This window comes from Pristiophorus japonicus, chromosome 11 (assembly GCF_044704955.1).
Source record: "Pristiophorus japonicus isolate sPriJap1 chromosome 11, sPriJap1.hap1, whole genome shotgun sequence".
NCBI lineage: Eukaryota > Metazoa > Chordata > Chondrichthyes > Pristiophoridae > Pristiophorus > Pristiophorus japonicus.
Genome location: NC_091987.1, coordinates 192,643,919 through 192,932,276, shown reverse-complemented (window position 1 = coordinate 192,932,276; position 288,358 = coordinate 192,643,919). Strand labels below are relative to the sequence as shown.

The 288,358-nt window shown below is 44.5% G+C and overlaps 4 protein-coding genes across 6 annotated transcripts; 2 read left to right on the top strand and 2 right to left on the bottom strand.

Moving 5' to 3' along the window:
* Positions 1-8,932: 8,932 nt before the first annotated feature.
* On the bottom strand, positions 8,933-18,334 carry rbm7 (RNA binding motif protein 7). The gene is made up of 5 exons (XM_070894383.1): positions 18,128-18,334; positions 17,543-17,705; positions 16,720-16,810; positions 15,427-15,529; positions 8,933-12,294 (listed from the first exon to the last, which is right to left on the bottom strand). The coding sequence occupies exons 1-5, from the start codon at positions 18,218-18,220 to the stop codon at positions 11,758-11,760; spliced, it is 987 nt and encodes a 328-aa protein (XP_070750484.1). The 5' UTR covers positions 18,221-18,334; the 3' UTR covers positions 8,933-11,757.
* A 75,201-nt stretch (positions 18,335-93,535) lies between these two features.
* On the top strand, positions 93,536-103,055 carry smfn (small fragment nuclease). Its single transcript, XM_070894381.1, has 7 exons — positions 93,536-93,795; positions 94,889-94,972; positions 95,089-95,166; positions 96,980-97,091; positions 98,497-98,605; positions 100,534-100,587; positions 102,145-103,055. The coding sequence occupies exons 1-7, from the start codon at positions 93,580-93,582 to the stop codon at positions 102,278-102,280; spliced, it is 789 nt and encodes a 262-aa protein (XP_070750482.1). The 5' UTR covers positions 93,536-93,579; the 3' UTR covers positions 102,281-103,055.
* A 2,264-nt stretch (positions 103,056-105,319) lies between these two features.
* Positions 105,320-118,036, top strand: LOC139275897 (mth938 domain-containing protein-like). Of its 3 annotated transcripts, none has more exons than XM_070893120.1 (4): positions 105,320-105,425; positions 114,332-114,473; positions 116,831-116,926; positions 117,595-118,036. In XM_070893120.1, the coding sequence occupies exons 2-4, from the start codon at positions 114,342-114,344 to the stop codon at positions 117,733-117,735; spliced, it is 369 nt and encodes a 122-aa protein (XP_070749221.1). In that variant the 5' UTR covers positions 105,320-105,425; positions 114,332-114,341; the 3' UTR covers positions 117,736-118,036. The 3 variants fall into 3 exon arrangements, with proteins under 3 accessions (XP_070749221.1, XP_070749223.1, XP_070749222.1); XM_070893122.1 differs by lacking the exon at positions 105,320-105,425 and adding an exon at positions 105,817-106,071; XM_070893121.1 differs by lacking the exon at positions 105,320-105,425 and adding an exon at positions 105,817-106,084.
* Positions 118,037-128,522: 10,486 nt separating this feature from the next.
* LOC139276415 (CXADR-like membrane protein) lies at positions 128,523-269,396 on the bottom strand. The gene is made up of 7 exons (XM_070894380.1): positions 269,244-269,396; positions 156,916-157,073; positions 140,802-141,003; positions 136,581-136,748; positions 134,610-134,732; positions 133,354-133,495; positions 128,523-129,774 (listed from the first exon to the last, which is right to left on the bottom strand). The coding sequence occupies exons 1-7, from the start codon at positions 269,278-269,280 to the stop codon at positions 129,495-129,497; spliced, it is 1,110 nt and encodes a 369-aa protein (XP_070750481.1). The 5' UTR covers positions 269,281-269,396; the 3' UTR covers positions 128,523-129,494.
* Between the last annotated feature and the right edge of the window lie 18,962 nt (positions 269,397-288,358).

Here is a 288,358-nt window from a genome sequence, read left to right as displayed (position 1 = left end):
CCTAACTACTATGCCCCCTATCCTGTGCCCTTGGCAAACTAAACTTGGATATATGACTAATAACCCAGGGCCGATGAGTTATATGAATTTGTACGTGACCATAAAAAAGACTTGCATTTATATAGCACATTTACTGGATGTCCAAAAGCCAATTACATTTTTTGAAGTGTAATCACTGTCGTATTGTAGGAAATGCAGCAGCTAATTTGCACACAGCAAGCTCCCACAAGCTGCAATGTGATAATGACCAGGTAATGTTTCAGTGATAAAAACAGAGAATGCAGGAAATCTCAGCAGGTCAGGCAGCATCGGTGGAGAAAAACAGAGTTAACTTTTCGGGTCAATGACCCTTCGTCAGAACTGCCAAATGTTTGAAAAGATCACATTCTTAAGCACTGAAAGGGGGAGGGGAAGAAAGAAGGGAAGGTGTGCGATAGGGTGGAAGGCAGGTTAGAGAGACAAAAGGGATGATGGGCCGAATTGAAATGGTAATGATAGAGGTTAGAAAAAGTTAATCTAGATAGGGTGTGAATGGCGTAGTAATTATAGACGGAGAGAGAAAAAAACATAAGCTTGGGAGGGGGGGGGGATCGCGAAGGTGAGGAGAAAAGGGAGCAGTGACAGGATTGGTCCAAGTCAGCATGGATTTATGAAAGGGAAATCATGCTTGACAAATCTTCTAGAATTTTTTGAGGATGTAACGAGTAGATTGGACAAGGGAGAACCAGTGGATGTGGTGTATTTGGACTTTAAAAAGGCTTTTGACAAGGTCCCACACAAGAGATTAGTGTGCAAAATTAAAGCACGTGGTATTGGAGATAATGTATTGATGTGGAAGCAGACAGGAAGCAAAGAGTAGGAATAAACGGGTCCTTTTCAGAATGCAGACAGTGACTAGTGAGGTACCACAAGGTTCAGTGCTGGGACCCCAGCTATTTCCAATATACATTAAATGATTTAGACGAAGGAGTTCAATGTAATATCTCCAAGTTTGCAGATGACACGAAGCTGGGTGGCAGTGTGAGCTATGAAGAGGGTTCAGAGTGACTTGGACAGGTTAGGTGAGTGGGCAAATGCATGACAGATGCAGTACAAAGTGGATAAATATGAGGTCATCCACTTTGGTGGCAAAAACAGGAAGGCAGAATATTATATGAATGGTGACAGATTAGGAAAAGGGGAGGTGCAATGAGACTTGGGTGTCACAGAAACATAGAAACATAGAAATTAGGTGCAGGAGTAGGTCATTCGGCCCTTCGAGCCTGCACCACCATTCAATAAGATCATTCCCTCAGTACCCCTTTTCTGCTTTCTCTCTATACCCCTTGATCCCCTTAGCCGTAAGGGCCAAATCTAACTCCCTCTTGAATATATCCAATGAACTGGCATCAACAACTCTCTGCGGCAGGGAATTCCACAGGTTAACAACTCTCTGAGTGAAGAAGTTTCTCCTCATCTCGGTCCTATATGGCCGACCCCTTATCCTAAGACTGTGTCCCCTTGTTCTGGACTTCCCGAACATCGAGAACATTCCACCCACATCTAACCTGTCCTGTCCCGTCAGAATCTTATATGTTTCTACGAGATCCCCCCCATCCCTCTAAACTCCAATGTATAAAGGCCCAGTTGATCCAGTCTCTCCTCATATGTCAGTCCTGCCACCCCGGGAATCAGTCTGGTGTACCTTCGCTGCACTCCCTCAATAGCAAGAACGTCCTTCCTCAGATTAGGAGATCAAAGCTGAACACAATATTCCAGGTGAGGCCTCACCAAGGCCCTGTGCAACTGCAGTTAGACCTCCCTGCTCCTATACTCAAATCCCCTAGCTATGAAGGCCAAAATACCATTTTCCTTCTTAGAAACATAGAAAATAGGTGCAGGAGTAGGCCATTCGGCCCTTCTAGCCTGCACCGCCATTCAATGAGTTCATGGCTGAACATGCAACTTCAGTACCCCATTCCTGCTTTCTCGCCATACCCCTTGATACCCCTAGTAGTAAGGACTTCATCTAACTCCCTTTTGAATATATTTAGTGAATTGACCTCAACTACTTTCTGTGGGAGAGAATTCTACAGGTTCACCATTCTCTGGCTGAAGAAGTTTCTCCTCATCTCGGTCCTAAATGGCTTACCCCTTATCCTTAGACTGTGACCCCTGGTTCTGGACTTCCCCAACATTGGGAACATTCTTCCTGCATCCAACCTGTCTAAACCCGTCAGAATTTTAAACGTTTCTATGAGGTCCCCTCTCATTCTTCTGAACTCCAGTGAATACAAGCCCAGTTGATCCAGTCTTTCTTGATAGGTCAGTCCCACCATCCCGGGAATCAGTCTGGTGAACCTTCGTTGCACTCCCTCAATAGCAAGAATGTCCTTCCTCAAGTTAGGAGACCAAAACTGTACACAATACTCCAGGTGTGGCCTTACCAAGGCCCTGTACAACTGTAGCAACACCAACCTGCCCCTGTACTAAAATCCCCTCGCTATGAAGGCCAACATGCCATTTGCTTTCTTAACCGCCTGCTGTACCTGCATGCCAACCTTCAATGACTGATGTACCATGACACCCAGGTCTCGTTGCACCTCTCCTTTTCCTAATCTGTCACCATTCAGATCATAGTCTGTCTCTCTGTTTTTACCACCAAAGTGGATAACCTCACATTTATCCATATTATACTTCATCTGCCATGCATTTGTCCACTCACTTAACCTATCCAAGTCACTCTGCCGCCTCATAGCATCCTCCTCGCAGTTCACACTGCCACCCAACTTAGTGTCATCCGCAAATTTGGAGATACTACATTTAATCCCCTCGTCTAAATCATTAATGTACAGTGTAAACAGCTGAGGCCCCAGCACAGAACCTTGTGGTACCCCACTAGTCACTGCCTGTCATTCTGAAAAGTGCCCATTTAATCCTACTCTTTGCTTCCTGTCTGACAACCAGTTCTCAATCCATGTCAGCACACTACCCCCAATCCCATGTGCTTTAACTTTGCACATTAATCTCTTGTGTGGGACCTTGTCGAAAGCCTTCTGAAAGTCCCAATATACCACATCAACTGGTTCTCCCTTGTCCACTCTACTGGAAACATCCTCAAAAAATTCCAGAAGATTTGTCAAGCATGATTTCCCTTTCACAAATCCATGCTGACTTGGACCTATCCAAATACGCTGCTATGACATCCTTAATAATTGATTCCATCATTTTACCCACTACTGAGGTCAGGCTGACCGGTCTATAATTCCCTGTTTTCTCTCTCCCTCCTTTTTTAAAAAGTGGGGTTACATTGGCTACCCTCCACTCGATAGGAACTGATCCAGAGTCAATGGAATGTTGGAAAATGACTGTCAATGCATCCGCTATTTCCAAGGCCACCTCCTTAAGTACTCTGGGATGCAGTCCATCAGACCCTGGTGATTTATTGGCCTTCAATCCCATCAATTTCCCCAACACAATTTCCCGACTAATAAAGATTTCCCTCAGTTCCTCCTTCTTACTAGACCCTCTGACCCCTTTTATATCCGGAAGATTGTTTGTGTCCTCCTTAGTGAATACCGAACCAAAGTACTTGTTCAATTAGTCAGCCATTTCTTTGTTCCCCATTATGACTTGCCCTGATTCTGACTCCAGGGGTCCTATGTTTGTCTTTACTAACCTTTTTCTCTTTACGTATCTATAGAAGCTTTTGCAATCCGTCTTAATGTTCCCTGCAAGCTTCTTCTCGTACTCCATTTTCCCTGCCCTAATCAAACCCTTCGTCCTCCTCTGCTGAGTTCTAAATTTCTCCCAGTCCCCGGGTTCGCTGCTATTTCTGGCCAATTTGTATGCCACTTCCTTGGCTTTAATACTATCCCTCATTTCCCTTAATAGCCACGGTTGAGCCACCTTCCCTTTTTTATTTTTACGCCAGACAGGAATGTACAATTGTTGTATTTCATCCATGCGGTTTCTAAATGTCTGCCATTGCCCATCCACAGTCAACCCCTTAAGTATCATTCGCCAATCTATCCTAGCCAATTCACGCCTCATACCTTCAATGTTACCCTTCTTTAAGTTCTGGACCATGGTCTCTGAATTTACTGTTTCATTCTCCATCCTAATGCAGAATTCCACCATATTATGGTCACTCTTCCCCAAGGGGCCTCGCACAATGAGATTGCTAATTAATCCTCTCTCATTACACAACACCCAGTCTAAGATGGCCTCCCCCCTAGTTGGTTCCTCGACATATTGGTCTAGAAAACCATCCCTTATGCACTCCAGGAAATCCTCCTCTACCGTATTGCTTCCAGTTTGGCTAGCCCAATCTGTGTGCATATTAAAGTCACCCATTATAACTGCTGCACCTTTATTGCATGCACCCCTAATTTCCTGTTTGATGCCCTCCCCAACATCACTACTACTGTTTGGAGGTCTGTACACAACTCCCACTAATGTTTTTTGCTCTTTGGTGTTCTGCAGCTCTACCCATATAGATTCCACATCATCCAAGCTAATGTCCTTCCTAACTATTGCATTAATCTCCTCTTTAACCAGCAATGCTACCCCACCTCCTTTTCCTTTTATTCTATCCTTCCTGAATGTTGAATACCCCTGGATGTTGAGTTCCCAGCCCTGATCATCCTGAAGCCACGTCTCCGTAATCCCGATCACATCATATTTGTTAACATCTATTTGCACAGTTAATTCATCCACCTTATTACGGATACGCTTTGCATTGAGACACAAAGCCTTCAGGCTTGTTTTTTTAACACCCTTCGTCCTTTTAGAATTTTGCTGTACAATGGCCCTTTTTGTTCTTTGCCTTTGGTTTCTCTGCCCTCCACTTTTCCTCATCTAATTTCTGTCTTTTGCTTTTGTCTCCTTTTTGTTTCCCTCCGTCTCCCTGCATTGGTTCCCATCCCCCTGCCATATTAGTTTAACTCCTCCTCAACAGCACTAGCAAACACTCCCCCGAGGACATTGGTTCCGGTCCTGCCCAGGTGCAGACCGTCCGGTTTGTACTGGTCCCACCTCCCCCAGAACCGGTTCCAATGCCCCAGAAATTTGAATCCCTCCCTGCTGCACCACTGCTCAAGCCACGTATTCATCTGCGCTATCCTGCGATTCCTACTCTGACGAGCACATGGCACTGGTAGCAATCCCGAGATTACTACTTTTGAGGTCCTACTTTTTAATTTATCTCCTAGCTCCTTAAATTCGTTTTGTTGGACCTCATCCCTTTTTTTACCTATGTCGTCGGTACCAATGTGCACCACGACAACTGGCTGTTCTCTCTCCCTTTTTTGAATGTCCTGCACCCGCTCCGAGACATCCTTTACCCTTGCACTGCCTGCTGTACCTGTATGCCAACTTTCAATGACTGATGAACCATGACGCCCAGGTCTCGTTGCACCTCCCCTTTTCCTAATCTGCCGCCATTCAGATAATATTCTGTCTTCGCGTTTTTGCCCCCAAAGTGGATAACCTCACATTTATCCACATTATACAGCATCTGCCATGCGTTTGCCCACTCACCTAACCTGTCCAAGTCACCCTGCAGCCTCCTAGCATCCCCTCACAGCTCACACGTCACCCAGTTTAGTGTCATCTGCAAACTTGGAGATATGACACTCAATTCTTTCATCCAAATCATTGATGTATATTGTAAAGAACTGGGGTCCCAGCACTGAGCCCTGTGGCACTCCACTAGTCACTGCCTGCCATTCTGAAAAGGACCCGTTTATCCCAACTCTCTGCTTCCTGTCTGCCAACCAGTTCTCTATCCACGTCAGTACATTACCCCCAATATCATGTGCTTTAATTTTGCACACCAATCTCTTGTGTGGGACCTTGTCAAAAGCCTTTTCAAAGTCCAAATACACCACATCCATTGGTTCTCCCTTGTCCACTCTACAAGTTACATCCTCAAAAAATTCCAGAAGATTTGTCAAGCATGATTTCCCCTTCATAAATCCATGCAGACTTGGACCGATCCCGTCACTGCTTTCCAAATGCGCTGCTATTTCATTCTTAGTAATTGATTCCAACATTTTCCCCACTACTGATGTCAGGCTAACCGGTCTATATTTACCCACTTTCTCTCTCCCTCCTTTTTTAAAAAGTGGTGTTACATTAGTTATCCTCCAGTCCATAGGAACTGATCCAGAGTCGATGGACTGTTGGAAAATGATCACCAATGCATCCACTATTTCTAGGGCCACTTCCTTAAGTTCTCTGGGATGCAGACTATCAGGCCCCGGGGATTTATCATCAATCCCATCAATTTCCCTAACACAATTTCCCACCTAATAAGGATATCCTTCAGTTCCTCCTTCTCACTCGATCCTCGGTCCCCCAGTACTTCCGGAAGGTTATTTGTGTCTTCCTTCGTGAAGACAGAACCAAAGTATTTGTTCAATTGGTCTACCATTTCTTTGTCCCCCATTATAAATTCACCTGAATCTGACTGCAAGGGACCTACGTTTGTCTTCACTAATCTTTTTCTCTTCACATATCTATAGAAGCTTTTGCAGTCAGTTTTCATGTTCCCGGCAAGCTTCTTCTCGTACTCTATTTTCCCCCTCTTAATTAAACCCTTTGTCCTCCTCTGCTGAATTCTAAATTTCTCCCAGTCCTCAGATTTGTTGCTTTTTCTGCCAATTTATATGCCTCTTCCTTGGATTTAACACTATCCTTAATTCCCCTTGTTAGCCACAGTTGAGCCACCTTCCCCCTTTTATTTTTACTCCAGACAGGGATGTGCAATTGCTGAAGTTCATCCATGTAATCTTTAAATGTTTGCCATTGACTATCCACTGTCAACCCTTAAAGTATCATTTGCCAGTCTATTCTAGCCAATTCACGCCTCAAACCATCGAAGTTACCTTTCCTTAATTTCAGGACTCTAGTTTCTGAATTAACTGTGTCACTTTCCATCTTAATAAAGAATTCTACCATGTTATGGTCACTCTTCCCCAAAGGACCTCGCAGAAGAAGATTGCTAATTAGTCCTTTCCTCATTACACATCATCTAGTCTAGGATGGCCAGCTCCCGAGTTGGTTCCTCGACATATTGGTCCAGAAAACCAACCCTAATACACACCAGGAAATCCTCCTCCACCGCATTACTATCAGTTTGGTTAGCCTAATCAATGTCGATTAAAGTCACCCATGATAACTACTGTACCTTTATTGCATGCATCCCTAATTTCTTGTTTGATGCTGTCCCCAACCTTACTACTACTGTTTGGTGGTTTGGACACAACTCCCACTAGCGTTTTCTGCCCCTTGGTATTCCGTAGCTCCACATCATCCAAGCTAATGTCCTTTCTTACTATTGCATTAATTTCCTCTTTAACCAGAAATGCCACCCCACCTCCTTTTCCTTTCTGTCTATCCTTCCTAAATGTTGAATACCCTTGAATAAGTTCCCAGCCTTGGTCACCCTGAAGCCATGTCTCTGTGATGCCAATTACATCATGCCAGTTAACTGCTATCTACGCAGTTAATTCATCCACCTTATTCCGAATACTCCTCGCATTGAGGCACAGAGCCTTCAGGCTTGTCTTTCTAACACACTTTACTCCTTTAGAATTTTGGTGTAATGTGGCCTTGTTTGCTTTAAGTTTCTCTGCTCTCCACTTTTACTTTTCTTCTTTCTATCTTTTGCTTCTGTCCCCATTCTACTTCCCTTTGTCTCCCCGCCTAGGTTCCCATCCACCTGCCAAAAAAAAAAACTCCTCTCCAACAGCATTAGCAAACACTCCCCCGAGTACATTGGTTCCGGTCCTGTCTAGGTGTATGGTACATCAGTCATTGAAAGTTGGCATGTAGGTAGAGCAGGCGGTGAAGGCAGCAAATGGCTTATTGGTCTGCGTAGCAAGAGGATTGGAGTATAGGAGCAGAGAGGTCTTACTGCAGTTGTACAGGGCCTTGGTGAGGACACACCTTGAATATTGTGTACAGTTTTGGTCTCCTAAGCTGAGGAAGGACGTTCTTGCTCTTGAGGGAGTGCCAGACTGCTTCCTGGGATGTCAGGACTGACATAAGACTGGATTGACGAGGCTTATATTCACTGGAATTTAGATGAATGAGAGGGGATCTCATAGAAACACACAAAATTCTGACAGGATTGGACAGGTTAGATGCAGGAAGAATGTTCGCGATGTTGGGGAAGCCTAGAACCAGGGGGTCACAGTCTAAGGATAAGGGGTAAGCCACTTAGGACTGAAATGAGGAGAAACTTCTTCACTCAGAATTGTGAACCTGTGGAATTCTCTACCACAGAAAGTTGTTGAGGCCACTTCGTTAAGATATAGTCAAAACGAAGTTAGATGTAGCTCTTATGGCTAAAGGGATCAAGGGGTACAGAGAGAAAGCAAGAATAGGGTACGAAAGTTACAAAAATGATCTGCCATGACCATATTGAATAGTGATGCAGGCTGGAAGGGGTGAATGGCCTACTCCTGCACCTATTTTCTATTAGTTTTTCTGTGCAAAATGGCCAGAAGTTAAGCTCTGAAATTGTTGAACTCTCGAGGCCAGAAGGCTGTACCTCGAAACTGTTCCTCGAGTTTGCTTGAGCTTCATGGGAACAGTGGAGGAGTCAGGACGGAGATGCTGATTGAGGGATAAATATTGGCCAAGACACGGGTGCTCTTCAAAAAAAAAAGTACCATGGCCTCGATTTAACATCTCATCCAAAAGACTGGCACCTACGACAGTGCAGTTCTCCCTCAGTACTGGAATGGCAGCCTAGATTTTTGTATTCTAGTCTCTGGAGAGGAGAGTAGGGCTTGAACTCAACATCCTTAATCAGAGGCGAGAGTGCTGCCAACTGAGCCATGGCCAACACCATGGACATGGAATAGTTTCAAAGGCTACAGTATTAACAAAACGATGTAATATATTTATATATCTAGTTTAAAAAAACACACAATGAACAATAAAGGGAAAAAAAAACCCTTTACTTCCAAAATGTTGCTGGTTGTAGAATAGTTGTATGGTCTGTTCACAACTGTACAAGGGAAAAAAAAAGTGGCAATATAGTTCTTCATCTGCAAAAGTCTCAGATACAAAAAGGATCACAATATAACATAACTTGGGAGAAAAATACATTGTTCATGTATCAAAAAAGATTGATACACCAGTCAATTAATAGGACAGTACATTTGTCATTAAGAAATATGCTTGTGCATAGTATATGCCAAAGCTATCTTCAGGAACCAATAAATGTCTTCCTACAAAAGTATTTGAAATATTAAAAATTAACACTGCACATTTACAGACAAATTACAAGCTGTACAACAGCTAAATAGAACGCTGTAAAAACCTATGCTAAAATTTAGACAACGGTGCAATTTTTCCTACTAAAAATTCCACCATCTCCTCTTCCTCAATATAGCCGACACGTTAACTTTTTCATTTCAAAACCAAACAGGGGAACAAAGTCCAGAGCCAAGTAAAAATTAAATTTCAAATTACAGGAGAAACTAAATTACAAACACACATTTTACAAAGCAAAAAAAGTCATGATCAACGTCCCCTCTAATTTTTTTGTGCGCGTGGGCCATTCAAATTGTCACGCACGAGCGGTTATTTCCACTGAAAAGCCAGTGAGTGGCCCTGCACAGCCGCGCAGCTTAATGGGAACATTGGCTAGGATACACGAGTGAAGCAGCCACCATTTTCCTGGGAAAATTCCAGTCTTTTTCCCCCCGCCCCCCCACGAATCCACGAATAAATCAAAAAGGTTACATTAAAGAAATCTGTACAAAATGCCTTTTATTCTGGTTTCATTGAGGGCATAAAAATTATAAAAATTTTTTGCTGGTGTACTGAAGACCAGAGAATACATTCTTCTTCATATACAGCTGAAAAAGGGTACATAGAACAAAACCACCACCATCAGTTTCAGGTGGGGGAAAAGCAGAAAAATTTGATTAGATGTAATTTTAAAATGAAGAATGGTGAAAGTTAAAAGACAAATAATACCCAGCAGGAAATCCCTGCACTCTGCAATACAATTATTGCAACTAGAATTTACCTGCAATAGTGAACCATTCCCAAAAAGGAACCGTACTACCAGTATGAGGGCCCATACTGCTTTAAGGCAGTAAAATTAACAGCTTCCACTTATCTTGCATCAGTACAAACTTTTAAAAATGAGCTAATCAACTTGAAAGAAAACAGTGACAACTTTTGCCAAATAGGCACTCAAACACCCAACCACAGGGCACCAATCTACTTTGAAGTTTGGGAGTCTACCACCACTAGCTCCCTGCATTTACACATCCAATTGTGGTCTGTGATTCTGCCACTAGGATAAGAGCTGGGTTCAGAAAGTGCACTTGCACATCCCAAGCTGAGCAAATGCCAATGGAAAACTGCACTCAACAACTTTACCAGGAGCACGTGCTACTTTTCAGCTTAAAGTGAAGTGAAGAAACGGCGCATATTACAACCACCCGCCGAGTCAAATTCTGTATCTATCATTCCTGAAATTCCTCGCTGCATCCCATCCTTTGGGGCTCTACCCGCTCCAAACTTGATCAATACCCAACCTAAATTTGCTTCCTATTTTGAAAGTTTTTCTTGAAATGGGCAATTTTTTTTGGCGACTGTAGAGAAGAAAAAATCCAATCTTTTAAGTAATATTTTTACAGCACTGGTCATGGCTCAGTGAGTAAACCAATCATTCACTAACTTTAAAATCAGTTTAACATTAACCTGTAAATTATGAATAAAATATATAGTGGTCAATATAGTGAAATCCAGTTGAGCAGCTGATTTGTCCGGTATGCTCATTCTAAAAGAGGACTGGACAGCACAGACAATCTGTCATACGCGGGTGAGCAGCATTCTGCTTAGCAGACTGCATCTGGACTAGCCAGAATTAAACAAAACAAAGCACCAATTGGAAGAATGCCGACATTGAGGTCCACTGACATTCTGAGGTCCACATTGGAGGCAGGCTGAACATCTGATTGTTAACTGTGTACAGTTCTGATGAGTAAAGCAATGCTCATCCTTTCAACAAGAATAATCATTGCCTCTAAGAAGCATCATCAGAAGGTACAATGACTAGTCGGTACAACGGATTTTAAAAAAAATAGAACTTATGCTTGTATGAATTTTAGCACTCAATTTAAGTATTGTATCTGCGAGATCACTACAAGCAGGTACCACTCACGTGCAAGCTGAATGGGATATAAAATCACTCGTGATACACAATTATTTGCTCTGCTGTATGCTTACTTACTTTCTCTAAAAGTAATCTTATTTCTAGTTTATTGGCATACAGAATTAGTTGTGCATGTTTGAATTTTGGTTCAAATTTACTCCCCATGTAGACCACATGGTAACGTCACTAGGATGAGATATGAACTGAAAGTAGCTAGATAACTCGCCCCTTCCTCCCCCCCCCCCCCCAAACGGAGCACGATTCGAACATGGAATGTTTTACCACAAGCAGCAGAGGCAGAGACTAACATTAAACAGGAATTGGGTAGGTATATAAGTGGGAAGGGAACAGGACTGGATAGCTCCAGTTGAAGTGAACACAGTCACATGGGTCAAAGGGCTATGTGTGTTGCAAATTCGATGAACAGGGAACTACAGTGCAGACATCCCAATTTGCAGAAAAAATTACATCTATAAAATTTTAAACACCAAATGATGTTCCAGTTTAGTTTGCTTTCACTGAACATTATCAAATTCCAATCTTCAAAAAGAAAAGGTGATCAAAACCCCACCAATCCAACACTTAACAGTTTATTGCCAATTTCCTCGCCGTCTCCCACCTCTCGACTGCTCCCAACTTCTGTTGTGCTGAGAGCTTTGATCGTGCCGGAACTCGGACTCGCGGGTCCCCCTGTAGTGCCGGTCTGGGCTGTGTTCCTGGAAGCGAGCATCTCGGCTAAAACGGCTGTTATCCGAAGAGGTTTGGTCATGTCGTAACTCAGTCTCTCGGTTCCCCTTGTAGTGCCGGTCTGGACTCTGATCCTGGAAGCGAGTATCTCGGGTAAAACGGCTGTTATCTGGCTGATGAGAAGAATGTGCCTGCTGCCTCTGCGTGCCTGCTGATGACGACGATTTTTCTGAATGCCACATCACTTGTGAATTTGGACTGGGTGACCGTGACTGTGACTGTACAGGGGTGCTATAATTCTGATGTGCCGTTTGCTGGTTAGAAGGCATTCCGCGATTTGACTGCTGCAGGGTGGATCGATTGTTGACATTGGGCTGCTGCAATGAGGGACTGTAATTCTGTTGCCCTCCCCTGGCCTGTTGATGCCACATGTTGTTTATCTGGAAGTTAAATCAAACAGTTGTAAAAATCCACAGAATAGTCAGAACTGGCAAGAGCAATCAGTTGATCATTGAAAAGTCAAACTCAGGTACTCAATTTAAGTAAAACATGTGAAGGGTTTGATACAAGCAACAATTTGTACTTGTATAGAGCCTTGAACACAGTGAAAAGTCCCAAGGTACTTCACAGGAGTGTTATGCGATAAAAATTTGACAGCAAGGAGAAACCACTGGCCGGGGGGGGGGGGGGTGATCAGTAATCAGAGGACACAGATTTAAAGCAACTGCAAAGAACCATACAGGAGACAAAAGGAAGTATTTTCAGGGCTATTGGAAAAGAGCAGGGGACTGGAACTAATTGAATAGGCAAAATGGCCTCCTACTGCGCTATATGAATAGAAAAATGGACCATCGCTGTAAAAGCTGCCATACATCCATGAAGCTGCTTCACTACCCAGAGACACTGCAACATCATAAGCAGTCTCTCAAAATTTAGGAAGACTTGCTTCCACTCGAAAAATGAGTTTTTGGGTGACTGAACAGTCCCAATACAGGAATTACAGTCTCTGTTACAGGTGGGACAGACATTTGTTGAATAAAAGGGTGGATGGAACTGGTTTGCCGCACGCTCTTTCTGCTGCCTGCGCCTGGTTTCTGCATGCTCTCGGCGATAAGACTCTAGGTGCTCCGCGCCCTCCCGGATGCACTTCCTCCACTTAGGGCGGTCTTTGGCCAGGGACTCCCAGGTGTCAGTGGGGCATGACTGGTCTCAGCATGCTTGATCAATTTTCCTTTGAATATTTTTTGGTACGCGGTCCCTTTAAATTTGCTGTGCCATATCCGTTCAGCTGGTTGAGTGGCTTGTGCGGGACTTCCCGACGGGAAATATTGTGCGCAACAATTCTGAATTAAAACCATGCTACGCCCTAAATACTTAATGGATATCTAGAAAGGAATACAACATTTTAATCCGAGAAGCTCAAGCAAAATTATAAATCTTGCATTTCAACATTCATCTGAACTCTTAAATCATTGCCCTCTCTCAATGTCAGACAGACACTGAACTGGGTGCTCCATGTAATACCCACACTGCTGGATTAATGATACTACAAATTAGGTGATAATTTGGTTGCTAACCAAGAAATAAATCTATATATTGTGCAAGAGGCTCAAACATAATTCTCAAAAATTGGAGTCTTGCCTTTTTCCCCTTAAATTATTCAAATGTTTTTTTATTTAAAAAAAAGAGAAAAAACATCACGGTGGTGGCGTGGGTCTGGTCAACGCTCCTACTCCTCTGGCACCTGCTCTCCCCCCACCCCCCCTTTGAGCATCTCTCCTCGTTTCATCCCTCTCACTTCATTTAACATCTCATTCTCTACTGCCCACCCAAGTAATCAGGTTTCTCAAACATCTTCAGTTTTCTCTCTCTCGACATGTACAGATGACACCCAGCTCTACTTCACAACCAACTCTCAACCCCTCCACTGTCTCTAAATTGTTCGACTACGTATCCAACTTGATGAGCAGAAACTTGCTCCAACTAAATATTGGGAAGACCAAAGCCTAGCCACCGACTCCATCCCTCTCCCTAACTGAATTAGATTATTCGCAACTTTGGCATCATGTTTGACACTGAAATGTGCTTCCGACCACATATCCGCATCACCAAGATCACCTATTTCCACCTCAGTGACATCGCCTGACTCAGCTCATCTGCTGCTGAAAGAATCATCTATGCCTTTGTTATCTCTAGACTGGACTATTTCCGTGCACTCCTCACTGTCCTCCCACCTTGATAACTATGGTCATCCAAAACTCTGCTGCCCATATCCTAACTCGCACCAAGTCTCGTTCACCCATCACCGAGATTCCCTGTAAAAATTTTAGCCTGCGCAGCCCATTCAATATATTGCACATACATGGTTTTTACATTGAAAAGCCGGCTGCACAGGTTGCCTGGAGCAGGAAACATTGCATTTCACGCCTGTGCTCGCTGACCTATGGCTCCCAGGTAAACGTCTCTTTTAAAATTCTCATCCTGTTCTTCAAATCCTTCCATCCCCTCACCCCTTCATAGCCCTGTAACCTCGTCCAGCCCCTACAACCCTCAAGAGATACCTGCACTCTTCCAATTCTGGCCTCTTGCACAATTTTAACCACCCCACCATCGACAGTCATGCCTTGAGCTGCCGAGGCCCCGAGTTCTGGAATTCCATCCCTAAATCTCTCCACCGTGCTTTCCTCCTTTAAGACACGCCTTCATTTGCCCCAATATCCATACATGGCTCGGTGTCAAATTTTGTTTGATAACGCTGTGAAGTGTCTTGGGACATTTTACTAGGTTAAACGGCTCTATGTAAAGTTGTGGTTATATATTCAGTGGAAATAAACTGGAGGTATTGGGATAGGGAACGATCTTATAATATTGGTGAACGGGTCAATATCAGTCTAGTGCTTCCAGGTTAAAAAAAATTTGCAAAAAAAAGCTATTTTAAAAATTGTACATAGTTTTGGTGTGACTACATACAGAATCTCAGGTTTAGTTTGGTTCCCCTACTTCAAGGGGCCATGTTATGCCAGGGTTCCAGAGAGCAACAAAATTACTGCCAGACATGGGAGGAATGAACAATTAACACAAGACTGGGTAGGGTGTGTGGCCTGATAGAAGATATTATAATGGGATTTACATGAAAAGTAGGTACATCTATGCTCACATGCAACAGTAAGGTTTTGTCATGTATAGAAAGTCAGAACAGGGGCATAGAAAACTGCTAATGCAAAGGAAAACTTTAAAAAAGTTTCAAAGAGAAAGAGAAAAAGCTCAGTAATTTGCAAAAGATACATGGTTATTAAAGTGGTATTTTTAACCAGAAACTTAAAAAAAATGTTAAAGGGTCATGTCTCCATCCTGTTACTGCTCCTTCAACGGCATCTTTTCATTTGTGATTTTAAAATCCAGTACGCTCATAGCGCAGTTTATATATGATAAATAAATTAGGATACAATTGTGTACACATGTACAATAGTAGACTGCACCTTGAAATCTGTATTTCATGCAGGTTGAGAATAGTTTTATCCCAATAAACTTAGAACGGAAACAGATTTTTCAAAGGAAATGATTTCACTTACCATGACTTGCCTTTGAAGACTATCAGGTGAAGAAAAAGATCTCTGTACCAACAGTGGAGTTGCAAAGATTGGATAGCCCATATTATCCATTCCCCGATCAAGCCTGCCAAAAGGAGTGGAAGGGAAAAATTTAACATGGTCCAAGAAGCAATACAGACCAAATACTTCAGTACTGCGGGAGTCTGTTCAAGCCCAAGTAACTCAAATACTGTAAAAGCGATAGCATGTTAATATAGGGCCCTGGTGCTCTACAATCACACTCATCAACATGTTTCTCTCCTTAAACTTTCCCGTATTGCAATAGCATTGAGCCGACTACTTGGTGCTTTGAGCAGACACCATTCTTCGAATCCCCATTTTCTCCAACAGAAGTGGTGTGCAGGGTTTAGTGAATCCGCATTGATCTGAACTGTTACAGAAGCTCAGAGCCCAGTTGCAAGTGCCGATTACAATGTCTGAAATGCATGGAGTGTAATGAGCTGAAAATGAATGGCAGCCAAGAGATTGAATTTCATCCGATACCATTCAAATTAATTTATTAAAACAGAATTGTTGGCGCATATCTTTGATACAAACTTTAGAAACGTAGAAAATAGTGCCTCAAATTTCCTAGCACTAATACTTTATTCAGCACTTTGTAAATGGTATCTTGCAGGCACCAACCTTGGTGTTGAGACCATCTCCAAGCTGTGATTCCACACCAGCTTTTCTACACAACTCCAGCGAGATGTTTTCACCAAATACACAATGTCCAAAATATCTCCACATACCATGGAGCGGTGCCAATAGCCAGTATAGCTTCCAGCTCTAGCCACGAAAAGTATATAATACTGTAACAGTGCCATCAGCATGCGGCTGGCATTTAATAAGTAGCTGATTTTAGTCTAACAATTGAGTTTCTTCAAGACTTCAAAATCACAAAGACTCCACCAATATTCAGAATCTAAATTCAGACAGAACTGACAGTTGTTAAAGTTGGTAACTGGTAACTATTTCTGTCTTGTTTCCAGGAAAGCACCTGGTTTTATTTTGGTGTAACAAATATTCACAGAAAGGATGCCATGGCATCGTGAAAGCTCTACAACCCTTTGTTAATCAGTTTTAACCTCAAGTATTTTCATTACTTTTTACTTAAATGACTAATCGCAAGTTCTACCTACATGAAGTGGCTTGGCAAGTTCCAGATTTTTTTTTAAAGTTTGATATAGCAAATAGATGACATCCCTAGCCAGCAACAAGCAGAGCTGAAAAAATAAATAAAATAGCCAAACAATTACAAAAGGAAGTCTGTACCGATTATTATTGAATTGGTTCGAATTGTAAGGGCTGAGAGAAGCAGTTGAATTCTGCGACTGGTTTCCATCCCGAGATTCATGAACACTACCTAGGAAGAGAACAGAGGAAATTATTTTTTCAAATACAACAATTAATTTTAACTTTTCTGCATTACAAAAGACATTTTAAAGTGTATGGTAACTTATCGAGATTCAGTATCTATCTTTTGGCCGACTCGCCTTGTTTTTATCATTCCTAATTCTTTCCTTGCCTCACATTCTTCATTCCCTCAACACATGTTTACTAACAGATTAGCAGAAGTAGCATCTCCACTCCAGGTAAAACAATCCAAAGTTTGGCAGTACCACTCTCTATTTGCAGATGAGGTGATGGTTTAAAAGCTTGGTGTAGACATGCTAAATTAATGGTGACACACCGTGTGTATAGTCCAAAATAGTTCCACAAGCATACAAATAAAATCTAATTTATCTTTACAAGTGGGTCCATTACAGAATTATTGGCAGTAAAATAGACGAGAATATTTGAAGGTTAATTTTTCTATGGTGCATTAAAGTGCCCGCCCACTCGCCACTCGGAATTCTTAGTTTACCCGCACTATTCCCTTCCTAACAACTAGCTCAAATATTGGGGCACCCGGGAACAGAATTGCAGTCTTTCTAATCTGTAAAAATGTGCAGTAGAGAATTTAAAAATTACGACAAGTGAAAGTCGACAGACTGTAGATCAAAAATGAGGCAAACAGAATTTAAAACAATTACGAGATAAGCCAGGAACTAAGTTGCTAAACGAAATAGAAGCCATGGATTCCAGCACCCTTTACCTGATCTGAACTGGATCTTGATGGCCCTGCCGTACAGCTGAATGCCATTCAACAAGTCCTTCCCATAGTGGACCGACTCTTCGTGTTTAAAATTCACGAAGGCGAACTGCTTGGATTTCCCATCCTTGTCCTTGGGGATCTTTACGGCGATGAGTGGGCCGGCCTGGCAAACAGCAAAACGAAAAGGTAGGTGTGAGCATTTTCTATCCGGTCGAGAAACAAAAACTTGGGAAAAGTTGCATTGCGGATTTAGTGAAGCAAATCAGGGTTAAAACTACAGGGAGAGTTTGAAATACAATCTGCGCAATCTGTAGACCCAGAATAAAATCTCCTGGAACCCTTTCGAGTGCGAATACAACCCACACCAGGGAATTAATGGGAGAAGGAAACCTTTGTTTTAATTTAAGTTGTGCGTGATCGGTGGGAAAGTTCAAATGATTCAATATTTTAAATTGGAAGAAAAGCCTCGGGTTAACGCGAGTCAAGAGAAAGAAGCCGGGCGGAGACTCTAACACACGGCCCGCGGTTCCCAGCTCCGGGCAGAGCGGGAGCGGGAGGCCGCACTAGGCCGCGGCACAGCCTCACCTGCAGGAACAGCTCGAACAGAAGCTCCTCCGTCACTTTCCCGTCCAGGTTACCGACGAAAAGCGTCTTGTCCGCGTCGTTCGACACCCCCATGGTGCTCCCGACTCCGCTCGTCCCGCCGTTCCCATAAACCAGGCCCGAACCCGGCCCGCAATCCCGGATCAGGCGCCTTTTTATCCCGCTCGGCTCGCTTCCGCCCCGCTACACTGGTCCCCCAGACTCACTTCCGCCCCGCCAGCCTGGTCCGTCCAGACTCACTTCCGCCCCGCTACACTGCCCCCCCCCCGACTCACTTTCGTCCCGCTGCACTGGTCCCCCAGACTCACTTCCGCCCCGCTACACTGGTTCTCCCCTGATGTCAGATTCCAAGATTTGTTCATGAAGAGCAGGCCAAATAGCTTCTTGCATACGAATTTAATTTTAAAAGATACAATTTAAATTGAATGCATAATCAGGGCCTTGCAGTCATGAACATCAATTTAAAGTAAATCGGAGTTACATAAATACCAACCTAGAAAGTTGACAACTCAAGAACTGATTCTAAGCCTATGACATAATTACAAGGCTTTTGTAACCTACATTGTAGGTATAGCCATCGTTTCTTCACACCGATTGCAGAAAAAAAAAGATACCTGTACACATAAACCTGACTGGAAGATACATTTGTTGAAGTATGGGGAACAGTGAGGAGGGTAGTGAGAGCCTTCAAGAGGCTGGAGAAATGGATCAATACATGGAAGATGAAATTAAACTTAAGGAAGGATATACTAGCTTTGGAGGGGGTACAGAGACGATTCACTAGGCTGATTCCGGAGATGAGAGGGTTACCTTATGATGATAGATTGAGTAGACTGGGTCTTTACTCGTTGGAGTTCAGAAGAATGAGGGGTGATCTTATAGAAACGTTTAAAATAATGAAAGGGATAGACAAGATAGAGGCAGAGAGGTTGCTTCCATTGGTCGGGAAGACTAGAACTAGGGGGCACAGCCTCAAAATACAGGGAAGCCAATTGAAAACAGTTGAGAAGGAATTTCTTCTCCCAGAGCGTTGTGAATCTGTGGAATTCTCTGCAGTTGAGGCTAGCTCATTGAATGTATTCAAATCAAAGATAGATAGATTTTTAACCAATAAGAGAATTAAGGGTTACAGGGAGCGGGCGGGTAAGTGGAGCTGAGTCCACGGCCAGATCAGCCATGAGCTTGCTGAATGGCGGCGCAGGCTCGAGGGTCTAGATGGCCTACTCCTGTTCCTAATTCTTATGTTCTTATGTAAACGCAGAAAAGTTAGAAGTGATACATGTTGGTAAGGAAGAATGAAGAAAGGCAATATAAACTAATGGGTACAATTCTAAAGGGGATGAGGAACAGAGTGACTTGGGGGCATATATGTGCAAATGATTGAAGATGGCAGGGTGAGAAAGCGGTAAAAAAATGCCTATGGGATCCTCGGCTTCATAAATAGAGGCATAAAAAGCAACAAAATTATGCTAAACCTTTATAAAACACGGGTTCAACCTCAACTGGAGTATTGTGTCCAATTCTGGGCACTGCACTTTAAGAAGGATGTATAGGCCTTGGAGACGGTGCAGAAAAGATTTGAGAATGATTCCAGGGATGAGAGATTTCAGTTATGTGGATAGACTAAAGAAGCTGAGATTGTTTTCCTTAGAGCAGAGAAGGTTGAGAGGAGATTTGATAGAGGTGTTCAATATCATGAGGGGTCTGGACAGACAGAGTAGATAGAGAGAAACTGTTCCATTGGTAGAAGGGTTAAGAACTAGAGCATACAGATTTAAGTTGATTGGCAAAAGAAACAAAGGCAACGAGGAAAAACGTTTTCTTTAATGCAGAAAGTGGTTAGGATCTGGAATACACTACCTGAAACGGTGGTGGAGGAGGAGGAGGAGGAAGACTCAATTGTGGCTTTCCTAGGGAATTGGATAAGGAAAAGCATTTGCAGAGCTACAGCAGAGTGGGGCTAGTTGAAGTGCTCTTGCAGAGAACCGGCATGGGCTGGATGGGCCAAATGGCCTTCTTCTGTGCTGTAACCATTCGATGGTTCTAAAAGTTATATGCGGAGACCTACACCCTAAATACTTTTGATGTATGACACTTTATTTGGCGTATTTTTCAGTGTTTTGGAATCTACAACGAACGGAGGTATTACGTTTTTCTATCTAAAAAGGCATTCACTAAACTTTATTGAAAGCTGCACTGTTTATTTTAATTTTTTAGCTTTGTAATCTTAAAAACCCTTTCACCCAGTCGTAGCAAGTAATTTATTACCAGGTGGAAAAGACCTAACTAATTTAGTTTTTGGAAATAATTCCTTGATTGCAGAAGGTTTTTGAATCCTGCCTTTATCCACCATTGAATCACTAATCAAGAGTGTAGGCAGCAAATTCAGAATTGTGCATTCCTTTAAAATACAAGCATTTGCTGAGACATCCCTTGTCTTCATGGGCAAACAAAAATTAATAAATATGAATAGATAAGATGCACTTTCAAAAGTATTTTTTCTTGCCTTTATAATAATTAGTTAAACATGCACACCTGGAATCCATCTTCAATCCCTTCCCAGCACAATGGGCCAAATTACCACCTCCTGTGCTGTATCATTCTATAATTCATCAGATACGTGTCCTTGGAGATGGAGCACGCGGTGTCCACCGGTACGCTCGCGGCCTTCCGCGAGAGGTGGGCACCGGAGGGACTGGAGTGCATCATCACGCCCGGCAACCAAATTTTAATTTGATTTTACGTTTTAAAGTTTAATTTGTTTTAATTGCCGGTGCTTTTAGTGTCCCCCTTCCCTTTTATAGGGGGCACTGGGGAAAATTGTGATTTTAGTGCCCAAAAAAAAACCAAAAAAAAAAAGGGGGGAAAAAAAAGGGCCTGTAAAATGTCTGGAGTGTCACCCAGGTCGGGTGGCACCGTTTATTGTTTTTATGTTTTCACAGGTGAACTCAAAAGAGTTTCATGCACAAGGACCAAAAAAACAAAAAAAAGAAAAAACACAAAAAAAAACAAAAAAGGGGGGGAAAAAAAGGGCCTTGTAAATGTCTGGAGTGTCACCCAGGTCGGGTGGCACCGTTTAATGTTTTATGTTTTGCAGGTGAACTCCAAAAAGAGTTTCATCAGATACGTGTCCTTGGAGATGGAGCACGCGGTGTCCAACGGTACGCTCGCAGCCTTCCGCGAGAGGTGGGCACCGGAGGGACTGGAGTGCATCATCACGCCCGGCAACCAAATTTTAATTTGATTTTACGTTTTAAAGTTAATTTGTTTTAATTGCCGGTGCTTTTAGTGTCCCCTTCCCTTTTATAGGGGGCACTGGGGCAAAATTGTGATTTTAGTGCCCAAAAAAAAACAAAAAAAAAAAGAAAAACACAAAAAAAAAACAACAAAAAAAAAAAAGGGGGGAAAAAAAGGGCCTTGTAAATGTCTGGAGTGTCACCCAGGTTGGGTGGCACCGTTTAATGTTTTATGTTTTGCAGGTGAACTCCAAAAAGAGTTTCATCAGATACGTGTCCTTGGAGATGGAGCACACGGTGTCCACCGGTACGCTCGCGGCCTTCCGCGAGAGGTGGGCACCGGAGGGACTGGAGTGCATCATCACGCCCGGCAACCAAATTTTAATTTGATTTTACGTTTTAAAGTTAATTTGTTTTAATTGCCGGTGCTTTTAGAGTCCCCTTCCCTTTTGTAGGGGGCACTGGGGAAAAATTGTGATTTTAGTGCCCAAAGAAAAAAAAAGAAAAAAAGAAAAACACAAAAAAAAAGGGGGGGGAAAAAAAAGGGCCTTGTAAATGTCTGGAGTGTCACCCAGGTCGGGTGGCACCGTTTAATGTTTTATGTTTTGCAGGTGAACTCCAAAAAGAGTTTCATCAGATACGTGTTTTGTTATTTGAAGGGGCTGCTCCTGAAATTCTGGCTGCACTTCAGTCCCACTCTCCTGATCTTTGGGCACCCTGTGCGGAGGGGAGCGGGTAGGTCCGAAGGCCTCCTCGTAGGACTGCTCCTGGGCACGGCCAAGGGTGCCATCAGCCGGTCCAGGCAGCGGGCGGTCGAGGGGGTCGTTCAACCTGACTGCCTGCCTCTCTTCCGCTCTTACATCCGGTCCAGGGTGTCCTTGGAGATGGAGCACGCGGTGTCCACCGGTACGCTCGCGGCCTTCCGCGAGAGGTGGGCACCGGAGGGACTGGAGTGCATCATCACGCCCGGCAACCAAATTTTAATTTGATTTTACGTTTTAAAGTTTAATTTGTTTTAATTGCCGGTGCTTTTAGTGTCCCCCTTCCCTTTTATAGGGGGCACTGGGGAAAATTGTGATTTTAGTGCCCAAAAAAAAAAACCAAAAAAAAAAAAAAAGGGGGGAAAAAAAGGGCCTTGAAAATGTCTGGAGTGTCACCCAGGTCGGGTGGCACCGTTTATTGTTTTTATGTTTTCACAGGTGAACTCAAAAGAGTTTCATCAGATACGTGTCCTTGGAGATGGAGCACGCGGTGTCCAACGGTACGCTCGCGGCCTTCCGCGAGAGGTGGGCACCGGAGGGACTGGAGTGCATCATCACGCCCGGCAACCAAATTTTAATTTGATTTTACGTTTTAAAGTTAATTTGTTTTAATTGCCGGTGCTTTTAGTGTCCCCTTCCCTTTTATAGGGGGCACTGAGGAAAAATTGTGATTTTAGTGCCCAAAAAAAAACAAAAAAAAAAGAAAAACACAAAAAAAAAACAACAAAAAAAAAAAAAGGGGGGGAAAAAAAGGGCCTTGTAAATGTCTGGAGTGTCACCCAGGTCGGGTGGCACCGTTTAATGTTTTATGTCTTGCAGGTGAACTCCAAAAAGAGTTTCATCAGATACGTGTCCTTGGAGATGGAGCACACGGTGTCCAACGGTACGCTCGCGGCCTTCCGCGAGAGGTGGGCACCGGAGGGACTGGAGTGCATCATCACGCCCGGCAACCAAATTTTAATTTGATTTTACGTTTTAAAGTTAATTTGTTTTAATTGCCGGTGCTTTTAGTGTCCCCTTCCCTTTTATAGGGGGCACTGGGGAAAAATTGTGATTTTAGTGCCCAAAGAAAAAAAAAGAAAAAAAGAAAAACACAAAAAAAAAGGGGGGGAAAAAAAAGGGCCTTGTAAATGTCTGGAGTGTCACCCAGGTCGGGTGGCACCGTTTAATGTTTTATGTTTTGCAGGTGAACTCCAAAAAGAGTTTCATCAGATACGTGTTTTGTTATTTGAAGGGGCTGCTCCTGAAATTCTGGCTGCACTTCAGTCCCACTCTCCTGATCTTTGGGCACCCTGTGCGGAGGGGAGCAGGTAGGTCCGAGGGCCTCCTCGTAGGACTGCTCCTGGGCACGGCCAAGGGTGCCATCAGCCGGTCCAGGCAGCGGGCGGTCGAGGGGGTCGTTCAACCTGACTGCCTGCCTCTCTTCCGCTCTTACATCCGGTCCAGGGTGTCCTTGGAGATGGAGCACGCGGTGTCCACCGGTACGCTCGCGGCCTTCCGCGAGAGGTGGGCACCGGAGGGACTGGAGTGCATCATCACGCCCGGCAACCAAATTTTAATTTGATTTTACGTTTTTAAGTTTAATTTGTTTTAATTGCCGGTGCTTTTAGTGTCCCCCTTCCCTTTTATAGGGGGCACTGGAAAAATTTGATTTTAGCGCCCCCAAAAAAATAAACCAAAAACCCCCAAAAAAAAGGGGCCTTGAAAATGTCTGCTGTGTCACCCAGGTCGGGTGGCATGGTTTTAATGTTTTATGTTTTTGCAGGTTAACTCAAAAGAGTTTCATCAGATACGTGTTTTGTTATTTGAAGGGGCTGCCCCTGAAATTCTGGCTGCACTTCAGTCCCACTCTCCTGATCTTTGGGCACCCTGTGCGGAGGGGAGCAGGTAGGTCCGAGGGCCTCCTCGTAGGACTGCTCCTGGGCACGGCCAAGGGTGCCATCAGCCGGTCCAGGCAGCGGGCGGTCGAGGGGGTCGTTCAACCTGACTGCCTGCCTCTCTTCCGCTCTTACATCCGGTCCAGGGTGTCCTTAGAGATGGAGCACGTGGTGTCCACCGGTACGCTCGCGGCCTTCCGCGAGAGGTGGGCACCGGAGGGACTGGAGTGCATCATCACGCCCGGCAACCAAATTTTAATTTGATTTTACGTTTTTAAGTTTAATTTGTTTTAATTGCCGGTGCTTTTAGTGTTCCCCTTCCCTTTTATAGGGGGCACTGGGGAAAATTGTGATTTTAGTGCCCAAAAAAAAACCAAAAAAAGAAAAACACAAAAAAAAAAGGGGGGGAAAAAAAAGGGCCTTGTAAATGTCTGGAGTGTCACCCAGGTCGGGTGGCACCGTTTAATGTTTTATGTTTTTGCAGGTGAACTCCAAAAAGAGTTTCATCAGATATGTGTTTAGTTATTTGAAGGGGCTGCTCCTGAATTTCTGGCTGCACTTCAGTCCCACTCTCCTGATCTTTGGGCACCCTGTGCGGAGGGGAGCGGGTAGGTCCGAGGGCCTCCTCGTAGGACTGCTCCTGGGCACGGCCAAGGGTGCCATCAGCCGATCCAGGCAGCGGGCGGTCGAGGGGGTCGTTCAACCTGACTGCCTGCCTCTCTTCTGCTCTTACATTCGGTCCAGGGTGTCCTTGGAGATGGAGCACGCGGTGTCCACCGGTACGCTCGTGGCCTTCCGCGAGAGGTGGGCACCGGAGGGACTGGAGTGCATCATCATGCCCGGCAACCAAATTTTAATTTGATTTTACGTTTTAAAGTTTAATTTGTTTTAATTGCCGGTGCTTTTAGTGTCCCCTTCCCTTTTATAGGTGGCACTGGAAAAATGTGATTTTAGCGCCCAAAAAAAAACAACCAAAAAAAAAATGAAAAAACACAAAAAAAAAGGAAAAAAGGGCCTTGTAAATGTCTGGTGTGTCACCCAGGTCGGGTGGCATGGTTTAATGTTTTATGTTTTCGCAGGTGAACTCCAAAAAGAGTTTCATCAGATACGTGTTTTGTTATTTGAAGGGGCTGCTCCTGAAATTCTGGCTGCACTTCAGTCCCACTCTCCTGATCTTTGGGCACCCTGTGCGGAGGGGAGCGGGTAGGTCCGAAGGCCTCCTCGTAGGACTGCTCCTGGGCACGGCCAAGGGTGCCATCAGCCGGTCCAGGCAGCGGACGGTCGAGGGGGTCGTTCAACCTGACTGCCTGCCTCTCTTCCGCTCTTACATCCGATCCAGGGTGTCCTTGGAGATGGAGCACGCGGTGTCCACCGGTACGCTCGCGGCCTTCCGCGAGAGGTGGGCACCGGAGGGACTGGAGTGCATCATCACGCCCGGCAACCAAATTTTAATTTGATTTTACGTTTTAAAGTTAATTTGTTTTAATTGCCGGTGCTTTTAGTGTCCCCTTCCCTTTTATAGGGGGCACTGGGGAAAAATTGTGATTTTAGTGCCCAAAAAAAAAAAAAGAAAAGAAAAGAAAAAACACAAAAAAAAAACACAAAAAAGGGGGAAAAAAAAAAAATGGGCCTTGTAAATGTCTGGAGTGTCACCCAGGTCGGGTGGCACCGTTTAATGTTTTATGTTTTCACAGATAAACTCAAAAGAGTTTCATCAGATACGTGTCCTTGGAGATGGAGCACGCGGTGTCCACCGGTACGCTCGCGGCCTTCCGCGAGAGGTGGGCACCGGAGGGACTGGAGTGCATCATCACGCCCGGCAACCAAATTTTAATTTGATTTTACGTTTTAAAGTTTAATTTGTTTTAATTGCCGGTGCTTTTAGTGTCCCCCTTCCCTTTTATAGGGGGCACTGGGGAAAATTGTGATTTTAGTGCCCAAAAAAAAACCAAAAAAAAAAAAAGGGGGGAAAAAAAAGGGCCTGTAAAATGTCTGGAGTGTCACCCAGGTCGGGTGGCACCGTTTATTGTTTTTATGTTTTCACAGGTGAACTCAAAAGAGTTTCATGCACAAGGACCAAAAAAACAAAAAAAACAAAAAACACAAAAAAAAACAAAAAAGGGGGGGAAAAAAAGGGCCTTGTAAATGTCTGGAGTGTCACCCAGGTCGGGTGGCACCGTTTAATGTTTTATGTTTTGCAGGTGAACTCCAAAAAGAGTTTCATCAGATACGTGTCCTTGGAGATGGAGCACGCGGTGTCCAACGGTACGCTCGCGGCCTTCCGCGAGAGGTGGGCACCGGAGGGACTGGAGTGCATCATCACGCCCGGCAACCAAATTTTAATTTGATTTTACGTTTTAAAGTTAATTTGTTTTAATTGCCGGTGCTTTTAGTGTCCCCTTCCCTTTTATAGGGGGCACTGGGGAAAAATTGTGATTTTAGTGCCCAAAAAAAAACAAAAAAAAAAAGAAAAACACAAAAAAAAAACAACAAAAAAAAAAAAGGGCCTTGTAAATGTCTGGAGTGTCACCCAGGTCGGGTGGCACCGTTTAATGTTTTATGTCTTGCAGGTGAACTCCAAAAAGAGTTTCATCAGATACGTGTCCTTGGAGATGGAGCACGCGGTGTCCAACGGTACGCTCGCGGCCTTCCGCGAGAGGTGGGCACCGGAGGGACTGGAGTGCATCACCCCGCCCGGCAACCAAATTTTAATTTGATTTTACGTTTTAAAGTTAATTTGTTTTAATTGCCGGTGCTTTTAGTGTCCCCTTCCCTTTTATAGGGGGCACTGGGGAAAAATTGTGATTTTAGTGCCCAAAGAAAAAAAACAAAAAAAAAAGAAAAACACAAAAAAAACAAAAAAAACAAAAAAGGGGGGAAAAAAAAGGGCCTTGTAAATGTCTGGAGTGTCACCCAGGTTGGGTGGCACCGTTTAATGTTTTATGTTTTGCAGGTGAACTCCAAAAAGAGTTTCATCAGATACGTGTCCTTGGAGATGGAGCACACGGTGTCCACCGGTACGCTCGCGGCCTTCCGCGAGAGGTGGGCACCGGAGGGACTGGAGTGCATCATCACGCCCGGCAACCAAATTTTAATTTGATTTTACGTTTTAAAGTTAATTTGTTTTAATTGCCGGTGCTTTTAGAGTCCCCTTCCCTTTTGTAGGGGGCACTGGGGAAAAATTGTCATTTTAGTGCCCAAAAAAAAACAAAAAAAAAAAGAAAAACACAAAAAAAAACAAAAAAAAAAAAGGGGGGAAAAAAAGGGCCTTGTAAATGTCTGGAGTGTCACCCAGGTCGGGTGGCACCGTTTATTGTTTTTATGTTTTCACAGGTGAACTCAAAAGAGTTTCATCAGATACGTGTCCTTGGAGATGGAGCACGCGGTGTCCACCGGTACGCTCGCGGCCTTCCGCGAGAGGTGGGCACCGGAGGGACTGGAGTGCATCATCACGCCCGGCAACCAAATTTTAATTTGATTTTACGTTTTAAAGTTTAATTTGTTTTAATTGCCGGTGCTTTTAGTGTCCCCCTTCCCTTTTATAGGGGGCACTGGGGAAAATTGTGATTTTAGTGCCCAAAAAAAAACCAAAAAAAAAAAAAAGGGGGGAAAAAAAAGGGCCTGTAAAATGTCTGGAGTGTCACCCAGGTCGGGTGGCACCGTTTATTGTTTTTATGTTTTCACAGGTGAACTCAAAAGAGTTTCATGCACAAGGACCAAAAAAACAAAAAAAAGAAAAAACACAAAAAAAAACAAAAAAGGGGGGGAAAAAAAGGGCCTTGTAAATGTCTGGAGTGTCACCCAGGTCGGGTGGCACCGTTTAATGTTTTATGTTTTGCAGGTGAACTCCAAAAAGAGTTTCATCAGATACGTGTCCTTGGAGATGGAGCACGCGGTGTCCAACGGTACGCTCGCGGCCTTCCGCGAGAGGTGGGCACCGGAGGGACTGGAGTGCATCATCATGCCCGGCAACCAAATTTTAATTTGATTTTACGTTTTAAAGTTAATTTGTTTTAATTGCCGGTGCTTTTAGTGTCCCCTTCCCTTTTATAGGGGGCACTGGGGAAAAATTGTGATTTTAGTGCCCAAAAAAAAACAAAAAAAAAAAGAAAAACACAAAAAAAAAACAACAAAAAAAAAAAAGGGGGGAAAAAAAGGTCCTTGTAAATGTCTGGAGTGTCACCCAGGTCGGGTGGCACCGTTTAATGTTTTATGTCTTGCAGGTGAACTCCAAAAAGAGTTTCATCAGATACGTGTCCTTGGAGATGGAGCACGCGGTGTCCAACGGTACGCTCGCGGCCTTCCGCGAGAGGTGGGCACCGGAGGGACTGGAGTGCATCACCCCGCCCGGCAACCAAATTTTAATTTGATTTTACGTTTTAAAGTTAATTTGTTTTAATTGCCGGTGCTTTTAGTGTCCCCTTCCCTTTTATAGGGGGCACTGGGGAAAAATTGTGATTTTAGTGCCCAAAGAAAAAAAACAAAAAAAAAAGAAAAACACAAAAAAAAACAAAAAAGGGGGGAAAAAAAAGGGCCTTGTAAATGTCTGGAGTGTCACCCAGGTTGGGTGGCACCGTTTAATGTTTTATGTTTTGCAGGTGAACTCCAAAAAGAGTTTCATCAGATACGTGTCCTTGGAGATGGAGCACACGGTGTCCACCGGTACGCTCGCGGCCTTCCGCGAGAGGTGGGCACCGGAGGGACTGGAGTGCATCATCACGCCCGGCAACCAAATTTTAATTTGATTTTACGTTTTAAAGTTAATTTGTTTTAATTGCCGGTGCTTTTATAGTCCCCTTCCCTTTTGTAGGGGGCACTGGGGAAAAATTGTGATTTTAGTGCCCAAAGAAAAAAAAAGAAAAAAAGAAAAACACAAAAAAAAAGGGGGGGAAAAAAAAGGGCCTTGTAAATGTCTGGAGTGTCACCCAGGTCGGGTGGCACCGTTTAATGTTTTATGTTTTGCAGGTGAACTCCAAAAAGAGTTTCATCAGATACGTGTTTTGTTATTTGAAGGGGCTGCTCCTGAAATTCTGGCTGCACTTCAGTCCCACTCTCCTGATCTTTGGGCACCCTGTGCGGAGGGGAGCGGGTAGGTCCGAAGGCCTCCTCGTAGGACTGCTCCTGGGCACGGCCAAGGGTGCCATCAGCCGGTCCAGGCAGCGGGCGGTCGAGGGGGTCGTTCAACCTGACTGCCTGCCTCTCTTCCGCTCTTACATCCGGTCCAGGGTGTCCTTGGAGATGGAGCACGCGGTGTCCACCGGTACGCTCGCGGCCTTCCGCGAGAGGTGGGCACCGGAGGGACTGGAGTGCATCATCACGCCCGGCAACCAAATTTTAATTTGATTTTACGTTTTAAAGTTTAATTTGTTTTAATTGCCGGTGCTTTTAGTGTCCCCCTTCCCTTTTATAGGGGGCACTGGGGAAAATTGTGATTTTAGTGCCCAAAAAAAAAAACCAAAAAAAAAAAAAAAAGGGGGGGAAAAAAGGGCCTTGAAAATGTCTGGAGTGTCACCCAGGTCGGGTGGCACCGTTTATTGTTTTTATGTTTTCACAGGTGAACTCAAAAGAGTTTCATCAGATACGTGTCCTTGGAGATGGAGCACGCGGTGTCCAACGGTACGCTCGCGGCCTTCCGCGAGAGGTGGGCACCGGAGGGACTGGAGTGCATCATCACGCCCGGCAACCAAATTTTAATTTGATTTTACGTTTTAAAGTTAATTTGTTTTAATTGCCGGTGCTTTTAGTGTCCCCTTCCCTTTTATAGGGGGCACTGAGGAAAAATTGTGATTTTAGTGCCCAAAAAAAAACAAAAAAAAAAAGAAAAACACAAAAAAAAAAACAACAAAAAAAAAAAAGGGGGGAAAAAAAGGGCCTTGTAAATGTCTGGAGTGTCACCCAGGTCGGGTGGCACCGTTTAATGTTTTATGTCTTGCAGGTGAACTCCAAAAAGAGTTTCATCAGATACGTGTCCTTGGAGATGGAGCACGCGGTGTCCAACGGTACGCTCGCGGCCTTCCGCGAGAGGTGGGCACCGGAGGGACTGGAGTGCATCATCACGCCCGGCAACCAAATTTTAATTTGATTTTACGTTTTAAAGTTAATTTGTTTTAATTGCCGGTGCTTTTAGAGTCCCCTTCCCTTTTGTAGGGGGCACTGGGGAAAAATTGTGATTTTAGTGCCCAAAGAAAAAAAAAGAAAAAAAGAAAAACACAAAAAAAAAGGGGGGGAAAAAAAAGGGCCTTGTAAATGTCTGGAGTGTCACCCAGGTCGGGTGGCACCGTTTAATGTTTTATGTTTTGCAGGTGAACTCCAAAAAGAGTTTCATCAGATACGTGTTTTGTTATTTGAAGGGGCTGCTCCTGAAATTCTGGCTGCACTTCAGTCCCACTCTCCTGATCTTTGGGCACCCTGTGCGGAGGGGAGCAGGTAGGTCCGAGGGCCTCCTCGTAGGACTGCTCCTGGGCACGGCCAAGGGTGCCATCAGCCGGTCCAGGCAGCGGGCGGTCGAGGGGGTCGTTCAACCTGACTGCCTGCCTCTCTTCCGCTCTTACATCCGGTCCAGGGTGTCCTTGGAGATGGAGCACGCGGTGTCCACCGGTACGCTCGCGGCCTTCCGCGAGAGGTGGGCACCGGAGGGACTGGAGTGCATCATCACGCCCGGCAACCAAATTTTAATTTGATTTTACGTTTTTAAGTTTAATTTGTTTTAATTGCCGGTGCTTTTAGTGTCCCCCTTCCCTTTTATAGGGGGCACTGGAAAAATTTGATTTTAGCGCCCCCAAAAAAATAAACCAAAAACCCCCAAAAAAAAGGGGCCTTGAAAATGTCTGCTGTGTCACCCAGGTCGGGTGGCATGGTTTTAATGTTTTATGTTTTTGCAGGTTAACTCAAAAGAGTTTCATCAGATACGTGTTTTGTTATTTGAAGGGGCTGCTCCTGAAATTCTGGCTGCACTTCAGTCCCACTCTCCTGATCTTTGGGCACCCTGTGCGGAGGGGAGCAGGTAGGTCCGAGGGCCTCCTCGTAGGACTGCTCCTGGGCACGGCCAAGGGTGCCATCAGCCGGTCCAGGCAGCGGGCGGTCGAGGGGGTCGTTCAACCTGACTGCCTGCCTCTCTTCCGCTCTTACATCCGGTCCAGGGTGTCCTTAGAGATGGAGCACGTGGTGTCCACCGGTACGCTCGCGGCCTTCCGCGAGAGGTGGGCACCGGAGGGACTGGAGTGCATCACCCCGCCCGGCAACCAAATTTTAATTTGATTTTACGTTTTAAAGTTAATTTGTTTTAATTGCCGGTGCTTTTAGTGTCCCCTTCCCTTTTATAGGGGGCACTGGGGAAAAATTGTGATTTTAGTGCCCAAAGAAAAAAAACAAAAAAAAAAGAAAAACACAAAAAAAACAAAAAAGGGGGGAAAAAAAAGGGCCTTGTAAATGTCTGGAGTGTCACCCAGGTTGGGTGGCACCGTTTAATGTTTTATGTTTTGCAGGTGAACTCCAAAAAGAGTTTCATCAGATACGTGTCCTTGGAGATGGAGCACACGGTGTCCACCGGTACGCTCGCGGCCTTCCGCGAGAGGTGGGCACCGGAGGGACTGGAGTGCATCATCACGCCCGGCAACCAAATTTTAATTTGATTTTACGTTTTAAAGTTAATTTGTTTTAATTGCCGGTGCTTTTAGAGTCCCCTTCCCTTTTGTAGGGGGCAATGGGGAAAAATTGTCATTTTAGTGCCCAAAAAAAAACAAAAAAAAAAAGAAAAACACAAAAAAAAACAAAAAAAAAAAGGGGGGAAAAAAAGGGCCTTGTAAATGTCTGGAGTGTCACCCAGGTCGGGTGGCACCGTTTATTGTTTTTATGTTTTCACAGGTGAACTCAAAAGAGTTTCATCAGATACGTGTCCTTGGAGATGGAGCACGCGGTGTCCACCGGTACGCTCGCGGCCTTCCGCGAGAGGTGGGCACCGGAGGGACTGGAGTGCATCATCACGCCCGGCAACCAAATTTTAATTTGATTTTACGTTTTAAAGTTTAATTTGTTTTAATTGCCGGTGCTTTTAGTGTCCCCCTTCCCTTTTATAGGGGGCACTGGGGAAAATTGTGATTTTAGTGCCCAAAAAAAAACCAAAAAAAAAAAAAAGGGGGGAAAAAAAAGGGCCTGTAAAATGTCTGGAGTGTCACCCAGGTCGGGTGGCACCGTTTATTGTTTTTATGTTTTCACAGGTGAACTCAAAAGAGTTTCATGCACAAGGACCAAAAAAACAAAAAAAACAAAAAACACATAAAAAAACAAAAAAGGGGGGGAAAAAAAGGGCCTTGTAAATGTCTGGAGTGTCACCCAGGTCGGGTGGCACCGTTTAATGTTTTATGTTTTGCAGGTGAACTCCAAAAAGAGTTTCATCAGATACGTGTCCTTGGAGATGGAGCACGCGGTGTCCACCGGTACGCTCGCGGCCTTCCGCGAGAGGTGGGCACCGGAGGGACTGGAGTGCATCATCACGCCCGGCAACCAAATTTTAATTTGATTTTACGTTTTAAAGTTAATTTGTTTTAATTGCCGGTGCTTTTAGTGTCCCCTTCCCTTTTATAGGGGGCACTGGGGAAAAATTGTGATTTTAGTGCCCAAAAAAAAAGAAAAAAAAAAAGAAAAACACAAAAAAAAAACAACAAAAAAAAAAAAGGGCCTTGTAAATGTCTGGAGTGTCACCCAGGTCGGGTGGCACCGTTTAATGTTTTATGTCTTGCAGGTGAACTCCAAAAAGAGTTTCATCAGATACGTGTCCTTGGAGATGGAGCACGCGGTGTCCAACGGTACGCTCGCGGCCTTCCGCGAGAGGTGGGCACCGGAGGGACTGGAGTGCATCACCCCGCCCGGCAACCAAATTTTAATTTGATTTTACGTTTTAAAGTTAATTTGTTTTAATTGCCGGTGCTTTTAGTGTCCCCTTCCCTTTTATAGGGGGCACTGGGGAAAAATTGTGATTTTAGTGCCCAAAGAAAAAAAACAAAAAAAAAGAAAAACACAAAAAAAACAAAAAAAACAAAAAAGGGGGGAAAAAAAAGGGCCTTGTAAATGTCTGGAGTGTCACCCAGGTTGGGTGGCACCGTTTAATGTTTTATGTTTTGCAGGTGAACTCCAAAAAGAGTTTCATCAGATACGTGTCCTTGGAGATGGAGCACACGGTGTCCACCGGTACGCTCGCGGCCTTCCGCGAGAGGTGGGCACCGGAGGGACTGGAGTGCATCATCACGCCCGGCAACCAAATTTTAATTTGATTCTACGTTTTAAAGTTAATTTGTTTTAATTGCCGGTGCTTTTAGTGTCCCCCTTCCCTTTTATAGGGGGCACTGGGGAAAATTGTGATTTTAGTGCCCAAAAAAAAAAACCAAAAAAAAAAAAAAAGGGGGGAAAAAAAGGGCCTTGTAAATGTCTGGAGTGTCACCCAGGTCGGGTGGCACCGTTTATTGTTTTTATGTTTTCACAGGTGAACTCAAAAGAGTTTCATCAGATACGTGTCCTTGGAGATGGAGCACGCGGTGTCCACCGGTACGCTCGCGGCCTTCCGCGAGAGGTGGGCACCGGAGGGACTGGAGTGCATCATCACGCCCGGCAACCAAATTTTAATTTGATTTTACGTTTTAAAGTTAATTTGTTTTAATTGCCGGTGCTTTTAGTGTCCCCTTCCCTTTTATAGGGGGCACTGAGGAAAAATTGTGATTTTAGTGCCCAAAAAAAAACAAAAAAAAAAAGAAAAACACAAAAAAAAACAACAAAAAAAAAAAAAGGGGGGGAAAAAAAGGGCCTTGTAAATGTCTGGAGTGTCACCCAGGTCGGGTGGCACCGTTTAATGTTTTATGTCTTGCAGGTGAACTCCAAAAAGAGTTTCATCAGATACGTGTCCTTGGAGATGGAGCACGCGGTGTCCAACGGTACGCTCGCGGCCTTCCGCGAGAGGTGGGCACCGGAGGGACTGGAGTGCATCATCACGCCCGGCAACCAAATTTTAATTTGATTTTACGTTTTAAAGTTAATTTGTTTTAATTGCCGGTGCTTTTAGAGTCCCCTTCCCTTTTGTAGGGGGCACTGGGGAAAAATTGTGATTTTAGTGCCCAAAGAAAAAAAAAGAAAAAAAGAAAAACACAAAAAAAAAGGGGGGGAAAAAAAAGGGCCTTGTAAATGTCTGGAGTGTCACCCAGGTCGGGTGGCACCGTTTAATGTTTTATGTTTTGCAGGTGAACTCCAAAAAGAGTTTCATCAGATACGTGTTTTGTTATTTGAAGGGGCTGCTCCTGAAATTCTGGCTGCACTTCAGTCCCACTCTCCTGATCTTTGGGCACCCTGTGCGGAGGGGAGCAGGTAGGTCCGAGGGCCTCCTCGTAGGACTGCTCCTGGGCACGGCCAAGGGTGCCATCAGCCGGTCCAGGCAGCGGGCGGTCGAGGGGGTCGTTCAACCTGACTGCCTGCCTCTCTTCCGCTCTTACATCCGGTCCAGGGTGTCCTTGGAGATGGAGCACGCGGTGTCCACCGGTACGCTCGCGGCCTTCCGCGAGAGGTGGGCACCGGAGGGACTGGAGTGCATCATCACGCCCGGCAACCAAATTTTAATTTGATTTTACGTTTTTAAGTTTAATTTGTTTTAATTGCCGGTGCTTTTAGTGTCCCCCTTCCCTTTTATAGGGGGCACTGGAAAAATTTGATTTTAGCGCCCCCAAAAAAATAAACCAAAAACCCCCAAAAAAAAGGGGCCTTGAAAATGTCTGCTGTGTCACCCAGGTCGGGTGGCATGGTTTTAATGTTTTATGTTTTTGCAGGTTAACTCAAAAGAGTTTCATCAGATACGTGTTTTGTTATTTGAAGGGGCTGCTCCTGAAATTCTGGCTGCACTTCAGTCCCACTCTCCTGATCTTTGGGCACCCTGCGGAGGGGAGCAGGTAGGTCCGAGGGCCTCCTCGTAGGACTGCTCCTGGGCACGGCCAAGGGTGCCATCAGCCGGTCCAGGCAGCGGGCGGTCGAGGGGGTCGTTCAACCTGACTGCCTGCCTCTCTTCCGCTCTTACATCCGGTCCAGGGTGTCCTTAGAGATGGAGCACGTGGTGTCCACCGGTACGCTCGCGGCCTTCCGCGAGAGGTGGGCACCGGAGGGACTGGAGTGCATCACCCCGCCCGGCAACCAAATTTTAATTTGATTTTACGTTTTAAAGTTAATTTGTTTTAATTGCCGGTGCTTTTAGTGTCCCCTTCCCTTTTATAGGGGGCACTGGGGAAAAATTGTGATTTTAGTGCCCAAAGAAAAAAAACAAAAAAAAAAGAAAAACACAAAAAAAACAAAAAAAACAAAAAAGGGGGGAAAAAAAAGGGCCTTGTAAATGTCTGGAGTGTCACCCAGGTTGGGTGGCACCGTTTAATGTTTTATGTTTTGCAGGTGAACTCCAAAAAGAGTTTCATCAGATACGTGTCCTTGGAGATGGAGCACACGGTGTCCACCGGTACGCTCGCGGCCTTCCGCGAGAGGTGGGCACCGGAGGGACTGGAGTGCATCATCACGCCCGGCAACCAAATTTTAATTTGATTTTACGTTTTAAAGTTAATTTGTTTTAATTGCCGGTGCTTTTAGAGTCCCCTTCCCTTTTGTAGGGGGCACTGGGGAAAAATTGTCATTTTAGTGCCCAAAAAAAAACAAAAAAAAAAAGAAAAACACAAAAAAAAACAAAAAAAAAAAGGGGGGAAAAAAAGGGCCTTGTAAATGTCTGGAGTGTCACCCAGGTCGGGTGGCACCGTTTATTGTTTTTATGTTTTCACAGGTGAACTCAAAAGAGTTTCATCAGATACGTGTCCTTGGAGATGGAGCACGCGGTGTCCACCGGTACGCTCGCGGCCTTCCGCGAGAGGTGGGCACCGGAGGGACTGGAGTGCATCATCACGCCCGGCAACCAAATTTTAATTTGATTTTACGTTTTAAAGTTTAATTTGTTTTAATTGCCGGTGCTTTTAGTGTCCCCCTTCCCTTTTATAGGGGGCACTGGGGAAAATTGTGATTTTAGTGCCCAAAAAAAAACCAAAAAAAAAAAAAAGGGGGGAAAAAAAAGGGCCTGTAAAATGTCTGGAGTGTCACCCAGGTCGGGTGGCACCGTTTATTGTTTTTATGTTTTCACAGGTGAACTCAAAAGAGTTTCATGCACAAGGACCAAAAAAACAAAAAAAACAAAAAACACAAAAAAAAACAAAAAAGGGGGGGAAAAAAAGGGCCTTGTAAATGTCTGGAGTGTCACCCAGGTCGGGTGGCACCGTTTAATGTTTTATGTTTTGCAGGTGAACTCCAAAAAGAGTTTCATCAGATACGTGTCCTTGGAGATGGAGCACGCGGTGTCCAACGGTACGCTCGCGGCCTTCCGCGAGAGGTGGGCACCGGAGGGACTGGAGTGCATCATCACGCCCGGCAACCAAATTTTAATTTGATTTTACGTTTTAAAGTTAATTTGTTTTAATTGCCGGTGCTTTTAGTGTCCCCTTCCCTTTTATAGGGGGCACTGGGGAAAAATTTGGATTTTAGTGCCCAAAAAAAAACAAAAAAAAAAAGAAAAACACAAAAAAAAAACAACAAAAAAAAAAAAGGGCCTTGTAAATGTCTGGAGTGTCACCCAGGTCGGGTGGCACCGTTTAATGTTTTATGTCTTGCAGGTGAACTCCAAAAAGAGTTTCATCAGATACGTGTCCTTGGAGATGGAGCACGCGGTGTCCAACGGTACGCTCGCGGCCTTCCGCGAGAGGTGGGCACCGGAGGGACTGGAGTGCATCACCCCGCCCGGCAACCAAATTTTAATTTGATTTTACGTTTTAAAGTTAATTTGTTTTAATTGCCGGTGCTTTTAGTGTCCCCTTCCCTTTTATAGGGGGCACTGGGGAAAAATTGTGATTTTAGTGCCCAAAGAAAAAAAACAAAAAAAAAAGAAAAACACAAAAAAAACAAAAAAGGGGGGAAAAAAAAGGGCCTTGTAAATGTCTGGAGTGTCACCCAGGTTGGGTGGCACCGTTTAATGTTTTATGTTTTGCAGGTGAACTCCAAAAAGAGTTTCATCAGATACGTGTCCTTGGAGATGGAGCACACGGTGTCCACCGGTACGCTCGCGGCCTTCCGCGAGAGGTGGGCACCGGAGGGACTGGAGTGCATCATCACGCCCGGCAACCAAATTTTAATTTGATTTTACGTTTTAAAGTTAATTTGTTTTAATTGCCGGTGCTTTTAGAGTCCCCTTCCCTTTTGTAGGGGGCACTGGGGAAAAATTGTCATTTTAGTGCCCAAAAAAAAACAAAAAAAAAAAGAAAAACACAAAAAAAAACAAAAAAAAAAAAGGGGGGAAAAAAAGGGCCTTGTAAATGTCTGGAGTGTCACCCAGGTCGGGTGGCACCGTTTATTGTTTTTATGTTTTCACAGGTGAACTCAAAAGAGTTTCATCAGATACGTGTCCTTGGAGATGGAGCACGCGGTGTCCACCGGTACGCTCGCGGCCTTCCGCGAGAGGTGGGCACCGGAGGGACTGGAGTGCATCATCACGCCCGGCAACCAAATTTTAATTTGATTTTACGTTTTAAAGTTTAATTTGTTTTAATTGCCGGTGCTTTTAGTGTCCCCCTTCCCTTTTATAGGGGGCACTGGGGAAAATTGTGATTTTAGTGCCCAAAAAAAAACCAAAAAAAAAAAAAAGGGGGGAAAAAAAAGGGCCTGTAAAATGTCTGGAGTGTCACCCAGGTCGGGTGGCACCGTTTATTGTTTTTATGTTTTCACAGGTGAACTCAAAAGAGTTTCATGCACAAGGACCAAAAAAACAAAAAAAACAAAAAACACAAAAAAAAACAAAAAAGGGGGGGAAAAAAAGGGCCTTGTAAATGTCTGGAGTGTCACCCAGGTCGGGTGGCACCGTTTAATGTTTTATGTTTTGCAGGTGAACTCCAAAAAGAGTTTCATCAGATACGTGTCCTTGGAGATGGAGCACGCGGTGTCCAACGGTACGCTCGCGGCCTTCCGCGAGAGGTGGGCACCGGAGGGACTGGAGTGCATCATCACGCCCGGCAACCAAATTTTAATTTGATTTTACGTTTTAAAGTTAATTTGTTTTAATTGCCGGTGCTTTTAGTGTCCCCTTCCCTTTTATAGGGGGCACTGGGGAAAAATTGTGATTTTAGTGCCCAAAAAAAAACAAAAAAAAAAAGAAAAACACAAAAAAAAAACAACAAAAAAAAAAAAGGGCCTTGTAAATGTCTGGAGTGTCACCCAGGTCGGGTGGCACCGTTTAATGTTTTATGTCTTGCAGGTGAACTCCAAAAAGAGTTTCATCAGATACATGTCCTTGGAGATGGAGCACGCGGTGTCCAACGGTACGCTCGCGGCCTTCCGCGAGAGGTGGGCACCGGAGGGACTGGAGTGCATCACCCCGCCCGGCAACCAAATTTTAATTTGATTTTACGTTTTAAAGTTAATTTGTTTTAATTGCCGGTGCTTTTAGTGTCCCCTTCCCTTTTATAGGGGGCACTGGGGAAAAATTGTGATTTTAGTGCCCAAAGAAAAAAAACAAAAAAAAAAGAAAAACACAAAAAAAACAAAAAAAACAAAAAAGGGGGGAAAAAAAAGGGCCTTGTAAATGTCTGGAGTGTCACCCAGGTCGGGTGGCACCGTTTAATGTTTTATGTTTTGCAGGTGAACTCCAAAAAGAGTTTCATCAGATACGTGTCCTTGGAGATGGAGCACACGGTGTCCACCGGTACGCTCGCGGCCTTCCGCGAGAGGTGGGCACCGGAGGGACTGGAGTGCATCATCACGCCCGGCAACCAAATTTTAATTTGATTTTACGTTTTAAAGTTAATTTGTTTTAATTGCCGGTGCTTTTAGAGTCCCCTTCCCTTTTGTAGGGGGCACTGGGGAAAAATTGTCATTTTAGTGCCCAAAAAAAAACAAAAAAAAAAAGAAAAACACAAAAAAAAACAAAACAAAAAAAGGGGGGAAAAAAAGGGCCTTGTAAATGTCTGGAGTGTCACCCAGGTCGGGTGGCACCGTTTATTGTTTTTATGTTTTCACAGGTGAACTCAAAAGAGTTTCATCAGATACGTGTCCTTGGAGATGGAGCACGCGGTGTCCACCGGTACGCTCGCGGCCTTCCGCGAGAGGTGGGCACCGGAGGGACTGGAGTGCATCATCACGCCCGGCAACCAAATTTTAATTTGATTTTACGTTTTAAAGTTTAATTTGTTTTAATTGCCGGTGCTTTTAGTGTCCCCCTTCCCTTTTATAGGGGGCACTGGGGAAAATTGTGATTTTAGTGCCCAAAAAAAAACCAAAAAAAAAAAAAAGGGGGGAAAAAAAAGGGCCTGTAAAATGTCTGGAGTGTCACCCAGGTCGGGTGGCACCGTTTATTGTTTTTATGTTTTCACAGGTGAACTCAAAAGAGTTTCATGCACAAGGACCAAAAAAACAAAAAAAAGAAAAAACACAAAAAAAAACAAAAAAGGGGGGGGAAAAAAGGGCCTTGTAAATGTCTGGAGTGTCACCCAGGTCGGGTGGCACCGTTTAATGTTTTATGTTTTGCAGGTGAACTCCAAAAAGAGTTTCATCAGATACGTGTCCTTGGAGATGGAGCACGCGGTGTCCAACGGTACGCTCGCGGCCTTCCGCGAGAGGTGGGCACCGGAGGGACTGGAGTGCATCATCACGCCCGGCAACCAAATTTTAATTTGATTTTACGTTTTAAAGTTAATTTGTTTTAATTGCCGGTGCTTTTAGTGTCCCCTTCCCTTTTATAGGGGGCACTGGGGAAAAATTGTGATTTTAGTGCCCAAAAAAAAACAAAAAAAAAAAGAAAAACACAAAAAAAAAACAACAAAAAAAAAAAGGGGGGAAAAAAAGGGCCTTGTAAATGTCTGGAGTGTCACCCAGGTCGGGTGGCACCGTTTAATGTTTTATGTCTTGCAGGTGAACTCCAAAAAGAGTTTCATCAGGGACTGGAGTGCATCACCCCGCCCGGCAACCAAATTTTAATTTGATTTTACGTTTTAAAGTTAATTTGTTTTAATTGCCGGTGCTTTTAGTGTCCCCTTCCCTTTTATAGGGGGCACTGGGGAAAAATTGTGATTTTAGTGCCCAAAGAAAAAAAACAAAAAAAAAAGAAAAACACAAAAAAAACAAAAAAAACAAAAAAGGGGGGAAAAAAAAGGGCCTTGTAAATGTCTGGAGTGTCACCCAGGTTGGGTGGCACCGTTTAATGTTTTATGTTTTGCAGGTGAACTCCAAAAAGAGTTTCATCAGATACGTGTCCTTGGAGATGGAGCACACGGTGTCCACCGGTACGCTCGCGGCCTTCCGCGAGAGGTGGGCACCGGAGGGACTGGAGTGCATCATCACGCCCGGCAACCAAATTTTAATTTGATTTTACGTTTTAAAGTTAATTTGTTTTAATTGCCGGTGCTTTTAGAGTCCCCTTCCCTTTTGTAGGGGGCACTGGGGAAAAATTGTGATTTTAGTGCCCAAAGAAAAAAAAAGAAAAAAAGAAAAACACAAAAAAAAAGGGGGGGGAAAAAAAAGGGCCTTGTAAATGTCTGGAGTGTCACCCAGGTCGGGTGGCACCGTTTAATGTTTTATGTTTTGCAGGTGAACTCCAAAAAGAGTTTCATCAGATACGTGTTTTGTTATTTGAAGGGGCTGCTCCTGAAATTCTGGCTGCACTTCAGTCCCACTCTCCTGATCTTTGGGCACCCTGTGCGGAGGGGAGCGGGTAGGTCCGAAGGCCTCCTCGTAGGACTGCTCCTGGGCACGGCCAAGGGTGCCATCAGCCGGTCCAGGCAGCGGGCGGTCGAGGGGGTCGTTCAACCTGACTGCCTGCCTCTCTTCCGCTCTTACATCCGGTCCAGGGTGTCCTTGGAGATGGAGCACGCGGTGTCCACCGGTACGCTCGCGGCCTTCCACGAGAGGTGGGCACCGGAGGGACTGGAGTGCATCATCACGCCCGGCAACCAAATTTTAATTTGATTTTACGTTTTTAAGTTTAATTTGTTTTAATTGCCGGTGCTTTTAGTGTCCCCCTTCCCTTTTATAGGGGGCACTGGAAAAATTTGATTTTAGCGCCCCCAAAAAAATAAACCAAAAACCCCCAAAAAAAAGGGGCCTTGAAAATGTCTGCTGTGTCACCCAGGTCGGGTGGCATGGTTTTAATGTTTTATGTTTTTGCAGGTTAACTCAAAAGAGTTTCATCAGATACGTGTTTTGTTATTTGAAGGGGCTGCTCCTGAAATTCTGGCTGCACTTCAGTCCCACTCTCCTGATCTTTGGGCACCCTGTGCGGAGGGGAGCAGGTAGGTCCGAGGGCCTCCTCGTAGGACTGCTCCTGGGCACGGCCAAGGGTGCCATCAGCCGGTCCAGGCAGCGGGCGGTCGAGGGGGTCGTTCAACCTGACTGCCTGCCTCTCTTCCGCTCTTACATCCGGTCCAGGGTGTCCTTAGAGATGGAGCACGTGGTGTCCACCGGTACGCTCGCGGCCTTCCGCGAGAGGTGGGCACCGGAGGGACTGGAGTGCATCATCACGCCCGGCAACCAAATTTTAATTTGATTTTACGTTTTTAAGTTTAATTTGTTTTAATTGCCGGTGCTTTTAGTGTTCCCCTTCCCTTTTATAGGGGGCACTGGGGAAAATTGTGATTTTAGTGCCCAAAAAAAAACCAAAAAAAGAAAAACACAAAAAAAAAAGGGGGGGAAAAAAAAGGGCCTTGTAAATGTCTGGAGTGTCACCCAGGTCGGGTGGCACCGTTTAATGTTTTATGTTTTTGCAGGTGAACTCCAAAAAGAGTTTCATCAGATATGTGTTTAGTTATTTGAAGGGGCTGCTCCTGAATTTCTGGCTGCACTTCAGTCCCACTCTCCTGATCTTTGGGCACCCTGTGCGGAGGGGAGCGGGTAGGTCCGAGGGCCTCCTCGTAGGACTGCTCCTGGGCACGGCCAAGGGTGCCATCAGCCGATCCAGGCAGCGGGCGGTCGAGGGGGTCGTTCAACCTGACTGCCTGCCTCTCTTCTGCTCTTACATTCGGTCCAGGGTGTCCTTGGAGATGGAGCACGCGGTGTCCACCGGTACGCTCGTGGCCTTCCGCGAGAGGTGGGCACCGGAGGGACTGGAGTGCATCATCATGCCCGGCAACCAAATTTTAATTTGATTTTACGTTTTAAAGTTTAATTTGTTTTAATTGCCGGTGCTTTTAGTGTCCCCTTCCCTTTTATAGGTGGCACTGGAAAAATGTGATTTTAGCGCCCAAAAAAAAACAACCAAAAAAAAAATGAAAAAACACAAAAAAAAAGGAAAAAAGGGCCTTGTAAATGTCTGGTGTGTCACCCAGGTCGGGTGGCATGGTTTAATGTTTTATGTTTTCGCAGGTGAACTCCAAAAAGAGTTTCATCAGATACGTGTTTTGTTATTTGAAGGGGCTGCTCCTGAAATTCTGGCTGCACTTCAGTCCCACTCTCCTGATCTTTGGGCACCCTGTGCGGAGGGGAGCGGGTAGGTCCGAAGGCCTCCTCGTAGGACTGCTCCTGGGCACGGCCAAGGGTGCCATCAGCCGGTCCATGCAGCGGGCGGTCGAGGGGGTCGTTCAACCTGACTGCCTGCCTCTCTTCCGCTCTTACATCCGATCCAGGGTGTCCTTGGAGATGGAGCACGCGGTGTCCACCGGTACGCTCGCGGCCTTCCGCGAGAGGTGGGCACCGGAGGGACTGGAGTGCATCATCACGCCCGGCAACCAAATTTTAATTTGATTTTACGTTTTAAAGTTAATTTGTTTTAATTGCCGGTGCTTTTCGTGTCCCCTTCCCTTTTATAGGGGGCACTGGGGAAAAATTGTGATTTTAGTGCCCAAAAAAAAAAAAAAAAAAAAGAAAGAAAAAACACAAAAAAAAAACACAAAAAAGGGGGAAAAAAAAAAAATGGGCCTTGTAAATGTCTGGAGTGTCACCCAGGTCGGGTGGCACCGTTTAATGTTTTATGTTTTCACAGATAAACTCAAAAGAGTTTCATCAGATACGTGTCCTTGGAGATGGAGCACGCGGTGTCCACCGGTACGCTCGCGGCCTTCCGCGAGAGGTGGGCACCGGAGGGACTGGAGTGCATCATCACGCCCGGCAACCAAATTTTAATTTGATTTTACGTTTTAAAGTTTAATTTGTTTTAATTGCCGGTGCTTTTAGTGTCCCCCTTCCCTTTTATAGGGGGCACTGGGGAAAATTGTGATTTTAGTGCCCAAAAAAAAACCAAAAAAAAAAGGGGGGAAAAAAAAGGGCCTGTAAAATGTCTGGAGTGTCACCCAGGTCGGGTGGCACCGTTTATTGTTTTTATGTTTTCACAGGTGAACTCAAAAGAGTTTCATGCACAAGGACCAAAAAAACAAAAAAAAGAAAAAACACAAAAAAAAACAAAAAAGGGGGGGAAAAAAAGGGCCTTGTAAATGTCTGGAGTGTCACCCAGGTCGGGTGGCACCGTTTAATGTTTTATGTTTTGCAGGTGAACTCCAAAAAGAGTTTCATCAGATACGTGTCCTTGGAGATGGAGCACGCGGTGTCCAACGGTACGCTCGCGGCCTTCCGCGAGAGGTGGGCACCGGAGGGACTGGAGTGCATCATCACGCCCGGCAACCAAATTTTAATTTGATTTTACGTTTTAAAGTTAATTTGTTTTAATTGCCGGTGCTTTTAGTGTCCCCTTCCCTTTTATAGGGGGCACTGGGGAAAAATTGTGATTTTAGTGCCCAAAAAAAAACAAAAAAAAAAAGAAAAACACAAAAAAAAAACAACAAAAAAAAAAAAGGGCCTTGTAAATGTCTGGAGTGTCACCCAGGTCGGGTGGCACCGTTTAATGTTTTATGTCTTGCAGGTGAACTCCAAAAAGAGTTTCATCAGATACGTGTCCTTGGAGATGGAGCACGCGGTGTCCAACGGTACGCTCGCGGCCTTCCGCGAGAGGTGGGCACCGGAGGGACTGGAGTGCATCACCCCGCCCGGCAACCAAATTTTAATTTGATTTTACGTTTTAAAGTTAATTTGTTTTAATTGCCGGTGCTTTTAGTGTCCCCTTCCCTTTTATAGGGGGCACTGGGGAAAACTTGTGATTTTAGTGCCCAAAGAAAAAAAACAAAAAAAAAAGAAAAACACAAAAAAAACAAAAAAAACAAAAAAGGGGGGAAAAAAAAGGGCCTTGTAAATGTCTGGAGTGTCACCCAGGTTGGGTGGCACCGTTTAATGTTTTATGTTTTGCAGGTGAACTCCAAAAAGAGTTTCATCAGATACGTGTCCTTGGAGATGGAGCACACGGTGTCCACCGGTACGCTCGCGGCCTTCCGCGAGAGGTGGGCACCGGAGGGACTGGAGTGCATCATCACGCCCGGCAACCAAATTTTAATTTGATTTTACGTTTTAAAGTTAATTTGTTTTAATTGCCGGTGCTTTTAGAGTCCCCTTCCCTTTTGTAGGGGGCACTGGGGAAAAATTGTCATTTTAGTGCCCAAAAAAAACAAAAAAAAAAAGAAAAACACAAAAAAAAACAAAAAAAAAAAAGGGGGGAAAAAAAGGGCCTTGTAAATGTCTGGAGTGTCACCCAGGTCGGGTGGCACCGTTTATTGTTTTTATGTTTTCACAGGTGAACTCAAAAGAGTTTCATCAGATACGTGTCCTTGGAGATGGAGCACGCGGTGTCCACCGGTACGCTCGCGGCCTTCCGCGAGAGGTGGGCACCGGAGGGACTGGAGTGCATCATCACGCCCGGCAACCAAATTTTAATTTGATTTTACGTTTTAAAGTTTAATTTGTTTTAATTGCCGGTGCTTTTAGTGTCCCCCTTCCCTTTTATAGGGGGCACTGGGGAAAATTGTGATTTTAGTGCCCAAAAAAAAACCAAAAAAAAAAAGGGGGGAAAAAAAAGGGCCTGTAAAATGTCTGGAGTGTCACCCAGGTCGGGTGGCACCGTTTATTGTTTTTATGTTTTCACAGGTGAACTCAAAAGAGTTTCATGCACAAGGACCAAAAAAACAAAAAAAAGAAAAAACACAAAAAAAAACAAAAAAGGGGGGGAAAAAAAGGGCCTTGTAAATGTCTGGAGTGTCACCCAGGTCGGGTGGCACCGTTTAATGTTTTATGTTTTGCAGGTGAACTCCAAAAAGAGTTTCATCAGATACGTGTCCTTGGAGATGGAGCACGCGGTGTCCAACGGTACGCTCGCGGCCTTCCGCGAGAGGTGGGCACCGGAGGGACTGGAGTGCATCATCACGCCCGGCAACCAAATTTTAATTTGATTTTACGTTTTAAAGTTAATTTGTTTTAATTGCCGGTGCTTTTAGTGTCCCCTTCCCTTTTATAGGGGGCACTGGGGAAAAATTGTGATTTTAGTGCCCAAAAAAAAACAAAAAAAAAAAGAAAAACACAAAAAAAAACAAAAAAAAAAAAGGGGGGAAAAAAAGGGCCTTGTAAATGTCTGGAGTGTCACCCAGGTCGGGTGGCACCGTTTAATGTTTTATGTCTTGCAGGTGAACTCCAAAAAGAGTTTCATCAGATACGTGTCCTTGGAGATGGAGCACGCGGTGTCCAACGGTACGCTCGCGGCCTTCCGCGAGAGGTGGGCACCGGAGGGACTGGAGTGCATCACCCCGCCCGGCAACCAAATTTTAATTTGATTTTACGTTTTAAAGTTAATTTGTTTTAATTGCCGGTGCTTTTAGTGTCCCCTTCCCTTTTATAGGGGGCACTGGGGAAAAATTGTGATTTTAGTGCCCAAAGAAAAAAAACAAAAAAAAAAGAAAAACACAAAAAAAAACAAAAAAGGGGGGAAAAAAAAGGGCCTTGTAAATGTCTGGAGTGTCACCCAGGTTGGGTGGCACCGTTTAATGTTTTATGTTTTGCAGGTGAACTCCAAAAAGAGTTTCATCAGATACGTGTCCTTGGAGATGGAGCACACGGTGTCCACCGGTACGCTCGCGGCCTTCCGCGAGAGGTGGGCACCGGAGGGACTGGAGTGCATCATCACGCCCGGCAACCAAATTTTAATTTGATTTTACGTTTTAAAGTTAATTTGTTTTAATTGCCGGTGCTTTTATAGTCCCCTTCCCTTTTGTAGGGGGCACTGGGGAAAAATTGTGATTTTAGTGCCCAAAGAAAAAAAAAGAAAAAAAGAAAAACACAAAAAAAAAGGGGGGGAAAAAAAAGGGCCTTGTAAATGTCTGGAGTGTCACCCAGGTCGGGTGGCACCGTTTAATGTTTTATGTTTTGCAGGTGAACTCCAAAAAGAGTTTCATCAGATACGTGTTTTGTTATTTGAAGGGGCTGCTCCTGAAATTCTGGCTGCACTTCAGTCCCACTCTCCTGATCTTTGGGCACCCTGTGCGGAGGGGAGCGGGTAGGTCCGAAGGCCTCCTCGTAGGACTGCTCCTGGGCACGGCCAAGGGTGCCATCAGCCGGTCCAGGCAGCGGGCGGTCGAGGGGGTCGTTCAACCTGACTGCCTGCCTCTCTTCCGCTCTTACATCCGGTCCAGGGTGTCCTTGGAGATGGAGCACGCGGTGTCCACCGGTACGCTCGCGGCCTTCCGCGAGAGGTGGGCACCGGAGGGACTGGAGTGCATCATCACGCCCGGCAACCAAATTTTAATTTGATTTTACGTTTTAAAGTTTAATTTGTTTTAATTGCCGGTGCTTTTAGTGTCCCCCTTCCCTTTTATAGGGGGCACTGGGGAAAATTGTGATTTTAGTGCCCAAAAAAAAAAACCAAAAAAAAAAAAGGGGGGAAAAAAAGGGCCTTGAAAATGTCTGGAGTGTCACCCAGGTCGGGTGGCACCGTTTATTGTTTTTATGTTTTCACAGGTGAACTCAAAAGAGTTTCATCAGATACGTGTCCTTGGAGATGGAGCACGCGGTGTCCAACGGTACGCTCGCGGCCTTCCGCGAGAGGTGGGCACCGGAGGGACTGGAGTGCATCATCACGCCCGGCAACCAAATTTTAATTTGATTTTACGTTTTAAAGTTAATTTGTTTTAATTGCCGGTGCTTTTAGTGTCCCCTTCCCTTTTATAGGGGGCACTGAGGAAAAATTGTGATTTTAGTGCCCAAAAAAAAACAAAAAAAAAAAGAAAAACACAAAAAAAAACAACAAAAAAAAAAGGGGGGAAAAAAAGGGCCTTGTAAATGTCTGGAGTGTCACCCAGGTCGGGTGGCACCGTTTAATGTTTTATGTCTTGCAGGTGAACTCCAAAAAGAGTTTCATCAGATACGTGTCCTTGGAGATGGAGCACGCGGTGTCCAACGGTACGCTCGCGGCCTTCCGCGAGAGGTGGGCACCGGAGGGACTGGAGTGCATCATCACGCCCGGCAACCAAATTTTAATTTGATTTTACGTTTTAAAGTTAATTTGTTTTAATTGCCGGTGCTTTTAGAGTCCCCTTCCCTTTTGTAGGGGGCACTGGGGAAAAATTGTGATTTTAGTGCCCAAAGAAAAAAAAAGAAAAAAAGAAAAACACAAAAAAAAAGGGGGGGAAAAAAAAGGGCCTTGTAAATGTCTGGAGTGTCACCCAGGTCGGGTGGCACCGTTTAATGTTTTATGTTTTGCAGGTGAACTCCAAAAAGAGTTTCATCAGATACGTGTTTTGTTATTTGAAGGGGCTGCTCCTGAAATTCTGGCTGCACTTCAGTCCCACTCTCCTGATCTTTGGGCACCCTGTGCGGAGGGGAGCAGGTAGGTCCGAGGGCCTCCTCGTAGGACTGCTCCTGGGCACGGCCAAGGGTGCCATCAGCCGGTCCAGGCAGCGGGCGGTCGAGGGGGTCGTTCAACCTGACTGCCTGCCTCTCTTCCGCTCTTACATCCGGTCCAGGGTGTCCTTGGAGATGGAGCACGCGGTGTCCACCGGTACGCTCGCGGCCTTCCGCGAGAGGTGGGCACCGGAGGGACTGGAGTGCATCATCACGCCCGGCAACCAAATTTTAATTTGATTTTACGTTTTTAAGTTTAATTTGTTTTAATTGCCGGTGCTTTTAGTGTCCCCCTTCCCTTTTATAGGGGGCACTGGAAAAATTTGATTTTAGCGCCCCCAAAAAAATAAACCAAAAACCCCCAAAAAAAAGGGGCCTTGAAAATGTCTGCTGTGTCACCCAGGTCGGGTGGCATGGTTTTAATGTTTTATGTTTTTGCAGGTTAACTCAAAAGAGTTTCATCAGATACGTGTTTTGTTATTTGAAGGGGCTGCTCCTGAAATTCTGGCTGCACTTCAGTCCCACTCTCCTGATCTTTGGGCACCCTGTGCGGAGGGGAGCAGGTAGGTCCGAGGGCCTCCTCGTAGGACTGCTCCTGGGCACGGCCAAGGGTGCCATCAGCCGGTCCAGGCAGCGGGCGGTCGAGGGGGTCGTTCAACCTGACTGCCTGCCTCTCTTCCGCTCTTACATCCGGTCCAGGGTGTCCTTAGAGATGGAGCACGTGGTGTCCACCGGTACGCTCGCGGCCTTCCGCGAGAGGTGGGCACCGGAGGGACTGGAGTGCATCACCCCGCCCGGCAACCAAATTTTAATTTGATTTTACGTTTTAAAGTTAATTTGTTTTAATTGCCGGTGCTTTTAGTGTCCCCTTCCCTTTTATAGGGGGCACTGGGGAAAAATTGTGATTTTAGTGCCCAAAGAAAAAAAACAAAAAAAAAAGAAAAACACAAAAAACACAAAAAAAACAAAAAAGGGGGGAAAAAAAAGGGCCTTGTAAATGTCTGGAGTGTCACCCAGGTTGGGTGGCACCGTTTAATGTTTTATGTTTTGCAGGTGAACTCCAAAAAGAGTTTCATCAGATACGTGTCCTTGGAGATGGAGCACACGGTGTCCACCGGTACGCTCGCGGCCTTCCGCGAGAGGTGGGCACCGGAGGGACTGGAGTGCATCATCACGCCCGGCAACCAAATTTTAATTTGATTTTACGTTTTAAAGTTAATTTGTTTTAATTGCCGGTGCTTTTAGAGTCCCCTTCCCTTTTGTAGGGGGCACTGGGGAAAAATTGTCATTTTAGTGCCCAAAAAAAAACAAAAAAAAAAAGAAAAACACAAAAAAAAACAAAAAAAAAAAAGGGGGGAAAAAAAGGGCCTTGTAAATGTCTGGAGTGTCACCCAGGTCGGGTGGCACCGTTTATTGTTTTTATGTTTTCACAGGTGAACTCAAAAGAGTTTCATCAGATACGTGTCCTTGGAGATGGAGCACGCGGTGTCCACCGGTACGCTCGCGGCCTTCCGCGAGAGGTGGGCACCGGAGGGACTGGAGTGCATCATCACGCCCGGCAACCAAATTTTAATTTGATTTTACGTTTTAAAGTTTAATTTGTTTTAATTGCCGGTGCTTTTAGTGTCCCCCTTCCCTTTTATAGGGGGCACTGGGGAAAATTGTGATTTTAGTGCCCAAAAAAAAACCAAAAAAAAAAAAAAGGGGGGAAAAAAAAGGGCCTGTAAAATGTCTGGAGTGTCACCCAGGTCGGGTGGCACCGTTTATTGTTTTTATGTTTTCACAGGTGAACTCAAAAGAGTTTCATGCACAAGGACCAAAAAAACAAAAAAAAGAAAAAACACAAAAAAAAACAAAAAAGGGGGGGAAAAAAAGGGCCTTGTAAATGTCTGGAGTGTCACCCAGGTCGGGTGGCACCGTTTAATGTTTTATGTTTTGCAGGTGAACTCCAAAAAGAGTTTCATCAGATACGTGTCCTTGGAGATGGAGCACGCGGTGTCCAACGGTACGCTCGCGGCCTTCCGCGAGAGGTGGGCACCGGAGGGACTGGAGTGCATCATCACGCCCGGCAACCAAATTTTAATTTGATTTTACGTTTTAAAGTTAATTTGTTTTAATTGCCGGTGCTTTTAGTGTCCCCTTCCCTTTTATAGGGGGCACTGGGGAAAAATTGTGATTTTAGTGCCCAAAAAAAAACAAAAAAAAAAAGAAAAACACAAAAAAAAAACAACAAAAAAAAAAAAGGGCCTTGTAAATGTCTGGAGTGTCACCCAGGTCGGGTGGCACCGTTTAATGTTTTATGTCTTGCAGGTGAACTCCAAAAAGAGTTTCATCAGATACGTGTCCTTGGAGATGGAGCACGCGGTGTCCAACGGTACGCTCGCGGCCTTCCGCGAGAGGTGGGCACCGGAGGGACTGGAGTGCATCACCCCGCCCGGCAACCAAATTTTAATTTGATTTTACGTTTTAAAGTTAATTTGTTTTAATTGCCGGTGCTTTTAGTGTCCCCTTCCCTTTTATAGGGGGCACTGGGGAAAAATTGTGATTTTAGTGCCCAAAGAAAAAAAACAAAAAAAAAAGAAAAACACAAAAAAAACAAAAAAAACAAAAAAGGGGGGAAAAAAAAGGGCCTTGTAAATGTCTGGAGTGTCACCCAGGTTGGGTGGCACCGTTTAATGTTTTATGTTTTGCAGGTGAACTCCAAAAAGAGTTTCATCAGATACGTGTCCTTGGAGATGGAGCACACGGTGTCCACCGGTACGCTCGCGGCCTTCCGCGAGAGGTGGGCACCGGAGGGACTGGAGTGCATCATCACGCCCGGCAACCAAATTTTAATTTGATTTTACGTTTTAAAGTTAATTTGTTTTAATTGCCGGTGCTTTTAGAGTCCCCTTCCCTTTTGTAGGGGGCACTGGGGAAAAATTGTCATTTTAGTGCCCAAAAAAAAACAAAAAAAAAAAGAAAAACACAAAAAAAAACAAAAAAAAAAAAGGGGGGAAAAAAAGGGCCTTGTAAATGTCTGGAGTGTCACCCAGGTCGGGTGGCACCGTTTATTGTTTTTATGTTTTCACAGGTGAACTCAAAAGAGTTTCATCAGATACGTGTCCTTGGAGATGGAGCACGCGGTGTCCACCGGTACGCTCGCGGCCTTCCGCGAGAGGTGGGCACCGGAGGGACTGGAGTGCATCATCACGCCCGGCAACCAAATTTTAATTTGATTTTACGTTTTAAAGTTAATTTGTTTTAATTGCCGGTGCTTTTAGTGTCCCCTTCCCTTTTATAGGGGGCACTGAGGAAAAATTGTGATTTTAGTGCCCAAAAAAAAACAAAAAAAAAAAGAAAAACACAAAAAAAAAAACAACAAAAAAAAAAAAGGGGGGGAAAAAAGGGCCTTGTAAATGTCTGGAGTGTCACCCAGGTCGGGTGGCACCGTTTAATGTTTTATGTCTTGCAGGTGAACTCCAAAAAGAGTTTCATCAGATACGTGTCCTTGGAGATGGAGCACGCGGTGTCCAACGGTACGCTCGCGGCCTTCCGCGAGAGGTGGGCACCGGAGGGACTGGAGTGCATCATCACGCCCGGCAACCAAATTTTAATTTGATTTTACGTTTTAAAGTTAATTTGTTTTAATTGCCGGTGCTTTTAGAGTCCCCTTCCCTTTTGTAGTGGGCACTGGGGAAAAATTGTGATTTTAGTGCCCAAAGAAAAAAAAAGAAAAAAAGAAAAACACAAAAAAAAAGGGGGGGAAAAAAAAGGGCCTTGTAAATGTCTGGAGTGTCACCCAGGTCGGGTGGCACCGTTTAATGTTTTATGTTTTGCAGGTGAACTCCAAAAAGAGTTTCATCAGATACGTGTTTTGTTATTTGAAGGGGCTGCTCCTGAAATTCTGGCTGCACTTCAGTCCCACTCTCCTGATCTTTGGGCACCCTGTGCGGAGGGGAGCAGGTAGGTCCGAGGGCCTCCTCGTAGGACTGCTCCTGGGCACGGCCAAGGGTGCCATCAGCCGGTCCAGGCAGCGGGCGGTCGAGGGGGTCGTTCAACCTGACTGCCTGCCTCTCTTCCGCTCTTACATCCGGTCCAGGGTGTCCTTGGAGATGGAGCACGCGGTGTCCACCGGTACGCTCGCGGCCTTCCGCGAGAGGTGGGCACCGGAGGGACTGGAGTGCATCATCACGCCCGGCAACCAAATTTTAATTTGATTTTACGTTTTTAAGTTTAATTTGTTTTAATTGCCGGTGCTTTTAGTGTCCCCCTTCCCTTTTATAGGGGGCACTGGAAAAATTTGATTTTAGCGCCCCCAAAAAAATAAACCAAAAACCCCCAAAAAAAAGGGGCCTTGAAAATGTCTGCTGTGTCACCCAGGTCGGGTGGCATGGTTTTAATGTTTTATGTTTTTGCAGGTTAACTCAAAAGAGTTTCATCAGATACGTGTTTTGTTATTTGAAGGGGCTGCTCCTGAAATTCTGGCTGCACTTCAGTCCCACTCTCCTGATCTTTGGGCACCCTGTGCGGAGGGGAGCAGGTAGGTCCGAGGGCCTCCTCGTAGGACTGCTCCTGGGCACGGCCAAGGGTGCCATCAGCCGGTCCAGGCAGCGGGCGGTCGAGGGGGTCGTTCAACCTGACTGCCTGCCTCTCTTCCGCTCTTACATCCGGTCCAGGGTGTCCTTAGAGATGGAGCACGTGGTGTCCACCGGTACGCTCGCGGCCTTCCGCGAGAGGTGGGCACCGGAGGGTCTGGAGTGCATCACCCCGCCCGGCAACCAAATTTTAATTTGATTTTACGTTTTAAAGTTAATTTGTTTTAATTGCCGGTGCTTTTAGTGTCCCCTTCCCTTTTATAGGGGGCACTGGGGAAAAATTGTGATTTTAGTGCCCAAAGAAAAAAAACAAAAAAAAAAGAAAAACACAAAAAAAACAAAAAAAACAAAAAAGGGGGGAAAAAAAAGGGCCTTGTAAATGTCTGGAGTGTCACCCAGGTTGGGTGGCACCGTTTAATGTTTTATGTTTTGCAGGTGAACTCCAAAAAGAGTTTCATCAGATACGTGTCCTTGGAGATGGAGCACACGGTGTCCACCGGTACGCTCGCGGCCTTCCGCGAGAGGTGGGCACCGGAGGGACTGGAGTGCATCATCACGCCCGGCAACCAAATTTTAATTTGATTTTACGTTTTAAAGTTAATTTGTTTTAATTGCCGGTGCTTTTAGAGTCCCCTTCCCTTTTGTAGGGGGCACTGGGGAAAAATTGTCATTTTAGTGCCCAAAAAAAAACAAAAAAAAAAAGAAAAACACAAAAAAAAACAAAAAAAAAAAAGGGGGGAAAAAAAGGGCCTTGTAAATGTCTGGAGTGTCACCCAGGTCGGGTGGCACCGTTTATTGTTTTTATGTTTTCACAGGTGAACTCAAAAGAGTTTCATCAGATACGTGTCCTTGGAGATGGAGCACGCGGTGTCCACCGGTACGCTCGCGGCCTTCCGCGAGAGGTGGGCACCGGAGGGACTGGAGTGCATCATCACGCCCGGCAACCAAATTTTAATTTGATTTTACGTTTTAAAGTTTAATTTGTTTTAATTGCCGGTGCTTTTAGTGTCCCCCTTCCCTTTTATAGGGGGCACTGGGGAAAATTGTGATTTTAGTGCCCAAAAAAAAACCAAAAAAAAAAAAAAGGGGGGAAAAAAAAGGGCCTGTAAAATGTCTGGAGTGTCACCCAGGTCGGGTGGCACCGTTTATTGTTTTTATGTTTTCACAGGTGAACTCAAAAGAGTTTCATGCACAAGGACCAAAAAAACAAAAAAAAGAAAAAACACAAAAAAAAACAAAAAAGGGGGGGAAAAAAAGGGCCTTGTAAATGTCTGGAGTGTCACCCAGGTCGGGTGGCACCGTTTAATGTTTTATGTTTTGCAGGTGAACTCCAAAAAGAGTTTCATCAGATACGTGTCCTTGGAGATGGAGCACGCGGTGTCCAACGGTACGCTCGCGGCCTTCCGCGAGAGGTGGGCACCGGAGGGACTGGAGTGCATCATCACGCCCGGCAACCAAATTTTAATTTGATTTTACGTTTTAAAGTTAATTTGTTTTAATTGCCGGTGCTTTTAGTGTCCCCTTCCCTTTTATAGGGGGCACTGGGGAAAAATTGTGATTTTAGTGCCCAAAAAAAAACAAAAAAAAAAAGAAAAACACAAAAAAAAAACAACAAAAAAAAAAAAGGGCCTTGTAAATGTCTGGAGTGTCACCCAGGTCGGGTGGCACCGTTTAATGTTTTATGTCTTGCAGGTGAACTCCAAAAAGAGTTTCATCAGATACGTGTCCTTGGAGATGGAGCACGCGGTGTCCAACGGTACGCTCGCGGCCTTCCGCGAGAGGTGGGCACCGGAGGGACTGGAGTGCATCACCCCGCCCGGCAACCAAATTTTAATTTGATTTTACGTTTTAAAGTTAATTTGTTTTAATTGCCGGTGCTTTTAGTGTCCCCTTCCCTTTTATAGGGGGCACTGGGGAAAAATTGTGATTTTAGTGCCCAAAGAAAAAAAACAAAAAAAAAAGAAAAACACAAAAAAAACAAAAAAGGGGGGAAAAAAAAGGGCCTTGTAAATGTCTGGAGTGTCACCCAGGTTGGGTGGCACCGTTTAATGTTTTATGTTTTGCAGGTGAACTCCAAAAAGAGTTTCATCAGATACGTGTCCTTGGAGATGGAGCACACGGTGTCCACCGGTACGCTCGCGGCCTTCCGCGAGAGGTGGGCACCGGAGGGACTGGAGTGCATCATCACGCCCGGCAACCAAATTTTAATTTGATTTTACGTTTTAAAGTTAATTTGTTTTAATTGCCGGTGCTTTTAGAGTCCCCTTCCCTTTTGTAGGGGGCACTGGGGAAAAATTGTGATTTTAGTGCCCAAAGAAAAAAAAAGAAAAAAAGAAAAACACAAAAAAAAAGGGGGGGGAAAAAAAAGGGCCTTGTAAATGTCTGGAGTGTCACCCAGGTCGGGTGGCACCGTTTAATGTTTTATGTTTTGCAGGTGAACTCCAAAAAGAGTTTCATCAGATACGTGTTTTGTTATTTGAAGGGGCTGCTCCTGAAATTCTGGCTGCACTTCAGTCCCACTCTCCTGATCTTTGGGCACCCTGTGCGGAGGGGAGCGGGTAGGTCCGAAGGCCTCCTCGTAGGACTGCTCCTGGGCACGGCCAAGGGTGCCATCAGCCGGTCCAGGCAGCGGGCGGTCGAGGGGGTCGTTCAACCTGACTGCCTGCCTCTCTTCCGCTCTTACATCCGGTCCAGGGTGTCCTTGGAGATGGAGCACGCGGTGTCCACCGGTACGCTCGCGGCCTTCCGCGAGAGGTGGGCACCGGAGGGACTGGAGTGCATCATCACGCCCGGCAACCAAATTTTAATTTGATTTTACGTTTTAAAGTTTAATTTGTTTTAATTGCCGGTGCTTTTAGTGTCCCCCTTCCCTTTTATAGGGGGCACTGGGGAAAATTGTGATTTTAGTGCCCAAAAAAAAAAACCAAAAAAAAAAAAAAAGGGGGGAAAAAAAGGGCCTTGAAAATGTCTGGAGTGTCACCCAGGTCGGGTGGCACCGTTTATTGTTTTTATGTTTTCACAGGTGAACTCAAAAGAGTTTCATCAGATACGTGTCCTTGGAGATGGAGCACGCGGTGTCCAACGGTACGCTCGCGGCCTTCCGCGAGAGGTGGGCACCGGAGGGACTGGAGTGCATCATCACGCCCGGCAACCAAATTTTAATTTGATTTTACGTTTTAAAGTTAATTTGTTTTAATTGCCGGTGCTTTTAGTGTCCCCTTCCCTTTTATAGGGGGCACTGAGGAAAAATTGTGATTTTAGTGCCCAAAAAAAAACAAAAAAAAAAGAAAAACACAAAAAAAAAACAACAAAAAAAAAAAAAGGGGGGAAAAAAAGGGCCTTGTAAATGTCTGGAGTGTCACCCAGGTCGGGTGGCACCGTTTAATGTTTTATGTCTTGCAGGTGAACTCCAAAAAGAGTTTCATCAGATACGTGTCCTTGGAGATGGAGCACGCGGTGTCCAACGGTACGCTCGCGGCCTTCCGCGAGAGGTGGGCACCGGAGGGACTGGAGTGCATCATCACGCCCGGCAACCAAATTTTAATTTGATTTTACGTTTTAAAGTTAATTTGTTTTAATTGCCGGTGCTTTTAGTGTCCCCTTCCCTTTTATAGGGGGCACTGGGGAAAAATTGTGATTTTAGTGCCCAAAGAAAAAAAAAGAAAAAAAGAAAAACACAAAAAAAAAGGGGGGGAAAAAAAAGGGCCTTGTAAATGTCTGGAGTGTCACCCAGGTCGGGTGGCACCGTTTAATGTTTTATGTTTTGCAGGTGAACTCCAAAAAGAGTTTCATCAGATACGTGTTTTGTTATTTGAAGGGGCTGCTCCTGAAATTCTGGCTGCACTTCAGTCCCACTCTCCTGATCTTTGGGCACCCTGTGCGGAGGGGAGCAGGTAGGTCCGAGGGCCTCCTCGTAGGACTGCTCCTGGGCACGGCCAAGGGTGCCATCAGCCGGTCCAGGCAGCGGGCGGTCGAGGGGGTCGTTCAACCTGACTGCCTGCCTCTCTTCCGCTCTTACATCCGGTCCAGGGTGTCCTTGGAGATGGAGCACGCGGTGTCCACCGGTACGCTCGCGGCCTTCCGCGAGAGGTGGGCACCGGAGGGACTGGAGTGCATCATCACGCCCGGCAACCAAATTTTAATTTGATTTTACGTTTTTAAGTTTAATTTGTTTTAATTGCCGGTGCTTTTAGTGTCCCCCTTCCCTTTTATAGGGGGCACTGGAAAAATTTGATTTTAGCGCCCCCAAAAAAATAAACCAAAAACCCCCAAAAAAAAGGGGCCTTGAAAATGTCTGCTGTGTCACCCAGGTCGGGTGGCATGGTTTTAATGTTTTATGTTTTTGCAGGTTAACTCAAAAGAGTTTCATCAGATACGTGTTTTGTTATTTGAAGGGGCTGCTCCTGAAATTCTGGCTGCACTTCAGTCCCACTCTCCTGATCTTTGGGCACCCTGTGCGGAGGGGAGCAGGTAGGTCCGAGGGCCTCCTCGTAGGACTGCTCCTGGGCACGGCCAAGGGTGCCATCAGCCGGTCCAGGCAGCGGGCGGTCGAGGGGGTCGTTCAACCTGACTGCCTGCCTCTCTTCCGCTCTTACATCCGGTCCAGGGTGTCCTTAGAGATGGAGCACGTGGTGTCCACCGGTACGCTCGCGGCCTTCCGCGAGAGGTGGGCACCGGAGGGACTGGAGTGCATCATCACGCCCGGCAACCAAATTTTAATTTGATTTTACGTTTTTAAGTTTAATTTGTTTTAATTGCCGGTGCTTTTAGTGTTCCCCTTCCCTTTTATAGGGGGCACTGGGGAAAATTGTGATTTTAGTGCCCAAAAAAAAACCAAAAAAAGAAAAACACAAAAAAAAAAGGGGGGGAAAAAAAAGGGCCTTGTAAATGTCTGGAGTGTCACCCAGGTCGGGTGGCACCGTTTAATGTTTTATGTTTTTGCAGGTGAACTCCAAAAAGAGTTTCATCAGATATGTGTTTAGTTATTTGAAGGGGCTGCTCCTGAATTTCTGGCTGCACTTCAGTCCCACTCTCCTGATCTTTGGGCACCCTGTGCGGAGGGGAGCGGGTAGGTCCGAGGGCCTCCTCGTAGGACTGCTCCTGGGCACGGCCAAGGGTGCCATCAGCCGATCCAGGCAGCGGGCGGTCGAGGGGGTCGTTCAACCTGACTGCCTGCCTCTCTTCTGCTCTTACATTCGGTCCAGGGTGTCCTTGGAGATGGAGCACGCGGTGTCCACCGGTACGCTCGTGGCCTTCCGCGAGAGGTGGGCACCGGAGGGACTGGAGTGCATCATCATGCCCGGCAACCAAATTTTAATTTGATTTTACGTTTTAAAGTTTAATTTGTTTTAATTGCCGGTGCTTTTAGTGTCCCCTTCCCTTTTATAGGTGGCACTGGAAAAATGTGATTTTAGCGCCCAAAAAAAAACAACCAAAAAAAAAATGAAAAAACACAAAAAAAAAGGAAAAAAGGGCCTTGTAAATGTCTGGTGTGTCACCCAGGTCGGGTGGCATGGTTTAATGTTTTATGTTTTCGCAGGTGAACTCCAAAAAGAGTTTCATCAGATACGTGTTTTGTTATTTGAAGGGGCTGCTCCTGAAATTCTGGCTGCACTTCAGTCCCACTCTCCTGATCTTTGGGCACCCTGTGCGGAGGGGAGCGGGTAGGTCCGAAGGCCTCCTCGTAGGACTGCTCCTGGGCACGGCCAAGGGTGCCATCAGCCGGTCCAGGCAGCGGGCGGTCGAGGGGGTCGTTCAACCTGACTGCCTGCCTCTCTTCCGCTCTTACATCCGATCCAGGGTGTCCTTGGAGATGGAGCACGCGGTGTCCACCGGTACGCTCGCGGCCTTCCGCGAGAGGTGGGCACCGGAGGGACTGGAGTGCATCATCACGCCCGGCAACCAAATTTTAATTTGATTTTACGTTTTAAAGTTAATTTGTTTTAATTGCCGGTGCTTTTAGTGTCCCCTTCCCTTTTATAGGGGGCACTGGGGAAAAATTGTGATTTTAGTGCCCAAAAAAAAAAAAAAAAGAAAGAAAAAACACAAAAAAAAAACACAAAAAAGGGGGAAAAAAAAAAATGGGCCTTGTAAATGTCTGGAGTGTCACCCAGGTCGGGTGGCACCGTTTAATGTTTTATGTTTTCACAGATAAACTCAAAAGAGTTTCATCAGATACGTGTCCTTGGAGATGGAGCACGCGGTGTCCACCGGTACGCTCGCGGCCTTCCGCGAGAGGTGGGCACCGGAGGGACTGGAGTGCATCATCACGCCCGGCAACCAAATTTTAATTTGATTTTACGTTTTAAAGTTTAATTTGTTTTAATTGCCGGTGCTTTTAGTGTCCCCCTTCCCTTTTATAGGGGGCACTGGGGAAAATTGTGATTTTAGTGCCCAAAAAAAAACCAAAAAAAAAAAAAAGGGGGGAAAAAAAAGGGCCTGTAAAATGTCTGGAGTGTCACCCAGGTCGGGTGGCACCGTTTATTGTTTTTATGTTTTCACAGGTGAACTCAAAAGAGTTTCATGCACAAGGACCAAAAAAACAAAAAAAAGAAAAAACACAAAAAAAAACAAAAAAGGGGGGGAAAAAAAGGGCCTTGTAAATGTCTGGAGTGTCACCCAGGTCGGGTGGCACCGTTTAATGTTTTATGTTTTGCAGGTGAACTCCAAAAAGAGTTTCATCAGATACGTGTCCTTGGAGATGGAGCACGCGGTGTCCAACGGTACGCTCGCGGCCTTCCGCGAGAGGTGGGCACCGGAGGGACTGGAGTGCATCATCACGCCCGGCAACCAAATTTTAATTTGATTTTACGTTTTAAAGTTAATTTGTTTTAATTGCCGGTGCTTTTAGTGTCCCCTTCCCTTTTATAGGGGGCACTGGGGAAAAATTGTGATTTTAGTGCCCAAAAAAAAACAAAAAAAAAAAGAAAAACACAAAAAAAAAACAACAAAAAAAAAAAAGGGCCTTGTAAATGTCTGGAGTGTCACCCAGGTCGGGTGGCACCGTTTAATGTTTTATGTCTTGCAGGTGAACTCCAAAAAGAGTTTCATCAGATACGTGTCCTTGGAGATGGAGCACGCGGTGTCCAACGGTACGCTCGCGGCCTTCCGCGAGAGGTGGGCACCGGAGGGACTGGAGTGCATCACCCCGCCCGGCAACCAAATTTTAATTTGATTTTACGTTTTAAAGTTAATTTGTTTTAATTGCCGGTGCTTTTAGTGTCCCCTTCCCTTTTATAGGGGGCACTGGGGAAAAATTGTGATTTTAGTGCCCAAAGAAAAAAAACAAAAAAAAAAGAAAAACACAAAAAAAACAAAAAAAACAAAAAAGGGGGGAAAAAAAAGGGCCTTGTAAATGTCTGGAGTGTCACCCAGGTTGGGTGGCACCGTTTAATGTTTTATGTTTTGCAGGTGAACTCCAAAAAGAGTTTCATCAGATACGTGTCCTTGGAGATGGAGCACACGGTGTCCACCGGTACGCTCGCGGCCTTCCGCGAGAGGTGGGCACCGGAGGGACTGGAGTGCATCATCACGCCCGGCAACCAAATTTTAATTTGATTTTACGTTTTAAAGTTAATTTGTTTTAATTGCCGGTGCTTTTAGAGTCCCCTTCCCTTTTATAGGGGGCACTGGGGAAAAATTGTCATTTTAGTGCCCAAAAAAAAACAAAAAAAAAAAGAAAAACACAAAAAAAAACAAAAAAAAAAGGGGGGAAAAAAAGGGCCTTGTAAATGTCTGGAGTTTCACCCAGGTCGGGTGGCACCGTTTATTGTTTTTATGTTTTCACAGGTGAACTCAAAAGAGTTTCATCAGATACGTGTCCTTGGAGATGGAGCACGCGGTGTCCACCGGTACGCTCGCGGCCTTCCGCGAGAGGTGGGCACCGGAGGGACTGGAGTGCATCATCACGCCCGGCAACCAAATTTTAATTTGATTTTACGTTTTAAAGTTTAATTTGTTTTAATTGCCGGTGCTTTTAGTGTCCCCCTTCCCTTTTATAGGGGGCACTGGGGAAAATTGTGATTTTAGTGCCCAAAAAAAAACCAAAAAAAAAAAGGGGGGAAAAAAAAGGGCCTGTAAAATGTCTGGAGTGTCACCCAGGTCGGGTGGCACCGTTTATTGTTTTTATGTTTTCACAGGTGAACTCAAAAGAGTTTCATGCACAAGGACCAAAAAAACAAAAAAAAGAAAAAACACAAAAAAAAACAAAAAAGGGGGGGAAAAAAAGGGCCTTGTAAATGTCTGGAGTGTCACCCAGGTCGGGTGGCACCGTTTAATGTTTTATGTTTTGCAGGTGAACTCCAAAAAGAGTTTCATCAGATACGTGTCCTTGGAGATGGAGCACGCGGTGTCCAACGGTACGCTCGCGGCCTTCCGCGAGAGGTGGGCACCGGAGGGACTGGAGTGCATCATCACGCCCGGCAACCAAATTTTAATTTGATTTTACGTTTTAAAGTTAATTTGTTTTAATTGCCGGTGCTTTTAGTGTCCCCTTCCCTTTTATAGGGGGCACTGGGGAAAAATTGTGATTTTAGTGCCCAAAAAAAAACAAAAAAAAAAAGAAAAACACAAAAAAAAAACAACAAAAAAAAAAAAGGGGGGAAAAAAAGGGCCTTGTAAATGTCTGGAGTGTCACCCAGGTTGGGTGGCACCGTTTAATGTTTTATGTTTTGCAGGTGAACTCCAAAAAGAGTTTCATCAGATACGTGTCCTTGGAGATGGAGCACACGGTGTCCACCGGTACGCTCGCGGCCTTCCGCGAGAGGTGGGCACCGGAGGGACTGGAGTGCATCATCACGCCCGGCAACCAAATTTTAATTTGATTTTACGTTTTAAAGTTAATTTGTTTTAATTGCTGGTGCTTTTAGAGTCCCCTTCCCTTTTGTAGGGGGCACTGGGGAAAAATTGTGATTTTAGTGCCCAAAGAAAAAAAAAGAAAAAAAGAAAAACACAAAAAAAAAGGGGGGGAAAAAAAAGGGCCTTGTAAATGTCTGGAGTGTCACCCAGGTCGGGTGGCACCGTTTAATGTTTTATGTTTTGCAGGTGAACTCCAAAAAGAGTTTCATCAGATACGTGTTTTGTTATTTGAAGGGGCTGCTCCTGAAATTCTGGCTGCACTTCAGTCCCACTCTCCTGATCTTTGGGCACCCTGTGCGGAGGGGAGCGGGTAGGTCCGAAGGCCTCCTCGTAGGACTGCTCCTGGGCACGGCCAAGGGTGCCATCAGCCGGTCCAGGCAGCGGGCGGTCGAGGGGGTCGTTCAACCTGACTGCCTGCCTCTCTTCCGCTCTTACATCCGGTCCAGGGTGTCCTTGGAGATGGAGCACGCGGTGTCCACCGGTACGCTCGCGGCCTTCCGCGAGAGGTGGGCACCGGAGGGACTGGAGTGCATCATCACGCCCGGCAACCAAATTTTAATTTGATTTTACGTTTTAAAGTTTAATTTGTTTTAATTGCCGGTGCTTTTAGTGTCCCCCTTCCCTTTTATAGGGGGCACTGGGGAAAATTGTGATTTTAGTGCCCAAAAAAAAAAACCAAAAAAAAAAAAGGGGGGAAAAAAAGGGCCTTGAAAATGTCTGGAGTGTCACCCAGGTCGGGTGGCACCGTTTATTGTTTTTATGTTTTCACAGGTGAACTCAAAAGAGTTTCATCAGATACGTGTCCTTGGAGATGGAGCACGCGGTGTCCAACGGTACGCTCGCGGCCTTCCGCGAGAGGTGGGCACCGGAGGGACTGGAGTGCATCATCACGCCCGGCAACCAAATTTTAATTTGATTTTACGTTTTAAAGTTAATTTGTTTTAATTGCCGGTGCTTTTAGTGTCCCCTTCCCTTTTATAGGGGGCACTGAGGAAAAATTGTGATTTTAGTGCCCAAAAAAAAACAAAAAAAAAAAGAAAAACACAAAAAAAAAAACAACAAAAAAAAAAGAAAGGGGGGAAAAAAAGGGCCTTGTAAATGTCTGGAGTGTCACCCAGGTCGGGAGGCACCGTTTAATGTTTTATGTCTTGCAGGTGAACTCCAAAAAGAGTTTCATCAGATACGTGTCCTTGGAGATGGAGCACGCGGTGTCCAACGGTACGCTCGCGGCCTTCCGCGAGAGGTGGGCACCGGAGGGACTGGAGTGCATCATCACGCCCGGCAACCAAATTTTAATTTGATTTTACGTTTTAAAGTTAATTTGTTTTAATTGCCGGTGCTTTTAGTGTCCCCTTCCCTTTTATAGGGGGCACTGGGGAAAAATTGTGATTTTAGTGCCCAAAGAAAAAAAAAGAAAAAAAGAAAAACACAAAAAAAAAGGGGGGGAAAAAAAAGGGCCTTGTAAATGTCTGGAGTGTCACCCAGGTCGGGTGGCACCGTTTAATGTTTTATGTTTTGCAGGTGAACTCCAAAAAGAGTTTCATCAGATACGTGTTTTGTTATTTGAAGGGGCTGCTCCTGAAATTCTGGCTGCACTTCAGTCCCACTCTCCTGATCTTTGGGCACCCTGTGCGGAGGGGAGCAGGTAGGTCCGAGGGCCTCCTCGTAGGACTGCTCCTGGGCACGGCCAAGGGTGCCATCAGCCGGTCCAGGCAGCGGGCGGTCGAGGGGGTCGTTCAACCTGACTGCCTGCCTCTCTTCCGCTCTTACATCCGGTCCAGGGTGTCCTTGGAGATGGAGCACGCGGTGTCCACCGGTACGCTCGCGGCCTTCCGCGAGAGGTGGGCACCGGAGGGACTGGAGTGCATCATCACGCCCGGCAACCAAATTTTAATTTGATTTTACGTTTTTAAGTTTAATTTGTTTTAATTGCCGGTGCTTTTAGTGTCCCCCTTCCCTTTTATAGGGGGCACTGGAAAAATTTGATTTTAGCGCCCCCAAAAAAATAAACCAAAAACCCCCAAAAAAAAGGGGCCTTGAAAATGTCTGCTGTGTCACCCAGGTCGGGTGGCATGGTTTTAATGTTTTATGTTTTTGCAGGTTAACTCAAAAGAGTTTCATCAGATACGTGTTTTGTTATTTGAAGGGGCTGCTCCTGAAATTCTGGCTGCACTTCAGTCCCACTCTCCTGATCTTTGGGCACCCTGTGCGGAGGGGAGCAGGTAGGTCCGAGGGCCTCCTCGTAGGACTGCTCCTGGGCACGGCCAAGGGTGCCATCAGCCGGTCCAGGCAGCGGGCGGTCGAGGGGGTCGTTCAACCTGACTGCCTGCCTCTCTTCCGCTCTTACATCCGGTCCAGGGTGTCCTTAGAGATGGAGCACGTGGTGTCCACCGGTACGCTCGCGGCCTTCCGCGAGAGGTGGGCACCGGAGGGACTGGAGTGCATCATCACGCCCGGCAACCAAATTTTAATTTGATTTTACGTTTTTAAGTTTAATTTGTTTTAATTGCCGGTGCTTTTAGTGTTCCCCTTCCCTTTTATAGGGGGCACTGGGGAAAATTGTGATTTTAGTGCCCAAAAAAAAACCAAAAAAAGAAAAACACAAAAAAAAAAGGGGGGGAAAAAAAAGGGCCTTGTAAATGTCTGGAGTGTCACCCAGGTCGGGTGGCACCGTTTAATGTTTTATGTTTTTGCAGGTGAACTCCAAAAAGAGTTTCATCAGATATGTGTTTAGTTATTTGAAGGGGCTGCTCCTGAATTTCTGGCTGCACTTCAGTCCCACTCTCCTGATCTTTGGGCACCCTGTGCGGAGGGGAGCGGGTAGGTCCGAGGGCCTCCTCGTAGGACTGCTCCTGGGCACGGCCAAGGGTGCCATCAGCCGATCCAGGCAGCGGGCGGTCGAGGGGGTCGTTCAACCTGACTGCCTGCCTCTCTTCTGCTCTTACATTCGGTCCAGGGTGTCCTTGGAGATGGAGCACGCGGTGTCCACCGGTACGCTCGCGGCCTTCCGCGAGAGGTGGGCACCGGAGGGACTGGAGTGCATCATCACGCCCGGCAACCAAATTTTAATTTGATTTTACGTTTTTAAGTTTAATTTGTTTTAATTGCCGGTGCTTTTAGTGTCCCCCTTCCCTTTTATAGGGGGCACTGGAAAAATTTGATTTTAGCGCCCCCAAAAAAATAAACCAAAAACCCCCAAAAAAAAGGGGCCTTGAAAATGTCTGCTGTGTCACCCAGGTCGGGTGGCATGGTTTTAATGTTTTATGTTTTTGCAGGTTAACTCAAAAGAGTTTCATCAGATACGTGTTTTGTTATTTGAAGGGGCTGCTCCTGAAATTCTGGCTGCACTTCAGTCCCACTCTCCTGATCTTTGGGCACCCTGTGCGGAGGGGAGCAGGTAGGTCCGAGGGCCTCCTCGTAGGACTGCTCCTGGGCACGGCCAAGGGTGCCATCAGCCGGTCCAGGCAGCGGGCGGTCGAGGGGGTCGTTCAACCTGACTGCCTGCCTCTCTTCCGCTCTTACATCCGGTCCAGGGTGTCCTTGGAGATGGAGCACGCGGTGTCCACCGGTACGCTCGCGGCCTTCCGCGAGAGGTGGGCACCGGAGGGACTGGAGTGCATCATCACGCCCGGCAACCAAATTTTAATTTGATTTTACGTTTTTAAGTTTAATTTGTTTTAATTGCCGGTGCTTTTAGTGTCCCCCTTCCCTTTTATAGGGGGCACTGGAAAAATTTGATTTTAGCGCCCCCAAAAAAATAAACCAAAAACCCCCAAAAAAAAGGGGCCTTGAAAATGTCTGCTGTGTCACCCAGGTCGGGTGGCATGGTTTTAATGTTTTATGTTTTTGCAGGTTAACTCAAAAGAGTTTCATCAGATACGTGTTTTGTTATTTGAAGGGGCTGCTCCTGAAATTCTGGCTGCACTTCAGTCCCACTCTCCTGATCTTTGGGCACCCTGTGCGGAGGGGAGCAGGTAGGTCCGAGGGCCTCCTCGTAGGACTGCTCCTGGGCACGGCCAAGGGTGCCATCAGCCGGTCCAGGCAGCGGGCGGTCGAGGGGGTCGTTCAACCTGACTGCCTGCCTCTCTTCCGCTCTTACATCCGGTCCAGGGTGTCCTTAGAGATGGAGCACGTGGTGTCCACCGGTACGCTCGCGGCCTTCCGCGAGAGGTGGGCACCGGAGGGACTGGAGTGCATCATCACGCCCGGCAACCAAATTTTAATTTGATTTTACGTTTTTAAGTTTAATTTGTTTTAATTGCCGGTGCTTTTAGTGTTCCCCTTCCCTTTTATAGGGGGCACTGGGGAAAATTGTGATTTTAGTGCCCAAAAAAAAACCAAAAAAAGAAAAACACAAAAAAAAAAGGGGGGGAAAAAAAAGGGCCTTGTAAATGTCTGGAGTGTCACCCAGGTCGGGTGGCACCGTTTAATGTTTTATGTTTTTGCAGGTGAACTCCAAAAAGAGTTTCATCAGATATGTGTTTAGTTATTTGAAGGGGCTGCTCCTGAATTTCTGGCTGCACTTCAGTCCCACTCTCCTGATCTTTGGGCACCCTGTGCGGAGGGGAGCGGGTAGGTCCGAGGGCCTCCTCGTAGGACTGCTCCTGGGCACGGCCAAGGGTGCCATCAGCCGATCCAGGCAGCGGGCGGTCGAGGGGGTCGTTCAACCTGACTGCCTGCCTCTCTTCTGCTCTTACATTCGGTCCAGGGTGTCCTTGGAGATGGAGCACGCGGTGTCCACCGGTACGCTCGTGGCCTTCCGCGAGAGGTGGGCACCGGAGGGACTGGAGTGCATCATCATGCCCGGCAACCAAATTTTAATTTGATTTTACGTTTTAAAGTTTAATTTGTTTTAATTGCCGGTGCTTTTAGTGTCCCCTTCCCTTTTATAGGTGGCACTGGAAAAATGTGATTTTAGCGCCCAAAAAAAAACAACCAAAAAAAAAATGAAAAAACACAAAAAAAAAGGAAAAAAGGGCCTTGTAAATGTCTGGTGTGTCACCCAGGTCGGGTGGCATGGTTTAATGTTTTATGTTTTCGCAGGTGAACTCCAAAAAGAGTTTCATCAGATACGTGTTTTGTTATTTGAAGGGGCTGCTCCTGAAATTCTGGCTGCACTTCAGTCCCACTCTCCTGATCTTTGGGCACCCTGTGCGGAGGGGAGCGGGTAGGTCCGAAGGCCTCCTCGTAGGACTGCTCCTGGGCACGGCCAAGGGTGCCATCAGCCGGTCCAGGCAGCGGGCGGTCGAGGGGGTCGTTCAACCTGACTGCCTGCCTCTCTTCCGCTCTTACATCCGATCCAGGGTGTCCTTGGAGATGGAGCACGCGGTGTCCACCGGTACGCTCGCGGCCTTCCGCGAGAGGTGGGCACCGGAGGGACTGGAGTGCATCATCACGCCCGGCAACCAAATTTTAATTTGATTTTACGTTTTAAAGTTTAATTTGTTTTAATTGCCGGTGCTTTTAGTGTCCCCCTCTCCTTTTATAGGGGGCACTGGGGAAAAATTGTGATTTTAGTGCCCAAAAAAAAAAACACAAAAAAAAAAAACACAAAAAAAAACAAAAAAGGGGGGAAAAAAAAGGGCCTTGTAAATGTCTGGTGTGTCACCCAGGTCGGGTGGCACAGTTTAATGTTTATGTTTTGCAGGTAGACTCTAAAAGAGTTTCATCAGATACGTGTCCTTGGAGATGGAGCACGCGGTGTCCACCGGTACGCTCGCGGCCTTCCGCGAGAGGTGGGCACCGGAGGGACTGGAGTGCATCATCACGCCCGGCAACCAAATTTTAATTTGATTTTACGTTTTAAAGTTTAATTTGTTTTAATTGCCGGTGCTTTTAGTGTCCCCCTTCCCTTTTATAGGGGGCACTGGGGAAAATTGTGATTTTAGTGCCCAAAAAAAAACCAAAAAAAAAAAAAAGGGGGGAAAAAAAAGGGCCTGTAAAATGTCTGGAGTGTCACCCAGGTCGGGTGGCACCGTTTATTGTTTTTATGTTTTCACAGGTGAACTCAAAAGAGTTTCATGCACAAGGACCAAAAAAACAAAAAAAAGAAAAAACACAAAAAAAAACAAAAAAGGGGGGGAAAAAAAGGGCCTTGTAAATGTCTGGAGTGTCACCCAGGTCGGGTGGCACCGTTTAATGTTTTATGTTTTGCAGGTGAACTCCAAAAAGAGTTTCATCAGATACGTGTCCTTGGAGATGGAGCACGCGGTGTCCAACGGTACGCTCGCGGCCTTCCGCGAGAGGTGGGCACCGGAGGGACTGGAGTGCATCATCACGCCCGGCAACCAAATTTTAATTTGATTTTACGTTTTAAAGTTAATTTGTTTTAATTGCCGGTGCTTTTAGTGTCCCCTTCCCTTTTATAGGGGGCACTGGGGAAAAATTGTGATTTTAGTGCACAAAAAAAAAAAAAAAAAAAAAGAAAAACACAAAAAAAAAACAACAAAAAAAAAAAAGGGCCTTGTAAATGTCTGGAGTGTCACCCAGGTCGGGTGGCACCGTTTAATGTTTTATGTTTTGCAGGTGAACTCCAAAAAGAGTTTCATCAGATACGTGTCCTTGGAGATGGAGCACGCGGTGTCCAACGGTACGCTCGCGGCCTTCCGCGAGAGGTGGGCACCGGAGGGACTGGAGTGCATCATCACGCCCGGCAACCAAATTTTAATTTGATTTTACGTTTTAAAGTTAATTTGTTTTAATTGCCGGTGCTTTTAGTGTCCCCTTCCCTTTTATAGGGGGCACTGGGGAAAAATTGTGATTTTAGTGCCCAAAAAAAAACAAAAAAAAAAAGAAAAACACAAAAAAAAAACAACAAAAAAAAAAAAGGGCCTTGTAAATGTCTGGAGTGTCACCCAGGTCGGGTGGCACCGTTTAATGTTTTATGTCTTGCAGGTGAACTCCAAAAAGAGTTTCATCAGATACGTGTCCTTGGAGATGGAGCACGCGGTGTCCAACGGTACGCTCGCGGCCTTCCGCGAGAGGTGGGCACCGGAGGGACTGGAGTGCATCACCCCGCCCGGCAACCAAATTTTAATTTGATTTTACGTTTTAAAGTTAATTTGTTTTAATTGCCGGTGCTTTTAGTGTCCCCTTCCCTTTTATAGGGGGCACTGGGGAAAAATTGTGATTTTAGTGCCCAAAGAAAAAAAACAAAAAAAAAAGAAAAACACAAAAAAAACAAAAAAAACAAAAAAGGGGGGAAAAAAAAGGGCCTTGTAAATGTCTGGAGTGTCACCCAGGTTGGGTGGCACCGTTTAATGTTTTATGTTTTGCAGGTGAACTCCAAAAAGAGTTTCATCAGATACGTGTCCTTGGAGATGGAGCACACGGTGTCCACCGGTACGCTCGCGGCCTTCCGCGAGAGGTGGGCACCGGAGGGACTGGAGTGCATCATCACGCCCGGCAACCAAATTTTAATTTGATTTTACGTTTTAAAGTTAATTTGTTTTAATTGCCGGTGCTTTTAGAGTCCCCTTCCCTTTTGTAGGGGGCACTGGGGAAAAATTGTCATTTTAGTGCCCAAAAAAAAACAAAAAAAAAAAGAAAAACACAAAAAAAAACAAAAAAAAAAAAGGGGGGAAAAAAAGGGCCTTGTAAATGTCTGGAGTGTCACCCAGGTCGGGTGGCACCGTTTATTGTTTTTATGTTTTCACAGGTGAACTCAAAAGAGTTTCATCAGATACGTGTCCTTGGAGATGGAGCACGCGGTGTCCACCGGTACGCTCGCGGCCTTCCGCGAGAGGTGGGCACCGGAGGGACTGGAGTGCATCATCACGCCCGGCAACCAAATTTTAATTTGATTTTACGTTTTAAAGTTTAATTTGTTTTAATTGCCGGTGCTTTTAGTGTCCCCCTTCCCTTTTATAGGGGGCACTGGGGAAAATTGTGATTTTAGTGCCCAAAAAAAAACCAAAAAAAAAAAAAAGGGGGGAAAAAAAAGGGCCTGTAAAATGTCTGGAGTGTCACCCAGGTCGGGTGGCACCGTTTATTGTTTTTATGTTTTCACAGGTGAACTCAAAAGAGTTTCATGCACAAGGACCAAAAAAACAAAAAAAAGAAAAAACACAAAAAAAAAAAAAAAAGGGGGGGAAAAAAAGGGCCTTGTAAATGTCTGGAGTGTCACCCAGGTCGGGTGGCACCGTTTAATGTTTTATGTTTTGCAGGTGAACTCCAAAAAGAGTTTCATCAGATACGTGTCCTTGGAGATGGAGCACGCGGTGTCCAACGGTACGCTCGCGGCCTTCCGCGAGAGGTGGGCACCGGAGGGACTGGAGTGCATCATCACGCCCGGCAACCAAATTTTAATTTGATTTTACGTTTTAAAGTTAATTTGTTTTAATTGCCGGTGCTTTTAGTGTCCCCTTCCCTTTTATAGGGGGCACTGGGGAAAAATTGTGATTTTAGTGCCCAAAAAAAAACAAAAAAAAAAAGAAAAACACAACAAAAAAACAACAAAAAAAAAAAAGGGGGGAAAAAAAGGGCCTTGTAAATGTCTGGAGTGTCACCCAGGTCGGGTGGCACCGTTTAATGTTTTATGTCTTGCAGGTGAACTCCAAAAAGAGTTTCATCAGATACGTGTCCTTGGAGATGGAGCACGCGGTGTCCAACGGTACGCTCGCGGCCTTCCGCGAGAGGTGGGCACCGGAGGGACTGGAGTGCATCACCCCGCCCGGCAACCAAATTTTAATTTGATTTTACGTTTTAAAGTTAATTTGTTTTAATTGCCGGTGCTTTTAGTGTCCCCTTCCCTTTTATAGGGGGCACTGGGGAAAAATTGTGATTTTAGTGCCCAAAGAAAAAAAACAAAAAAAAAAGAAAAACACAAAAAAAACAAAAAAAACAAAAAAGGGGGGAAAAAAAAGGGCCTTGTAAATGTCTGGAGTGTCACCCAGGTTGGGTGGCACCGTTTAATGTTTTATGTTTTGCAGGTGAACTCCAAAAAGAGTTTCATCAGATACGTGTCCTTGGAGATGGAGCACACGGTGTCCACCGGTACGCTCGCGGCCTTCCGCGAGAGGTGGGCACCGGAGGGACTGGAGTGCATCATCACGCCCGGCAACCAAATTTTAATTTGATTTTACGTTTTAAAGTTAATTTGTTTTAATTGCCGGTGCTTTTAGAGTCCCCTTCCCTTTTGTAGGGGGCACTGGGGAAAAATTGTGATTTTAGTGCCCAAAGAAAAAAAAAGAAAAAAAGAAAAACACAAAAAAAAAGGGGGGGAAAAAAAAGGGCCTTGTAAATGTCTGGAGTGTCACCCAGGTCGGGTGGCACCGTTTAATGTTTTATGTTTTGCAGGTGAACTCCAAAAAGAGTTTCATCAGATACGTGTTTTGTTATTTGAAGGGGCTGCTCCTGAAATTCTGGCTGCACTTCAGTCCCACTCTCCTGATCTTTGGGCACCCTGTGCGGAGGGGAGCGGGTAGGTCCGAAGGCCTCCTCGTAGGACTGCTCCTGGGCACGGCCAAGGGTGCCATCAGCCGGTCCAGGCAGCGGGCGGTCGAGGGGGTCGTTCAACCTGACTGCCTGCCTCTCTTCCGCTCTTACATCCGGTCCAGGGTGTCCTTGGAGATGGAGCACGCGGTGTCCACCGGTACGCTCGCGGCCTTCCGCGAGAGGTGGGCACCGGAGGGACTGGAGTGCATCATCACGCCCGGCAACCAAATTTTAATTTGATTTTACGTTTTAAAGTTTAATTTGTTTTAATTGCCGGTGCTTTTAGTGTCCCCCTTCCCTTTTATAGGGGGCACTGGGGAAAATTGTGATTTTAGTGCCCAAAAAAAAAAACCAAAAAAAAAAAAAAAAAAAGGGGGGAAAAAAAGGGCCTTGAAAATGTCTGGAGTGTCACCCAGGTCGGGTGGCACCGTTTATTGTTTTTATGTTTTCACAGGTGAACTCAAAAGAGTTTCATCAGATACGTGTCCTTGGAGATGGAGCACGCGGTGTCCAACGGTACGCTCGCGGCCTTCCGCGAGAGGTGGGCACCGGAGGGACTGGAGTGCATCATCACGCCCGGCAACCAAATTTTAATTTGATTTTACGTTTTAAAGTTAATTTGTTTTAATTGCCGGTGCTTTTAGTGTCCCCTTCCCTTTTATAGGGGGCACTGAGGAAAAATTGTGATTTTAGTGCCCAAAAAAAAACATAAAAAAAAAGAAAAACACAAAAAAAAAACAACAAAAAAAAAAAAAGGGGGGGAAAAAAGGGCCTTGTAAATGTCTGGAGTGTCACCCAGGTCGGGTGGCACCGTTTAATGTTTTATGTCTTGCAGGTGAACTCCAAAAAGAGTTTCATCAGATACGTGTCCTTGGAGATGGAGCACGCGGTGTCCAACGGTACGCTCGCGGCCTTCCGCGAGAGGTGGGCACCGGAGGGACTGGAGTGCATCATCACGCCCGGCAACCAAATTTTAATTTGATTTTACGTTTTAAAGTTAATTTGTTTTAATTGCCGGTGCTTTTAGTGTCCCCTTCCCTTTTATAGGGGGCACTGGGGAAAAATTGTGATTTTAGTGCCCAAAGAAAAAAAAAGAAAAAAAGAAAAACACAAAAAAAAAGGGGGGGAAAAAAAAGGGCCTTGTAAATGTCTGGAGTGTCACCCAGGTCGGGTGGCACCGTTTAATGTTTTATGTTTTGCAGGTGAACTCCAAAAAGAGTTTCATCAGATACGTGTTTTGTTATTTGAAGGGGCTGCTCCTGAAATTCTGGCTGCACTTCAGTCCCACTCTCCTGATCTTTGGGCACCCTGTGCGGAGGGGCGCAGGTAGGTCCGAGGGCCTCCTCGTAGGACTGCTCCTGGGCACGGCCAAGGGTGCCATCAGCCGGTCCAGGCAGCGGGCGGTCGAGGGGGTCGTTCAACCTGACTGCCTGCCTCTCTTCCGCTCTTACATCCGGTCCAGGGTGTCCTTGGAGATGGAGCACGCGGTGTCCACCGGTACGCTCGCGGCCTTCCGCGAGAGGTGGGCACCGGAGGGACTGGAGTGCATCATCACGCCCGGCAACCAAATTTTAATTTGATTTTACGTTTTTAAGTTTAATTTGTTTTAATTGCCGGTGCTTTTAGTGTCCCCCTTCCCTTTTATAGGGGGCACTGGAAAAATTTGATTTTAGCGCCCCCAAAAAAATAAACCAAAAACCCCCAAAAAAAAGGGGCCTTGAAAATGTCTGCTGTGTCACCCAGGTCGGGTGGCATGGTTTTAATGTTTTATGTTTTTGCAGGTTAACTCAAAAGAGTTTCATCAGATACGTGTTTTGTTATTTGAAGGGGCTGCTCCTGAAATTCTGGCTGCACTTCAGTCCCACTCTCCTGATCTTTGGGCACCCTGTGCGGAGGGGAGCAGGTAGGTCCGAGGGCCTCCTCGTAGGACTGCTCCTGGGCACGGCCAAGGGTGCCATCAGCCGGTCCAGGCAGCGGGCGGTCGAGGGGGTCGTTCAACCTGACTGCCTGCCTCTCTTCCGCTCTTACATCCGGTCCAGGGTGTCCTTAGAGATGGAGCACGTGGTGTCCACCGGTACGCTCGCGGCCTTCCGCGAGAGGTGGGCACCGGAGGGACTGGAGTGCATCATCACGCCCGGCAACCAAATTTTAATTTGATTTTACGTTTTTAAGTTTAATTTGTTTTAATTGCCGGTGCTTTTAGTGTTCCCCTTCCCTTTTATAGGGGGCACTGGGGAAAATTGTGATTTTAGTGCCCAAAAAAAAACCAAAAAAAGAAAAACACAAAAAAAAAAGGGGGGGAAAAAAAAGGGCTTTGTAAATGTCTGGAGTGTCACCCAGGTCGGGTGGCACCGTTTAATGTTTTATGTTTTTGCAGGTGAACTCCAAAAAGAGTTTCATCAGATATGTGTTTAGTTATTTGAAGGGGCTGCTCCTGAATTTCTGGCTGCACTTCAGTCCCACTCTCCTGATCTTTGGGCACCCTGTGCGGAGGGGAGCGGGTAGGTCCGAGGGCCTCCTCGTAGGACTGCTCCTGGGCACGGCCAAGGGTGCCATCAGCCGATCCAGGCAGCGGGCGGTCGAGGGGGTCGTTCAACCTGACTGCCTGCCTCTCTTCTGCTCTTACATTCGGTCCAGGGTGTCCTTGGAGATGGAGCACGCGGTGTCCACCGGTACGCTCGTGGCCTTCCGCGAGAGGTGGGCACCGGAGGGACTGGAGTGCATCATCACGCCCGGCAACCAAATTTTAATTTGATTTTACGTTTTAAAGTTTAATTTGTTTTAATTGCCGGTGCTTTTAGTGTCCCCTTCCCTTTTATAGGTGGCACTGGAAAAATGTGATTTTAGCGCCCAAAAAAAAACAACCAAAAAAAAAATGAAAAAACACAAAAAAAAAGGAAAAAAGGGCCTTGTAAATGTCTGGTGTGTCACCCAGGTCGGGTGGCATGGTTTAATGTTTTATGTTTTCGCAGGTGAACTCCAAAAAGAGTTTCATCAGATACGTGTTTTGTTATTTGAAGGGGCTGCTCCTGAAATTCTGGCTGCACTTCAGTCCCACTCTCCTGATCTTTGGGCACCCTGTGCGGAGGGGAGCGGGTAGGTTCGAGGGCCTCCTCGTAGGACTGCTCCTGGGCACGGCCAAGGGTGCCATCAGCCGGTCCAGGCAGCGGGCGGTCGAGGGGGTCGTTCAACCTGACTGCCTGCCTCTCTTCCGCTCTTACATCCCGTCCAGGGTGTCCTTGGAGATGGAGCACGCGGTGCCCACCGGTACGCTCGTGGCCTTCCGCGAGAGGTGGGCACCGGAGGGACTGGAGTGCATCATCACGCCCGGCAACCAAATTTTAATTTGATTTTACGTTTTAAAGTTTAATTTGTTTTAATTGCCGGTGCTTTTAGTGTCCCCTTCCCTTTTATAGGGGGCACCGGAGAAATTGTGATTTTAGTGCCCAAAATAAAAAACCAAAAAAAAGAAAAACACAACAAAAAACCAAAAAAGGAGAAAAAAAAAAAGGACCTTGTAAATGTCTGGTGTGTCACCCAGGTCGGGTGGCACGGTTTAATGTTTTATGTTTTTGCAGGTAGACTCTAAAAGAGTTTCATCAGATACGTGTTTTGTTATTTAAAGGGGCTGCTCCTGAAATTCTGGCTGCACTTCAGTCCCACACTCCTGATCTTTGGACACCCTGTGCGGAGGGGAACGGGTCGGTCCGAGGGCCTCCTCGTAGGACTGCTCCTGGGTACGGCCAAGGGTGCCATCAGCCGGTCCAGGCAGCGGGCGGTCGAGGGGGTCGTTCAACCTGACTGCCTGCCTCTTTTCCGCTCTTACATCTGGTCCAGGGTGTCCTTGGAGATGGAGCACGCGGTGTCCACCGGTACGCTAACGGCCTTCCGCGAGAGGTGGGCACCGGAGGGACTGGAGTGCATCATCACGCCCGGCAACCAAATTTTAATTTGATTTTACGTTTTTAAGTTTAATTTGTTTTAATTGCCGGTGCTTTTAGTGTCCCCCTTCCCTTTTATAGGGGGCACTGGGGAAAATTGTGATTTAATGCCCAAAAAAAAAAACAAAAAAAGAAAAACACAAAAAAAAAAGGGGGGGAAAAAAAAAGGGCCTTGTAAATGTCTGGAGTGTCACCCAGGTCGGGTGGCACCGTTTAATGTTTTATGTTTTGCAGGTGAACCCCAAAAAGAGTTTCATCAGATACGTGTTTTGTTATTTGAAGGGGCTGCTCCTGAAATTCTGGCTGCACTTCAGTTCCACTCTCCTGATCTTTGGGCACCCTGTGCGGAGGGGAGCGGGTAGGTCCGAAGGCCTCCTCGTAGGACTGGTCCTGGGCACAGCCAAGGGTGCCATCAGCCGGTCCAGGCAGCGGGCGGTCGAGGGGGTCGTTCAACCTGACTGCCTGCCTCTCTTCCGCTCTTACATCCGGTCCAGGGTGTCCTTGGAGATGGAGCACGCGGTGTCCACCGGTACGCTCGCGGCCTTCCGCGAGAGATGGGCACCGGAGGGACTGGAGTGCATCATCACGCCCGGCAACCAAATTTTAATTTGATTTTACGTTTTAAAGTTTAATTTGTTTTAAATGCCGGTGCTTTTAGTGTCCCCTTCCCTTTTATAGGGGGCACTGGAAAACTGTGATTTTAGTGCCAAAAAAAAAAAAAAAACTCCAAAAAAAAGGGGCCTTGAAAATGTCTGCTGTGTCACCCAGGCGGGTGGCACGGTTTAATGTTTATGTTTATTTTCAGGTAAACTCAAAAGAGTTTCATCAGATACGTGTTTTGTTATTTAAAGGGGCTGCTCCTGAAATTCTGGCTGCACTTCAGTCCCACACTCCTGATCTTTGGACACCCTGTGCGGAGGGGAACGGGTAGGTCCGAGGGCCTCCTCGTAGGACTGCTCCTGGGCACGGCCAAGGGTGCCATCAGCCGGTCCAGGCAGCGGGCGGTCGAGGGGGTCGTTCAACCTGACTGCCTGCCTCTCTTCCGCTCTTACATCCGGTCCAGGGTGTCCTTGGAGATGGAGCATGCGGTGTCCACCGGTACGCTCGCGGCCTTCCGCGAGAGGTGGGCACCGGAGGAACTGGAGTGCATCATCAAGCCCGGCAACCAAATTTTAATTTGATTTTACGTTTTAAAGTTTAATTTGTTTTAATTGCCTGTGCTTTTAGTGTCCCCTTCCCTTTTATAGGGGACACTGGAAAATTGTGATTTTAGTGCCCCAAAAAAAAACACAAAAAAAAACCAAAAAAAAGGAAAAAAAGGGCCTTGTAAATGTCTGGTGTGTCACCCAGGTCGGGTGGCACGGTTTAATGTTTTATGTTTTGTAGGTAGACTCTAAAAGAGTTTCATCAGATATGTGTTTTGTTATTTAAAGGGGCTGCTCCTGAAATTCTGGCTGCACTTCAGTCCCACACTCCTGATCTTTGGACACCCTGTGCGGAGGGGTGCGGGTAGGTCCGAGGGCCTCCTCGTAGGACTGCTCCTGGGCACGGCCAAGGGTGCCATCAGCCGGTCCAGGCAGCGTGCGGTCGAGGGGGTCGTTCAACCTGACTGCCTGCCTCTCTTCCGCTCTTACATCCGGTCCAGGGTGTCCTTGGAGATGGAGCACGCGGTGTCCACCGGTACGCTCGCGGCCTTCCGCGAGAGGTGGGCACCGGAGGGACTGGAGTGCATCATCACGCCCGGCAACCAAATTTTAATTTGATTTTACGTTTTTAAGTTTAATTTGTTTTAATTGCCGGTGCTTTTAGTGTCCCCCTCCCCTTTTATAGGGGGCACTTGGAAAAATGTGATTTTAGCGCCCAAAAAAAAAACCAAAAAAAAAGAAGACAAAAAAAACCAGAAAAAAAGGAGAAAAAAAAAGGGGCCTTGAAAATGTCTGCTGTGTCACCCAGGCGGGTGGCACGGTTTAATGTTTATGTTTTTGCAGGTAAACTCAAAAGAGTTTCATCAGATACGTGTTTTGTTATTTAAAGGGGCTGCTCCTGAAATTCTGGCTGCACTTCAGTCCCACACTCCTGATCTTTGGACACCCTGTGCGGAGGGGAGCGGGTAGGTCCGAGGGCCTCCTCGTAGGACTGCTCCTGGGTACGGCCAAGGGGGCCATCAGCCGGTCCAGGCAGCGGGCGGTCGAGGGGGTCGTTCAGCCATACTGCCTGCCTCTCTTCCGCGCATACATCCGGTCCAGGGTGTCCTTGGAGATGGAGCACGCGGTGTCCACCGGTACGCTCGCGGCCTTCCGCGAGAGGTGGGCACCGGAGGGACTGCAGTGCATCATCACGCCCGGCAACCAAATTTTAATTTGATTTTATGTTTTTTAAGTTAATTTGTTTTAATTGCCGGTGCTTTTAGTGTCCCCCTCCCCTTTTATAGGGGGCATTTGGAGGGAAAAAAAGGGGGGGGAAAAAAGCCTTGTAAATGGTTGGTGTTTCCCCCAGATCGGGGGGGCACGGTTTAATGTTTTTTGTTTACTCCCAAAAAGAGTTTCATCAGATACGTGCTATCCCTTGGACACATCATCCATAAATCATCATCATTATAGGCAGTCCCTCAGAATCGAGGCAGGCTTGCTTCCGCTCTCAAAATGTGTCCTCAGGTGGCTGAACAGTCCAATACGAGAACTACAGTCTCTGTCTATAAATACAAGGTCAATGTTCACCAATTACACCCAACTCTTCCTTGCTGCTACCACTACGGTCTTCAAATCCATAATAACCAATTGCCTGTCTAACATCAAACCTTCAGCTGAAGACTGGCAAACCCAAAGCTCTTCGATACCTCCAACAAAGTCAGCCTCCCCTATTACCCACAACCTCAAAATCCTTCTCAACCCTTAAGCTAACTTTCTTGCCTCACATCATATCAGTAGCCAAGAATGCACTTTTCCACCTTTGAAACCCTTTCTGTTTGTGGCCCTTCTCTGCTCTCCCTCTTTCCATTGCCAAAACCCTAATTAACATCAACACCGCTTGAATTAACTTCTCAAATGCCCTCCTTGTTTAGCAGGCTCTGCTAGCTTCCAGTTGCCCCGGCATACAAATTCAAAGTCCTTGTCCTTTAGCCACTGCATTCCTGCTCTTTGCACCCTCTCCCTAAATCATTCCACTTTGTTACTCCTCTCACTTCCTTCAAAAGCCTCTTAAAAACAAACAAAATCTCCTGCCTTTTTTTGCTTGTTTCTTCCAACTTTGTTAAAATGCTTGTTTATCTTTCAGTCCTCACTTCTAATGAAGATTGTAAATCCAAAATATGATGCGCAGTGTTTTATCTAAACAGATTATCAACTGACCTGCTGTGTATATCCAGCATTTTCTATCTTTGTTACAGTACAACTGGTCTGGGTTTTGGAAGTTTCACTGACTCACATGCAGAATATTTTCTGGTTATTCTCACCACCTTTGCTCCTTTGTCTTTTAACAATTAAGTTGTTAAACTGCAAATTGTTCAGGTGTTGTACATCAACTACCAGACAGAGAGAAAAAACACATTAGTAAATCTCAACTATTGTGTCATGCAGGAATTTATTTCAGTGGCAAACAGGGCCATTCTTTGCAATATGTCAATCACTTGAAACAGACCAACATATGAATGGATGAAGTGAAGTGCATCATCAACATCATCATAGGCAGTCCCTTGGACAAAAGGAACACAATTAGAATTTTAAAAAACATAAAATGCTGGAAATACTCAGCAGGTCAGGCAGCATCTGTGGAGAGAGAAATAGAATTAACGTTTCAGTTCTAATGAGGTCATCGACCTGAAACCTTAACTCTGTTTTTCTCTCCACAGATGCTGCCCGACCTGCTGAGTATTTCCAGCATTTTATGTTTTTATTTCAGATTTCCAGCGGTATTTTGCTTTTATAATTAGAAATGTTTTTATAATGTTAGTTTTGTACTAATCCCTTGCAGTCAGATTCAAGTAAATTTATAATGGCGAAAAAAGAAATGGCGGACCAGTTAAACAAATACTTTGGTTCTGTCTTCATGAAGAAAGACACAAGTAACCTTCTGGAAATACTAGGAGACCGAGGGTCTAGTGAGAAGGAGGAACTGAAGGAAATCCTTATTAGGCAGGAAATTGTGTTAGGGAAATTGATGGGATTGAAGGCCGATAAATCCTCTGGGGCCTGATAGTCTGCATCCCAGAGTACTTAAGGAAGTGGCCCTAGAAATAGTGCATGCATTGGTGATCATTTTCCAACAGTCTAAAGACTCTGGATCAGTTCCTATGGACTGGAGGGTAGCTAATGTAACACCACTTTTTAAGAAAGGAGGAAGAGAGAAAACGGGTAATTATAGACCGGTTAGCCTGACATCAGTAGTGGGGAAAATGTTAGAATCAATTATTAAAGATGAAATAACAGCACATTTGGAAAGCAATGACAGGATTGGTCCAAGTCAGCAGGGATTTATGAAGGGGAAATCGTGCTTGACAAATCTTCTAGAATTTTTTGAGGATGTAACTGGTAGAGTGGACAAGGGAGAACCAGTGGATGTGGTGTATTTGGACTTTCAAAAGGCTTTTGACAAGGTCCCACATAAGAGATTGGTGTGCAAAATTAAAGCACATGGTATTGGGGGTAATGTACTGCTGTGGATAGAGAATTGGTTGGCAGACAGGAAGCAGAGAGTCGGGATAAACGGGTCCTTTTCAGAATGGCAGGCAGTGACTAGTGGGGTGCCGCAGGGCTCAGTGCTGGGACCCCAGCTCTTTACAATATACATTAATGATTTAGATGAAGGAATTGAGTGTAATATCTCCAAGTTTCCAGTTGACACTAAGTTGGGGGGGGGCAGTGTGAGCTGTGAGGAGGACGCTAAGAGGCTGCAGGGTGACTTGGACAGGTTAGGTGAGTGGGCAAACGCATAGCAGATGCAGTATAATGTGGATAAATGAGAGGTTATCCACTTTGGTGGCAAAAACACGAAGGCAGATTATTATCTGAATGGCGGCAAATTAGTAAAAAGGGAGGTGCAATGAGACCTGGGTGTCATGGTACATCAGTCATTGAAAGTTGGCATGCAGGTACAGCAGGCGGTGAAGAAGGCAAATGGCATGTTGGCCTTCATAGCTAGGGGATTTGAGTATAGGAGCAGGGAGGTCTTATTGCATTTGTACAGGGCCTTGGCAAGGCCTCACCTTGAATATTGTGTTCAGTTTTGGTCTCCTAATCTGAGGAAGGACGTTCTTGCTATTGAGGGAGTGCAGCGAAGGTTCACCAGACTGATTCCTGGGATGGCAGGACTGACATATGAGGAGAGACTGGATCGACTGGCTCTGTATTCATTGGAGTTTAGAAGGATGAGAGGGGATCTCATGGAAACATATAAAATTCTGATGGGACTGGACAGGTTAGATGCAGGAAGAATGCGCCTGATGTTGGGTAAGTCCAGAACCAGAGGACACAGTCTAAGGATAAGGGGTAAGCCATTTAGGACTGAGATGAGGGATGAGGAGAAACTTCTTCACTGAGTTGTTAACCTGTGGAATTTTGTACCATAGAGAGTTGTTGATGCAAGTTCATTGGATATATTCAAGAGGGAGTTAGATGTGGCACTTACGGCTAAAGGGATCAAGGAGCATGGAGAAAAAGCAAGAAAGGGGTACTGAGGTGAATGATCAATCATGATCTTATTGAATGGCCTACTCCTGCACCTATTTTCTATGTTTCTAATTTGGAACTTATTGTTCATGCCCCCATTGTTTTAAAGTGTTCTCGTTTGATGATTAAATCATCCTTATCAGTTATGAAAGAGTTGAGTTCAGGTGTTGTGTTAGGAGTTTGCTGGTGAATTATTTTTTTTTAAGTGCAAACTTTTTCTGAGAAAAGGTCAACGAGCTGAAATCTTAACTTTGTTTTTCTCTCTGCAGATGCTGTCTGACCTGCTGAGTGTTTCAAGCAGTCTCTGTTTTTATTTCAGATTTTCAGCATTTATTTATGATAGTGAAGTGTCTGTTCTCTTCCTTTTGTGAATGAAGCTGCCTTTTACATATGTTCTGATTTGATCACTGGATATCATTATGACAATAAAAGTTTTAAAGATATATTTAGAACATTTTAATGGCTTTCACAAAAGCACTGAAATGCTACCTTTCCCATGGTTAATCCTTCCAATAGTAAGGAAGGACATGAGCTTGGATGATGTGGAATCTGTATGGGTGAAGCTGCGGAATACCAAAGGGCAGAAAACGCTAGTGGGTGTTGTGTACAGACCACCAAACAGTAATAGTGAGGTTGGGGATAGCATCAAACAAGAAATTAAGGATGCGTGCAATAAAGGTACAGCAGTTATGGGCGACTTTAATCTACATATAGATTGGGCTAACCAAACTGGTAGCAATACAGTGGAGGAGGATTTCCTGGAGTGTATTAGGGATGGTTTTCCTGACCAATATGTCGAGGAACCAACTAGAGGACTGGCCATCCTAGACTGGGTGATGTGTAATGAGAAAGGACTAATTAGCAATCTTGTAGTGTGAGGCACCTTGGGGAAGAGTGACCATAATATGGTAGAATTCTTTATTAAGATGGAGAGTGACACAGTTAATTCAGAGACTAGGGTCCTGAACTTAAGGAAAGGTAACTTCGATGGTAGGAGACATGAATTGGCTAGAATAGACTGGCAAATGATACTTAAAGGGATGACGGTGGATAGGCAATGGCAGACATTTAAAGATCACATGGATGAACTTCAACAATTGTACATCCCTGTCTGGAGTAAAAATAAAACAGGGAAGGTGGCTCAACCGTGGCTAACAAGGGAAATTAAGGATAGCGTTAAATTCAAGGAAGAGGCATATAAATTGGCCAGAAAAAGCAGCAAACCTAAGGACTGGGAGAAATTTAGAATTCAGCAGAGGAGGACAAAGGATTTAATCAAGAGGGTGAAAATAAAGTATGAGAGGAAGCTTGCTGGGAACATAAAAACTGACTGCAAAAGCTTCTTTAGATATGTGAAGAGAAAAAGATTAGTGAAGACAAACGTAGGTCCCTTGCAGTCAGAATCAAGTAAATTTATAATGGGGAACAAAGAAATGGCAGGCCAGTTGAACAAATACTTTGGTTCTGTCTTCCCGAAGGAAGACACAAATAACCTTCCGGAAATACTAGGGGACCGAGGGTCTAGTGAGAAGGAGGAACTGAAGGAAATCCTTATTAGGCGGAAAATGTGTTCGGGAAATTGATGGAATTGAAGGCCGATAAATCCCCAGGGCCTGATAGTCTGCATCCCAGAGTACTTAAGGAAGTGGCCCTAGAAATAGTGGATGCATTGGTGATCATTTTCCAACAGTCTATCGACTCTGGATCAGTTCTTATGGACTGGAGGGTAGCTAATGTAACACCATTTTTAAAAAACGACAGAGAGAGAAAACGGGTAATTATAGACCGGTTAGCCTGACATCAGCAGTGGGGAAAATGTTGGAATCAATTATTAAAGATGAAATAGCAGCACATTTGGAAAGCAGTGACAGGATTGGTCCAAGTCAGGATTTATGAAAGGGAATTCATGCTTGACAAATCTTCTGGAATTTTTTGAGGATGTAACCAGTGGATGTGGTGTATTTGGACTTTCAAAAGGCTTTTGACAAGGTCCCACACAAGAGATTGGTGTGCAAAATTAAAGAACATGATATTGGGGATAATGTTCTGACGTGGATAGAGAACTGGTTGGCAGGCAGGAAGCAGAGAGTCGGGATAAACGGGAACTTTTCAGAATGGCAGGCAATGACTAGTGGGCTGCCGCAGGGCTCAGTGCTGGGACCCCAGCTATTTACAATATACATCAATGATTTAGATGAAGGAATTGAGTGTAATATCTCCAAGTTTGCAGATGACACTAAGCTGTGTGGTGGTGTGAGCTGTGAGGAGGATGCTAAGAGGCTGCAGGGTGACTTGGACAAGTTAGGTGAGTGAGTAAATGCATGGCAGATGCAGTATAATGTGAATAAATGTGAGGTTATCCACTTTGGTGGCAAAAAAACACGAAGGCAGAATATTATCTGAATGGTGGCAGATTAGGAAAAGGGGAGGTGCAACGAGACCTGGGTGTCATGGTATATCAGTCATTGAAAGTTGGCATGCAGTTACAGCTGGCGGTGAAGAAGGTAAATGGTATGTTGGCCTTCATAGCTAGGGTATTTGAGTATAGGAGCAGGGCGGTCTTGCTGCAGTTGTACAGGGCCTTGGCGAGGCCTCACCTGGAATATTGTGTTCAGTTTTGGTCTCCTAATCTGAGGAAGGACTTTCTTGCTATTGAGGGAGTGCAGCGAAGGTTCACCAGATTGATCCCGGGATGGTAGGACTGATATATGAGGAGAGACTGGATCGTCTGGGCCTGTCTTCACTGGAGTTTAAAAGGATGAGAAGGGATCTCATAGAAACATATAAATTTCTGTCAGGACTGGACAGGTTAGATGCAGGAAGAATGGTCCCAATGTTGGGGAAGTCCAGAACCAGGGGACACAGTCTAAGGATAAGGGTAAGCCATTTAGGACTGAGATGAGGAGAAACTTCTTCACTCAGAGAGTTGTTAACCTGTGGAATTCTCTACCGCAGAGAGTTGTTGATGCCAGTTCATTGGATATATTCAAGAGGGAGTTAAATATGGCCCTTACGGTTAAAGGGATCAAGGAGTATGTCGAGAAAGCAGGAAAGAGGTACTGAGGTGAATGATCAGCCATGATCTTATTGAATGGTGGTGCAGGCTCGAAGGGCCGAATGGCCTACTCCTGCCCCTATTTTCTATGTTTCTATGTTTCCTATTCTAAGAAACATAATGCATCACAAAACACATAATACAACCACAAACTCTGTGAATTAAGCACAATAAACATGACTGAAAGTATCTAAAAGGTTTACATCATCATAGGCAGTACCTCGGAATCGAGGAAGACTTGCTTCCACTCTTAGCATGAGTTCTTAGGTGGCTTAACAGTAAAAGGTTTGCACCCTGAACATGCAACAACTGTTACAACAACTTGTATTTATATAGCGCCTTTAATGTAGTGAAACGTCCCAAGGCGCTTCACAGGAGTATTATGAGATAACAAATTTGACACCAAGCCGCATAAGTAGAAATTAGCACGGGTGACCAAAAGCTTGGACAAAGTGGTATATTTTAAGGAGCGTCTTGAAGGAGGAAAGAGAGGCAGAGAGGTGTAGGCATGGAATTCTAGAGCTTGGGGCCTAGGCAACAGAAGGCACAGCCACCAATGGTTGATCGATTATAATCAGGGATGCTCAAGAGGGCAAAATTAGAGGAGCGCAGACATCTTTTGTGGGGGGTGGGGGGGAAGTGGGGGCTACATTTAACTTTACATTGATTATGGTAGCTCCCACCTCAGTAGCACAAACCCCTCTGAAAGTTCTGGGTGGTTTTCGCTGGTGCCTCTGGATTGTCTTTCCTGGCCGCAGGCAGCTGAGCTCTTGGGATAGTGATGCAATGTTCTCCTTGTTGACTTGTACAGACATTCCACAACTTTTACAGCAATGAAAGTCACAATTTGTGATTTTCAGAGGTTTCAATGGGCTAGAATTTCCTATGGCTTACCACCCGGTTTCTGGGCGGGACTGGCCATTGTGGGCAGTAATGAGGTGAGCGAAAATTTCCTTACCTGAGGCACGCCGGCGGTTTAGAGCTAACGCTGGCGAGCGGACCGCCAGCGTGCACCGTCCTCAGATCGCCCTGGTGCGATATTTGGCTGAACGGTGACCTGTCGGTAAGTTTTTATAAACTGCTGTCGAGGACCAGCGGAGCTGGGCGGTAGGTGAGCAACTCTGCAAGATAAAGGTTAGTCATTGTTTTTTTACGAATTATTTTTAAAATGTGTTGTGATTTAATTTTAAAGTGTCCTGGGAATGTTTTTTTGATTTTTTTAGATGATGTTTTTTGAAAAATTATTTTTATTGTTTTTCTGGTGTTAGGCCCAACCCGTAGCCTCGGGGTAAATTTTTATTGATTTAAAAAAAAAATTTTGCCCAATTTGTTTACGAACCACCCAATCAACCCTAAATTGCACTTTGTCGCCCAGAATGGGGGTTTCAAGGCCCATGTTATTCGCTCGGTGAATTTTTTTATTCTGGGGGGAAAGTTTTCGCCAGCAATAATCTTCCCAGTCTTAGCGGCCTTTTGGGTGGCGGGCTGATAGGAAATTCTAGCCCATTGTGAGGAAGAACTATCCAGTTTTTAAAAATAATCATTACTACTGGTTCCACCTCCTCATCCTCCCTCCATCTTCCAAGCTTAGTTAAATTGCACATTTTGGCTGACACTCCAGACCCAAGCCCATTACTTCTATCGCCCCTTTTCTTCTCTTTGCCCCTCTGGGCTCTTTTCTCCTGCCTCCTCTCCTTTCGGCTAGGCAGTCATGCCTCCTTTCATCTCTCCCCTCTCGGGTGCTTGTTCCCCAAAATTCATACCCCAACCCTTCCCTATTCCTCTAGCTTTCTACTACTGCCACCGTCCCAGGCTTGACTCTCTGAATAAGCTCTCAGCTGGAGGAGAGATGGGTGCAGCCTTTCTTTGCTGCTGTTGTTGTTCTTGTTACTGTTCTCAAATTAAGAGCTTTTTGTAAGTTATGTAAATTTACAAACTTAAAAGTTTGCAAGTGATCTTAAAGTTTGTAAGTGGTCTTAGAGTTTGTAAGTGATCTGAACTGAAAACTTTAAAGTTTGATAACTTTAATAAAAATATTCTTGTAAGTACAAACAAATGTTTGGTAAACTTTTGAATAAAATATATATTTTAAATTATAATTGAATCATTTCCATTATTTGTTCCATTAACACAACACATTACGGAACAGGTCCAAACCATAAACATGGTCCATTTAGAATAGTTGCCGCTGAGCCATCAGGCAGCAAAGCGTTCACAGGTGAGCTGCTGACGCAAGGCTCAAGCAATCGTTAAATGGGCACGAAGGCCCGGCCTCCTCTGTCGTCGTGCTCCAGGTTCAGGTAGTTGGATGGCTTCTTCGTCCTCCTCTTTGTCATCTGCCATTCTCACCTCAGGTGGTCTTTTACCAGCAGCTGCTGATGCCTCATGATGACTAAGTAATGCAGCATGCAGCACACAACAGTGAACTGACCGACAATCTCAGGGGAGTATTGCAAGTAGCCTCAGAAATGGTCCAGGCATCGGAAACACTCTTTCAAGATGCCAATGGTCCTCTCTATTCAGCTGCAGTAAAATAGTCACTAAAGAGGTGTAATGTGAAAAAAATAGCAACTCCTGATTTAATATACCATCTCTTGATTGTTAAGAATTTGTCTCATGATTTATGAGGTGGGGGTGGCAATACTGCAGCGATGATGGGCAAAATATAATTTATTGTGTAAGAAAATAAAGACTTGCATTTCTATATCGCCTTCCAAGACCACTGGACGTCCCAAAGCACTTTACAACCAATGAAGTATTTTTGGAGTGCAGTCACTGTTGTAATGTAGGAAACGTGGCACCGAATTTGCGCACAGCAAGCTCCCACAAACAGCAATGTGAGAATGACCCGATAATCTGTTTGCAGTGATGTTGATTGAGGGATAAATAATCGATGCAACTATTTGACTGCACTTTTTTTTGACAGACAGGCATCTGTCAAGCCCCGCTCACCCCTGCCCGTACTGCACTTTTTTGACCGACAGGCAACAAGCTCCACCCCCCGGCTCGAATCATTCCATGCGCGTGGTGCCGAGAAGCAGGACCTGAGGCTCCGACTCTCTTCCTTCCCGCCCCCCCGGTCGGCGTGGGCCTGATGGGGAGAGAGAGGCTGGGGGGGCAGAGAGAGAGGGGCTGGGGTGGACGGGGGAGAGAGGAGGCTGGGGACGGGGGAGAGATGAGGCTGGGGGGGGGAAAGAGATGAGGCTGGGGGGGGGGGGAAAGAGATGAGGCTGGGGGGGGGGGGAGGGAGAGGAGGCTGGGGGGGGGGCGGGGGGAGAGAGGAGGCTGGGGGGGGAAGAGAGGAGGCTGGGGGAGAGAGAAGGCTGGGGGGGGAAAAGAGAGGAGGCGGGGGGGAAGAGAGGCTGGGGGGGGAGAAGAGAGGCTAGGGGAGGAGAAGAGAGGCTGGGGGGGGAGAAGAGAGGCTGGGGGGGGGGGGAGAAGAGAGGCTGGGGGGTGGGAGAAGAGAGGCTGGGGGGTGGAGAAGAGAGGCTGGGGGGGAGAAGAGAGGCTGGGGGGGGGGAGAAGAGAGGCTGGGGGGGAGAAGAGAGGCTGGGGGGGAGAAGAGAGGCTGGGGGGGGGGGAGAAGAGAGGCTGGGGGGGGAGGAAGAGAGGCTGGGGGGGGGGGAGAGAGAGGCTCGGGGGGGGGAAGAGAGGAGGCGGGGGGGTGAAGAGAGGAGGCGGGGGGGGGAAGAGAGGAGGCTGGGGGGGGGGAAGAGAGGAGGCTGGGGGGGGGAAAGAGAGGCTGATGGGGTGGGGGAAAGAGAGGCGGGGGAGGAAAGAGAGGCGGGGGGGGGAAGAGCGGCGGGGGGGGAAGAGAGGCTGGGGGGAAGAGAGGCTGGGGGGAAGAGAGGCTGGGGGGAGAAGAGAGGCTAGGGGGGGAGAAGATAAGCTGGGGGGGGGAGAAGAGAGGCTGGGGGGGGAGAAGAGAGGCTGGGGGGTGGAGAAGAGAGGCTGGTGGGGGGAGAAGAGAGGCTGGGGGGTGGAGAAGAGAGGCTGGGGGTGGAGAAGAGAGGCTGGGGGGTGGAGAAGAGAGGCTGGGGGGTGGAGAGGAGAGGCTGGGGGGTGGAGAAGAGAGGCTGGGGGGTGGAGAAGAGAGGCTGGGGGGTGGAGAAGAGAGGCTGGGGGGTGGAGAAGAGAGGCTGGGGGGGGGAGAAGAGAGGCTGGGGGGGAGAAGAGAGGCTGGGGGGGGGGAGGAAGAGAGGCTGGGGGGGGGGAGGAAGAGAGGCTGGGGGGGGGAGGAAGAGAGGCTGGGGGGGGGGAGGAAGAGAGGCTGGGGGGGGGAGGAAGAGAGGCTGGGGGGGGAGGAAGAGAGGCTGGGGGGGGGGAAGAGATGCTGGGGGGGGGAGGAAGAGAGGCTGGGGGAGGAGGAAGAGAGGCTGGGGGGGGGAGGAAGAGAGGCTGGGGGGGGGAGGAAGAGAGGCTGGGGGGGGAGGAAGAGAGGCTGGGGGGGGAAGAGATGCTGGGGGGGGAGGAAGAGAGGCTGGGGGAGGAGGAAGAGAGGCTGGGGGGGGAGGAAGAGAGGCTGGGGGAGGAGGAAGAGAGGCTGGGGGGGGAGGAAGAGAGGCTGGGGGGGGGAAGAGATGCTGGGGGGGGGGAAGAGAGGAGGCGGGGGGGGGGAAGAGAGGAGGCGGGGGGGGGAAAGAGAGGAGGCGGGGGGGGAAAGAGAGGCTGAGGTGGTGGGAAGAGAGGCTGAGGTGGGGGGAAAGAGAGGCTGGGGGGCGGGAAGAGAGGCTGAGGTGGTGGGAAGAGAGGCTGAGGGGGGAAAAGAGAGGCTGAGGGGGGAAAAGAGAGGCTGAGGGGGGGGGGAAGAGAGGCTGAGGGGGGGGAAAGAGGCTGAGGGGGGGGAAAGAGAGGCTGGGGAAGGGGGGGGGAAGAGAGGCTGGGGTAGGGGGGGGAAGAGAGGCTGGGGTAGGGGGGGGGAAGAGAGGCTGGGGTAGGGGGGGGAAGAGAGGCTGAAGGGGGGAAAGAGAGGCTGGGGGTGTGGTGAGAGAGACACAGGTTGGCGGCGGGGGAAGACAGATCACGTTCTTCCAACCCCCTACAAAGGACATCGTTGGAGTGGATGATACCCAGAAGTCATGACATTGTCACTATTCACTTCATACCCAATAAAACTGTTAACAATCCGTACACAATACCTGTCTCATCTCGGGGGGTGTGGGTAGGAGTTGGAGAATGCACTTGTGCTGGGATAAGGCACTTCGGCTGTTGGAGGCATGCACTTGGACTGGGGTAAAAGGCACTTTGACTGGGGGAGGGATGTCCTTGGTCTGAGGTAAGGCACTTTGGCTGACCCTTGCTGTGTTCTGGGGAGCTCGGTCCTCTGTCGCTTCAGGAAGTCAACGTGGATCGCGTTACAATTTGCAAAGTCAGTGAGACCTTGCGATGGGTGGTTGCAATTACACATTCCTGTGAAAAATCAGGGTGTGACTTATCCTCCAATCAGAAACAAAGGGTGGAGCATGTTGGCCATTTTTGCAGTACAAATAAGCAATGCCCCGGTCATCAAAATCCACGGCGCGGCCTTGGATAACTTGGACCACTTTCCATACCTTGGGAGCCTACTATCAGCAAGGGCAGACATCGACGACGAGGTCCATCGCCGCCTCTAATGCGCCAGTGCAGCCTTCGGTCACCTGAGGAAGAGAGTGTTCGAAGACCAGGCCCTCAAATCTGGCACCAAGCTTATGGTCTACAGGGCTGCAGTGATACCCACCCTCCTGTATGGCTCAGAGACGTGGACCATATATACAGTAGAGAAATACCACCAACGATGTCTCCGCAAGATACTGCAACTCTCCTGGGAGGATAGACGCACCAACATCAGTGTTCTCGATCAGGCCAACATTCCCAGCATTGAAGCACTGACCACACTCGACCAGCTCCGTTGTGCGGGCCACATTGTTCACATTGCCCAACACGAGGCTCCCAAAGCGCTCTACTCGGAACTCCGACACGGCAAGCGAGCCCCAGGTGGGCAGAGGAAACGTTTCACGGACACCCTCAAAGCTTCCTTGATAAAATGCAACAACCCCACTGACACCTAGGAATCCTTGCCCAAAGACCGCCCTAAGTGAAGGAAGTGCATTCGAGAGGGCGCTGAGCACCTCAAGTCTCATCGCCGAGAGCATGCAGAAACCAAGCACAGACAGCAGAAAGAGCGTGTGGCAATCCAGGCTCCCCACCCACCGTTATGTTCAGAATAAATTCACAGGACTATATCACAAGCTCAAACTGTTGTGACCTTGGTCTCTTTATTCAGACTCCAGAGTGAGGAAGCAGCATGGTGAATCACCTTTTATACCTGCTTGCCCCCTTAGGTCTTCCAGAGGTGTGCCCCCAGTGGCAAGTCTTACATTTGGGTAAGGTCTACATACATACATAACATCACTCCCTCCCAAAGACTTATTGTGCAAGTTATTTGCAAGCTGAGGCGATCTGGGGCCCTGAGCCCCCGGGTCGATCGCCTGGGTTGAAATCCTGGCATGGTGGGCTCATCCTCGTGTTGACAGCGAAGTTGATCATGTTAGTGGGTCGCTGGGGGCCAGGTCCTTTCACAGTGGTTCCTGGTTATCTGTCGTTCGCAGTTTGGTCTTGTCCAACTGCTTTATGCGTTAGCCCAGTACATGGTTTCATAATCAAACGCTCCGTTTTCATCGCATAAACTCCATTCCCCACCTTGGCTAATGCGGTGCTAGCGGCCCAACTCGGGCCCTGAACATGGTCTACATCACATATTCTGATGTCGCGTGGAGGGGCCTTGCAATTATGGTGCATTCTCTGCTGATGGCATGCGGAAGGCTCGGTTCTGAGTGATTCCGTCTGGTGATTGCCTAGCACCCAGGATAGCCAGGTCTGTAGGGAGTCTACCGTGACACACGTGGTGCTAGGTTAAGTGATTTGGGCAGTGACCCTGAGGTCTGGCAAATCCAGGATGGCCGCAATGGCCTTGAGACTTTCGGTAGTTGAGGGCGGCCTAGTGGTCCCCGTGGACCTTGGGCCATAGTATGGGGGCCCCAGACCACCGAATGTGTGTAGCCGCCCTGCCTTGCTTTGCAACGTTGGGTTGGGTCTATCGTCTCTGTGGCAGATAGGTTGCCACATCCCGTCTAGCAGTTCACCTTTGACAGGCGGTAACATGGGATCCTGGCTGGTCCAGGTCCTAAGCTGGGGGGCCGTTACGGTTGACCCCTGGCTTTCTAGCACTTCCACGACCGCGAGTGGGTCTGCAGGCTGCGCCGTTTCCATCCCGGGGGTGGGCAAAGGTGGCCAACTGAGAGCATAGGTGCCCCTCTCTGTGCCTGGCTCTTGGCGGATCAAATGTTACAGTGCACAGACTGTTGGACATTCTCAAAACAACACATCGATAATGGTGCCTCTGCTCTACAAGCTTGTGGGATGAGCAGCTTGTCTGACTCGAGCACACATTGGGACACTCTTTGGTACGTCTCTTTGGTCCCGTGAACACAGGTTGTTGCTTTGTTTAACTTATTTAATACATGTTCAATTGTTTGGGGCTCACCCGCTTCTTTCGCTTGCGGCACAACACTCCCGACCCCATGCGGTAACATCTCACTTGCTACAAATACTTTGTTAGATACATATACAACTGGTTGGTGTTCACCCGCTACTTTGGCTTGTTGTAAGGTACCCCCAACCCCATACAATGGTACATCATTGGCCGCGAAAGACCGCTCGCAAGGGTTACATGGTACACACAATTTATTTGAGCATAGTGGGTTCCTGGCCTTCACTGCGGTTGCCCCTTTACCTTTGCCTCAAACCCAGTCGTCTTCCTTGCTGGGCGACACATTCCTCCGGTCCATTGTGGCGACCTTCCGTGATCTGGACACTCTCTCATCCCATGGTCTGGACGCTCTCTCATCCCGTGTCCGGACGCCTTCTCATCCCGTGGTCTGGACGCCCTCTCGTCCTGTGGTCTGGACGGCAACTGTCGTGATCTTCCTCCCCAGGTATTTTGCCTTTGGCGTCGGGAAGACACATTCGGAGTCCCACTGCGCATGGTCGACCTGGAACCTCTTCCATCGTCACAAAAGGGTCGTCGGCTTTGGGTGGTCAGTACTGCTGTTCGGTTGAGCTTTACCTCCTCGTGGTTGTGATGAGCGGCCTGTGCCTCAGGGATCTGCAAATGGATCTGCACTTCGATGCCTGGTTCAGCTGGAAGTGGGGGTTTGCTCGGCCTTTGAGAAAGGGAGGCCTCGTTCGCCGGAGAAGGTACGCAGAGGTCTTCCCAGTTCCATCGAATCTTCCCCATCCACCTCCTGCCAAGCAGCGTTGGCCCATCACCTGAAACAATCCACAGTGGTAAATCGTGCACTGCTCCCTCATGGAATACTCTTATGTCCACACTACCAGTAACTGGTATCAGTTCCTTGGTGTAGGTGCGCAGCTTTGCCTGAATCGGGATCAGCTTGGGTCGCTATGCTTCGTTGCTCCACAGCCTCTCAAAAACCTTCTGGCTCATAACTGATTGACTCGCCCCTGTTTCTAGTTCCATGGAGTGCCGTTAAGTTCAACTTTTAATATTATCGGAGGGCTTTTGGTGGTGAAGGTGTGTATCCCATATACTTCCTCTTCATCCTCAGGTTCAGTTGCCTCTCCTGCTCGTTCATCGTGATCCTCGCTGGATCGGTCACCCTCTCCTGACACTGCCATGTGGTGAGTCAGAGATCATTTGCACATTCACTGGAGGTGCCCCATTGTTCCACAGCTAGTTGCACACATAAGGCTTGAATCTGCATCGATGATCTCTAGGGCTGCCCCATAGCTAATGGATGCCCCATGACGGACTCTGAGTCACTCTAGGCCTAGGTCTGACCTCTGCAATTGGGTGGGCCCTGTCCTGTGCCGTTCTGCCTGCTGCAAACATTATTTTGTGCACGGTGCTTACCGGCGAGCTCCGATTCTGTGACGATATCGGTTTCTTGTTATCGCTCATGGATATAAAGGCTTGGGCTATCGTGATGGCCTTGCTTAGATCTAGGGATTCGGCAGACAGCAGTTTGTGAAGGATGACCTCGTGGCCAATTCCAAGCACGAAAAAGTCCCGCAACATTTCCCCCAAGGATCCTGCAAAGTCACACTGCCCCGCAAGGCATCTTAGGTCGGTGACAAAACTCGCCACGTTCTGGCCCCCAGAGCAACGGTGCACATAAAAGCGGTACCTGGCCATCAGGATGCTCTCCTTTGGCTTGAGTTGTTCCTTCACCAGAGTACACAGCTCTGCGTAAGATTTGTCTGTTATTTTGACCGATGCCAGCAAATTTTTAAGGAGGCCATATACCGATGACCCACAGACGCTGAGGAAAATGGTCTCAGCCCTGTCCAAATCGTTGGCCACGAAGTACTGGTCGAGGCGCTCCACGAAGGCTTCCCAATCATCACCCTCTCAAGAATACCAATGGCAGCCATTACCGCGTGAAAGTTTGTGATCCGTTTCTCGTCGGCAATTTGTTGTGTTCAGAATAAATCCACAAGACTATATCGCAAGCTCAAACTGTTGTGACCTTGGTCTCTTTATTCAGACTCCAGGGTGAGGAAGCAGCATGGTGAATCACCTTTTATACCTGCTTGCCCCAGGGTGCACAGGTGACCCTTAGGTCTCCCACAGGTGGGCCCCCCAGTAGCAAGTCTTACATTTGGGTAAGGTCTACATACATACATAACACACCCTTTCCTTCAACCGCTGTCTGTCCCACTTGCGACAGAGACTGTAATTCCCGCATTGGACTGTTCAGCCACGTGACAACTCATGGAGTGGAAGCAAGTCTTCCTCGATTTCGCGGGACTGCCTATGATGATGATGACAAATAAGCATGTCCAGAAATAATTGCTAACATAAAACAGCATTTAGATGAATGTACTTGACAAATAATTCTTCATTTTGAACTTGCACAATGGAAGAGACTCTCAACAACTGGGGTACTGGCAGAGTAGGAGCTTGTCTCTCCGACAGTGTGCGGGCGGGGCCTGTTGCTAGGGGCCGCGAGGCGGTGCCTGTTACGAAGGGCCGCCGTGCAGGGGCGGGGCCTGTTGCCAGGGGCGGGCCTGCTGCTCGGGGCCGCGGGGCGGAGCCTGTTGTGAAGGGCCGCAGTGCGGGGGCGGGGCCTATTGCTCGGGGCCGCAATGCGGAGCGGAGCCTGTTGCTAGGGGCGTGGCCTGTTGCGAGGGGGTGCGGGCGGGGCCTGTTGTGAAGGGGCCGCAGTGCGGGGCGGGGCCTGTTGCCGGGGGCGGGCCTGTTGCTAGAGGCCGAGAGTCGGAGGGTCGGGCGATGCTGCGCGGCCAGCGGGCGGGGCTTAAAGCGCTGGGCCGCGTCTGGCAGCACCGTCACCCCGCCGGCCTCGCCCCTTGTGCCGCTCGCTCGCTCTCCGCTTTTCCCGGGCTCCGCTGCACCGCTCCGGGCCTTGCCGCCTCGCCCATGCCCCGACGCTTCGCCACCATGGCGGGCCAAAGTATGGCCAAGAGGATGGTGTGGGTGGATCTGGAGGTAACTTCCCCCTGCTCCCGCCGGGCGCTACAACTTCTGAACGTTAAACTCCGACACCAAACCGCTTGCACCGTCCGCTGAAGGCAGAATTTGCAAAGTTTATTAACAGCTGCTGAAATTATGCAACTTAAAAAAATTAATGCAGCTTTTCATTAATCTATGCAATGGTTCAGTGCTTTAACTCCCAGCTCGGGACCCTGGCTCTATGTTTTGCTATTGATAATCCTGCTCTGGCCTGGAAGGCCCGAACCCGAAGCCAGCGGGTGATGTCCAGGATGTACCATCTAAAAGATGTTTCTATCTCCAGTGATGAAATCGCAATCTGTAGAATTAATGCTTAGTCCATGGTTTCAATCCAACAGGGATTGAAGTTGGGAAGGACGTTAAGCTTGGTGGCACTGTGTTTCTGCACACATGTAATGCGCCAGAGAGAGATGATGCAAGTTTTCCATGTGACTTTCCGATTGCGAGCTGCTTCTATCAGTGGACCAGGTCCTCGGTGGAGAATGGGACTTTTAGAAACTGGAGTGTGCAAATCTGTTCATTACTTCTGGGGTAGGAGTATTCAGCTGGGACGCTATAATTGATGAAATGGGATGAAAATTGGTGCATTAGATTTATCTCCGTCGAGCAAAGCTGGTTTCGCTTTGTGAATTCCAAACTGTCCCAAATGTGTATTTTTGTCCTGCTGTAGCCAATGTTGATGCCTTGCAATTGATTAAATAGAATCCTTTATAATGACTTCAAGGAACATGTAATTGAATTTTATAATGTGGAGTTCACTGAATATATCAAATCTTTGGCTCATTTAAGTTTTTGTAGATGGAGACAGTTTAAAATTCTGCACTGTGATTTTGTTTTATGCTTTCTTAAATGTATGTCTTTTGTGTAGAAATGAGATAGGAGCAGAGCATTAGAATTGGAATCAGAATAATTCTCCATCAATTGGACTTTTAAGTTCTTTTCAAGAGTGCTATTCAATGACCATTTATTGCAGTACTAGGCCTTTTTTATGCAATTGCCAGGAGGAAAAGCATTCTTCTGTGTGTGAAATTATAATGTGGTTTGACATGTTCCTTTTTTTTCTAAATAGATGACTGGGTTGGACATAGAAAAAGATAAAATCATAGAAATGGCTTGCATTATAACTGATTCAGATTTGAATATTTTAGCCGAGGTAAGATGTCTAAAAATTTACTTCAAGATGCACCCCTGGAAAAAGAGGGTATTTAAAATGGTGTCTTTTATGTTCCAAAATAAAATGTCAATGATACTGGTGTTTTTTTAAATCAGGGTCCACATTTGATTGTTAACCAACCAAACGAACTGCTGGATGGTATGTCAGACTGGTGCACAGAACATCATGGAAAGGTAAGGTGCTGCTGACTATTTTTCACTTATACTGGTACTTCTGCACAGCTACACATTGACATGCTGGTGTCTGAATTGCCGTTTCTGCCTAATCTTCCCACTCCAAAACAACATTCTGTTCAAATCAAACTTGTTTAGGACCGTCCATATTATGTATCCAATCACTCTGGTTCATTACTTGGTTGCCTTTATATCAACAATAGTCACTGTACTTCAAATAATTTATTGGGTGAATTGCTTTTGAAACATTTCAATGTTGTTTCCTGAGCATCTTCCCTAGTTTGAATAGATTCCTTTGAAATCACCTTGGAGGACTTTCTGTAATCGGGAACTAAATGTTTTTACATTTCCAATTCTATTGAAATTGCTGCCGTCTCGTGTGGTACATGTTGATTGGCTGAATTCCTTCAAGCGAGAGCTGGAGCTGTTTCTGACTGGGGTGGAGATCACCTCTTACAGGTAATGGGTACTGCAGGGAATTCATGGACTAGTTTCAATCACCTAGATGGATTGGAGAGAAATTTCCCAGATTTTTTTCCCCCCAAATTGGCCTGGGTTTTTCTTAGGGGTTTTCCGCCTCTCCCAGGATATCACATCGTTTTGGGTGGGGTTGGGAGTGTGTATATATTGTGATGAATCGTGTTTGTGTGCAACAGGCTCGATGGATCAGATGATCTTTACCTGTCCGTCTTTGTACTATGCTGATATTAATTTTCAAATGTTGCTCTTTGGCTGAGTGGCTTCTTTGGTTTCAGCTTCCTGTGATGTAGCACATCAGAGTTAGTAGTTTTAATTTTCTGTCTTCCAGTGTAACTGAATACGTGAGGCTGATCTTGTGATGAACAGCACATTCTGTTTTGTTGTACAAGTTGCTTGTGGGAGTCGATGGGAAAGAAAATATTAATGTATCGGAATTTTTTTTAGAAGGACCCATCAGTTTTCACATTCCTGTCAACTTTCCGTTACAAATTCCTATGTTCACAAGCATTGGAAGCTGCCTATGTAAACTTGCCACAGTGGCCTGGATTTTGGGTTCAGCAGTGAAGAAACGGCGCTCGCTGCTGACCTTGTGAGAGAGAGGAGGGGGAAGCGCTCCCCTCAAAGATTTATCGGGCTCCAGAGCGTAGATTTCCTAATTTGATGTCCGTTTGAATTTGGCGTCGGCTACAGAGCAGGCAAGCTGATTAGCCAATCAGATTGAAGAATTCTCACACTGCAGGAAGTAAAAAAGTTGGGAATATAAGTCTTTAAATCATTGTACAGAAAGCAAAATAAAGATTGGGACATACATGTGGGGTTAAGGCAGAATCATATAGTATGGCAGAGCAAGGTTGAGGGGCTGTATGACTACGATTGCTCCTATTTCTCGTGTTCTTGTAAGAATTTATAATAAATATAAAAATAAAGACAGTATCAATTTCAAATAGCTCCATGGTTCTGCATAGCCTGGTCAAGCATCACTTTGCCTGAAAACAACACTTGCACTTTGCTCCTCGTGCAATGCCACAGGAGATCTGATTAGTGTCGCTATAAAATGATTCTTATTGAGTGGGGCAAGTAAATTTGAAGGAAAATGCCAGTTGATGAACAAAATGTTCATTCTGAAAATTTAAACTCTACAAAAGTTTTGAGATTTCATTTTGATGAGGTGCTTGAATAAATTGATGCAGTGGCAGAAGGTTGCCACAGTTGTAGATTTTTTTTTTTGTTGCAATAGTGTGGATAAATGTCATCTCTGTAGCTAAGAATCTGTACATCTAGTTTCAAAACAGTGTGAATATATATGGTCTTTTTTTTCCCCCTTTCCTTGCAGTCAGGTCTCACACAGGCAGTGCGCGATAGTAAGATCAGCCTGCAGCAAGCCGAATACGAATTTCTGTCCTTTGTACGCCAGCATACCCCACCAGGCCTCTGTCCTCTTGCAGGTATGTCCGATTAACTACGGTATTATCCGGCTTGCAACTTTAAAAAAATTTAATTGATGCTACTGGTGCTGAACATGTTTTAGTCAGTCAAGGTGACCAAGCCTGCAAAAGGATATAGACCGGTTAAGTGAGTGGGCAATATGGTGGCAGATGGAGTATCATGTGGGGAAATAGGTGGTTATTCACTTTTTTTGGTAGCAAGAATAGAAAAACAATATTTTTTAAATGGTGAGAAACTATTAAATGTTGGTGTTCAGAGAGATTCCTCGTACCAGTACAGGAAACAAAGTTAGCACGCAGGTACAGCAAGCAATTAGGAAGGCAAATGGCATGTTGGCCTTTATTGAAAGGGAGTTGGAGTACAAGAGTAGGGAAATCTTCCTACAATTGTACAGGGCTTTGGTGAGACCACACCTGGAGTACTGTGCACAAGGAAGGATATACTTGCCTTAGAGGTGGTGCAACAAAGGAAAAAGCAATTTGATTCTTGAGATGAAAGGGTTATCCTAATGAGAGATTGAATAGATTGGGCCTATACTGTCTGGTGTTTAGAAGAATGAGAAGTGATCTCATTGAAACATACAGGATTCTGAGTGGGGTTGACAGGACAGACTGAGATTGTTTCCACTAGCTGGAGAGTCTGCCCCCTAGTTCTATTGTCTCAGGATAAGGGGTCAGCCATTTAAGACTGAGATGAGGAGGAATTTCTTCACACAGATGGTTGTGAGTCTGGAATTCTCTACCTCAAAGGGCTATGGATGCTGAATCGTTCAGCACATTCAAGGCTGATAGATATAGATTTTTGAACGTTGGGGCAATCGAGGGATATGGAGATTGAGCAGGAAAGTGGAGTTGAGGCCGAAGATCAGTCATGATCTAATTGAATGGTGGAGCAGGCTCGAGGGGCCGTATGGCCGCCTCCTGTTCCTAATTCTTTGTTCTTATGCTCCTTGATATTGGAGCAAGTATGAATACTCTTGATGGCATAAGAAGCATGGGATCATGTATGAGTGGTCAAAGAAACAAGAGCCAAAATATATTTCTAGAATAAGAAGGGGTAAAAGAATCATTGTATTGGAAAATAACTTTTTTTTTAAGCAAGGTATCTGCTCAAAATAGTTGGGTCACTTAGAGTAATTCTAAAATGTGACTTTAAACAAGGGGACAGTCCTGCGCTTTATCTCCTGACCATCATTCCTTTCTCAGTTCGAGGATCTATTCATCAGTCAGGTTGCTTTTTAAAACGACTGTCTCGAGGCTCATAGATGAAGAATTACCAGGATGTGCAGGCACCTGTGGAACATCCGTTTGCATGAGTTAGTATCCTTCAGGAGAGCAGAGCAGGAAATTCAACGGGAAAAATGTAATGCAGCAGAAAATTTACGTTCTCAACATTTATTTCTAGGAAATTCAGTCCATGCTGATAAAAAGTTTCTGGATAAGTATATGCCACAGTTCATGAAACACTTGCATTACAGAATAATTGATGTGAGCACAATCAAGGAATTATGCAGGTAAAATGCTTGCTGTCTTAATCAAAATTTTGGTTATTACGGAGTTGGGCTCTCAGCATGGGACTGAATAGCAATGGTATTGAAATACAAAATGGGAGTTATGTCCATACTGGAGTACCTTTTTAGGAACTTGGGAGCACTGCACACTTTATTACCATGCCTTGACTCATTGGAGCCCACTGGATTACCACTGCATACATTGGGTGCCCACAGTGGTGCGAGTTGCTTATATGCAAAATCCATTTAGGTTGCTATTTCAGTGGACAGACTGCATATGGCAGATGCCTGATTGACAACTGTGCTAATACAGGGCAGTGCACTTTCTACATTTCAGACTTGGTTCAAGAGACGTGACTAAATGTTGTGGGTTTACTCTTTGGCCTACTCCCTGTTCCTATACTATTCAGCCCCTCGAGCCTGTTCTGCCATTCATTGAGATAATGGTTGATATGTACCTTGACTCCATATCCTTTTATACCTTTGTTTTACAAAAAATCTATCGCTCTCAGATTTAAAATTACCATTGGTGTGGCGAAGTGTTGCCTAACTTTTCTCCTAAATGGCCTGGCTCTGACTTTTATGGTTATGTCCCCTTGTCCTCGACTCCCTCGCCATCAGAAAAGATTTTTCTCGGTCGACCCTATCAATTCCTTTAAAAAATCTTCAATCAAAACACCCCTTAACTTTCTATATTCCAGGGATTACAAATTTATCGTGTGTAATCTCTCCTCCTCATCTAACCTGTGGTAACATTCTGGTGAATCTGCACTGCACTCCTTCCAAAGCCAATATATCCTTTCTAAGGTGCGGTACCCAGAACTGCACACCGTACACCAAATGTGGTCTAACCAGGGCTTTGTATAGCTGTAGCAAAACATCCTCCTGTTTACAGTCTAGCCCTCTCGTTCTAAATGCTAACATCCCAATAGCCTTTTTGATTATTGTTTGTATCTGACTACTACATTTCAGTGATCTGTGTACATGGACCCCTAACTCTCTTTGGAACTCCACTGTTCCTAGCTTTTCACCATTTAAAAAAAAATACTCAGCGCTATCCTTTTTTGGTCCAAAATGGATGACCTCACAATTGTCTGCATTGAAATCCATCTGCCAGTTTTGCCCAGTCACTTAATTTATCAATGTCTCTGTAATTTTATGCTCCTGGCTACACAACTTACTATACCACCAATCTTTGTGTCATCAGCAAACTTGGATATATGTGTCTCTATTTTGTTACCTCAGTCATTAATAAATATACTGAATAGTTGAGGCCCCAGCGCAGGTTCTTGTGGGAAATCACACGTCAATTCCTTCCAATTCGAGTACGTACCCATTATCCCTCCTGTCTTCTGCCGTGTAACCAGGTCAATAATATGCCTTCTAGAAGTCCATATGAACTACATCCATAGAAATTCCTCTGTCTTATTACTTTAGTTGCTTCCTCAAAAAATCAGTTGGATTGGTTAGACATGACCTACCTTTCTCAAATCCATGTTGGCTCTTCAGTCAGCTCAAATTTCTCCAAATACCTAGTCACACTGTCCTTTTATAGATTCTAATTTCCCCACAACAGATGTTGGTCTAACAAGTCTATAATTTCCAGTCTATAATAACATTTAGCTACTGGGCAGAATAAATCCTGTATTCCCATTGTTTTTTTGGTGGCATCAAAATAGAATTCTGCAAACAGCACAAGATTATTTTAAGAGTAAGCTGTTAATACTTCAAGGCTTTATTTGTCCCACTCTCAATAATTCTGTTGTAATTAGGAGATTTGTAGATCTATTCAGTAGTGTGGTAGTTTTTCAATACAAGTTGAGATTTTTTTTTTCCTCCTGATCCATCAAGTTTATACTTCCGACTATCCGATTTCAATCTCAATCTAGGTTTCCAGAACAATGCTAATTATTTGCTTTTGATGCTTTCAGACGCTGGTATCCAGATGAATATGAAGATGCACCAAAGAAGAAAGCTTCGCACAGGTGAGTCATGCCCGTCATGACTGACTATTTGGAGGAATAATAAAAAAGGACAGACTTATTTATTAAAACCATGCCTTTTTAGCCATGAAACTTTAACAACAGCATACCTTTTATATAGTGCCCGTAACATCATAAAACATCCCAAGGCACGTCACAAAAATCAAAATTTGACACTGAGCCATAGAGGAGCCATAGAGTTGGGGCAGATAGCCAAAGCTTGGTCAAAGAGGTAGGTTTTAAGAAGCACCTTAAAGGAGGAAAGAGAGGTAGAGAGATTTAGGGAGGGAATTCCAGAGCTTCGGACCTAGGCACTTTTTAAATACAGCTTGCAAAAAAAAAAAATGTGGTCCCTTTTTAAGAGTTTGGATAATGCCACTCTTCTTTGCCTCTGGCAACTGTGTATACAGGTTGGGGAGATGAAAAAAATCCCACTCTCCCTGTTCTGCAAACGGCAATTTCGCTAGTCGTTGCCTGCGACGGTTCCTGAGTTAAATACCAAATTACAAACTAGACAAATACCGTTAATGTTCGTTTAATACAGAAAAAGTACAAGACTCACTACTTATACTCTATTTAACTCTGCAGAAGGGCGTTTCAAAGGGTGTTCCTTTCTGTTCAAAATACTAACTCTCATAGTTACCCAATACATCCCGGGTGATCAATCCGGTCCTGACACTGTTCTTTCAAGGGTCTCTACCCTGGTCCCTGCTTCTGTCAAGTGTTGTTCCTGGGTTCTCGCTACCTAAGTGGGGTTTTTCCTCTTGGTTTATACTATTCTATAATCTGTCCCATCTCCTTTGACTACACATTTATCTGTGCCCTGGTAATTGGGTTATTCTAGTTACAATCTGTCCCATTTCCTTGATTTATATTTTGTCTGTACCCTGCTGATTAGTATATCCTAGTTACTGGCGATGCTAAGGAAGCATGACTAACCAAATTTCACTTGGTAATTCATTTTATGTTCAAGGCACCTTAACCTTACTCTCGGGGGTCTTTCCATTTTATGTTGCCATAGCCTGTATATTTCAACACTCCGATTGCTAAATTGCTGAAAGTATAATAAACCTGGATAGCCTTGATCCATTTTTATGAGTCCTGACCTACAGTTGCTTCTATGTAGCTGCATTTTTGCAGTCATGTTCTGGAGGACCATATTGATGACGGATGAAAATGTTCCAATTGCATTAAAGGTGTAAAATGCTGAAAGGCAAGGTTAATGCAGGCTAACTTGGACTGAGTGCAGAAATGGAGCACATGACTGCAAAACTAACAAGTTTCAAATAGATGAAGACAACATCAGACTTGGGTGTGATGTCCTCTGATTGAATAACCTCGACAGTGATTCGTGACAGACTTATAGTTGAACACTAGCCATCTTGTGCAATGGCGTTGACATCTATGGAATTGCGATCCAACATAACCCTTTGCCTTCAGAAGAGGAGGAAAGAAGCTGGGAAAACAACTCGCCTAAAATACATTTGGTAGACCTTTTTAATAAAAGTTTTACTGCATTAACTAATTCTGGTTCTTAAATCATATCTGTTTACGTTTCAGAGCATTAGATGACATCCATGAAAGCATCAAAGAGCTCCAGTTTTACAGGATGCATGTATTTAAAGAAAGCAAAGCAGATGAGAAGAAGAGAAAAACTCACCTAGAAAATGGTGACCGTGGCGAGCGAGAGAGCTAGAGCTAAGGGACAGACTGACGGCATCCAGGAAGCTCTCCCAATAACCTTGAAATGTCCGTTTGCTCTCGACCACGTTTGGGCACTTGAAAATGAGCTATATTGTGCTATGTAACAGTTAAAAGCAAAGTATCTACATTTCTTTCTGTAGTGTTTAGTCTTTTTATTTGTTACAGCTGATTGAGCAATTGTAATGCCTTAGCTAACTGGCTCCTTTTTTTTGTTCTAATTGGAGCCTTTGACCATTGAATTGACACAACAGCATTAATTTAGAGTGTAACGGCTTTGCATTTGGTGATATTCTTGCATTTATATAAGAAACAGGAGCAGGACTATGAGGCCCTTCAAGCCTGCTCTGCTATTCAGTAAGATCATAGCTGATCTTCTGTCCCAACTCCACCTTCCAGCATGTTGCATATTAAATCTGACAACACTTTTCTGCTTAAGTTTAATTTGGTATTCATTTCCATATCTTTCTGGGAGAGATGGGATGCTTAGTTGAGCTCCAAATTGCAAGTAATATGTGCAGTGACTTCCTAGAATTTTTTTTGATCTCAAGCTGCTTTAAAAAAATCTTGCCAAAAACTGGTTTAAATTTTTTTATCATTTGCTGTAATGTTTGGTGTACATAGGACCATGGATAGCGATAGAGGTTTTGATTGGCTGTCATTGTAAACCGTTTCCCTCAGTCTCAACTTTATTTGTAGTCATGTAATTAAAAAACAAACAGTTGAAAATTCACTTTTTATTCAGAATAAACACTGCCTGTAACAGCAAATTGTTGAGTATGTTTTGGTTTTGCCACTATAAATGCACTTTACTCACTGCTGCCCAATAATGCAAGTAATCTTTATGCTGTAGCCAGAACTCTTATCAAGTCTCTCAAAATTCCTGTATCTATTTTTATATAGAACTTTACACTGAGTTGACTAAAGGTAGCCTAGTTTTTTTTAAAGTATTGTTGTGGAGTATTAAAAATATAACACTCACGAAAGGTCTTTTATAGAGAAAAGAGTTATTTATTAAAACCTGATGAATCAAGGGAGATCTGGCCGCATCATTACCGTTACTGAGTGCTCTCCATGGCGATCTCATGGGACAAGCTACACAGTTACATTCTTATACAGTTCAAATACAGTCAAAATGGTGGAACTACGCGGGGAAGTGTTCCATTGGTTATTTGCCACCAGTCCCTGCCAACCTACTACTAATACATTGGTTAATACAGGTTACAGGCAATATCATTGGTAACAGTAAATTCTAATTGGTATGGGAAAAGCCCCCCTCCCCTATAGGTTGTGTTACTTTTCTGTAAACGTGTTCCCATACTAGCTTTCAGGCTGTAACCTCGGCAGACCACCTGTCTGTTACCCATTTCAAAGAGGCCTTGTGTCTGTTATCTCGCCTGACTGGAACATTGCGGTCTTCTCATTATTACTGTGAGCTGTCTACATAAATCCTGTGGGTGTTCTTATCTCCTAATAATTTCTCTGACCACCTATGTTTTGCCTAATTCAGCTATTCTACCATGAATGCATTTTAAACCTTACTCTGTCTTTCTTACTTTATATATTAATTACACCGAATTACTTTACCCCTGATTTTAAGGCTTTTCGCTCTTAAAGGTATAAAATGGTTCTTCAACCAAACCAACTTCCATTTAAATAGCACCTTTAACATAGTAAAACATCCCAAGGCACTTCCACTTCAAGATCGCTGTCAAACAAAATTTAACACCAAGTCACATGAGCTATTAGGACGGGCAACCAAAAGCTTGGGGCAAAGAGGTCCGTTTTAAGGAGGAGAGACAGGTGGAGAGCTTTAGGGGGGGAATTCTAGGTGTCTATGGAAATACACTGAATTAGGAAGTATTCTGCTGGTTTCCCACAGTCCTGTCAATTGCCTCTACTTGCAAGTAATTGCATCAACCATTCCTTAAGCTTTTGAATGCCTTTGAAACAATAACTTGTATTTATATAGTACCTTTTAATGTAGGAAAACATCCCAAGGTGTAATCTGCCATCAAAAAAGATAAGTGGAACTTGGTTTTAAGGCAGAAATTAAAGGATGAGAGGTTTTCAGAGCTGTGCTTCAGGCCCCGGATGCAACTGTTGAAATATGAACAACCTATTCAGGGGTCACTTTCTCCACATGCATTTTGGTGAACTCCCTCTTATTTCAGTTTCATCCTCCGTTCTTGCATGCCTAGATTTCTTTTTGGAAGAAAATCTTTTTGCTTTTGAGACTTTTTTTAAAAAGGAATTTTAGCTTAGCAATGCTACACTGCAGTATTAAAAATCTGTTATACTAACAGCAGCATTAGTCTGATTAATGTTGCCTCATTTAAAAAGTTGCCAGACTTTCCTCGTTTTACATAGAATATACAAACAAAAATGAGCCATTCAGCCCAACCAGTCCACATTTCAACAGTGACTATACTCCAAAAGTACTTCATTGGCTGTAAAGCACTGAGATATCTGGTGGTTGTGAAAGGCGCTATATAAATGCAAGTCTTTTTTTTCTGTGCAATCAAGACCCATTTGAGAGGTTGTACTTAGAGCGTGCCCTGGCCTATCCTAGCTGACCTAGACTGAGGTAGTTGGATGGTTATTTCAAGATATATTCATGTACTATGGAAGTTCTTTTCAAGGGGAAGGAATGTAGAACTATTCAAAAATGTCAAGGATTTTTCTTCAAGTCAGATCTCTCTTACTGCTGTGACATTGATGTATTTAATTCCAGAAAAAAAAGACAACTAACTTATGATTTGAATAAGTTGTTAATGCTGATATTTTCCCTTACACTTCTATTCTTTTTATGCAGTTTTAATTAATTTAACCCCAGGCTGAGAGAAGTTAGCCAAGAAGAAAAAACTCAGAAGTGAAGGAAGTGCAGCTATTCATTTTCTGTGGGTTTAGAGGTTGCTGTAAGTTTGGAGAGACCATGAATTAAATCTGATATAACATATATATACAAATGTATACCAGGGGCTGATGAACGAGGTGCAGGGGACTGAAGGTTGCACTGCACTGAGGGTGAGATGGGAACTGAAGCTTTTGCAACAGACACAAGCCTGACGTTTCTATGACAACTGTGGGCGGCGGCCTAGGCCCCAGGGTCGGAAGCTTCATCGGGCGGCGCTGCCGAGGTGAGAGGGGACCGCGGGGGCGGGGAGAGGCGCTGCCTGTGCGTGTGCATCCCGCGACGGGGAGATTCCGGCCTATGGGCCGGGGCTCAGGCTGAAGGCCGCAGCAACCCTCTCCACAAGCTGCCCGGCTTTCAGGACTCTCTGCTTTTTTATTTTTTTTTAAATCAGCTGTTGCTAGGCAGTTAGGATCAAAAAATGAAAGGAAATATGCAATCAAACATTGGTGCCAGCAGTATTTCTGTCAGCAGAGTTGAGTTGCCACGTCCTGCCTGGGTTCAGTTCCTGAATAATCTGCACCAGTTCTGGAAGTTTGTCAAGTGTGAGGTTGCAGAAGTTTCCATTCCTGCTACAGAGATTATTTTTGCTCTGGCAAAGTGTATGGCAACTTTGTTACATGTTCTATAAACATGAAATGCTGTGCTGTTTTATTTCTATTACTGTGCTTAAAACTTTAGATGTGTGGGTCTCAGACCCGTATTGCCCATGTGGGGACTTTTCCTTTACCAACATAAACAGATTATCTGGTCATTATTGCTGCTTGTGGGAGCTTGCTGCCTGCTGCGTTTCCCACATTACAACAGTGACTACACTTCAAAAATACTTCATTGGCTGCAAAGCGCTTTGGGACGTCCTGAGGTCGTGAAAGGTGATATATAAATGCAAGTCTTTTTCTTTCTCTTGCACAGTGCCAGTGGTGTTTTGCTCACTGGCTGCTGCAGCCAGTTACATTTTCATGTGATGGGAGAGCTTGAGGGGATGGTGAATTTCTTGCTAACATTAAAATTATTCAATATTAACTGTATTTTTGAATCTCTTTATGAATGTTTTAAACTTGCTTCAGTTACATTGCAAGTGTATGTGAGATTATCTCCTAGAGGTGCTCTTGTACTTCTTTCATCTAATCACATAATTGTCCCAACGTCTGATTTACACAGTTGTTTGAGCATTCAAAACCACTTTGCCTCAAAGTAAACAGGTAGTACAACTGGTCAACCATAAGATTGCCAGGAAGCCAGCTGACCCAGAAGATTCATACAGTGAAAATGCACCAGAAAATTACTTTCAGTAGTTAAACATGTAGCTGTTCTAACCACATTGTGATATATTTTGATATTTTTAGTCTGCATTGACGGCACAGTAAAATCTTAGTAAATCATGATGGAGTATTTTGTGAGGTTTTACTTAAGTACAGATATATTGTTGAAAGACATATATTGACATTCGGTACACTAGTAGGCTATTTAGCGCCTCGAGCCTGTCCTTTCATTCAAGTAGATCATGGCTGATCTGTACCTCAACTCCATTTTACCCACCTTAGCTCCATATTCCTTCATTCCTTTCACCCCAAAATCTGTCGATCTCAGTCAGGAAAATTTAAATTGACCCAGTACCCACAGCCTTTTGGGGTGATATTTCCACTGCATTCTATGTGGGAAAAGTGCTTCCAGATTTCACTCCTGAATGACTTAGTTTAATTTTATGAATATGTCCCCTTGTTCTGTCTCCATTCCCTTTATCCCTACCCTCTATCACCTAGCTTCCAACCAATTGCCAACCCATGTCACAAGGTTACTCCAATTCTGTGAGCTTTTATTTGTGCTAATAATGTCTCGTGTATTACCTCATCAATGCCTTCTGGAAATCCATATAGGTAACAACATGTACAACATGTTGGTGACCTCTTCAAAATAATCCAACTAAACTAGTCAGACATGACCTAGCCATCACAAATCCATGATAACTCTTTTGGATTAGCTATTACTTGTTCAAGTGTTCAGTCACTGCTGGCAGATTTTTAAATGAAGTGTTCTATTTTTATGGGTTGACAAATCATGAAGTAAAAATTCAACAATTATAAAATGCTATATGTAAATTCTCTGAGGTTTGCCAAGTGTTAAATAGCAATCTTGGCATTATCAGATAAAAAGTTGATTGGAAATCTCCATTTTCTAATTTAATTATTGGCCCGGAATTTGCAGTCAGTGCCAAAGAAAATCCGTTGGCCCCGAAGGAAGCTGCCACAGAGAGGTCTCGCAATCTCTGTGGCGAGAAGTTTGCCTTTTTCGGCATGCAAATAATTTCAGTGCAGTGTAGTGTGATCTGCTGTGATATCAACAAGCTGTCTAGCAGCCAATCACATTGCAGAATTCTCAGACAGGGAAGCAGGAAATGAGAGCCTGCTTTTATCCCGACTTTTAAAAAATGTTACAGCGAGCAAAGCAAAGATTGGGGCTCTCACATGGGGAAAAGGTAAACCTGAAATATGATGAACAAACTTTTAAAAATATATATATATTTTAAAGTTTTTTAAAGTGTAATTTTTATCATAATGGATAAATTTGACACTCCACAAAATTAAAATTAGTTTTTCAAGGCCATAACATTTGTTTATCACCAACGATGTCTCCAGAAGATCCTACAAATCCCCTGGGAGGACAAGCACACCAACATCAGCGTCCTCGTCCAGGCTAACATCCCCAGCATTGAAGCACTGACTACACTCTATCAACTCCGCTGGGCAGGCCACATAGTTCGCATGCCAGACACGAGACTTGCAAAGCAAGTGCTTTATGCGGAGCTCCTTCACGGCAAACGAGCCAAAGGTGGGCAGCGGAAATGTCACAAGGACACCCTCAAAGCCTCCCTGATAAAGTGCGACATCCCCACTGACACCTGGGAGTCCCTGGTCAAAGACCGCCCTAAGTGGAGGAAGTGCATCCGGGAGGGCGCTGAGCACCTCGAGTCTCAATGCTGAGAGCATGCAGAAATTAAGGCGCAGGCAGCGGAAAGAGCGTACGGCAAACCAGTCCCACCCACCCCTTCCCTCAATGACTATCTGTCCCACCTGTGACAGAGTCTGTGGCTCTCGTATTGGACTGTTCAGCCACCAAAGAACTCACTTCAGGAGTGGAAGCAAGTCTTCCTCGATTCCGAGGGACTGCCTATGATGATGATGATGACACCTAATCCAACAAGGTCTAACTTTTAATTGGGTATTTAACACTGATATCGATGTGGAAAAGCCAAGTTTTCATCAGTTTGACTGATTCACTGATTGCTGGCAATGGGGAGGGGGAGGGGGGCAGGTGGGGAGGAGGGAGGGTGGTAGGTGGGGAGGAGGGAAGGTGATAGGGTGGGTGGTAGGGTTGGTGGGAGGGGGGCACAGTGCAGCCAGTGTCACAGCAGTGAATGATTTACCACAACTTCAGGATTTCGGCGTTTGATGCGCATGCTCTACATCCTGAAGTTGTGGTCAGTTTCACAGGGGTAATAATGACAAACACTCTTAGTTCGCCGTTATTACCCATGGCAAATTTCGGCCCATTAATTGAAGATTCATCCCATTATGAATCTTCAATTAATAATTAACATCAGGTTCCAGCTCTATCTCACCACCATCTCTCTTGATCCCTCCACTGTCCGACATCCAGTATTGGATGAGCAGAAATTTCCTCCAACTAAATATTAGTAAGATAAAAGCCATTATTTTTGGTCCCTGTCACAAACTGCATTCTCTGATCACCGTTTCCATCCCTCTCACTGGCAATTGTCTGAGCCAGACTCTTCGCAACCTTGTTGTTGTGTTTGACCCCATATCTGCTTCATCACCAAGACTACATACTTCCACCACTGTAACATCACCAGACTCTGCTCCTGCCTAAGGTCATCTGCTGTTGAAACCCTCATCCATGCTTTGTTACCTCCAGACTTGTCTATTCTAATGCTCTCCTGACCGTCCTCCTATCTTCTACCCTACATAAACTTGTGTTCATCCAAAACTCTGCTGCCCGTGTCTTAACTCGCACCCTTCACTCCTGTGCTGCGCTCCAATACTGTCTCCCAGTCTGACAACGGCTCAATTTTAAAATCCTCATCCTTGTTTTCAAATCTCCTCTCTATCACTCAATGTAACCCCCTCCAACCCCACAAGTCTGCGAGATCTCTGCGCTCCTCCAATTGTGGCATCTTGTGCATCCCCAGTTTTAATCGTTGCACCATTGGTGGCTGTGCTTTCAGCTGCCTTGGCCTTAAACGCTGGAATTCCTGCCCTAAACCTCTCCGCCCCTCTACCTCTCCTCCTTTTAAGATGCTCCTTAAAACCTACTTCTTTGACCAATCTTTTGGTCACCTGTCCTGATGTCTCCTTCTGTGGCTCGGTGTCAAAACTATTTGTTGATAATGCTCTTGTTAAGTACCTTGGGATGTTTTACTACATTTAAAGGTGCTACATAAATGCAAGTTTTTGTTGTTAAACTACCTTTGGAAGAATGGAAGATGACAATATTCACTGGAGAAGACACTAATATCTCAAGAGTTTCTATAAGTAAACGTAACAACTTCAGTATTATTGGGATGAGGCCCTTGACTGTCTTAAAGCACTCAAATTAAATAAACCCATTATGATAGACAATACATACTTGAGGGTGCTAAATGAGATTGGAGCCAAAATCAACAAAGTATTGACATGAACACATGAGAGGTCCTTCTAGCTAATGTGGTGTCTATCCTCACATAAGAACATAAGAAATAGGAGCAGGAGTAGGCCATCTGGCCCCTCGAGCCTGCTCCGCCATTCAATAATTTCATGGCTGATCCAATCTTTGACTTCCTTATCTTTCAAAAATCTGTCTACCTCCAACTTAAATATATTCAAATCCCAGCCTCCACTGCTCTCTGGGATTCCAAAGATTCACAACCCTCTGAAAGAAGAAATTCCTCCTCGTCTCAGTTTTAAATGGGCGACCCCTTATTCTGAGACAATGTCCCCTAGTTTTAGTTTTCCCATGAGTGGAAATATCCTCCCTGCATCCACCTTGTCGAGTCCCCTCATTATATGTTTCGATAAGATCACCTCTCATTCTTCTGAACTCCAATGAGTATAGGCTCAACCTATCTTCATAAGTCAACTCGCTCATCTCCGGAATCAACTTAGTGAACCTTCTTTGAACAGCCTCCAATGCAAGTATATCCTTCCTTAAATACAGAGACAAAAACTGTACGCAGTACTCTAGGTGTGGCCTCATCAATACCCTGTACAGATGTAGCAGGACTTCTCTGCTTTTATACTTTATCCCCCTTGCAATAAAGGCCAACATTCTATTTGTCTTCCTGATTACTTGCTGTACCTGCATACTAACTTTTTTGTGTTTCATGCACAAGGACCCCCAGGTCCCTCTGTACTGCAGCACTTCACAATTTTTCTCTATTTAAATTATAATTTGATTTTCTGTTTTTTCTGCCAAAGTGGATAATCTCACATTTTCCCACATTGTACTCCATTTGCCAAATTTTTGCCCACTCACTTAGCCTGTCTACATCCCTTTGCAGATTTTGTGTGTCCTCCTCACAATTTGCTTTCCCACCCATCTTTATATCATCAGCAAACTTGGCTACATTACACTCGGTCCCTTCATCCAAGTCATTAATACAGATTGTAAATAGTTGAGGCCCTAGCACCGATCCCTGCGGCACCCCACTAGTCACTATTTGCCAACTAGAAAATGACCCATTTAACCCGACTCACTGTTTTCTGTTAGTTAGCCAATCCTCTATCCATGCTGATATATTACCCCCAACCCCATGAACTTTTATCTTGTGCAGTAACCTTTTATGTGGCACCTTATCGAATGCCTTCTGGAAATCCAAATACACCACATCCACTGGTTCCCCCTTATCCACCCTGCTCCATCCTCAAAGAACTCCAGCAAATTTGTCAAACATGATTTCCCTTTCATAAAATCATGTTGAGTGTGCTTGATTGAATCATGCTTTTCCAAATGTCCCACTACTGCTTCCTTAATAATGAACTCCAGCATTTTTCCAATGACGGATGTTAGGTTAACTGGTCTATAGTATCCTGCTTTTTGTCTGCCTCCTTTTTTAAATAGGGACGTTACATTTGTGATTTTCCAATCCGCTAGGACTGCCCCAGAATCCAGGGAATTTTGGTAGATTACAACCAATGCATCCACTATCTCTGCAGCCACCTCTCTCAAGACCCTAGGATGTAAGCCATCAGGTCCAGGGGACTTGTCCACCTTTAGTCCCATTATTTTACCGAGTACTACTTTATTAGTGATAGTGATTGTATCCTTCCTCCCTCCCTATAGCCCCTTGATTATCCCCTTCTATCATGAAGACCGATACAAAATATTTGTTCAATGTCTCTGCCATTTCCCTGTTCTCCATTATTAATTCCCTCGTCTCATCCTTCAGGGGACCAACATTTATCTAGCCACTCGATTCCTTTTTATATTCCTTTTTATAAGAGTAGAAATTCTGTCCCGTGACTGAATTATAAACATAGATAAGCTGGAGAAATTTGGACTCTCATGAGAAGGGACCATCTAAAAGCAGATGATATTGAATGGAATAGAAAATATAAACCTGGAGCATTATTTTAAGTTAAACCTTCACTGCACAACAAGGGGACATAGGTACAAATGGCAAGATCAAGAGTTATATCAGGAAGCTCTTTGTCACAAAGAGTGACCTCACAAAAGACTTCGACAATGTCAACCATGAGGGATTATGGAGCGTCCTCAGATTCGGCTGCCCTCAAAAGTTTGCCACCATCCTCCGCCTGCTCCGCGATGACATGCAAGTCGTGATCCTGACTAATGGATCCATCACAGACCCAATCCACATTTGGACCGGGGTCAAGCAAGGCTGTGTCATTGCACCAATGCTCTTCTCGATCTTCCTTGCTGCAATGCTCCATCTCACCCTCAGCAAGCTCCCCGCTGGAGTGGTGCTAAATTACAGGACAAACGGGAATCTGTTCAACCTCCGCCAACTCGAGGCCAGATCAAAGGTCGTCCCATGCTCCGTCGTCAAGTTACAGTACGCAGATGACGCTTGCGCCTGCGCACACTCGCAGGCCGAACTCTAAGCCATTGTCAACACCTTCACCGTGGCGTACGAAAGCATAGGCCTTACACTAAACATCTGTAAGACAAAGGTCCTCTACCAGCCTGCCTCCGCCATACAACACTGCCCCCTAGTTATCAAAATCCACAACGAGGCCTTGGACAACGTGGACCATTTTCCATACCTCGGGAGCCTACTGTCAAGGACAGACATCGACGACGAGGTCCAACACCGCCTTCAGTGTGCCAGTCAGCTTCGGTCGCCTGAAGAAGAGAGTGTTTGAAGACCAGGACCTCAAACCCAGCACCAAGCTCATGGTCTATAGAGCAGTGGTGATACCCACCCTCCTATATGGCTCAGAGACGTGGACTATTTACAGCAGGCACCTCAAAACACTGGAGAAGTACCATCAATGCTGCCTCCGCAAGATCCTGCAAATCCAATGGCAGGATAGGCACACCAATGTCAGTGTTTTTGCTCAGGCCAACATCCTCAGTACTGAGACACTGACCACGCTCGATCAGCTCCGCTGGACAGGCCACATCGTCCACATGCTTGACACGAGATTCCCAAAACAGGCACTCTACTCGGATCTCTGACATGGCAAGCGAGCTCCAGGTGGGCAGAGGAAATGCTTCAAGGACATCATCAAAGCCTCCTTGAAAAAATGTAACATCCCTACCGACACTTGGGAATCCCTGTCCCAAGATCACCCAAAGTGGAGGAAAAGCATCCGGGAAGGAGCTGAACACCTCGAATCTCTTTGCCGAGAGCAAGCTGAAGCCAAGCATCGACAGCGGAAGGAGCTCGCAGCAACCCAGGCACCCCATCCACCCGTTCATTCAACCACCATCTGCCCCACCTGTCCTGCATTGGACTCTTCAGTCTCCTGAGAACTCATTTTTAGTGTGGAAGCAAGTCTTCCTCGGCTCCAAGGGACTGCCTATGATGATGATGATCAGCACTTGGATTGGCATTCAGGGTTGCAAGTGGATTCAAAACAGAACTGTTCAACAAGTGGTAGGCTTGCAGTGATTTGTGTACTGTAGGTTTAAAGAAAGAAAGACTTGCATTTCTATAGCGCCTTTCACGACCTCTGGACGTCTCAAAGCGTTTTATAGCCAATGAAGAACTTTTGGAGTGTAATCACTGTTGTAATGTGAGAGGTTTACATGAAATGATTGAGGTTGGGTCAAATGGACTCCCTCGTCTGTACTTATTTTTGTGATGGAACTATTATCTTTATTTCCATGACAATTTTCTCCCTTTTTTTTGAAGGCTGGTGGCTCCTGCTAGACTCTGGTTCCATGGATGCCACCAACCCTTCAGTATCTCACCCAAGTGGCTATTGTTCATATGTGAACTTAGTGTGCTAGCAAGCTGGTTGATCATCAGGATGATCACAGCCTGATCCTGTTCTTATCCAACTTCCAAATTCCCATCATTAATAATGAAAATGTTTAGGCCTATTCAACCATGTCATTGGTTTATCATTGACGTAATCTATTAATTATTGTAAAAATGCATATGATTGACTTGAAACCCCAACACCATCTGTTGTCTGGACCATACAGATCAGAAAGCTAGTGGGTTTGGCATCTGGTCTGTGCTGAGTTAGCTCATTTCATTAGAGGCAGCAGGAGGATTGGCCACATTATCCTAGGCTAGGAAAAGGAAATAGTCAGGTTTCAGCTGGTGTTTCCTTGATCCTTCCACAATCAAACAGCCAGTGAACACTCACTGTTATGGCTCACATATGTGGAGTGGTCTCTTGGGAGGTCTGTATGTTTGTATCCATACGCTGGCATGAGACTCAGCCTTTGGAGAAGAGAAAAAAAACAACGGAAAGGAAATATGGTACGTTGTGTAATCATGGATTCTTCTGTTGGAAATGCTGACAGTAAGCATTCCAGTGATTCCTTTAGTTAAAAGGCCTTAGTCACATTTATGTTAAATATCAAAGCACCAAATATAAACTGAACAGAACCCAATGGAGTTTGCTATGGAAGCTCAGTTCTTGTTTTCGACCCCAACAGTGAGTGAAACATGGCTTCACCCGCTATTACATCACTAAAGTGGGGAGAAATGAAGGTCGAGGGCAGCGATACTGTGTACAAGGATTGTAAGGTCTGGCCAGGAGGAAATCGAGCCTGGGACTGGAAAGAGACGGGAACCCATGTGAGTAGAGATTTGATCTGAGATTAATTGTAATCTAGCAAACTATATAGTTTAAAACAGTATAATTTGCATATATTGTCTGCTGGCAGATAGCATAAAAGGACTTGGTGTTTACATGGGAAGTAGAACAGTGTGCTGTGGAGACTGGTCCATAGCAGTGCTCTGCTGATTCCATGTCTAGATGTTATAACTTTTGCAATGCAAACTTGTACTTTAAATTCAAGAAAATCCTTATGGAACAACAACTACAACATTTACTTATATAACTCCTTTAACATAGTAAAATGTCCCAAGGTGCTTATAAGCCGAAACAGATAAATTTGACACCGAGCCACATAAGAAGGAATTACGGCAGATGACCAAAAGCTTGGTTGAAGAGGTAGGTTTTAAAGAGCGTCTTAATGGGGGAAAGAGAAGCAGAGAGGTATAGGGAGGGAGTTCCAGAGCTTATGGCCCAAGCAGCTGAAGGCACAGCCACCGATGGTTGAGCAGTTATAATCAGGGATGCTCAACAGGGCAGAATTTGAGGAGCGCAGCCATCTCATGGGATTGTGAGGCTGAAATAGATTACAGAGATAGGGAGATTTGTAAACAAGGATGAGAATTTTGAAATCGAGGCGTTGTTTAACCAGGAGCCAATGTAGGTCAGCGAGCACAAGGGTGATGGGTGATTTTGACTTGGTGCGAGTTAGGACACGGGCTGCCGAGTTTTGGATGACCTCAGGTTTATGTAGTGTAGAATGTGGGAGGCCAGCCAGGAATGCGTTGGAGTAGTCATGGATGAGGGTTTCAGCAGCAGAAGAGCTGAGGCGGTGGCGGGCAATGTTACAGAGGTGGAAACAGGTGATTTTAGTTATGCCACAGATATGTGGCCGGAAGCTCATTTCGGGGTCAAATATGACACCTAGGTTGCAGACAGTCTGGTTTAGCCTCAGATCGATGCTAGGAAGAGGGATGGAGTCAGTGGTTAGGGAACGCAATTTGTGGCGGGGACCACTGGCTTTGGTCTTCCCAATATTTAATTGGAGAAAATTTCTGCTCATCCAGTACTGGATGTCGGACAAGCAGTTTGACAATGTAGAGACCATGGAGGCGTCGAGAGAAGTGGTGGAGAGGTAGAGCTGGGTTTTGTCAGCGTACATGTGGAAACTGACTCCGTGTTTTCAGATGATATCGCCAAGGGGCAGCATGTAGATGAGAAATAGGAGGGGGAACAACATCATAAATACAATGTTCAGCCTAAACAATAGAGACTTCTCGCTAACAGTGGAACCCAACAGCTAAAGGGAATCATAATAGCAATATCTAAATGCAAGGCTGAAATAATATTGGTACATATCAATACATTCTTTATGCTTAAAGCTCTACACTTCCATTACTTTCGTCCTGTCAGGCAACACCCGTTTCTCGTGCCATATAAATCAATTTTAAGATCCTTATCCTCATCTTTAAATGCCTTTATGATCTCACTCAACTGTTTGCACCTGCTCTCACCTCTGCTATTCTTTCCCCCCTACTCTTCACTGTATATGCTGCACATAGTCAGCCATTCTTTCAGCCATCTCGCCCCTGCCCTCGAGACCTCCTTCCATAACCCTCTCGAGTTCAGAAGTCTACTTACGACTTTTTTAGTCAACCCCTTTTTCGACCCTGCCCCTTAATCCATTTTACCTAATCCACTTCCCTTTTGAATAAATGAATAATTTTCATTTATTCAATCTCTGTAGCATTTTGGAATGTCTTTCCGACATAAAGAAAATTATGTAAGTGCAAGTTGTTGGTGGAAACACATCAGTGTGGCCTCTGACAGTTCGTTTTCCTGATGAACTTTCTTTAGAAGACTTCTCCAGAGAATCCAGAACACTTTAATTTCCTTTGTGAATCCAGTTTTTTAAAGGGTTGTAGAATGGTTTCAAATACAGTAAGGAGCATGTGGTAAGAACTGCTGCCATTTTGAGATTCATTCGACAGCTTTGGCACTTGGGTATTGGGTCTGACTTTGCAATTATTAGAATACTGGCTCTTTCAAGCTGAATTGAAGTTGGATTGCCAAGGATGGTTGAATTCTCACCACTCTTTCCAGAAGTTTATATGTACAATCAATTAGTGAATGGCTCAGGTCAGTGAACATAAATACTGTAGAATAGGATATATTCAAACAAGAATTGAAAGACTATACAATATTTTAACAGGGCTGCTTCAAACCGCTGAGGCTGTCAACATTCATAGCACCCAGCAGTCAAATTCAGCTACCATAGAGAATTTGATAGACACCAAGGCCGAGTCATGAATAAAGAATGTTTGTGTTTTATGGAGCTGCAGTTTGTATCTTGAATATTGTTCCCATGTTCTTGCAGCATAAACCTGGACTTCAGCCAGCTGATGTTAATGAGATTGTGAACAAAGGTATTCAGACTCTGGTAATTGGAAGGGGGATGGATGAAGCATTGCAAGTAAGTACGGTTTAAGGAGAAACAGAATGTTGGTGGCCAGTGATAATAGACTAGGAGCTGAGACTATGAAAAGAAAGGTGGGAAAAGACCATCAGGCTTATCCATGATCACCTCACTAATCCAAACTCATGTACCACCCTTCCCAATCTCTTGTAATGTAAGTGTCAGCCTGGGCTCATTGGTAGCACTCTCGCCTCTTGAGTCACAAGGTTGTGGGTTCAAGCTCCACTCCAGAAACTTAAGCACATAATCCAGACTGACACTTCAATGCAGTACTGAGGGAGTGCTGCATTGTTAAGAGGTGCCTTCTCTCAGATGAGGCCCTTATTTGGATAATTTTTTTTTTAGAACTGGCCTTAAAGAAATTTGTGATGTGGGACAATTTTGAATAAATGCTACTTTTCATCAGACTAAATAGTACAGTGGTAAGTTGTAAAGGTCTCTTCAGATGTTTTTGAATAGCGGTATTAGGCAGCATCTACTGTATTATCAAATTGAAGTTTCACGGACACATCAACAGATTTGTCCTTCAGTTTTGTAAAATGAGCCATTTGTGGTACGTTAATGTACATATTTGATCTGCATTCAGATTTGATCCAAGTCAGTAATGAGTGCACTCTTCCAGTGAAGTAGCTTCATAGAAATCTAACTTGCAATGTTGGTTTTAGGTGCCTGAAGAGACACTGGCTTTAATCAGAAGTAAGGGTGTTAATGCTGTGGTTCTACAAACAGAGCAAGCTGTGCAGCAGTATAACAACCTGGTGAAAGAGGGAGTTGCCGTCGGAGGAATCTTTCATTCAACCTGCTGAAGCATCCTGCTCTTGCACTTAATGACTGAGCTGAGTCGACACCTTGTGTACCACAGGAGAATAGCTAGTTATGTTTGGATGCCTAGTTTTAATATTCTGTTATGGATTTTTTTAATATAAGAAGCAAAAGCAAATTAACTCCGTTTATGTTCTGAAAGGTACAGTAGATTCTGAAAACCATTTGAACAATTATCACCGTTCAGTAGCCCATAATTTCTACTGAAAAGATTATTTGTACTGCAGTGAAGCAATGCTTGATTATATTCTCTGTTTGAGTGGTCAATAAACATTCCTTGTTGCCTCCTCCTAAAGTGTCTGTTGAACTCTATTATATCACACCTGACCTTGGCTGTCGCATGCATTGGGTTCTAATCAGGGCTATGAACATGGGATATTTACCTTATACATATGTAGCCCAGAAGAGCAAGTAGTAGATAGTTGTTATCTTGTTTACTTTGGGTCTGGAATTGACTCTATGTAATTGAGGTCACAAATACTTTCCTGCAAGCCATTGGTAATTTGAAAGTCAATGAATCAACTATATGTTAACTGTCACCATCATGGAGCACCAGCTGTGGCCATGACAACTTCTTTGCCATTACTGTCCGCAAATGTAACGCCCCTATTTAAAAAGGAGGCAGACAAAAAGCAGGAAACTATAGACCAGTTAACCTAACATCTGCCGTTGGGAAAATGCTGGAGTCCATTATTAAGGAAGCAATAGCAGGACATTTGGAAAAGCATAATTCAATCAAGCAGAGTCAGGATGGTTTTATGAAAGGAAAATCACGTTTGACAAATCTGCTGGAGTTCTTTGAGAATGTAACGAGCCGGGTGGATAAGGAGGAACCAGTGGATGTGATGTATTTGGATTTCCAGAAGGCATTCGATAAGGTGCCACATAAAAGGTTACTGCATAAGATAAAAGTTCACGGGGTTGGGTAATATATTAGCATGGATAGAGGATTGGCTAACCAACAGAGAACAGAGTCGGGATAAATGGGTAATTTTCCGGTTGGCAGAAACTAGTGGGGTGCCGCAGAGATCGGTGCTGGGGCCTCAACTATTTACAATCTATATTAATGACTTGGATGAAGGGACTGAGTGTAATGTAGCCAAGTTTGCTGATGATACAAAGATGGGTGGGAAAGCAAATTGTGAGGAGGACTCAAAAAATCTGCAAAGGGATAAAGACTGGCTAAGTGAGTGGGCAAAAATTTGGCAGATGGAGTATAATGTGGGAAAATGTGAGGTTATCCACTTTGCCAGAAAAAATAGAAAAGCAAATTATAATTTAAATGGAGAAAAATTGCAAAGTGCTGCAGTACAGAGGGACCTAGGGGTCCTTGTGCACGAAACATAAAAAGTTAGTATGCAGGTACAGCAAGTAATCAGGAAGGCAAATGGAATGTTGGCCTTTATTGCAAGGGGGATAGAGTATAAAAGCAGAGAAGTCCTGCTACAATTGTACAGGATATTGGTGAGGCCACAGCTGGAGTACTGCGTAAAGTTATGGTCTCCATATTTAAGGAAGGATATACTTGCATTGGAGGCTGTTCAGGGACGGTTCACTAGGTTGATTCCGGAGATGAGGCGGTTGACTTATGAAGATAGATTGAGTAGGTTTGGCCCATACTCACTGGAGTTCAGAAGAATGAGAGGTGATCTTCTCGAAACATATAAGATAATGAGGGGGCTCGACAAGTTAGATGCAGGGAGGATATTTCCACTCATAGCGGAAACTAAGACTAGGGGACATCGTCTCAGAATAAGGGGCCGCCCAATTAAAACTGAGATGAGGAGAAATTTCTTCTCTCAGAGGGTTGTAAATCTATGGAATTCTCTGCCCAGAGAGCTGTGGAGGCTGGGTCATTGAATATATTTAAGGCGGAGATAGACAGATTTGTGAGCGATAAGGGAATAAAGGGTTATGGGAGGTGGGCAGGGAAGTGGAGCTGAGTCCATGATCAGTTCAGCCATGATCTTATTTAATAGCGGAGCAGGCTCGAGGGGCCAAATGGCCTACTCCTGCTCCTATTTCTTATGTTTCTTATCAACAGCACAGAAAACCCTCACACAGTAACAATCCGCAAGTGATTCATCAAAAACTTACACAACTGACAGCATTCTTGAATGAAGCATCACCGAAATAAAATGGAGTCAAATATTCCAGAGCCACAAAATGTACTACATCATAACCAGCTTTTTGAACAAACCGCAACTAATGATTTCCCAAGCCTCACAGCTTAAAGGATTCTGAGGTACATACATCACCTTACTAGATGCCATGTCACTGCGCTGCAGCCCAGGTAAGTTTAATTTATATTCCTAATAATAACCACACAAAAGCTAGATGCCAACATTGTAGAAATAGAATATTTCATATGAACTGCTGGATATTTTTTCTCTTATCTAAACTCATTTAAATTAATTCTTCAACTACAAAAATGTATACTTCAGCCAGAAAATCATTGTAAAACGAAATGAATACATTCATTATTAATAACTTTTATTTATATAGCACCTTTAACGTAGTAAAACATCCCAAGAGGCTTCACAACAGACACAGATAAATTTGACACCGAGCCACAGAAGAAATTAAGGCAGATGATCAAAAGCTTGTTTTAACGAGCATCTTAAAGGAGGAAAGAGAGTTAGAGAGGCGGAGAGGTTTAGGGAGGGAGTTCCAGAGCTTAGGGCCCAGGCTGCTGAAGGCACGTCCACCGATGGTTGGGCAGTTATAATAAGGGATGGTCAAGAGGCTAGAATTTGAGGAGCACAGACATCTTGTGGGATTGTGAGGCTGAAAAAGATTCATCATCATAGGCAGTCCCTCAAAATCGAGGAAGACTTGCTTCCACTCCAAAAGTGAGTTCTCAGGTGACTGAACAGTCCAATTCAGGAATTACAGTCTCTGTCGCAGATGGAACAAACAGTCATTGGTGGGTGGGTGGGGTGTCCGGTTTGCCGCACGTTCCTTCCGCTGCCTGCGCTTGTTTTCTGCATGCTGTCAGCGACGAGACTCGAGGTGCTCAGCGCCCTCCCGGATGCTCTTCCTCCACTTAGGGCAGTCTTTGTCCAGGGACTCCCAGGTGTCGGTGGGGATGTTGCACTTTATCAAGGAGGCTTTGAAATGTTTCCTCTGCCCACCTGGGCACTTTCCATAGAGAAGATTACAGAGATAGGGAGGGGCAAGACCATGGAGTGATTTGTAAACAAGGATGTGAATTTTGAAATCGAGGCATTGTTTAACTTGGAGCCAATGTAGGTTAGAAAGCACAGGGGTGATGGGTGATCCTGACTTGGTGCGGGCTGCTGCGTTTTGGATGACTTTAAGTTTACCTAGTGTGGAATGTGGGAGGCCGGCCAGGAGTGAGTTGGAGTAGTCAAGTCTAGAGGTAACAAAGGCATGAATGAGGGTTTCAGCAGCAGAAGAGCTGAGGCAAGGGCAGAGGATTAATGGGGATAGACAAGAGCTGAAATAAACCCTAAAGGATCCATTGGCGCAGGAAAAAGGAGAGGTTATAAAAACATTGAAGGATTAGAGTTTTGAGAGATTAGCATTTAAGGCATTTTCATTAGCATGAAGCTATACAGCTGTTTTACCCATACTTTGCACTGCAGGAAAAGCATCTCCCGCTTGGACTTGAATTCTGTGAATCAAAGTACAATGTGTGGTCTCACTGTTACGCAGGAACAGAGCTTTAAATTGCCATTAAGAAAACACAAATAAATCAGAAATCTTATCACAAGATGGTTACAGATGGGGAAGGACAATTGGCCATTCATAGAATCTTGCAACACAGAAGGCCATTCGGCCCATCGAGCTTGGGTCGGCTCTTTGGTACAGCTATCCAATTAATCCACTCCCCTGCTCTTTCCCCATTGCCCTGCAATTTTCTCGCCTTTAAGTATTTATCCAATTCCCTTTTGAAAGTTACTATTGAATCTTCTTTCACCACCCTATCAGGCAGTGCTTTCCAGTTCATAATAACTTGCTGCATAAAAAAATTCTCATCTCACCTCAGATTTAAGGTAATTGGCAAAAGAGTCAGTGTTCTCTGTTTACTGACTCATCTGCCACTGGAAACAGTTTCTCGTTTTGTTTATTTTGTTCCAGATTATTGTTTCTAACATTTTCCCCACCTCCGACATTACACTGACTGGTCTGTAGTTACCTGGTTTATCCCTCTTCCCTTTGTTGGACATCCATCCAGACAATCCTACACTCACCCCTTTGCAGCATCTAATCATTTATTAAATTATTCCAGGGTTTTTGCCTAGCACTCTGCATGAAAACCTGTGTTCCCTTGTTCTACTATTTATTTAAAAGTAGTGTTATGGATTAACCTTTTCTTTACCATTTACTATCCTACATACTTCTGTAAGATGACCTCTCAGACACCTCCTTTCCAAGCTGAATAACCCAAGTCTCTCCAGTCTTTCCTCATAATTTAGATGCATGATACTAGGAATCTGCCTTTTGGCAGTTCTCTGTACTGCCTCCCTTGTTTGAATATCTCCCTTATTTCAGCCCGGTCTACCTACATAGCATCTTGGTACATGCAGAGAAACTTGCAGCAGGCTACCCAGCATGTTAAAAGCATCTAATGTAATCTCTACTCAAAAGGAGGGAGGTATTAAGTTCATTTATTTTGTCCCTTTCAATATTCTCCCCTCACCCCTTGAAGGCATGGACTCACTTTGAGGTACAGTTCCAGTAGCTCCAGCTGTCCTCCTGTTGTTTAACCCAGGTAACTGTTCACGTATGAGTTTGGATAATGAGTGTCAGGATGATATTCAACTGTGGCGTTTGGGGGTCATCATTGCAAAGCCCAATCTTGTTCTCACCCAACATGCACTTCCTAGTTTAAATAACTGGACAGCAATCAGCAATGGGAATTTAGCTGATTTTACTCCTCCCTACCTGGGGTACTGAAGCCAGTTGAAATGCCCCACAGACATCAGCTGAGACTAGCTGTCTCAGCACAGACCAAGGACTGAATAATCAGAGACCTCTAGAAAACTGTATCACTCTCATGTCTTTATCTTTGCATGTTGATGAATGTTTCGCCTCCACTACTGAAGACTTAGAAAAAAATACAGAAGCGCAAGATGAATTATGTTTTATTATTTTACTGGAGAATACTTACAACATCCAAACCAGGAAATGATGTGGTAAATTACAAAAATATACATTTGCACTTGAAATGAGAAACTCTTTACATTAGTTTGTGCTGCATTATCCAGGATACAGTGTCATTTCTCTTGTGTCATACTATGCATTGAAATGTGAGCATGCATTGTGTATGACAGTTCAAAGATGATCCCTTGAAGGTTGAAGTGCTTTTAATTTTTACTGATGAAGCATTTTGAAGCAGAAGGAAACTTCAAACATATAATTAAGAATGGAAACATAGTACCACAGAGTGCAATAATTACAGTTTCCTCTATCCCTTTTAATGTTTAGCAATGATTTTATTTCAATCACACAATTAAAGCTCCATTCATTCCTTTCTTTCCACGGGTTCCCTATCCTTTCCACATATTGGTCAGGACTGAGTCACAGTTTTCTGCAGCAAGAAAGATTATGGTCGTCTTGTCTGTACTTTTTCGTACCATAGGCAAATAAAACATTTACAGTATTATTGAGTGTTAAATGTAAAAGGTTTACCTTAACTGAAATATTTCCCATTAAAGTCAGATGCAAGTTACTATTACAGTGCTTCATTTAAACATGTATTTTGAAATACTACTAAAAAGAATAGCAGATAAATCGAATCTCCTGAACAAAAGAATGCTGGCACTTCATTCACCACCAAGTGTCAGTCCAATATAATATATTATTTTTGTACCGTTTGTTTTAACTACAACAGCTTGCATTTAATTGAACCAGGGTTCCCAGTGCCTTGAGGAAAGCTGGATCCAGTTTCCCTAGTATCTTTGCCACAATTTTATGTCAGGATTTTATTTAATCACATTAATGACACTCTAGGTTCTGTAGCTACAAGCTTTGGACTAACTAATTGGCTGCAGATTGTACAGGCGTTTCATTATCTTCCCTCAGTATGTAAATTTGTCAATGTAAAGTTGTCGAGCACAGCCAGTGAGTGGAAATGGGAGTTCTGAAACCTTTCAGTACAATATTTGTTATTAAAACAGAAGACAATAAGAACAAAACATAACACATATAATAAGCCCGCTCTGTATTTAAAAACTAGAATCATTTGCTCCGAAAAATGTTTTTCGATGTGGTATAAGCATAGGACTAATCTTCAAATTTATTCAATATACATGCATGAAATCAAATACAAAATATCTGTAAATACTGAGCAGGCCTATCAACAACTGAAAAGAGAAAATACATTTTCATATTTTGAGTGGAGAACCTTTGTCAGAATAGTCGTGATATCAGTCTCTTCTCTTTTCAAATACTAATGGACCTGTTGTACATTACAGTATTTTCTGTTTCGATTTCAGATTTCCAGCGTTCACAGTTTTTATTTTTATCTCTACTGATCAGTATTTAACACTTGCTAAACAATACCATTGCCTGGTACTCCACTTATACATTTTAAATTCAGACGTAAACGTGCTTCACAATAAATCTGCAGCAGCCGGTGTCCTTAAGATTGTTTAAAGTTAATATTATTTCTTGGTATACTGGTGCTCCAATATACCATACCACACAGGGGTAGGATTTAGATCCACGTGTCTGATATTGGTTGTGTGGGGGTCGGGTGGGGGGACAGAGTGGAGGGAGCACCATGTAAAAGCCAAGCAGGGAGGGAAGTTCTGAGAATCATCTCAAGTTACTCTCGTACATTTACCAGTTGGCTGATGAGCAATGAGAACTTTTTTTTAAACTGGGAAGTAAAGTTAATTTTCTGTAGTTTTTCATACACCTGTGAAGTTTCATACTCCCGTCGGGCTGTTACAGTTCATTATAAAGCTTGTATTTATAGAAATCATTTTAAAAGCTAAAATTTAATTTATAGAGCAAATGAAGAAAACTTTTCTGCAAAGTGCACAGTTGAGTGATTAAACAGTGTTACTGTCCACACACTGCATGAGAAGGATGGATGATTAAACAATATCGTGGCTTGGTACTTTGTGATGACAGTATTGTTAAATGCGGACAGGGATTTGTATTTTAACATCACTTCTCTTTTCAGAGGCCCTGTTTGGGATCCATAAAGCTTTCCCTTTATATCCCTTTTAAACAAAAATGTAAGAATAATTTTACTTTAAAAAAAAATCTAATCTTTGCGGGTTTCTGTCGGGATGTTTGAAAATTTGCAACATCTTTCAGCGGTAAACCACCTCACTGGTGATTAACAACATTCTATCCCACAACCAGTGAAATGATTTTTACTACAAGAGGAAGGAAAACCAAATGAATGAACTTTACCCTGTAACAGCTCAACCCGGCAGCAAAGAAATCTCTAATAGGTATTTTGTTTGTAAATAATTTGATTGTTTATGCAAACATAACCCATCCAATGACCAGACTTTCACAATGTTGCTTGGCTAAGTTATACTGGGCACAATAAAGTTTTGCAACTTCCCAAGCTATACTGGAGAAGGCAATGCTTGTGTATAAGGCAACAAGCCAATAGTTCCAATACAAATATCAAGTGCTGCAGTCAGACCTCCTCTCATTAATAACAAAAATGATGGAATTTGGCAGGTTTAAAAAAAATCTTTAAGCAAATATTTACAGAATAATGAACACAAAGTTTTCTAATTATTTAAATATATATAAAAATAAAAGTAAACAAAGTTTGAAATTGTCTGCATAGAGCAGATGTCTTAGTTAAGCTTTCGCGTCCCTTTTGGATGGAATGGTCTATCCCCAATGTGCTGTGACCACTGAGTCATTTGTACAGATACCTCTGCAGGCAAAAATTTACTTATCTCCTCATTTTTTACTTTTGAGTGTACATTTACCAAGTTATCGGTTGTCTTTGATAAGATTTTTAAAACATTTTATGCAAAATTTTGTCTCGCAAAATTTGCTTAATTGTTAACTTATATTAAGGTCAGTATAGGAACATACAGGATTTTTTAAAATTTGAACATTACAGCTTCCCCTGGTTGTTACATGGCGAATCTCAGTAAGTGGGAAACATCTGCTTTGAAATATGTTCTTACTGTGTGAATGACATGAGCACAGTGGTTCTAAACTGTATTTGGCCCATGATCCAGAATTCCAACATGTTGCATCATATCCCATATGTTACGCCTAACATGAATTCCCTATTCCCTAAGGCTATAGACTCTGTGCTTCTCAGGTGATTAATACAGTGTTGTTAGTAACTAAGCATTGTTGTCATATGCCCTCACCCAATCTTTAGGGATCAGAAGTCTATAATTGCATAAAAATGTGCACTGTGGTTCATGCAGTTTTTTTCTCTTTCGAAGTAATTCTTGGGCCATCTTTTTGACAGTAAGCCAGCATCAAAGAATAAAAGATGAAAGATAATTGTCAATGATCAGCCATCTTGTGAAGTTAATCAGCAGAAATCAGTTTTCTAAAATCCAGTAGACACAACCCATTTGTTAACAGCAAAGACTGAACCAGAAAGTGTAAGTTAGAATGGTGAACTCAATATCAAATCAGGTACAAAAAGAGAAATAAAGAGAGGGAAATATAGAGAGGGAAAAAAAGATTGGAATTAGAGAGAGAGAAAAAAAGAGACAGAAAAGAAAAAGTTAAAAAAAGTAAATTTGGAAAAAAATCTCAAACAACAATTAAAACCTGAAGGAATGAGACTCCACGCTTGCAATAGGTTATGTTCAATGCCAGTGAGATTAACTGGCAGTAATTAACACTTATCACACTGTTAAAAGACTACTTAGACTTGAAATGACTGAACATTCCACAGCGTGTTTACTTCCTATCGACCGTGCAAACACAGCAACTTCATGTCACATTATGCATTTTAACGGGGAACCAGACAGCGAGTTGCCATTTTCACGAAGCTGATGGCAGAGTGGAGCATCTCGGATAGCAACTTTTGGATTTCTGCGTTTAATTGTGTATCTGCCCTCGCCTTAAATAACGGCAAATGCCATTAACCTCACCGTTATTTTGACAGCAATTTTTGGACCATTATCTCTATCAAGGCTAAGGCAACACAAGTTGAAGTACAGAACTTTTTTTTTGGAAGGGGCTGTAATGCCTGTCAACGATAGAATTTTTGGGAGTCTGAAAGCAATATATAACATACATAGATTACAATAAAGTTTGCCTTTGGAGCTTGAGGGCAAGAATCTTATGATAAGTGATTACTGAACACTATTAATGTGAATGAGGAACAGGTTTATGATGCCCATTGCAATCAATCATTACCCGAGAGCCATCAACAGTTGCTGGAGAAGATTTCCTTCCCTGTACTATGGGCTGTGGAAATCTTGTGTTCCCGCAACAAAACTTTATTCTCTGTCATTGGTGTTATTAAGGCAAACAGTGTGTACTAGAGTTAGCAGATATGCAACAGTGTCAACAGATGTTTTATTGCCCTTAACAGTTCTGCTGAAAGGTAAATTCACTGTGCGCATAATTAATTCCACTTAAAGCTGGTGAAGGAGCAGTTTGTAACATAACTGCAATTGTAATGATATTACAGCAGCATTATACCACCTGGTAGGGGTATTTAAAATAATGAAGGGGTTTGATAACATAGAGAAGACACTTCCTCTTATGGGGAATCCAAAACTAGGGGCCATAAATATAAGATAGTCACCAATAAATCCAGTAAAGAATGCAGGAGAAAGTTCTTTACCCAGAGAGTGGTTGGAATGTGGAACTCGCTGCCACATGGAGCAGTTGAAGCGAATAGCGTAGATGCCTTTAAGGGGCAGTTAGGTAAATACATGAGGGAGAAAGGAATAGAAGGTTATGGAGGTAGATTTAAATGAAGTAGGTTGGGAGGAGACTCATGTGAAGCATAAACACTGCCACAGACCACTTGGGGCGAAAGGCCTGTTTCTGTGCTGTAAATTCTATGTATGTCATTTTGTTTACCGTGGCGTTATCCATTTTGGGCTTCCCTCCAAGATTTGTGCAGCCTTGAAATAATCACAAGACACCAAATTTAACTCTGTGTAAGATCTCTCAGGAGAACAGACTTGCTGTGTACATTTGAACCGGTGTTTATCGGAGACACCACTAACTCTACACAGGCCACCAGTAAAAGATTAATAAGGATCAGGCAGAGAAGTAATCTTGGACATGAGTTAGCTAAAACAAACTAATTATCTGTGAATTCAAGTCTCATAAAGAAAGCAGTGAGATGTGAAGCATCTGTTACTCTCTCAGATGCCTAATTAATTTTCTCAACTTACTTACTGAGATCTTTAAAGCCATGCTAACCAACACATTTTCTTGTTAGTTTTATCAGTTTAAAACTCAGGACCATTTTCCTGCCAGGTTTCTTGACATCTAGCTGTAAGAATTGCAATCCCTGTCCACAATATTTAAAGTATGATGTCAATGCACCAGATATGACAAATTATTCAGAAAAATGATCTATAAACTCCACTATATTTGTTATGTTCTTATCACTAAGGGAATCAAGGGATATGGGGGTCAGATGCGAAAGTGGAGTTGAGGTCGAAGATCAGCCATGATCTTATTGAATGGCGGAGCAGGCTTGAGGGGCCGAAAGGGCAGTGGGACGCGTAGCGCTGCCGCGTAGACAGGGTCTCCCCTTCATTAAAGGGAAGGGCCAAGCTTCCGACTCTGCGTGTGGGAAACGGGACCATCACTGGACCACCAGGGAGCGAGGTGCCATGGCAGCAGCCGGTAAGTTGCACATTTAAAACATATTGAACTCGGCCCGGTACGTGGACATCACCTGACGCAGCTTCACAGGGCATACCGAATATTCGCTCCGGGATGAAAACAGGTCGCTGCGCACGGTGATGACGTCATCATCGTCGTTGTCATTGCCAGCGCAGCGGGGCAGGGCGCTACCGGTTACCGCCTCCTGCGGAATTTCACAGAAGTCAGTAGCGGCGCCCTGCCTGGGCGAAAAGCCGTTTGCACTCCATTAGCACCCCCAGGGCACTAACAGAAGGCACAAGCACCCTGAATTTCTCCCACCAAGTCTTCTGAGGCAGCATTCTGGCCAGTTAATGCCCAAAGTGGCAGCAGATTATTATGTCAGGTGCACAATAAAAGGAATTATACTATAGATTGTTTTTCGGTAAGGGTACCAAAGGATATGGGGCATGGGTGGGTAAATGGAGTTGAGCTACAGATCAGCCAGGTCACAAATCAGAATACCGTACGTTGAGTGCCTCCCCGACTTTTTCAATCGCGCTCTGAAATATGGCATCACTTACCCAGTTCTGAACAATGTTAAAATGTCCCCCATATCTGACTATTTCATAGGTTCAGCAAATTCAGACAGAATTCAGTCAGAGTTAAAATGAATCACTTTCTTGTGTGTGCTCTATCATGAAAGCACCAGTGAAGCCTGGCTAAGAACTTTGATGTGCAAAATAGATTCATCTGTTCAATGGTAATCTGTTTTTTTCTGGAGTTTTTCCCTAATCCAGCCAAAATATATGAGGCGATGTCTGGTTTAGGTAAATCCATCCTGTATCCTCAACATAATTTGCTCATGTCAAAATTGGGAAAGGGGCAGGGAAGCTCAGATTGTCCAGCCTTAAATTTAATGTGTTTACTTAGCTGATGAAAATTCCTCAATTACCCAGTAAAACATCTCCCCTTCCTAATCAAGCTATGCTCACACAGTTTGAAAAGCTCTGGTTTGGGCCGGTATCATAACAGGGACAGCTCCCATTCTTTTTATATGTGCCTGAGTTGGTCCATTCCTATCAATCTTGGCCTCCTCTGTTGGTGTGTAAGTAATGGGTGTCTTGTCCTCCTCCGTTGATGGCGTTCGAGGCTGCTGGGAGTAAGGCATGCCGTTTCTGATGGACTTGACTGAGCAGGAGCCAGAGCTTCCTGTCCCCACTGAGGATTGCGTGTTGACAAGCTTTGCCTTTGGTGCCTCGGCATCTTCCCTGTTCAGTGCAATAAAAGAAAATAGTAAAGTGTAACCCATGGCTTGAGGTGAGAATCCATTTTTATACAGCACACTTTTTGCATGAGACCCGGTTAAGCAACTCACTGGAGCTGGTTTCCACCTACAATTCCCCATGTCGAGTCTTCTGAGTTCAGCCATGCCATTGTGAAGTTGGCAAGTGTATTCTAGTCCTTCCCCACAGAGAGGGAGGGTGAGACAAATGGGGACTTTCAGTCACATTTATAACAATGAGAAGGCCTATATATTTTGAATAAAAATATGAATACCACTTTAAATGTTAGGTGCAGCTAGCTGTTTTGAGAATATACATGTGTTATGCAAAAAATTACTTTAAAGAAACATTTCCTGACACCCATCTGCTTAGGTGTTGTTCCATTTAATTTGACACCTTGGTCAGGTACTGACATTCAGGTTGAGCGATGTCCTTGAACCCTACTGTAAGTGACAGGTGTACTTGTGTGGGAAAACATTGGGCTCAATTTTCCTCAAGCCCATTTTCTAGCGCATTGCCAGAGTTACGCCCGTTTTTCTAGGCCAGAAATGTGGCAGAAATATTTTGCCAAAGTTTCCCCGATGTATAATTCAAATTTGGCGCCGCGCAGCGTGTCCAATCACCTTGGGGGGTACCAAGTTGCAGAAGATTACTGCGCAATGGTGACCACCGTGAGATCTGGAGGCCAGTGTAAAAAGAAGTGGCAGAACTTTGGTCAGTACTGTACAAGCTGGGCCGATACTCGAGGGAGAGGGTAAGTCCTGCAAATTCATCATGGTCCTTCAAATCAGCCTGCTGCCTGGCCTGCGATGTAAGCCTACTCATGCCACCCATACTGCCCCCTCCTCTGTTGCTAACCATTTGACTGTTCTGTTATTTTTTGCAGAACTTGAGGCCAACCCTGATGATGCAGAAGATGATTCAGATGAGGATGAGCCTGAAGAGGAGAACATCTTCCAATCCAACCCTCCAGACCAAGAACATGGGGGTGAGTGGGAGGGGCCGGGGATGGAGCTGGATGAAGCTCCCACTGTTCTACTGACTTTGGAGGAGGTGCCGCTCGTGGAAGTGACAGCCCCTTCCATGACTGGTGGTTTGAGTGTTGGTGGGACATTCCATGGTTTCCCACCTTCTGAGGTTGCGGGTCCAGTGGTGGGGTGCAACGATGCACACCCAGGGCCCCACCGTCCCAGGCTGCGGGTCCCAGTGTTGGGGTGTGAGCCACACCCGTGGGGAGGAGGGGAAGGAGAGCTCGACCACGCTCTCCTGAGGTGCAGGATCTAACAGATGTGGTTCAGATTATGTCATTGAGTGCAGAGAGCATTGACCTTACCCGATTACTCCTGGACGCCATCAGTGGGGTGAGTGATGAGGTAGCGGGACTGTCGGGAGAAGTAACAGCAATGACACGAGAAATGGGAACGATATCTGAGACTATCAGTGAGGGAATAGTGGCCATGAGGGAGGAAATGTCAGAGATAGTGCAAACCACATCACTGACCATGAGGGAGGGAATGCCACAGGTAGTTCAGACAGTTTTGCTTAACATGAGGGATGGAATGTTGCAGGTCGTTGAGACACTGTCAGGGCGCATGAGGGACAGCATGTTGGAGATGGCTGCTGCAATAAGGAACACACCCAGACCCCGTATCCATTAACAGAATCGACTGTCACTCCCACTCCAATCCCCACACCATGAATTATGATCATTCCTATGCGCGTGCAGTGCAGCCGTGATCTGGCGAATGGAGAATGCATGTTGAGAGATGGCGCACACAACCCCAGTTGTAGCTTGAAACGATCCATAGATAAAAGTGCAGCTGTTACCTTCACTTCAACTGACAACGCAGTCCTCCCGATGCTTCTAGATTGCAGGTCTGCTTTGACCAACTCACAGATCTCAGTTACAACTTCTTTGTGGAAACACAGCTTTCTGACAGTCTGCATCACTCAAGTGCAGGTACAAATGTCTGTCTCAATATACCAGAGGTGGGTAGGGCCTCCTGCCCAGCACCCTACGGGCTCTGATGTTCCTGATGCGATGAAGTCAAATCAATTGTCTCCTACGTAGCAGCATGATGCAGAAGGCTCACACAAGGTATGGCATTGTCAGTATTGCCCCCATACTTAAATTTTACCTTTGAAAGAAGCTCAAAATGGCAGGAAAGCAGGCAGGACAGGTTCACAGTTCTCTCTCGCTCTCCAGGTCTGTATGGATGGACCACACCCAAAGGTGACTTGTGACCTGTCTTTTCTCTTCTCTCTCCCTTTACTAATTGGAATCTTGTGACTTTTCTCTCTCTCTCTCTCTCTCTCCCCCACTCCACTTTATTAATTGGAGTCTTGTGACTTCTCTCTCTCTCTCCCCCACTCCACTTTATTAATTGGAGTCTTGTGACTTCTCTCTCTCCCTCCCCCACTCATTGCAGTCTTCAGTGCAGCAGGTACCTCGCTCCCCGGGCTCCAAGTCTTCTGATCGGCACCTCGCTCTCTCGCCTCTTCCTCCCACTCCCACTGTCAGGAAACCGGTTTAGTCAGGAAACATGCTTCCAGTCCAGTTTACAGCACAGGCCTTTGCTTTTTTCAATATTGCAAAGACAATAATAACACCTATAACTATGGTGTTACTGTTCAATATATCTAACTAATAGTTTCTAACCGAGATCATGGTCAGACAGGCTGCTTATTTTTTGCCTTCCAAACCACATGGCTACTGACGTAAACTTATACTACAGCCGGAGTGGTTTGTGCAAGGAGTGAGCAGAGTGCGTGAGATATGTGTTACGGCATTGTTCTCTCAGCTCTGAGAACTGGATTCAAAATAATCTTGGGTAAAAGTGATGATCTCGTCTTCTCTTCTAGATAAAAACGGTAAATAAAAAGCCATTGGCACTGAAATCTAACATATCCTCTAATTCAGCATCAACTGCCACCAGTTTGGAAATCACACTGCTGCAGTTGTTATGATGCACTTATTGGAGCAATACCACAAGCGCTTAAGCAGTGGTGTGACTGGGCAGTATGGTGATAGAGGGCCTGCTTCCACCACTATTAGGTTGGCAGTGATCATGAGCTCCATACATCTGTGCTCAAAAATGGGGTGGTACTTAACAACTCCTGTACAATCCCACTGTGTTAAAAAAGGCTGACATAACAGTCTAAGTTAAAGGTTTTAAAAAACATACAAATAAGATGGGCTTAGTTGTACTGCAGCTGGTGTGAAACAAAGGCATTGCACAACCTCTAAGAAGTAGCTTCTCACACCAGCATCAGCAGCATCAGGTTCTTGTTTGTTTGGCACAATGACAGGATCAGAAACCACAAGAATAAATATTATCTGAAACATAAACACTGCACTGATGCAGAAACTGGTGCTTTTCTGCGGTTAGGCTCAAGTCACAGGGATGGGACAATGAATATTTGCACAGACTCAGATCTCTGTCATACCTCACCAGTAATTAGCGACAAGGTCAGTGTTAATATCCAAAATCTAAGAGATAAAAGGCCTGAAACCAGTGCAAACTACCGTGATTGTGCATCTTAGGCTGCTGATTGCAACTCTACCTGATCTCATTTGGTATTTCCTCTTCCTCATAATTATGACTTTCCTTCCTGTACAGTGTGAACCAGATGATAAGGAAGATTATCAGTAACCCAACTATAACTCCAATAACAGCACCAGCAATGATCCCAGGATCTCTCACATCTGGAAATAAAAGAAAGTGGGCAAATTAATATTGACATCCTTGTCCACTTAAATTAATTTGAATGAAAGTATGCATGAGTTTCTTTTCAGTGCAAATATGGGTTATCTTGGCACTCTATTCTTGTACCTTTGCAAAAAATACTTTTTGATGGCATATGTTTTCCTCTCAGTTCTTGCATTTCTTAAAGTCAACTTATTTTTATTCTGTGCTCATTATTGATGAACATGATAATTGTAAATTCAAAATTTCTATTTTCCCACTCTGTCACACTTGACCTATGACCCTCATAATTAAGCAGGCCACACACATAGGGGGAGAAATTTGTGTTGTTTGCGCCTCCCTTTAGCGTCCCTGAGGCACGGGGCCACTACTGCCTCCCATGGAATTCCGCGGGAGGTGCAAACCTGCCGATAGCACCCCGTGCCACTGCGCCGCGATGACGATATCATCACTGTGCGCAGCGACCCATTTTCGTCCCGAAGCAAAAATTTGCTTGCAACCCGTGATGATCGCGCCAGACCCGTGGGTCATGAACAGGACCGCACACAGCTCACAGGGCGAAAATTAAAGGGGAGGTGCGGCGCGCACTTTTTTTTTTTTTACAATGGCCGACTTACCGGTCGCGGCCTTGCCTTGTCCAATTCGCGGGGTGCATACCACGGTGTTGCAGCCCGGCACTCCGCTTCTGTGCCTGGCTGGTGCCATGGCAACTCACTCCCCAGTGGTGAAGTGGTGACCCCTTCTACCCGATGCAGAGTCAGCAACGTGCCCTCACCTTTAACGTAAGGGGAGGGCTCTGTGCTCCCGCCGGCGTTACGCAGCGCTCCGTGTAGCGCTGGTAAATTCCCGCGGTTAGTACCCCAGTCCTGCCCCCAAGATGAAATGGAGAGCGCGACATTTCGCTCCACTTCCTCTTGGAGGTGGTAACCCTAATTTCGCTGCCGGGGCGGTACCAAATTTTGGTCCCATAGAATTAACTTAAAAAGATAAATTTTTTGTATGTTATATTTTTTTCATTGTGAATAAACCTGATTGTAGCTGTATTGCTGGCTGCACACATTTGGGTACAATTCCCAAATTCTTTGATATTGTTTATTCAGGTAGATAACTCACGCATAATTGTGACATCAACAATGCAGCTTTCTTGCCCTGCCTCATTCGTGGCACTGCATTGGTATAGTCCAGCGTTCACATGGCTCAAGTTCCTCAGCAACAGTCTTTCTGGAGTTATTGAACCTTAAAAAGAAAGTTTAGCTTAGTTACATGGTCAATGCTGCAAGGGGCATTTGGAAAGCTAAAAATTCAAAGATTATCAAATAAGAAAGGGAAGGAAGGAGGGAAGGGAGAAGGGAAAAGAAGTGAAGGGAGAAGGGAAAGGAAGGGAAGGGAGAAGGAAGGAAGGAAGAATTTGCAACTTCTGAAAATTTCTATCATATTTTTGCTGTATGAGTTTGAGTATTTTCTCACGTTATCAGGTATTTTCACTGAACTATGTTCCCCTCCAGACCTCTTTTTTTAATGAGTTTTTTTTCTTCCTTTCTTTTATGTACATTACATTTTCTGACCAAGAAGGCAAGCAGACGACCTTCTCTCAGGTCTAGGTAAGTGACACTTAGTAACTGGACACTAGGAAGTGCTTGAATGTGTCCCAATATGAGATTCCTTCTGAGTTTCCATCTCTCTCTGTTGGAAAGCACTTAGCCTTCACGCTGTGCCTCTCTTGAAGGCAAAGCAGAGTACAGGAACTCACCACGAGGGGAATGGAGGGTATAACCCCCCCCTTCCTCCCCCCCCCCCCCCCAAATCTAGGTTGGATCTTGTACTCAGCAGTCTTTGGCTGTCTGGCAATATATATAGGACATTGGACTTTGTCTATGGAGTAGTCCAAGGAGGGGGAAAATACATGCTTGGCTCTGAACAATATTGTTTGTGCTGTTCCCAGGTGCTAGGGTGCCCATTATGCCAAATATCACTACTCAACAGGTAAGCTATGTCTCTAGTTTCAATGCAGAGAATTCTAATTTTGTGTTATTTTAAAATTCTAATGCCATCCTCCACAAGGTAACATTTAAAAACAGTGAAATTGTGGACAATTAAGGGAACATAACTGCAGAGAGAGAGCATCCTCACTGCAGTGCTGTAACATAACTGGGCATGTGAGCGACTGGCCTACTGCTCACATACATTTTTCATTAAACAAAACACAAAAAGCTGCGGGTGCTGGAAATCAAAATCAAAACAAAAAGAAAATGCTGGCAACCAAAACGTGGCTGATCAGCCAGTACTTGTGGAGAAAACAGATGATGAGTTAACATTTCACCTGAGAATTGGAAGATGTCACAGATGGGCAGTTTTTTTTTTTAAATGCCGTTCATCTGTCATATCTTCCACCTCTGACGAATGGTCCACACCTGAAACATTATCATCATCATCATCATAGGCAGTCCCGCGAAATCAAGGAAGACCTGCTTCCACTCCACGAGTGAGTTCTCAGGTGATTCGGGAATTACAGTCTCTGTCACAGGTGGGACAGACAGTCGTTGAAGGAAAGGGTGGGTGGGGAGTCTGGTTTGCCGCACGCTCTTTCCGCTGCCTGCGCTTGTCCTCCGCATGCTCTCGGCTACAAGACTCGAGGTGCTCAGCGCTCTCCCGGATGCTCTTCCTCCACTTAGGGCGGTCTTTGGCCAGGGATTCCCAGGTGCTGATGGGGATGTTGCACTTTATCAAGGAGGCTTTGAGGGAGTCCTTGAAATGTTTCCTCTGCCCACCTTGGGCTCGCCTGCCATGTAGGAGTTCCGAATAGAGCGCTTGCTTTGGGAATCTCGTGTCGGGCATGCGGACAATGTGGCCTGCCCAATGGAGCTGGTCAAGTGGTCAGTGTTTCGATGCTGGGGATGTTGGCCTGATCTCACAACAAATGCTGGCTGACCTGTTGAATATTTCAATATTTTCTTAAGCCATATAAATCTGATTTGAAATCCTTTTTTCTATACAGAAATGAGTCTAAGCATGGCACCCTGATTTGGAAAACATAGCCTCTGTGGGTATGGAACACAAGTCTACTGTAAAATTTTATTCACCAACCTATGCGTGAACTGGGTTGAAATTTGGCTTGGTGTCCTTTTGAATCCAAAAGATGTTCCCACTTATACAGGATGGGGTCGGTGCCTTTCTCTGATTTACACTGAAGTTTGATATCATTTCCTTGCAGTAACTGCCCTTGGGTCCAGCACTTGGGTTTAGAAGGTCTGACTGAAGTAGAACAGAGATATTTTGATTGAGGTCACACATTTTAATCAGTATACTGCATTTTACAACAGGCATTATTAATTCCCCCCATTATAGCTAGTTATAATGCATGTTAGGTATAGGACAGGAATTCAGATATATTAGTACCATACAGGCATATCTGTGTACTGCATGGTTCGTGCAACTGTCAATAAACTCTTATTTGTAAATCATATGTGTCTTCCAAGCAGGTACAAGCTGTGTTTCCCACAGGAGCAGAAGAGGTATTTGACAGCAAAAGAGCATTGATGATAAAGAAGCTGCATTTGAAAGTACAATAGTTTGTTTCATTTGTTTAGCTGGATGTGCCACTGCTTAATGGCTTCCGACACCACTATTCCTTAACGCCTCATTCAATAAGTCACATATACACCAAACAGAATACTGTGAGATCAATGCTAGGTACATATTAATCAACCTCCTACCCTTTTAATTAGGTTCTTTCAAAAATATTTTATTCACTTCTATTATAAAAGCTATTATGGATTCTGCTTCTAGCACCGTTTCTGGTAAAACATTCTAACCGGGAAATTGCGTAGCGTCCCGTTTGGGGGCGGTAACATCTGCAACTTCCTGTGCCGCTCACGAAATTGGGGTTACCGCCCCGAGAGGAAGTGGAGCACAAAAGAACGCGCTCCACTTCCTCTCTGGGATGCTAATGGGGCGGGAGCAAAGTAAGCGGGGCGCAGCGTTATGCACTGGACCACGTAGCACTGCTGCATAGAAAGGGCTCTCCCCTTCATTAAAGGGGAGGACCAAGCTGCAAACTCTGTGGGGCCCTACCTGGACCACTGGGGAACGGGGTGCCATGCCATCAGCCCAGCACTCAAATGGAGTACCGGGCCTTCAAATCGTGGCACGGACCCAGTGTTCAAGGAGGCAACAAGTAATTCGGCCGATTTATTTATTCACACGCACGTCACCTCCCCTTGAACTAGCGCCCCACGCGTGCCTGGCTGCCATGGACGCGCCCCCTGAAGCTGTCACCTGGCATCGCCCGGCGCAGCTTTCAGGGGGCAATACAACATTTTTTTACAGGGCAAGAACGGGTTGCTGCATACGGTGATGACATCATCAGCGGCGCGGGGCACTACCGGTTACCGTCGCCGCTAAACTCCTGTGGAATTTAGTGGGAGTTGTTAGCAGCGCCATACCTGGGCGAAAAGTCGTTTGACCCCAATTTCTCCCCCTCTATCTCCTAACAACCCCCTGCATAAAGGAAATTCTCCGAACCTCTCCCTTTGTTCTTTGGGTGATTAGCTCAAATTAATGTTCTCTGCTTACTGACTCACCAATAGGAATTAGTTCTTCCTGACTGTCCAACCTTATCAAAACGTCTTATAATTTTTGAATACCTCTTGAACCTCTTAACCTTCTTTGTTCTAATAAAAAGAGCCCCAGTTTCTTTAGTCTCTCATCAGTGAAGTCTCACGCCACAGAGCAGAAGAGGAGAAGATTGGAATTTTTTTTTGCGATTAATTATTCCATGTAGTTCTTCTGATTGTACAGCAGGTGGCACTCCAGGTAAATGTACTGTTTATTTGTGCAAACAAATCTCTGCACAACCAGAGACTGCCACCACTCCACTTTCAATCAGTTTTTAAATAAATCAAATCTGTGACTTGACCTGTAGGTGAACTCAGAGTTGCAGTCTCTCTGTCTTGAAGTTGTGACTTTGATTTTTGGCATGTTTCCTCCATAGTTGAGGAAAATCGGCTTCTAATATATTTAAAGAAGGGAAGAACTTGTATTTACATAGCTCAGGCGTTGCAAAGCTCTTTATAGCCAATTAATTACTTTTTATTTTTGAACTATAGGCACTGGCGTAAATGTGGAAAAGCGGCAACCAATTTATACACAGCAAGATCCCACAAACAGCAATGTGATAATAACCCCCCCAGATAATCTGTTTTTAGTGATGTTGGCTGAGGGATAAATATTGGCCAGAACACTGGGGAGAACTCCCCTGCTCTTCTTCGAATAGTGCCATAGGATCTTTTACGTCCACCTGAGAGAGCAGACGGGGCTTTGGTTTAATGTTTCATCTGAAAAACGTTTAGTAATAATGGGATAAAATGATGGTTGTTAATATAACACGATGACATATATAAACAAAATCTATAAATCCACATCTAACATATGTCTGTGCCCTTCACATTTCCTCTGTCTCACACACAGAAAAATGAAATCCTGTCTGACCTACAACTGACCCAAGAAAGGCACAGCAGTTTCAGCTCGTGGCCTTACACAAAGAAAGTTAGTTTACACATAGCTACCGTGTTCCTTACATAGTTTAATGTTCCTGTCCTTGTAAATAATCACTCCGCTGTTTTATAACAGTTTTTTGTGTGTCCTCCTGCACATGCGCACCCTGGACTCCGCCCCCTTTTTGTGCATGCGTGTTCAATGCATGCGCAGTGCGACATGCGAGGACGCCGGAAGTGGGGCCGAACCATGACTTGCGTGGAGCTCATTGCCACTGGAGCTGCTTCTCAGGCTTTTGAATTATTTCCAGGACTTTTGCTTAAAATATCGCTGTGATTATCTACAGGAAAGGACATCCTCTGACCTACCATGGGAAACCACCCAATCTAATTCAAAGATACTTTCTTAAGTATTCTCTACCCCAGGGGGTTGTGGATGCTCAGTCATTGAGTAAATTCAAGACTGAGATCGCTAGATTGAATATAGGGATCGGGTGAGAAAGTAGAATTGATGTAGAAGATCAGCTGTGATCTTATTGAATGTCAGAACAGGCTTGAGGGGCCATATGGCCTACTCCTGCGACTATTTTTTGTGTTCTTATGAACTTATGTCTAGAACGTAAAATGTTCCCCTGATCCAGTAATTTTTAATAAGTAGTCACCGACAGTATGTGTACAGATGCCTGTCACCCATAATATGTTCTGTCAGTGCCCAAGGATTATTCAGTGGTACACTTCTAACAATAAGTAACGTTTGATGATACATGAGCATGACTCTGACGTTAATTCAAATTAAAAATAGCAGATCTCCAAAAGCACTGTTCATGGTGAACAAGAGAATACTGTGTTTTAGAACAACAGGGATGTTAGCAACAAAATGAGACAGGGAAAGTATTACAGGAAGTGCACAAGATAGTCAAACTCCAGTGGCATTGCACACAAGATCTGAGACCAAGTGTAGTCTTTGGGTGAAGTGAAGTTAGAGGATGGGGATAATTGGACCACGACACAGACAAACAATTCAGTGCCCATTTTAAAGTCATATATTCTGCCTTTATTTTAACACCTATTGTTATGTTTGCTAACCTCACCAATGAGTAAGACTTGCTACCAGGGGGCACACCTGTGGGAGACCTAAGGGTCACCTGTGCACCCTGGGCAAGCAGGTATAAAAGGCAATCCACCATGCTGCTTCCTCACTTTGGAGTTACATTAAAGAGACCACGGTCACAATGGTTTGAGCTGACAACACAGTCTTGTGAAGTTATTCTGAACTTAACATCTATGATATATTATTCTTTCTACTTAAGTATCAAACCTTGTGGCAATTTGGGAAAGAGCAGTAGAGTTGAGTGGAGCATAGGATCTTCTCTGTAGTACAGGCTGAGGAACTGGAAAGACTCAATATTGAGACACTACAGTGTTGCCATTGGTGGGAGAGTGTAATAACAGTGTGGCAAGTTGACATTAAGTGGGTTTCATTATATAGGTCAATGTTGGAGTTTAGAATGTGAAAAGTTGATGCAAAACTGTGACAAAAGCATGACAACAGGAAATTAGGTTTCAAGGACAGGAATGGGTTTTGGGTGTAAGATCTTTTATTATAGGCACATGCTCAAAAATATTTTGAAAAGTGAATTAATTCAATACAGCTGACTGGACTACCATAAACCAGATAAAAACACATTGATTAAGAATGTTTGCCAGATATTTGTCATTATTATTACATCTTTTCAATGCTGAGCCCATAAAAAGGTTTAATTACTTTACAGAACAACTCAATATTAAAATTAATCTTTTTCCAGATGCTTACCCAGAACTATAAGATTAATAGTCTCCCAGTCATACACGCCTGCATTTTTCACTTTGCATGTGTACAGCCCAGAATCTGTTGACCGCAGGGAGGATATTTTAATGGAAGCATCTCCCATCAGGTAATCTGCTGCAAAGGAGATTCTTCCTCTCTGTTTTGTACTTATATTCTCATACACTGAACCCAATGAATAAGTGATCACCTGTGAATCAAGCAGAATGGAATTAGATCAATCTCGAATAGCGTAATTGCAACTCATTTTAAAACAAAAGATGAGCCCCTGATGTTCGGGCTCAAGATTGGTATAACAAGTTTTGGGTCTGCCTTAGATATTCTTCAGGGTGCAGTGGTACTGGTTACTCCAGTAAGTGGTTCAAGTCTCTTGCGTTTAGGCATCTGCCTGCAATTTTATAGGATGTAACCCCCTTGTGATCTGATCATGTCCCCTTCACTTGCATTTCTCCAAGATAGACTGAGACATAGACCAGAACAAAGACTATGAAAAGGCTAGATTTCTGATGATTATATTCGGTGGTGGGCCATTCACAGTCTGGCTATTACCAAGGATGTTTGTTGGTCAAGGAAATCTCTGTCATCCTTTGAAGCCAAAGACCTAAATTGTATGACATTCATATTTGTCTGTACACTATCATGGACACTATTGGACAGAATGACACTAATAGTCCTGCGCTCATCAGACACTAGCATATTAAACCTCTTATTCCATAGGAACAATCTACAGATGCATATTAATGCTTTCAGCATACATAGAAACATAGAAACATAGAAAAATAGGTGCAGGAGTAGGCCATTCGGCCCTTCTAGCCTGCACCGCCAATCAATGAGTTCATGGCTGAATATGCAACTTCAGTACCCCCTTCCTGCTTTCTCGTCATACACCTTGATCCCCCTAGTAGTAAGGACTTCATCTAACTCCCTTTTGAATATATTTAGTGAATTGGCCTCAACAACTTTCTGTGGTAGAGAATTCTACAGGTTGACCACTCTCTGGGTGAAGAAGTTTCTCCTCATCTCGGTCCTAAATGGCTTACCCCTTATCCTTAGACTGTGACCCCTGGTTCTGGACTTCCCCAACATTGGGAACATTCTTCCTGCATCTAACCTGTCTAAACCCGTCAGAATTTTAAACGTTTCTATGAGGTCCCCTCTCATTCTTCTGAACTCCAGTGAATACAAGCCCAGTTGATACAGTCTTTCTTGATAGGTCAGTCCCGCCATTCCGGGAATCAGTCTGGTGAACCTTCGCTGCACTCCCTCAATAGCAAGAATGTCCTTCCTCAAGTTAGGAGATCAAAACTGCACACAATACTCCAGGTGTGGCCTTACCAAGGCCCTATACAACTGTAGCAACACCTCCCTGCCCTGTACTCAAATCCCCTCGCTATGAAGGCCAAAATGACATTGGCTTTCTTAACCGCCTGCTGTACCTACATGCCAACCTTCAATGACTGATGTACCATGACACCCAGGTCTCGTTGCACCTCTCCTTTTCCTAATCTGTCACCATTCAGATAATAGTCTGTCTCTCTGTTTTTACCACCAAAGTGGATAACCTCACATTTATCCACATTATACTTCATCTGCCATGCATTTGCCCACTCACCTAACCTATTCAAGTCACTCTGCAGCCTCATAGCATCCTCCTCGCAGCTCACACTGCCACCCAACTTAGTATCATCCGCAAATTTGGTGATACTACATTTAATCCCCTCGTCTAAATCATTAATGTACAGTGTAAACAGCTGAGGCCCCAGCACAGAACCTTGCGGTACCCCACTAGTCACTGCCTGCAATTCTGAAAAGTGCCCATTTACTCCTACTCTTTGCTTCCTGTCTGACAACCAGTTCTCAATCCATGTCAGCACACTACCCCCAATCCCATGTGCTTTAACTTTTCACATTAATCTCTTTTGTGGGACCTTGTCGAAAGCCTTCTGAAAGTCCAAATATACCACATCAACTGCTTCTCCCTTGTCCACTCTACTGGAAACATCCTCAAAAAATTCCAGAAGATTTGTCAAGCATGATTTCCCTTTCACAAATCCATGCTGACTTGGACCTATCATGTCACCTCTTTCCAAATGCGCTGCTATGACATCCTTAATAATTGATTCCATCATTTTACCCACTACTGAGGTCAGGCTGACCGGTCTATAATTCCCTGTTTTCTCTCTCCCTCCCTCCTTTTTTTAAAAAGTGGGGTTACATTGGCTACCCTCCACTCGATAGGAACTGATCCAGAGTCAATGGAATGTTGGAAAATGACTGTCAATGCAACCGCTATTTCCAAGGCCACCTCCTTACGTACTCTGGGATGCAGTCTATCAGGCCCTGGGGATTTATCGGCCTTCAATCCCATCAATTTCCCCAACACAATTTCCCGACTAATACGGATTTCCCTCAGTTCCTCCTCCTTACTCGACCCTCTGACCCCTTTTATATCTGGAAGGTTGTTTGTGTCCTCCTTAGTGAATACTGAACAAAAGTACTTGTTCAATTGGTCTGCCATTTCTTTGTTCCCAGTTATGACTGCCCCTGATTCTGACTGCAGGGGACCTACGTTTGTCTTTACTAACCTTTTTCTCTTTATATATCTATAGAAACTTTTGCAATCCGTCTTAATGTTCCCTGCAAGCTTCTTCTCGTACTCCATTTTCCCTGCCCTAATCAAACCCTTTGTCCTCCTCTGCTGAGTTCTAAATTTCTCCGTCCCCGGGTTCGCTGCTATTTCTGGCCAATTTGTATGCCACTTCCTTGGCTTTAATACTATCCCTGATTTCCCTTGATAGCCACGGTTGAGCCACCTTCCCTTTTTTATTTTTACACCAGACAGGAATGTACAATTGTTGTATTTCATCCATGCAGTCTCTAAATGTCTGCCATTGCCCATCCACAGTCAACCCCTTAAATATCATTCGCCAATCTATCCTAGCCAATTCACGCCTCATACCTTCAAAGTTACCCTTCTTTAAGTTCTGGACCATGGTCTCTGAATTAACTGTTTCATTCTCCATCCGAATGCAGAATTCCACCATATTATGGTCATTCTTCCCCAAGGGGCCTCGCACAACGAGATTGCTAATTAATCCTCTCTCATTACACAACACCCAGTCTAAGATGGCCTCCCCCCTAGTTGGTTCCTCGACATATTGGTCTAGAAAACCATCCCTTATGCACTCCAGGAAATCCTCCTCCACCGTATTGCTTCCAGTTTGGCTAGCCCAATCTATGTGCATATTAAAGTCACCCATTATAACTGCTGCACCTTTATTGCATGCACCCCTAATTTCCTGTTTGATGCCCTCCCCAACATCACTACTACTGTTTGGAGGTCTGTACACAACTCCCACTAATGTTTTTTGCCCTTTGGTGTTCTGCAGCTCTACCCATATAGATTCCACATCATCCAAGCTAATGTCCTTCCTAACTATTGCATTAATCTCCTCTTTAACCAGCAATGCTACCCCACCTCCTTTTCCTTTTATTCTATCCTTCCTGAATGTTGAATACCCCTGGATGTTGAGTTCCCAGCCCTGATCATCCTGGAGCCACGTCTCCGTAATCCCGATCACATCATATTTGTTAACATCTATTTGCAGTTAATTCATCCACCTTATTACGGATATTCCTTGCATTAAGACACAAAGCCTTCAGGCTTGTTTTTTTAACACCCTTTGTCCTTTTAGAATTTTGCTGTACAGTGGCCCTTTTTGTTCTTTGCCTTGGGTTTCTCTGCCCTCCACTTTTCCTCATCTCCTTTCTGTCTTTTGCTTTTGTCTCCTTTTTGTTTCCCTCCATCTCCCTGCATTGGTTCCCATCCCCCTGCCATATTAGTTTAACTCCTCCCCAACAGCACTCGCAAACACTCCCCCGAGGACATTGGTTCCGGTCCTGCCCAGGTGCAGACCGTCCGGTTTGTACTGGTCCCACCTCCCCCAGAACTGGTTCCAATCCCTCCCTACTGCACCACTGCTCAAGCCACGTATTCATCTGCGCTATCCTGCGATTCCTACTCTGACTAGCACGTGGCACTGGTAGCAATCCCGAGATTACTACTTTTGAGGTCCTACTTTTTAATTTAGCTCCTAGCTCCTTAAATTCGTTTTGTAGGACCTCATCCCTTTTTTTTTTACCTATGTCGTTGGTACCAATGTGCACCACGACAACTGGCTGTTCTCCCTCCCTTTTTAGAATGTCCTGCACCCGCTCCGAGACATCCTTGACCCTTGCACCAGGGAGGCAACATACCATCTTGGAGTCTCGGTTGCGGCCGCAGAAATGCCTATCTATTCCCCTCACAATTGAATTCCCTATCACTATCGCTCTCCCACTCTTTTTCCTGCCCTCCTGTGCAACAGAGCCAGCCACGGTGCCATGAACTTGGCTGCTGCTGCCCTCCCCTGATGAGTCATCCCCCCCAACAGTACTCAAAGGAGTATATCTGTTTTGTAGGGGGATGACCCCAGGGGACCCCTGCACTACCTTCCTTGCACTGCTCTTCCTGCTGGTCTTCCATTCCCTAGCTAGCTGTGGACCCTTCTCCTGCGGTAAGACCAACTCGCTACACGTGCTACTCACGTCGTTCTCAGCATCGTGGATGCTCCAGAGTGAATCCACCCTCAGCTCCAATTCCGCAACACGGTCCATCAGGAGCTGGAGGCGGATACACTTCCCGCACACGTAATTGTCAGGGACACCGGAAGTGTCCCTCAGTTCCCACATGGTACAGGAGGAGCATATCACGTGAACGAGCTCTCCTGTCATGACTTAACCCTTAGATTAACTTAAATTGGCAACAACAATGCTAAAGTTTACTCACTGTTATAGGAGAAAAAAGAAAAACTAATCACCAATCACCAGCCAATCACTTACCCACTTGGCTGTGACGTCACCTTTCTGTTTCTTTCTACTTCTTTTTTGCCTTCTCCCTGTAGCTGCACAAGTACGCCTCTCGCCGAACTCGCGCTGTTCCTGGTCTCACTGCCCTTTATAGGCCTCTCGCCGACCCCGGAACTCCCGCCTCTCCACGCACCTCCTCGACGCTGCTCCCGGTCTCACTGGCCTTTATAGGCCTCTCGCCGACCCCGGAACTCCCGCCTCTCCACGCACCTCCGACGCTGCTCTCGGTCTCACTGGCCTTTATAGGCCTCTTGCCGACCCCGGAACTCCCGCCTCTCCACGCACCTCCGACGCTGCTCCCGGTCTCACTGGCCTTTATAGGCCTCTCGCCAACCCCGGAACTCCCGCCTCTCCACGCACCTCCTCACCATAATGTATGCTCCCTGCAGCTAAGTGACTCAACCAACTGCATTTAATTTTAACTCTGTGCATTGGAATCATCATGAAATAATCCAATAATAATCCAAGATAAACAACAATGCTCTGTTTTTGTCACATTATCTTTGTAAGGCTGTTCAAACTGTCCTTTTTTATCAAGATGGTCCCTCACAGAGAGATCATGAGTAATGTTGCAACACAAAACCACAACTGAAAAACAGAAATAAATTCATATTTAACAGCAACAACTGACAACAATGGTAGGAAGAGTTTTTTAAAAAAAGATCCCGACGATGATTTGTGCTGAAAGAGAAAATAAACTCAACACATAGATTGAACTCAGTTTTTGGTGTCAAGCATTTTAAAACTGTAGCCAATGGTGAACGCCCCATTTTCTCACCATCGATTGCCATTAGTAATACAAACTTGTTCTGGGCAGCAGCAGAGAGTCACTTTTATCAAGGGACTTTTAAGAGCTCTTGCTGAATTTGTTGGCACTGCTCCTGCCCAGGATCTGATGGGGGACGGTGTTAAGTGGAATCGTGAATGGAGGAGAGCTGTGAAATTGCTATAACTCCGCTCCTCTGAAACTGCCACCAAAATATTGGCCCAAAAATTGTGGTCGGATGCTTCCCTCCAACTAAAATACCTGGTGGTCCCAGAGGAACGTAGACTTGCTCTCCGAGGCCTAGTTGCGCAGTCCAGTATACAGGCCTATGTCTTCCAGGAGCGTATGCGTATTCTGGGATCACATGGGCCTGGACCACCAATCAAAATGTAGTATTTGCATCCCTAAAATCAATCATATTCAATGAGAATACCCCTAAAATCAATCATTCAATGAGAATACCCCTAAAATCAAATAAAACACCCAAATAAATAAAAAGATTTCACTTTTTTAAAATTAATAGGAATTGCATTAAATTGTTTTAAAGAAAAATTTATTTTTGTGAATTAAAAAAAATGTTTTAATAGTGTTCAAAATAAACCTACTTTCATAGGCAGGGTTTTTAATATAAAAATAAGTAATAACATTTATTTTTTCTATGTTTTAAAACTCTTACACTGGTAAAAGTAGGCTAAATAAGAGTTTGAAGGACTTTCACTGGGTAAGAGTTGGGCAAATAGCCCAAATCTCCGCTTGCGAATGTCCTTCTCCCGGGGATGTGTGCGATCGCAAAAGCCGGTTCTTGGCACATGCACATCGAACGCCGAGAACCGGCATTTGCGAGGCCTCTTTGGGTGCATGCGCACATCGTACGCACCCGGAGAGGCCGCAATTCACGGGCCATTAAGAAAGGCCTTTGAAGTGCTGTAAATAGAGCATATGATACAATAAAAATGTAAAAGGATGTACTCAACATCAGGAATACCATAAAAGCAGTGGGCAACCAGTCAAAAAAGAACAGGAGAAGAAAGCAATTTTCTCAGTGAAGGTATCCGGGACACTACTGGTGATGGAGAGGCGCTGATGTTGATGAAGGAAGAAGAGTTAGTCAGCCTCATAATAACGTCGTATTAGTGAAAGACTCACGGACAGAAAGGTCACCTGACCTCTAGAAAACTAAGCTTCTTCAAGGAAAGTGCCACCACGTCTTTTTCCTGAAGTGGATGACAAGCAATATCTTATTGGATGAACAAAATGAAGAACAGTTCCCTTTGTACTTGTCATTTCTGCCTTATATTGCCATCAGTCCAAAACATCATGGCCTGCTTCTGCTCGATTGCGCTGGTTTTGCAACACAATTCGACCAAAATCGACATAGCCAGCGCAAAAGATGACGGAATTTTAAGCGCAATTTGCATTCGGTGCAACCTGAGTTTCCGCGATCTTTTGCGCTAGTTTTAAAAACACCGCGCTGGCAGCAGGTGCCGGCCACACAATTAGCCACGGCCCCAGGGTGAATTTCCGCTAATTGCTCTCGTTTGCAGGCCTTCAGGGAGGCTTTCAAAATTAAGCTGTTACTTTTGGCTGCGGGCCCACTAAAACCTAAGTTTTAAAAGCTTTTAAAGTAATTTTTGTTTTGATTTGGTAAGTAACTGACGAATGTACCCCAATATAACTAGAAAATAGTTTTATATAATTTTAAAAATGAATTTCAGTAATTTAAAATCATGTTACTCAGCAGTGGTTCATTGACACTGATTACAAAATGCTTATTTTTTGTGATTAAACCTATTTTCAGCCATTTTAGTCACACTTCAACAAATTACCACTTTTAAATACAGGTGAAACCTCCCTTATCCAGAACCATCCCTTCTCCAGAACCATTCCCGGCCATCGGGTGGCGCATGCGCAGAACTCCAACATGAACAAATTGAAGTCCTGCCATGCTGGCCTGACCAACCTCCTCCCCCCCCACCCCCACCCCACCTCCATTCCATGATCTCTCTGCCGCACTCCCAGCTCCAAGCCAGCCAGCCCCGATATCCCCTTGCTCAGTACCTGTACCATCCAATTTAAAGTGACCACCCCTCGTCCGGAAAAATCCCCTATCCAGAACAGATCAGGTCCCGTGGGTTCTGGATAAGGGACGTTCAACCTGTATATGAAGCAAATTTTTTTTTTTTAATTACGTTATAAAATGCTGCCCGATTGCTCAGGATCTGGCAGATTTTGCATTCCCCGATATGTAAATGAGTTTGAACGAAAACTAGGGGGGAAAAAAAAACACTTTTCAAAAAGGGCGCTATTTGCAATTGCGCCCAAAGTAGAAACTCTATCCTCGTATCTATCAGCATAGGCTGTCGAAGTGGCAAATTTAAATAATTTCATTTAACATCTGCCTGAGTGTCTTAACTGTCTGCTGTCTAAGTTAAAATGCTGTGGAACAGAATGTGCAGCGTTCACAGCTGGCCAGTAAATGTATTTAATGCGGCATAATTATCTAAAATACCCTAATACCCAACACTCTGAACATTGACCTGTGATGTCTGTGTTCCGCTATTGAGCAATATCTTATAAATGAATCATAAAATATGTGTGGGTTTTGTATGTCGTCGCAGCAGTGATCCTTGCTGGAGGATGGATGGAGGGCCACAGGGAATTTTATGTTGCTCACACTAATATTTCCTCACCACTGAACCTAGCCATGAAAAGGATGTAACTCAGCATATTTCTGAATCGATGATGTGGTCCTTTCAAAAACTAAATCCCACTAACGGTCAGAGAACATTTTCATATGGTGATTAATTATTTCTTTCACTTCCCTTTATTTCTTTCCAGAATACTGGCAGTAACACTCATGAAGTAAACACAGCACTGACTGTGATTATTCCAGTTTCTAAGTGATTATTCTACTTTACTGTCAAAAACTGCTCTGCCCACAATCTGTCCAGTTGAAAATCAGGCACTGCACAGCAATAAAAGAGAGACAAAACAAGAGTGGGAAAATAAACAAATGGCCGTGGAGGTCCCCTGGTGAGAGCTAAGAACATAAGCTCTACTCAGTTCAATGCTGCGCACTTGATAGCTGAGCCTGTATTAAGGCTCCGTGGCTCTAAACAAAGCATTAGGGTAGCTTTAGAATCTGTTAAACCCAACCGTTTTGTTCACCCTGCAAATCCATAGAAACAGGGCTTGGCATATAAACATCACCATATTACAATAACATTCTTCTAGCCTTATTTGTTCCACTTAACTCTGCCATCCTGTTTATTTATGTACTCAGTGAAGTCGGTTTGAACGTGCAGTTTAGTACAATTATACTGTATCTTTTGAAAGCATACCATAGTGAAACAGCAAACTTTTGTCAGTGCCAGTGAGTAACCTCACTTAGATTGTCATATAAATGTTTGCCCAAACACACAAAATGACACATTCGTTCTGTTCTAGGGAGGACGGAGAATGTAAATATTATCGTTAGATGTATGAATGATAAACAAATGCTTCGTTGCTCATTTTCTGCTTTAATTTATGTTTTCTATACAAAGACTTTCAGATATCCTATGCCGGTGACTAGCCTTAATATCCTTTGCGTCAGTGGCAAAGGTTAGTGACACTGTTTAAATATAACAACGCAGTTCTTTGGCCTTGCAATTATGGCATGGGATATGAGGAATGTTAATTGATTCGGTCTAACATCTCCCTTCAATCGAGGAGGAAGGAACCTTCATCCCACAACATAACTTATTTCGTTCAAACAGATAAAAGCTGTTTTGGTTAATTGAAAGGTTATCATTTTAACGTTCTATTTCTGGTAAAGACTGTAATTTATAATGAATGTACTGCTGGCATTTACTTCACTATTTTAATAAAGCAGTTCCTTAAATAACCCTTGGTTAATTTGCACAGAGATTAAACAGTTCAATGTTTGCATTTTAACCAGCGGAAAGATTGTCGCTTTAACAGGTGCAAATTAATATTTAAATGTTAATTATTCTTTCATCCTTTATAGGTTGAACCACAATTCACTTTACAAAAAAATACCAATGAGACGCTACCATTTACACAAGAATCCAAAAAGAAAACAAGGTGAAGTCAGATCAGATCAGAATGTTGCTTTTTTTAAGTTAATAAATAACTCAATTTACTAAAATAGCATCAACAGCCTGTGAAAGGTACTAGATATTTTGGCAATATTACCAAACTTAAATGTTTTATTTATGGCATATCAAGGTGATTCATAAATATTACAAGTAGCAGGATATCAGAACAGATCTCTAGTGAGTGAAAAGAGAATAGAATAAAATACACAAGTAGGTGGGAACAGGGGGATGAAGAAAGGAGGAGAAAGGAAACAAAAAAAATCCTGGGTTCTGACTGTGATAGGAACCCAGGAGAGAGAGTGAAGACCCACAACAATAGAACAATAATACCAACTTGCATTTATATAGCGCTTTTAACTATATAAAATGTCCCAAGGCGCTTCACAGAAGGGTAATCAATAAAAAACTTGACACCGAGACAAAGGAGGAGATATTAGGGCAGGTGACTTGGTCAAAGAGGTAGGTTTTAAGGAGCATCTTAAAGGAGGTGGAGAGGCAGAGAAGTTTAGGGAAGGAATTTCAGAGCTTAGGGCCTAGGTGGCTGAAGGCACTGCAGCCAATGGTGCGGAGACGAAAATCGGGGATGCGTAGGAGGCCAGAATTGGAGGAGACAGAGCTCTCAGAGGGTTGTAGGAGGTTACAGAGCTCTTTTAATAAAGTACGACAAAGTGTCAGCATGAAAACATTGGCTGCTTTCTACACAAGCAACCACAGTGAACATCTATAGCTCACTGCATGTTTAGAGAAGTTTATACAAAAATTCCTTCAAAATGTAATCCAGTTGAGGTTGAAATATGTGTTAAACAAAATTTGTTTTAGGTTTCCTAGATTCCTGACAGATAATGCCATATGTCAATGATGTTTGTGAAAAGGGCTAAAAGGTCATTACACATTCCCTAAGGTCACAAAAAGACAGATCATTGAATGATGGTGCACTCTGCAAAGTGAAGGGCTGAGTTTCATCAGCCTTGTGCTCCTCTGGCTACATTGTTAGGCACGTCACTTTATATAAACTTTCAATTCACATTTCAGCTTTTCTAATGTCAGTACAAAAGCGCATGTGCCTATGAACTGTGGATAAAGATGTGCATGCAGATCATGTACACTGGTTTTATTGGATTGGAACTCATTTAAAGTCGAAAGTATCTGTTTTGAGAAATGATTGTTTTTGATCATTTAATACTTAAAAATTGAAAAACTCGCAGCCGCCCCACTTACGACGTTCAGCTAATCACTTACTGCAAACAAGTCAGATTGCAGTACTCCAGTTTAACAAAGTGAATTCATGTAAAAGCATCACTAACACGTGCGTGTAGAACCACTGGACTGACAAGAGTCCAATTATTTCCACTTTCAGTTCACGGCCAATTAGAATTAGTTCTAATAAGCAACAGCTTGAAGTAGCGACAACATGTTTTTTTCTCAGTCACCCACCTCCTTGTGACCCATTTCTGGTAGCAATGCCGGGAAGATGCAACAACTTACATCTGTGTGTCTGTTGGCAGTGGAGTTTAGGAGGAAAGATTAGATCGCGGTCCATGTTGTGTGCGGTTGGTCTCCAGAGCGGCTCCCTTCATGTGGAAGTTATTTTATGCCCATGATCCTAACTCACTAAGTTCGATGTGACTTCCTTCTGCTCGCGTCAGCCACTCTACCGCATCTCGGTGTGAAAGCATATTTCTGGCCCGAAAGGTTATTCAACCTCCTTTTGCATTTGCTCACATTATTAAACAGCTGGCTCCTAACAAAGGCAGATTCTGTTCGAAAAGTCAACCTGCCTTTTCTCTCTACAAATGCTAACTGAGCAAAACATTTCCAGAATGTTCTACTTTTTGTTTCTGTCCTCCAGCATATGCAGTTTGTTGTTTATTTGACTAATGAAAACTCGTATGAGGTGGAACAGCGGCAGAATTTGATCCGGTGTTCATAGAGGTGAGAGCTGAACACTACACAGCAGTTAATAATCTACCTGTTCCTTATTAGCATCAAATGTCTTAAATATAGGGAGGCAAAACATAATATGCAAATTAGATACTTTCTCTGAGAATCTTAATTACCGATTGCAATTTCACTCTAACCAATAGAAGCTAGATTAACACATAAGGGAGAAAGGAATCGAAGGTTATGCTGATAGGGTTATATGAAGAGGAGTGGGAAAAGGCTTGTGTGGAACATAAACACTGATATGAGGCTGTGCATTCAATGTCATTCTATGTAATCTCACATTCACCTGTTAATTCGGGATCTAAGCCTGAAATGAGCTTAATACATGAACTCTGGTCATTCCATTGCCAAATTAAATGTATAAAGAGAACAACTTGCTTAACATGATTATCAGCTTGTGCAAAATAATTCACTGGAGTAATATAAGAAAAACTTGATTCTGTGTTTATCTTACCATTTTCTATTTTCTATTTTACTCATCCTGCATTGTTAACTGGGCTGTGGTAGAAAGATCTTCAAATGGGCTAATGCTATCTGCAAAGTTCAGAGATAACGTGGGGTGTGATGAGCAGAAAACTGATGTTCCCATCTCATTTATTGCCCCCAAAGTGAGTTTCCATCCCAGCCATGCCGTAGGGGGAAAGATTGAGCAGAGTTTAGTCTGCAAGCAATTTCCACATAAAAAGAGGGAGGAATGACAAGCCAGTCAACCCAAACTATTCAAGAGAATCTTTGTCACAGGAATGACATGAGGTCACTTGTCCAGTTCCTTTGAGGAAATGGTGGGCAGCTGTCAAGCATAACATTTAGGGTGACTGAGTGATCACTTTATCAGCATTCAGCTGTATTGAGATGGTGCAGTGATACAGAATATTAAAACATTAACATATTACAGCAAGGAATATAGGCTTGATGTTCACAATCTACTAAGTATCCACCAGTGGCCAAGTACAAGGTGGGGGAAGAGAGGCAAATCAAAGGAAAGTTATCCTCGGCCCACTCTAACGTGCCCCCTAGCTGTGTGATTCGCAAAATATTATATGCCCTTCCTCTCAGCCATACTGCGCTCCCACACTCGAAACTCACCCATCTTTTGGGGGAACATTCTGGCCATGGAATCAGAAAACGGCTACTTGTCCCATCGTTGGTGGTATTTCTCCAGCGACTTGAGGTGTCTACTGTACATGGTCCATGTCTCTGAGCCACACAGGAGGGTGGGTATTACTACAGCCCTGTAGGCCATGAGCTTGGTGGCAGATTTGAGGGCCTAGTCTTCAAACACTTTTTTCCTCAGGCAGCCGAAGGCTGCACTGGCGCACTGGAGTCAGTGTTGATTCTGGTCGTCAATGTCTGCTCTTGTTGATAAGAGGTATGGGAAATGATCCACGTTGTCCAGGGCCGCGCCACAGATCTTGATGACTGGGGGGCAGTGCTGTGCGGCGAGGGCAGGCCATATTGTTCGCATGCCAGACACGAGACTCCCAAAGCAAGCGCTCTACTCGGAACTCCTTCACGCCAAACGAGCCAAAGGTGGGCAGAGGAAGCATTACAAGGACACCCTCAAAGCCTCCCTGATATAGTGCAACATCCCCACTGACACCTGGGAGTCCCTGGCCAAAGGCCGCCCAAAGTGGAGGAAGTGCATCCGGGAGGGTGCGGAGCACCTCGAGTCACATCGCCGAGAGCATGCAGAAATCAAGCGCAGGCAGCGGAAAGAGCATGCGGCAAATCTGTCCCACCCACCCTTTCCCTCAACGACTATCTGTCCCACCTGTGACAGGGACTGTGGTTCTCATATTGGACTGTTCAGCCACCTAAGGACTCATTTTTAGAGTGGAAGCAAGTCTTCCTTGATTCCAAGGGACTGCCTATGATGATGACGACTTGTCCCATCAAGCATGTTTCTTCCAAAGATCATGTGCAATCTAGCCAATCATGAAGTGTACTGTGCCCATTTAAGTGCCTGAATCAATGTTTTAGAGAAGTAGATCACTCGACCCATTAAGCCTACTCTATCATATTGTTAGCCAAGGCAGCTCTATTGTTATTGCCTTCCTTTTCTCCGTATATCCATAGCTCCTCCTGATCCTTACCTCCTAATAAATATATATCACCTTTTAAATCCCTCATTTGACTTTATATAAAGTCATAGGGCCTGAACTTGGTGGAAGCCAAAGGACACCGAGGTACCCGACGGTACTCTGGGCAGGAGTTTCGTGAAAAAGTCCTTGAAAGACCACCCGGTGGCAAAAAACTGAGTTACGCCGTGAATCTGGGCAGCAGCAGGCGGGAGCTCCCAATCTCGGCGGCAAATGCAATTTTCGCCAAAGTGTCGCCGAGGATTGAGTCGGACCCAGGGAGGAGGGAGCACATAGCAATAAAAACTTTCACCCCCAAAAAAACACTGGAAGACCTTCAGGGGACCCCATACACATAAACTGCTGAATACAAATTAATAAAAGAAGCTCACTAACCTTTTTTTGCAGGTCTTCTTACTTACCATTGGGGTTAGACCTGCCTTCACGCAGCAGTCCTTCCCCCTGCTACCGCCGACTCCCGCCCGCACCAATCTGGCAGCTCAGCGGGCGGGAGGTCACTTGCGTGCCAGCGGCCATCAGAGGCCGCCTGCCGGTAGCACTCCCCTCCCACCAGTGGGCGGCCTCCACGAAAATGGCACCGAGGGGAAACCACCTAAAAAACTCGGCGGCAGTGGGCGGTAAGGCCACTAAGTTCTGGCCCATAGACTCATTATGGCACAGAAGAAGGCCATTTGGCCCATGGAGTCCATGCAAGCAATCTGTAAAGCAATCCAGTCAGTCCCATTCCCTCGTTCTAACACCATAGCCCTGCAAGTTTATTTCCCTCAAGTGCTATCCAATTTCCTTTTGAAATCATTGATCGTCTCCCTTTCCACTACCACCGTAGGCAGCGATTTCCAAGTCATTACCACTCGCTGCATAAAAAAAGTTCTTCCTTACATCCCCCCTGTATCTCTTGCCCAAAACCTTAAATCTGTGCCCCTAGTCCTTGCACCATCAGTTAATGGGAACAGCAGTCGATTGGTATCATCCTCACTGTTTGCCACACCTCCAAGTTTGGTATCATCAGCAAATTTTGAAATTTGACTCTATATTCCAATATCCATGTAATTTATAGATATCAAAAAAAGCAGTGGTCCTAGCACTGACCCCTGGGAACGCCACTGTTCACCATCCTGCAGTCTGAAAAACAACCATTCACCACGACTCACTGTTTTCTAACCTTTAGCCAATTTCTTATCCAAGCTGACACTGACTCTCCTATTCCATGAGCCTCAATTTTGTTAACCAGCCTTTAATGAGGCACCTTGTCAAACATCTTCCTACAATCTATCTAGACAACATTCGCTGCATTCACTTCATCAACCTTCTCTGTCCCCTTCTGGGGCTTTGTGCTCACATTCTCACATGTATTAACAAGTTTTTCCTGACTTCACCTCTAACTAGCTTAAAACTTGAATTCAAAGATCATGTTCCCTTGTTCTGGATTTCCCCTGTAAAGGAAAGACTTGTTCCCTATTTACCCAGTAAATTCTCTTTGTTATTTCATCCAGCATAATAAAATCACCCTCATCTCCAGAGAATATAATCTAAGTTTACCCATCCTCTCCTCATAGCTCAGTCTCTGCACTCCAGTTTACAGTCTGCTGAATCAGCAGATCTTCACCAAGACCAATATATCTTTCTAAAGATGGGACACTCAAGAAAAAACTCCATAGGGTTAACATACTACATTGGAAGGGATCAGCCAAGCGTTATACACCCCGCCCAAATTTCCTTTCCATTGACTTCAATTAGCGGAGTGTATAATGGGTGGTCAATCCACTTCCGCCCGTTTAACGCCCTCCCCCCCCGTTGAATTTTATCCCCATAAACCAGAGGAGAAGCAGCCAGTGCTCTGTATAACCACAGCTGCACTTTCTTGCTCTTATATTCTGTCCCTCTTGTGATGAAGAGTATATCTGATTCCTCAAACAAAATCGAGCAAAAATTCCTGTTATTTTAGTGTCAACATTAATCTGTTTAAAATAAATGGATTAAAGTTCAGAGGCAGGCCTTTCTGAATTTGGGGAATCTTGTTGCGAATGTAACTGGCCTATAACAGGGCTATGTTAATATAAACTGGTACCTGGTACTACCATACCACCTTAGAATAAAGCCATTTACAAAAAGCCTTGCTGTGCGTTTAAATAAAATGAAATTGCAGAGTAGGTTTAAAGGTTAATCATGTATCAGCTGAGTAAACTAAAATGTAATATGACGCAATGTATCCATCTCATTGAACATTAACACAAGCAGAATAATAATTGACTGTAATGTAAACCATCTGCTAAAGGAATGCTCACCACTTTCTGATTGGGTTCAGAGTCTTGCAAAAGCCACTCAATGTCCAGGTTCTTTGATACTAAACGACCAAAGCGATGCTGACATGGCAGAACAACATCTTGCTCCTCAACCTTCTTTATTTCAGACTGAGCAATTGCAGTCCACAAGCGAGCACAGCCTAACACCCAAAAAGAAGGAGCAATGTTAGGTACAGCAAAGTAGTCTACATGTGCAATACATCCAAAACTGCCTGACTTGCACTACTATGAACTCCTCCAGTTTGGTCTCCCTAGGGAGGTGAAACTTCCAAAAAGACTAATAATAATGTATTTGCTTCATGGGTTCTTTGTTTAAGAATTCATAGTAACACATTGCGATTAAGAACTAGTTGATTTATTGACAAAAGGTTCAACAATCACACTACACATCACCAGTTCATTCACTAGGCTCACAACCAGCTGCCTCATCGTGGATCGCCCGAACCCAACTGACTGGGGTTTTATTGAGTCTTGAACATCATGTGACTGGCTAAGCCACTCTCAACTCAACAGCTCAACAACTCTTTTGGGGGAGACAAAATAAACATTAAATCGATTGCCCCCCGATCTGGGGAACACTCCAGACACTTTTAGCTGCCCTCTTTTTTTTTTTGGTTTTTTTTTGTGGGGTTTTTTTTGTGATTTTTTTTTGGGCATTAAAATCATATAATTTGCAAGTGCCCCCTATAAAAGGGGAGGGGGACACTAAAACCCGGCAATTAAAACAAATAAAACTTTAAAACATAAAATCAAATTAAAATTTGGTTGCCGGGCGTGATGATGCACTCCAGTCCCTCCGGCGCCCACCTCTCGCGGAAGGCCACGAGCGTGCCGGTGGACACCGCGTGCTCCATCTCTAGGGACACCCTGGCCCGGATGTAAGCAAGGAAGAGAGGCAGGCAGTCAGGCTGAATGAACCCCTCGACCGTCCGCTGCCTGGACCGGCTGATGGCACCCTTGGCCGTGCCCAGGAGCAGTCCTACGAGGAGGCTCTCGGACCTATCCGCTCCCCTCTGCACAGGGTGCCCAAAGATCAGAAGTGTGGGACTGAAGTGCAGTCAAAAATTGAGCAGCAGCCCCTTTAAATAATGAAACAGGGGCTGCAACCTCGCACACTCCATAAAAACATGGAACACGGACTCTTCCAGACCGCAGAAATTGCAGGCGGCCTGGGAGCCCGTGAACTGGCTTAAACATTTATTGCACGGGACTGCTCCCTGCACCACCATCCAGGCCAAGTCCCCAATTAATAGTGGGAGGACTCCTGCGTAGAGTGCCCTCCATCAGGGACTCCCGCCTCCTCCGGACGGCAAGTTGTTGCGCCATGGCGTGTCCGGACGGCAGACGAGGATGGCAAAGTTGAGAGTGTGCAGGAGCAGCCCGTACAGGAAACCCCTCCGCGTAGAACTGAAAGGCACGGAAGGGATTTCCCCGAGGCGGCTCAAGTTGTGAGGCGCCGGCTCCCGAGAGAGGTTCCGGGGTTTGGCGCGGATGAGGAATTCCGTCCGGACGGGGGTCAGTTTGGACGGGATCTCCCCACGTGCTTGAGCCTCCTCGACACACCTAACGGAGTCAGGGCCCAGAGCTGTTTTTAGCGACTCGATGGCATCGGCCGCGCGGCGGACGTCGGCCGAATTTAGGCGCCGTGCCAGCATGTCTGGCGCCATCCAGCCTGCTCCTCCGCCATCGAGCAGGTCTCTGACCCTGGTCACCTCACCAGCCACAGCCCTCTCGTCCGCCTGCCACCGAAAACCTCGGTCGTGGAGGTACGGATTCCCGAGCAGCGGCTCCTGCAGGACAGCCGCCACTCCAGCCGGTGGAGAGCTGCGCTTGGTGGAGACTTTGTTCCAGACTCAACAACTCTTTTTGGGGAGTACAAAATAACATTAGATCGAGTGCTCCCCGATCTGGGGGACACTCCAGACACTTATAACAGCCCTCTTTTTTTGTTGTTGTTTTTTTTGTATTTTTGTAGGTTTTTTTTTTAGGGCATTAAAATTATATATTTTACAAGTGCCCCCTATAAAAGGGGAGGGGGACACTAAAAACCCCGGCAATTAAAACAAATTAAACTTTAAAACATAAAATCAAATTAAAATTTGGTTGTCGGGGGTGATGATGCACTCCAGTCCCTCCGGCGCCCACCTCTTGCGGAAGGCCGCAAGCGTACCGGTGGACACCACGTGCTCCATCTCTAGGGACACCCTAGCCTGGATGTAGGCGCGGAAGAGAGGCAGGCAGTCAGGCTGAACGACTCCCTCGACCACCCGCTGCATGGACCGGCAGATGGCACCCTTGGCCGTGCCCAGGAGCAGTCCGACAAGGCAGGAGTGTGGGACTGAAGTGCAACCAGAAATTGAGGAGCAGCCCGTTTAAATAATGAAACAGGGGCTGCAACCTCGTACATTCAATAAAAACGTGGAACACGGACTCTTCCAGACCGCAGAAATTGCAGGCGGCCTGGGAGCCCGTGAACCGACTTAAAAATTTATTGCACGGGACTGTTCCGTGCACCACCCTCCAGGCCAAGTCCCCGATAAATAGTGGGAGGACTCCCACGTAGAGTGCACTCCATCGGGGACCCCCGCCTCCTCCGGACGGCAAGATGTTGTGCCATGGTGTGTCCGGACGGCAGACGAGGATGGCAAGGTTAAGAGTGTGCAGGAGCAGCCCGTACAGGAAACCCCTCCGCACAGAACTGAAAGGCACGGAAGGGATTTCCCCGAGGCGGCTCAAGTTGTGAGGCGCCGGCTCCCGAGGGAGGTTCCGGGGTTTGGCGCCGATGCCGAATTCCGTCCGGACGGGGGTCAGTTCGGACGGGATCTCCCCACGTGCTTGAGCCTCCTCGACACACCTAACGGAGTCAGGACCCAGAGATGTTTTTAACGACTCGATGGCATTGGCCGCGCGGCGGACGTCGGCCGAATTTAGGCGCCGTGCCAGCATGTCTGGCGCCATCCAGCCCGCTCCTCCGCCATCGAGCAGGTCCCTGACTCTGGTCACCTCACCAGCCACAGCCCTCTCGTCCGACTGCCACCTAAAACCTCGGTCATGGAGGTACGGATTCCCGAGCAGCGGCTCCTGCAGGACAGCCGCCACTCCAGCCGGTGGAGAGCTGCGCTTGGTGGAGACTTTGTTCCAGACTCAACAGCTCAACAACTCTTTTGATTGGAGAACAAATTAAACAGTTAAATCAAGTGCCTCCCGATCTGGGGGACACTCCAGACACTTATAACTGCCCTCTTTTTTTCCTTTTCTTGGGGGTTATTTTGTTTTTTTTTTGTTGTTTTTTTTGGGCACTAAAATCAAATTTTTTTTTCCAAGTGCCCCCTATAAAAGGGGAGGGGGACACTAAAAACACCGGCAATTAAAACAAATTAAACTTTAAAACATAAAATCAAATTAAAATTTGGTTGCCGGGGGTGATGAGGCACTCCAGTCCCTCTGGCGCCCACCTCTCGCGGAAGGCCGCGAGCGTACCGGTGGATCAACAGCTCAACAAACCTGAGAGCATACTCACAGGTGCATACATTACAGCACAGAACTACAGTAATACACTATTTGCATATCTATGTGTATACACTTCTTATAACTTGCACTCTCTGTTAGCCATATAACTGTAAGGCTACAACTAGACTGCTGTGATGAAATCCCTGTCTTCACTAGTTGTAAAGAAAGAGCTTTCATTTATACAGTGCCTTTCCCATCCTCTGATGTCCCATAGCCAATTAATTACTTTTGAAGTGCAGTCACGGCTGTCATGTCAGCAAACATGGCAGCCAATTTGCACAAACAACAATGAAATGAATGACCAATTAATCTGTTGCCCAGGCCCTAAGCTCTGGAATTCCTACCCTAAAATCTCTGCCTTTCTACCTCTCTACCTCTCTTTCCTCCTTCAAGATGCTCCTTAAAACCTACACCTTTGACCAAACTTTTAGTCACCTGCCCTGATTTTTCCTTATGTGGCTCGGTGTCAACATTTTTATCTCATAATACTCCTGTGATGTGCCTTGGGATGTTTCACTACGTTAAAGGCGCTATATAAAAGTTGTTATCGTTGTTGTTTTTGGTGGTGATGGTTGAGGGATAAATGTTGGCCAGGTCAAACTACCTTGCTCTTTTTCATAAATGGTGTCTGGGGACCTTTTAAGTCCATCTGAATAGACAGGTGTGGCCTCAGTTTAATGTCATGTGAGAGATGGCACCTCTGACAATGCAGCACTCTCTCACTACTGCACTGAGGTGTCAGCCTAGATTGTGTGCTCCAACCTGGATTAGGGCTTGAACTCCACACCCTTCTTACTCAGACACAAGAGTGGTACCACTGAGACAAAGTGATATATAAACCTAAATTGTGTGCCAACTGTATTTGCTATAATTACTAAAACCGTTTCTTCCAAAGTGGAGAAACCTCAGCATTGCTATTTATATCATTGTCTCTGTTAGACATTTTGATCGGGATATTATGGGTGTAATGAGCTGTCCACTGATGAAATATAGTTACCACTTCCTCCATCACAGCTACATTGGCACAGTGATAGTAAGTGCATTATTTAATGTAAGACTTCAGTGTCAGTATTCAGGTATTTTAATACCTGATGTGAATATTTCTGGAGTAAGAACAGGAAGAGACATCGGGGATCATTTTGACTTTGGGCGATAGCATAACATGGACGGTATCGATTCAGCTGCCTGTTATACACCTCTCCCGATTTACATTTCTATTGAAGTCACTGGAAATGAAAATTGGGAGGGATTTATAACGGGCAGCTAAATCCGTATCACCCAAAGTCAAAATTATACCCATCCAATCTAGTGTAAATTTTGGCATGGATGAAAACGGTAAAATATTTCTTAACCACTTTCTCCCTCAAACTACCTGCTGTACAAAGGCAGGAGCCCTACTCTATTGAGGGCGTGAGTCTCAATGAAATTCAGTGCAGTGACAAAGTTGTTTTTTCTCCTCTATCATGGTACACAAATTTAATGATATAGAAGCAGCTAATGATCTGCTTCGGGTCAATGGGGTACTGAAGTTGCATGATCAGCCATGATCATATTGAATGGTGGTGCAAGCATTGAAAGGCCGAATGGCCTACTCCTGCACCTATTTTCTATGTAACATGGGCAAAAAAAATCAAGAGTTTGGACTAGATTTTCGGCTTTTTGCATTTTCGTCCATTTCCGGGCGCAATTCGCGGCAGAACCAAACATTTAGCACCAGAGCGAGGAACTTTCGCCAAATGAAAGTTCATGAGGCGCATTAGCGTTAACTCTGGCGTTGCAACACACACTTTGTGCGCCGGAGCCGAAAGTTCCGGCATTAAAAAAATTAACTGTTCTGCACATGCGCAAATGTTTTTTTTTCTTCCCGTGCTTCTGGTCTGGTCTCCAGTCGCAAACACTAATGCAGGGCATGGCCACGCGCATGTGCAGTACAACTGGGGCTGAATCAGCCATTTTACATTTGGATTTTGATCATGGAGGATGACGATTCTAGACAGTGTGCCAGACGATTCAGCCACGAGGCTAATGAAGCTCTAGTGGGGGCCTGTGGAAAGAAGATGGCAGCAGGTGCATCTTCGGGGTGGTTCTAAACCACTGCCATCCATATTTAAAAGGATTTGGTGGAAAATCGCTGAGGTCTCTGCCTCAGACACTGTGGTCACACAGTGCCGAAAGAAGTTTAATGATCTGACAAGGGTCGTCGAGTGAGTACAATTTTAATTCAAGCACTCCTTCTTTACTTCAATTATAAATCTGACACACTATTTGTTCTCATGCTGTTGGTGCCTCTCAGCACTCTGTGGGTTGCCTCCTAAAATGCATGACACATAGGTAGGCTTAGTTCAGCACCCTATTTGCCAATCTTTACACATTATTAAGATTGCTTTCTGAGATCTCATAAGATTGCTCCCTACCTTGATGTCCTCCTGATGAACGACATGCAACTTCCAAGGCCTTTAAACAGAGGACTGTATTACATTCAAATAGTATGGTATACGTGCTTTGGTGGCTATCTGTGCCACAAGAGCAGATGGACCTCTTGTAATCATTCCCATTTTTATCTTTGCAGGCAAAGAAGTTACACAATCAGCGTGAGCAGGAGCGGACAGGCGGCGGTCTGCCTCAGACCCTGCCACTCACTGACATCGAGGATAGAATGGCAGGCCTCATCGGCATCACGGGTCAGGCAGCTGCCACTGGGGGCGCTGATTCCCATTCGGATACTCAGGGCAGGTCCTGCACACTCCCTGGGATAGGTTGGGGCAACGTCATTCAGTGCCTCTGGACTAGGGCTGGATCAATGTCCTGCACACTCCCTGGGATAGGTTGGAGCAATGTCCTGTAGTGCCTCTGGACTAGATATAATGGAGTAGCAGCAGTCCTTCAAATGAGCCTGTGCTATGCGACCTTTCTCATGTCACCCTGCCCCCTACCCTGCTGCTAACCACTCGTCTGTTGCTTTATTAGTCCAGATGACCAGCCACAGGCGCAGCAACCCTCAGGGGACCACTCCACATCAGGCCATTGTCTGGAGGAGGAGGAAGAGGAGGAGGATACGGATGAGCCGACTCCGGCGCAGCATCAATTGACCCCTGTTCCACCAGCGGCATTCAGCTCCTGAGGACGATGTGACGTTCTCGGGGTTCGAGGAATCTGAGGCTCTTGGGACCAGTGGTGTGCAGCAACGCAGTGCTGGGGTTGAATCCCGCAGGCCATCTCTCCGGAGGGTGAGTCTGAAAAGTCGGTCTGCTGACAGACAAGCAGATGTGGAACTGGACATGATGGGAATGTCCAAGGAGCATCCAGGTCAGCCATCAGCTCTTTGATGTCTTGGGTAGAATTCCCGCGAGCATTGACAGTCTGAAAGCGACGATTACGAAGGTAGGGTTGCAGATTGTCTGTGCGAGCCGTGATACCAGCGAGGCCATCAATGCCCACACGAGGCTGGTGGCCTCCAACAGTAACACTGGAGAGCCGGAGAGTGTGGCGTGAACCCTTGCAGAATATGGCACATCACAGGCACAAGCTCTGCTTCAGCTTGGGCAGGTGATGCAGTCCATGCTTGCCGCCATACTTTCTGTGTTTCCCACAGTCACACCCAAACCCAAGCCACTGTGACTGGCGATGTCTATGAAGAGGCTAGCCAGTCAGAAGTCGGATCTTCCACACCATGAGTTGTTTCAGTGCGTCCCCAGACAGCGTCTCCATTGTCCCCCCAACACAGCAGCACTCTGGCAGCCTTGCTGTACGCCATCTTGGTGCCACTTTGAGTAGGAGCAGCAGGCAAGGGAGAGTGATAAGGAGACGGAGGGGAAAAAGCTGATGGAAAAAATAATGGAGCAGGATATGATGTTGCTGCATTATGTTGTTGATGCTGGATGCATTGTATGTTTTATGTTATAGTATTATTATGTGACACTGAATTATGTTGTTTTGTTGATAATGTTTTTGTATTATCACACTGCTGGATGCAGCTAATTTTATTGAATTTAATTTTATTTAAGTCTCACAATAAAGATTATAAAGTTTAGAATGTTACAATGTTACAATGTTTAATACATTTTTTGTTCACCTTAACCATTCCTGTGTAGTGTCTCATTTTCAGAATAAGAGGGCGATTAGTCAACATGGTGGGATAGAGTGGCCAGTAAAGCATTCAATTATGAGCTGCCGACGTAGGCTTTTGCAGCGGCAAAATTTCCACGATGCCTCCCCTGAGGTTGTGGTGGTGGTGGTGGCATGGGTTCCTCACCAGGCCCCTCTTCCTCATCTTCCTCCTCATCCTCCTCCCCACCCCCTTTCTCCTGAGGTGGTCCTGCAATTCTCATTGGCAATACCTGTCCCCTCATGATGGTTAAGTTGTGTAGCTGAACTCAGAGACCTGCTGAGGAGAGTATTGCAAGCAGCCTCCAGTGTGGTCCAGGCATCGGAAGCGCTGCTTGAGCACTCCAATTGTCTTTTCGACGATGTTGCGTGCAGCTGCATGGCTCTCATTATAGCGATGCTTGGCTTCTGTCTGAGGGTTCTGGAGGGGGGGTCATGAGCCAGGTGGCGAGGCCGTAACCTTCGTCCCCGAGCATCCTACTTTGGCCTTGTGGTTGACGCTGGAACATCTGTGAGACACTGCTCTCACGCAAGATGAAAGCATTATGGATGCTCCCTGGATATTAGGCATTGACTGTCATGATGCGCTGAGTATGGTCGCAGACGATCTGTACATTCATGGAGTGGAATCCTTTTCGGTTTCAAAAAACCTCTGCATTCTGTAAAGATGCTCGCAGGGTGATGTGCATACAGCAAATCATCCAAAACCTACAGCCCTCATTTTGGGTCTCCCTGGTAATTGTGAAGTTTATGAAGTCCATTCTGTGTGCGTACAGTGCATTAGTCACCTGGCGAATGCAGCAATGTGTAGCGTGCTGCAAGATGGAGTATATGTCCTCCGCTGATGCCTGAAAGGAGTCGGAGGCATAGAAGGCAAGTGCAACAGTCACCTTCACCTTCACAGGCAGTGCAGTCCTGTTGCCGCTGGTTGCCTGTAGGAGCTGACATATCTGTGACCACCTCTTTTCGGAAGTGCAGCCTTCTAACGTACTGTGCCTCAGAGAGCTGGAGGTACGAGCTGTCATGTATCTTACATTATTATATATAACTGTATCCCAACATGCTATACATGACTGTAACCATCAGCATACCTTACCACCGGGGGTGCACTTGCAAGAGACAGGTATATAAGCACAGGTCTCACGCAAGTGCAGCATTCCAGAGCTGTGAAATAAAAGGTGCAGGTCCAGAGTGACCTTGACTTCACTACATGCCTTGTGTGAATCTGTACTGAGGGGACAGGACTTTACATGAGCGATTTTCCCTGTAAACTTATGGGGGATAAGGCCTCTTCCCCAAACGTCTGTGACCTCTTCGATGACATTATAAATGATCAACAATAAGCCTTCTTCCAGCTTGAAGCCATATGGCAATAGCAGCCAGGATTACTGGCTCCCGACCTAGCATGGCCCCCATCTTTTTAAATATCTTTTATAAAACAAACTAGAAACTCATAAACTTCACAATTAAATGTATGCAGTAACGCAGTGTTCTTCTCCCAATCCTTTTAATCACTCACAACTGCGACTTTTTCCTCTGTTTCAACATGGCACCATTAGCGTTCTGGGCCTGTCTGGTTTTTCTGGGCGGGTCCTCGGGCGGACGCTAAATCGGGCGAAATGCTCGAAAGTTCCGCGCGGGGCGTTAGCGCAGCGATGCACGATAATTTACGTCATCCAAACGGTCAAAACAGCGACGGGGCGGTAAGTTTTAGCGCCGCCACAAAACCATTGATGAAAGTTCCGCCCGGGCGCAAAATCTTGTGCGCCTCGTTTTACACCCAAAAAATCATTTTTGTGCCCCGGCGAGGCGCTAAATGGGGCACAAATCAGCTGTAAATCCAGCCCATAATTTTTCAGCTGGCCAAATACATCCTGTTTTTCAAATTGAGTGATAATATTTGTCAGTGGAAAATTAACAACAAAGTTCTATTGCAAAATGTTTCCATTCTTCCCCATGTGTTACCCTTCCTCTCTTAATGAGCCAACTAGGAATCTCATCGAGCAAACAAAAAATATGGATGCTCTGAAAATGTGCGCTGGGGGGGAACGGGACCAGAAGATTGCTGCTAATTTTGGAAAAATATCATCTAAGGAATGTAGACTCAAAATAAGGAGAAAATTCTCAATTTCAATCTGAGTGGAAAGTGACAGATTGATGAGGACAAGCCAGAGGTCAATGAGACTCTTTCAGTGGTTTACACAAGTCAAAGCAAAAAATAAATGCTCCTGCTAACGGAACAAAGTTTTTATAGAATGCAGATGTGAGGGATTTTGATGTATGGTTTTGCTTTGACAACGGCACAACTTTTATTTTCAACTGCTTTTTTAAAAAAAACTGCAAAGCAGCGAAAACTATCGGAAATGAACAGAGAGGACTAATTTTGTCAGATCTTTGACTGGATGAATCTTAAAACATTATCAAACAAACATAGCACAGTCAGTTTGTTGGGCCATGCCTAATTTTACAGATGCTGAACAGTTTGACGCACATGTGGAGGTAAAAATAAATGATCATAGTTCTCCCAAGTGAAAATGCCACTGGAAAGAAGCAATCATCCCTTCACATAAGAACATAAGAACAAAGAAATAGGAGCAGGAGTAGGCCATACAGCCTCTCGAGATGTAAAAGTAATTCCTTACTCCAACAGAGGAACAGGCTTTTTTGACATTGCTACGTGTCATGCAGTGGATTGGAACTGTCCCACACTCCCTTATGTAACCTCACTCACAATCCACGGATCAGGGTATAACTCATAGATTTGTATGCCACAGCCGAAAGTTAGTATTGCCAGCCATAAAGCTGATGTTGGTTGTGTGGACCATTACAGAACATTTTAGCTCTGATGCCTATTATTGTGGGATGCAGTAAAATATGAGCCTATGAGAAGCTGTAAAGGCTTTTTCACCACTATGGATGAAAACCAAAGGAACACTAGTAATGAGATATTAACAGTGGTGATTTATCGGGAAAGAATCGGATTGAGGCTGGGATTGGGATCTGTACTTGGAGTTGAATAGTTGCATCAACAATAAACCTGGATTGGACTGTACTGGTGAGAATAAAAGTCATTAACTTGCTTTGAACAGCCATTCCACTGTATGATCTGAAGTAAAAGATATGGAAGAGGACATAGATGTGTCATCCAATGGTGAGATACTGGTCAAACTGTCCACACTACACACATGTTAAATTATAGAACTCTAAGTACAAAAGGAGGCCAGTTTGGTCCATCATACCTTGCCACTGCTAGCTCCACACTCTTCCCATCCTGCTCTTTCTCTGTGCCATGTAATATTTTTCTTCAATTGTTTAACCCTCTTAAATATTGGGGCAGAAATTCCGGCCTCCCGGGTTGTACTGAGTGTCTACGGACCCAGGAAGACATTGCAAAAGCCGGTTTTCAGCACACAATGCATGCATCTCGGGAGTGAGGACATTTACATGGGCAAGATTGTGGTATTTACCCATATCTTACCCAGCAAATATCCTCAAAACTCTTGCATCTGATAAAAGCAGGCACATAGCCTACTTTACAGGCATAAGAGTTTTAAAATACACAAAAACATATTCAAATAAAATTATAAAAACACATTTTATTGTTAAAAACCCTCCCCACTACAGTAAGTTTATATTAAACCATAATTTAAAAATTTTGTTTTTAAAAATCAGAAAAAAAAATATTTTTTAAATACATAAATAACTAATTTAAATTAATAAAAATATGTGGTTTATTTTTTCTATTTTTTATTATTGGTTTTGTGTGTTTTGAGGGCTGTTTCTCATTCATAATAATGGGAACTCCAACTTATGGAGTTCCCATTTATTATAAATGAGAACATACTATACCCGATTGGCTGCCCAGAGCATGCGACTGCAGCTCCAGCCCTGCGCATGTCCTGATGTGCACGCACTGCAACGTGCAGTCAGTGGAGGCCTCAGGTCTGGGAACTCATGTGGGCGCAGCAAGATAAGGTAAGTGCGCATCTTTTAAAATTTTTTTACCCGATCGCCCGCGGGAAGCAGCCAACCGGGATTTCTGGGCCATTGTGATGAAATCAATTTCATTGGCCATGTCTGCTAATGTGTTCTATAATCTAATAACCCTTTGCATGAAAAAATTATTCTAATGTCTCATTTTATTCTTCTAATACTAATCTTACATTTTTGTCCTTTGCTACAGATTCCTTGACCAGTGCAAATCATCTTTCACTATTGAACCCCCGTGCCCCTGAATCTTTACTGCTCCAGTGAGTCAGCTCTAGTTTATGAAATCTCGCCTCATATCTATATCCTTTTATCTCTGTTATCATTCTAGTGAATTGACGTTACACCTTTCCAATGGCTCAAACATCCTTTCCATAACGTGGGTGTCCAAAATTGTGCACATTACTCCACCTATGGCCTACCCAAGATCTTGCACAGATTCATCATCACCACCTTGCTTTCATATTCAATGGCCCTTTATATAGGACGTCTAGGGCTAGAATTTCCCCAGCCCAACGAACGTTTCAACTCAATTTATTCACGTTAAAAGTGCTTTTTTGTTCTTAAACTGAATTGCACAAAATTCCCCACCTTAAGAATGGCATTTTCAAAATATCGACAAAAAGCGGATCGCCAATGTGCAACGCGAAAAAATAGTTTTAAAAAATGCACCACCTAATTTTGGCCATTTGGCAAACCCGTTTTTGGAAAAAAAAAGCATGGGAAAAGCAGCCATTGCAGCCTCAGAAACGTTGATAAGTAGGAAGACCTGCAAAAAGGTAAGTTAAAGTTTTTATTTTTTAATTCTTTTGCAGCAATTAGTTAGTTAAGGATCTTGTAAATGTTTTGTGATTGGTGATTTTTTGGTTTTTGCAATTTTTTTTTGGAGTTTTCTTCCTTCCCAGGACCTGTATTTTTCACCTCGGGCTAAAGTTCGTGACATCACTGTCTTTAACGCCAATCGTCGTGCAATGCCATTTTTTAAGGACCGCCATATTTTGTGGCCAAATTTACCCTTAAAAAATAGAAACATATTAATTCTTATTTATTCACTATTTTGTCATGTGACAACAGGCTGGGGAATTTCTAGCCCCTAGAAAGTTGTAGAAGACTGGAATCTAATGCGGGTCTAAAGCAACATTGTAGATGCTCATACCAATCATGTGGCCGGGGATGGGGGGAGGGCAGGTGAGAATGTCCTACAATACGATCTGAAGATGATCGACAAAATGCATAATATTCTTGCACGGTGTATCATTCCATCACATATTCCCATGACATTCTGTATATAATCTTCCTTCTGCTTCCTTCACTTTTCTGAATTAGTTGGGTTTCATTGTAGAACACATTGATACTGTTGTTATAAATCACTTTTGGCGCCAGTGCCATGCCAAAATGTTTTTGTGCTGCAGCCAAAAGTGCGGCATGATGCAGATGGTTTGGCCCAACCTTGTCTAGATCAATTTAAGCAAGATGACCTGTACACCTATTGCTTGTTTGAAGCCTGCATTTCATTTCTGTTTGGCTACCTTTCTATACTCTGCTAAGTGAAAGGAACTGACTGTCATGTCTCATCAGTCCTTTATGATCAGCAGAAAACGCATTGGTGTACAGACAGACAGTGAATCAATCTCCAGGCATGTGTCTAAATGTGCATGGGTTGAGTTCTGCAACACTTCTCCCCACCCCAGTTCAACATTACAGAGAATGTAAGAGCAGATAACGGCTGCTTCGTGTGGGTGGGTGCCTCAGCTGTTTAGAACTCAACATCCTCCTGACAAGCAGCAAACATAACAACAGAAAATATCCTCATATCACTTCATTACAGAGATCTGCAATAACTAAATGGGCATAACAAGTAATAGTTCTGTGATTAAAAATATGTCCAATAGAAAGTAATAGTGCCTGTTGCAGAACTCTGGGAAAACTGAGAAATGAGCTCCTTGTGGACCTGTCTCCTACCCTATAGCTGTTATTCTGCTTCCATTAGCTGCTATACAGCATCGTCTTTCTGGTTTTTCAAGCATTTTAAGTGCCTCTCATTCAAGTCAATAATAAAATCTCTATCCAATTAATATTATTATGCAACATACATAAGACCTTGTCTAGGCCATAATGTTAGGCTTTCGTTTAGCCCCAACATCTCCCTCCCCAAGCCTAGGCCAGTCCAAGCATCTAAAACATTTCTCAGCAACCAAATGTTTGCTCAATGAAGGCCCTGATTTGCATATTATCAACCAAGAGCTAAAGCTTCTGACTCCATAGTCTTTCCATCACAAAGGCCACCTACTTCCACCTCTGTAAATTTGCCTGCCTCTTCACCTACCTCAGTTAATCTGCTGCTGAAACCCTCCTCCATACCTTTGTCACCTCCACACTCACCTATTCCAATGCTCTTCTGGCTGACCTCTCAACATGTGAACCTGTGGAATTCTCTACCACAGAAAGTTGTTGAGGCCAATTCACTAAATGTATTCAAAAAGGAGTTAGATGTAGTCCTTACTACTAGGGGGATCAAGGGGTATGGCGAGAAAACAGGAATGGGGTACTGAAGTTGCATGTTCAGCCATGAACTCATTGAATGGCGGTGCAGGCTCGAAGGGCCGAATGGCCTAATCCTGCACCTATTTTCTATGTTTCTATGTTTCTATGTTAAACATCCGCTCACCTGAAACTCTGCTGCCTGTATCGTAACCTCCACCAGGTCCCACTCACCCATCATCCCTGTCCTTGCTGACCTGCATTGGCTCCCAATCCCCCAACACCACACAATTAAAATTCTCTCTCTGCTGTTTAAATCCCTTTATCGCCTTATTCCTCTCTCTTGCTATAACCTCCTCCAGCCCTACAACTTCCCCAGAACTTTCATTCTTCTGACACTAGCCTCTTGTCTATCCCCCCTCCATTCAGCCCATCATATCCCACACTCCAGAATTCCCTCCCTAAACCTCCCCACCTCCTTCTCCTCTTTCTTGACCCTCTTTAAGACTCAACTCTTTGACCAGGCTTTGGTCACTCCCTTAATATCTTCTTCTTTGGCTCAGCATCCATTTATTTCTGATTACCCCTCTGTGATGCACATTGGGATGTTTTTCTACTTTAAAGGACTATACAAATGCAATTTTTTATTGTTGTTGACCTTCCTTGTAGCAAACAATGCTAAACTTCGACATGGACAAGTAGACCTTTAGCACTTATCTACCACATTACACCACTTTCTAGCTAAAATGAGTGAAGTCTGGAACTTCAGCACCTAGATATAAAAAATTCCAAAACTAGTTGTTATTTCTAGATTTGTCAACAAATGTCAATAAAAGTATGCAGACACAACTAGTTGACAAGATACTGGCTGCATTTAAAGCAGCTGGAATACTAATTTATCTTACTGTGCCAGCTGGACTATTTAGTCAACAAAGAAACCAGTATTATTAACTTCTTGTACACTGTGGTACATTTTGTCAAGATTATTGTGCACACTTAAAAAAACAAATACCATCATGGCATTCCTAGAGCTTCAATAAGTACATTGTTTATCTGATGATTTAAGATGGACCACACATGGTGAATTGGTAAAAACACTGTCTAAATGATAAATGTAGGTCCTCCCAACTTTGGGGTTTTAAATTGTTATTTTCAGTGTTCGTGGTTTAGAAATGTTGGTAAATTCCAGCGATCTATATAAATTCTGACATATGCTAGGCTAAGATGAGCAACAAAATACAGTCGGACAAAGTGTACATTTACATCAAAGTTTAATCATACCATATTCAGCACTAATAATGCGGCAACATGGGCATAATGCAGTACATTAAATGTCAGGAGCTTTGTCAGAATATACTTTTCAACTTTGTGAACAATTGATTTGTTGGCCCCAGTGCAGTAAGTTACGGCACCTGAAATAAACTTTATTTGTCACCGTGAAGCAACAATACTGTCACAAACAGTTTTGATGAATTTCAGTTGCATGTTGTAATTTTTTTGTTACGTTTTTGATTAAAATTGCAGTAAATTCAGTGAAATGCTAAATTAGAAAGCCTCAGTCATAGTATTTATAATTCATTCCATTGTTTTTTACTTCTGTTTTCGCCATATGTTGAGCCTCAGGCAGAATGAACCTTCTCTAAGCAATAGACTCAAAGCTCTTTGCACCAAGCAGGACGTTCTTTAAACTTGGCTGAAGGCAATTGAAAAGAATAGGAAAATAGATGACTGGCAGTAAATTGCAAGTCAGTAATTCAATCAAATGATTCTGATACCATAAACTGAGTTTATGACGATCAGCTGAACACCGAGTTTGAATTATAGCCTAAACTCATTGCCAGACATTTGTTATTTTTTTAATAGTAGGTACCTTTTTAGTTGATTTAACATTTGTAACCATCCTTCCTATTGTGCGATGAAGATATTGAGTGAGATAGCTTACTATTTTACATGCGGAACCTTTGAGGATGCGGGATTTATTTTTGTGAGGATCACACTCCATCCAGGGGTTCCAATTCCAATGTTGTTATGAAACTGGCTCTCTAAGGTGTGAGAAAACTCTCTGAGGGTAACTCTACCCACTCTTCCGTCTATAAGGAAAGTTCCTGGCTTCTTGCCTCTTCCTACCATTTGGGAAAGTGCCTCTCTTCTCCTTGCTTCTTTCTAACAGCACCAGAGATGGAATCATGGAGGATTTTGGCACCAATGTCCCCAGAATGTCAAGTGTTAGCTCCATATGTTAGACCAACACACCACCTCCCTATTTTGAAATTCTCTATCACATGTACAATTCTGCAACATCAAGGCAGTCAAACAACCTGGTCTCAGATCTCTGAAATGGCTTGTCTAATTGGTCGCTAGGTGCAGTGAAAGAATGGTCTAGTATGATTTAACTTCCCATTTTTCCTACCAGTTGAAACCCAAGCTGGAATCTTACCAGCCTACAAGTGTAAGTTTGGATTTCCCAGGTGCCGGCTCTGCCTGCGGTTTGCAGACCCAGCACTAAAAGGCATGTCAGGCAATTGAGATAGTTAAGAAGCTGCTTAAAGCTACTTAAGCAGCATTTTACCAGGTCCTAACTATTTTACCAAGTTTTTTACGAGGTTCCCATTCCTCAGGGATCACGTCGGGTAAGTGTGTCGGGTACTCAACAACTTTTTGGTTTGACGAGTTGAAAGCTGCAGAAGTGGTATAAAAGCTACCATTTCACAGCTGTTCAATTTCTAATCAAAGAAGCTGTAGCCTTCAGGATTTGGAGTACACTTTTCAGCTTTATGGAGGTTTGAAGTGTTTGCAATGAACACTCTATCCAATGTCATCTCCTTGGAGCAATCTCTCTCACCAGTGACAGACTGCTTCTGTCATCTCAACTTCAGCTGTCATCTATTTCAGCAGCATCAATGCCCTTGAAAAAAACTCACCTTGGTCCTCAAGTTCCCAGCACGATCCCACCATGATCAGCCCCAACACCAGCATCACCAGGCACGTCAGCAGCAGCACCAACAGCAACAACAATCTTCTATGCTATTTGCCCAACACTTGCCCAGCGACCGTCCTTCAAACTCTCATGCCTGGTATAGCGTAGAAAAATTAAATTTAATCGCTCATTTTTATATTAAAACCTCTGTCCATTAAGATAAGTTTATTTTTGACCCTATTAAAACACATTAAAAATAAATTCAAATCAAATATTTTTTTTCTAAAACATTTAATTACATTCAATTTCAATTAATTTTAAATATGTTGAGGTGTATTTTTATTTATTGTGCTGTGTTTCTTGTTTTGAGGGGGGTTTTCTCATTGATAATAATGGGAACTCGCACAAATGGAATTCCCATTATTATCAATGAGAATACTAGATAGTGATTGGTGGTCCAAGCCCATGTGATTCCAGCATATGCGTATATATCTGGAAGACATGTTCCCGTGCGCTGCACAGCGAATGAAGGCCTCCGACTGAAATCCTATGTTCCTCCGGGACCACCAGGTATTTTAGTAGATTTTTTTCGGATCGGAGGCGTTCGTCTGAAGGAAGCCGCCCACCACAATTTTTGGCCCATTGTTTTAGGTCAGTGACCTTTCATCAGAACTGCAAAATGTTACAGATGTAACAGTTTTTAAGCAAGTACAGAGGCAGGGAAAGTGGGGTGGGGAGGAAGGTCTGTGATAGGGTGGAAGGCAGGAGTGAATATATGACAAAGGAACGATGGTGCAAGGCAAAAGGACATGGAAATGGGGCAAGTAAAGAAACAAAAGATGGATCTCGAGGAGCTGTAAATGGCAACAGCAGAACCATTACCAGAACCTGCTGTCCAACATAATGGGAGCAGTGGTTATGATTTAAAATTGTCCGGAAGGTTGTCAAGTGTCTAATCGAAAGAGAGGAAATGGAGTAGAGGAACAGAGGGACCTTTATGTATAGGTTATTAAAAGTGGCCACACAAGTAGATACAGCCATAAAAATCCTTGGTTTTGCATCTCGTGCATAGAATACAAAGTAAGGAGGCAATGTTAAATTTATACAAGAACTTATTGAGGCGACAGTTGAAGTATTAAGTGTAGTTCTGGGCACCGCAATACAGGAAGGATGTAAAAGCAATTGAAAAGATGAAGCACAGATTCATTCGGATGTTACCCAGGATGAAAGGTTAAAGTTATGAGTCCGTCTAACATTCCTCTTTACTTATTCAACTTCCACGTACAGATGAATTATGGCAAGCTAGTACAAAAAAAATGGAGATGGAAAACTTTTATGGTGAGGCTGACTTGGAGTACAACACCACACAGTACTTGTTAACTACTCAAATCAAGACAATGATTCTTGGTGCCAGGACACATGTTAAATCAACTAGGTGCACTGCAGATAATGCCATAAAAACCCATGACATGGTCACAGTGCACCAGGTACAATGGTGTGCAAGTCACTATGCCAGGATGATGATGATGTCTCTTTATATTACATTAATATCTAAATCAACTCCAAAAAGAAAAGTTGGTCTGCCAAAAATGTTGTGTTTAAAACATTGGAAGAGCAATTGAACTTGTAAAATTTCACACAATGTAAGTACATGCAAGGTTTTCTGTACACATTTGGGAAAAATCTGGCATTTCCAACACTACCCAGTAGGACTTTCCTTTAGTCAGTGGGAGACCTAGACCCCTCAAAGCAGAGAGGCTGTGCTGAGCACTGTGCATAAATGGCGCTCCAAAGTGCAGTATTTGTTATGAAATTTGATATAATCTGCACATATTTTCCAGTTTATATCATAATGCATGCTTCATAGTTTCTGATGAAGTTATCTGCTTTTCTCTCAAGTATTTCCTGTGATATCCCACACGCCTCTCTTTTAATCTGAAAGCTTACACAAAAAGAAAATGCTAAATAATTAAAATATATGCTATCAATGATTGTTGATGCCATTTAGATTTTCTACTCCACATTAGAAGCACAACTAATGCAATAAGGAACAGAAAGTTTTCTTTTATGCATTCAATGTCTATGTAAGCAATTTAGCTCAATTTTAAAGACTGGCTTCATCATCTTGCAACATCTGGTTCTGGGATATAAAATATTTTCTTTTCTTTGGAAAGCAGAAGGCAGTGCTTTGAGCCAAGAGGGGTCAAGTCTCCCACTCACAGGGCTGTTGGTGGGGACAAGCTACATTGTACTCAAAGACCTGCACACACTCCATGTACAAACCCACTGTGCTGCAGTCTGCACCATTTATTGAGCGAAACACTCTGTGCTCCTTTTTTATCCCCTAAAGTACTGTTGCTTGACGCAGAAATGACAAGAAAAGTCCATCTTGGGATAGCTTGGAATAAAGTTCACTAAATCTAGAGCACAATTAAACTCAAATGGATTTATGTGGCAGAAGAGCTTGAAAGGTCCCAAATGTACATTTGTATCATTTCTGACATTAAAGTCATGGGTGGGGTGAGCATATGTCATCTGCAGTAACATGTGCAGAAATATTACATTACTTATATTACACTGGTAGCTTTTCTTTCCTTTGTAACATTTTGTCAGTATCTGTCATTCATCGCCTCCTTTGCCAATGGGATCGACTCCTTGCTGAGGTATGATTCTATGAGGGAGAGGTAACATCTGATACCTTGCCCGAGTGGCCATTATTCAAGCAAGTCTTGACAGGGTCTCATGCTATTTACCACAGGGGCTATCACAGCAGAGCCTGATCTTGTTTACACCCAAAACCAACACATACGAAATTCCAGAAGAGGGTCACTATTCAAGTGGGAATGCTGGCTGCTCTCCCCATCGCTAACATAGGCAGTCAGGATGGACGACAGCACCCTTACCGCTGCCCCACCTCACATAGAATAAATAGGGGATGGAACCTAGGACCTGTAATGCACAGCTCTATGTGGGATAGACTTGCCAATCATCAGGGAGCTCGCACTTGTGTGATTCATCAAGTCTGGTTTATTTCCTTTTTACCTTGCATGGGACTGAATGACATTGCCAATGTACAGTATGACTATGCACTAATGTTGCGCAATATAGCCACGAGGAAATGTTGGCACACATTGTATAACAGCTCCAAGAAATCCACCAAAAGCACATCTTAAAATAAGTAAAAACATACTTTTACTCCCATCTCAATTACTAAACCTACATGGCTGAGTTCCATGCTGCCTCTGAGGTGCTCTGCTGCATCACTGCATTTCCAAAACATAGCCCTGTGTGGAATAACCACCAGTACCAAATGGCCGTCGAATCACTCGAAAAGCTACATAGGAAGAAGAATGAAAGACGTGCATTTGTATAGTGCTTTTCACGACCACCGGACATCCCAAAGCGTTTTACAGCCAATTAAATACTTTTTGAATTGTAATTACTGTTGTAATGTGGAAAATGCTGCAGCCAATTTGCGCACAGCAAGCTCCGCACACAACAATGTGATGATGACCAGATAATTTGTTTTAGTGATGTTGATTGAGGTTTTAAATATTGGCTAGGACACTGGGGATAACTCCCCTGCTCTTCTTCAAAATATTGCCATCGGATCTTTTATGTCCACCTGATAGGGCAGACGGGGCCTCGGTAACATCTCATTCGAGAGATGGCCTCCAGCTTAGAAACTATTTTTAAAAATTCAAATTGCTTTCTTTGCCCCCCCGCAAACAAAAAAACTTTCTGGATACCGAGGAGTGATATTGTTAGTTACAACGTTATTCTACCACTGCCAAGACTGGGGTTTAAATTCAGCCCAGGCTGATTGAGTGAACTTCTCTTGATCTAGCAGCTGTAAAGATCCTTTGTGAAATTAGTTATGCTCATCTCAAACCTGTGAATCACAAGATTGACCATAACTTTGTATTCAATTGAGACTTAAATAAACTCTTCATATTCTCCCTATAGCTCAGCGGTTTTATACAATGAGTGAGATATAGCCCAGTCAGATCCCAGCTTTAGACCCATAATTGGCCCAGTACCCCTGGGTTAGGTTCAGGAAAATCAGCCAGGTTTTTGCATGTGTGGTTCAGCTAAACATTTGCATCTGTGAAATACACAGTTTATTCACGGACGCATGGTAAATAAACTCACTTCATTCAGATTATTGGATAATTTATTTTATTTTCTAATTCATAAAACAGCTTTAGAATATCAGGAATAGATCGTACACAATATTTTTAGATAGATAAAATGTTTTGTAAGAGTCAGGCTTCAATTCACTTTTATTTTTGGTGCTTATGAGTAGGCCTGACATCATTTGTAGATTACTAGTCAATTACTATTTCCAGCTGGATAAAAGGATGTCTCGTCTTCCCTCAGAAGAGTTCAACAACAATCCGAAGTGCAATGCAAAATACAACAAATATTGATTGTAAGTCAACACGAAGCATGAATGAAACCGCTCTAAATTTACTATTTGTAGTGATTCTGTAGAATTTACCAATATCTCGCAAAGATTCCAGGTACCTTTCCCCTGCAGAGGAGAAGAATCCCTTTCTGGGCTTTTAAAATGAGTTTAAAGGGGCAGACGAAGCCTGCGGGTGATAAAAGGGAATGCGTTCATGGAGACACCCCCCCTCCCCCGAGTGTTTGGACTCATAGGAAATGGAATTCAAAATGGACCTAAATTACAGAAGCTTGAGATCCCCTAAACATCTATGGGAAGGAGCATATCAATTTTAAGATTCTACAACATTTTGGCTGCGAAAAAGAGTTACCAAATACAGGAGGTAGGGCTAACCTCTGAAGCAAATTCGTGTATTAAGGATCCCAGACTGTCTGGAGGGAACTATTCACCCCCTAAGAGATAATCGAATTACCCAATCAAGCACAATGAAAATCATGGTCAGGAAACTGGACAATCCTAAAACAATGCAAAACCAGTGATAGCACATTCTCACACCCTAATCAAGTTACTGCTGACAAAGGAGACATTTGAAAATGAGTGAACAGAACAGTTTAAACAGAGCCCAAGAGATTTGATGGGAGATAACGGAGCCTTTTTTAGGGGGATATATCTATCCCCCAGTTTTACAAGGAAAACTAACAGAACACAGACTGGAACTCGCACAGAAACTAACAGAACACAGACTCGAACTCACAGACTCGAACAAGGACAGACTGGAACACAGACACAGACACAAGCAGCCTACTTCCTCTACAGTGAAGAAATAGAGTCATCAAGGAAACTACCAGAACTCATCAAGAACTGACCGAGCACGAGGCCCACGAAACGGAAGGTTGTCAGCATCCAAACTGACAACCACTCTACAATCTACTTCTGAACAACCCAACGGGGGAGAAATGACCAAAAAGGACTAACTAAAACTATTCCTAACCAAAGAAAGTGGGTACTTACCCCATACATCCAAAATGCAACTTACCGCATCAACGGACGCACCCCAACCGAAGACTACGCAGTCCAAAGTCCTCTCCTCCGTCCGGGGTATGGCTCGCCTAGAAGGCCAAGTGCAGCAAATCCCGAAACTGCGATTCACCGGCAACTGTCTAAAGGGATTGGTGAGCATAGCCCCTGAACCCCCAGAGCTATAACTTAGTTAGTTAGGGGAATTGGGAGGGGGGAGGCTGGGATAACTTGTGTAAATGTATCTTCATTCTCCTCTTTACCCCATTTAGAGTTTAAGCTGTATTCTTTTCCCCACAGGCTGTAATTTGACAATTTATTCAATGTGTTATACCCCTCAGTGTGTATTGGTATCACTATTCTGTGTGTGTTATTAAAGGTGTGCCTTTTACTTTTTTTTAAACACAATAAAGCCATACCTGCTTCCTACCTTGAAACCGATTGTCTGTCTAAGTCTGTCACAGTCCCTTCATAATTCCAGTGTCTAGAACCAAGGGTGTGGGAGCGATTCGGAACCGCTCATATAAGGTCAGAAGGGAAAGCTGACCCCCTGCAAACCACCCCTTACAATTCTGTTATTGAAGATTGGCATACAGGAGCAGCAGGCGGTGAAGATGGCAAATGGCATGTTGGCTTTCATAGCACGACGATTCGAGTATAGGAGCAGGGAGGTCTTACTACAGTTGTATATGGCCTTGGTAAGGCCACACATTCAATACTGTGTACAGTTTTAGTCTCCTAATCTGAGGAAGGACATTCTTGCTATTGAGGGAGTGCAGCAAAGATTCACCAGACTGATTCCCGAGATGACAGGACTGACATATGAAGAAAGACTGGATCGACTAGGCTTGTACTTAATGGAATTTAGAAGAATGAGAGGGGATCTCATAGAAACATATAAAATTCTGACGGGATTGGACAGGTTAAATGCAGGAAGAATGTTCCCGATGTTGGGGAAGTCCAGAACCAGGGGTCATAGTCTAAGGATAAGGGGTAAGCCATTTAGGACCGAGATGAGGAGAAACTTCTTCACTCAGAGAGTTGTGGGCATGTGGAATTCTCTACCACAGAAAGTTGTTGGGGCCAGTTCGTTAGATATATTCAAAAGGGAATTAGATGTGGCCCTCATGGCTAAAGGGATCAAGGGGTATGGAGAGAAAGCAGGAATGGGATACCGAAATGCATGATCAGCCATGATCATGTTGAATGGTGGTGCAGGCTCGAAGGGCCGAATGGCCTACTCCTGTACCTATTTTCTATGTTTCTATGTTTCTATGTATTTTAATTTTAAATGACATAGGGTAAACCTCGCCTTTGAAGGATGAATAATCCATATGATTCATGATATGTATGTAAACTGCCCTGCTTGGTGCATATTTAAGTAGTTGAAAATTTTAACATGAGCAATCAGTATATATTAGCCTGTAGGGTACTTGTAAGCTTAAATGATGAAAAATCATTTTTATAATCCATATGACGCTGGAAATTAGAAAGTAATTCAGATAGTAACTTTGACTCCCAATGACTGTAATTAACTGCCAGCTACGTTTAGCATAACCATAATGCCAATATTTGAAGCTGAATAGAGGAGCCCTTTTTCCTTTTCCCTTTTCAAGTTTAGAGAGCAGACATGACTCATTTGTCTGAACAGAAGGGGTGACATATATGCCTGAATCTGCTGTCATAATAATCAGTCAGTAACTGGACTCTAACCAGCTTCAGTGTATCGTTTTAACCTGGGATCATAGGACTCTATGGGGGTTTGTGACATTGTCAGATTTGTGTCCTTGACTACAGATTTCTAAATGTTATCAATAGTTATTTCTATTATTGAATACCTAGTAAAAAAATGTTTTCTGCAATTGGAGCACCACTTTCCTTTGGAGAACTGACACTGTGTTTCAGAAGTATAGATGTGGGGTGGGAGGGGATCTCCTGGAGTGTGTCATCATTTGCAGGAGAGGCCCAATGACAAAAAGTTGAAAGTTCACTGAGCTGTTTTACATCACTCCAAAGCAATGGGCCAGAACCACTAAAAACTGCTAGACTTTCTGAAGGGAAGAGCAAATTGAATGCAGTGTCATGAATGTCAAGGAAAACAGTCGAATTTCAACTGTTCTGTTAAAAAGTAAGAAAGCACCAATATTCCGATTATTAAAATGACAACACAACTAGGCAATTGAAAGGGGAGATAACTGTGAAAGAAAGGAAATGGGAATTTAAACAAAGAGAAGCTCAAAGGAAAGTCATATCCTACTCCAGCAACCATTGCCAATATGGGGGAGTCACATCTTTTTCTGGCAAAATAATGATTTAGAAAAAATTATGTGGATCTTTCAAAAGAATTGCTAGATTAAATGCAGCATTAAAAAAACTTTAATAGAACTCACTAACTCTTTAATACTGAAGTTTCAAGTCTATCATTAAAAATAATGATGTCTATGGCTACTTTTGGCTTAGTCACAATGAAAAAGATAAAAAATGAGGGATTATAGGTCTTAGAGCACTTCCTGAAAACTCCTCCGATTGTGAACTGTTTCAACTTGGTGTTAAGCTAACTTATGTTCCTGCTACCATTTAGGCGCTCCTGATTCTCTTCATTCGTGTTTACAGCAAAAGGCAGTTTTGATCTGCAGATTTACATCATACAGCATTATGCACACCAGGAATTGGACTAACAGTTACCCTTTTACTGTGATATTTCACACCTGATTTGGCACAGGCTACCACACGCACTCTGACTACTCCACAAGGTGCAAAACAGCATAGCTATCAGATTGTGCAATGCAGCTAAAAATAAGAACATAAGAAAATAAGAAATAGGAACAGGAGTAGGCCATAAGGCCCCTCGAGCCTGCTCCGCCATTCAATAAGATCATGGCTGATCTGATCATGGACTCAGCTCCACTTCCCCGCCCTGCTCCCCATAATGCTTTATCCCCTTATCGTTTAAGAAACTAGTAGTCCAGCTCATTTGCAAGGTTATATGATTAAACAGAAATATAAGAACATAACAAATAACCATAAATTTTATAAATAACCCATTAACTTCACAAACTCATTCAAAATTGTGCTGCTCATCCTATCCGGCTGGCCCGTCACACCCATCTCCGCAGACTTGCGTTGGCTTAGGGACCCCAACATTTAAGATTTAAAATTCTTATCCTCCATGGTCTTGCCCTTCCCTGCCTCTGTAGCCTTCCCCAAATACCATTCCCGTGACTCCAGCTTCTTGTCCATTTCCCCTGCCCATCACCCTATCATTGGTGACTGTGCCTTTGGCTACCTATGTCTCACTCTCTGAGGGCTGAATTTTTACCTTGGAGTTGCGGGGGAGGGGGGGTGGGGGGGGGAACGTGGATTGTGTCAGGAACCCGAACGTTGGAGAGACGTATTTTGCAGTGGCTTTTTAATGAAGCCACTGCAATTGAATCAGACTTCTGGGTTTCCCGACCAATTAACTGGAGCAGGTCCGATGGCGTCGCGGATGACTCGCCTTCAGCTGAGCTATTTAAAGGAGCAATGGACAGATGTCGGTTGAAGGATGGTGGAGGTGGAAGCCAGATTGTGACAGAGGGGAACTGTTTGCGCGATAACACTTTGACAATACTAAATCCTTAATTATGCAGAGTCAAAGGCAGAAAGCAGCTCCCAGATTTAGTGATGCCTCCATGGAGATATTACTCCAAGGAGTCAGGGCCCGTAGGGAAATTCCCCACCATGCTGATGGTAGAATAAGGCCAGTAGCACTGATGTAAAACGCATGGCTGAAGATTGCAGAAGAAATGAACAGCAGGCGTGTTGGTCAAAGGCAATGGGTCCAGTGGGGTCAGGAAAGGTGAATGCAATGCCACATTGCCCTACATTCTGATGTGTGTGCCACCCCAGTCTCTCGCTCTGCCTTCCCAATCCTACTCCTGCACATCACTCCTCACACCAACCTACCTCGCAGGTGCACCCATTCCTCATTGTCTGTGCACTTACTCACATCCCCATCTGACCATCGACCACTGACACTCAACCTCACCTTAACGCAATGTTACCCCTCTCCCTCATAGTCACCCTCAACAGATATTGCTCATCTAACCCTTACACTTATTCCATCACTCTCAAAGGTCTCTTGTTTCCCTCATTGCAGAAGAGAGCGCAGAACACCTGGGAGAGGCAGCGAATGGGTGGTGGCCCTCCAATAACGACATCGCTCACTTCAGCAAAAGAGGCGGCCCTGGAACTGAGCCGCGTTCCAGAGCTGCTGGCAGTGGGAGATGGAGAGAGGGAGACCTCCCAGTTACATGGTGATAGAATTAAATTTAATACAGCCGCAACAGTCACTCATGTTGACTTGATGTCAGCAGCCAGTGAAATATGATCATGTGCATAATAGTAACTTAGAACATTCTTATCATAATAGTTCTAATTCATATCTTTTTACTCTCCCACAAGCCCATCAAGTGTCCCTCCCACTGGCCAGCCAGCCAGCCAAAGGAGGAAGACGATTCCTCAGAGGAGGTTGCGGACTTGGATGCTCTGATAATGACTCCACCAGGCAATGTGTTGTACTTGAACTGTAGTGACCTTAATCCTTTATTGATAACTCCAGAGTGAGGATCACACCTGGTGGCCTGCCTTTTATTATAGGCCAGGCACACCTGTACAGGTAACTTACAAGTCTCCCTCTGGTGTGCCCTCTGGTAGCACACTTTGTGATAGTACAAACAGTAGCCATGTAGGATACATGACATCACTCTCCCCCAAGCCTTTAGTGCAAACCACCTCTACATTGACTGTGCTCTGGGCTTAGCTCTATCTGGTTGACCCTTGTCGGGTCGTTTCAATCTTTGGAGTGGTTGGTGTTTCGTTGGCAGTATAATGCTGGTGGTTGATGTTTGTGTGTGTACCTGACCACTCCATTCTCGTGCCCGCCCCCCTCTCCTCCCCCCGCCATATATAGATTATGCCGGAGGCTCATTGCATTCATGTACGTTCAAGTCCAGAAAAACAAGTTTGCATTACATTTGTGGTTCAGTTGTGAGACAAGTACATTAGACTGGTGAGATACATTATCGATACGTACTGGAGATCGGTAACCGGTGCGTAAGGACAAGCTAGTTCCAGAACTGCTGGATGATGTCCAGGCAGTCTGGTGGCGGCGCGGTGCCCAGTTCTGGCAGCGGGAACCCAGTTGGCTCAAGTAGCCTGCTCTTGGGGCTGTTGCCGTTGCTCCTAGCGTCGGGCAGGTTCACAGATGCCTGTGACCTCCCTGTCCTTTCTTTGCGCCCTGGGTCGCTGCTGCTCCCTGAGGAGCTGTCATCTAGCAGTGCACAGGGAACTGCTGACTCGCTTACCTGGGCGTTGTTTAGTTTGGGATCCTGGCTGGTCCTGGTCCTCTTTTGGAGGACTGTTGCGGGTGACCCTTAGTTCCCGGGTATGGCCTTGGTGGCGATGGGGTCTGGGGGCTGCGCCTTAGCATGGTTTGCTCTTTCAGGCTCATGGCGGTTGGTGCTATCGGGTGCCTGAGAAGTGGAGCCGATCAGGGGCAGGGTATCGGTGCCCTGGCCCTCTTGAGATCGCTTGCTCTGCAGCTCGTGTGTATTGGCTGCTTGTGGCCACACTCCATGGTGCATATCTCTGGTCCCAGGGACACAGGCTACAGCGTTGGGTAGCTCGCTGGAACTGTGTGCTCCCGATGGGTATTGACCCGCTGCCTTGGCTGTGTGCAGTTGAAATCCTACATCGCACAACATTTCATTACTTATTGTGAATACCCTGTAGCTCCGATCGCGATCGCACGACTTTTCCTTGCTTGTTGCATGTACACAATTTTGATCATCAATGACACATTTTACATGATCGCAATCGCGCGACTTTTCCTTGCTTATTGCATGTACACAACTCTAATCATCAGTTACACATTTTATCTCTAACTCACGGTTGCTATTACATTGCTTGAGTGTGTGGAACTGTCTCTTTAAGTGTAGTGGGTTGCAGGCCTCTTTTAAGAGAGCCTTGCTTTCTTTACTCCAATCCTCTTCTCCGTTTGGTGCCACGTGTTGTTCCATCAGCACTGCACCTCGTGGTCTGGCTGCCGCCATCTTTTTCTTCAGTGCATCACCTTGTGGTTCGGGTGCCATCTTTCCTCCATCCACGATGTCGACTCGGTGATCCTCTTCTCCCCGGGTTCTGCCTCCGAAGCTGGGAAGTCGCTTCTGGATCCGATTTTCTTTCTTCGGAGTCCTGCCACTGGAGCCTGGAAGGTGCGCCCAGGTCGTCCCAGCTGGATCATCTCCACGCAGTCATGCTGAGCGGTCTGTTCCTCGGGTGCTATATTGGTCTGCTCTCTGGTGCCAGATACAACCTCAGGTGAGGACCTGCTTTGCCTCTGAGCGCAGAGGACGTCGATCGCTGGAGGGGGTGAAGTCTTCCCACTTCCAATGGATGTTCTCCATCCACCTTCTTCCAAGTAGCATTGGTCCATCACCTGCAACAATCCACAGAGGTAACTTGTGCACCGCGCCATCATGGAGTACCTTAACATCCGCACTACCGACGACTGGGATAAGTTTATCGGTGTAGGTGCGCAGCTTTGCCTGAACCGGGACCAACTTGGGTCGTTCAGCTTGATTGTCCCATAGCCTCTCAAAGGCTTCTTGATTCATTACTGACTGGCTCGCCCCCGTGTCCACTTCCATGAAGACTGGAACGCCATCGATCTCGACTTCCATCCTCAACGGGGAACTCTCGGTGGTGCAGGTAAACATGCCATATACCTCATCGTGGGGCTGAGCTGCCTCTCTGCCTATCTTTTCATAAGAACATAAGAACATAAGAATTAGGAACAGGAGTAGGCCATCTAGCCCCTCGAGCCTGCTCCGCCATTCAATAAGATCATGGCTGATCTGGCCGTGAACTTAGCTCCACTTACCCGCCCTCTCCCCGTAACCCTTAATTCCCTTATTGGTTAAAAATCTATCTATCTGTGACTTGAATACATTCAATGAGCTAGCCTCAACTGCTTCCTTGGGCAGAGAATTCCACAGATTCACAACCCTCTGGGAGAAGAAATTCCTTCTCAACTCGGTTTTAAATTGGCTCCCCTGTATTTTGAGGCTGTGCCCCCTAGTTCTAGCCTCCCCTACCAGTGGAAACAACCTCTCTGCCTCTATCTTGTCTATCCCTTTCATGATTTTAAATGTTTCTATAAGATCACCCCTCATCCTTCTGAACTCCAACGAGTAAAAATCCAGTCTACTCAATCTATTATCATAAGGTAACCCCCTCATCTCCGGAATCAGCCTAGTGAATCGTCTCTGTACCCCCTCCAAAGCCTGTATATACTTCCTTAAGTAAGGTGACCAAAACTGCACGCAGTACTCCAGGTGCGGCCTTACCAATATCCTATACAGTTGCAGCAGGACCTCCCTGCTTTTGTACTCCATCCCTCTCGCAATGAAGGCCAACATTCCATTCACCTTCCTGATTACCTGCTGCACCTGCAAACTAACTTTTTGGGATTCATGCACAAGGACTACAAAATCTTCGCCAGGGCGATGTCTGCTCGCCTTGGTGCCGTGCTGGACCACATGATCCACCCCGACCAGTCCTACACGGTCCCGGGCCGGACAATCCACGATAACATCCATCTGGTCCGGGACCTCATCCATTGTTCCCAGGAGGCTGGTCTGTCGGTCGCCTTCCTATCCCTCGACCAAGAGAAGGCGTTCGACAGGGTGGATCACGACTATCTGCTCGGAACTCTGCGTGCTTTCGGGTTCGGGACGCATTTCGTCGCCCGTATCCGACTTTTGTACGCCGCCGCGGAGTGTCTGATTAAGGTTAACGGGTCCTTGACGGCGCCCCTTCGCTTTAGGAGAGGGGTGCGCCAGGGATGCCCCATGTCCGGCCAGTTATACGCCGTTTGCGTGGAGCCTTTCCTGCGCCTCTTGCGGACGAGGTTGACGGGACTGGCTCTGCAAGGGCCGGGCGTGGAGGTCGTCCTCTCGGCTTACGCCGATGACGTGCTCCTCGCGGTAGAGGATCCCGCTGACCTGCGGAGGATGCGTGAGTGCCAGGAGATTTACTCGGCCGCGTCCTCCGCCAGGATCAACTGGGAGAAATGTTCCGGACTCCTGGTGGGTCAGTGACGGGTGGACTCCCTGCCGGAGGAGCTCAGGCCTTTTGCCTGGAGCACGACCCATCTCCTCTATCTGGGAGTCTACCTTAGCCCCGACGAGGGAGCCTGGCCGGCGAACTGGCAGGAGCTGGAGGCCAAGGTCGCCGCTCGCCTAGGGCGCTGGACAGGACTGCTCCGAGTGCTGTCCTACAGGGGTCGAGCGCTAGTCATAAACCAGCTGGTGGCCGCAATGCTGCGGTACCGGCTGGTCACTTTGACCCCTCCCCCTGCGTTTGTCGCCAAGATACAGAAGAAGCTGGTGGACTTCTTCTGGAACAACAGGAAGCACTGGGTCTCTGCCGCGGTCTTGAGTCTCCCGCTTGAGGAGGGCGGTCAGTCGTTGGTGTGCGTCAGCACCCAGCTCGCGACTTTCCGTCTTCAGACCCTGCAGAGATACCTTTACGTCGAGCCCCCTCCTAGGTGGTGTGCTCTGGCGAGGTATTTCTTCCGCCAGCAGCGCGACCTCAATTATGACACGCAGCTCCTGTTTGTGAACTTGGGGGGTGCCAGGACCGCCCTCCGGGAGCTGCCTGTCTTTTACAGGGAACTCATCAGGGTCTGGAACAAAGTCTCCACCAAGCGCAGCTCTCCGCCGGCTGGAGTGGCGGCCGTCCTGCAGGAACCGCTGCTCGGGAATCCGTACCTCCACGGCCGAGGTTTTATGTGGCGGTCGGAAGAGAGGGCTGTGGCTGGTGAGGTGACCAGGGTCAGGGACCTGCTCGATGGCGGAGGAGCGGGCTGGATGGCGCCAGACACGCTGGCGCGGCGCCTAAATTCTGCCAACGTCCGCCACGCGGCCGATGCCATCGAGTCGCTAAAAACAGCTCTGGGCCCTGACTCCGTTAGGTGCATCGAGGAGGCTCAAGCATGTGGGGAGATCCCTTCCGAACTGACCCCCGTCCGGACGGAATTCCTCATCGGCGCCAAACCCCGGAACCTCCCTCGGGGGCCGGCACCTCACAACTTGAGCCGCCTCGGGGAAATCCCCTCCGTGCCTTTCAGTTCCGCGCGGAGGGGTTTCCTGTACGGGCTGCTCCTGCACACCCTCAACTTTGCCATCCTCGCCGGCCGTCCGGACACGCCATGGCGTACCATCTTGCCGTCCGGAGGAGGCGGGGGTCCCCGATGGAGGGCACTCTACGCAGGGGTCCTCCCACTATTCATCGGGGACTTGGCCTGGAGGGTGGTGCACGGAGCAGTGCCGTGCAATAAATTTTTAAGCCGGTTCACGGACTCCCAGGCCGCCTGCAATTTCTGCGGTCTGGAAGAGTCCGTGTTCCATGTTTTTATGGAATGCACAAGGTTGCAGCCCCTGTTTTATTATTTGAAGGGGCTGCTCCTGAAATTCTGGCTGCACTTCAGTCCCACTCTCCTGATCTTTGGGCACCCTGTGCGGAGGGGAGCGGGTAGGTCCGAAGGCCTCCTCGTAGGACTGCTCCTGGGCACGGCCAAGGGTGCCATCAGCCGGTCCAGGCAGCGGGCGGTCGAGGGGGTCGTTCAACCTGACTGCCTGCCTCTCTTCCGCTCTTACATCCGGTCCAGGGTGTCCTTGGAGATGGAGCACGCGGTGTCCACCGGTACGCTCGCGGCCTTCCGCGAGAGGTGGGCACCGGAGGGACTGGAGTGCATCATCACGCCCGGCAACCAAATTTTAATTTGATTTTACGTTTTTAAGTTTAATTTGTTTTAATTGCCGGTGCTTTTAGTGTCCCCTTCCCTTTTATAGGGGGCACTGGAAAAATGTGATTTTAGCGCCCAAAAAAAAACCAAAAAAAAAATGAAAAACACAAAAAAAAAACAAAAAAAGGAAAAAAGGGCCTTGTAAATGTCTGGTGTGTCACCCAGGTCGGGTGGCATGGTTTAATGTTTTATGTTTTTGCAGGTGAACTCCAAAAAGAGTTTCATGCACAAGGACCCCCAGGTCCCTCTGCATCTCAGCATGTTATAATTTCTGCCCATTCAAATAATATTCCCTTTTACTGTTTTTTTTCCCAAGGTGGATGACCTCACACTTTCCGACATTGTATTCCATCTGCCAAACCTTCGCCCATTCGCTTAACCTATCGAAATCTCTTTGCAGCCTCTCTGTGTCCTCTACAAAACCCGCTTTCCCACTAATCTTTGTGTCATCTGCAAATTTTGTTACACTACACTCTGTCCCCTCTTCCAGGTCATCTATGTATATTGTAAACAGTTGTGGTCCCAGCACCGATCCCTGTGGCACACCACTAACCACCGATTTCCAACCCGAAAAGAACCCATTTATCCCGATTCTCTGCTTTCTGTTCGCCAGCCAATTCTCTATCCATGCTAATACATTTCCTCTGACTCCACGTACCTCTATCTTCGGCAGTAACCTTTTGTGTGGCACCTTATCGAATGCCTTTTGGAAATCTAAATACACCACATCCATCGGTACACCTCTATCCACCATGCTCGTTATATCCTCAAAGAATTCTAGTAAATTAGTTAAACATGATTTCCCCTTCATGAATCCATGCTGCGTCTGCTTGATTGCACTATTCCTATCTAGATGTCCGCTATTTCTTCCTTAATGATAGCTTCAAGCATTTTCCCCACTACAGATGTTAAACTAACCGGCCTATAGTTACCTGCCTTTTGTCTGCCCCCTTTTTTAAACAGAGGCGTTACATTAGCTGATTTCCAATCTGCTGGTACCTCCCCAGAGTCCAGAGAATTTTGGTAGATTATAACGAATGCATCTGCTATAACTTCCGCCATCTCTTTTAATACCCTGGGATGCATTTCATCAGGACCAGGGTACTAGATCCGCACTGGATTCATGGCCATCTGCAGATTCTTAATCGTCACAGAGTCATATTTCTCTTGCACATTCGCTGGAAGTGGCCCTTTGTGCTACAGCCTTTGCATACATAGTCTTTAAAACGGCACTGGTGAGCCCTGTGATTCCCTCCACAACGCCAGCATGGAGCTACTCGATTAGTCCCCCTCAGCAAACTCTGAGTTAAGGGACTTGGGGGCCTGTTCTCTCTCCCCTGAGAAGGTTCGGGTTCTACAGTCCAGCCTCTAAAAGGCGCCACTCTGTGCACAGTACGTGCCGGGTTTGAGTCCTGAGGATGAGTCATCTGCCTAGAGCCGCAGATTGAGGTCATGAATGCCTGGCTCACGGAGATTGCCTTCTGTAGTGTGACTGTGGTATCCGCCGACTGTAGCTTATGAAGAAGGCCCTCATGACCGATTCCAATGACAAAAATGTCCCACAGTGCTTCGGTGAGGTGGTCGCCAAAAACACAGGGTGCCGCCAGCCTCCTGAGGGCTGCAGCTTATTTCGCAATTTCCTGGCCTTCGGGCCGTCAGTGGGTGTAGAACCAGTGAATGGCTGTGAGGATGCTCTCCTTGGGCTTGAGTTGCTCATGGATCAGTGTTACAAGCTCCTCGTACGTCTTGGTCGTTGTCTTCGCTGGTGCCAGCAAGTCCCTGACGAGGCCATAGACGGTGGGCCCACAACTGGTTAGCTGGATAACTCTGCGCTTGCCAGCCAGTGTGGCCGGGTTGTCTCCTGCCAGGTCATTTGCTGTGAAGAAATGGTCGAGCCTCTCCACAAAGGTCCCAATCATCACCATCGGCCAACTGCTGCAACGTACCAAGGATAGCCATTTTCGCATCGCCAATCTCGTCGCCAATTGTTATGTCCTTGGATGCTCTGATAATGACTCCACGAGGCAATGTGTTGTACTTGAACTGTTGTGACCTTAGTCTTTTATTAATAACTCCAGAGTGAAGATCACACCTGGTGGCCTGGCTTTTATACTAGGCCAGGTACACCTGTACCGGTAACCTACAAGTCTCCCACTGCTGTGCCCTCTGGTGGCACACCTTGTGATAATACAAACAGTAGCCATGTAGGATACATGACAGGAGGGTGTACCATCACACAACACATGCACACCAAGCACCAGTAAGAGAGAAAGTAATGCTGTCACCTGGTGTCTCTCAGATCACATGTGAGAAAGAGCAGGTGGTGGAGACAGGGACAGCAGTGGAGAGTCCTCTTCGGAGGGCGCAGGATGCTCCAAGCAATGCTCAGTTGGACGAAGATGCTGAACCTCGGGGGCAGTTGACAAAGCGGATGATTCTTAAGGAGCAACAAAAATTGCAGGAGGCTCTGGCAACTTTTCCAGCTGCGATGTGCATGATTTTGGGAGAATGGAGGAGTCCATCTGCAACATAAGCAACATTATGTCACACGCCATGGCTATGATGTGTCAACAATGGAAAGGATGGCTACCTGCATGGAGCAGTAAATGCGCCAGTCGAATGAGCGCATGCTTGCTGCAGCTTGCAGACTCTGATCGTAGACATGTCTATGATGGATAGAAACCTAGAGCTGGCCATTAACCGCCCCCCTGATATGGAGCAAAGTGCATACCAGCTCCTTGCTAGCAAGGAACTGCTGGTGGGCCATGAGAGGGATGATGGTGAGAGGGGACATGAAAGTGCGGACTCTGCCCAAAGCGCATTTGGTGCATCTGAACTAAATCGTGCCATAATGAGGCCATCCCAGTATCCTGGACAGCAATGTGCAACGCTATTGGTGCCATGTCCACTTCAGGTTCCTCCTCCGCCTCCCCTTGTTCCTCCTGCTGCTCCTCCTCATCCTCCTTCTCCTCTGAAGAGGCTCTGCGCTCTGCATCTTGCTCCTCCTGCAGCTCCAATCCTCGCTGCTATTCTATGTTGTGGAGAGCGCAACACACCACGATTATTCTGGAGATCCTGGCTGGTGCATATTGAAGTGCTCCTCCAGATCTGTCCAATCATCTGATGTGCATCTTTAGCATCCCAATTGGTTGCTCTATTACACATCTCGTCGTCATCTGGCTTTGATTGTAGCACTCTCGAGCCTCATTGCTTGGTCTCCTCAAGGATGTCATCAGCCATATCTTCAGTGGATACCCCTTGTCTCCAAGCAGCTAGCCGGTAAGTCTGGTCAGACACGAACATTCCTGGGTGATCTGGGGGTGCCTTGATGGCCACATGTATGCAGTTGATGACTCTCTGCACCTGTGGTAAGCCAGCCAGAGCCGCAAAGCTAAGTGCTCGCTCAGTCTGACTGGCTTTATCAGTGTCAAAGTGTACATAAGCGCCAGACTTGTCAAACATGGGATCAGTCACCTGGGTGATGCACTTGTGGGCAGCCAACTGCAAGAAGTTGAGGGCAGTTGCCACTTTGACAGTCACTGATACGGCAATACTTGGGGCGGAGAATAGAGGGATTTTGCCCTCTTTTTGTTTCAGTCGGGGCGTTGTTTCAGGCGGCTGCTGGGCAGAAGTGGGTCGGGAGCAGAGCGGACATGCCGCATCGCGCTGACGCGTAGCAACGTCCCTTCCCTTCAGTTAAAGGGGAGGGCCGCTGCGAGCTCTGCAGCCACTTTAGTGGCGCCCACTGGGCCACCAACGATGACTTTGGCCGGACCAGCAGTCTGGCACCCAAGAGGGGGTGCCAGGCTGCCTGTTGGTGGCCCGGCCGAACCCGTGGCCATCATTGTTGGGTCAAGTCAGCCGACAATTAAAATAAAATGGCGTCCGCGGCGGAGCGTCCTCCCTTAAGGATGCGCCGTCCAACTACTGGCAGCTTCCCGCCGGGAATAGCTGTCGGGGGCACTGAGCAGCGGCAGCTCCACTCCTGCAGGGCAATTTCCCTCACGGGGGGAAAGGGGTCACCGCCGGGCGGTAAGGGGTAGGTGCATGCCCGATTGGAGGGCAACACGGGCGGGACAGAAACCCGCTCCCGGCCCAGGGGCAATTTCTGATGAGTCGGCCTGGTCGGAAAGGCCTTACCACCCCATTACTGCCTCTTCAAGGAGGTAATGGACCTTAAGGAGAGGGGAAATTTCAGCTCCCAAGTGTTTGGCCGACCCTCCTGACCTTTCCTTCTTTGGCTCAGTCTTTACATTTCACATCTATGAAGCACCTTGGGATGTTTTTCCACTTTAAAGGCCCTACATTAATGTAAGTTGTTGCAGGAAATAAATACCAATACAATACTGGCTTGGCATAATATTTTGAACTGTCCCAAAAACAATAATATCCAAAACCTTACTGTTTTTAGCTGAGCTTTAGATGGCCGTAACATGGGCATTTCAGGCCCACAAAGCCCATCACCTGATGCAGGAGGAAAAATTGGGAATACAACATGGGCTAGAAACTGCCCCCTGCCACACCTACCCTTTTTGAAGTGTTCTGGCCTCCGCAATGGATGTAGCAGCCTATTTGACGAAATTCAGCTCTTCAGGTTTTTCTTTCCAGCAGGACAGAAGTGGATCATCATGGGGGCGGAAGTGGGAACGGAGCACAGTGGCGGTCACTAGTGGGGCAGAAGTGAGGTGGGACGTCATCGCGCTGGCGCGTCACAATGTCTCTCTCCTTCAGTTAAAGGGCAGAGCCACTGCGAACTCTGCAGGTATTTTAGTTGGGTCCACTGGGCCACCAGGCAGGTTTTCGGCCGGGCCAGCGGCCTGGCACCCAAGAGGGGGTGCCAGGCTGCCTGTTGGCGGCTCAGCTGAACCCGGGGGCATAATTGTTGGCCTGACCTGACAGTCAGCCGACAAAAAGAATAACATGGCGGCCACAGCAGTGCGCCCTCCCCTTTAAGGGTGGCTGTGCCAACATTTCACAGAGTACACCAACAGCAAAAGTAGGGGGGCACCGGCCAGCAGCGGGGCCTCGCCCGCGGGCAATTTTGGGTAAGGGGCAATTTCGCGAGGACAATTTCGCGAGGGTGTCCCCACCAGACAGTACGTGCATGTCACGGTGGTAAAATGGGCGGAGCAGTCCCGGACACCACTCCGCTTCTGAGGAGGGACAATTTCAAAAATGGCAGCCCCTCCACGGAGAGTCAGCGGCCATTCCGTGCAGCCCCGTGGCTGCCGTTTTCCGCCGGCCAGAGGCCTTATAGAGGGTGGCAATTTCAGCCCTCAAAGGTCAAAACAGCCCTTTCCCATCAAGCATGCAAACATGATATTAATCAATTTTACCATCTACATATTGTTTGAATAGCAGCCCCTTAATTAAAGGCCCTTTCATTTTCTTTTGATATCTGACTTGGCATATGAAATAGTTTAGCTCTCAAAACAACTCCAGAGTATCCAACAGGTGTCTGGACATTTTACAAGCATTTTATATTTCAAAGACATGAGGGAATTTCTGATGCAATTACCTTAGTAGTATATGTAATGACTTCCATCTGGAAAACTTTCTGGCATAGGTAACGTCCACTGAAATGTAGTTATCCCAGGACAGAATTTGTGTATTTTCTTTGCCTCACAAAATATAAAAGAATTTCCTCCTTTTTAAAAAAAAGCTATCAGTTTTAAAACATATTTTACCTAAATGACATCTAAAAAAAATACTAAAACTTTGCATAACGGAGCTTTGCTTCCATCACATAATCTATATGATGCAAACTATGACCCCAGACCCAAATGGGTAGGAATCACTTGGCTATGACTCTGAGATGGTAAACTTCTCCCTTCTAAGACCCAGAGACACATGGCAAATAATCTGCTGGCAGACTCAGGACCATAAGACTGATGGGGTTATTTTTGACTTTATGCAATAGCTTAAAATGGGTGATGGTGAATCAGAAGCGCATTTTACATCGAATTATATAATGATACAGCACAGAAGGAGACCATAGATCTTTGAAAGAGCTCACTAATTAGTCTCACTCCCCTGCCCTTTCCCCATAGCCCTGCAATTTTTTTCCTCTTCAAGTATTTATCCAATTCCCTTTTGAAAGTTATTATTGAATCTTCTTCCACCACCTTTTCAGGCAGTGCATTCCAGATCACAGCAACTCACTGCATAAAAAATGTTTCCTCATCTCGCCTCTGCTTCTTTTGCCAATTACCTTAAATCTTTATCCTCTGGTTACCGACCCTTCAGCCACTGAAAACAGTTTCTCCTTATTTATCAGGCTGGCTGCTGGGCAGGAAACCTGAAGAAAAATTTAAACGGTGCAGATAGTAACCACGTACTTCCGGATTTCCAGTCCAGAGCTTACCCCACCGCTCGCTCATGAGACCCAACTATCCCTCCATGAAAAGTCGAAGTAACAGTCATATCTGTAGCATTAAATTTCAGTGTGAACTATAGATGGCCCATGATTTAACCCGAAGTGAAGGTCTGCTGCGGACCTTCCATGGAGCTTGTCTGGCTTATCTATATCTTTATGATAGCTTCAGATGGACGACTCACTTGGAACAAGAAAGACTGAAATATACTTTCAAATCTTGACTAGGACAGATTACTTTTAAATAAGTATCTCTTAAACTCAAACAGATCTGCCAATCAAACATATATTGAAACAAATCCCACAAGATGTCTATGTTTGAACTGAATAGCTTGATCTCCTCCCCTGGATGCCTGACACAGCATATCAGTTCTGGAGATATTGTGCAGCAAATGAAACCAAATCATTTTCTGTAAGTGTACCTAGTTTCTAACCTCATATATACTGTGACAGAACTGTGACATAAAACATCATAGATTAAGTGTTGAGTTTTTGAAATTCAAAGACTGTTTACAACTTAAATGAAACAAAACGATGTTATAATTTGAGAATATAAAGTGGACCATTCTAATATATCCAAAGATCGGCTGAATTCCTGGTTGAATAACTGTTGAATGCGAATGAAGTACATTCTAACTATCCTATTTAGATGTGTGGACATGAAAAGCAATTCAATATTGTTTTAAAAAAATGAAACATGACACAACATTAAAACCTTACAAACATATATGGACAATACAGAGAAATTAGTGTGTTATGCTAGCAATTTATGAGTATTTTCTTTTTGTAAATCACTGGTAAATTTATCCAGTTCATTACATTATTTTAAGTCTGTTTTGAATTACTTACCTTTTTGGGCTAGTTCAATCACCATTTTCATGTTTAGGTGTGGAGTGCAACATTTGACTTTTTAATCATTTTTTCTGACACATCTGTTATTGCATGATGCTGATGTGTCACAAAAAAAATTGTGGCTGTGGGAGGGAAACATAAGCTCACACCATCGGTTCAAAGTCATATGTAAAATGTTGAGACTAAGAAATATCGAAAACGAGAATCAAAGGAGTTACTGTCTGGGGGCATTGGGCTAGAGACAAAGGCAGAGACAAGAGAAATAAACTGTAAGCAGAATAATGCCAGAAATCTGAGTAAAATCATTACTTCAGCATAAGGCATGGCTAAGGTTTAATTACTATCTTATAGGATCTTATTTTCTTTAAAATCATATTTGCTACCTTGTGAATTAGACTTTGAATGCATAAAAACACAGGATTCGCTTGGTTTGTCAAGGTTGAATATAATCTTGCAGACGCCAGCCTGTTTATGACTGATTGATGAATATATGAAGTACAGTATTCCAAAAAACAGCAATATGATTTATTTCGCAATAGCTAGCTGAGTGGATAATTCACTCAGCATCTTAACTGGAATATAAATCATATCTCACAGGCCTTCATTATGTATTCTGTTCAAACCTTATTTTCAAAATTACATTTTTTTAAGTTGAAATTTAATTAGATGTGGAGATTCAAACATGGCTTCAACTGCTAACCTTATTCACTTGAGCTTTGGTTTTAGAGATGTTAGTGGGAGCATCAATGTCAATCAGTTGTGATTGTGATTTGTGGGTTCAGAGAGTGTAGTTTTGGGAAGCTGGGCTCCGAGTGTGTGTTCCCAGCAGCAGCGAGTATGGGTGCATTTGCCCCATTTGTGCATTTGTTACTGCATTTGCCACCACCGGTTACATGTAGAGAAAGGAGTATCTCAAAATTACCTCAAGAATGTTTAGCTTTGAGGATTTTCTTTAAACAAATTTATAAGGGAAAAGTAGATCGAGTAATGAGAATGTCGTGCAATTTTAACTTTTAGAATAGGAAAAAAATGTAATGCAAATTAATCATTGTACATGATGTAACTACAGATCCTGTTAAAAATAGGGAACAGAAAAGAGATTCTAGCTTAGAGATAACTGGGAAATTGTGTGGAGTCTAGCAGTCCTAACAAGGTTAGTGACTAGATCTCACAGGGGCTAAGTTAGCTCGGATGAAGGTTAAATTTATGAGATCTGCATTGAACTCCTGCAACCTGGAAAGAATGTGTTTACTAGGCTGCTAAGAGAAAGGCTCTAGGCTAGCAGCTTTCACCTTAACTCAAGCCTGCACTACAGTAGGATGTTCTTGTCTCTGACAGTCCACATTAATCATAGACTGATAGCACTTTCATGTTTGAATTTATTGATGTTAATAAAGTTATAGATTAGTTGAACATTTTATCTTCATTTTTCTTTGGACTAAAAATACCATCTGCCCAGAAACAGAAAGACAGATGCTACATTTACGCAAAATCCAGCCAATCCTCCAGCACATCAACATTTTGCTCAGCCGGGAGACGACGTTTCGAGTAAAGCTTAATTACATCACTGTATAAATTCACTGCTAACTGCAATTGTGAGCAAACTCAGGTTTGAAGTTATATGACACCATTCCAAGCGGACTTAGTACAACATATATTAATATAAAGACTGTTGCACAAATCATTACATCTGAGCAGCAGACAAGAACAGCCAACTATTTCAGAATAGACGTTTGAACAGAAACACCATTTGCATAATGAGAAAGGGAAAAAATCCATCATAGAAAACACATTTCTTTCCAAATGTCTAAAATCCCACAGTTTTCAAGAAGTAATGAGAACAAAGGGAATGCCAATTTATTACGAGTTTCCTCAACAGCAGCAAAGAGGAATGTAGAGGAAAATTAGAGATATTAATCAAAGTCAGAACAATTAGAAATTATCTGTTCAAATCAATATAGGTGTAGTGTATTTGCTTCATGAGTTCTTTGCTTAAGTATTCATGGCTACACATGCACTGTAAAGAACTAGCTGGTTTATTAGCAAAGGTTTAACAATGAAACTGAACGCTACCAGTTCATCCACCAGGCTCACAATAGCCCACCTCATCGTGGAGAACCTGAACTCAATTAACGAGATTTTATTACATCTTGTGACTATCATGTTGACTGACGAAATCACTCACAGTTCAACAGCTCCACAAACCTCACAGGTGCATACATTACAATAGGGAATCGATATATAATGGTGCCAGCCTTGGCTTTGTGGGAACACTCTTGCCTCTGAGTCGGAAGGTCATGACTTCAAGGCCCACTTAAAATTTAAGGATATAATCTAAGCTGACACTCCTGCGGGAGATGGCATTAAATGCAACTTTAAACGGAGTCCCCGTCAGCACTCTCAGGTGGATGGAAAAGATCCTGCAGTACGATTCAAAGATGAGGAGGGGACTTCTACCAACGTTCTGGCCAATATTAACCAACATCACCATAACAGATTATCTAGGTCATTTATCTCATTGCTATTTGTGGAATATTGGTGTGCACAGTTTGGATGCTGCATTTCCCTACCTTATAATAGTAACGTTTCAAAAGTACTTAATTGGCTGTGAAATGTTTTGGGATATCTTGAGCTTGTGAAATGGGCTAAATAAATTCAAGTTATTTATTCATCCTTCATAATATACAAATGTTAATCACATAGGCGTTTCTGCGGCCGCAACCGAGACTCCAGGATGGTATGTTGCCTCCCTGGTGCAAGGGTCAAGGATCTCTCAGAGCGGGAGCAGGACATTCTGAAAAGGGAGGGTGAACAGCTAGTTGTCGTGGTGCACATTGGTACCAACGATATAGGTAAAGAAAGGGATGAGGTCCTATGAGATGAATTTAAGGGGCTAGGAGCTAAATTAAAACGTAGGACCTCAAAAGTAGTAAGCTCGGGATTGCTACCAGTGCCACGTGCTAGTCAGAGTAGGAATCGCAGGATAGCTCAGATGAATACGTGGCTTGAGCAGTGGTGCAGCAGTGAGGGATTCAAATTCCTGGGGCATTGGAACCTGTTCTGGGGGAGGTGGGACCAGTACAAACCGGACGGTCTGCACCTGGGCAGGACCGGAACCAATGTCCTCGGGGGAGTGTTTGCTAGTGCTGTTGGGGAGGAGTTAAACTAATATGGCAGGGGGATGGGAACCAATGCAGGGAGACAGAGGGAAACAAAATGGAGACAAAAGCAAAAGACAGAAAGATGAATAAAAGTGGAGGGCAGAGAAACACAAGGCAAAAAACAAAAAGGGCCACTGTACAGCAAAATTCTAAAGGGTCAACGTGTAATAAAAAGGCAAGCATGAAAGCTCGGTGCCGCAATGCAAGGAGTATTCGGAACCCAGGAGAAGGCTTTGAGCTAGTTAGAGTGGGTGAGAGCTCAGATGAACAGGACCCCAAGAAAGAATGCAAAAGGCAGGAGGCAACAGAGCAAAGTAGCACTGGGGTAAGTGTAAACCACAAGGTGATAGGAAGGAACAATATGTATGAATATAAAGGGGCTGCAGGAGGGGTCAAAACTAAAAGTCATGGTTTAAAAACTAGTATTAAAACACTCTACCTAAACGCACGCAGCATTCGAAATAAAGTAAATGAGTTGACGGCACAAATCATTACAAATGGGTATGATTTGGTGGCCATTACAGAAATGCGGTTGCAGGGTGGCCAAGACTGGGAATTAAACATACAGGGGTATCTGACAATTCGGAAAGATAGACAAGAAGGGAAGGAGGTGGGGTAGCTCTGTTAATAAAGGATGATATCAGGGCAGTTGTGAGAGTCAATATTGGCTCTAATGAACAAAATGTTGAATCATTGTGGGTGGAGATTAGAGATCGTAAGGGGAAAAAGTCACTGGTGGGCGTAGTTTATAGGCCCCCAAATAATAACTTCACGGTGGGGCGGGCAATAATCAAGGGAATAATGGAGGCATATGAAAAAGGAACGGCAGTAATCATGGGGGATTTTAACCTACATATCGATTGGTCAAACCAAATCGCACGGGGTAGCCTTGACGAGGAACTCATAGAATGCATACGGGATTGTTTCTTAGAACAGTAAGTTACAGAACCTACAAAGGAGCAAGCTATCTTAGATCTGGTCCTGTGCAATGAGACAGAAATAATAAACGATCTCCTAGTAAAACATCCTCTAGGAATGAGTGATCACAGTATGGTTGAATTTGTAATACAGATTGAGGGTGAGGAAGTAGTGTCTCAAACGAGCGTACTATGCTTAAACAAAGGGGACTACAGTGGGATGAGAGCAGAGTTGACTAAAGTAGACTGGAAACACAGACTAAATGGTGGCACAATTGAGGAACAGTGGAGCACTTTGAAGGAGCTCTTTAATAGTGCTCAACAAAAATATATTCCAGTGAAAAAGAAGGGCGGTAAGAGAAGGGATAACCAGCCGTGGATAACCAAGGAAATAAAGGAGAGTATCAAATTAAAAGCCAATGCGTATAAGGTGGCCAAGGTTAGTGGGAAACTAGAAGATTGGGAAAATTTTAAACGACAGCAAAGAATGACTAAGAAAGCAATAAACAAAGGAAAGATAGATTACGAAAGTAAACTTGTGCACAACTTAAAAACAGATAGTAAAAGCTTTTACCGATAAATAAAACGGAAAAGAGTGACTAAAGTAAATGTTGGTCCCTTAGAAGATGAGAAGGGGGATTTAATAATGGGAAATGTGGAAATGGCTGAGACCTTAAACAATTATTTTGCTTCGGTCTTCACAGTGGAAGACACAAAAATCATGCCAAAAATTTCTGGTCACGGGAATGTGGGAAGGGAGGACCTTGAGATAATCACTATCACTAGGGGGGTAGTGCTGGACAGGCTAATGGGACTCAAGGTAGACAAGTCCCCTGATCCTGATGAAATGCATCCCAGGGTATTAAAAGAGATGGCGGAAGTTATAGCAGATGCATTCGTTATAATCTACCAAAATTCTCTGGGGAGGTACCATCAGATTGGAAAGCAGCTAATGTAACGCCTCTGTTTAAAAAAGGGAGTAGACAAAAGGCAGGTAACTATAGGCCGGTTAGTTTAACATCTGTAGTGGGGAAAATGCTTGAAGCTATCATTAAGGAAGAAATAGCGGGACATCTACATAGGAATAGTGCAATCAAGCAGATGCAACATGGATTCATGAAGGGGAAATCATGTTTAACTAATTTACTGGAATTCTTTGAGGATATAACGAGCATGGTAGATAGAGGTGTACCGATGATGTGGTGTATTTAGATTTCCAAAAGGCATTCGATAAGGTGCCACACAAAAGGTTACTGCAGAAGATAAAGGTACGCGGAGTCAGAGGAAATGTATTAGCATGGATACAGAATTGTCTGGCGAACAGAAAGCAGAGAGTCGGGATAAATGGGTCCTTTTCGGGTTGGAAATCGGTGGTTAGCGGTGTGCCACAGGGATTGGTGCTGGGACCACAACTGTTTACAATATACATAGATGACCTGGAAGAGGGGACAGAGTGTAGTGTAGATGACACAAAGATTAGTGGGAAAGTGGGTTGTGTAGAGGACACAGAGAGGCTGCAAAGAGATTTAGATAGGATAAGCGAATGGGCGAAGGTTTGGCAGATGGAATACAATGTCGGAAAATGTGAGGTCATCCACCTTGGGGAAAAAAACAGTAAAAGGGAATATTATTTGAATGGGGAGAAATTACAACATGCTGAGATGCAGAGGGACCTGGAGGTCCTTGTGCATGAATCCCAAAAAGTTAGTTTGCAGGTGCAGCAGGTAATCAGGAAGGCGAATGGAATGTTGGCCTTCATTGCGAGAGGGATGGAGTACAAAAGCAGGGAGGTCCTGCTGCAACTGTATAGGGTATTGGTAAGGCCGCACCTGGAGTACTGCATGCAGTTTTGGTCACCTTTCTTAAGGAAGGATATACTAGCTTTGGAGGGGGTACAGAGACGATTCACCAGGCTGATTCCGGAGATGAGGGGGTTACCTTATGATGATAGATTGAGTAGACTGGGTCTTTACTCGTTGGAGTTCAGAAGGATGAGGGGTGATCTTATAGAAACATTTAAAATCATGAAAGGGATAGACAAGATGGAGGCAGAGAGGTTGTTTCCATTGGTCAGGGAGACTAGAACTAGGGGGCACAGCCTCAAAATACGGGGGAGCCAATTTAAAACCAAGTTGAGAAGGAATTTCTTCTCCCAGAGGGTTGTGAATCTGTGGAATTATCTGCCCAAGGAAGCAGTTGAGGCTAGCTCATTGAATGTATTCAAATCACAGATAGATAGATTTTTAACCAATAAGGGAATTAAGGGTTACGGGGAGCGGGCGGGTAAGTGGACCTGAGTCCACGGCCAGATCAGCCATGATCTTGTTGAATGGCGGAGCAGGCTCGAGGGGTTAGATGGCCTACTCCTGTTCCTAATTCTTATGTTCTTATATTAGGTGAGTGAAGAGTCAAGTGACATATTGATTTTTTTTTTTATTCAAGAAAGTCTACTTATTTTGATCATACACATGGATTTTCATTTATTCAATGGTGGGATATTCCCCCACTGTACTGAGATACTAATTTAAAATAAATCACATTTATAGGAATCAGTGTGTGAGATCATAGTGAGCAATGATGCTCCATATATGCTCTACTGTTGGTGCACTACAAACATACTACAGAATATATAACATTCTCAATTTCCTTCCCACACCCCATTACCCAGCTGAGAGGTAATGCAGACAGTACACATCAATCTCTAGCTTAAAGGATGAATGCGTAACCAGCTGCCAAGCCTTTTCCAATATGAACCAAAATCATGAGGGGTCTGGACAGAGTCGGTAGAGAGAAGCTGTTCCCATTGGCAGAAGGGTCGAAAACCAGAGGACACAGATTTAAGGTGAATGGCAAAAGAACCAAAGGTGAGGTAAGAAAAAACGTTTTTACTCAGCGAGTGGTTAGGATCTGGATTCTGAAAGATTCAGTGATGCAGATTCCAATTTCCTAGATAATGCAGATGGTGGGCACAAGTTCATTCCAAAGCTAGTCTTACTTTGAGCTTGTTAATTAATATTTAATATTTAAAGGGAGATTAATTTTCAGTGTAGCAGGTTTCTATTTGATGTATGAGGGTTGGGAATCTATAAAAACAAACCAAATTGCAATATTCACACATGAGTTCCCAATCTTGACACTGTAGTCAAGGGGGGCACAGATCAGAGGACAGGTATTTCCATCAGGAAGTCTTCTCACTCAACTTTTAGCAGCTAGCTCAAGGTTATAGACCACGAAATTGGTGAAAGCTAAAAGTTCCGCCCAAGTACCACCCAAAGGACCGCTGAGATTCTGACGGAATTTTGGGTGGAGGTTTCATGGAAAAATCTTGGAAAGACCGCCCGGCGGCAAAAATGGGACTTACGCCCTGAATCTGGGCGGCAGCGGGCGGTAGCTCCCATTCTCGGCGGCAAATGCAATCCTCGGCAAAGTTAGGCCCAGGGCGGGTGGAACTGATTTATTTTTATTTTTTGAAAATTTTTAATTTAAACACTAGAAATCCTTCAGGGGACCCCATCCACCTGAATCCCTGCAAAAAAAATAAAGAAAAGTGGACTAACCTTTTTTTGCAGGTCTTCATACTTACCGTTGAGGTTAGACCTGCCTCCACGCGGCGGTCTTTTCCACTGCTGCAGCGGAGGACTGCCTAAACCAAACTGGTAGCTCGGCGGGTGGGAGGACTCTTGCACGCCAGCGGACATCCCCGCCGGCGGAAGGCCTCCACCAAACTCACTTGTAGGGGAGACCGCCCAGAAAACTCAGCGGCAGTGGACGGTAAGTCCACCAAATTCGACCCCATAGAATCATCGAATGGTTTTTGAGGATGTAACTAGCAGAGTGGACAAGGGAGAACCAGTGGATGTGGTGTATTTGGACTTTCAAAACGCTTTTGACAAGGTCCCGCACAAGAGATTGGTGAGCAAAATCAAAGCGCATGGTATTGGGGGTAATGTACTGATTTGGATAGAGAACTGGTTGGCAGACAGGAAGCAGAGAGTCGGGATAAACGGGTCTTTTTCAGAATGGCAGGCAGTGACTAGTGGAGTGTCGCAGGGCTCAGTGCTGGGACCCCAGCTCTTTACAATATACATTAATGATTTAGATGAAGGAATTGAGTGTAATATCTCCAAGTTTGCAGATGACACTAAACTGGGTGGCGGTGTGAGCTGTGAGGAGGACGCTAAGAGGCTGCAGGGTGACTTGGACAGGTTAGGTGAATGGGAAAATGCATGGCGGATGCAGTATAATGTGGATAAATGTGAGGTTATCCATTTTGGGGGCAAAAACACAAAGGCAGAATATTGTCTGAATGGCGGCAGGTTAGGAAAAGGGGAGGTGCAACGAGACCTGGGTGTCATGGTTCATCAGTCACTGAAAGTTGGAATGCAGGTACAGCAGACGGTGAAGAAGGCAAATGGTATGTTGGCCTTCGTAGCTAGGAGATTTGAGTTTAGGAGCAGGGAGGTCTTACTGCAGTTGTACAGGGCCTTAGTGAGGCCTCACCTGGAATATTGTGTTCAGCTTTGGTCTCCTAATCTGAGGAAGGACGTTCTTGCTATTGAGGGAGTGCAGCGAAGATTCACCAGACTGATTCCAGGGATGGCTGGACTGTCATATGAGGAGAGACTGGATCAACTGGGTCTTTATTCACAGGAGTTTAGAAGGATGAGAGGGGATCTCATAGATACGTATAAGATTCTAACAGGACTGGACCGGTTAGATGCGGGAAGAATGTTCCCGATGTTGGGGAAGTCCAGAACCAGGGGACATAGTCTTAGGATAAGGGGTAGGCCATTTAAGACTGAGATGAGGAGAAACTTCTTCACTCAGAGAGTTGTTAACCTGTGGAATTCCCTACCGCAGAGAGTTGTTGATGCCAGTTCATTGGATATATTCAAGAGGGAGTTAGATATGGCCCTTACGGTTAAGGGGATCAAGGGGTATGGAGAGAAAGCAGGAAAGGGGTACTGAGGGAATGATCAGCCATGATATTATTGAATGGCGGTGCAGGCTCGAAGGGCAGAATGGCCTACTCCTGCACCTATTTTCTATGTTTCTATGTTTCTATGTTTACAGCACGGAAGAAGGCCATTCGGCCCATCGAGCCTGAGCCGGCTCTCTGCAAGAGCACTTCAGCTAGTCCCACTCCCCCGTCCTTTTCCCATAGCCCTGCAGATGTTTTTCCTTCAGGTACTTATCCAATTCCCTTTTGAAAGCCGTGATTGAGTCTGCTTCCACCATCCTTTTAGGCAGTGCATTTGAGATCCTAACCACTCGCTGCATAAAAAAAGTTCTTCTTCATGTCGCAATTAGTTCTTCTGCCAATGGGAAGAGTTTCTGTCTATCCTGTCTAGACCCCTCATGATTTTGAGTGTTTGTATGCTTGTCAGTGTTTGCAACACGTCAATGCTGTAGAAAAATTACAACACAATTGTCAAAATAAATTTGGACATGGCCCCTTTAAGGAAATCGGCTGGTGACGTGTCAACAAAGACGTCATCAGACCCGCTTCCTTTTAATTGGTCGGGAACCTCGTTGGGCGGGCTTATCAAGCCCAATCATCGTAAAATCACTTCAACAAAGCGGGATGGAGCAGGAAGTGGGCTGGGACCGTGCTACTGACCCAGGCCGCCCCGGACCTGCCTTGGTAGGTGCAATCACGGCCGAGGGTGCTGATTCCTTGTTGAGACCCAGGTCAGCTGTATTTCAGCAAGAGGTGCCATTTGTGCATTGAGATGTACAACTAACTAAATTTCAAACTAAAAAATAAATAACTACAAATGCTGGAATTCTTAAATAAAATGCTGGAAATACACAGCCAACATCTATAAAGACGAAAGACAGGTTAACGTTTGAAAGAATTGAAAATTAAATAATACTGTGTCAGATTTTATTAATGCACTATTATCTCTAAAATCTAGTTTGCAAAATATTATCTTGATGGCAGGCCTTGTACTTTTTCTTTTCCTGAATTTAGGTTGAAAAATTATGTCAAACAAGTTGCAAACACATACATGCTTTTAAAGATGCGAAATAAAATTGGTCCAAAATAGCAAGGAGCCGGCACGGACACGATGGGCTGATACACAACACTTTAAGTAAATAATAAACATTTACGAATGTCTTCAGAAAGCACAATGCTAAAGCAGTTGATGGGCCTCATTAGCTGCACCCTCAATGTCTCCTCCTCCAATGATGAGTGTATCAATGTTGCCTGTTGACATGAACTATTCCCCGTGCCAAACAAGGCCGGTAGTTGTCTACATTACAAATATATGCTGATGCTGATGTTTTCAGGTTCATTGTGTAGAACAGTAATTTTGTGAATTCATCCTCCAGGAAATAATGAGTGGGTTTAAGCCTAAAATCAGGAGATTTACTTAAACACCATCTGTCTGCAGTCATAACCTAACATCTGTCATAATGATGCACATAACATACAGGAATGAGCCTGCATTGAGAAACCACTTACAAAGAATTCCTCAAGTTAAGCCCCAAGGTCATTGCTATAAATAGGTTTCATGATATTGCTGTAGAACTGTAGAACTGAGAGGGTACAACCATCATGAAAGACTGAACAGGCTTGTCAGATAGAAGTCTTTAAAATTATGAAAGGATTTGATAGGTTAGATGTAGAGAAGATGTTTCCATTTGTGGGTATCAAAAACTCCCATAAATATAAATATAGACTGTGTTTATTTGCACCACAAGTGGGTTGGACCAGATTTCTGATTGGTCCCCTTGGAGGACAAGACACACCTAACAGTTTGACTGGAATGTGTAATTTGACCCTGCCTGCTGGAGGGTAATTCAAAGTCTCTGCAATGTGTAATTTGATCCAGTCATTGTCATAGGCAGGCACCCAAGCCAACCAGCTCCAGTGCAGCCACGACAGGTCTCAGGGCAGGGGGGTGCAGGGGCGGGGGAGAGGGAGAACGTGGTGTGGGTGTAAAGGTGGTATATAAGTAGTTGGGTGGGATGGTGTTTAGGATCCGCCCCCACACAGTGCTGATGCACATAACGACTCAAATGTTTTTGTGTCAGCAATCACCTCCATAAATATAAGATAGACACTAATATATCCAACAAGGAATTCAGGAGAAATATCCTTACTCAGAGTTGTGAGAATGTCGAACTTACTATCACATGGAGAGGTTGAGGTGACTAGCATAGATGCATTTAAGGGGAAGCGAGATAAAAACATGAGGGAGAAATGAATAAAAGAATATGTTGATAGGGTGAGATTAAATAAGCAGAATGGGACGAGGCTCATTTACAGAATAAACACTGGCATCGACCGTTTGGGCCGAATGGCCTGTTTCTGTGATGTAAATTCTAGGATGAAATATCTCCTGAACATAGTATGTTGCAGTTAATATTGAGTGCAGAATATAATTATCTAAACTCAATATTCTACATCTTAAAATATTCACAAATATGGATTAGCTATGGACTTGCTTCCAAATCAAAATTCATGCTATAAATTGGGTTAATTTTAATTTCATACTTGTTCAATTCACATCGGGCTGAAAATTCCGGCCTCGCTGGGTCCTTACGGAGTGTGCACGGACCTGACAAGGTCTCGCAAAAGCCAGTTTTCAGGGCGCAGTGAGCATGCACGAAAAAACGGCTTTTCCGATCTGTCAACATTTCTCTTGATAGATCTTCCACATCCCCAGGAGATGGACATTCGTACGGAAGAGATTGGGCTATTTGCCCAACTCATGCCCAGCGAATGTCCTTCAAACTTTTACGCCTGGTAAAAGCAGGCACATGGCTTACGTTTACCAGCGTAAGAGTTTGAAAATATATCAAAAATAAATTTCAACATTCAATTTTATATTTAAAAACCCTGTCCATTAAGATAAGTTTATTTTTAACACTATTAAAACACATTTTTTAAAAATACATAAAATATATCTTTTACCTAAAACATTTAATTACATTTAAATTTAAATTAATTTTAAATATTTAAGGTGTTTTATTTATTTATTGTGCTGTGTTTCTTGTTTTAGGGGGTTATTCTCATTGATAGTAATGGGAACTCGCACAAACGCAGTTCCCATTTTTATCAATGAGAATACTGCATAGTGATTGGTAGTCCAGGCCCACGTGACTCCAGCTTGTGCGTCCTGAAATACATTTCCCCATGCGCTGCGCAGAAAATCTAGGCTTCCGACCAGAATCGTAGGTTGCTCCGGGACCACCAGGTACTTGCGTAGATTTTTTTCGGGTTGGAAGTATTCGTATGAAGGAAGCCTCTGACCGCAATTTTCCTCCCATCAATTTAAATGGACTTCTGCCCATTGTGGGTAAGTGTAATGATGTATTGTGACAGGTAATACTTGTAGTTGCCTTTAAAACTGATTGCACTGTTACAAAATTCAAATCCGAATCTAAACTTCAGATAAAGATCCAAAAGTTAGGGTTAGCCGAAATCCAATTCTATCCAAAGCGAGATTCACATTTTCCCACGGTGTTGAAAAGTTTATTTCTAGTATTCACAATCCAAGTCATATCTGAACGTTATCATAACTAGTGCAACATTTAGACATCTTTATATAAATTTCAAATTCAAATTTTGCTATACATTTGTTGTAATACTTGCAAGCATTATATGAAGAGCATTTATTGTAGAGCTGCATCCTCTGAGAGTACCTCTGTGTTCACTGAATGTGTTAAGGTTTATAATTGTTAATGACTGTTTTTTTGCCACTCTTAATATCTCCTCCTGTACAGGTTCTTGGTACTGCCATATTCATTTTTACTTTTTAAATGCTTCATCTAACAAAAAATCACAAGAATCTCAGTCTGACTTACCTTCCTATGAATATTAAAAATTATTCTGGTACTCTATATATCTGATTTATCTCATCATGCTAAGCATTCCTAACACTATACGCACAATTGAATCCACCCCACTGTAATGTATTGGGTTCTTTGCTTAATAATTCATAGCAACACATTGCTATTAAGAACTAGCTGGTTTATTAATAAAGGTTTAACAATCACACTACACATTACCAGTTCATCCACTAGGCTCACAACTGCATACCTCATTGTGGATGACCTAGACCCAACTGGCTGGGGTTTTATTGAGTCTTGTGAACATCATGTGACTGGCTAAGCCACTCACAATGCAACAACTCTACAAACCTGTGAGCATAAGCTCAGGTGCATACATTACATCCACCATCTCCTTAAATTTATTCTCAGTCATAGAATTTTTCAGTACAGAAGGAGGCCATTCAGCTCATGTCTGTGACAGCTCTCTAAAAGAGTTATCCACTTAGACTCATTCCCTTGCCCTTCTCCATGTCATTTTATTTTTTTTCAAATGCGTTTGGCAGCTTACTCTCACCGCTCTCTGTTGTGCACAATCTTGAATGATAAAACCACTGACCTTTGGGGAAAAAGTCTTAAAATGGTATAATAATAAAATCATTTAAACATTGTGTGCGCATTCAGATAGCTCTAATCTATAATGCGTTATGGACCTGCCTTAAAGTATTCGCCAATAAATGTTACTGTGGCTTTGTCCCTTAAGTTTCATATTGTTACTATACATGGTCATTGTGTGAAATGCACAAGAGTGTGTGCTACATAACTCAGGCGTGTTAAGTGGCTGCAAGTTTAGACAAAATGTATACAGCCCTGACATTTACAAAAATCCCAGAGCTGCTTGGGCTCCAGAAACAACTCACACTCCACCACTCCAATCTCAATTCTGACAAACTATCAGGAAAACAACGTGAATATAGTTTAGATAAATTAAAACAAGTCTCTCCCAGATTGATTCCTAAAGCAGTCATTTACAGCTTTATAAAGGACCCTGATGTTCAGGCCTCTGTTGAGCCGATGAAAGACATGCTGGCTTAAAGATGACAGTGTTGTTAAATCCTGCTCCGACCTTTTGACGATTGCAGAAGACTTTCTGCTTTTGCTGACGAAAAATGTCAAAGAAAGTGAAAGAATTTGGAGTTTTTATGAAGAACACAATTACAGTAGTTAGGCAATAGGTTTTAGGTGTCAAGATACTCAACAGTATTGCAAACTTGTCTATTGAGTGGAGCAAGACCTAAGTGTTACAAAACATGAATTTCTTATGGTTAGCAAAATAGATTATTAGTATGTATTGCGAGTACAGGTTCAACCTCCCTTATCCAGAACCCTCGGAACCGGCCTGTTCTGGATAAGGGATTTTTCCGGACGAGGGGTGGTCATGTTAAATTGGATGGTACAGGTACTGAGCAAGGGCATATCAGGGCTGGCTCGTTTGGGGCTGAGTGTGCGGCAGAGAGATCATAGCGGGGGGGTGGGGGGGGGGGGGGAAATCGCAGGGTCAGGCCAGCGATTGCGGGAGTCGGCAGTGAGGAAGGACTTCAATTTGTTCACGTCGGAGTTCTGCGCATGCGCCACCCGGTGGCCGGGAATGGTTCTGGACGAGGGGTGGTTCCGGATAAGGGAGTTCTGGATAAGGGAGGTTCAACCTGTATAAAACAAAAATCCTACACTGTCCTTGTATAAAACTATAGTTGGGCCTCAGTTACAATACTGAGGTAGACTTTCAACCTGCACCTGGACATAAAACATGCAGTTTTCATTTCTATTTTGGTGTCTTCACATGCTGGGTGATACAGAGGCCCTGGAAAAGATTCACAGGAGAGCCACCAGAATTGAAAACTAGTATGAAGTGTTATATATGTAAACCTGAAAATACCTTGCTTAACCATCAGAGGGCTCATCCCCTGAAGTCCCAAGGGATCCCACAATCCCTTGGGAGCACCTGTACATAAGGAGGCCTCACAGGTTGGAGAGGCATCCGGAAACCTGTAGTAAAGGACTACGGTCACACATTACTTTGAGCTTACAGTATCTGGTCAGATTCTTTATTCAAGACATAACAACTGGCGATGAGATACAGATGACGAATCCCACCGCAACAATGCAGAGAACAGTGGGCATCCTGGAGAAATTTTCGGAGGGAGATGATTGGGAAACCTTCGTGGAGCGACCCGACTAATACTTTGTGGCCAACGAGCTGGAAGGAGAAGCGAATGCTGCCAAACGAAGGGCGATCCTCCTCACCGTTTGCAGGGCATCAACGTATGGCCTCATGAAAAATCTGCTCGCTCCAGCGAAATCCACAGAGAAGTCGTACGATCATTTGTGCACACTGGTCCGGGAGCATCTAAACCCGAAGGAAAGCGTTCTGATGGCGAGGTACCGGTTCTACACATACAAGAAGGCCAGGAAGTTGCGAGTTACGTCGCCGAGCTAAGGCGCCTTGCAGGACATTGCAAATTTAAAGGACACTTGGAGCACATGCTCAGGGACTTCTTTATACTTGACATTGGCCATGAAGTAATACTTAGCAAACTTTTGACTGTAGAGATCCCAACCTTGAGTAAAGCCATAGTGATAGCCCAGGCGTTCATCGCCACCAGTGACAATATCAAACAAATCTATCAGCACACGAGTGCTGCTGCAAGTACTGTGAACAAAGTGATGTTGTTTCTGAATCATAATGTACAGGGCAGGACTCACATGTCTGCAGCTGCACAGCAGATGTCTCAAGAGTCCACCATCAAGGGTGGTGAATGCAAGGCCATTAACACCTTGTTGGCGCTGCAGAGGTGATCATCGTTTCCATTCATGCCGCTTCAAAGGATACGTTTGCAAGGGCTGTGGAACAATGGGACACCTCCAATATATGTGCAGGTGAACTGCAAACCCTGCTAATCCTGCAAACCACCATGTTGCAGAGGAGGACAGATCCACGGTGGATCATGACAAACCAGAGCCTCAGACTGAGGAGGCAGAGGTACATGGGGTGCACACATTTACCACAAAGTGTCCCCCGATAATGCTGAAGGTTGAATTAAATGGACTCCCAGTGTCAATGGAGCTGGACGTGAGCGCGAGCCAGTCCATAATGAGCAAAAAGACTTTCGATAAATTGTGGTGCAGCAAGGCCTCAAGGCCAGTCCTGACCCCCATTTGTACTAAACTGAGAACGTATACAAAGGAACTGATTCCCGTAATCGGCAGTGCTACCGTAAAGGTCTCCAACGATGAAGCAGTGCACAATTTACCACTCTGGGTGGTACCGGGCGATGGCTCCACGCTGTTCGGCAGGAGCTGGCTGGGAAAGATATGCTAGAACTGGGACGACGTCTGAGCGCTCTCATCCATCGACGACACCTCATGTGCCCTGGTCCTAAACAAGTTCCCCTCGCTGTTCGAATCGGGCATCGGAAAGTTCCAAGGAGCAAAAGTGCAGATCCACTTGATTCCGGGGGCGTGACCCATCCATCACAAGGTGAGAGTGGTACTGTACATGATGAGAGAGAGGGTGGAGATTGAGCTGGACCGGCTGCAACGAGAGGGCATCATTTCGCCGATCGAATTCAACAAGTGGGCCAGTCCAATTGTTCCAGTCCTCAAGAAAGACAGAACGTCAGAATCTGTGGTGATTACAAAGTAACTATCGTTACCCCTGCAGGAGCAATACCCGCTACCAAAGGCAAACGATCTATTTGCGACACTGGCGGGAGGAAAAACGTTCACGAAGCTGGACTTGACCTCGGCCTACATGACTCAGGAGCTGTAGGACTCATCGAAGGGCCTCACCTGCATCAACACACACAAAGATGCCTGTTTGGGATTCGATCAGCCGCGGCGATATTCCAGAGGAACATGGTAAACTTGCTGAAGTTGGTCCCACGCACCGTGGTCTTCCAGGATGACATCTTGGTTACAGGTCGGGACATCGTCAAACACCTGCAGAACCTGGAGGAGGTTCTTAGTCGGCTCAATCGTGTGGGGCTCAGGTTAAAACGCTCGAAGTGCATTTTCCTGGTGCCTGAAGTGGAGTTCACAGAATCGAAGCGGAAGGCATCAGGCCCACCAATTCGAAGACGGAGGCAATCAAGAATGCACCGAGACCACAGAATGTGATGGAGCTGCGGTCGTTTCTAGGACTCCTGAACTACTTTGGTAACTTCTTACCGGGTCTTAGCACACTGTTAGAACCACTGCACTCTTTACTGTGTAAAGGAGATGAATGGGTATGGGGTAAAAGTCAAGAAAATGCCTTTGAGAAAGCTAGGAAACTGTTATGCTCAAACAAATTGCTTGTGTTGTATGATCCATGAAAGCCTTTGGTACTAGCATGTGATGCGTTGTCATACGGTGTCGGGTGTGTATTGCAACAAGCTAATGAATCTGGGAAATTGCAACCGGTTGCTTCTGCATCCAGAAGTCTATCTAAGGCTGAGAGGGCCTACAGCATGATCGAAAAAGAAGCATTAGCGTGTGTTTATGGGGTAAAGAAAATGCATCAATATTTGTTTGGGCTCAAATTTGAATTGGAAACTGACCATAAGCCACTTATATCCCTCTTTTCTGAAAGTAAGGGGATAAATACGAATGCATCGGCCCACATCCAGAGATGGGCGCTCACGTTGTCCGCATACAACTACGCCATCCGCCACAGGCCAGGCACAGAAAACTGTGCCGATGCTCTCAGTAGGCTACCATTGCCCACCACAGGGATGGAGATGGCACAGCCTGCAGGTTTAGTTATGGTAATGGAAGCATTCGAGAGTGAGCAATCACCTGTTATCGCCCGACAGATTAGAACCTGGACGAGCTAGGACCCCTTACTGTCCTTAGTAAAAAAACTGTGTGCTCCACGGGAGTTGGTCTACTGTCCCATTAGAGATGCAGGAAGAAATAAAGCCATACTAGCGAAGCAGAGATGAAATGTCCATACAGGTAGACTGCCTCCTATGGGGTAATCAGGTAGTGATGCCAAAAAAGGGCAGGGACACTTTCATTAGTAACCTCCACAGTACTCACCCAGGCATTGTAATGATGAAAGCGATAGCCAGATCCCACGTGTGGTGGCCCGCTATCGATGCAGACTTAAGAGTCCTGCGTGCACAAATGTAACACATGTTCACAGTTAAGCAATGCACCCAGGGAGGCGCCACTAAGTTTATGGTCCTGGCCCTCCAAACCGTGGTCCAGTGTCCATGTCGACGATGCAGGCCCATTCTTTGGAAAAATATTCCTTGTGGTTGTAGATGCGTACTCCAAATGGATTGAATGTGAGATAATGTCGGCAAGCACGTCCGCTGCTACCATTGAAAGCCTGCAGGCCATGTTTGCCACACACAGCCTGCCTGATATCCTTGTGAGTGCGAATGGGTCGTGCTTCACCCGTGCCAAGTTCAAAGAGTTCATGACCCGCAATGGGATCAAACATGTCAGATCTGCCCCGTTTAAACCAGCGTCCAATGGTCAGGCAGAGCGAGCAGTGCAAACAATCAAGCAGGGCTCACTGCAGACTCGCCTATCCCGAATCCTGCTTAGTCACCGCACAAGACCCCACTTGCTCACTGGGGTTCCCCCCACTGAACTGCTCAGGAAAAGGGCACTTAAGACAAGGCTCTCGTTAGTCCACTCTGATCTACATGAACAGGTAGAGAGCAGGCGGCTTCAACAGAATACATATCATCGCGCAAATGTGTCACGCGAAATCGAGATTAATGATCCTGTATGTTTGAACTATGGACAAGGTCCCAAGTGGCTTCCCGGCACTGTAGTGGCCAAAGAGGGGAGTAGGGTGTTTCTGGTCAAACTTTCAAATGGACTCACCTGCAAAAAAACACTTGGACCAAACCAAACTCAGATTCACAGACTATCCAGAACAATCAACAATAAACTCTAACTTTTTCAACCCCCCAACACACACACAAGTAGCAACCGACCCAGCGGTTGACCACGAAGCAGAACCCATCACCTGCAGCAGTCCAGCAGGACTCACCACACCCAGCAGCCCTGCAAGGCCAGCTGCGCAGCAGCCCAGTGAGGGCCCAACAAACGACTCACCAAAACCAGCATTTGCACCGAGACGATCAACCAGGGAAAGGAAAGCCCCAGATCGACTCACATTGTAAATAGTTACATTATTGACTTGGCGGGGGGGGGCGGGGGGAGTGTTGTTATATATGTAAACCTGTAAATACATTGTTTAACCAACAGAGGGCTCATCCCCTGGAGTTCCAAGGGATCCCACAATACCTTGGGAGTACATAAGGAGGCCTCACAGGCTGGAGAGGCACTCTGGAGACCTCTAATAAAGGACTAAGGTCACACATTACTTTGAGCTTAGAGTATCTGGTCAGATTCTTTATTCAAGACATAACATAAAGGTCTTTAGTTACCAAGATAGCTTCAGAAAGTTGAGTCTTTTTACTCTAGAAAAGCATAGACTTTGAGGAGATTTGATTGAGGTCTTTAAAATAATGAAAAGATTAGATTCTGTTCATTTGGACAAGTTACTTGAGTTAGATAGGTGAGGGAGGACCAGGGGAATACATATAAGATATGTAAGCATCACTCCAGGGGATGGATTTTCGGGTCATTTGCGATGGGTTTTCGCTGTGTTTTGACCCTCTGCGGCGACAAATGGGGCGGTTGGCTGTTTTTCGCCCGGTCGCAATCCGCGGGTCGGTTTTTGCAACGGCGCTTAGAAGCACCAGCGGGGAGAGCTGTGCCAGGTGTGTAACGCCTCACATTGCAATACCGCTGCGAGTTTCAAATCTCACCCGACCCGTGATGTACAAAAGATAGGTGGGATTTTGGAGGATGTGTCTCCTGGTTACTGTGGGCTCTAGCAACTTGCTTGATCATCTTGCGGGTTGGAGAGGAATTTCCCGCATTTTGTTTCCCTGCAGTGACCTAGGGTTTTTTTTCAGCTTTTTAGCCCAGATTGCATGATTGCTGGTGGGCAGGGAGTGATGGGGGTGAATGTTGCATCATGATGTTATGAGACTGGCTCGATCTGTCGGTCTTTTCCTGTCTGTCATTTTCGAACATCTGTAACAGTACAAAACATAATAAGGGGAGGTACAGCCTCAACAATTCCCAGTGTGGCTTCTAAATCCAACAATGAAAATTAGAAACTGCAGCACAATAGACAACAAATTGTTCTGATTCCCAGCTTCTAACAAAAATGTAGTTAAGAAAGTTCACGCTTTTTATGATCTTAATGCTGGACTATTTATGTGTTCAACACTTACAAACATTTTGCAATATGGACATATATATTTTGCTTTCATTAAAAGAACAGTGCTGCAATAGCCTAATGAAATGAAGGTTATGCCTTTTGAAGGGTGCAAGATCTGTGCATTTCCAAATTATATATTCGGTGCCACCCGCATTGAGGCAGTGACACTGCCTGGCCACCAACTTTAGCTCCAGGCGGTGTCTACCACCTCAAAGTACGAAATTCAGTTGTTTTCCCCAAAGTGGAGAGTGGAGCACAAAGAGAAGCGTTCCACACTCGTCCTCGGACGTCAACCAATGGCACAGATCACCTACTCAATTTTTTGCCACTAGGATGCCGGCACCCTGGTGCCTGAAGATGAGAAAAAAATGTTAGTGAAAATATCAATGACCTACACTCACACTTTCCCACTGCTGCCATTAATAAATAGAAATTAAACAACTTACCTTGTTCTCCGAACGATAACGCCCCAAGATCACCGATGTACCAACTGCTTTACTTGTCGGAACAGCGCCTGCCGGTAAAGCAGGCCATCCAATTCAATTTTGCCGCCGACGGGCCAAGGGGGCATTGCACGTTCGATGACGTCACCTCGTGGGTGGCGCTAGATTGCACAGCACTACCGCAGAAGTTTTCGGGAAGTGAGGACAGCGTACCGCTGCATCGGTAGGTGATTAGCGGCCCGTTAACAGCCCTCTCTGGTGCAAGTGGGTGGCGCAAACCACAGAATTTCGGCCCCTATGTGTTTCAATGAGCCTCCTATAATGGCAGCATTTTAATAGAAGTGCAACTTCTGTATACCTGCACAGCAATCTTGCTTTGCTCAGATTGAAATGCATTATTTTTGAGATTATATATTCCAGTGTCTTATTAACTTGATATTTATTTTCAAGAGACATTTTAAGTCAGTGTTTAAAGCAGAGTGGTATGTGGTAGCATTTGGAATATTGGATAGGTTAAATTATGCTGGAATTTATTGATGTGTTCAGTACTCTTATTGTTTTCGTTTTAATATTACTTTAATCTGGCCACAATATCTGGTTTTGCTGAAGTCTGATGTGATTATCTTTTCCAAGATGAGGTCAGCAGTTAATTTGTACAGTCCCTCTTAGGTTTGATGCTTGTTCTATTGACAGTGCAGTGCCTCTTCAGAATAATGGTTGTGACCTTGCATGTTTTTCAATGTGAACGTGCTCCAGTTTTGATGGGCCACTACTTATTTTCTTGGGTTTTAAAATCTCTTTTTCATATGGGGATTTTCTTTTCCTATTGTATCCCTTCACATGGTTTCTAGATCTCTTTAGGCAACAGTGGGGCCTCTTATTGCAATATGTTAGAAATTAGGGATACCTAAAAAAGAAATACTGTGTTTAAATGATTGTATATTTCTGCTAGAGACATGTAAAGGGTTAATGTATAAGCTATGTTTTATCCAAAAATGCTTAAGTTTCACTTTCCTAGGAAGACTTGCATTGAGACAGTGTTTTAATGAGTTAGATTAGAGAATGAATTTTGACTTAGTCTTTAATCTTGTCAATGAAGGCCGACCTATGTTTCTTCCATTATTACTCATAACCAATTAGAATGCGAAGGTGGAATTTGGAGTTTGTTTTAACAGAAATGCTTGCGAAGGTAATTAAAAGTTAATTGGTATAAAAGACATAGAATAGAAGGGTATCCATGATGACCGGCTGAAGTGAGACAGTTCAAATAAAGAGCCTCTGATCTAATGGCCCAAGGTTGTGCCTGAAAATGCACCGGGAGGACTAGGCAGTTTGAGATAAGAGGGTCCAGATGGATGGATTGGCCTTCAAAACTATAAACAAGGAAAGATGTGTAATGGTTGTGAAGACCCCTCCTTCAGGGTGGGTCTTCATCGGAAAGTGTAGACAAAGAACTCGAAGCTCCATTGGTTATTGAGTTTCAACGGGGACTTCTATAGGCCAATATTCCAGGTCCACCCCTAAAAACACAATAAAAGCAAATGATGGAGGGAAATACCAGACGTTGTGCTGGTCAATCGCTCTTTGAGAGCAATCCCATGCTTTACCGAAGGATGCCGAGAGAGAGGCCGCAAGCCAGAGAACTGCTTGTGTGTGCCAGCTTTTTGTCCGATCGGATTGGGTATCAGCTACTTGTCACGGTCATATGTTTTTGCTGTATAACTAATGTATTATATTCCATCTTGAACTCTGATTAAACACAATATACCCACCAAATTGGTTTACAATTGAACCTGATTATTAAAGTGACTAGAGATAGCCTTAACTTGGCTATGTCTAACAATTCTAAGGACTATCTGTGGATATATTTTAATTTTTATTAGCAGGATGTGCTTGTTTCTTCAATGTAACTGCTTCCTTACCAATGTGGTCAGGGTAATTAGTGGGATTGTTGCCTCCATCCTAGACTCCATTCCTAAACTTGTTGGGGCCATTCTAGTGGTGGAATGTAGCTAGTTTTAAGTGAATTCTTCATCATACATATGTGGAATGGGATCTTAATTAATTTACCTACACTTGTACTCATTAAGTGGCTTGTTACAATTACATGTTTTCCAAAATGGAAAATTGCCGCACATCTGTATAGGTTAGCGAGGACTAGGGAATCACGCTTACAAGTTATGCAAAGGCAGAACTAGGTTGGATGTTAGGCGGTTCTTTTTTTCCCAGAGAATAGCCAACTTGTGGAACAGGCTGCTGGCTCGTGTGGTGAACGCTGATTCACTAAATTCCTTCAAGTGTGAGCTGAACCAGTTTTTGGCTGGAGTGGAGATAAGAACATAACATAAGAAATAGGAGCAGGAGTAGGCCATTTGGCCCCTTGAGCCTGCTCCGCCATTCAATAAGATCATGGTTGATCTGATCTTGGCCTCAACTCCACTCTCCTGTCCGCTCCCCATAACCCGATTCCCCTATTGTTCAAAAATGTGTCTATCTTTACCTTAAATATATTCAATGACCCAGTCTCCACAGCTCTCTGGGGTAGAGAATTCAAAAGATTCACGACCCTCAGAGAAGACATTCCGCCTCATCTCCGTTTTAAATGGGCGACCCCTTATTCTGAAACTATGCCCCCTAGTTCTAGATTCCCCCACAAAGGGAAACATCCTCTCTGCATCTACTCTGTCAGGCTCCTCCAGAATCTTATATGTTTCAATAAGATCACCTCTCATTCTTCTAAACTCCAATGAGTATAGGCCCCACCTTGTACAAGAAGTAGGTATTCTATTACATAAATCAGCGCCAGTGTGGTCTCCTGGACTAGTTTCCATCGTCTAAGGGGGTCGAGAGGAATTTTCATGAATTTTTTCCCCCCTAATTGGCCTGGGTTTTTATCTGGTGTTTTGCTTCTCCCAGGAGATTACATGGCTCTGGGTGGGTAGGGACTAAGTACTGTGATGTGCAATGCATTACAACTGTGTGGGACAGGCTGGATGGACCAGTAGGTCTTTTCCTAACCGTCATTTCTGTATGTTGACCACCTGACTCCAAAAGAATTCTGCTTAGAAATTATTGTTGGCAATATCAGTGGAGGAATGCATAACACACTCACATAATACTCCTCTGTCTGCTATTTTAGTAATTGCTAGATGGAAAAATACCAAGGCCCATCGAGTTCACTTTCTGCCATCCTGGTACTCGCACGATACAATGATAATGGAGTTGTTGACAAATCATGGCAACTAATCTCTATCAATTAGTCTACAACAAAACCAGAAATGACCAAAGGAAAAACCCAGTGGTGGAGCACTTTGGGAACCATAAATCTGAAATGTAATGTTTTAATGCAGGAATTGACCATTTATTTTAAATGAGTTTGCACTTATGCTAAAATAGTGGACACGGAACCGTTATACGAGCGTGTTAAAACATTCATTGCTCTTTTTAATTATTTGTTCTTGGAATGTGGCTGACATTGATAAGGCGGTATTTAATGTCCATTCCTAGTTGCCCTGAGGGCCTAAAGAGTCAACCATGTAGTGTGGGACTGGAGTCACATGTGAATTTTAACCGTGTCATGTTAAGGTGCTAAGCAGAAGCTGCACAATTTTACAACAATCCAGCAACTTTCACGGCTATTTTCTGGCACTAGCTCATAGATTGCTTGAATTTGGTTTTATAATTTGCCAAGATGTGGTTCTGAATTCATATCCTCTGGGTTGCTAGTCCAATACCATAACTACTTGACTAACATGATTTCTAGGTTAATAAATTTAAGGGGTTGGGTGGTGTTAAGGGCAGAACACTGCCCTTTAGATGACTCATTTTGACAGCTGTGAGGCATGAGTTCCTAGTGTGTAACAATCCATAGCACAAGGAAGTCCATAATTTGGAACTAATTCATACTAAATTGGCAGCCTCATTCAGAAAGACTAAAGGGATAGCTGGTGTAGGAAATAAAAATATTACAGAAGTAATACAGAAAATATTACAAAAATATTACAAAAATCAAGATCAAGCGAGCTTTTGCCCTTCTGCTCTGGAATTAAGGCATTGTGTTGTAGCAGATTGGAGGGAACTTTACTTGGTACCTAATTCTTTCTTCATACAACCTGGATTAGTGCTTGGTGCTGACACAGGGCAAGAAAAAGTGTAAAATGTTCGTCCAATGTCCAACACTTACATCTCTCAAATTGATCGTCACAATGAAAACACAAAACTTAAGGAATGTGCTTCTAGATTACTGTCTGAATTTTTCTAAGCAGTAAAGAACTGCTTTTTCTAATAATCAAAATATCTTCTCCAACAGTCCTAAAATAAACATCAACTAAACTCTAAAAATCAAATAGTTATAAACACATTTTTTAAGATACCACAAAAATCCATTGTGTAAACTTTGTCTTTTATACTTTGGACTTTGAGCAGCAATGCTTTACACATCTGGATCCTGTTCAAAGCATTTGGTTCTTTAGGCAGACTCTTGTATCGGTGTCAAATTTTGTTTGATAACGTTCCTGTGAAACGCCTTGGGATATTTTACTACATTAAAGGCGCTACATAAATGCAAGTTGTTGTTGCATGATATACAATCATCTGATGTTGCAAAAGAGACCTGACAAGGCCCCAATTATCCCTTTTTTTGTGAATGATCAAAGTCTGCACATCTTTAATTATGATTTATAAATACTATGGCTGTCACCGAGCCCCCCTTTGGACTAGTTTGCTGCTTGAACATTGGCGGAATGGGCAGATGGAAAGTGCCTTTCCATTCCTCTCTTCCATGACAATTAGAAATAGTCTTCTGTTGGAGAGCACAGTGATATGGCACATGGAAGGAGTCCAATGTGTTGTATGATGGAGCAATAGAATGCTGTTCTGTGCTGGTGATTCCCCACACCATTCCTCCAATGTGCAAACAGTAAAGTGGTCAAGCATTACACTTAAGGATCATAATTTGAATATAATTTGAGATGTGCAGTAGAAAAGTGAATGGTTTGCGAGCGTCGTGAATGTCTTTGCACAATCACAAGTGAATTTTAGCCGTGTCATGTTAAGGTGCTAAGCAGACACTGCACAATTTTCCACTGGAAGGTAAGGAAAAATTGGAGGGGGAATTACCTCGGGTTGATTACATACACATTCTTATACTAATGCTTGTCTAGCTTGTTCAAACAGAGATGGAGCAAGTGAATTTAAATTGGAGAATAATTTGGGGGATCGATCAGATTCGATAAATATAAAGTCAAACAGCATCATTGAGTTCTTCATATGTAAGTTGAGAAAAGGACAAACTGTTCTTCCCCTTTTCTTTTGGGGATTAATGATGGCCACTAAAAGAGCCTCTCCATGTGATATTAGCATCCAACTACTGCTTGGCAAAATCAAGCCTAATTATTTGTTTTCAATATAAATAGAGTGCAGATAAAACCTGGTCTCTAGTGGCTCTTATCTGTGCATATGCACTTAATTTTATTATTCCCAAGTCATATTGGCAAATTGATAAGCTGGTGAGCACAGGGTGGAGTGTTATTGAACACTATTTTATATGTAACTGAAGCACTGGAAGAAATCCACTTCTGTGTTTGTGGCCAAATGCAGGTAGGAAATTGGGTCCAAGTAGTTTCTTTCAAGCATTTATTTTAAAGTTCATATTCATTCTACAAATTATTGCAGCAACCGCTAACAAGAAACATGGTAAATAAACTATACTAGGTAACTTACTACATAGCTGCAATGCTGTCAGAATAAGCAAGAGAGGTTATGATCTATGGAATTATCTACTATAGACTCTCCAATGATGGAACAGATCTTGTACCTGGGTTATAACTTGGCTGTTTTTATGTACTTCTTTACCCACTTGAAACTGCCCCACGATATAAAAAGGTACGAATTAAGAAAAGAATCATTTGGTGTATCAGGCACTTCTTCCAACAGGCCATGTACCACATGCAATTCTTTTTGTTCAGCCAAGATAATGAGCCATAGAACCATGTACAATTTAAACAACAATGGTGTTTTGTAGACCAGCTCTCACACATCTATTAGGGTGGATAGAGAAAGCATAATTGTTTTCTTCTATAATGTATTTAAGCAGCCTAGGTGATAACTAACTGTAATCCCATCTAAAAGAAGAAATAATGCACACAATTATAGACTGAACTGGAGAGTAGTGGATTAATATTGTGATATCTTCAGTACCGAGAAATCTATCTCTGCAGAGAAGATTGGACCCAGATGTTACCCACTCTTCTGTATTATATAGGACCGATTTACTGCTTGCAGGCTCCAAGTGGGAAGCAACAGTCATAGGGAGGGCGAGTTGGAGAAAGGGTTAGCAAACATTAATGCCGATTCTCCAACTTCCACTCCCTTTGAATGTAGATCTCTGGGGACCAGGAAATGCATCATTACAAGGGTTGCAGACTTTTTCAGCTACATTTAGATTTATTGGCTTAGCAATCTGTTCTACTTTAGAGACAAACAAGTGGTAAAAATGCCTAGTGAAGCTGGCAAGCGTGGCATGCTCATAAAGCCCAGCCGTGGTCCATTCCATTGGCAACGTCTGTGTCTTTAGAAAGATTATAGTGGGAATTTTAAAGTCCCAGGTGAGAAGTTGTGGGATGCACTGGCTGCCTGCCCAGGAATTGCTGTAGTTGCCCATTGGAATTGCCATTAAGAAGTAGTTGGCTAGCTTCCAGCATGGATAGATCGGGCGGCCTGAAGACCACCTACCAACAGTCTGTAAGTTGCGGGCTGACGGTTTTGCAGGGTCTCGAGCATGGGAATATGAGTGGGAGTCCAGAGTAACACCAGCCCAGACTTTCCTGGTGGGGTTCAGAGGAGCACCCCTGATTACCTTGGCCCTACAAAGATAAGTTTAAAACCTGCACTCCTTCTCCAACAGGTTTTACTGAGGGCACAGTGCACCTTTAAAATGCCACTGGGTTCCTATATATATGTCACAGGACCCAGATTAGCATATATTCATGAAACTCAGCCAATAGTAAAAACACACGGAATGGAATGGCAAATAGATCGCGTTCTGCCAGGCGGAGGAAGTTATCATTCTCTTTTATACCTGCCAGTGATGGGTTATTATCATCTTGTTTGGCAGGTTGAAGAGAAAACTTATCTGTAACTCTTGTACTCAGCACGGTCCATGCAAACCAGTGAATGATATAACTGAGCTATTCCATGTCAGAATCTATTCTCTTGCTTTGGCACAACAAAGGAGCCAGATATTTAGGCTAGCTTTAGTCTGCATCTATCTGTGCTATAACTAACGTGGGAGTGCTTCATGTGCTCCAGGCCCCATCACTGAACATTCTTCACTTTGAGCACAAAAAAAGTATTTTAAAACCATATAAAACAGGCTGTTAATAGTTAAAAATAAATCAGAATTTCAATCCAGAAATGTCTGAACAGTAAGTAGTTAATCCAAGGTGCTAGATCAGCTAATTATAATGTCGAACTGAATGTTATTCATCAGCAGCTAAATTCATTCTCTCCAATAAAACTGCTGTCTCAGACCTCATGAACAAGCATGTAATACCGACTTGGCAGGTTTGGATGTATAACACAGGGTTTTGTAGTTGGGTGGGCCAGGTGTCTTTCATTGTGAAATCTAATTACTGGAGTTCTTTGACTGCTAAGGTTTGTATGTCCAGGGCACTTGCTGATTTAAATAACAAGTAACAACATCTGTGGATGTTGCTGGGGCCAAGAGTCTGTGTTAAAAAGGCACAGCATCACCATGACTGTTACTTCTCCTTAAGAGTAAGGGAAAGGAAAAGAGAAAACGAATGTAATGTGCAGTAACTTCCAGATCTTTAACAAACTGTGCCAAAAGCAGTGATACCCTGCTGGTAACAATGCAGTACATTGGCCCTATTTTCTACTTGCTGGATTTTTGGTGCCCGTGCATGTTAACGTACAATTTTTTTGTGTACCTTTGAGCCAGAAAAATAAATCGGGACTTTCGGCAAAGAAATATTTGAATTTGGCGCCGCGCTCTCTGGAGTTAGTCTGGGGGGCGGAGCTTCAAGTCTGCGCTTAAAAACTCTCTGGGCATGCACGAAAAGCTGAAGTTGCCAGGGCAACCAGAGACGCTGGAGCAAACTGAAGCTGGCTCCCCTAAAAGGATTGCTACCCCACCGCTACCAAAAGGGCCACAAAGGACCTATTTCCCGCCCCCGCTGGACCCGCGGACACCGTACCACCCCGGCTGGATCTGCTGCCACCGCTCCCCCCCACCCCCACTATGCCCGCTGCAATCCCCGGTCGAATGGTCCTCCCGCTCCCGAACGCCAACTCGAGGGGGAGCGGGACTGAGTCGGGGGGCCTTTCGGCCCAGGATTGCAACAGAGGGAGCAGTCCTTTCCTTGCTCCAAAAAAAGTTACCTGTGGAAAAAAAAGGTATTTATTGTGTATTCTTATTGCCTCGCTCCTGTCCTCTTGGGCCCTGCGCTGATTCCTTAAGTTAACGTATGTTTTTTTTGCGGGGCTTTTGGGCAGTGTGCGCCGCGCTGAAAAAAATCGTGGACGGCTAAAATCTATTAAGTCCAGAAAAACGGCGCCCAGTCCCGTTTTGACTCGGCGCCGGCGTCCAAATGTTGGCGAAAGTTGGAAAGTGAGTATTTTGGATGCCAAAAAACGGCGCGCAATCGTGGCGAAAATAAGGCCCTTTATACTGCAAAACGTTTGAACTGAGGCTTTTAAAATTAACAATAAATCTAATTAACTCATAACAGCTTACACTTTTATTCTGTAGTGCACCCCATGAATCCTTTCTCGTTCCAGTGAAATATGCAATGGAACAAACTCCCTGTTTAACAGTTCCTAAAGCATGTGTGAGAAACTAGGCATATTGGCTTAATAAGGCACGTTATACAAGGATCTCTTTAACCCTTTGATTACTGAAGTCATATCAGATACCTATTTCAGATTCAAATTCTGATTTATCTATGACTATTATCAGCATATTTTATTCTGTTTAATTACTTTTTTGTGTGAATTTTGCACTCAAGTTTAGTACTGGGGATTAGTTCCTTACCAAGCACGTGCACGTTCGGTACAAGCACTGAATTAAGTCTTCTGCAGTTCTAAAAAAACTCTGAAGAATAATGGAAACCCAGCAATGATTGCAAGGTTATAACTCAGATGGCATCCTATACTATCTGAAAAAGTGGAGGGGTAAAGTATAATTAATTAAAGAAATGTGCACCATAGAACATCTTATAAACATTAAAATAATACTTGCATTCATAAAAAGTTTTTTCATACAATTAACTACTTGTTGGTATGTAGTGACTGCGATGTTGAGAAATGTAGCAATGACCGTCAATGACAAATCTGCTTTATAGTGGTATTGGTTGCAAGATGAATTTTGGCCAGCAACTCCATGAACTCCATGTTCTTCTTCTAATAGTACCATGGGACAATTAACATTCACCTAAATAGATTAACAAGACTCAGATTAAGGACTCCTCCAAGGAGCAGGATCTTGTAGTGTTCTAGTCAAAATGTATCTGTAGATTACTGAAAGATATCATAGTATTCATTGAGTTATGAACAACATCATTTTACATGAAGAAAAACACTTCAACAAGCATCAGTTCTCTTCTTGACGTATCTATCAAGCAGCAAAGCAACTTTTTGGATTATAACCTGCAACTCCAGGCTTGAAGACAAACTATAATGTTATCCACTCTTCATCAATGCAAGAATGAAAAGTACATGGTTCTATTCCCCCCTAATGTACCACAGTATATCGACCCTGTGCATACTCTTTTGGTGTGATTTCGTGATTTTGTGTAGGATTTACAGGTGCAGCAGGGTTCATTTACAAACATATGAAAATGAACATAGGAAGAGACCAGCCGGTTCATTGAGCCTATCCCTACTGTCATGGTGAAATTTATGCACACCATAGCTCCCATTCACCCACCCCCTCCCCACCAATCAGCCAAGCAATCTCCTGGGTGAGGCAAAAAAAATTACTCTTTGATGTGCCCATTCCCTCTATAGAGCGTTCTAGGTTCAGTTTTTCATTATTAATGCATTTTTGTAATAGTTTGTCTAGCATATCCTTAATCCAATTCTCTTAGATTTAGATGTGATTATGAGCATATTGTGTATGTCCCATGGTATGCACCATGTGCTGCTGGGGAAATGGGTCAGACTGCAGGTGAGCTGAAATGAGCAATTGTCATCTACTTAGTGTTAAAACTTCTGGCTCTAAATATATGTACATCGTAAAGTATATTTTAACTTGTCAGAACTTTGGTGGTAGAATTGCAATATTAACAATCCCACAAGTTGCAATGTACTGGCCAATATTTATCCCTCAACCAACAGCGCTAAAATAGATTATCTGGTAATTATCTCTTTGCAGTTTGTGGGATCTTGCTGTGCATAATTGGCTGCTGCGTTTCATGTATTATAACAATAACTACACTTCAAAAGTACTTCATTGGCTGTAAAACGCTTGGGATGTCCTACGGTTGTAAAAGACCTGCACCTGCAGTATGTATGTATGTATGTATCTTTCTTGATTTTTTTCCTTCCCTTTCTTCATTTGTGTATTCAGAGATTCTACTGGAAACTTAATAACACTTTTGCCAATTTTCCATTTATTAGGCTCAAATTTGGCCCACCCCTTTTTTCGGCGCACAGAGATGCGCCAACTTTGTGGGCTGAAAACAGCAGCAAAAAAATTTCCCCCGATTCTGGCTGCTGCGTTGCCTCTCCCGGGGCTTGGCTTGGTGTGGCCAGTCGATTGGGGAGCAGAGCTAGGGTCCTGCACATGCGTGTTGGAGTGTGCGCACATGCGCAGTAGCTCCTGCCCCCAGCCTCGGCGTGCATGCTGCAGCGTGGGACCCGAAGCATCCCACACAGGCCGGCCCGGGCTAGAAGGCCACAACAAGAAGGTTGCCGCGGGGCCCAAGCCGGGGCGGTGGGAATGGGGGCGGGGGGGGGGGGGGGGAGAGTTTTGATCTCTGGGGGTGGGGGTGGAGGGTGATAACTGTGTAGCCAGTAATTTTAATGAGCTTACTCAAGACTTTCCTTAACCCTGTTGATGAAAATACTTTTGTAACCAAGTTAACAGAAAATACTTTCAAATACATTATAAATTCTTGAAGATTAGATTTGGTGTATTAATTTTGCTTGAATTTTCAAAATATTTAAAAGCATAAAACAAACAGTAAATTTCCTAGCTATATGGTATAAAATATTTCTATGATGGTGGGTGAGCTTAGGCGGCTGGGAGAACATAAGAACATAAGAATTACGAACAGGAGGTACTTCTATTTTTTATTTGGATATTTTGGAAAAATTATGTAAATATGTTTTGTCACTACTTCTTTTATTTTTGTAGTTTAAGCTTCCATGAATGCTTCTGTTGTATAGTAAATTAACTTTGTGAAGTTTGTCATTTGATGTCCTGTATAGCTGTTTGATCCTATTCACATTCTTTAGTCAAGTCATTAAGTTCTGCTCGCCTCCGATGTACCTACCTGCGCTGATTTCTTAACTCTCCGCAAGGGTTTTCTGTGCGGCCACAAGTGGCCACATATGCTGGCCTAAGTTAGTTTGGAGTAACTATTAGCTGTCCAAAGTGGCCTTAATGGCCAAAACAGGCATAGGAGGCTGGTAATGCCCCCTTTTGAAAAAAACTAAACTAAACTAAAAAAATCCTAACTAACTTACTTACATTAGTGCAAATTGAATGTGCAAAATGGGGATTTTTAAGATAATCCAGAAAAATCAAGTTGCTCCAAAAAAAACGGAGCAACTCCTGGGCAATTTTGAGCCCATTGTCCCTATCTTAAATGTTCTCTTTATACTTTAGGCCATCTTATATCACCACATCATCTTTTGACTAAAATGTGGGGATGGTCACCTACTTTTTCAATTATACTTTATAACCACTAGGTGTGGAGCAAGGGGAGTTTGAGATGATTCATCTTCCAATTTTTCTCTCTTATTAAAGAGAAATGCTTTGGTATCCCCTGGTTCCTCTCCAATAACTAGGCTGAGATTAGGATATGAAATCCAACGTGTTGGGAGTCATGAATGTGAACCTGCATCATACCACTCCATGGTTCGATGGCTTCACACTGAGCACCAGGCTGCTGTTTAAAATGTAGCAGCTAATGTTTATTTAGATTCTTGTAATTGATTTCTGTTAGGAAATCTCTTTTGTGAAAAATACCTGTAGTAATAAAAATCCATTAGAGTAAACTGCAGTACAAGCCATCCCTAACTTTTGCACTGGTTCATTGCAGTCTGCAGAAGGAATAAAACCTTGATTATATATTAATAACCTGGACTTGGGTATACAGGGCATCATTTCAAAGTTTGCAGATGACATGAAATTCGAAAATGTAGCAAACGGTGAGAAGGATAGTAACAGTCTTCAGGAGGACATAGACAGACTGGTGAAATGGGCAGTCACTTGGCAGATAACATTTAATGTAGTGATTCATTTTGGTAGGAAGAATAGTAGAAACAATATAAACGAAAAAGTACAATTTTAAAGGGGCTGCAGGAACAGAGCGACCTGAGGGTGTAAGTACACACGTCTTTGAAGGTGGCAGGATAAATTGAGAAGGCAGTTAAAAAGACATACAAGGTCCTTGGCTTTATAAATAGAACCATAGAGTACAAAAGCAAGGAAATTACACTAAACATTTATACAACACTGGTTAGGCCCCAGCTGAGTATTGTGTCCAATACTGGCCACCACATTTTAGGAAGGATGACAAGGCCTTGGAGAGCGTGCAAAGGACATTTATTAGAATGGAACAGGGATGAAAGACTTCAGTTACATGGAGAGACTAGAGAAACTGGGGTTGTTCTCCTTAGAGCAGAGAAGGTTAAGAGATGTTCAAAATCATGAAGGAATTGCTAGAGTAAAAAGGAGAAACTGTTTCCACTCGTAGAAGGGTCAGTAACCAGAGAACACAGTTTAAGGTAATAGGCAAAAGAACCAGAGGTGACATGGGAATTTATGTTTTACACAGCAAGTTGTTATGATCTGAAATGCATTGCCTGAAATGGTGGTGGAAGCAGATTTAATAATAACTTTCAAAAGGGAATTGGATAAATACTTTAAGGGAAAGATGTTCAGGTCTATGGGGAATGGGACTAATTGGATAGCTCTTTCAAAGAGCTGGCACAGGCAAGATGAGCTGAATGGCCTCTTTCTGTGCTGCATCATTCTATGATTCTGTAATATGACAACCCTCTAATAACTAATTGTGCAATCCTCATGAGTTTACATATGAAATATAGCAGGAATAGGTCATACGGCACCTCGAGCCTGCTCTGCCATTCAACAAGAACATGGCTGATCTTTTACCTCAGCTCCACTTTCCCCGTTTCATTGACCAAATTGATATTCAATTATCTGTGCTGTAATTCAAAGGCCAGATTTGATTGAGTCCTGAACAGATCATATAATATTTTTTATTGGACCACTCCTTCTTTCAAAAGTACATGACGCAGATCACTCAAGAACACCAAAACAACAAATGTTCTTCCAGAGTCAGTTCAGCAATTCGAACAGTGAAAGCAGATTAGTTGAGCTTGTACTTCTAATTGTTCACCGGGTTATTGCAGTGATTAGTAGCAAAGTTGTTGATAGTGAAGCATAACCAGAGCTTGGACTTTATGCGTTTAGAGTTTTTGTTTGACAAGACTGTTTCTTTTCATTTGTTTATTGAATTGTTAGATTAATGGGAGTAATAATGTTTCTATTTGAACCTTTCTTGTGTAATTCCTATCTGAAAAATGAACCTTTTGAAGTAGTTTTGCTTGGTCTGGCAAACTCATATCCAAGCAGCTCCAGAAAAAATCCTGAAAGATAGAGAGCTACACAGCGACCGACCTAAAGCCAGCTACAAATCGACTGAGAATTAAACACCAAGGCGCCTTTGCTCAGTAAACCTTCAAGGACGGTCAGGGATTAGTATCTTTGCCCATTGTACCTGCAGAGTGAGGCTCACTTTAAAAAAGGTCATCTTCTGTTGGGTTTGTGGGCCTTGCTATGAGATATGCTTTACTATTTGGTAAGGTTATTGATCCAGCGAAGTTCTGCACCTGTGGGCTAACACTTGGTTAATCAGATAGCGCCACGTTTCAGTGTAACATTCGGGTACTGAGTGTAACCATGTTTTGATCCGATACAAGGCACGTGGAGACAAAAGACCATGACTTGTCTCTTCAAAACTGCACCAAGCAAAATTGTTGTTTAAAATATGGTATAACATTATTCGATCTTTTGTTAATCAGGCCTACAAATTTGCATAACATTAGATGAATTATCACATTATTCGACTATAACAATGCGCAAACTTAAATGTGTACAGAATATACCAAGCACAGCCTGGGCCAGCCCCCAGCATAACATTCTGTGGATTATAATGATAGACGATTTAACTTTATGCAAACCTGACTGTAGTAACATTTTGATTATATATAAGATGCAGAAGTTTGAGCAGCAATAAACAGTTGATGTAATACCCTAGCCAGCAGTTGAATGAAGGTGCATATGTTTGTGTGTTGGTGAAATGACTGTTAGACTGTTCATTTTTGGCACCCAGCAGGACAATGGCGATGTTCCCAGATCAAAGTTTGGCATTTTCTATAGCCTGCACATTTTTTTTTTCCTTTTATTGCTTTAAGTGCTTTTCTGTATTTTTCCCTGGGTGAAGAAACATTAAGAAAAATCATTGTTATGATTCCGTTTTCAAACAGCCAAACAATCCAAGGGATCCATCTGGTGAGATTGGCACACCTCATTAACTCACTGGAGACACTTCTACAAGAAGCCCCATGCACAGAAAATACATCACACATAGATGTCTATCGTGTCTGTTCAATTTCATTCTGCAATATTTAAGTTTTTGAAACCATCACAACCCGTTAATGAGCTTTTCTGTCTCTTTCTCATTTCACTACAACACCAATAACTTGCTTTTATATACCGCCTTTAACATAGCAAAATGTCCCACGGCCCTTAAGAGCGTTAACAATAAAAACTTGACACCGAGCCATAGAAGGAGATATCAGGACAGGTGAGCAAAAGCTTGGTCTAAGAGGTAGGTTTTATGGAGCATCTTAAAGGAGGAGAGCGCGGGGTAGAGGTTTAGGGAGAGAATTCCAGAGCTTAGGGCCAAGGCAGCTGAAAGCACAGCCACCAATGGTGGAGTGAAAGAAATAGGGGATGTGCAAGATGCCAGAATTAGAGGAGCACAGATATCTCAGAGGGTTGTAGGGCTGGGGGAGGTTACAGAGATAGGGAAGGGTGAGGCCATGGTGGGCCAGCTGTAGGTGACTAGTTTCTTTTATGATCCTAAATTCTTATGATTCTTTTATGACTGTAAACAAGACCCTACAGCACAAGTATTATTTGGAACTAATACACGTCCAGCTTGTTTACCAGTTAAAGCCAACATGCTCTATTTACATTTGTGATCAATAATTAAATCTTCATTAGCAAAAGCAACTGTAAACATTATCTATTGGATAAAATAATGACTGTTTTGGACATTTGAAGTAAGCAAAAGGTTTCGAAGCATCTAGTTTCAAAATATATTGTTTATTGGCGTGGACTGATGAAGTATGGCAGTTTAAAAACCACTGCTTTTAAACTGCTGTTGTAGGCATTGTGAATTGATCGCCAAACAAATAGCCTAGTTTAAAACAAAAAAAAAACATATTGCCTTTTCTCTCCATCAGCTCCACACAGATTATACCTCAGGAATGTACTGAATGTGTTCAGAGACCGAAAATCTGATACTGACTTTATGCGGAGAATGGTAATCGGTGAAGCATGCGATCATTTCATTCCTCTGTGTATTACACAAAGTTGAAAGTGCCAGCTGAGACGTACAGATTTTGTTTTTTCACAGCAGGGAATATTTCAAAATCAAAATGATGAAAAGTAGAGCACGGTAGCCTTGGGACAAGTAACCTTGTCAAAAAACAGTTAATAGGAATTATAATTAAAAGGGGCATTGGGGACTGGTAAAGATTCCTGCAAACTGTCCTGCAGAATAAATGATATACACACACACAACATTCACATTTACTTAGAATGTTCCACTTTAAAAAAAATGCTTAAATAGACAAAGGAACTTTTGCTACAGCAAATGTGACATCTGCCAAAGTTATACTTATAACGCCAGGCAACAGACCAACATCTGAATGGACATTTCCAAATAGGCTGCCTCCAGCTATTCCAGGAACTGGACAAAAACTGAAATCTTCCAACACTGGAACACAACCTGTTTAACATTAACACTTTTTTCAGTTGAATGAATCGGACTAATCTTAGTGGCTGCTCTAATTTGTCACTAGTCGTTACTAAATTGTCAGTCTCTTTAAGAGATATCACATGGGGGCTGGTGTGAGAAATGAAAAGATGTCACACTGGTTGGGTTATGGCATATTGTTGGGGAAAACTACAGGTGGTGCTGAATACAACTGCTTGTACCCATTTTGTAGCACTAATGTTCCTAATGTTAATGAGCACAAAATAAATCATGTGCTTAATTGTTTCCTTCTGTTTTAATTTTAATAGACTTCAAGGTAACTAGCTGGGGAAAGGACTGAGTCTGCCAATGTGAGAGGGTGAATTGATATATATGGGTGAAACAACAAGATCACTGAAGTACCTTGTGGTAATCAGAAAAGGAAATCAAATGATAAAGTGAATTACAACTCTTTGTAATTTTGTAATTTGTAAAAAGGGATACCAACAGCAAAATTCACTTTTAATTAATTTGACATCTTAATCTGTAACACAGGGGACTGATTTACCTGTGTTGTTCATAAGCAAAAGGATTTTCCATTTCCTTGCACTGACTCTGTCAGTTAGCAGGTGTGCCCTCATTAATGCAACTTTGATGATTAAAAATAGTTCATGTGCACTCCATCTGGGGCATTCTTGCAACTACTAAAGGATTCAATAGATAGTGTTTTAACACTGGTTTTAAAAAGTGCTTAATTTATTTATTCGCATGCAGGCCACTCATCGGCTGCTCCCCGAATTTGAACCCGACTCCCAGGGCTTTAAAAAAAATGAATAACTCGCATATCTAGGCTGAAACACATTTTTTGCACTTTAAAAATTATGCCCTATATTTAAGTAAATGCATTTTTTCAATATATATATATTTTAAATAACAAATAAATAACAACTCTGTGACTGGGAATTAGCTATTAGATCACTAGGGTGTCAAAACCAAGGGAAAGACCCAGATATGTTCCAGTTTTCATAAGGAAAATGATTATACTCTGTAGTGATTTCTAAGGTGTTGTATATTGCAGAAGTAGTGCAAGGCAGATGGTATTGGGTGAACATGGGGGTTGAGAATGATCCAATATTCCATACTTAAGTTACAATCTGCCGACTACTTGTAAATACTATAGCCCATCTACTCTAATCGATTCATGCTACCCCTGTCAAGTACCAGCTAGGGCATAAGAAATAGGAAAAAGAAAATGTGAGAGGATTAACCTTTAATATGAAATACTATTCCCATCTGAGAAATGTGTAAATATTCAAAAAAAAACTTTAATCTAATAGGAGGTATTTGTACTTCATTTCCCTCTTGCAGAGACGCACCACATGTCTCTCGGTAAGAAATTGCCCAGCTGATATCAGCTACAAGAACATCAGTGAATGGCTTCATTGGAGATTCTGACAATCGGCACTCTTTGCAGCTCTGGATCACAATTAGTATGTGGAAAAATTATTCAGCAAAATTTGGTCTTTTTTTTCTCAGAAAATAGTGGGCATTTGGAATAGGCTGCTGTCTCGTGCGGTGGGCGCTGATTCGCTGAATGTCTTCAAGCGAGAGCTGGACCTGTTTTTGGCTGGGGCGGAGTTCGCCTCTTACAGAAGGTAGGTACTGCAGGGAATTCAGGGCCAGAGTTATCTCCTGGACCAGTTTCGATCACCTATATGGGCCGTAGAGGAATTTGCCAGGTTTTTTTCCCCCCAGATTGGCCTGGGTTTTTATCTGTGTTTTTGCCTCTCCCAGGAGATCACATGGTTTCGGGTGGGGTGGAGAGTATATATTGTGATACACAAGGTATTGTGTGGGATAGGCTCAATGCGCCAGAAGGTCTTTGCCTATCCGTTATTGTTCGTAGAATCAGATAGGTATTGCAGTGTTGTTTGAATTGTAGCTCCTGTGCATCATTTGTGAGATTACATTGATAATAGTCATGGAAAAAAAGTCCATAGTTCTGCTCATCCTCGCTTGCAGTCTACATCCACATCCTCGACCACAGTATAACTGGAGGTGGAGATGTGGCAACAAGTGATCTTCAAGTATAGTTGATTGCTTAAAATTGAATTAGAAAAATGTTGCCTGCAGTATGGCACAAACAGACTCTTAACAGGCAGCTGAGGAGTGCCTGCTGTGAAAGCTTTGCTGAAACTCTGCCATGTTGGCTTGCAGGAAAAGTTTACAATACTGCAGTAAATATAACTCTTGCAACATTAATTTATGCAATGTGTTTTTTTTCTATTTTGCTGTTAGAATTCAGGTTTTTAGTTAAAGATGAAAGTTTTCCTACATGAACCATGTCTGTTATAAACTAAAATCGCTAACTTTGAGCTTCTTTCTTCGCTGAGATTACTTAGCCCAGGTTTAACAATTAACCCTGATTGTGGCCAATTGTGCACTAGAATTTTTATAGGGGTCCCACCAAGTCTTAAGTCCACCCAGTAGAAAGCAGATCTATATAGGCTAAAATAACAAATTATATTTATTTACACTTAAATCGCATACGGAAGTGAAACTGCATATTGTACAATACAAGGCAATATCTTTTTAAAATGCATACATCTAGAAAGTCAATTGCTGTGTCAATTCCTTACAGGCTTTTGTAATGAAATAAAAACAGAATTTGGCAAATTGATCATGTAGTGAATATCATGTGAAATATGAAAGCCAAATGCTCGCTAAGTTCTTTAAGCTGAACATCTTTCAGGAATCCAGTAAGAACTCATAACAGCTAGCCCTTTTTAACATGATACAACTGGCTGACAGAAAACTATAACAAACTCCCTGCAGATAAAATTCCAGACACTTTGGCCCCGATATTGGTGGCTTTACCGCCCACTGCCACCTGCTGCCGCCGACTGCCGCCGAGTTTTGCTGCCGTTTTCCTCTCGCTCCCAGTTTCCACTTGGGCTGGAGCAGGCGGGAGGGGAGCACCACCGGAAACTGCCCGCTGACGTTCTCTGGCGGCCAAGTCGTGTAAGTGACTTCCCGCCTGCCGAGATGCCAGATTGGTGCGGGCAGGAGTCGGCGCCAGCAGGGGGAAGGACCGCTGCGTGGAGGCTGTTCTTACCCCGACGGTAGGTATGAAGACCTGAAAGAAAAGGTTAGTGAACATCTTTGAAATTTTTTTTTTTTTTTACAGCAACTTACCTGATTGGGTCCCCTGAAGGTGTTCCAGTGGATTTATTTTCTTTGGTAATGTTTTTTACTTTTCAGAGCTCCCCCCTCCCTGGGCCCAACTCCATCCTCGGCAGCACTTGGGCAGCAAACTCATTTGCCACTGAGATTGAAAGCTCCCGCCCCCCTGCCGCCCAGATTGATGGTGTAAGCTGTTATTTTGCCGCTGATCGGTACCGCCACCTCTTTTAGAAGAATCTTTCAGGCAAAGTACCGCCCGGTCTCTCGGCGGCCATCAGCAGTCCTTTGGGCGGCAAATGGGTGGGCCTTGCAGCTCATGAAAACCGGGGCCATAAGTTTATTTGCTGACACCGGATATTAGGGAGATAGAGAGAGATGTGCGAATTAGAATGAGGCAGCTGAGCTCGTTTGAAGGGTTCAATCTGACCACTACTGTAATGGAAAACCTCGAATATATTGCCTTTCTTCATTTAGCCCGACTAACCACAGCTTGTATATTTTTTTACTCTTTTTTAATTAATAAAAAAGAAGCACAAATTTGTGATGTTTGTAGCATCTGGGGGCATCTAGTCACCAATCAAGCATTTGCATCTTCTTCTGTGTTCTGTTGAAGTAACAATTTTCCAGTCAGCAATGCCGCTTTAATTTATGTTTCAGCTTGCAATGCCACCTTTAATAGCTGAATCGCTAAAAATATTATTGGGTGTTTTCATGAATAAGGTACACATAGATCAGATGTGGTCCAATAAAGAATATACCAAATTAGTTCACTTTAAAACTCGGTTAATTCACGTCATAGTTAATTCCACTTTAAACTTTGGAACACCTGAGGAAAAACAGTGCCTTGACATGAGACTTTCGTCAACATAATGGGCAGGTAAAATCATTTTAGAAAATTTAGCACAAATCTCCATTTTATACTTTGTAAATTCTTCAGCATTATACTTGCTGAAAATTGTGTCTGTTTTCATTTTGCCTACAACAAAAATTATTTGTAATGAAGCTCCAAAAGTTGAGTATGCCAAGAGTCACAGCTGCAAAAAATATGAAGAACGCCCAAAATAGTTGGCTGTAATTTCAAGCAAAATCTTATCACAGTCATAAGTCTTTGCACAATAAAAATGTCATATCTGAATAGTACATGGCTAAAATCATGTTCGTGGTGCCTCACCCTATTAAAATCTCATTAAATGGGAGAAATCAGGGATGTTTTATTTGTTTTTTTTCATAATTCTACTAGTTTGACAAATAGAAGTAGATTTCTACTTCTGATTGCATTGCTGTATCAATTCTCACTGATTGGTGTAGTGTTTAAAAATGTATATAAAAATGAAAGGAGATGGATTAGCTTATATTTTGCAGAGGTAATGGGATTGGTCTGTCAATCTCAAGAAATACTGGGCAAGAAATTAATCATATGACCTTTAATGACATTCTACAGAAGGAGTGTGTGAACAGAATAAATTAAACCAGCGCCCTTTCACCTCTCGGATTTGGGACTGAATTTAGCACAAAATAAAAGTTTGCTCTCCATCTCAACTCTCAGAATCCTGCTGAGTGAGTCGGTATAGCGCAGTCTCAGCACTGGTCATAATGGGCATGATTCCACAGCAAAAACTGCTCCTTATTTGGCATAATGGGTATTAAAATATACAATTCATTCACCGAGATCACAAGAATTGCTCGCATGGAAAAGAACACTGGTTCGGTAGAGGGTGCTCCTCTGAGGTAGCAGGTTAAGCGCCATATTGAGGGAGAGTAGGAGGAGCTTTAATCTGCATGTTGAGCCTGATCTGGGCTGTTTCATGCTGACACTGGTTGCCAGAAATGGAAACAACTAAGCAAAAATGGCAGTGCAATTGACATCAAATGCGCATATACTTCTTACAGGGCTCATTGGATAGTGATCAGGAGCAGGAACCCTGGTTGGTTCCCTTCCCACTCCCAGAGACATCAAGAACAAATGTAGCACATTTACAGCCACCTTGGATAGGGTCAGCTGGCTCACCACCTACCAGAGATTACCCCAGTCTGTGCTGACTTTAGGCTAAAGTGACTGTCGTGGTAATACAATTAGCCTTAGTTACAGACCTGAGACCTCCTGGTCTGTTTGATTTAGAGTTCGATATTCTTAGCAAGCACCGGCTCAAAGAATGCTTGCTAAGTAATGAGGAGGTGGAGCGGGAAAGGATTGGGGTGGTGGTCTCAGAGGAAGTGAATCTCATACGGATCTGGGGTTGGGGAATGCAAAATCTTGGAGTGTTGTGAGTTTGAGGCAAGGATGGAAGGGGCTGGGACGACTGAGGGTAGGGGGGCAGGCAGAATGCTGTCTGCTATGAATGGTATGATCCAGCCAATTTATGAACTGATCTGGTTAGTGTTACTTATTCAAAAATAAGACATTAATCGTCAACACCCAGCTCTACCTCGTCACCACTTCTCTCGACCCCGCACATTGTCTAAATTGTCAGATTGCTTGGCGACATGAGCAGAAATGTTCTCAAACTAAATATTGAGAAGAGCGAAGCCATTGTCTTTGGTCCCTGTCACAAACTCCGTTCCCTAGCCATCGACTCCATCCCTATCCCAAGCATCTGTCTGAGGCTGAACTAGACTCTTCACAACCTTGGTGTCATATTTAACCCCGAAATGAACCACATATCTGCGCCATAATTAAGACTGCCCATTTCTCCCTCCGTAACATTGCCCATCTCCGCCCCTGTCTCAGCTCAGCTGCTGCTGAAACTTTAATTTGTTACCTCTAGACTTGCCTATACCAACGCACGCCTGGCTGGCCTTCCATGTTCTATCCTATGTAAACTTCAGGTCATCCAAAACTCGGCTGCCTGTGTCCTAACTCGCAACAAGTCCCATTCACCCATCACCCCTGTGCTCGCTGACTTACATTGGCTTCCGGTTAAGCAATGCCTCAATTTTAAAATTTTAATCCTTGTTAAAGTTTTCAAATACCTCCATGGTCTTCCCCCCCACCGCCCCCCAATCTCTGTAATCTCCTCCACCCCCACAACTCCCCAAGCTATCTGCGTTTCTCTAATTCTGGCCTCTGAGCATCCATGATTTTAATCACTCAACCATTGGCGGCCGTGTCTTCAGCTGCTTAGACCCTAAGCTTTGGGTTTCTCCCCCTAAACCTCTCCATCTCTCTACTGCTCTTGCCTCCTTTAAGATGTTCCTTGACCAAGCTTCTGTTCATCTGCCCTAATTTCTCCTTATGTGGTTCGGTGTTAAAATCTGTTGTATAACACTCACTATGTTCAAGGAGCTATATAAATACAAGTTGCTGTTGTTGTTGTAGTAGAAGGGAATTGGCAAAAGAGATTTTACCAGTCTCGGTGATCAAAAGGAGCAACATACTAATGCATAGAACTGAAGATTATTTCAAATTCAGAGAAGTAACATTGAGTAATACATGATTTTTAAATATATTATAACACAGCTACAAATACATAAGTTATTATGTATAACATATATATAGTTATTGTTATTAATTACATACAGAAAAAATGTTCAGTGCAGGGATTTATTTGGAGGATTATAAAGACTGGGAAAGGGAGACTTCCTCTGCTCACTGTTGTAAAAATGGAAACAAAAATAAAAAATAAAATTTTCTCTCCGACAGAGAATGCAGGAAACCTTCCACCATCGAATCTCACCCACCACCCCTCCCCAGGGCTCAAAAGTATTTTATGATTAAACATAAAATGAAGAAGGGATCAAACTGCTCAAAAATATTAATAACCATGTACAGATAAAATATTTAGTCCCAGATTGTCTAAGAAATTAAATAACACATAATTAAGAATAGAAGCCAGCAAGGCTGCACAAACAGAATGTAATAATTTAACAAGATGTTTCGCAACACAAGAAATTACAAAGAAGTTTGACCAGCTAAATATATCAATGACTAATATAAAACTTTCTGGATTAAGTTTGTGAGTGCTGAAGGATGTGACACTGGCATTTGAAGGAACATGCTGGAGGTTACACCTCCTTCTGGAAAGGGAAACCAGAGGCAGAACGCCGCCTTCATGGAGTCGGCTTTATCATCAAGAATGAGCTGGTTGACCGCCTCAAAGACTTCCCCTGTGGGGTTAACAAACGTGTCATGTGATACATCCTTACTATACAGTATAAATGCACATGAGGCCCATGCTTGAGAGGTCAGTCTGTGACCTGCCTTTTATTCCATAGCACTCAAGTGATGGAAGTGGGTGGAGCTTCCCCTTTTATATCTGAAGGTCCAGGTTAAGAGTGTCTCCCACAAGTTCACCACCTAGTGGTCATTGTTCTCACAGTGTACAACTTAGGTCAGATTATACATGGGTTACAGTGCTGGTTGAATACATGACATCACCTCCCCCCGCAAAGTCTTATTGGGATCACAGGTTGAGTGTCTCTGGTGGTTTATGCTCTCTTGTAGAGCGCCTGAGTTGGGGCTCCGGTTGTTGGGCGCTGGCTTGAGTGTCTGCTGTTTGCGGTGCCTCAGGCCTGTCCGGACTGCCCACAGTGACTGGGCTCTCCTCCCTTTGGTTCCTGTGTTCGGTCACCTGTGGAGGAGTGAACTCGATATCATGTTCTTCCTCTGCTTCTTCTATGGGTTGCTGAACCTCCTTTTTGTTTGATCCACATGTTTGCGGCAGATTTGTCCATTGGTAAGTTTAACTACCAGAATCCTATTTCCCTCTTTGGCAACCACAGTGCCTGCGAGCCAGTTGGGCCCTGCAGCGTAGTTGAGGACAAAAACAGGGTCATTTACATCAATACATCGCACCCTCCTATTCCTGTCATGGTAGTCATATTGTGACTGGTGCCTGCTCTCGACAATTTCTTTCATGGTGGGGTGTATAAGGGATAACCAGGTTTTGAGCGTCCTTTTCATGAGCAGCTCTGCGGGTGGAACCCCTGTGAGCGAGTCTGGTCGGGATCTGTAGGCCAACAGGAGGCGTGATAAGCGGCATTGTAGGGAACCCCCTTGGATTCTGAGTATCCCCTGTTTGATTATCTGCACTGCTCGTTCTGCCTGGCCGTTTGAGGCCGGCTTGAACAGTGCTGTTCTGACATGGTTAATTCCATTGCCTGCCATGAAGTCCTGGAATTCAGTGCTTGTGAAGCACGGGCCATTGTCGCTGACCAAGATGTTCGGTAGACCGTGGGCGGCGAACATTGCCCACAGACTTTCTACCGTGGCAGAGCATGTGCTTGAATTTAAAATGTCACACTCGATCCATTTGGAGTAGGCTTCTACTACAACCAAAAACATTTTTCCCATGAAGTGACCTGCGTAGTCCACATGGATGCGTGACTAAGGCTTGGCGGGCCATGGTCAGCGGCTAAGGGGGGCTTCCCTGGATGCATTGCCCAACTGGGCACACGTGTTGCACCTGCGAACACAAAGTTCCAGATCTGCGTCTATCCCTGGCCACCAAACATGTGACCTGGCAACGCCTGGGTGCTCATTGTGGAGTTCTCTGATGAACACCTCTCTGCCCATCTGGGGTATGACTACGCGGTTTCCCCACAGTAGGCAATCGGCCTGAATCGAGAGTTCATCCCTGTGCCTGTGAAATGGTTTAAATTCCTCAGGGCATGCCCTGTATGTGGCTGCCCAGTCCCCATTCAGGACACATTTCTTGACTAAAGACAATAGCGGGTCTCTATTTGTCCAGACTTTAATCTGACGGGCTGTCACGGGTGAGCCTTCGCTTCCGAAAGCTTCAACAGCCATGACCATCTCAGCAGCATGCTCGGTAGCCCCCTCAGTGGTGGCAAGTGGGAACCTGCTGAGTGCATCGGCGCAGTTTTCGGTGCCCGGTCTGTGCCGAATTGTGTAGTCATAGGCGGCTAACGTGAGTGCCCACCTCTGTATGCAGGCTGATACGTTTGCATTTATGGCCTTGTTGTTGGCCAAAAGGGACGTTAGGGGTTTGTGATCTGTCTCCAGCTCAAATTTCCTGCTAAACAGGTACTGGTGCATTTTCTTTACCGCATATACACATGCGAGCGCCTCCTTTTCTACCATCCTGTAACCCCTTTCTGCCTGGGACAGACCTCTGGAGGCATAAGCTACCAGCTGTAACTGACCCTTGGCAGTGACATGCTGCAATACACACCCGACACCATAGGACGACGCATCGCACGTTAACACAAGTCATATAGCGTTAACAGATTGTTGGAACATAACAAATTACGTGCTCTATTAAAAGCCCTTTCCTGGCTGTCCCCCCAGACCCATTCTCGACCTTTGCGTAGGAGCACGTGTAGCGGCTCTAGCAGCGTGCTCAATTTGGGAAGAAAGTTACCAAAATAGTTCAAGAGCCTCAGGAATGAACGCAGCTCCATCGTGTTACTGGGTCTGGGTGCTCTCTGGATCGCTTCCGTCTTAGACGCAGTAGGGCTGATCCCATCTGCTGCTGCCCTCATCCCCAGGAATTCTACCTCTGGAGCTAGGAAGACGCACTTCGCCTTTTTCAGTCGCAGCCCTACCCGGTCCAGTCTGCGTAGCACCTCCTCCAGGTTGTGGAGGTGATCTTCAGTATCGTAATCCATGATGAGGATGTCGTCCTGAAAAGCCACCGTCCCTGGAATTGACTTGAGGGGGCTTTCCATATTTTGTTGGAAGATCGCGGTGGCCGAGTGAATCCCGAACGGACATCTGTTGTACTCAAACAACCCCTTGTGTGTCGTGATGGTGGTCAGCTTCTTCGACTCACTCGCCAGCTCCTGGGTCATGTAAGCTGAGGTCAGGTCCAATTTTGAAAAAAGTTTGCCACCGGATAGCGTCGCAAAGAGGTCCTCCGTTCTCGGTAGCGGGTACTGGTCTTGGAGTGACACCCGATTGATCGTGGCCTTGTAATCGCCACATATCCTGACCGACCCATCCATCTTGAGCACCGGCACAATCGGGCTCGCCCAGTCACTGAATTCGACTGGCGAGATGATGCCTTCCCTCAGCAGGCGGTTCAATTCGCCTTCTATCTTTTCCCGCATCAAGTACGGCATCGCTCTGGCCTTGTGGTGTACTGGCCTGGCATCCGGATTTATGTGAATCACTACCTTGGCCCCCATGAAAGTGCCAATGCCAGGTTGAAATAATGAGTCAAATTTGTCCAGGATCTGTGAGCATGATACTCGCTCCACAGAGGAAATTGCATTGACATCGCCCTATTTCTAGTTCATGACAGCAAGCCAACTCCTCCCCAGTAGTGCGCGACCGTCCCTCGGGATAACCCAGAGTGGCAACCTGTTCTCCGAATCTTTGTGGGTCACGACTACCGTGGCGCTGCCTAGCACTGGAATGATCTCCTTTGTGTATGTCCGTAGCTGTGCGTCAATCGGCGATAATTTTGGCCTCCTGGCCTTGGACGCCCACAACTTTTCGAACTGTTTGATACCCATCAGGGACTGGCTGGCCCCCGTGTCTAGCTCCATTCATTCTGGGATGCCATTAAAGAGCACTTTCATCATTATCAGTGTCGTCCTGGTATATGAACTGTATACGTGCTCCACATGAACTCGCTGAACTTCAGCTTCCAGCGATTTCCCTCAGCGTTCATTTCTACAATTTCTGCAGATATCTTGCTCATCTCTGCAAACTCCGGCTGAGTGTGTGCCTCCATGCCTTCAACATGAGCTGCTGTTTGAAACAAAAGGTCCCTTGCCAGTCGATCGTCCCTGATTGCCCCTGTTATTGTCCTTGAGTGCGCCATTAACAGGTGTTGATGGCCCCATTTCTGGCCGCATTGTCCCTTGCAATGGCGTGAATCGCTGTTCAAATTGCCATTGTCTCTGTCGAACTCCCCCTGTGGGTTCGACTACATGTTGGGGCATGCCCGATTACCCTTGTCTGCCTGGAGAACTGTTTGCTGCTTTAACAATGTTGAACCTCTGTCCCAACCATTCCTTAACACAATACCTCTCGTCTGTTCTACTCGTGACCATGCTCGCATGGTTTAAATCCCAGTTTCTTGTCGCCATTGATATGCCCTTACTATGCAGTATAAATGCACACGAGGCCCATGCTTGAGAGAAGGTCAGTCTGTGACCTGTCCTTTATTCCATAGCACTCAAGTGATGGAAGTGGGTGGAGCTTCCCCTTTTATATCCAAAGGTCCAGGTTAGGAGTGTCTCCCACAAGTTCACCACCTTGTGGTCATTGTTCTCACAGTGTACAACTTAGGTCAGATTATACATGGGTTACAATGCTGGTTGAATACATGACATCATGACTCTTCGTATTACCCTATCTCGGAACCAATGCGCCATGGTCATCAGTGCATACGCCCCTACACTCGATGCGACGGATGAGGCTAAAGAGGGTTTTTATTCCAACCTCGAGACATCCTTCTCCCACGTCCCCACAGGTAACAACTTGATCCTCCTGGGTGATTTTAATGCCATGTTCGGCAAAGACACAGCCCTCTGGCGAGGCGTGATTGGCAGAGAGGGGGTAGGGAAAGCCAACTCCAGCGGTACCCTACTCCTGACAAAATATCTAGAACATGAACTCCTCATCACCAACACCCTGTTCCGCCAGAGGGACAAATACAAGACATTGTGGCAACATCCTCGATCCAAACACTGGCACCTGCTTTATTATGTCATCGTCCGAGCCAGGGATCGCAAGGATGTGCGCATCACCTACGCCATGACAGGAGCTGATGATTGCTGGACGGACCATTGTCTAATCCGATCCATCATCAACATTAACATTGCCCCAAAGCAGAGGGGACAGCAGAAGCAGTTCCGCAAAAAAGTTAATGCCGGGGCACATAGAGACCCAGCTAAGAGAGCCCTATACAGCCAGCGCCTCACAGCCAATCTGGCGTGCCTTGATGACCCTAAGATGTTGAATGCCCATAGCGCTTGGTCTGCCCTCCAGGCCTCTATAACCAGTGCCTGTGAAAGGACACTTGGTCACTCAACCAGAAAACATCAGGACTGGTTTGATGAAAATGATCAGGAGATCGAAGAACTAATAGATCGCAAGCGCAAAGCATTTCAGAGCCTCAAGCAACAACCCAACTCGGGAGCTGCAAAACAACATTACAGGCGGCTCAAGGCTCAGGTCCAACAAAAAACCCAGGACCTAAAGAACAGGTGGTGGATGGAGAAAGCATAGGAGATACAACTGGCCGACAGCTACGATATGTGAGGATTCTTCTCTGCAGTAAAGGCCACCTACGTTCCAAACTCCCAAGGTCCCACCCCACTCCTGGCCAAGAACGGGGAAACACTCATCAAGGACACCGAGGCTATCGGGGCCCGATGGAAGGAGCATTTTGAAGGTCTCCTCAATCGAGACTCTGCCTTTGACTCGAGTGTTCTCGACTCCATCCCGCAGTATGCGACCAGCCACCAACTCAGTGAAACCAACGTTGCACGAGGTAGGCAAAACCATAAAACAGCTCAAGAATAACAAGGCTACGGGTGCGGATGGAACCCCTGCTGAGGCGCTAAAGAACGGCGGAGAGGCGCTGTTGACGCAGATACACGGATTCATCTCTCTCATCTGGAGGGAGGAGAGCATGCTGGGAGATCTGAGAGATGCAGTGATTGTGACCATTTTTTAAAAAGGGGACAAGTCCGACTGCGGCAACCACAGGGGAATCTCCCTGCTATCAGCCACTGAGAAAGTTGTCGCTCGAGTTCTCCTCAATCGTCTTCTCCCTGTGGCCGAGGAGCTCCTCCCGGAATCACAATGCGGATTTCTTCCCCTACGGGACACAACAGACATGATCTTTGCAGCACGACAGTTGCAGGAAAAAAGCAGTGAGCAGCGCCAGCCCTTATCTATGGCCTTTTTCGATCTTACAAAGGCCTTTGACACTGTCAACCGTTTCGGATGCCTCCAAAAGTTTGTCAACATCCTTTGCCTGCTTAATGATGACATGCAGGCCATGATCCTTACCAACGGATCCATTAGAGACACAATCCACGTCCGGACCGGGGTCAAAGAGGGCTGCGTCATCGCTCCAACCCTCTTCTCAATCTTTCTCGTTGCCATGCTCCACCGCACAATCAACAAGCTCTCCGCTGGAGTGGAACTAAACTACAGAACCAGTGGGAAGCTGTTTAACCTATGCCGCCTCCAGGCCAGGTCCAAGATCACTCCAACCTCTGTCGTTGAGCTGCAGTATGCGGACGACGCCTGCATCTGTGCACATTCAGAGGCTGAACTCCAGGATATAGTCAATATATTCACTGAGACATATGAAAGCATGGGCCTTACGCTTAACATCCGTAAGACAAAGGTCCTCCACCAGCCTGTCACCACCGCACAGCACTGCCCTCCAATCATCATGATCCACGGCGCGGCCCTGGATAACGTGGACCATTTCCCATATCTCGGGAGCCGCTTATCAACAAAGACAGACATTGATGCGGAGATTCAGCATCGCCTCCAGTGCGCCAGTGCAGCCTCTGGCCGTCTGAGGAAAAGAGTGTTTGAAGACCAGGCCCTCAAATCTACCACCAAGCTCATGGTCTACAGGGCTGTAATAATTCCTGCCCTCCTGTATGGATCTAAGGCATGGGCGCTATATAGAAGGCACCTCAACTCGCTGGAGATATATCACCAACAATGTCTCCGCAAGATCTTGCAAATCCCCTGGGAGGACAGGTGCACCAACATCAGTGTCCTCGACCAGTATTGAAGCACTGACCACACTCGATCAGCTTCGCTGGGCAGGCCACATAGTTCGCATGCCAGATACGAGACTCCCTAAGCAAATGCTTTATGCAGAGCTCCTTCATGGTAAACAAGCCAAGGGAGGACAGCGGAAACGCCATAAGGACACCCTCAAAGCCTCCCTGGTAAAGTGCGACATCACCACTGACACCTGGGAGATCCTGGCCGAAGACCACCCGAGGTGGAGAAAGTACATCCGGGAGGGCGTTGAGCCCTTCGAGTCACAACGCAAAGAGCATGAAGAGGCCAAGCGCAGGCAGCGGAAGGAGCGCGCGGCAAACCAGCCCCACCAACCCCTTCCCTCGACGAATGTCTGTCCCACCTGTAACAGGGTCTGTGGCTCTTGTATCGGACTGTTCAGCCATCAAAGAACTCACTTTGGGAGTGGAAGCAAGTCTTCCTCGATTCCGAGGGACTGCCTATGATGATGATGACACTGGCATGGTGATTTGCCAGATTCTGTCAATGGGCCCAAGTTTCCACATGATTCGCGCCTGATTTTTAGGAGCAACTGGTGGAGAACGGACTATTTTAGAAATCGCAATTCTCCACATTTTTTTTTCTGCAGTTCTAGTCAGGTAGAACAGTTCTAGTTTAGAACAGAATTTTTTCTTCAAAAGGGGGCGTGTCCGGCCACTGACGCCTGATTTGAAAGTTTCCACAGTCAAAATGTACTCCAAACTAAAGTAGAATGGAGCCAGTGAAGATTTTTGTAGAACTGAAAAAACCCGTTCTACACATTAAAAAATCAGGCGCAGGTTACAAATTAGGCGCCAGAACGAGGTGGGGGGGAGGGGGGGGGGAAGGGAATTCGACAATAAATCCTTATTTATACTTCTACAAATATTATACAAATAAATCCAACCTGAATAAACATTTATATGCCAAGAAAAGATTAAATAAACCATCTACCTACCTGTATGAAAGTGCTTCAGCCAGGGAGAATTCTGCAGCCGTTCGTGCCGCTGAGCGGGAGGGGGAGAGAGAGAGAGAGAGGGGGGGAGGGAGAGAGAGAGAGAGAGAGAGAGAGAGAGAGAGAGGGAGGGAGAGGGAGGGGGGGAGAGGGGAGGGAAAGAGAGAGAGAGAGGGGAGGGAGGGAGAGAGAGAGAGGGGAGGGAGAGAGAGAGGGGAGGGGGGGAGGGAGAGAGAGAGAGAGAGGGGGAGGGAGAGAGAGGGGGAGGGAGGGAGAGAGAGAGGGAGTGGGAGGGAGAGAGAGAGGGAGGGGGGAGGGAGAGAGAGAGAGGGAGGGGGGGAGGGAGAGAGAGAGGGAGGGGGAGGGGGGCGTCGGGTCGGGGAACAGGAGCGCGGGTCGGGGCAGTCGGGGTGGGGGGAGCGGGTCTCGGGGAAGGGGGGGGTAGCGGGGGTCGGGTCTCGGGTCGGGGCGGGGGGAGCGGGTGTCGGGTCTGGGCGGGGCGGGGGGGGAGCGGGTGTCGGGTCGGGGCGGGGGGAGCGGGTGTCGGGTCTGGGCGGGGGGGAGCGGGTGTAGGGTCTCGGGTCGGGGCGGGGGGGAGGGGGGGGAGCGGGTCTCGTGTCCGGGGGGGTGGGGAGCGGTTGTCGGGTCGGGGCGGGGCGGGGGGGGAGCGGGTGTCGGGTCTCGGGGCGGGGGGTGGGTGTCGGGTCGGGTCTGGTCGGCGGGGGGGGGCGGGGGGGGGGCGCGAGTGTCGGGTCTGGTCAGGCGGGGAGCAGGAGCTGGCCGTGGGAGGAGCCCCAGTGAGGCCATTGGGCCAGGGCTAGGGGCTGCGTGCTTCGGGCCCCTCCCACACAGTTCGGCGCCTGGAGCTACTGCATTTGCGTGCCGACTGTAGCGCGCATGTGCAGAGGTCCCGGCACTGTTTTCAGCGCCGGGACCTGGCTCCGCCCCCCCACAGCTCGTGCTGGCTGCGCCGAGGGCCAGAGGACCTGTAAGTAGGTGCAGAATACCGAGGATTTTTTTAGGCGCCGTTTTAGGCGCGAAAAACGGGCGCCCGTTTTTTTTCTTGTGGAAACTTGGGCCCTATATGTGGAGTATTGCTGAGGAATCTGCAATGGTCGCATTAAAATGGGTTGGTCTATCATTTGAAGGTTTCTATATCATTTATCAAATCGGGCTGAAACCCAGGAAACCTGAACAACATTTGCCCAAATGGCCTCAGTATACAGCCACATAGATTGTGAGAGAGCAGAAACCCTGGAAACTAGCAAGAATTTGGCTAAGAAGCACTAGATCCTAGACAGAATTCTTAAGGACATAAAGGCTCAATTTTGAATCACGGTGGGTCTTATAGTCACCAAAAGAAATCTGCCTGATGCCCAAGACATTTGGAACCCTCTCTATGTTCCACTCTTTCTAAGTCACATCTGCTTTAGTTCAGCTTGTTCATAGGTCGATGGAAGTAAATGGTTTCTATGAGAATGCTTTGCCATGGAGTAATTGAGGCAGGGACCATTTATCTTTTACGGTAAAACTAGATAAACATTTGAAGCAGAGATAGATGCAGGGTTATGGAGAGAGTGAAGGGAAGTGAAATTCGTTTTGGATTACTCTAGCAAAGAACCAACACACACACAATGAGCTGAACGACCTCCTTCTCTGCTGTAACTTTCTATTGTTCTGTGGATGGATTGGCACCTTCTGTTAGTAGTAGTTTCTGCCAACTAGGGGGCGCATGAACCAAGTCTGATCCTAATGCCACAGAAAGAAATGCATCTCCAGTCATTATATAGTTGCCAAGGATTGGATTTGCACTAATCCTGACATATATAAGCAAAGGTCTTTCATGGCATTGAAGATGACATTGAAGGTTTTTAATAGGGTATCTTTCAAATACTTAACCTTTTACAAATGCTTGAAACGTATAAGAAGATAACAACCAATAAGCCAAACTAATATTTCGATTGTGGCATGTGTATGTCAAAATTGATTGCGTGAAGAAAAATGAAAATGGTAATCTCTTACTGGAAATGAGGTGCATTACAGAGAAATTGCAACATGGGAGGTGCTCTGACTGCAACTGAGTGAAGCTATGCTTAATTTGAGAGTACTTAAAGCGGAAAGTTGGCATAAAGAAGAAAACATTTTATTTCCTAGCATTGCATCAGCTCATCTTGATGCATATACACAAGGAAATTAGTAAGACCTAATTGGGTCCATTTGTGGCTAGCTTCCAGCCCCCATCTGTAAGCAGCTGATTTGTTTATAAAAGAGACACTGGGGCCAATTTTCTTCTGCTTGCACCGAAGGTGTCCTCAGTTCCCAGGCACAAAGTAGAGGAAAAAGGGTTAGAGACCCATCACTGTTATGTTACCCTGCAATTTCCTGGGGATCCCTGGTGAATGGGGCGGGGTATGTATCAGTTACACCCACATGAGGCATAAGCAAGGTTATTCCATGGAATGCCCAGAAGAAGGGAGCCTCAGACGTTGCTCCCAGAGTCAGTCAGATTGGAGGATCTTGGCAGGACCTGTTGGACCAATGCTAGAGGTAAGTACTTTCTGTTGCAGGGTCAGGAAGAAGAGGATTGAGGCTGGAGGCCTTTAAGCTTTTGATTTTAGATAGTAGCTAGAATGTGTTGCAACTAATGGCCATTACCACTGTCGCTAGCCTCTACCCTACTTTCAGGCACGAAGCCATGCCTATGCTGGGGCAGTGCCTGGCCTATATAAATCACCTGAACCTAGAAATCTAGGTGGGGTGCAAGTCATATCATTCAGATCGAATCTTGGCTTCACGCGGCCTGACTTAAAAAAAGGGGGAGGAAAATCAGCTCCATAAGGTGATAAATAAATGAACCACTATTTTTCAACATTACAACATTACAACAGTGACTACACTGCAGTGTAAAGCACTTTGAGATGTCCAGTGGTTGTGAAAGATGCTATATAAATCTAAGTCTTTTCTTTTATTGTACCATGATGAATTATTTTTGAGCTGTATCTGTTATTCTACGTGAGCTATTACTGTATTGCAAATTCCTATTATAGATTGTTTATGAAAAATTGCTTTATGTAGGTCAAAGGTGAACTCACCTGACATCAAATCAATGCAATGGCCTGAAATTTGCAGTCAGCGGTGAAGCAACGGTGCTCGCTGACCTTGAAGAAAGCTGTCCACAAAGACCTAGCGATCTCGGGATCATGAATCTGATGACAAATCAAGTGAATCACCAGCATCCAGCAACAGTAATGTCATCAAGCAGGCCAAGCATCCAATCACATTAAGAATCCTCACAGACAGCAAATCAGGAAGTAAAATGCAGAGATTATAATTTACTTTTTATAAATGTTAGGAGCGCAATAAAGATTAGGACATACACATAGGATTAAGGTAGAAGCTGAAATATCATTAAAAAATGTTAAAAAAAATATTTTTAAAAACCATGTAATTCTTATCATATTAATGGAAAAATTTGACATTCTACAAATATAAAATTAGTTTTTCAGGGCCAGAATGTTATTTCAGCAGTCAATACACTAATTTTTTTTGAAAACTTACACCTCTTTCAACAAGGCTTAACCTTTTTGGTGAGGTTTAACAGCGATATTCCAGCGAACTAGGGGAAGTTTTCGTCCTTCAGTGTGGTTTGAGTTGATTGCCGGCACCTGGGAGTTCAACAGCACAGCCTATGGAGGAGCAGGGAAAGAATGGCAGCAACTTCTGGACTTCTGTGTTTATCTGCACATGCGCTGACTCCAGACGTTGCTGTCAGTAGCAGAGTAGTAATAACGGTGAATGCTGACAGTTTCGCCGTCATTACCACTGCAAAATATGGGCCAAGTTCTACTTTTCTGTGATTAATAAGAACATATTCTACATTTCCCTCTCCTGCCTATTAATTCAGTTAATTGTTGTGAGTGACTATTATGCATCTGTAAGAAGTCTGCTGAACATCTCACCCAACCTTTCCAAGAATCATAAGAATCATGAATGCAGAAACAGAGTGTTAGAGCTCTGAAAATCGCAGCGCTCAATTTACTGCCTTTGTTCCTGCAAACAATCCACCTGCCACCATTTTCAACTAGTCCTCGAAATGGCCGACACGAGTGCCTGCCTGTTTTAACCGGGCATCTTATTAAGGCATACAAAGCGGGGTCCTATGACACACATAGGACCCAGATGTACTTTGTAGGTAGAAATGGGCAGATCATTCACTGCTCATGCTCCACCCATCAGTATTGAGTGAAGGACAACCTAACTAGCATGTCCTTAAAGGGATTGCTGCAGGCCGCTCTAGAAACAGCACAGGTAAGTTTTCAAAATGCTCATTTCTTGGGTACACCAGGAGCATAAATACTCCTCCTGGTTCCACAAAAATCTTCCAGCCTGCTGCCAGATCTTTTGTTTCCCCCACCAACGATTCCCTTCATCCTTTAAAGTCTTCACTACCGGTTCGACTCCGCAGAGGACCTGACAGATTTCCTGCCCTGCCTCAATCACTGAGCTACCTGTGAGCCCTGCTTCAGCGCTCGTCAATCAGATGCAAATAAGGCCCAAACATTCAAATGGCTCAGGCCTCTTGCTGAGGACATTGGGCGGACAGTGCGATATTTCCATCCACCGCCTGCCTGGTTTCTGCTGATGATGAAAATTGTCCACTGAATTTCCCTGTCGTCAATTCATCAATATTTTTACAATCTTTCTAAGTTTTAAATACTGTGGATTAACAGGGCTCCCTTGATGCCCAAGAAGCTAAATATGCTATGTGAGATTGTACTGAGCAATGCAGAACAATGAAGTCATGGCTTCAATGCCTTATCTGTGCTGAGTTAGGTACTCTCACCCTGGGATGAATGTGCTACACGTATCCTCAATGCCAGTAGACTAGAGAATAGAAAATTTGTCAAGGTGCCTGCTCTTGATCATTACCCAGTAACTCTTAAACAAAGTACATGTATGTGAACATTGGGTGAGGATAAGGTTGGGTTCAACTCTGATACAGTAACCCCCCCCCATATACACATACACATACACACACACACACACACACACTTGAGTAGCCTACTGATATTCTCTATGTATGCTGGTAGATAAAGAATGTATTACCAGGACAGCTGGAGGCATCTGTGGTACCATACTACAGATGTTAACAGCTGTCCTGGTATTTCATGCAATCAGGAGGGATAAGGGGAAAAAACTGGGTTAAATGTAATAAATATACTGCATTATTGAATAATTAACTGACTACTAAAGTGATGTTGAAAGACATCTAATATCTTCATGCATTGAGCAGCAAGGACACGGCAGCATGAACCTCCTCCAGTCTTATTTATTCAGTTGATTTTTATCTACTTTTGTTTGACTTTCCTCCCACTTTCTACATAAATAATTGCGTTGCAACATTCCTTTATGTTTTCTTTTCGTATACTTTCTTGATTTGTTGTTCATATGCATAACATTTCTGGAATGTTAACAAGCATATCCATAACCTCAGAACAGGATCTATTAACATTTAAGGGTCACTAAGTATAAAAATATGTTTCTAATTGACTAAATGCAGCAGAACAGGAATTACGGTTCAATCTGGTATTTCAGCATTAAATAGCTCATTCACATATGTTTTTTTCCTCCACTACTGCAGTAAGATTGTTTTTTTCCACAAATTTAACATTGGGTAATACGGACAGTAGCAATTTCAAAAAAAACTTTGGAAAAAAATACTAAGATTTCTGCAACTTTTTCAGAAAGGGTAATGCAACAATCCCTATGTTATTATGCAACATACAAAATAGCTGCTGGATATCTCAATGGGTCGAATAGCCTCCTTCTGTGCTGTGCTGATATCTCACAGGGTTCACATTCAATGGCAACTGGATGGCAAAGTGCTTCAGAGCATTGTTATAGGAACATAGGAACAGGAGTAGGTCACTTAACCCCTCAAGCCTGTTCCACCATTCAATAAGATCTTGGCTGATCTGTGACCTAACTCCAAATACCTGCCTTTGGCTCATATCCCTAAATACCTTTGGTTAACAAAAATCTAGCAATCTCAGATTTAAAATTAACAATTGACCTCGCACCAATTGCTATTTCCGGAAGAGAGTTCCAAACTTCTACCTTTGCGTGTAGAAGTGTTTCCTAACTTCAGGTCTGAAAAATTTGGCTCTAATTTTTAGACTATGTGCCCTAGTGCTAGACTCCCCAACAAGCAGAAATAGTTTCTCTCTATCTACCCTATCAGTTATCCTTAATATCTTGAAAACTTCGATTAAATCACCGTAACCTCCTAAATTCCAGGACTACAACCCTAGTTTGTGTAATCTCTCCTTGTAATTTAACCTTTTGAGCACTGTGGTCCACCTCAGCAGGCCCAGATTGGATTGAAGCTCAAGGAAGGCACTAGCGATTTATTTTCACTGGCAACTAATTAGGGTTCTGATAAGATCAAACCATCTCAATCCGATCCCACAAAATTACAGTAGAAAACTGGCCAGAAATTCTACACATAATTCAGCAGTCTGATCTTTGAGGCCTAGGAATGAGGGGCTGAACATAACAAATCACCCAGGAAAAAACATACACATTTTCCCATGAGTTTGTACAAAAAGTAGATATTCCAAAATTCTTCAGTTCCCTACCGAACAGGTTTTATAGAATAATAAATTTGTTAACTTGCTTGTGTGATCTTCATGTCTAACATTTGTTGAATTTTTATTCCTGTCAAGCGGGAGTGTGTCAGTGCCAGTAAACATTTTCCATCGGGCATTTCCAGGGTAGCAATTTCATGGACCAGATATAAAATAATCCTCTGTCTACTCTGCCCCCACAATGGGCCATAATCCCTGACTCTGGGGGTAATTTTGACTTTGAGTGACAGTGTGAAATAGGTGATATCAATTCAGTCACCCATTATACATCTTTCCCGATCTTCATTTCTCTTGACTTCAGTCAAACTGGAGTAATATGAAAAAAATAAAGGCACTTGCATTTATGTATGGTGCACGATCATTTTCTATGCATGTCCCAACATGGTTTTCAACCCATAAATGACTTTTGAATTATGGTCACCATTGTTATGTAGGCAAACATGGTAACTGAGATTGCACTTAACAGGATCCCATCAACAGAAAATGTGGTGAAAGACTAATTAATCCAGTTTTGGTAGTGTTACTTGAGAGCAATGTTGGCCAGGACACAATTAGAATAAAATACGCTTCTGATGGATGTTGATGGTTACTGTTTGTAACCATAGCGATGGAAGAAGTTAGTAGGGGAAAAATACCATCTTCCATGTTCCAGAGGGAAGAATCTTGTGCCATTTCCACATTTAGCCAACTTCAAAGACATTTGGAAACAACATCCATTCCTCTGGACCTCAGTGGAATTTTCAAGCCCTAAGTTGCCTCATTTGTCACATCATTTTTGCACTACTTCCACGAGAAATCACAAGTAACTTGCTGTATAGTATGGATTTGTGCCTTCCATAGCTGAAACTTATTCAAACAAAATCATCTTTCATTCTTAATACATCTTTGAAAAATGATTTGTTGACTCAGCAGAATTTACAATGTGAAATGTAAAGACAGAATGCAGTTTCACATGTGGTATACTGTCCCAGTGCAGCCCACATGTTACATATCCTGTTTTTCTTATTTTTGTTTCCAAGTACACAGTGTACTAAATTAAATCAGCCAGCAAAGATGGTTTGTGGTGAAGTACATCAAGGGCACATTTGGCTTAATGTCCAGTGAGTCAGCTAATGTTAGCTGTGGTGAATAAATACCATTAAACTCTAGCTTTGATTAAGGATTTGCTGGTTTGGAGCTCTGCAAAATGGCAAGCTAATTGACTGTTGGTGTGGTGACAGTGTACTAAATACCACCTTTAGATCAATCTCACACAATAGGTTGCGTTAAGGATCTGATAAAATTGTGGAATAAAGGGGGAAGGAGTGAGTACCTGAATGAAAAGCATTTTTTTAATTAATTCTCGGGATGTGGGTGTCATTGGCAAGGCCAGCATTTATTGCCCATACCTAGTTGCCTTGACAATGGAGTGGCTTGCTTGACCATTTCAGAGCGCAATTCAGAGTCAACCACATTGGTGTTGGGCCAGGTAAGGACAACAGGTTTCCTTCTCTAAAGGTCATTACTAGTCCAGTAACATAACCACTACACTACTGTACCCATTTGTACTAAACCAAATCTTCAGGTGCTGTAGTGGGAGCACATAGATTAGGACAATAGTCCATTTGAGTAAGAGAATGCAATATATGAAGTCTGAAAGCTTTGGATTACACAAAAATAGATATATATTATAATAAACTCCACAAATATAGGTTAAAAAATGCTGTCTGACTTTTCTTAGAAAGAACCACATCCAGATGTACAGAATATCAAAGGAAGATTTATTTACACAGGGAAGAAATTACATATAATCCATGAACAAGCTGGCTGCCAGACATTAACTCAGCAAGTCAAGGGTACAGTATATCATTTTAGAAGATCTGCTGAATGATGTTTCTTTGTTTTCCAGTCTACGGATTCCTCATGTATTATCATGACACCAACTGGCTCCAATGTAAGTGCATAGACAAGTCAGGGCAAAAGCCCTAAAAGAACCATTCTGTCTCAGTATTTACAGTATGATTTTCAGACCCTTAAGTGATTCATTTATAAACTTTGTATCTGTGACAAAAATCCACTGAACCAAGCAAATATGAGAGTGAGGAGAATGTAATTAAATTTCTGTCTAGTCTCTGCTTTGGTCTCTATCTCTCTCTTTTCACAAACTTTTACAATCTTCTGTGATTGTCTGATATATGTCAGGTTTGTGGTCTCATAAATAGCATAACTATAAACTCCCAGATTATAGAGTATAAACCTTTCTTTGGACAAACTTCAGCTTGTAAGCTAATGGTCAGCATATAAAATTTATATTGCACAAACACCCTGCACTTCATATTTCCAGAGCCCTATTGCATCAATATATTTAACACTTCATTCAGATGGATCTACTGATTGATATAGTTGATATGTTTGATGTGTAGATACTGCTGCATGAGGTAAGAGTGAGGAGGGTTGCCATGTTTGATGTATCATGTATGTAGCCTCCGTGGCAAAGCGCGGCATCAGAAAACATTGCCGAAGCAGGTGACCTTATTAAAACTGTCACCGGCAATGTTGTCATTATGGTATAATTTATGTTGTGCTATGGCAGATGACAGAGGTGAAACTGGCTCTATGCTCAGCCGAAGCCTGAAGAGGCAGTTATCCTTGGTCATTGACATGTAGGTGTGCCAGAGGCTGCAGTATGATTGGTGGCATAATTGCAGGTATAGCCAATCTGCTACCTGCTGATATTCGTGGCATTCCTCTCTTCATTTCTCTTTCATTCTGTACCACTTCAATCATAAATACCATGATCAGATTCTTTGAAAACCAACCCCCCCTCACTAATTTGAACTTGACATGCCGACTGCTAGGTGCCAAATGTTCACTTAGATGCCTTGCAGCTTCCTGATCTGCTGCAAACGTTTGTACATAAAAACATAAGAAATAAAACCAGGAATAGGCTATTCTGTCCTTCGAGCCATTCAATAAGATCATGGCTGATCTTCTACCTCAAACCCACCTTCCCACATTATCTCCATATCTCATGATTTCCTTAATATCCAAAATCTATTGATCTGTCTTGAAGATATTCTCTGTAATCTGAGAGTGCATAGTTATGCAATTTATGAGATCATGAACCTGACATATATCAGACAATCATATAGGATTGTAAAAGTTCGTGAAAAGGAGAGAGAGAGAGAGAGAGAGAGACTTAAGCAGAGACTAGACAGAAATTTAATTACATGCCCCTCACTTTCCTGTTTGCTTGATTCAATGGATTTTTGTTTTTACAATAGAGCATCCACAGCTCTCTGGGGTAGAGAATTCCAAAAATTCACGACCCTTTAAACCCATCTCAGTTCTAAATGGCCAACTTTTTATTCTGAGACTGTGAACCCTGGTTCTAGACTCCCCAGCCAGGGGAAACATCCTCCCAGCATCTACCCTGTCAAGCCCTGTAATAATGTTATGTTTCAATGAGATCAAGTCTCATTCTTCTAAATTCTGGTGATAATAGGCCCAGTTTCCTCAATGTCTCCTCATAGGACAATCCCCACATCCTAGGAATCAGTCTGGTGAACCTTTGTTGCGCTCCCTCTAAGCAGTATACTCCACATACTCTTATACTCCAATCCTTTTATAATAAAGGCTAACATACCATTTGCTTTCCTAATTGCTTGCTGTACCCGCATGTTAACTTTCAGTGATTTGTGTACAATGACATCCAGATCTCTCTGAATACCAACATTTCCCAATCTCTCCCCTTTTAAAAAAAGTATTCTGCTTTCTATTTTATCCACTGTTGTGTATGAAATAACTGTTAGACTGAGTACTGTTTAACTCCAAGAAGTATAACCTTGGCTCTGTTATTAAGGCCCAAAGTGAATAATATACAAAATGGCTGGCCTTTTATACTTGGGCTGCACACATGTGTGTGCAGCCCAATGGCCTCAAATAGTAACACCATCTAGTGGCTAATGATCCCAAAAGTACATACATGACAATACCTCCCTCTTAGATATTAACACAGTCTTTTACAAATTGAGATGGTCTGGTGTTTTATGCTCCCGAGTTAACCGTCTCAGTTCAACTCCAGCCTTGGGTGAGTGTTCAGTCTGTTGTGACTGGTGACTGGGTGGCTGACCTGGTGGGAGTGGCAATGGCCATGTCGGGGATTGAAAGTTCCGATTCACTGATGACCACTGAGTCCTCTGATGACTGGGGGTAGGTTGCTTGGTCATCGATTGTCTCTTCTTCCGACTATTCCGGTTTGTCTGCGTGCCGCAGCTTTGTCTGATCCATATGTTTTCTGCATGTTTGCCCATTTTTGAGCTTGACAATAAATACTATGTTGCCTTCCTTGGCCATGACAGTACCAGCAGCGATCCACTTGGGACCCTGACCATAATTCAGAACATATACAGGATCATTTACAGAAATATTGCGTGACACAGCTGCGTGATCATGATACCCTTGCTGATTTTGTCTTCTATATTCAACATGATTATTCAAGTCAGGGTGTACAAGAGATAGCTTGGTCTTAAGACCTCTCTTCATCATCAGTTCAGCAGGCAAGACCTCGGGAAGTGTGTGTGGTCTTGTCCTGTAACTAAACTGTATGCATGACAGGTGGGTCTGCAGTGACCCTTGGGTTACTCACTTCATACTCTACTTTATGATTTGGACAGCATGTTCTGCTTGCCCATTGGATGCAGGTGCTGACCTTACATATTTGATACCATTGAGTTTCATGAACTCTTGAAACTCCTGACTGGTGAAGCACGATCCGTTGTCGCTAACAACGATGTCAGGCAGACCATGTGTCACGAACATGACACTGAGATTCTCAATGGTAGCTGTGGATGTACTGGATGACATGATTATACACTCTATCCAATTCAAATATGCATCCACCACAACTAAAAACATCTTCCCCAGGAAGGGACCTGCAAAGTCTATGTGGATCCTGGACCATGGTTTCGATGGGCATGACCACAGACTCAGCGGCGATTCTGCTGGTGCTTTGCTATCTGCATGCAAGTGTTGCACTGATGAACACTTGATTTCAGCTCAGTCAATTCCAAGCCACCATACATGATGGCTTTCATCATTACAATGCCGGGATATATGCTATGTAGCTCACGTACAAATTTCTCTCTCCCTTTCTTGGGCATAACAACACGATTGCCTCACATGATACAATCCGACTGAATAGACGGTTCGTCTTTGCGACGAATGTAAGGTTTGGTCTCCTCGCACATTTGCTTGGGCATTGCAGACCAATCACCTTTGAGGATGCAACTCTTCACCACCGATAAAATCGGGTCCTGACTGGTTCAGGTCTTAACTTGTTGAGCCATGACACTCTCAAAAGCATCCATAACTAACAATAGGTCCGCCGGTTGTGGCGTTTCCACCTCCAGTGTGGGCAACAGCAGACGGCTCAAAGCATCGGCACAATTCTCGGTGCCAGGTCTATGGCGAAAGAGACATAATCAGAAGTGGATAATGTCAATGCCCACCTCTGGATGCGGGATGAAGCATTGGTATTAACACCTTTGTTTTCAGAGAACAGTGAAATGAGTGGCTTGTGATCTGTCTCCAGTTCAAACCGAAGACCAAACAGGTACTGATGCAACTTTTTAACCCCATACACACAGGCTAGTGCCTCTTTCTCTACCGCTGTAGGCTCTTTCTGCTTTAGACAAACTTTTTGAAGCATACGCGACTGGTTGAAGTTTACCCAACTCATTAGCTTGTTGGAGTACGCAATCAATTCCATATGATGAAGCATCACAGGCCAATACTAGATGTTTACATTGGTCATAATGTATCAGCAGCTTGTTAGAGCAAAGCAGATTAGTGGCTTTCTCAAAAGCTCTGTCTTGAGACGCACCCCACACCAAGTTGTCGCCTTTTCTTAGCAGCATGTGCAGTGGTTCTAATAAGGTGCTCAATTTAGGTAGGAAGTTACCGAAGTTGTTGAGTAGACCCAGGAACAAACGCAGCTCCGTCACATTCTGCAGCTTGTGTGCATTCTTGATGGCCTTGGTTTTCGCGTCCGTGGGCCTGATACCATCAGCACCAATTTTCCTTCCCAGGAATTCGACCTGGTGCCATGGAGACTCACTTCGAGCATTTCAGTCTGAGTCCCACTTTCTCCAGACGATGTAGAATCTCTTCCAGGTTGTTCAGATGTTCCTCAGAGTCATGACCTGTGATCGGGATGTCATCTTGGAACACAACGGTTCTGGGGACGGACTTCAGTAGACTTTCCATGTTCCTCTGAAATATTGCTGCAGCTGAGCGAATTCCAAAAGGGCACCTGTGATAAATAAAGTTCTTTATGTGTGTTAATGCACATAAGTCTCTTCGACGTCTCGACCAGCTCCTGTGTCATGTAGGCCGATGTCAAGTCCAGTTTGGTGAACGACTTCACACTGGAGTCTGTCCAATTTGATTTTGACCTTCTCCCTCATCATATACGGAACTGCCTGAGCTTTATGATGGACGAGTCTTGCATCCGAGTCCTCGTGGATCTGCACCTTGGCTCCCGTGAAGTTGCTGATGCCTGGTTCGAACAGCGAGGGTATCTTGCTCAGTACTTGGGCACATGTATCTTCCTCCGACAACAACGCCTTGATGTCGTTCCAGTCGCATCTGATTTTTTCAAGCCAGTTCTTGGCAAACAGCATTGGGCCATTGCCTGGGACAATCCATAGCGGTAACTCGTGAACCGTACCTTCATAAGACACTTTAATTGTGACACTGCCAATCAGCATTATGAGTTCTTTGGTGTACGTGCGCAACGTGGCATTGACTGGACTCAGCCTGGGCCTCATAGCCTTAGTATCCCACAGCTTGTTGAATGCCCTCTGGCTATTTATCGATTGACTCGCCTCTGTGTCCAGTTCCATCGATACCGGCGCCCCACTAAATTTCACATTGATCATTATCGGTTTGCTCTTAGTTAGGAACAAATACAGTTCATACACTTCCTCCTCTGGTATCTCGGATTGCGTATCCGGATCCGCGCTAGTCTGACCATCATCCTCCACATGGTGTGTCGCAGCACGCTTGCTCATCTGCGGCCACTTGCGCTGGAGATGCCCTACTCTCAGACGGCCTTCGCAACTATATTGTTTAAATCGGCACTGCTGGTGCCGATGATTTTCCCCACAACACCAACATAGAGAAATCGGATGCATTGCCACTGACGGACTTTGGGCAGCCACAGGTTTCACGTACGCAGGCCCTGCCATGTGCCGCTCTGCCGAACGTCGAATCAATCATATTTACAGTACTTGCCGAGTTTCGATTTTTCACTGATATCTGCTTTAGACTTCTATCCATCGTCATGCATGAGTGAGCGATCGTGATGGCCCTGTTCAAGTCCAATGTCTCCACCGCCAGTAGTTTACGCAGGATCACCTTGTGGTTGCTGCTGATTACAAAGAAGTCCTGCAGAATGTCTGCCAACATAGCCCCAAATTTACACGGTCCCACTAGATGTCTCAGCTCGGCAACAAATTCTGCCACATTCTGGCCCTTTGAACGAACATGCATATAAAATCTGTATCTCGAGATGATGATGCCTTTGTCTGGCCTAAGGTGGTCCTGTACCAGTGTACACAATTCTTCATATGTCTTTTCTGTTGGACTCACAGGCAGGAGTAGATTCTTTATCAGACCAGAAATTTTTGGACCGCAAACCCTGAGGAACACCGCCCGGCGCCAATCTGCGTCGCCGGCCTTCTCCATTTTGTTGGCCACAAAGAATTGGCTCAAATGGCTCACAAAGTCTGCCCAATCTTCTCTTTCCACAAATCGTTCCAACAATCCAATTGTGCTCATTTTTGCATGCAAATGTTCTTGTTGCCTTGTCGCCAAATGTTGTGTATGAAATAACTGTTAGACTGAGTACTGTTTAACTCCAAGAGGTATAACCTTGGCTCTGCTTTATTAAGGTCCAAAGTGACTAATATACAAAATGGCTGGCCTTTTATACTTGGGCTGCACACACGTGCGTGCAGCCCAATGGCCTCCAACAGTGATGCCATCTAGTGGCTAGTGATCCCAAAAGTACATCCATGACATCCACCAAAGTGGATAACTTCACATTTCTTCATATATTCCGCCTGGCATGTGTATTGCAAAAGCTCCCAATCAACCAAGCATTTATGCTTTTTCACCAATACTGCAGCTGTCTTTGACTGAACCGGAACTGTGAGCTAATCCCAATGTATGAGCTGGATGAGTTGTGGTATTCTGCAGCACACATCTGGCTTGAACTCAGCTAATGTCTTGCTCTTAAACTGCTGAATGCGATGCCATCTTGGGTAACCAACTTCATGCTTGAAACTTTTTTGAAGTAGCCATATTATACATCCAAACATTACATTTAATAGTCTTTTCAAAATACCACTGAAACGTTTGCTTGGCTACAGGCCAAGTTCAGATATGTTAATTGATGCTTTGCTTTCACACAGAGGAGGCCACTGGGAAAGAAAGTACAGAACTGCCCATGTTAATCATTAGGGCCCCAGGTTGCCTATATCAGCTGCAATGTAATGCGATAGAAGATTTCAATTTTTTTAATTATTTAAACTTTCAAGATTCCAGGTTTACAGATCGCATCAAACAAAGCTGCCCTTTAACAATTAAGTTCCGCCCACCTCAGGAAGACATTGGTGTTCCTTGAACCCAGTAGGCTTGATTTTAACCCCTCTTCTCCTCCTCCCGATAGGCAGGAGAGGGTCAGAGGGGAGGTTAAAATATCGGGATCGAGTAACCAGACCCCCAACCCCATCCCATTCCTGTCCGCCGTAATATTTATGGCAGCGATCCAGGCCCTGGACAAGGCTCATGCTAAACGTAGGCGGGAGCCTATTTAACATGCAAAAGTCACGGCCCGATTATGCCATCAGCTGGTTCCCCCTTCATAATTGCGGCCTCAGCCTTCCTCCCACCACCCACCCAAGGCTCCCCCCCGCTGACTACCAGGGTCTATTCCCATGGGTCTCCAGCTGCAGTCTCCTGCCGCTAAATTTCTGCTCCCACCCGCTGTCAATTTGACCAGCTGTCGGGCGGGAATCTGCACAGTATTATTTAAATGAGGTCCTGACATTAAAATCGGCGGGGCCTCTATGGCCTCGGCCTTGCCGGATTCTTTGCCCGCCATCGGGCTCCTCCGCACCTTTTTCACCTCTCCATTAATATCAAGGCCAATGTTTCTAAGGCACAAATGACAGGAAATACATTGTATTCCAGTCATTCCATCTAATTAGAATATGCCTGCCCATATTTCGGCAGATGTATTGTACACCTAACATCACTTCCAGCAGAAAATTCTGGAAGTCATGTTAGGTGATCCAACAGGGTTATACTGGTTTACCGGCAATAACAAGTGGGAAAGTTCAGCCCAAATGGCTGAAATACATTAAGTTGTAGAATAGAGCTTGAGGTTCAGATCATGTTGCAGAACCATCATACCCTTTGTTTCTGACATGCTTTAAACCTATCAATTGATTATTGACTTGCAGTCATTTCTTGTTACCTATATTTTTTTTCTCTGATTTTCTCTGCCAATGTGGCTTGCTCTACTGAAGATGTTGACTCCTTGCTGGGTTACAGTTCAATGGACAGGAGTAGCCATCCAGCAAGTTGTCATTACTCATGTATGAGGATTCACAGTGAGTGTTGGCTGGCTGTTTGACCATGACGGAGGAGGGTGGTAGCACAATCAATCCTGACCCTGTCTTCAGCTGATGTCTACACGTGCACACTTCCAACTGGAAATTTCCAGCTGTGTGGATTTTGGGTGAGGACTGGACAGTAATCAAGATTAGGAACCCTGAACAATGTTCCCTCCCTAATTCAGGGGCACCGAGGATAGTTGTTGAGAATCTATTACCATCCGATCAAGATCAAATAGCTCAGCACAGACTCAGGAATAAATCTGGTTCAAGTAGATATTGACTAAGCTCACTGATCCATTAGGGGGGGGATACACCACACATACATGCAAAAAAACTAAACTCTCTAGGATAATGACCCAGAGCCCTCATTCAGAAGCAGTGTTTTATGCCAAAAAAAGTATCGTTGATTTCATATTTACATTCTTAGTTGTTTCCAAATTTCTAATTACTACTCACTTTGATTGTTCATAACAAAAAAGCATCCAGAAACCTTTCTGAAGTAACAGAATTTAAAGTAGTATTCCTTAAAGTTTGGTAATGTAATTGCTTATATTGATTGCACTCTGGGACCCACATTCTGCCATACAAAAACCTAGAACATTTTTGTACATGTAATCAAGCATGCAGCAAGACCTGGGCAACATCCAGGCTTGGGCTGATAAGTGCAAGTAACATTCACGCCATACAATTGCCAGGCAATGACCATTGCCACCAAAAGAGAGCCTAACTACCTCCCTATGACATTCATAGAATTATAGAAAATTACGACACAGGAGACCATTTGGCCCATCATGTCCGTGTCGGTCGAAAAAGAGTTACCCAGCCTAATCCCACCTTCCAGCACTAGGTCTGTAGCTCTGTAAGTCACAGCTCTTTAAGTGCACATCCAAGTACCTTTTAAATGTGATGAGGGTTTCTGCCTATACCACCCTTTCAGGCAGTGAGTTCCAGACCCCCACCACCCTCTGGGTGAAAAAAATGTCCTCATCTCCCCTCTCATCCTTCTACCAACTACTTTAAATCTAGGCCTCCTCGTTATTGACCCCTCTGCTAAGGGAAATAGGTCCTTCCTATCCACTCTATCTAGGCCCCTCCTATTTATATACACCTCAATTAAATCTCCCCTCAGCCTTCTCTGTTCCAAAGAAAACAACCCCAGCCTATCCAATCTTTCCTCATAGCTAAACTTGTCCCGTCCTCGTAAATCTCCTCTGCACCCTCTTTAGTGCAATCACATCTTTCCTGTAATGTGGTGACCAGAACTGTACGCAGTACTCAAGTTGTGGCCTAACTAGTGTTGTATACAGTTCTAACATAACTCCCCTGCTCTTTTATTCTATGCCTTGACTAATAAAGGAAAGCATTCCGTATGCCTTTTCAACTACCTTATCGACCTGTCCCACTACCTTTATGGATCTGTGGACATACACTCCAAGGTCTCTCTATTCCTCCAAACCTCTCTGTATCCTCCCATTTATTGTGTATTCCCTTGCCTTGTTGCAATTTTCCGGATTGAATTCCATTTTCTATTTTTCTGCTCAACTGACCCGTTCATTGATATCTTCATACATTCTAAAGCTTTCCTCCTCACTGTCAACCACATGGCCAATTTTTGTATCATCTGCAAATTTCTTTATCATTCACCCTACATTTAAGTCTAATTCGTTAATATATACTACAAAAAGAAAGGGACTGAGTACTGAGCCCGGTGGAACCCCACTGGAAACAGCCTTTCAGTCGCAAAAGCACCTGTCAACTGTTACCCTTTGCTTCCTGCCACTGAGCCAATTTTGGATCCAATTTGCCACTCTCCCTTGGATCCCATGGGCTTTTACTTTTTTGATCAGCCTGCCATGTTGGACCTTGTCAAAATTCAATGACATTAGCAGAATAAACAAGTTTTACTCCTTTAACACTTAGAGAAAATAGCACTTTATCACTTAATGCACAAGATGTAACAAAATTACTGACGATAAATTAGAAAGATGGGAATTTTCTTGTGACGTTATACATTTTAGAAAATTTGAGAAAAATTTAGTTCAATGTAGTTAAATCCTTTCCAATCTAAAACTACGCCTTAGCCTGCCTTCTTGAGCATCCCTGATTATAACTGCTCAACCATCGGTGGCCGTACCTTCAGCTGCCTAGGCCCTAAGCTCTGGAACAGCCTCCCTAAACCTCTCCGCCTCTCTACCTCTCTTTCCTCCTTCAAGACGCTCCTTAAAACCTACCTCTTTGACCAACTGCCATAATTTCTTCTTATCTGGCTCAGTATCAAAAATTATTTTTGCCTTATAACACTCCTGTGAAGCGTCTTAGGATGTTTTACTACGTTAAAGGCGCTATATAAATACAAGTTGTTGCTGTAAATGTAAATAATCGTTTGGTCAAAGACTTTGGGTGAAAGCAACAGAATGGATCCTGTGTGAAAGACTATAATTTCGCATTTATTCGATCCACTAGGACCAAAGTCACTCACTGCTCATTCAGTAGAGAGAAAAAGGTAAACAGACGAGGGGTGGCCACGTTAAATTGGATGGTATAGATACTGAGCAAGGGGATATCAGGGCTGGCTGGCTTGGGGCTGGGAGCGTGGCAGAGAGATCATGGATTGGCGTGGGGGCAGTGGATCACGGGGTCAGGCCAGCGATTGCGGGAGTCGGCAGCGAGGAAGGACTTCAATTTGTTCGTGTCGGAGTTCTGCGCATGCATCATCCGGTGGCCGGGAATGGTTCTGGACGAGTGGGAGGTTCAACCTGTATGTTTGCTTACATACAAACTATATCACTTATACAAAAGCTACTTTGTACAACTGTGAACTAACAGTATGGGTCCATGTCGATGATAGTCCATTGCTCATTTTTTGTTAATGTATAGAAATCAAAATCCTTGCCCTAATTTTTAAATCTCTCTATGGCCTTGCCCACCCTAGTTCGCCAACCCATCTCCAGTCCTTTGCTCCAGCTCTTATCCTCTTCTTTTCTGATTCTGGCTTGTTATGGGTCTCCATTAGTGGCACTGTCTTTAGCTATCACACTCTAGAATTCTTTCCCTGAAGCCCTCCACCTTGCCAAATCTCTCTTCATCTTCAAAACCCCCATCGACCATATCTTGCGTAACTTTTCTAACTCCTGCTTGTGACTGTTCTCTCCTTCTCCCTCCCCAAGTTTTTGTGAAGCACCTTTGGGGCACTTTGAGCTGCTAAAAGTGCAGTTTAAGTGTAGATTATTGTTGATGTTGAGCTAACAGCAGAAAGGCATGCTGTTTATTGATTTAGCATTAATGTAAAGTCCAAAGTTTGTCCAAAGATGCCCTCAGCAATGCCCTAAAAGCACACAAGGTGATATTGTATAAATATCAAAAATACCAATAAAATGCATCTTTAGAAATGAAAAAAGAAATAAATCAGTCCCGTTTTTTTGGATGAGACATTAAACCAAGATGGATGTAAAAGATCCCATGGTCACTATTTCAAAGAGGCGCAGGGGAGTTATCCCTGGAGACCTAGCTAATATTTATCCCTCAATCAACATCACTAAAAAATATATTTTCTGGTCATTATCACATTGCTGTTTGTGAGGGCTTGCTGTGCATAAATTGGCTGCTGCGTTTCCCACATTACAGCATTGACGACATTTCAAAAAGTACTTCATTTGGCTGTAAAGCGCTTTGGGACATCCGGTGGCCGTGAAAGGTGCTATAGAAATGCAAGTCTTTCTTTTACAGAAACAGAACTATGCCTTGTAAGATATCCACCGCGCAACAAGAGAAAAATGGCAATTTCTTCTCATCCTGGTTTACTTAGGAATTGATATGGAGGGACATAAGATGAGCTACTTGAAAGCAGATTTATGCTTGTTCCCCGCCCGCACGCCCCCCAGACCATTCTGGAATGAATGCAGAACAAACTTGTTAAGCTTCAAGCAACAAAACACACAGCAATCTGGCTGGTTCCAGTTGTGGTTTGACATGCTCTCGAGTCCCTGGGTCCCTGAGGATGGCGCGCGGGGGGCCGGCGGGTGAAGAGGTCAGGGGCGGCGCGCGGGGGATCAGGGGTAGCGCGCGGAGCGTCTCTCGAGTGGCTCGCGCCCAACCGCCACAGACTCACGCGCCGGGTCAAGGGCTTTTGGTCTCGCTCCAGTTGCTTCGCGACAGCAGAGCCCCTTCTCCCGAGGCCGCGGTACATAAAGGCAGACCGTCAAACACTCAAATCACAAACACTCACTCAACAGAGCCGTCAAGCATCTTTTCTTCAATTGTGTTTTTTTTTAAATAAACTCCCCCCGTCTCTCTCTCTCTTACTTCATTAACCCAGTCTGCCGCTTTTAAAAAATGTTGGTCTGGAAACTGTTAATCTAACAGCCCACATCTGTTTCCAATATGGGTCGAGTTACATCTTTTGGAAACAATGCTGCTTTTACTTCGTGAATTGCACTGAAAAAAACGCTTTTAAACTAAACTTTAAAAAAAGGATTTTAATGCAATTGTATATGACAGCATCATCTCATTTATTTGTAATATGGCATTGTCATTATTATAATAAAATGTTCTGCTAATCTTAAAAATTACTGTCATTAAAAAGTTTCAGTAAACTATAGAAAGGCAAACCCATAAAGAAATATACTTTGTGAAATATAACACAAAAACTCTCTGAATATAGGAAATTTAGTGCAAGTCTCAAAGTCTTCATCAACCTCACCCACACTGGTACAAAGTAACCACCAGACTCCAGAAACCAGACATAGAAACGATCCAAAAAGTGTTATACAAAGTTTTACACATCTCATTTTTCATCTGGATTAGAGAGACTTAAGAAAATCTGTTATAATGAACTACTTACCGAGCATCAGCGCACAAGTGAGAGAGGACAAAATCATGATGGCTTTTAAAATTCGACATTGAATCCACAACTTGATGAGAAACTTTTTCTGTTGCTTTTGTCCGCCTCCTGGATTTGTGGGGACTGGAATGCTGGGACAGACCTGAGCACATTAAAACATCAGGAGATGGAATGGCACTGCGGGATTATTTACATCTTCCCCCAACGCACAGCGCTGCAACTTGTCACCCCCCCCCTTGTCAACCCATTCAGTTAATTCCAAGCGGCCAGATGTGGAGTGGAGTGTGCAAGAATCGCCTTTGCTGAGACTTGATGTGACAGGTCGGTTATGTTGAGGGCTGATGGATGGGTTTCAGGGACTGAATGGAGAGAGCAGTGAAATTACACACATTTTCCTATCTGTAAGTTGCAGAGTGCAAGTCTAACCACAAGTCTGCAAAAAAGTATAGGGTGTTTTTTTTTCTCTCTGTCTAAACTAACAGCATCGGATTGAATTATTGCTGACTGCTGAGTGGGTTCTGTTTCTTCGATGCCAGCTTCGAAGTTCGAAACAAGTATTTTATTTTAACATTTGAAGTAGGGTGATTTCAAAACGAAAAAGAAAGAAATACTACCAGCGTTAGACTTTAAATCCAAAATAAATCACATCAGTCTCCCCAATCCAACTAGGTTTCAGCTATGTTTGATCCATATTTGTTGAGTGTCTGTAAATAATTATCTACTGAATGTTTTTCTTCAGCTATGTCACTAGAGCAGAAGCGACGCGTCGTGATATTTGCTCAGTTTAGCTATCTTTTGAACGTGGTTATTTATGTCAATAAAAATAGGAACGGTTAAAAAAATAATGTTCACCAATGCACAAACTTGATCGCCTGAAATCACAGGTGTTGGTATTGAAGATGGCAAACCAGAGACTCATTTCCAATGTTAATACCAGTTTTTTCCTCCTATAATGTTTTAGTTATTCCTTTAAAAAAATCTAATTCTGTTGGTAATCATGAGAAAATAGTGCCATTAAAAGGACATCTGTCTTGCATGAAAATGGTTGGCAATGATTTCTTCCTTTGTTCACACAACGTGGGGAGTGGGACTAATTGGAGAGCTCTTTCAAAGAGCTGGCACGATGGGCTGAATGCTACATCAACACCCGTTGTCAGCCGAGGTGCGTGTGATGCCATCATGACAAACATAGCTCCGTCCTCCCAAATAAGGATTGGATAGGGGTGGAGCTTTGCTCTGCATCTAACTCAATCGATCAGGATTTGAAACAGACAGTAGATCCAAAAGCGGAGGAAAAGATTTCACACCCCACCACTGACATTCCTCACATTGATTAAAACAAACATTTAATGCAGAGTGTTTAATTTGGAAGTTTCACTTGCCGCAGAGAACCTCACTTTTTTATTCAAAATAGCCACCTGAATTTCTGATGAGCAATGACTATTTTTACAAACTAGTTTAGAAAATACTGCACAGTTTTATTTAATTTTACTTCCAAATGCAAGTTCTTTCTAACATTACAGTAAATACATGTACAATTTTAACATCATTATCATTCGGTATTTTTGTGGCTATGAATGCATTGAATTACCCAGAATCAATTTTTAGAGATCTTGGCGATAATTTTGACATGTACTCAGTGCCAAGCAAAAATAATAGTTTTGGCATTAAAATTGTTTTGATATTTTAGCACATCATATTTTCCAATGTGGACTTCATTCTACAGTAACTACTTACTAGGATAAAAAATACTAATTGAGCCAACGAATAAAGGGTGGATCCAAATGAGAGTATTGAGCACAGCATTTTCAGCTGTTATAAAAGTCTTATGACACTTGTGCTATGAGACATAATGGAACCAGGATTTAAACACCAGAATAAAATTACATTTTAAATAAAACATAAAATGCTGGAAATATTCAGCAGGTCAGGCAGCATCTGTGGAGAGAAAGAAACGGGCCGGAATTTTTCAGGGTGTCAGTGGGTGGGATCGGTGGAGGGTCGGGTGGGAAGATGTTTTTTTTTGACAGCAGGTCGGGAACCCATTGTCAACCCACCACATCGCAGCTGTCCCAATGTCAGATCTGTCAGTGCTAAGCAGACCCGACAGGCAGCGGCAGGGGACCCAATTAAACTAATTATAATGTACTAACCAGACCCTTACCAGGTATTTTTACCTTACTTTTTAACTTTAACTTCATGGCCACGGGAACCATGCTGTTCGGTGACCACGTCAGTCAACCTGAGGCAGGAGTTCAGTGGCCATTGCTTCAGTTGATGACTTTGACAGCTTCAAATATACAGTAAAAGCTCCCACCTGACAGAGATCACTTCCCTCAGCCATAAGCTGTTCATCACTGCATTTCCACAACAGATTTAGCATGCTGCAAGTCTTTCCACAAGTCGCTATCCAGTCTCACCTCATTACCTCTCTCACCATTGACACAGGCTCGACAGGCCGAATGGCCTCCTACTATGCTATAACGATTCTAATATTCTATGAGATTGCTTCTGTCATATGTACATCACCTGTCATCTATTCCATCAGCATGGTTGCCATTCATACTTTCTCAACTTGGTCCTCAGAATCGGACCACGATGAGCCTCAACACCAGCAGTACCAACAACACCACCAAGCTTCTTTGCAATCATCTGATGCTTCACAGGACAGAGGGCATCAGCACCCAAACACATTGCTGCCCGGGCTGGTCTTATCATGGCCAGATTTACTTAACGTTACACTGTACACCCTGGCTACCACATGATGCACCAGGTTGGCACCATCCCACACCAACACCATAAAGCATCCCTACAATGACACAGCCATTATTTTCACACTCATCACCATTGCAGGGGTTACTGTTATGTTTCATCATTCACTGCAACTCACTAAGCCACTTCCAAAGGTGCACACAAATCTGTCCAAGACCAGAGAGTGTTGAAAATGTTTGATAGTACATTAACAAAAACATTGGATAACCCATTCAAGTGTCTACCCTTGTATGTTGTTAGTCGGTTTGATTGCACTAGGATGAGGGTGCGTGTGAGGGGTGACTAGTGAGAGCGGGGTGTGATAATGTAGATAGAGAGGGATGGTGGAGGTGCAAGGTAAGTTGGAGTGAGTTAGAATGTGCAGAAGTAGGGTAGGGAAGGCAGAGTGATGGGGATGTGATGAGAGGCAAAGCAGGATGAGGTTGAGTACTAACATTTGGTGATCTAATGAGATCATTGAAATGTTTGTGCCACTGAACCCAGGTCCTCTGAGCACATTCCTGCTTGTGCCCTCCTCTGCAACCAGGCTGCGTTGTGTCCTGGGGAGGTCTCTTCCAACTATAGGAAGGGAAGAGGTCCTCCCTGCGTGCTCTGATTCCCTCCATAAGCAAATGGATCAAGTCATGGGAGCCCTCTGCCTCTGTGCATTCATTGTCAGCGTTTGCAGCACTTCACTGCTGTAGAAAACTGACAGCATGACTGTCAAAAGTAAGGTGGCCGTGGTCTCTTTAATGAAACTGGCTGATGGCGCATCATGAATGATGTCACCAGACCTGCTTCCTCTAATTGTCCCGGGAAACGGGCTGGGCAGCCCTATCAACGTAAATTCATTTTGTACAGCGAGATGGAGCCAGCAGCGGGGCCACGATCCACCACCAACACCTGCCACCCTGGACTTGTCGAGGTAAGGAAAATCTCGCTCAAGTTAATGTTTCAGGTCCATGACCTTTCGTCAGAGCTGGAAAATGTTAGAAATGCAACAGGTTTTAAGCAAGTATATAGGCAGGGAAATGGGGAAAGGGAGGACAGAATAAAGGGGAAGGATGTGATAGGGTAGAAGGCAGGAGAGATTAAATGGCAAAAGGGATGAGTCTAGGACAAGGGGACATAATCTTAAGAGAAATTAGGAAACACAAAGGGTAGTAGAAGTGTGGAACTCCCCACAAAAAGCAGTCGATGCTAGCTCAATTCATAATTTTAAATCTGAGATTGATAGATTTTTGCGAGCCAAGGGTATAAAGGGATTGTGGAGCCAAGGCGGGTGGATGGAGTTAGCCATGATTACATAGAATTACATAGAATATACAGTTCAGAAACAGGCTATTCATCCCAAACAGTCCTTGCCGGCGTTTAAGCTCCGTTCGAGCCTACTCCCATCCTTCCTCATCTAACTCTATCAACATGATCCTCTATTCCCTTCTCCCTCATATGCTTATCTAGCCTCCCCTTAAATGCATCTATTCTGTTCGCCTCAACCATTCCCTATGGCGGCGAGTTCCACATTCTCACCATGATATTGAATGGTGAAATTGGCTCGAGTGGCTGAATGGCCTACTCCTGTTCCTATCATCTATTGAGTGCTGAGCTTATGGCAAACTTTTTCACTGTTTTATGACTGCTGGATGGCATTGATTTTAGGCCTTCTGCAAATTACATCATTTAAGGGTTCATATCTTGCAGACCTTTATGTTGTGCTTTTAAAAAATTGTTTATGTAATTGTTCAAAAAAGCTATAAATAAACAACAGAAAAAGAACCGTCACATCTGAAAGACATATGGGGTGTTTTTTCCTGACAGCATTGCCAATGTTCCAGAACAAGACAGCACCTCACAATACATTGCATCCCCCTCATCCATGTGTGCAAACACCAGCACAGTATAAACACGCAGGAGGGTGGAGTTAGTGAACTTGAGAATCACAGTGCACAGGTGAGGAGGAGCAAATTGTGGTGCCAAGGAACCTGTTGACTAAATGGCTGTACTGCTACTATTAATAGCCTCTTAGTACTTAGTTAAACTGTGTTATGTTCCTGTTGTTAGCAGATAAAGAGTTGAAATAGTTGTAATTTATAATTTGTTTGTTTGATAAATCTATGGGCATCAAATTGCCTTACATTCCAGATGATCCCTATGTTTGCTTGAAAGAAGACAAAGGTAGAAAAGTTGGGGTGGGTACATACCTTGACTGCTATTGGAAGTGCATTCCTATGGTGAAGGTTAGACAACATGGCATGTTTTGGATTGATACAATTTCTGTATGATGGAGCCATTTCTCATTCTTGTAATCTTATGTTTTAACTGTCAACATTCAGAAGTGCATTTATTCAAGGTACTTGTGGAATTATTATCTATTTTTATTTAAATCTATTGTCAATTGGCAAAGGTGGACTGGAAACAGTTACTTGAAGGTTAATCAGTGCTAGAGATGCAGCGTGTGGAGGTGCGTCGCTGAGTCGGGAGCAGCGTCGAGGAGGTGCGTGGAGAGGCGAGCCGGTGCAGCTACAGGGAGAAGGCAAAAAAGAAGTAGAAAGAAACAGAAAGGTGATGTCACAGCCAAAGGGGTAAGTGATTGGCTGGTGATTGGTGAGTAGTTTTTCTTTTTTCTCTTCTATAACAGTGAGTAAACTTTAGCCTTATTGTTGCCTATCTAAGGGTTAAGTCATGGCAGTAGAGCTCGGTCACGTGTTATGCTCCTCCTGTACCATGTGGGAACTCGGGGACGCCTCCAGTGTCCCTGACGACTACGTGTGCGGGAAGTGTATCTGCCTCCAGCTCCTGACAGACCGCGTTGCAGAGTTGGAACTGAGGGTGGATTCACTCTGGAGCATCCACGATGCTGAGAATGACGTGAATAGCACGTTTGGTGAGTTGGTCATACCGCAGGTGAAGGGTCCACAGCCAGCTAGGGAATGGAAGACCAGCAGGAAGAGCAGTGCAAGGAAGGTAGTGCAGGGGTCCCCTGCGGTCATCCCCCTGCAAAACAGATACACCACTTTGAGTACTGTTGAGGGGGTTGACTCATCAGGGGAGGGCAGCAGCAGCCAAGTTCATGGCACCATGGCTGGCTCTGCTGCACAGGAGGGCAGGAAAAAGAGTGGGAGAGCGATAGTTACAGGGGATTCGATTGTAAGGGGAATAGCTAGGCGTTTCTGCGGCCGCAACCGAGACTCCAGGATGGTATGTTGCCTCCCTGGTGCAAGGGTCAAGGATGTCTCGGAGCAGGTGCAGGACATTCTGAAAAGGGAGGGTGAACAGCCAGTTGTTGTGGTGCACATTGGTACCAACGATATAGGTAAAAAAAAGGGATGACGTCCTACGAGATTAATTTAAGGAGCTAGGAGCTAAATTAAAACGTAGAACCTCAAAAGTAGTAATCTCAGGATTGCTACCAGTGCCACGTGCTAGTCAGAGTAGGAATCGCAGGATAGCTCAGATGAATACGTGGCTTGAGCAGTGGTGCAGCAGTGAGGGATTCAAATTCCTGGGGCATTGGAACCGGTTCTGGGGGAGGTGGGACCAGTACAAACCGGACGGTCTGCACCTAGGCAGGACCGGAACAAATGTCCTAGGGGGAGTGTTTGCTAATGCTGTTGGGGAGGAGTTAAACTAATGTGGCAGGGGGATGGGAACCAATGCAGGGAGACAGAGGGAAACAAAAAGGAGACAAAAGCAAAAGTCAGAAAGGAGATGAGTAAAAGTGGAGGGCAGAGAAACTCAAGGCAAAAAACAAAAAGGGCCACTGAATGTAAAGGGGCTGCAGGAGGGGTCAAAACTAAAAATCATGGATTAAAATCTAGTATTAAAACACTCTACCTAAACACACGCAGCATTCGAAATAAAGTAAATGAGTTGACGGCACAAATCATTACAAATGGGTATGATTTGGTGGCCATTACAGAAACGTGGTTGCAGGGTGGCCAAGACTGGAAATTAAACATACAGGGGTATTTGACGATTCGGAAAGATAGACAAGAAGGGAAGGAGGTGGGGTAGCTCTGTTAATAAAGGATGATATCAGGGCAATTGTGAGAGACGATATTAGCTCTAATGAACAAAATGTTGAATCATTGTGGGTGGAGATTAGAGATAGTAAGGGGAAAAAGTTACTGGTGGGCGTAGTTTATAGGCCCCCAAATAATAACTTCATGGTGGGGCAGGCAATAATCAAGGAAATAATGGAGGCATGTGAAAAAGGAACGGCAGTAATCATGGGGGATTTTAACCTACATATCGATTGGTCAAATCAAATCGCACGGGGTAGCCTGGAGGAGGAATTCATAGAATGCATAGGGGATTGTTTCTTAGAACAGTATGTTACAGAACCTACAAGGGAGCAAGCTATCTTAGATCTGGTCCTGTGTAATGAGACAGGAATAATAAACGATCTCCTAGCAAAAGATCCTCTCGGAATGAGTGATCACAGTATGGTTGAATTTGTAATACAGATTGAGGGTGAGGAAGTAGTGTCTCAAACGAGCATACTATGCTTAAACAAAGGGGACTAGAGTGGGATGAGGGCAGAGTTGGCTAAAGTAGACTAGAAACACAGACTACACGGTGGCACAATTGAGGAACAGTGGAGGACTTTTAAGGAGCTCTTTCATAGTGCTCAACAAAAATATATTCCAATGAAAAAGAAGGGCGGTAAGAGAAGGGATAACCAGCCGTGGATAACCAGGGAAATTAAGGAGAGTATCAAATTAAAAACCAATGCGTATAAGGTGGCCAAGGTTAGTGGGAAAATTTTAAACGACAGCAAAGAATGACTAAGAAAGCAATAAAGAAAGGAAAGATAGATTACGAAGGTAAACTTGCGCAAAACATCAAAACGGTAGTAAAAGCTTTTATAGATATATAAAACGGAAAAGAGTGACTAAAGTAAATGTTGGTCCCTTAGAAGATGAGAAGGGGGATTTAATAATGGGAAATGTGGAAATGGCTGAGACCTTAAACAATTATTTTGCTTCGGTATTCACAGTGGAAGACACAGAAACCATGCCAGAAATTGCTGGTCACAGGAATGTGGGAAGGGAGGACCTGGAGACAATCACTATCACTTGGGGGGTAGTGTTGGACAGGCTAATGGGACTCAAAGTAGACAAGTCCCCTGGTCCTGATGAAATGCATCCCAGGGTATTAAAAGAGATGGCGGAAGTTATAGCAGATGCATTCGTTATAATCTACCAAAATTCTCTGGACTCTGGGGAGGTACCAGCGGATTGGAAAGCAGCTAATGTAACGCCTCTGTTTAAAAAAAGGGGCAGACAAAAGGCAGGTAACTATAGGCCAGTTAGTTTAACATCTGTAGTGGGGAAAATGCTTGAAACTATAATTAAGGAAGAAATAGCGGGACATCTAGATAGGAATAGTGCAATCAAGCAGACGCAGCATGGATTCATGAAGGGGAAATCATGTTTAACTAATTTACTGGAATTCTTTGAGGATATAACGAGCATGGTGGATAGAGGTGCGCCAATGGATAGTGGTGTATTTAGATTTTCAAAAGGCATTCGATAAGGTGCCACACAAAAGGTTACTGCAGAAGATAAAGGTACGCGGGGTCAGTGGAAATGTATTAGCATGGATAGAGAATTGGCTGGCTAAAAGAAAGCAGAGAGTCGGGATAAATGGGTCCTTTTCGGGTTGGAAATCGGTGGTTAGTGGTGTGCCACAGGGATCGGTGCTGGGACCACAACTGTTTACAATATACATAGATGACCTGGAAGAGGGGACAGAGTGTAGTGTAACAAAATTTGCAGATGACACAAAGATGAGTGGGAAAGCGGGTTGTGTAGAGGACACAGAGAGGCTGCAAAGAGATTTAGATAGGTTAAGCGAATGGGCTAAGGTTTGGCAGATGGAATACAATGTCGGAAAGTGTGAGGTCATCCACCTTGGGAACATTTTTTAAAAAAGGGAATGCTATTTGAATGGGGAGAAATTACAACATGCTGCGGTACAGAGGGACCTGGGGGTCCTTGTGCATGAATCCCAAAAAGTTAGTTTGCAGGTGCAGCAGGTAATCAGGAAGGCGAATGGAATGTTGGCCTTCATTGCGAGAGGGATGGAGTACAAAGCAGGGAGGTCCTTCTGCAACTGTATAGGGTATAGGTGAGGCCGCACCTGGAGTACTGCGTGCAGTTTTGGTCGCCTTACTTAAGGAAGGATATACTGGCTTTGGAGGGGGTACAGAGACGATTCACTAGGTTGATTCCGGAGATGAGGGGGTTACCTTATGATGATAGATTGAGTAGACTGGGTCTTTACTCGTTGGAGTTCAGAAGGATGAGGGGTGATCTTATAGAAACATTTCAAATAATGAAAGGGATAGACAAGATAGAGGCAGAGAGGTTGTTTCCACTGGTCGGGGAGACTAGAACTAGGGTGCACAGCCTCAAAATACAGGGGAGACAATTTAAAACCGAGTTGAGAAGGAATTTCTTCTCCCAGAGGGTTGTGAATCTGTGGAATTCTCTGCCCAAGGAAGCAGTTGACGCTAGCTCATTGAATGTATTCAAGTCACAGATAGATAGATTTTTAACTAACAAGGGAATGGAATTAAGGGTTATGGGGAGCGGGCGGGTAAGTGGAGCTGAGTCCGCGGCCAGATCAGCCATGATCTTGTTGAATGGCGGAGCAGGCTCGAGGGGCTAGATGGCCTACTCCTGTTCCTAATTCTTATGTTCTTATGTAGAGCAGTGGGAGACATTCAAAAGGGAGATACATGGAGTTCAGGGTAAACTAATTCCCACAAACAAAAGGGGTAGAACTGCCAAATGTAGAGCCCCCGAGATGACATGGTGCATACAGGTTAAAATAATGCAAAAAAGGGACAGCTATATCAGATATCGTGAACTCAATACTGCAGAAAGCCTCGAAGAGTATAGAAAGTGTAGGGATGAAATTAAGAAGGAAATTAGGAAAGCAAAAATGGAGCATGAAAATACTGGCGAGTAGAATCAAAGAAAACCAAAGATGTTTTACAATTACATAAAGAGCAAGAGGATAACGAAGGAAAGATTAGGGCCTATTAAGGACCAAAATGGTGATCTATGTGTGGAGGCAGAGGATGTGGGTAAGGTACTAAATGAATACTTTGCAGCTGTGTTCACAAAAGAGGGGAACGATGCCAACATTGAAGTTCAGGGGAAGATAGTGAAATATTGGACAAGATAAACATAGTAAGAGAGGAAGTTTTAAGGGGTTTAGCATCCACGAAAATCCAGATAAATCGACAGAACTGGATGAAATATATCCGAGGCTACTAAAAGAAGCAAGAGGGAAATTGCGGAGGCTCTGACCATTATTTTTCAAGCCTTCCTGGCTACAGGGGTTGTGCCAGAGGATTGGAGAAATGCTAACGCTGTACCATTGTTTAAAAAGGGAGGAAGGGATAAACTGAGCATACAGGACAGTTAGTTTAACTGGTGGTGGGAAAATTACTGGAATCAATTCTGAGGAACAGTATAAACCTTCATTTAGAAAGACACAGATTAATCACGGTCAGTCAGCATGGATTTGTTAAGGGAGGGTCTAAGTTGATTGAGTTCTTTGAGGAGGTAACAAGGAGGGTCAATGAGGGCAGTGCATTTGATGTGGTTTACATGGATTTTAGCAAGGCTTTTGACAAGGTCCCACATGGTAGGTTGATCAAAAATGTAAAAACCCATGGGATCCAAGGGAGAGTGGCAAATTGGATCCAAAATTGGCTCAGTGGCACGAAGCAAAGGGTAATGGTCGAGGAGAGCTTTTGTGACTGGAAGGCTGTTCCAGTGGGGTTCCACGGGGTTCAGTACTCAGTCCCTTACTTTTTGTAGTATTATTAATGATTTGGACTTAAATGTAGGGGGCATGAGAAATAAATTTGTAGATGATACAAAATTTGGCCGTGTGGTTGACAGTGAGAAGGAAAGCTCCAGACTGCAGGAAGATATCGATGAACTCGTAGGTTGGGCAGAAAAGTGGCAAATGGAATTTAATCTGGAAAAGTGTGAGGTAATGAATTTAGTGAGGAGCAACAAGGCAAAGGAATACACAATAAATGGGAGGATACTGAGAGGTGTGAAGGAACGGAAGGACCTTGGAGTATATGTCCACAGATCCTTAAAGGTAGCAGGACAGGTCGATAAGGTAGTTAAAAAGGCATACGGAATGCTTTCCTTTATTAACCGAGGTATAGAATACAAGAGAAAGGAGGTTATGCTAGAATTGTAGACAACATTAGTTCGGCCACAGCTTGACTACTGCGTGCAGTTCCAGTCACCAAATTATAGGAAGGACGTGATTGCACTAGAAAGAGTGCAGAGGAGATTTACGAGGATGTTTCCAGAACTGGAAAACTTTAGCTCTGAGGAAAGATTGGATAGGGTGGGGTTATTTTCCTTGGAACAGAGGAGGTTGAGGGGAGATTTAATTGAGGTGTATATAAATATGAGGGGCCTAGATAGAGTGGATAGGAAGGACTTATTTCCCTTAGCAGAGGGGTCGATAACCAGGGGGCATAGATTTAAAGTAGTTGGTAGAAGGATTAGAAGGGAGATGAGGAAACATTTCTTTACCCAGAGGGTGGTGGGGGTCTGGAACTCACGGCCTGAAAGTGTGGTAGAGGCAGAAACCCTCATCACATTTGCATTTAAAAAGCCATAAGCTCTATGGACCTAGTGCTGGAAGGTGGGATTAGGCTGGATAATTAGGCCAGCACAGACACGAATGGCCTCCTTCTGTGTCATAATTTTCTATGATTCTATGGTTTCCTCATAAGCTACCTCTCCTTAGCTCTGAGACAAGGTTCCTTAACTAGAATATTTTTCCCACCATGCTTCATTCCTAGATGTAAATTTGTTAAAATAATTTATTCTGTTTCCTGGTCAAAATTAGCAGTAGCTCAGTAGCTCCAGATTAAAAATCTATTGAGCTGGCAAATCTCAGATGCAATGTGTGTAACGAGCTATCTGTATTTCTATTGTATAAAGCTTGTTATCAATAAATGTTCATTTTGATCTATAAGCTTGACACATTTGGGGGCAATTTTGCCTCCGGTTCAGAATGTTATGGATTCAAGCCTCACATAAGAATAAAGATCAGAAGAATCCTTTCCTCACAAACAAGATATGCTCCCGGCAGAAGCAGTTGATTAATTCCTTTAAAAAGAATTGGATATATGGCTTATTATGTAGAGGATTATAGGTTAGAATAACGTATAGATAGTGATGATCAAATGCTGAAGAGAACAGAATGACTCTAAGCTGCTGAGATTAAATTGCATTTGTTGGGGATAGACCATGACAAGAGAATTGGACATGGTCTCTGAAGGAAAGGCCTGATGCTTGAGATGGTCTTTTCTTGCTCCATTCCTTCTTATGTCTATCGTTAAATAATGTGAGTCACGAGAAAGATTTAGTTGTACTAGTTAATGGGCCAGAAATTCTGGCCTCCCGGGTCCGAACGATGTGCGTACGAACCCGGGAAGGCATCGCAAAAGCCATTTTTTAGCGCACAATGCACATGCGCTGAAAACCGGCTTTTCCGATCTGTCAAGCTGGACATTTGCATGGGCAAGATTGCGGTATTTACCCATATCTTGCCCAGCAAATTTCCTGAAAACTCTTACGCCTGATAAAAGCAGGCGCATAGCCTACTTTTACAGGCGTAAGTATTTTAAAATACACAAAAACATTTAAAAATAAAATTATAAAAACACATTTTATTGTTAAAAAACCTCCTCGCTACGGTAAGTTTATTTTAAACCATAATGAAAAAAACTTTTTAAAAAATCGGAAAAATATATATTTTTTAGAATACATAAATAACTTTAATTTAAATCAATAAAAATATATGTATTTTCTATTTTTTATTAGAGTTTTGTGTGTTTATGGAGTTCCCATTATTATGAATGATAACATACTTTACCTGATTGGCTACCCAGAGCCATGTGACTGCAGCTCCAGGCCTGCGCATGTCCTGACGTGCACGCGTTACAACGCGCAGTCAGTGGAGGCCTCAGGACCAGGAACTCGCGTGGGCGCAACAGATTCAGCTGTTGCGCATCTTTTTAAAGTTTTTCCCTCGATTGCCCGCTGGAAGCAGCCGACCAGGATTGCCGGGCCAATTAAAAAATAGATATTACACTGTATGGCAGCAATTGTAAACGTACAAAAGTTGAGTTTTAATCAGATCATAAGGTATTAGTTGAGAGAATGTTACTGACACCTGCAAAGCATGATTGAGATTAAACATGGAATTTTGTTACTTAAGATAAATTATATCTTAAATGTTAACAAAAAATATCAGCATTTTTATAAGGTACTTTATACGCACGCTGACTTTTTCACTGACAATAGCAAATGGAGGAATTTTAACCCAATACTGATTGTTGAAATAATTCGGACAGTAGAACAAAGATGATGCCAGGATTTAGACCGTTGATAAGGTGATGTAGAGAGTGCTGAACAAGATAGATAAACTGGAGGGCACAGTTATAAAGTCAGGCAACAAGAAGCTGAATTTAGCATAAGGAACAACTTCATGTCGAGTCATTAATTTAAGGAATAGACTGCCATCTAGTGTGGAACATACTGATTTAATTGAATCATTCAAAAGAGAATTCACCACATCTTGATTCAGTCAGAAGTGGAAGATGTTGGTTTTAAGACAGTAAAAATATTTTAGGGGAAAAGCCTGGAGCATAGAATTATCTGAATATATCTGAGTCAGCTTTTATTTCTACCTTATTTTTTTCTCTCTTGGTTCTTTAACTAATGTGGCTATGATACCGACCTTTCTGCAAAGTTGTCTTTTTTTTCCCTCTTACACTTGCTTTGAACTCCAATTTTAACAACATTTGTCTGCATGTTTTGCAAAGGAACAATCGTCTCTTTTTTCAACATTTCTTTTGCCCATGGCTCTGAGAAACATTTGTTGTTATGCTTTTTAAAGATTATATCATCCCAACAGATGTTATTAATTGCCTCATTTCAGTTTAAAGCAAAGACATCTGTAAAATATCTCAGCTGTGACACTAATTTATTCCAATGGTGATTTGACATAATAATATCTATCAACAACTACATTTTTTAAATCAACAACAGTCATTTTCACATGCATAACTCATTTTTTTTGTTGATGATTTAAGTGTCTGATCATGGTTGTTTGCAAACTTGTACTCAATATCAACATCCACATGTTGGCTTTAGAGAGTCATTTTGCTCGTTCTTTGTTCCAGAATATGTACACATTTCAAGATACGTTTGTACTTTGCTTCAGATTAATTGTTGCCTTCCCATTTTTCACTGAGTTCTTATTTATAATCAATGAACTCCCATCACAATTACTGTAAACATATCGCTCAAAGCAATATATCCACTAAGAGTCAGTGATCCAAAAGCAAATACTGTGGATGCTGGAAATCTGAAACAAAAAGAGTAAATGCTAGAAATACTAGTCAGCAAGTCAGGCAGCATCTGTGGAGAGAGAAACAGAGTTAACCTTGGTTAATGATTTATTGTCAGAACTGGATGAGAACATCTGTCTATGGTGTCATATATTGAGACTTGCTCCGATTTCCCACCCCTTACCTTAACCGCGCCCCCCGCCGCCCCACCACCATGCCTTCTGATCCTCCTTAATATGGCCTCAGTGCCTGCAGCAGGCTGCTTGAGAACTACTGTGTGTAATGGAGACACTACAGATGGGCTAGTAGGACGCCCTGGATCAGCTCTTGTCCTGGAAGACCTGGTTGCAGACTGCTCCGCCTCAGCATCTGTGGCAGCAGTCTCAAATGGCTGGGTTGTAGACAGCGGCAGGTGCAAAGGCGGAGTGGCATTGGTGGGAGCTGGAATGCTGTCATCTTGAGCAAAGACAGCCCCTTCCATTAGCACCTTCCATCGGAGCCTCATCATCTGGAACAATATGTGGGAGCAGAGATTGCTGGCCTGCTTCAGCACTGTCACTTCCCCATTGGACTGTGGGGAATACAGAGAAGATGGCAGCAGTCAGACTGAGCCTGAAATGCAGAGATCTGAGAGTTGATGCCAACAACCAGTGACTGAATCATATTACGAAGGTCTTGCATGGCTTCAGCCTGTGAAGCATGGCACGCGCCATCACCTCTGGGACTCCTCTGTCGCTCGTTGAGTCCATCTACCTCTGTAAGCGGGCAAGGACAGGCTCATTGGATTGCTGAGAGGCCCGGGCAATGCTTGAGGTGGCCTCCCTCAACCTCAGAGCAAGTGCATCCATGCTCTGCGAGACCTTTTCCAATGCACCCATAAGCATGCGGTGCATTTGCATGGATTTTTGTATAGTCTCCAAGTCTGAGTGTATGTGAGCAGAGTGTATGTCCGGAGAGATGGCCCCGAGTTTTCCCTCGTGCTGGGCGTTGCTGCAGGCCACTGGGGCCAGAAGCCTCAGGCTCTTCAAATTACAGAAATGTTGGCTCTTCCACTGAGGTGGTGGTCCCACTCGGTGCAACTGATGTAGGGTCCTGCTCTGTCACAACACTTTCGTCACGCTCCTCCTCATCTCCCCCGTCGTTCGATGTAGAGGACTCACGGGCAGGCTGCCGCGCTTCTGGCTCATCATCTGTAAGCACAAAGCAACAGAACTGTGGTTAGCAGCAGGGGAGAGGGCAGGAAGGGAAGAAGGAGGTGGCATTGGACATTTATATGTAAAGGGGGTAAGACATTTTCTATCAAGGGTAAAGGATCTCACAGAAATCGCAAAGACCAGTCACATACTGTCAGTATCCACAGGGGGCTCTGCTTCGCCGACCGCTACCACACCAACTGATGTGTCCATGAGGGCGGACACTCGCTCTTGCACCTCAGTGAGGTCCTGGATGTCAGGCTCCCCTCCTCCGGTGCTCTCGCCTGTTTGCGAGTTTTGCCTGTAATAAGAAACACAAGAAGGTATCAGTGAGTGTCTAGCTCATCGTGTGCCACATGTGCCTTCCATAGTGGAATAGCTGCTACTATCTGGAAGTGTGCAGATGTCCATTTAAGTCTGCGTGGTTGCGCAGAGTGGATGTGTGAACGGTGGGATTAGGCCACAAGCACGTAAAATTAGGGATGAGGCTGAAGTATTGGGAGCGCACATCAAGAGTGAAACAGTAGTACGAGGAGGGGTCAGGCTGAATAGGGAACAAGAAGGTGATCGACGCTTGGATGGATAGGGCATGGCTGGTGACCTGAGCCTGAACTTTTATGGTGGCTTCACCAATGGAATCCATGGCCTGGAACACATAGAGAAGGAGCAGATACTGCAAGGACTTTACTCTGTGTGAGACAGTGAGGTTCACATTATGGCATTTCAACGTTAATACAAAGGGTGCTCACTCTGATGACCCTAGTGAGGTCGTTGAACTTCTTGAGACATTGTGTCACAGTTCTGGCCACCGTGATCCTGGCTGAAACTTGCTGGGCCTCCTTCCTCTCATGCCTTTGGAACACTCTGAACGGGCCTCCTTCTACCTGGAGGCTGCAGCATATTCCACCTCCTCTCAACAGCATCTATTAAAGCATCGACAGCCATGGCCGAGAAGAGATGGGCCCTCTGGCAACCTCCTTCCTCTTCCATTTTTCCGCTCTAATCAGAGTGAAAAGTTGAAACTGCGCATGCACTTTCTTATCTGACTACGCCTTTAAGAATTGGCTTTCCCCGGGATGTATAGTGGCCATCGGAGCATGCACAACTCTTCTTCAAATTTAGCGCTGAGATTTTCGATTCCACCACCAAAGGAGAAGTGTAGAATGATTGATTTTGCATTCCCTTTCCCTCTTGCTGCGCTTCGACTTAATTTCCCAGTAGTCGGCACAAATTTTTCAAGGCACTACAGTTGCCGGCCTGACAGGATTAACGCCGCAAAATAGGCGATACCGAATTTCCAGCCCCTAATCTCTGAAAAGCATTGAAAATCAAAATTACCATCTTGTCATTTTATTTTGGTGCAGACATAGCAATTTGAGCTCCTATGTTTTTTATAAACCCTTATTTACTTAGGTCGGTTTCTGCTTGTCCCCAAGCTGTGCTATCAACAAGTAGAGATTATTTTGAAGTCAAACATACTGGCTGTAGAGTTTCCCATTGATAAAGTTGCAGTACTAACAACACAACTTTCAGCCCTTCAGCACGAAAATCATCACATGTTAACACTAGCTGTCAGAGTTGACACTGAAAGCACAACCTTGGCGCAACATGGAGAGTATGCTATATATACACTATAATCTAATATTGGGGCTTTGATAAAAGCTCTTTGAGGTTCACTTTGAGGGCCGGGCCTCATTAGCATCAGGATGGCAGACTGTGGCCACCGCAACATCAGGTGTTCCAGACGGCCACCGGGTCAGAAGAAGGTAAGAAAGAAGAAAGACTTGCATTTATATAGTGCCTTTCGCAAGAAGGACATCCCAAAGCTCTTCAAAGCCAGCAAAGTACTTTTGAAGTGTAGTCACTGTTGTAATGTAGGAAAGGTAGGTAGCTCCAACGGGAGATGGGATCCGATCACTGGAGAGAGAGGGTAGAACTGGAGCAGTAGGTTAGTTTTGTGGAGACTAGGGAAGCAATCCTGCTTCTCCCAACCCCACAAATATAAAAAAGTACTTACTTTTCGGCTGGGACACCAGCTGATACGGCGAATGCCCCGCTCAATTCAGTCCAAGAGTGGCAATGTATAGCATAGGAATGATTAGCAATGTAAACGGGCCTACTGGATGGGAAGCCTGAAAATTCAGCCCATTGATTGTATTAATATTGGCTAGTAAAGTCTGATATTAGTTCATGGTCAATTTATGGAATTTGCTGGAGTTCTTTGAGGATGCAACGAACAGGGTGGATAAAGGGGAACCAGTGGATGTGGTGTATTTGGACTTCCAGAAGGCATTTGACAAGGTGCCACATAAAAGGTTACTGCACAAGATAAAAGTTCACGGGGTTGGGGGTAATATATTAGCAAGGATAGAGGATTGACTAACTAACAGAGAACAGAGAATCAGGATAAATGGTTCATTCTCTGGTTGGCAACCAGTAACTAGTGGGTTGCCGCAGGGATCAGTGCTGGGACCCCAACTATTTACAATCTATATTAACGACTTGGAAGAAGGGACCGAGTGTAACGTAGCCAAGTTTGCTGATGATACAAAGATGGGAGGAAAAGCAATGTGTGAGGAGGACACAAAAAATCTGCAAAAGGACATAGACAGGCTAAGTGAGTGGGCAAAAATTTGGCAGATGGAGTATAATGTTGGAAAGTGTGAGGTCATGTACTTTGGCAGAAAAAATCAAGAACAAGTTATTATTTAAATGGAGAAAGATTGCAAAGTGCCGCAGTACAGCGGGACCTGAGGGTACTTGTGCATGAAACACAAAAGGATAGTATGCAGGTACAGCGTGGTCAGGAAGGCCAATGGTATCTTGGCCTTTATTGCAAAGGGGATGGAGTATAAAAGCAGAGAAGTCTTACTACAACTATATAAGGTATTGGTGAGGCCACACCTGGAATACTGCGTGCAGTTTTGGTTTCCATATTTACAAAAGGATATACTTGCTTTGGAGGCAGTTCAGAGAAGGTTCATTAGGTTGATTCCGGGGATGAGGGGATTGACTTATGAGGAAAGGTTGAGTACGTTGGGCCTCTACTCATTGGAATTCAGGAGAATGAGAGGTGATCTGATCGAAACTTATAAGATTATGAGGGGGCTTGACAAGGCGGATGCAGAGAGGATGTTTCCATTGATGGTGGAGACTAGAACTAGAGGGCACAATCTTAGAATAAGGGGCTGCCCATTTAAAACAGAGATGAGGAGAAATTTCTTCTCTCAGAGGGTTGTAAATCTGTGGAATTCGCTGCCTCAGAGAGCTGTGGAAGCTGGGACATTGAATAAATTTAAGAGAGAAATAGACAATTTATTAAACGATAAGGGGATAAGGGGTTATGGGGAGCGGGCGGGAAAGTGCAGCTGAGTCCATGGTCAGATCAGCCATGATCTTATTGAATGGCGGAGCAGGCTCGAGGGGCCGTATGGCCTATTCCTATTTCTTATAGAAATATAGAAAATAGGTGCAGGAGCAGGCCATTCAGCCCTTCTAGCCTGCACCGCCATTCAATGAGTTCATGGCTGAACATGAAACTTCAGTACCCCCTTCCTGCTTTCTCGCCATACCCCTTGATCCCCCGAGTAGTAAGGACTTCATCTAACTCCCTTTTGAATATATTTAGTGAATTGGCCCCAACCACTTTCTGTGGCAGAGAATTCCACAGGTTCACCACTCTCTGGGTGAAGAAGTCTCTCCTCATCTCGGTCCTAAATGGCTTACCCCTTATCCTTAGACTGTGACCCCTGGTTCTGGAC

Coding starts and splice junctions, on each gene's coding strand:
- rbm7 (XM_070894383.1), bottom strand. CDS start 18,220: ATGGGGGTGTCGAACGACGCGGACAAGACGCTTTTCGTCGGTAACCTG. Junction 15,530..16,719: donor AACCAATTCAATAATAATCG/GTACAGACTTCC, acceptor TCCTTTTGGCAG/GCTTGATCGGGGAATGGATA. Junction 12,295..15,426: donor GTCTTCAAAGGCAAGTCATG/GTAAGTGAAATC, acceptor TTTAACTTCCAG/ATAAACAACATGTGGCATCA.
- smfn (XM_070894381.1), top strand. CDS start 93,580: ATGCTGCGCGGCCAGCGGGCGGGGCTTAAAGCGCTGGGCCGCGTCTGG. Junction 94,973..95,088: donor ATTTGAATATTTTAGCCGAG/GTAAGATGTCTA, acceptor TTTTTAAATCAG/GGTCCACATTTGATTGTTAA. Junction 98,606..100,533: donor ACAATCAAGGAATTATGCAG/GTAAAATGCTTG, acceptor TGATGCTTTCAG/ACGCTGGTATCCAGATGAAT.
- LOC139275897 (XM_070893120.1), top strand. CDS start 114,342: ATGGCTTCACCCGCTATTACATCACTAAAGTGGGGAGAAATGAAGGTC. Junction 114,474..116,830: donor GGAAAGAGACGGGAACCCAT/GTGAGTAGAGAT, acceptor ATGTTCTTGCAG/CATAAACCTGGACTTCAGCC. Junction 116,927..117,594: donor GGATGGATGAAGCATTGCAA/GTAAGTACGGTT, acceptor TGTTGGTTTTAG/GTGCCTGAAGAGACACTGGC.
- LOC139276415 (XM_070894380.1), bottom strand. CDS start 269,280: ATGATTTTGTCCTCTCTCACTTGTGCGCTGATGCTCG. Junction 141,004..156,915: donor CTGAACCCAATCAGAAAGTG/GTGAGCATTCCT, acceptor CTTGATTCACAG/GTGATCACTTATTCATTGGG. Junction 134,733..136,580: donor TCAACCCAGTTCACGCATAG/GTTGGTGAATAA, acceptor TTTCTTTTTAAG/GTTCAATAACTCCAGAAAGA.